We start from the raw sequence: 288,358 nt of genomic DNA, 5'->3' as shown, positions 1-288,358 counted from the left end.
GACACTGCTATCGTGGGCTGCATCAGGAGTGGGTAGGAGGAGGAGTATAGGGACCTAATCAAGGACTTTGTTAAATGGTGAGACTCAAACCACCTACACCTGAACACCAGCAAAACCAAGGAGCTGGTGATGGATTTTAGGAGGACCAGACCCATCATGGACCCCGTGATCATAAGAGGTGACTGTGTGCAGAGGGTGCAGACCTATAAATACCTGGGAGTGCAGCTGGGTGATAAATTGGACTGGGCTGCAAATACTGATGCTCTGTGCAAGAGAGGATAGTGCATATACTTCCTTAGAAGGCTGGCGTCCTTCAACATCTGCAATAAGATGCTGCAGATGTTCTATCAGACGGTTGTGGCAAGCGCCCTCTTCTACGTGGCGGTATGCTGGGGAGGCAGCATAAAGAAGAGGGACGCTTTACGTCTGGACAAACTGGTGAGGAAGGCAGGCTCTATTGAAGGCACGGAGCTGGACAGTTTGACATCCGTGGCAGAGCGACGGGTGCTGAGCAGGCTCCTGTAAATCATGAAGAATCCACTGCATCCATTGAACAGTATCATCTCCAGACAGAGGAGCAGCTTCAGCGACAGACTGCTGTCACCATCCTGCTCCACTGACACACTGAGGAGATTGTTCCTCCCCCAAACTATGAGACACTTCAGTTCCACCTGGGGGGGTAAACGTTAACATTATACAAAGTTACTGTCTGTACTTTCTGTCTGTGAAATAAACAATATACTTCAGTCTTCTCCAAGGAGCTTGTGGTGAGGTCACTGAACCGTGGTCACTATAAGTTCTACCAGACACAAGTTGTTTCATTCTGTGGCCAAAAGTTCAGGCCGAATGAAGCCATCTCACTGAAATTGAAGTCACACGTATGACCAATACAATACAGTGACTTGGCCACTCCAGTAGTCCCAGAAGTAAAGAGAAATGGGTGAGTACTAATTTTTGGAGATTTCAGACTATCGCTACACCCTGTTGTATGCTTTGAACAGGAGTAGCACCATGCACTGAGAACGTTTTTGAAAGATTAGCAAGAGGAAAACACCTCACACGGAGGTAGACGTAAAGTCACGAGAAGTCTTCACCTTCACCTTGCAGAAAGGTTTGTTCTTCTATGCTCACCTTCCATTTAGGACTATGTCAGCTCCAGCCATAGGGCTTCGGATCAGATACTACGGGGGCTACCTAATGTGTAGTATTACTTTGATGATGACCTGGTGACAAGGCCTGCGGATGCCAAGCCTCAAGGACACTTCTTAGAACATCTTGAGAAATAAAGATTGTGAGTTGCAATCCACTGGTCATGTTATAGAGTAGAGCAGACACTGCAGGTCTGTACAAGTCACCTAAAACAGTGAGTGCCGTAGTCGAGGAGTTAGCTGCATCCAGAGTCATTCAATTGTGATCACTTCTGACCTCATCTTGCCCTGGATATGTTGCTCTGTGCCCAGTTACCATTAATTACTAGTAAAGAAGTAGTAGTTGTGATAGTCGTGATGTCACATGTAAAACATACAGTGACATTCTTGTTATAAAAACATGGAACACATCATCACTTCATAGCACTATAATTACAAGAGTGCATTAAAATATGTAAGTTAAACAGAATTTCAACAGTTCAATACTTACACAGAATATGGCATCTGTGCAGGAGACGTCTGACAGCTGCGCTATTACTGTTAATTGAAAGTATAGATTTCTACCATTGTTAAAGCACAAAATGTCATGTTATTGGGCAGCACGGTGGCGCAGTGGTAGGGCTGCTGCCTCACAGTAAGGAGACCTGCGGTTCACTTCCCAGGTCCTCCCTGCGTGGAGTTTGCATGTTCTCCCCGTGTCTGCGTGGGTTTCCTTCCACAGTCCAAAGACATGCAGGTTGGGTGCATTGGAGATCCTAAATTGTCCATACTGGGTGTGTGTGTGTGTGTGTGTGTGTGTGTGTGTGTGTGTGTGTGTGCGCTGCGGTGGGCTGGCACCCTGCCTGGGATTTGTTCCTGCCTTGTCCCTATGCTGGCTGGGATTGACTCCAGCAGACCCCCAAAATTTAAAGAAGCTCCAGCAGATTACTAAGCATGCAGATAAAGGTATTGGGACTGACATACTGAAGGTGATCCAGCAAGTGTGTGTCGGATGACAATGCTAAAGAAACTAGAAATAATCTCAACTGACGACAGACATCCATTACATGTCAAACTTAATTTTAGTAAATCAGGAAGGATAGTTGCTTTAAAAACCCACACAAATCGCTCCAGAAACTCCTTCCATCCTAGTGCTGTATGACTTTTTAATAAGGCATATTGGAGAAAATGATTAAGGTTTGATATGTATCCTGTTTGTGTAAATATTCATTATCAGACAGCCTTATCTTTTCCTGTCTTGCGTCTGTTTATTTTGTTTCATTTCTTTTCGTCATCAGATGCAAATGAAAAAGCAAATTTCAAGTTTTCTTGTGTAAACACGACTAAATAAAGCAACCTTAAACCTTCAACTTCCTGGCAAAGTAGCAAAGCAGGACTGTGAATCTAGAGGAGTTCGGGACATGTGGTGTTCGCTACGGACTCAGTCAGAACACTGCTAAAGGATTCAGAGTACTCCACACAGCAGCTCAGAAAGAAATAGGATTATATATAAAGGAGCATACATGCACTGTATTTGAAAAGGTGTGTGTGTATGTGGCCTACAATAAAGAAAGCATTAAACTCAATAGTAATTTACACAAACGCCCACTAGATGTCAGTATTACTCTCAGATTAGTTACTAACTTGTTGACCGTAAAGAAAAGCCAAGCAAAATGACACCTTTTATTGGCTAACTAAAAAGATTACAATATGCAAGCATTCGAGGCAACTCAGGCCCCTTCTCCAGGTGAAATGTAACAAATTTAAAGCAATAAAGTTTGTCAATAAACAGTACCAAAACTTAAAGTAAAGTATTATATTAATGTAGCAACATGAAATTAGTATTGAAATAAATATTGTTGTCTATAAATATACTGTATATAAATAACATTCTTGTAGAGAAAAGCCAAGCAAAATGACACCTTTTATTGGCTAACTAGAAAGATTACAATATGCAAGCTTTCGAGGCAACTCAGGCCCCTTCTTCAGGCAAGATGTAATTGCTTGGCTTTTCTCTACATTCATAATGGCTAACACGGTACAACACCCTAGTACTAATAACATTCTTAATACGTAAACGCCAAACAGTACACTTTAAACAACGTTACGAGTGTAACAGACAGGTAGTGCAAGTTAAATACAAATTAACTTACTTCAGTTCATTAAACGCACATTTTCTTATTGATTCGAGATAGTACGACCACTTAGTTATTACAAATTACAACTTCCCCATACCTTAAACGACTAGTACCTGCGTTTCTCTTAACGACCATCCCATAATACTACGTGAACATGATTGGCGCTGCCTCTCTCTATTGTCGTAAATGTCATCCTACAGCACAAAACACCAACACATCGAATATACTGTGCTTGGCATTGGGACGTTAAGGTGCACATATACTGTCACCCAATGTCTGCCCTGTAAACAGCCGATTGAAGAAATCCAGCCTTTGGTCAAACCTTTCCTCAAAAGTACATCTGCTGTGCCCTCCATGATGTTTGGGACAAAGACACATTAATTCCTTGATTTCCCTCTGTGCTCCACAGTTTAAAATTACAAATCAAACAATTCAGAAAGGGCGCATTGCTGACTTTGATTGAAGGTGACTTGCAGACATTTCGGTCACCCCATGTAGAAATGGAAGACCTTTTTATACAAACACCCCCATGTCAGCGCATCACTTAGCCTGTGTGAATGTATGCAGCAAGAGTCCTTTTAAAATCAGGAATCCTATTTACTGTATGGAGCCTGCTATGGATCGAAATAGATATTTTTCTAAGCAGCTTGAACATGGGAAAGGCGCTATATAACTCAAATGTATTATTATTATTATTATTATTATTATTATTATTATTATTATTATTATTATTATTTCCTGAACCTTCATGTGGATGGATCTTTTTGGAGCCAAAAATGGATTTCCTATACAGCATCAATTTGAAGCACCACTCTGACACCTTTATTTTTAAGAGTGTACTTACCACAATGGGAAAATATTTACTTAAAATGACAAAATATTAACTGTGATTTATGATGAATAGTTTAAATGTTGTGAATCTGGCACTTGCAAATTCTACACGTTTTTTTTCCCCTGCACATACAGGTGCTGGTCATAAAATTAGATTATCATGACAAAGTTGATTTATTTCAGTAATTCCATTCAAAAAGTGAAACTTGTATATTAGATTCATTCATTACACACAGACTGATATATTTCAAATGTTTATTTCTTTTAATGTTGAAATAAATCAACTTTGTCATGATATTCTAATTTTATGACCAGCACCTGTAAATGAGTAAAGGAGCGTGACTTGAAAACTTATCTGGATACCATGGCAACAATAAATCCGAATACGGAAGTTATTTCTTTAAAGTAAATATTTATATCATTTGAAAGCACCGTGTGCGCATTGAGAAACTAGAAGAAACCAAGTTGATAACTGTTAGGAAGCAACCGTGGAAAGGGAAAACGGCGAGGCTTTCTGTACTTTACTCTGAGCAAAGCAAAGCTGACCGAAGCGTCCCAATGTAATAATAATAATAATAATAATAATAATAATAATAATAATAATAATAATAATAATAATAATAAAGCAGCTAGTTGAACATTTGGAGTTTATCGATGTCACTTTTCAGAAAAGTTGTTTTAAAAGTCGCGTTTTCTTTACGTGGAGTGTAATGAATGGCAGGATTGAAGTTAGAACTTGACATCTGTGGGGAGTTCAACGAACGAAGCATTCTGAAGAAATAGAGACATAGTCCAATAAGTCTCGCTTAAACAAGCCTCGTTTTCCAATCGAGGTTTTCTCTTTAAATCAAGACGGGCTTTGGCAGCACGATAGGACGAGCAGTGATTCAGATTTGATAAGCACCCCCCAAAAACATCAATCATTAGTGAAGAAGACAAGGCGTACCCGAGACTTCAAGTGTCAGGCTGATGGAATGTACGATGTGTTTTTGGACAGCTTGGAAAATGCAATTGTTACTGAATCGGGGGACATGTAACAGACAGCGTCGGTCTTTTCAGCAGTTTATTAAGAAATAATAGTTGATCTATAATAACACAAAAAAGAATCAGCTAAAAAGAAAGTGAGAGAAGCTGCCTGGCATCCTATAGCAGATCAATGCGTATGCGCATTTGGATGGATGGATGGACAGATGAATACAGCATAATTCTCTTATAATTTCCTCTATACGAAACTGACGAGGATTGCTTAAAGCCATCATGTGAACGCTGACTCAACATATTAAAGCGGACCAGAGCTGAACGACCGCAGCCAGTTTGGGTTTTAATGTTGTGATCAGTGACCCGAGTTAAGCGGCTAATGGAGTAACCTTCAAGTAAGTATTGACACTTTATGGGCTTGTTTGCTTTTATTAATAAACAAGGAGTCGAGCGGATGAAGGGCCGGTCTGGATGTATGACATACGCATATCTTAATCGATTAAGTAAGTTATGTGTGTTTAAAGATGCAGTTCAGTGTAACTCCCGATTTAGAGTCCAAGTCGTTGCCTTCTGTGTAAAATCTGAACGCTGACGGTCGTTTACTTTACATGAAGAGATAATGAACGCCCGCTGACCGCACGTGAGTTTAGCTGACACAACACAGTAAAGTGTTCTTGATTAGCCATTACATTGCAAGGAACCGTTCAGAGTGCAGTAAAAGTAAGTTACGGTAGATCGTATTTTAATGGAAGTAGTAAAAAGTATATATATATATATTATAGTAGTTATTCGGTAGCTTTGCCCTCTCACTTCCTGTTTACAATACGCCCTTTTAGCTGCAGGAGGTTGATTTAAAATCTCATCCCAGTGTCTTTAGAGATAATAAACGTTTTCTTTTTTTTTTCATACAATCTAAAAATAATTTTCAAATCAGGTTGAGCCTAATGTCCGTAAGTGTGATTGAACCTGGTGATGGATTTATTTCTCATTGTTGTGGCTCTGCAGCTGTGGGTATTCAGCAGGCAGTGTGTATATTTACTCCTGGATTCAAAAAATATTCCGACCCCTTCAGTTTCTGCACACATAACATTACATTGTAGATTTAATTTTAAATGCATAAATGTACCAATTTTGCCGAACAATCTACACTCAATAACCCATACTGACAAAACATGTTTAAGAATTTTCTAAAAATCAAAAAATGAACTCTGTCATTCATGCAAGTATTCAGACCCCTTAATTCTGTACTTTTTAGAAGTTCCTTTGACAGCAATTACATCTTTGAGTCTTCTTGGTTAAGTCTCTACAAGCTTTGCACGCCTGGATTTGGGCAATTTATCTCATTCTTCCTGGCAGATCCTCCCAAGCTCTGTAAGACAGGATGGGAAGCATCTACCATCTTCAGGTCTTTCACACACATGTGTTCCATGAGGTTTGTGTCTGGTGTTTGGCTGGCCCACTCAAGGGCTTCCAGAGACTTGTTATGAAGCCACTCCAGCAATGACTTGACTATATACCTTGGGTCGTTGTTGTTTCAGAAAGGTGAACCATCATCACCCCAGTCTGAAGTGCACTCTGAAGCAAGTTTTCTTCAAGGACCACTTTGTATTTAGCTGCATTCATCTCTTCATCAATTCTGGCCATTTACCCATCCCTGCTGCTGAGAAGAACCCCCTGGCATGATGCTGGCACCACCATACTTCACCGCAGGGATGGTATTAAGTCGGTGGTGAGCAGTACCTGGTCTTTATTATAGTGCTTGGAGTTCTGCCCGAAGAGTTCAGTTCTTGTCTCATCAAACCAGAGAATCTTTGCTCTCAATGTAGTTTAACCCATCATATGCCTTTTACTCAAGAATGTCTTCTGTCTTGCCATTCCACCATAAATGAGATGGCTCCCAACAGACCCATCCACATGAAGGTTCCATAAAGAGCCTTTTATTTATTTAGATCTGTAGCAGGCTCCATACAGTAAATAATCATGAATAGATGGTAACAGCTTTGTGAAATACTTGTGGCTCATGGTTTTAAAAGGACTTTTGCTACACATGGTAACACAGGATAATTTCAGGTTTACATAATCTGTTAGTGTCCTGCTAGTTAGCCTACCATACATTGAAAATTTGTTTTTAGGAAGTTTTTCAAAGCACAAAGAACCAACTTCATATGCAGAGAGTCCTTCTCAGAATGGAATGGCTTCTCGTCAAGCAAAGGTTCAACAAGGAACCACACAACCCAGTAAAGAACCATAAAGTGTCATTAAAGCTTTCAGGATTTTTAAAAGTGTATAGTTATTTATGGAACCTGTTACTAATCTAAATAAATAAAGGTCCTTTCTGGAGCATTCACGTGGATGGTTCTTTTGGAAACTAACAAGTTAAGACAATGTACGCGTGGTGTGACATTCAGGTGCATTCGGCTACTAAGTCAAGAGATATGAAAGTTGGAGCATTTCACATTTTTTATTTACTTCATTCAAAAGTCAGTTATCTCATTTTTGTTTATTAAGCAGTTTTAAAAGAATCCATCCTATTCAAAAGTAACAGCGACAATAAAAGGCAATTCCCTGTGTTAGCAGACTCCATTAAACAGCACTTTACAATGGAGCTCAAAAGAATCAAAAACGGGCTTGTGGGGGCTCAAAGGCTTTCGTACACAGCAGAGTACAAGATGGCATCGACTGAAGTGTGTTAGTGGTGGAGCGTCTGTGAGCAGGCTTGATTTAATTTCCTTACGCATAACAGTTTTGAAAGCATACCTAATAGAGTAGCATACAATAATTAGCAATTATAAAATATCTGTTAATACAAAATGAGCAATACTAGCATAAACTCTATGAAACGAGAAAAGGAACTGAAATATGTTCCGCATCTAGCCATTACTATTAGTGAAAATTCTATAAATAAGTAAGAATTTAACTGATTTTTGCATAATGGGAATAAGAAAGGTACACAATGGTCAAGAAGGTGAGGGGCTCACTGTGATTGTTTGTGTGTATCTGGGACTGAAAGATCAGGGACTAAAGCCAAAGAAGCCCCGACCTCCCTACGCCACTTTCCAATATAATCCCATTCTGTGTTTATATCCATTAGGGCGGCTGCACATTTCCTATGTTATTAATTAGTTCAAGCACTATTTGGCTGCATGGGTGGCACGGTGGCAGAAGATAAGACAGCTTTGACCTTAATTTCTAATTTTTCCAGGAGTTATTGCCATGAAGCCTATTGTTATGTTAGCACTTATCGGAATCAAAAGGATAGATTAGAAAAAGTCTTTTTCTCCCCGCCTAGACCCAAATTTGTCTCCCAAGGTGAGGTTGGACCCCACTTCACAAAGTCCCAGTCCTCTGACATATCTAGAGAGAGAATACGTCCAAAACAAAACAAGCCCCCCCCAGCAGTGGCGTATAAGGATTAAAACTGAGATATCTATTGACAATACAGTCCAAATACTATAAGCATAAAATATAATCTTGAATCGTCTTGAGAGAGTAAACCCAGGGGATGATGTTAGACAGTAGCCCTGGATAAGCATAGTAAGCCCTAATACAATAAAGCAAGGGTATGATGTTAAACAGTCCCCCCAAAAAACAAAAAACAGTATACTAGTATCATTGCAAGTGGATCAAACAGCCGGTAAGATCTTCTTTACCATGCCAGGATCAGATGCCACTCACGACCGTATTTCAAAAAAGTGTCCGACTCAGTTTTCTTAGCTCTTTTTCTGCTTCCTCCGTAGAGGTAAAGATGTAATGCTTGCCTGGAATGTCCACCTTCACTTTGGCAGGATATGAGAGGCTGTATCTGATCTCGGCTTTCAGTAAGCACACCTTAATTCCTAAGAGTGAAGTGGGAGGGGAATTTCTTATTGATGGCTCAATGGCTGAAAGAGGTAGACATGGGGATTATTTGTCTGGGCCAGTGGATGCAGCAGATAGATATGTTAGACGTTTGCTTGGAGGTTTTTCTCTCGGACACAGTAAGTGTGTAATTGATAATAATTTCCTAAAGCGGAATGCATATGGGGCGGCACGGTGGTGCAGTGGGTAGCGCTGCTGCCTTGCAGTTAGGAGACCCGGGTTCGCTTCCCGGGTCCTCCCTGCGTGGAGTTTGCATGTTCTCCCCGTGTCTGCGTGGGTTTCCTCCGGGTGCTCCGGTTTCCTCCCACAGTCCAAAGACATGCTGGTTAGGTGGATTGGTGATTCTAAATTGGCCCTAGTGTGTGCTTGGTGTTTGTGTGTGTCCTGCAGTGGGTTGGCACCCTGCCCGGGATTGGTTCCTGCCTTGTGCCCTGTGTTGGCTGGGATTGGCTCCAGCAGACCCCGTGTTCGGATTCAGCGGGTTGGAAAATGGATGGATGGATGGAATGCATATGAAAGTGTATTACTGCAACTGAAGGCAATCAAAATACTAAAAACAGTAAACCCAGTGTCACACACGTGCATTTAGGAGACAGCTAAAGGGCCTGGGGAACTATAATACTACACTAGACCAGGGGGTGGCAGAGTGTGCTGACTGTCTCTCTCAGTTTCTTGCAGACCATTCCCGGGAAATCTCACCAGGTTCTGGCACCTCTGATGACGACACTTACGGTTCCGGACTAGATGACATAATTTCCTTCCCCAGCCCTTAAAACCGCCATCTTACCTCCAACTATTCAGTTCTGTTTTGGACTCTGTCTTGTGAACATCTCTGATCAAATTTTACAAAGCTAGGAACTAATATACGGGTGGCTGCCCCGAAACTTTATGATGTCTGAAGTCTCATTTCTATCACACCAGTCACTCTGAACGGGACCAGTAACCCTGGTAAAATGGTCAGGAGAATGCTCACAATTTTTTTTTTTTATTTTAATTAACGAAGCTTAGATTTCTTGCTGAAGCCTGTAGTACTAATGCAGGGGTGCCCAACTCATGTCCTGGAGGGCCGCAGTGGCTGCAGGTTTTCATTCTCACCCTTTTCTTAATGAGTGACCTGTTTTTGCTGCTAATTAATTTCTTTTGAATTCATTTTGTTTGACTTGCTCTTGAAGACTCAGACTCCTCGATTGTTAGCAGCCAAACAATAATAAGATACAAAATGAGCCAAAACAGGACCAGCAAACTGTGACCATCATACAATATCTGAAAATAAAGAACGGTGAAGGTCTCAGGAATGCTGATCTGTCTTAGAAAAAAGATAATCCACAATTGCATAAATATCTGCTATTGCACAATGAGAGCAGCAACAAGCCATGAAATTAAAGAACTGGTTTAATTAATGACAAGACTCAGAGCCTTATTAAGCAACTGGTTGGAGTGAAATTGGTTGGAGTTTGAGGCTCTGACTTAGTTGGTCTTCTGTTGGCTCCCTCACTTCACATTTCATTTCTGTTTGGGTGCCATTTAGGGAAAGAAATGAAACAATTCAGAGGAACGATGAAGAAATTCAGGGGAACATTTCTTAAAAACCAAGTCAATTAAAATGAATTCAAAAGAAGTTAATTAGCAGCAAAAACCGATCATTAATTAAGAAAAGGGTGAGAATGAAAACCTGCAGCCACTGCAGCCGTCCAGGACAGGAGTGGGGCAGCCCTGTACTAGGGTGTTGTACTGTGTTAGCCATTATGGATGTAATGAAAAGTCAAACAAAATGACACCTTTTATTGCCTAACTTAAAAGATTACAATATGTAAGTGTTTCGAGGCAACTCAGGCCCATTCATCAGGGAAGATGTAATGATCCCTGATGAAGGGGCCTGAGTTGCCTCGAAACACTTACATATTGTAATCTTTTAAGTTAGCCAATAAAAGGTGTCATTGTGATTGACTTGCTGAAACCTGATAATTCTGTGTGCTTTCATCCTACAGGGAATGACGTGTGGACACACAGAAGAGCACCGATTTTTGAAAATGAGTTTATCATGAAATGTACAAGGCATCACCAGAGAAGAAACAGCAAGGATATCGAATATCCAAATTGTAAGATGGAGGCTAGTTTATACTTCACAGTACACTCTTAAAAATGTTGGTTCTTGAATAGCATTTTATGGCTCTTTACTGGGTTGTGTGGTTCCTTGTAGAGCTATTGCTTCATCAAGCAGCATTTGATTCTTCGAAGAGTTCATTGGATATGAAGTTGATTCTTTTGTGCTTAGAAAAACTTCCTAATATGTAGAAAAGAATTTAAAACCTTGAGCTGGCCAGTGTTATTGCATGCAGTGAGCGTCCTTTTAAAATCCTGACTTATTGATATTTCACAAATCTATTGCCATCTATTTATGGTTCTTTACTGTATGGAGCCTGTTATGGATCTCAATAAATGAAAGGTTCTTTCTGGAACTTTCATGTAGGAGGGTCTTGTGGGAGCCAAAAATGGCTCCCCTATGTCTATGCTCTTTGTTTATGTTTAAGAATGTGTGTACGCAGTGAAATGTCAGAGTTTCAGTTATGACTTTTAATAATCTAAATAAATCAAGAGCCAAGCAAGACAATGTTTCTGTGTCATCTAGGATGCAAAGTTTTGTCAAATCTGCACAATAGTGAAGATAAGCTATATTTTTGACTTGCTGCTTTTAGTTTCTTTTTATAGTTTTTATTTCCTTGCTAGATTCCATTTCAATATCTTAGTCATTTTGTCCCGATATTAGAGCTCAGTAGTTCATCCACCATTTTAATATGAAACACAGAGCCATCTGTTATCTGCCTTATCCTGTGACCATGCTTTTCAGATACAGTAATAGCTGACTGCCCGTAGCTAAACTGTGATTTTATTGATTGCTTCTTTCAAAGTTACTATTTTCATGAAAGTATATACTTCTAAAATCATTCACTTTGTGCCTTTTTTATTTTACAGTGTCTTGCTCTACATTGAACAGAATCATCTCGATTGCCAAGTATCTGCAACAAAGGATCATTAGGTTATTAAGAGAAAGTTATGGTTGGGTAAAATGTTATATGCATTCAAAGTAAGCTGGAAGACCACAAGCAGTTCTTGCATTCTTTAATGTAAGAGAGCACCATTCAAAACTTCATAAACAAGTATGGTATGTTTGTCTGATTATGAACATTGTGGTAAAAAATAGACAGAAGACAGAAAAAGATTTGGGGATGGCCAACCCGTACACTGAAAAATAGGCAAAAATAAAGAAAAGACGGCTTTACAACTAGAGTTCGAAAAGGAACCGACCAACAGGATGAATCTGGGGTAAAAATATGGTGGATTAGAGGAAGAGGTGGAGTCTGGGAGGCCAGAACAGGAACGGATGTGACAAGTGGATGGGTTCTGGGTAACGAAAGCCAGAAATGAGGTCATCAGTGGGTGGAGCCGTGGTGATGTCACTGAGAGGCCTAGTCTTCGGTTGGTCTGCAGAGGGACAAGAGGAGAAAGGATCACACGTCAGCGCCAACCCCTGGTCTGGCTGAGAAATAACACTTTGAGCCTGTCAAGTGTCTCCCATGTGCACGTGTGTGACAACATGTACAAATTATTGGAACATTTTAGATATTTTCATAAATGTGTGACAAAACAACCAAGAGAATGATAGGATACATGTTTTGCATATTGAGCAAAAAATTCCAATAAAGTCTGGCTGCAGATATCAACTCTGAGGCTACAAGCACTGAGAAATTGGACATACAATGAGAGGCTGAGCCTGGACTTGACATACGACTGGATTAACATGAAAATACAAGATAGCTGGTGACGTGTTTCACAGGACCAGGTGTATTAAGTAAATGAATGATGGCACTTCTTTGTACTCTGATTTTATTCAGGTCTTGTCCGTATTCATTCTGGAGGGATCTCCCATGAATGTGACGTCTTTTCATTCACTGTATTATTTTATTCTACAGTATATATTTTTCATGCCAGAGTGTTTAATTTGCACAGGTTGCTGAGTAGAGCAGTTGTTATTTTGAATGTTTTTTAAACATTTTATGGAATGTAGCAGACCCTCGAGGACTTAACTTTCATGGTGTGCTGATTTTCTATAAATAGGTTTCGGTGAATACTCTTTGTTACTGACTGTCTTTGTACCAGTTGCAAAAAGTTTTGTTTTTGCTGTTCAAAAACTTGGTTATTGTTTGTTACAAAAAAGATTTATCAGTGTACAATTAGCTTGAGCATTATGACATGTTCAGTGTTGACTTCTGTTCTATTATTGATTCTCAGCGTCACTACTACATGAATTCAACAACTGAGACACTAAATGTCTGCACACTCCAGGCTCCAATGATGCCTGAGTCATTTACTGTTTCTCAAAATGGCAAGAAGCTCCCTTTGATGCAGTAATCCTCAGGCTGTGCATATGTGTAGACTGGATATGTCGACGTTTTTCTGCAATATCCTTTCATTAATTAGAAGGGTTATTTTCACTGTGTTTTTTAAAACAGATGTGTGTTTCCACTGGTAGACCTGAAGCTGTCCAGTTGGCCTCCCATGAGTTGTTCAGTATTGTATTTCCCAGCCCAGCAACAGTCAAAAGAGAATTAAATGATAGAAAGGACATAAGTACAGCCATGGGGATTAGGTGAGGAAAGCAGAATATATTTGATATGCCACCACCACAAAGAAACCGAAAAAAGAAACAAAAGAGAAAGTAGGGGTTAGTACAGATTTTAGAGCCACCATGAATAGTTATTATAATGAATTGAATATACAGAGTATCAGGATTAAATTACACTGAAGTTATGAGAAGGCCATGTTAAAGTAATGTGTTTTCAGCAGTTTTTTAAAGTGCTCCACTGTATTAGCCTGGTGAATTCCTACTGGCAGGGTATTCCAGATTTTAGGTGCATAACAGCAGAAGGCCGCCAGCCTCACCACTTCTTTTAAGTTTTGCTCTTGGAATTCTAAGGAGACACTCATTTGCATCTCTCTATGCATCAAAGCCAAAAGAAAATGTCGAAATTTAGTTGTATCTGGCCCCTTACCAAGATTACATAGAGGGGATGTGATTTATAGCAGATTGCATTCCCTTCACTGCTGGCTAGAAACCTGGTGTGCAAACAAAAGCATAGCGTTTTTGAACAATTGGGATGATTTTTGCACTTTAGTAATTTTAATCCTATAAATTTAATTTTTTATTGAGGATTTGTTCTGTTCTGTGTATTGCATTGTATTGACCCCCTTCCTTTGACACCCACTGCACGCCCAACCTACCTGGAAAGGGGTCTCTCTTTGAACTGCCTTTCCCAAGGTTTCTTCCATTTTTCCCTACAAGGGTTTTTTTGGGAGTTTTTTCTTGTCTTCTTAGAGAGTCAAGGCTGGGGGGCTGTCAAGAGGCAGGGCCTGTTAAAGCCCATTGCGGCACTTCCTGTGTGATTTTGGGCTATACAAAAATAAACTGTATTGTATTGTATTGTATTTGAGGATCTAAGGTTACAATTTGGAATATAAGATGTCAGACATTCTGATATATAAGCCGGGGGCGAGATTATTTAAGGCTTTATAAACCATAAGCAGAATTTTAAAGTCAATCCTGAATGAAACAGGTAACCAGTGTAGTGAAATCAAAACTGGAGAGATGTGCTCGGATTTTCTTTTCCTATTTAGGATTCTAGCAGCTGCATTCTGCACTAGTTGCAAACAATTTATGTCTTTTTTGGGTAGTCCTGAGAGGAGTGCGTTACAGTAATCTAGTCGACTGAAAACAAAAGCGTGAACTAATTTCTCAGCATCTTTCAATGATATAAGAGGTCTAACTTTTGCTATGTAATCTTCCCTTCTAACTGTCTCTGGCAACCACTCATCTACTACTGACTGTGTAACAAGGCTCATCATTAGATGTGGACTGAACATAATTGTCTCTGATCCTCTCTAAACTTTATAATGCGGAGCTCTCAGATAACATTAATAGACCCATTGGAATGGCCTCCCCAGGCCTGTTTTTGGTTTACACGTGAAGACACAGAAACAGAAAATGTAATGCAAAGTGCAAGTGTTTCTGCTTTCAAATCCTTTTGACTTATAAGAAATGAAATGTCTCCCAGACCTCTAGAAGTTATAAGTTAATTTTTGAGTATATAAACCTACATTTTTGGGGCCCTGGTGCTTGGGCTGTTATGGGAGCCCCTTTGCCACCAACAATGAGGTCTGTGTAACCACTGATGTCTTTTTCATTGGGGTTGTTCCATGACAGATCAGCACAAATTTTCCTAAAATGTAACTGCTACATGTAGGGATTTAAAAAAGAAAACGTCTACTCATATGGTAGACACCCAGAATTTTTAAGCAATGTGGACTAAAATTGTTTCTGGGGTCCCTCTGGGATTAGGAGCCCTGAAGCTTAAACTTCAGTGGCTTCAGGCCCCTGACAAGTGTCCATACTGTTTGCCACCTATTGGCAGGTGTCATTATATTATTTGGGTCATTATGTTATTGGATCTTCAATCATTAAAACATTTTGAGATTAAATATTAAAGACACATACACATGTTAGTCCTTACTGCATTTTGTTTGTCCACATCTGTTACACACCTTGCTCTGGAGGGGTATCTGTTGTCTTTTGTTTCTTCCAAATGCTTATCTTCTGAATGTTTGGAGATCCTGTTGCTAAACTTCTGCTGCCATTAATATGATTGTTGTTCAGTTGTCTTTTTCTATTTACCAAAACAAGGTTTTCTGTAGTTAGGCCACATAATCTACTGTATTTACATTGTAATAAAGAGACAAAAGAAGATAATAAATATTTCGGGCACCATTAAGGCTAACCCCATATATTCAAATAAAACATGAGATACAACGTGTTGAAAACAAAAAGAAATGTTATGCTGATGTGAGTCTCCAAGACAGACTGATTAAAATGGCGTTGCTTCTGGTGATAGAGATTCTTAGCAGGAAGAGGCGAGCCCAGGTGGGCAGAAACTGGAAGTGACATCATAGGTGTCATGGCTGTCAATCTGCAGAGAGAGGAAGAGAAAAGTCATTAGTCGACAGTGCCCTCTGGCTTTCTGGGGGAAGATTACAATTATTCGAGTCCTTAAACTGTCCCCCATGTGTCACAACGTGCAAAACTGTGGCCAGCTTGTTCTAAAGATTGTCAAAGATTGGGAGCTGCTAAAGGAGAATGATGATGAAATGTTTAAATGCCACCTTTGTGTAACCCCAAACCAGTCTGATCTGTTGACAGGCAAGCTTGAACACAGATGATCACCCACCTGGAGAGCCCATCATGCTGCCATGAATTAAAAAAAAGTATTCATAATTCTTTGGTTCATGGGGAGATTTCAGACAAATTTGATGTGTCATTACTGAGGTGCTCGGACTCATTTTAATAAAATGTTTAGGCTGACACATTTTTTTTCTAAATGTGTTAAACAAACCAGTATCGTTCTACGAGATACGGCTGCATTCATCTTATCATTGAAAGGACGCCTAAGAGTACAACAAAGGCACTTTATACAGACGTTTGTCTTTCTGCCTTAAAATATGCTGACACTTCTCTAGGATGCAGCTTCTGACCTTGAGTCTTAGTGCTATGGATATTTTTGATTTGATATTATATATATATATATTTTCATTATAATAACCATTCATGGTGGCTCTAAAATCTGTACTCACCCCTATTCTCTCTTCTGTTTCCTTTTCCGGTGGAAAACAATTTAGATCAACTAACATCACATTATAATGTGACCTTAAGAGATGCTCTGGACACAGTGGCTCCCCTTAAAACAAAAGTGATCAAAGCACATAGAAACTCTCCCTGGTTTAATGAAAACACTCAAGCTCTTAAATTAGAGTGTCGAAAACTGGAGCCCAGATGGAGAACAACAAAGCTACATGTCTTTCAAATTGCATGGACAGAGAGTGTTAAAAAATATAAAAATCACTATGCCACACTGCCAAATTTAAATGCATTTAAATGCAAACTCATCAGTCACACATTGTACAAAATACATTTCTTACATAAAATGCTAAAATCATCAAACATGAAGCTTGTAATTGCTATTATTGTGTATTTATCTCAAACAAAGCTCTGTAGATGTTTCTTCCACATTTATTGATTTTTGTTACTCATTTTATATCTTAAAGGAATACGCCAACAAAAATGAAACTGTTTAAATCACATGTAGTTTATAGTGATGGGCTATAACTTTTTTTTTAATGTTATGTTTTAATTTGTATCAGAGCTAACACAGTTTATGCTTTAATGGAAGTGATCAATTACCAACAGTGGACAATTGCAAACAATATCAAAATGTCAATGAAAAAAATCTCATGTCACTGATGTCACATTAATCCACATCAAGTTGTCCAGTTGTTTCCTGAAAACGTGCAAAATGCTTGAATTTTCTCCTTAAATATTGTGTGATCTCCAGGGGGCATTGCATCACCCCAAATTCCAGACACAACCTCACAGACACAAGTCCCGATTTAAATAAAAGGTTTATTAATAACTAGCCAACCCGCGGCGTAGCATACGCCTCATAATGACGCAGCTTTTTCAATGATTTTTAAGCACAGGGAAAAAAATGAACATTTCAAAAATCCGTAATTTAATAAACCACCAAGAAAAGTAACATTGCAACAATGCACGCTACGAACCAACATACAATCATTGTTCAGTACGCACTGCCTGCTCATGTGCCTGCCCCCAACTCCTCACCTGAGTCGCTTTCGCCTGTCCACATGCACCTGTGAGTCACGTTGACTTTTCATTTTCCAAACACCGCCTCAGTCGCTTTCGTCTCTGCTACAGTCCACGTGCACCTCTGAGCCACGTTAGTCTTTTCATTGTTCTTTGTGGTTCCGGCTGCTTTTCTATATATAATCCACCAAGTCACCCGACCATGGTAGTAGTGAGGGTGGGGGGGGGGGGGGTAATCAGTGAGAGTGTATGACCCGCACTTACTGGGAATTCCTCGTTCGTGGAGAACAATTGCAAGCCCCGGTCTCCAGCACGAATGGGGTTCAATGGCTTACTCACGTCTCTCGGCGCCGGGTAGACACACATTGATCCATTCAGTGTAGCGTGCATGTAGTACCGGACATCCAAGGGCATCATAGACCTGTTAATGCTCAATCTCACGTGGCCGAAAGCCACTTCTCCCTCTAAGAAGTTGGACGCTGACCACTCTTGGTTCTCGTAACTATTTAGCAGGCGGGAGTCTCGTTCGTTTTCTGAACTAACCAGACAAATCGCTCCACCAACTAAGAACGGCCATGCACCACCACCCACAGAATTGAGAAAGAGCTATCCAACTGTCAATCCTCTCTGTGTCCGGGCCAGGTGAGGTTTCCCATGTTGAGTCAAATTAAGTGAAAGGCTCCACACCTGGTGGTGCCCTTCTATCAATTCCTTTAAGTTTCAGCTTTGCAACCATACTCCCCACCAGAACCCAAAGACTTTGGTTACCCGGTTGGCCGCCCGGCGGGTCATGGGAATGACGCCACTGGATCGCCTGTCGGCATCGTTTATGGTCGGAACTACGACAGTCTGTGACCGTCTTCGAACCTCCGACTTTCATTCTTGATTAATGAAAGCATTCTTGACAAATGCTTTCGCTTTTGCTCGAATTGTTGTCGGGCGTGTGCCATGGTTGGCTGCTTAGTGAATTGTTGGTGGGCGGGGCTCTGTGTTGTCGACAGGTGTGGCTCTGTGAGTTGTCATAGTATCCCATGGTCTTAGTGTTGGTGGGCGGCTCTCTGTGAGTTGGTGGGCGTGGCTATGCTGTGTGTATCCCATGGTTGTCTTGCTTGTTCTGTCGGCTATGCCGTGCGTATCCCAACCTCATTGTTACCTCTGAAAGGACTGTGCAATTCTAACAGAATGAGCACAGCACACACTTGTGTATACATGGAAGAGACGAACACCAACAATAGCCAGGAAATTCTCCTGTCAGGTTGTCCTGATTGCTACCTTTGAAAGAGCCAAACAAAAACTGAATCACTTGAACGAGCAAATATTAAAAAATAAGTCAAGTTTTAGTGAGGAAATATTAAAACTTTAATTTAAACATTACTTATGAATATTTGCAGAGAAACCATGCCTTAAGTACTAGAAGTTAAAAGTATAAGAATACATACAACCTTAAATAATTCTAATCAACATTAATAAAAGTGAGTTTTGCCTCAGCTGTAACTGAGGGAGAGCGATGTCTGTGTAATTTAAAAAGTTTATTTTTCTTTATCAAACTAAGGCACTCTTTAAAAGTTTTCAATACCTGGTCTACTTCTGCTTAGTTAGGGTGACTTGTAGGTGCCACTACACTTTTATTCTTGAACACCATGATGGATCAATGTGGCTTCAGTACTGCCTATGCCCCTTCTCTCTTTCATATCATTGCTGCATTGTCATTCCTCTATTTCATCTGCCTCTCAAAAAAGCCACTGGATCTGCCATTTTTAATAGCTATATGACATATTTTTTACTGTGGCTTGAAGGCCATTTTTTATAAGTGATATCAATCAAAAATCAGACAATTGGAAATTTACCCCTGGTCTTTGCTACCTGTAAATCTAAATCTATTTTAAGCTAATTATGTAATACAAGTTAAATAGCAAAATCCCCAAAAGCTACCATTCCACATCATCTTCTATCGAGCATATACACACTGGTTAGTTTATCTGAACGTAAACATAGATGGCAATCTAACAGAAAACACTTCTTCCTAAAATTTGCTGTATATTTACATAACCAGCCCAAGATTCTCATCTCATTTGCATATCCCAAGAATCCAGTGCTGTATTAAAACACATTGTTTATTCTTGTCAATTTGTTTAGATGACAGTTCAAAAGAAGAACAGATCTAGTGGCCAAAAGACAAAGACAAGGGAGTCTGTCAATTCAAAAAAGAATATTCAGTGTCAGTGGACACTCCCACTGTAATGTGCTTTAGTAGTAAACATCTTTGCAGATAAAAAAGAGTGTACCTCTCTAATTAGATAAACTAAATTAGCAATAGTTGACATTCCATTTTGTAATGGAAGGGAAATACAAACACATTAAACATAATGAATATGGAAAGAGAGGCAAGTGAAGTGGGCAGAGACATCATTAATATCCAAGCGAAAATACATTGCATTTATAATGCATCGACCTGTAAAGTTCTTGAGCCTGTGATTTATCATAAATTCCAGTATGTGACATCCTTCTGGTTGACGAGCACAATGAGATTTGTAGCTCTCTGGAACATTGTGATTCCAGGGGTTGAGTACCGACCACCTCATTATCAGTATGTTGTAGACTTAAAGCAGAAATATAAGGCTTTCGGACTCATTTCAGGGGGAGATGAGTCGGCTTAAAGAGCAGAGGTACACAGGCAGGTTACATGTTGTACAGATAACAACTTGATACTCAATATTGGTAAAACCGAAGAACTCATTTTAGACTTTAGGAAGAGCAGTGTCGACCCCCTCCCTCTGACCATAAATGGCAATTGTCGGGAAAGGGTTCACAGCTTTAAATTCTTAGGAACCCTCATCTTGGACAGACTTACATGGGAAGACAACACCATGGCTGCAGTGAAGAAGGCACAACAGTGCCTATATTTCCTCAGACTTCTTAGGAAATGCAACTTGTGCGTAAGGCTGCTGGTGCTTTTCTATCGTTTGACCACAGAGGGCATCCTGATGTACGGTGTGACTGTATGGTATGCTGGTTGCTCTTCAGCAGATAAAAACGCAATAAAGAGTTTGATTAACACTGCTCAAAAGATTGTCGGCTGTCATCTCCCCTCTCTAGAGGAGATTGCCAACTCTAGACTGCTCTCTAGAACAATTAAGATCACACAAGATGGCCCTCATCCTGGTGACTCCCTGTTTGAACTTTTGCCCTCAAGAAGGCATTACAGATGTCTCAAAACAAGGACCAGTAGATTCAGGAACAGTTTTTTTTCCTAAGGCAATAACAATCCTAAATGCTGCTAAACTTTCTGATTACACAGTATGAATCGTAGCACACTATCCATATTATTTATAGTGTCTTTGTTTTATGGTATGTGTGTGTTCCAATAAGGATGTATGAGTGGTATAAGTAGGTGTGAGATATCTTTATGTTAATATGGGTCTATGGGTGGGTTTGATGTGTGGGTGTGTTTGCATTGTATGATGTGGGAAGTGTGGTTTTATTAAACTAAAGTGTTTTGAAGTGAGGCACCATACAGAAGAGGCTTTCCAATTTTGTTGTATGTGAATACAGTGACAATAAAGGCATTTTTATTCTTATTCTTTTATTCTTTCAAGGAAGTGTAAGTTTGTAGGGATCAGTTATACAAGGTGGTCCAAAATGGAGAATTAGGTGGAAAAACGGTGAAACTGGGGGAGAGACAGGGCATAAAGGTCAGAATGCAGTATAAAGATTTGGATAATAGTGCAAAAGATCTAAACTGGTTAATGGTATGTGGTCAGTAATCCACAAGGGATAGATTCTATAAGCATGGGCTCATAGGGATTAAAACATGCCCACCCCCCCCCCCCCCCCCCCCCCCCCCCCCCCCCCCCATGTACTGATGCATTGGGCCTATGATTTAGTACTACAGGGCAAGGGAATGCAAAAGCTTCAAAAAATGCAGGCTGGGTTAAGCTGGAAATTTGGAAGGTGAGAGGGAATCTGATTATGCATAATGAATCTAGAAAGGCAGCAAGAGTTAAATTCAGGTTGCTAGAAGAGATAAGATGAAGGGTTCAAAGAGACATTGAAAAGTGGGGTTTTGTTGCCACCAAAGGGACGTGGAAGGAACTGATGGATTGATGTGCTCTTGAGGGTTGGGAGGGTGAATAGTAATTTGTTTGTACAGATTAGAATTGTGAAATAAAAAAAATATCATACCTCATTTCACTTGAGTTATGGTTTACAATTAAGTTCAGTCTAAAAATATTTTTTTAGAAAACACAAGCAATAATTAGAAGAAACCTGAGGAATGCTATGCTGCGTCTCACTTAAATACTTTTACTTTTCATTCTTAAAGGATTTCATTATCAGGAAGTGGATTGGATGATGCTGACTTAACAACTTGAGCTGAAACTTAACACCTATCACAGACCTTGGCACTGTCATAAAAAGAGACCTTTGGTTCTGAATAGAATAGTGAGTAAAGATCAGCAATAAGTTTCCGTCTTTCTTTTTGCTCCAAGAACTCTGAAAATGTCTTCCAAATTTTCTCTTGAAGGTCTGTTTTACTGCAAGATTTGTGAAGAGCTCTTAACAAATCCTGTGTGTATTCCTTGTGGGGACAACTTTTGTAGGAAATGTATTAAAATCCATTGGGATAGTAAATATACTAATGGTGAATATATTTGCCCCTCCTGCAGGGCACAGTTTTGTCCCAGGCCTGAAACATACAGAAACAAAGTAGTAGAAGAGATTTTAGAGCAAATCAGAAGGGCAAAACTGTGGTCTTCGTTTGGTCAGAGCAAATATGCACCTATGGATGAACTGGAACAGCAGCTGAATGATGGAACTTCAGGAGGAGTACGAACCGACCCCAAAATTCAAACTACTAAGGAACACAAAGAAAAGGAGAGCAAAGAAATACAATCACATTCCTCCTCAGAAGATCAGAAGATTTACTATGCTGCACCTCTTAAATCTGAATACCTTGTTTGTTCTTCAGCTGAGCCAGGAGAAAAAATAACGATTTTAAATATGGTAAAGGTAAGCATTCCAAAAATCATATTTGTCCAATACACTTCATTGCTGAGTAAAACCAATATTGATATGTAACCATTTGTCGAGAGAACAGAACAGCTTGTCACTGAAGGAGTTACAGGTGCCAGGACTGTATAGCCAGGTGGTTTATAACTTTGTTGTTAGATAGATAGATAGATAGATAGATAGATAGATAGATAGATAGATAGATAGATAGATAGATAGATAGATAGATAGATAGATAGATAGATAGATAGATAGATAGATAGATAGATAGATAGATAGATAGATAGATAGATAGATAGAACTAAATGCATAATCAGTAACAGAAAAAGCAAGCCTGATAACTAAAACCAGGAATAAAATGCAAAGACATACTGTAAATAATAATCCTTCATAAGACGCAATAACAAACATAAAATAGGGTCAGAAATAAAGTGTATCAGAATGTTACAAAACCAGGATAACATATCCCATCTTGCCTCATTCCTAACCCTTTCTAAGCTGAAAAACTTGTCCATAGTCTTATTTAGTATTTACTACTCTAGCTCCTTATTGACCAATGCCCCACTAATCTGTTATTGCAGCTAGAGTTGGTTCAGAATTCTGCTGCAAGACTTCTTACACAGACCTGCAGTAGCAAGCACATCACAGCCATCCTTCTCTTCTTTCACTGGCTCTCTGTGTCTTACAGGATTGATTATAGAATTGTTTTAATACCTCCCCAGTTTAAAGGGTCTGGCACCAGAACACTTCAGTACCCTCCTCCATCATTACGCACCCGTCCACCCATGAAGGCCCACAGATACTCTCAATCTTGTTATGCCTCAAGCCAACCTGTGCTCCACGAGTAAAAGGGCCTTCAGTTCCATTGCACCCACATTTTGGAATGGCCACCCACAATTAATGAGATCAGCTGACTCAAATAATTCTTTTATAAACAACATCAAACTCATTTGTTCAGGAAGGCGTTTAGATGACCCTGACATTCTGACCCGTTTCTCAGTTTAACCTCTCTGTCCAGGAAAATGAGGATGATTTGTGTTTGTATCACAAAAATTCTGATATTTGTTTAGAGTTTTCTTGCAGTATTTTGTATTTTGTGTTTTATTTTGGTTTATTGTTTTTATTTTTCTATTTGAATACTTTATTTATCATGTATTTATCTGTAGTGTTTTATGTGGATATTATTTCTCTCCGATATTATATATGCCTTATTATTCTTCCTGAATTTCTGCAAACTGCTTTGAGTGTGGAAAAGGAGCTATTTAAATAAAACATATTATTATCCATCCATTATCCAACCTGCTATATCCTAACTACAGGGTCACGGGGGACTTCTGGTGCCAGTCCCAGCCAACACAGGGCTCAAGGCAGGAAACAAACCCCAGGCAGAGCGCCAGCCCACCGCAGGGCACACACACCAAGCACACACTAGGGACAATTTAGGATCGCCAATGCACCTCACCTGCATGTCTTTGGACTGTGGGAGGAAAGTGGAGCACCCAGAGGAGACCCACGCAGACACGGGGAGAACATGCAAACTCCATGCAGGGAGAACCCGGGAAGCGAACCCGAGTCTCCTTACTGCAAGGCAGCAGCGTTACCACTGTGCGTTGTTGTTGTTGTTGTTGTGTTTTAAACTGTAATGACTGTAGAAATATATGATTGCCTCCTAAGCAACTGTCAGACTGAAGTATATCATCTTAATACATAATTCGCCTGCCTCCTCACTCACTCACTCACTCACTCACTCACTCACTCACTCACTCACTCACTCACTCACTCACTCACTCACTCACTCACTCACTCACTCACTCACTCACTCACTCACTCACTCACGTCCGTCCAAAGCCGAATGCGCAGTCGCCTTCTGCGCAGCTGCCCGAAAAACCTTACGAGACCAACATCCAACCCCAACATCGCGGCAGGCGGTGGATTTACGGCCACAAAAATTCAAAGAGAAAGGCGACTTCGATTAAAGCTCTAGAGGTCTGAAAGGCGATTTCGACTACAGCTCGAGGCCTAATTACGCATTCTGATTCAATTACGCATTCATTCAATACGCCTGTATCAGGTTTGTGGTGCTTATACTTATTACTATTCCATATTGTACTGGAACATTCATCATTCAATATTATACTATAGGCATGGAAAATTCATCAACTAACAGTACAAGCCTGTACAGTAATGAGTAAAGCGGACTACAATCATTACAAAACAACTTCTTCACTACTTATCATTTGTTCTTCATACACTGCTGACACAAACTCGTGCCTGTTTCGTCTTATGTTGTCAAAACGGGCTCTTTGTCTACTTTAAATATAATTTTAAGTATGAAAAATTGTCTTATTTGAAAGGCAAACCTGATGATCAAATGTAAAAGAATAGTTGTTTTCTTTACCTTACACTAATTCCAAACAGAGCCTATTTAGAGGAGGGCATGAACTGAGACTACAATTGACTGGTGCCCTGCCTAGGATCATTTCTGCCTTGTACCAAGTCCAGCTGGAATAGACTCTGAACCCCCCAATGATCCTGAATGGTATGAAGCAGGTCTGAAAGTCATAGGTTTTGAAAGTTGAGAAATAATGTATATTAAACAATTATTGACTTACCACAACAGTCCATACAGTCTTCTGCTAAAGAAAAAAAAGTTCAACCATAATTAATGTGGCATCTGTATTAATCTTAAAACACTCCAGAGACAAAAATATAACATGTGTGTTTAAGCCAATGGCATACTTAAACCTGCAGTGTTGTGTCCGGCTGCACTGTTTCTTAATCTCCTATATCAAGGAAGATTGTTTCACATCAACAATTGCTATTTGACACACACTAATAATGCCCTTACTCTGCTCTCCTTCTGGATATCTTCAGTGGCATTGACTTAGATAGATAGATAGATAGATAGATAGATAGATAGATAGATAGATAGATAGATAGATAGATAGATAGATAGATAGATAGATAGATATGTTACCGGCCTCACGGCCTAGGGGAACCTGGGCCAGGTACAAGTCACTGTTGCTACAGGGTGTAGCCACAGTGATATGGTGAAAAGCATAAAAGAAACAGACAGCAGTCCCGAGTCCCAGACCATACTCCTCTGTTTCTTCTCTTTTTTTGTTCCTTATTTCGTCTAATACAATTTCTCGTTTTAGAAATTTGTTAGTTTTCACATACCCCTTGGGGTCAGAGCGCAGGGTCAGCCATTGTACAGCGCTCCTGGAGCAATTACAGGTTAAGGGTCTTGCTCAAGGGCCCAGCAGAGTAGGATCTCTTTTGGCAGTGACTGGGATTCGAACTGGCAACCTTCAGGATACCAGCACAGATCCTTAGCCTCAGAGCCACCACTCCACAATTTTATTCTCCTTTTTCCAGAAATATATATATATGCTTCAATTTCTGCATAGATGAACATGGAAATCAGTGAAAACAATGTTGCAAGCCAATTTACTCTGTATAACAAAGAGTGTAAACACATTTACTTTGAGTACTTGATTAGAAACCAATGTCCCCAGAAGTCGTTAATTTTCCAAGGAAGCAGACAGTTCTGTATTTACACATTGTGTGTAGATGAGATACTAAATCAAAGCAGTCTGATTATTCAAAGCAGGTGACTCTTTAGCAAGACAGGTAAATATTTGTGTCATGTAGATAGCCATCAGCAATAACCTGTGGCAGAATTTTCCAGAAATTCTGCCTTTTCTTTAAAACACTGGTTTATAGCCCATTACACTAAGCAACACACCAAAATGTCATTTTCTTTAGAATACTGAATTCTAGCCCATTACAGATAGATAGATAGATAGATAGATAGATAGATAGATAGATAGATAGATAGATAGATAGATAGATAGATAGATAGATAGATAGATAGATAGATAGATAGATAGATAGATAGATAGATAGATAGATAGATAGATAGATAGATAGATAGATAGATAGATAGATAGATAGATAGATAGATAGATACTTTATTAATCCCAAGGGGAAATTCACACATGCGCACAAAATTGACCATACTACCACCTACTTCTTCAGGTTTACAGTCTGCCAGTGATGTCCGTACCACAGTTGAGCAACACCAGAACAGAATGAAAGTCTACACTGATGCCAAACGGGATGCTCACTTGCCTAGTTTCAAAACAGGGGATAAGGTGATTGTCAGAAATCCTCTGCATGTTCCAAAAGGACACTAGAAGTTCAGCAACCCTGTCACTATCAATAAGAAATTGGGTGCTCATACATACATTTTGAGTGATGGAAAAACCTGGAATGCATCTCATCTGGTTGCTTTTCCAGACTGTGCATTTACACCTGTCCAGAAGGAAGTCAAACCACCAGAGCTTCCTCAGTCACCCAGACCCAAACGCAGTACTCACCCACCAAACTGGTTGAAGGACTATGTTACTTAAAATAATAGTGCTGAACCTGTGCAATGATATACTTGCGTTTGCTTATTCTGGTTGTGGAATATACATATCAGGTTCTTTTAACTTTAATTATTTCACTGCTTGATTAAATGGAAGTTCTGGGAATTTTTGTCGTGTTAATCTCATTAGCAGGCAGAAATAAAGCTTTTCTTTTTAAAAAAAAAAAGGAAAATGTTGTGTTCAGTTGTAGTTTCTGCCAGAACGCTAGGGTTACCTGTTGAAGGGATAGCAAAGGAGTCTGGAATAAAAAGAATGTCTTCTTGATTGGAGATCAGTGTGTGCCACTTGAGATGAAACAACTTAAGCCACTTCAAAAAATTATTCTGAAAAGCTTTGTATTATTTACAGATATCCGTCTGTTTGTTAGGCCCATCAATTTCAGTGCCACATAAATAAAGCAGGAGTTAATCATGGACAGGGTGCTGGTTCATCACGGGGATTCACATGCACACACCCGTACACCAAACTAATTTAAAACAGCTATTAAACTAACAGATATGTTTTTTGGGAAAGATCTATACAGAAATGGTTTAAGTATGCAAACTATACAAATTCTAACCAAGAAGTAATTCAAACTCAGATTCCTGGAGATTTCTGACAGTGGGAATAACCAATACTCAACCATGACACCTATATTTAGAAATATTTTCATATTTTCTTTCTCTTCAATGTAATGGCTGATACCCTATGCAGGATGCTACAGAAATAGGCTCTAGCCCCTGTAACTAGATTAAGTACATTAATTAATATAGACTCCAGCTCCCTGTAACTTTTAAGTGTGGATTAAGTGAACTACGAAATGGTTGAAAAGATAATGTAATGGAATTAAGGATAACTGTTTGCTCTTTCTTGTATCATTTCTAGCCTTTGCACAATGCTGGAAACAGAAATCAGTCTGAACCTGTTGTAAAAGAGAAGAGTCAGCCGTCTGAACAATTAAAACAATCGTACCCATCAGGTTAGTATAAACACAAATAAAAATGTCAAAATTGGAAAGTATTGCCCCTAAACCAAAACTATTTTCATCCCACAGTGGCATAATTTAAATCTATATCTGAAAACTTCACAGCAAATACCATTCAATTGTTCTTCCTTTTTTTAATTTTACTTTTTCATTTTATGAATATAAGTTGAAAGCAAATAACAATTCCTACAATCAAATCAAACTTAACAAAACCAAAATTCAACCCCCACACCAAAGAAAGAGAAGGGAGCCAGTCAATAAAGCAAAGAAGACAAGAAGGAAGAATATGCTTTTCCCCGACCTAGATGCTTATTCTAAAATATTATTGATCAGATCTTGACATTTTTTTAAAAAAGTTCTGAACCGATTCTCTGAGGGAGAATTTGAGTTTTTCCAAGAGAGTATAGGACATCAGTTACCCACTGACTTGAAAGTGGTGGGTTCAGCAAGAGAAGTCTACATCCTAGTAGAGTGGTTAAGGCAATTCCAGTTTGTTTGTCCTTCTCCACTTTAAGCCCATCTGGGAGCCCACCAAACACAGCTGTTAGTGGATTAGGAGGGATTGGAACTCCAAAGCTGTCTGATAGGCATTTAAAGATTTTGTCCAGAATGATGTTAATTTGGTGCACACCCAAAACGTGTGGCCCAGTGAGGCTGGCGCTCGATCGAAATCTTCACAGGCTGAATCTTGCCTTGGGAACATTTTGGACAATTTTAATTGAAATACAGTAAATGCGCTTGATAGAAGATTTTAAGTTAAATAATTGAGCGCTTTGCACATATGGAGCTCAAGTGTATTACAAAAAATTGAGTGCCAGATCCTTTCCCCAATGTACCCTGGGATTTTTGAAAGGAAGAGACTTTAAAATGATTTTATAAATTGCAGAGATACTATCTGCATCTTCAAGACTGATCAATATTTCTTCTGGAATAGAAATAGGTGGGAGGTGAGAAAACTTGGGAAGGCTCAGTTTAGGAAAGTTTATAGCTTCAAAGTATTAGAAGAATTGTGTTAATGAGAAGTTAAATTTGAAGCTTAATTGCTTGTAGGATACAAAACATTATCAATATACAAGTCTCTAAAACTTTAAATCCCAGACATTTTCCTAGCATTAAATAATGTGTATGTTTGAGAGGGTGGAAAACAGTGGTTGTCATGTAGAGGTGCAACAGATAAGAGCTTAACTGTCTTAAAGTGCTTCCTACATTGGTTCCATATCCTGAGGAAATGAAGGACAATTGGATTATTAGAGTACTGACAATAGTTTGTATTTACTGGGGCACAGGTTCTTCTTCACCAAACAGTACATAAAGACATGGTTGAAGAAAAACGAAAAGGCTAAACCTGAGGGAAGTATATGATATCCACAGTTCTTTAAGTCACAACTACTAGAATAGAAACTGCTTTTAAGTTATGAAAGAAAAGATTTTAAATAGTAAACCAAATGAAAATGCAGCTGTCACCTCTTTCCACAGATGTTCAGTGGGATTCAGATCAGGAATCATAAGCAGGCCACTTCACAATCATCCAGTGTTTTTTTTTTTTTTCCTTCATTTTCGGGTGTTTTTTGAGGTATGTTTCTGATTGTTAACAAGCTGGATGACCTGTGACCAAGACACAGATTTCTGACTCTTTAGCATTACAGCCAATACAAGAAACTTCATGGGGCCAGAATTAGCTAACTGAGGGTCACCTGCAAATGTGCGTGCCCTGTTAGGTGCAGCTGTACTGTTGTCCATCACAACTGGAGCTGTGATGACAGATTAGAAGGGACATCTCAAGCAGGGAGTTCCAGCAGCAGATATGGGATGTCATAAGAGCAGGGACAAGCACCTCAGACTTGGAAAAGGAGAGGAATGAGCGAAGACAGGATGCGTGATGAGGTGGAAAGTCTAAATGTGATCAATGTGGGCAGAATAAGAATGTGAGGAACCAAACATGGCACTAAGATTTCTTGCAGTAGAAGAAGGTCTGATGAGATGTTTACCACAAATTTGTTTTCTTAAACTGAGCTCTAGTGCCAGTTAGCACCACTTCTGTTTTATTGCAGTTTAAATTTTAAAATGTTTCACCCCAAGATGCCCTGACAGGTTTCTGAATTTATTGTGCCATGCAGAGATTTAAAGAGACAGCAAATCAATTTAAAACATTACTGAGCGCAGTCCATGTTTTACAGTAGGAATGGTGTTCCTTTCGTTGACAGCTTCATTTTATTAACTCTGAATGGAGTTGCTGTGCTTTACCAAAAAGCTCTTGTTTTGTTTAAATTGTCCAAAATTCAATCTCTCAGAAGGACTGTGGATTTTCAATATGCTTGTCTGTTTATCTCTCTGAATTTGGGACTTTCTAGGTCTCCTAACATGGACCAATGTTCATCTAGACAGTGCTGGATGGAGTGGCTTGAAATTGTTTTGACATTTTTCTTGGTTCTTTCTCCATTACTCAAAGAGTTTTTCTCTTGCATCTTGGGTTATTTTTTCTTGTGCAATCACGCCCAGAGATGTTGGCTACAGTCCCATGGCCTTAAACATCTTGATAATATTGGCAACAGTGGCCACAGGAACATCATATTCTTTGGAGGTGGTCTTGTCACCTTTATGCTGGTCATGCTTGACTGTTACTGTCTGTCTTGCCTCCTTAGACAACTATCTGTTTTCCATTGTCTTTCCTATGTTTAGTGTGTCACAAAACAGTTCAGTGAGTTCTTTTCTCCATTTAAACTGTCTGAATGAGCGATCACAAGATTGAAGACACCTGTGATAATCATTGCAATACATGAGTCTACTTAAAAGAGCATTCAAGAACTGAGTTCTTTGTTGTTTTGTTTTATTCTGCAAAGACTGTTTTTGTTTTAACTGTAACCAAATAAATGTTTGTATGGATGACAAAACACTTTTTGGAAAAATGGTCATTATTTGGATTAAATGCAAGGGTACCAACATTTTCAGCCATGTCTGTATGCTGCATACTACCTATAAGAAAATTGATAACACTGAGCCAAATGAATGTTTGTTTAACAGTTGTAAACATAATCATGAAACATTTTTGGCTGGTGCAGTTTTACTTCCCAGTTTAATGTTTCTAACATAGCCTTATTGTACTATTGTCTAATGCAGGGGTTCTCAAAGTCGGTCTTGGGGGCACATTATGGCTGCAGGATTTTGCTTCAGCCAGATTCATAATCAGTGACACCTGATAACACTCATCTCAATTAATTAGCTGGTATTTTTTTCTTCTTGCATTCTACATTAAGAAAGCATAGAAACATGATTTTTACATTCATAAGACATTTAGAAATATTTCTGCTTTTGCTATAGATTTAAATGCTTAACTCTCTTTTGTTGATTTCATTATATTTTGCCCTCTGTGCAGATTTTCCCCTTCATTGTATCTTATTAATGACAATTTAAAATAAGCAGAGCAGACACGCTGGCAAACAACACGGAATAATCAAAGGCTGCAACTACTTTAGCAACTGACCCACTAATGAGTAAATAATGGATTAATTAAACAATTAGAAGACCTAAAAAAGTAGAGTGAAAATCAAGATGAAAATATCGTTAAAAAGAAAACAAAATACATTATTCACATATAACTGCTTAATAATTCATTACATTTATATAGTGCTTTTCTCAATACTCAAAGCGCTATCCTCACAGGGAGGAACCGGGAAGCGAACCCACAATCTTCCACAGCCTCCTTACTGCAAAGCAGCAGCACTACCACTGTGCCGACATTTTAATATTTTTGTTTTTTTTACTAAACTTAATTTTCTAATTTCTATATTGTTCCCACAACACAGAATCTGGGAAGTATTAGTTCACTTAGTTAGCCCAGGAGTCCAATTAAAAACAGGAGCTGCTTGGAACAAAAACCTGCAGCCACAGGGGGGGGCACAGGACCGAGGTTGAGAACCCTTGATCTAATGGATACAAGCATTTTTAAGTCATTCACAATTTAATAATACAATACACTAACAGTAAAAAGTTTTAGAACACCTTGGTTTTTCCTATTTTGCTTCAAATGTAATCAGTTGAAATGCAATGAGTGATCTAAAATGGGGTGGCATTGTGGCACAGTGGGTAGCGCTGCTGCCTCACAGTAAGGAGATCTGGGTTCACTTCCTGGGTCCTCCCTGCGTGGTTTGCATGTCCTCCCCGTGTCTGCGTGGGTTTCCTCCCACAGTTCAAACACATGCAGGTTAGGTGCATTGGTGATCCTAAATTGTCCCTGGTGTGTGCTTGGTGTGTGTGTGGGTGTCTGCCCGGGATTTGTTCCTGCCTGGGATTGGCTCCTGCAGACCTCCGTGACCCTGTGTTAGGATATAGCGGGTTGGAGAATGACTGACTGACCTAAAAAGGTGAAAAAGTAAGCAGTAAACAGCCAGAGGTTTAAATTTAAAATTTACGTTAGCAAAAACTGAAAAAAATTACAACTGGGCCTTCTTCAGGGAACAACTAATAGGTTACAACCTACAGATGTTCTGCGGCAATTAAAGTAAATTAAGCCTTGCAAGTTGAAGCAAACAATTTGCACAGGTGTCCTAATGTTTCTTGATTACTTAAAAACCCTCTCTCTGCCTTAAGAGTTAGAACAGACTGTGTTAATACACCCTCTGAAGTGCTACTTGGACAATATTCCAGTGATAATGGCAAGAAAATGGCAATTAACTGAAATGAGTTATTACCCTCAGAAGTGTAAGCCTTTTATTTAGAGAAATTGCAAAACAAATCAAAGTGTCAGTGAGTCCAGTGGTGTCCTACATAATCCAAAGGTAATTGTAAACTGCAAGAAACTTTGGTGGGATGAGATCTGGCAGACCCAACGTCATAACCCAATCAGAAGACGAGTTTCTGAGGGGTCACCAGCTTGTGTAATAAGCACCTCACAGCACAACAACTTCGAGAACAGCTTAACAGTGCACATTGGGGAAAAAAAGCAGTAAGAAAGCCATTCCTTAAAGGACAGAATACGGCCTTGAAGTACCAGCTGTGGACAACTACAGGCTGGAAGAAAGTCTTATGGACCAATGAATCAAACTTTGAAGTCTTTGGTTCATCCAGCAGGGTGTTTGTACCCTGTCGAGATGGTGAAAGGATGATTCCTCAATGTGAGTCACCAACTGTCAAACATGGAGGAGGAAGTGTGCTGGTCTGGGGTTCTTTTGCTGAAGGCAGAGGTGGTGACTTGCACAGAGTGACTGGCATTCTGAATCAAAAGGGTTATTACAGTTTGGTTGTTATATTATATTAAGAGGTGGCCACTTTTATGAATCAAAAATGTGAATAAAATTTTGTACACTTAATGATTCTTTGACTTGATTTTTTTTCATTTGCCATTGTTTATTTGTTCTATGCCTTGACTTCAAGAAACATTAAGACATTAAACTGCATGCAGTTCCATAGAACTGGAAAAAATTGAGGTGTTCCAAAATTTTAAAATGGTAGTGTATACAATATCTGAATAAGACGTTTGATTGATGTGTGCCTCTCATGAACACTTTGAAGTAGAAGAATCTTATGTTTTTGGTCTTGTATCTTAGCTAATACTTCCAGATGTTTTCAGACTCTACCTCCAACCCCCTTTCACGTTCTGCATACCTTTAACACATAGGCAGAAGAGGCTAGGGAAAAAATATCAGAGGACATCTTTTAGCGTTTACTGTGGCATTGTGCCATGTTTAGAAGCAAACTGAGACAGAGCAAATAAAATGAAACAAGAAATGTCTGAGTTTAGTTTAAAGCTAATAATCAATTTAATTAAAAGCAGATTGCACTTTTTATGAATTTCTGCTCTGCAGAATGACATAATGTTCTCCTATAATTTGTGAAGCACTGGCTGTAGTGTATGCAGTGGTATACACTTCATATTGGAGATGACAGTCACACTTATTGAAGTACATACCAGCTCAGGAGACTGTTCAAAGCCTTAGATTGCCAAACTATCAGCAGTTAGTCATTACCATATTTTGGATCTTTGTACTCAAATATTCTAGCGATTCTATAATTTCAGTTCACTGATTCAAATCATATATGCTTTTTTGAAACTGCATTGACTGTGTACCTGCTACAAGCTAATTCTCAATAAATTTGGTTTCTAGTACCTAATGTGCAGAGAGTGTCACCAAGAAGCCCAAGAGGAAGTCTAAGTGACTCAGGGTTGAGGATCATGCTACTTGGGAGAAGTGGAGTTGGCAAAAGCACTGTGGGAAATCGCATCTTGGGGAGAGAAGAATTCAATATCAACAGCAGTACTACTGAATGTGAAGTAAAAGATGTAGTGAGAGATGGACAGACCGTCACTGTTTTCGACACCCCAGGATTTTTCAGTGGCCAAACAACAAATGAGGAAATCTCACGTAAAATCACAAAATACTTGGAGCAAACCTCATCAACTCCATTTTTGTATCTTTTGGTAGTCGACATGGATAATTTTACTGATGATGACAAAAGGACATTAAAGATTATACAATGTATGTTGGACAGAAGGAAAATGGCACGAAATGTAATGGTTCTTTTCAATACCAAATTGCCAGTGAAGAGTACTAACATTTCTGAGTACATTGAGCCTTCTAATGAGACTCTTCAGCAGCTTCTTGCCATGTGTAACAATAAATATCTTGTTGGCAATGCTAAACTTATGAACTACATCCACTTCAAAAAGATCTTCTCAAGGAATGTTGAACTGTATAAAGACAGTAGTGAAGTTGATGGGCAGAAGATAAAAGTTAAAGAAAAATGTTATCGGAGAAGAGGGAGCATCGAGTTAATACCTCCACAAAGTAAGTGAGACCAACTTTCTGAATTATATATTTCAGTATATTTCAGCATTGTAAACGTGAAACAAGGAACTGCTAGAAATTTAGTAGAATCCCAGCTAATTGAACATTAATTGAATTATCTCTAAGGTTCATGGGGTTGAACGTTAGCTGTACTGTACTACCCATAACCACCCCCCATAAAGACAGCTTTGCATTTTTTGCTATTATGCGGTGCTTTTTAATTGGTCTGAAAGGCGTAAAGTCAATGCTCTTGCCCACCACCCAGGCCTGATTTACCATAAGTTAGCTTCATTCTCTTTAAACCGTTGATTAAATTAAATCACCTTTATACAATCTAAAGAACCAATTCATTAGGAAAATTGTTTTTAGACATTCTCCTTTCTCTTGGTTCATGAGTGTGAAATATAATGTAAAGTTTTTGAAACTTAACTAAACTTTCCATACATTACTTCTGACATAATTTATGAATCTACTTAGTTCTTTTTGTATGTTTGTTTTTTACTTTACTGTTGGCTATCAACATGTTTTATGAGTTTTCTGTTTGCTGACTGTAGGTCACATGACATTGCAGCTTCATTTCCCTCTTTATAAAAGATGGTGTCACAGATTTTTCAGCAGCCAAGTTGTTGGATAAAATTAAATTTAAGTATCAAAGTAAAAGCATATTGTGAATTTTGTTCTAGTGAGGGAATTTCAACTTTAATTTGGCGAAGATTCCTTTTTATGTGCATTTTCGACTCAAATTCGAATTTCAAAACTTTGATTTTAGTGTCTCAAGTGTTTTCATGGTTTGGTTACAGTTTCCTGTCTATTTTTATGGCTCTGATTTTGCCCAAACCTTTCAAAGCACCGCCATCTTTCCTGGTTACAACTCTTTGTCCATTTAGGATGTGCCTGTTTTAAAACTGGTTTAAAAAATGAAAAACAGCCATTGTCTAATTAGGAGAGCAAAAATAAAAATGGCTTAAAGCACTTAAACATAAAATCTCTTTTCAACTTACTAAGTTTTCAATTTATCAACAAAGGGGGGCTCATGTCTTTACTTAATAAATTATTCACATGTTCATGTGTTTATATTTATTTTTTATTTTATTTTTCAGTTTCTAAAACTGAAAAGCATACAAGCTGATGAAGCGAACTGGTGACAACGTTTGGGACTTCGTAAGGAGTGACAACAACAGCTGCTTATATTGATTATTTTTTTCCAACAATGGCTTTTTGAAAAATATTCAAGCTAGTGCTTGTAACTGAGTCAAAGGTTGACAAAATTTACAATGTTTTGGGAATCTTTTGGTTAAAAACATCCACAAGTATATGTGGCTGCTTTTCTATTCTGCTAATCCTGTGACAATCAGCTATTGACAGTTTGACTATCAGTGAGCTATTTGTAAAATCACAGTAGTACATTACTTCTGAATGCCATAGCTAGAGTCAAAATGCATTGTATTGATTCTTTCCCAATGTCTATTAATTATGAAGTACTTTGATATTTTATAAAATGATCTTGCTGAGAAACAATATGATGACACAGATGTTCACTGCATGATTATTGTCTTCAGATTACATGAATTCATCTTTTTGTATATGTCATCTTTCACAGAATGCACTTTAACAAGCAGCTTTTCAAAACTAAATTAAAAAAAAATAAAGTTTAAAATCAACAATTATCTATAGGAATTTTAAATTTCATGTCACCTTTAATTGTGCATTGAAATGTTACCTACAGTGCCAAATACCAGAAACAGACCATTAACTGCATCTGAGCTTTCTTTATAAATTGTACTCTTTATACAGTTGATCCAGCATAGTTGGGGATTGGTTGTCATGCACTCTGTGCTGCCTGTGCATGCTCAATGCGCCATGACCCTAATTTAGCTTAAGATAGTTTAATAGATTTATTATAGATTTAAAAGAGAAATCAGTTTGAAAAATATACCAAAATTGGGCCTATCTTTCTCTAAAAAGTGTAAATATTTAATTAAAAACAGAAATGCTGGAAAGTGTTTATTTAACAGAACACATTTACGTGTCTTACCCTTTGATTTCAATATTATTAAACGTTTTCCTGTAAAGATGTTTTGCACCTCCATTCTTCTTCTTCCATTTAGTGGAACTCACAGCATGTCACCCACCTCCATCTGTCTCTGTCTTTCACATGATTTTCTACCCCACCGATTGCCTTCATGTCCTCCATCACCACATCCAGAAACCTCCTCTCTGGCCTTCCTCTTTTCCTCTCTGCATGGCGGTTCCGTCCTCAACATTCTTTTTCTAATGTACCCCTTTAAAAATACATTACACTGTCCCAGTGTGGCGCTAAGGTGACACCCACGGCACACAGATCCCAATCCAGGTGGTCCAGCCCGTGGTGGGTGTGGCCATGCGCTATCATTTCATGCTCCCAACCTCTTCTCTTCCTCCTCCTCCTCATCTCTCCTTTTCATGTGGCCAGACCATCTCAATTTAGTCTCTGTCACTTGGTCACCAAACTCTGTTGTCCTTCTAAGGTACTCATTCCTAATCTAATCCTACATCTACCTAAAATATAAAAATATTTCTCTTCTTTTTGTGATAAGAAAAAAAAGGTTCTGGACAATTATGATTCCTTATGTTTTATTTGTTTATGTTCATATTCTTTTTTAAATTAATAAAATGTATGAAAAACTGCTATTGTTGTATACACCAATAAGAAAACGTGTTTTTTGTTTCATTTATTATTAGTGGTTCTATAGGTTATCTCTCACATTTTGTCATGGGCCAATATTTCAGTATATTTAAGAATTTTAAAACTGGTATTTCCTAAACCCTTTTGCTAACAAATATTTCAAGATTCATGCCTGGTCATTTTAAGGGGGTTTCATAGGTGGATGGATGTAAAAACTGCCTTGTCAGCTGACACTTTTATCCCCCCATTTTCTGAGCTTGTTTATCCAGTACATGATTGTTGGAGTCAGAGACTGGCAGAGACTGGGCTGCCAACTCTCTTACTCTGGAAATGAGGACATTTGGGTCAAAATACGAGGACTTTGGAGGACGCCTTTCCTTATGATGTCATAATACTCCTTTATACTGTCTTAGGGTTTTTAAAATGATATGCACCTTTAGTAGCAGTTTATCACTATGATTATTTTATGTCATAGTCAATGACAAGCTAATAAGCTATTAAATATTTAGAATATGTCAAGCTTCTTAAATTAACAGATTTCATTCCTTCCATTCTTATTGGGATTGCTTGACTGTCATAAACCTGTAAAAATGTAAATTCACTTCTAGTAAAATAACAATAATTTTACTCTTTTCAATTTAGTTTATTTGCATTTATCTACATTCTTTTCTACATTCTGAAGCTATTTTTCTCAGTAAATCTGGGTTCTTGGATGAATATGAATAGAAATCTTTACATAGCCTGCTACTGAAATTGAATCTTGGGAGCTTTAGCCCCTCAATTGAGTCTGTTCTGCCCTTTCAAAATTAAGGATATTGTTGATCAAATAGTCTGTGAATTTGCACTTTCTTTTAGGCATAATAAGTATTCATGAATTTATGTAAATAAAAGAATTATGAAAATATTATTAAATTACTCAAAGAAGAGACTTATTTCTTGATCAACTGATAACTAAAATGATAATAAATTTATATGACAGAATACATATGTGATTTTTTTAATTAACTGAAACTTTAATAGTTGACTCATTCATTTACAATTATAAATCCATTATGGAACAACTGGTGGTAATAACAATATTTTCCATTAAAATATTACAAAGCAGTACTTACATGCACTTAAATATGGTAGACTGTACCTGGATGAATGAAATTTCCTGTTTAACTAAGCTGCTGAAAGAAGAATTGAAAATAAGAACTCACATAGAAAACGTGAAATTGTCATTTTGATTTTGAAAAATTCACTTAGTTATGGTGAATTAGGATTACAAAAAATTAAGGAAAGGAACAATATTTATAATGAACTGTAAACTCGCCAAGAAGATAAAGAAAGCTGAATTCAAAAGATGAAGTGAAAAATCCAAGTTGGACAGACATTCTCGTCAATATCTGTGCTGTTTACTATTGGAATGGAAGTGAAGATTCTGGTAAAAAAGTGTGCACACTACTTTCGGAAATGCTGATTAGTGTATGGCTTTCAATTTTTACCAATGATAAAAATATGGAGATTTTCATATTTTAGAAGACAAAATTCCAGACATTTTCAATATTTTATAAATGCCTCCCGGACAGCCCATGGCTCTTTAAAAAACAGGACATGTCCGGGAAAATGAGGACGGCTGGTAGCCCTATGCAGGAACCAACCCTCGATGGGATGCCAGTATATCAGAGAGGACATTCATATACGCAGTCAGACTCATTAATTCTGAGTCATTATGGAGTTCATGTGAGTAAATGAAAGTAAAAAATGCACAGGGATAGCTACTGTGCCTGGCACCATACCCCACTCACTAAAGTAATAAGGCTGCAGAACTAATTCATCAACCAACACGACATCTGTGATTTACAATGTGTTCAGTTGGCTGCTGAATTATTGAATTAAAAAAAAAACTGAAGCAGTCAGCATAAACAACATTAGACAAACATCCATCCATCCATTCTCCAACTCGCTGAATCCGAACACAGGGTCACGGGGGTCTGCTGGAGCCAATCCCAGCCAACACAGGGCACAAGGCAGGGAACCAATCCCGGGCAGGGTGCCAACCCACCGCAGGACACACACAAACACACCCACACACCAAGCACACACTAGGGCCAATTTAGAATCGCCAATCCACCTAACCTGCATGTCTTTGGACTGTGGGAGGAAACCGGAGCGCCCGGAGGAAACCCACGCAGACACGGGGAGAACATGCAAACTCCACGCAGGGAGGACCCGGGAATCGAACCCAGGTCCCCAGATCTCCCAACTGTGAGGCAGCAGCGCTACCTACTGCGCCACCGTGCCGCCCCATTAGGCAAACATCTACTGGAAAATCACCCAGAAAATCCTGATTTCACCATTCATGCTCAAGATATTAGCTGAGTGATTAATGTTATTGCCTGAGAGTTTGACACAGTAATATTCGATCATTTTTTTCTCCGTGCCCATGTGGAAGTTCAGCAGGTACTCTGGTCTCATCCCACCTCTATAAAATGTGCAGATTGTTTTAGTTAGTGACTCTAAACTGAATTCTGGATATTCTTTAAATTAATATGTTATGAAAAATGGTATTATTTCAAGGTCTGGTTGTAAGATGCTACCAAGGTAGGTTGTTTCACCCCCATCAGATAAAACCTGGATGGATTACATTCATGTGCAGAGGAAAACGGTCTGTTTTCAATTGCCTAAAAGCTTCTTAAAAACCAAAAGCAACAAGTAACCCAAGCCACATATTAATGAGATTTTAAACTTTGAACCCAAGGTTTGTTTGGGCTTTGCTTGATGTACAGTAGGCAGACTACCAGTGCCCTGATTTATAACCCTGAGTAAATGTGATGGTAAATGTCATGTATTGCTGCTTCTTTCCTTGCACCAACAAACATTTCTTAATAGTCTGTAGTCCTATAGAACCTGAATTAAACTAAGTGATGTTTTAGAATACGGGTGTCGAACTCCGGTCCTGGAGGGCCGCAGTGGCTGCAGGTTTTCATTCTAACCATCTTCTTCATTAGTGACCAGTTTTGCTGCTAATTAACTTATTTTTCTTTAGTTTTAATTAACGTGACTCAGGCCCCTTAGTTGTCTCTTTTTCCATAATCAGCAGCCAAACAATAATGAGACACAAAACAAGCCACCCCATGACCAGCTCACCTGAGACCATCACACAATATCTGAAAATAAAGAAATGTGAAGGTCTCAGTAAAGTTGAACTGTCAGGTCACCAAAACATTTTGAATCAACAGTTTTGGGAATGTCTGCTGTGGCAAAATGAGAGCAGCAACAAGACCTGGAATTAAATAACGGGTTTAATTAACAGCAAGACTCGGCTTCTCACACAGATCGAGATCATTTACGTACGTTAAAAAGAGCACAGTCCCAGCACTGGCCCCTACTGGACACCATTTTTAACATCACCTAATTCTGAAAAAAGTTCTCCTCACCATCACCTTTTGCTTCCAGTGTCTGAGTTAATTTTATACCCATGTAAACACCACACCTTCGATTCCCATTTATTTTTTGTTTTACTCACTAACCTTTCATGTGGTACTTTATCAAAGAGCCAATGAGAATTTGGGTCCTCACCCACAATGAGGCAGGAGAACTGGTGAAACTCCAAAACATGCTTAACTCTGTGTGATAACCAAAACAGACACCTGAGATGGAGCTCCTTTCTGCAGATGTAGTGAATTTGCCTTAAACTTCTGTATTTTGAGTGAAACCAAGAGGAAGTATGTTATGTAAGTTAAGCACGATGTGTACAATAAACAACTTACTTTTTAATTTTGTCACAAGAACGACAAAAAGACAACCAAAAAAGGTATGGGGCAGCCACCCATATAAAATGCCCTGGCTGCAAATGGGTAAATTTTTGTGAAATGTTCACAAGTCAGAGTCCACAATAGAACTGATGCTGGTTAACAAAGATGGTGGCTTTTTGTGGTGAGACTGCAAGTGACGTCATCAAAGGCACCAGAAGTGACATCATCAAAGGGATTTCCCGTGGATGGTCTGCAAGGGATTGACAAAGAAAGTCAGTGCACCTCGCCCCCCCAGTCTAATGTGGAATTACTATTATTCAGGCCCTTTAGCTGTTTCCCAATCGCACATGTGTGACAAAATACATATAGACTAGATAGAGTATCATATTAGACTACACAAGCAACACTCTAATCAAATAATGCTATAGCTATATTACTTTTATCTCATAAACAGAGTGGTGGCTCTGAGGCTAAGACTCTGCGCTGATGTCTGGAAGGTTGTCGGGTTCAAATCCTGTTAGTACCTGGAGAGACCCTACGCCACGGGACCCGTGAGCAGGGCCCTTAATTTGAAAATTCTCCATGGGTGATGTGCAGTGGCTGACCCTGTGCTCTGACCCAGGGATTAGTACAGTGTTCTAAATACCAAACAAAATAAATAAATATGGAAACTGTATAGTTACAGATACATTTAAATTCATCTTATTCAGCTTATATAAGTACTTACAGGTTTGACTCCTAAAGGGTTAGCAGAAAATAACAAAAAGTTATAGCAGCAAACACTGTCTATTGTAAGCTACTCACTTCCAGGTTTCTCCCCTTTTGATCAATAGCCTCAAACATTCAACAGGTGGCGATGTTTTTCAGTTTTTCTCTTCAATTTCCTTTACTGACTAGGGAGGCGAGACACTAACTTCAATATACTAAGAATACACATTTTACTTTTACTATTTTTTCAAAGGGAAAGTTGGAAAGTTCAAACTTCCTACAGCCCAATCAGGTTGAGATGTCTGAATGAAAACTGAACCATCTTGACAAGTTTCTTTGAAGAACAAGCGTGCCATCATCTCAACCAAATTGGTCCACGGAAGGGCGAGTTTGATGTGGACAGAAAAACGGATCTACATCTGCTTTTACAAGGACCTAAAAATGGTTCCCATATGGCATTGCTCTGAAGATCTTTAGCACCTTAATTCCTTATGAGCTTTTGTTGTCATTTTAAGATAAGACAGCTTTGACCTTAATTTCTAATTTTTCCAGGAGTTATTGCCATGAGGCCTATTGTTATGTTAGCACTTATCGGAATTGAGAAGATAGATTAGAAAAAGCTTGCTGTCTTTCTCTCCCTGTCTAGTCCCAAATTTGTCTCCTAATGTGAGGTTGGACCCCACTTCACAAAGTCCCAGTCATCTGACATACCTAGAGACAGAGTACGTCTAAAACAAAAAAAGCCCCCCCAGCAGCGGCGTATAAGTATTAAAATAGAGATATCTATTGACAATACAGTCCAAATACTATAAGCGTAAAATATAATCTTGAATCGTCTTGAGAGAGTAAACCCAGGGGATGATGTTAAACAGTAGCCCTGGATAAGCATAGTAAGCCCTAATACAATAAAGCAAGGGTATGATGTTAAACTGTCCCCCCAAAAAACAAAAAACAGTATACCAGTATCATTGCAAGTGGATCAAACAGCCAGTATGATCTTCTTTGCCATGCCAGGATCAGATGCCACTCACGACTGTATTTCAAAAAAGTGTCCGACTCAGTTTTCTTAGCTCTTTTTCTGCTTCCTCCGTAGACGTAAAGATGTAATGCTTGCCTTGAATGTCCACTTTCACTTTGGCAGGATACGAGAGGCTGTATCTGATCTTGGCTTTCAGTAAGCGCACCTTAATTCCTAAGAGTGAAGTGGGAGGGGAATTTCTTATTGATGGCTGAAAGAGGTAGACATGGGGATTATATGTCTGGGCCAGTGGATACAGCAGATAGATATGTTAGACGTTTGCTTGGAGGTTTTTCTCTCAGACACAGTAAATGTGTAATCCTCTTTAATAAAATCCCTATGTGCGTCCAGGTGTCCATGTGTGGGTGTCTTCTGGTGAAGTGCGCATGCGCGGGGCACGGTGTGATGCGCGATATTACTGTCAGAGAAAGTTAGAGGCGTTTTACGGAAATACAAACCAGTATTACTGCGAGAGGAAATTAAAGGTACACAATACAGTGACGCATATTACAGCCACATACAAGCCAGTATAACTGTCAGAGGAGATTAAAGCCATATTACCGACATGCACGCCTGTATTACCACCAGAGAAAATTAAAGGTATATTATGCACGTACAAGCCAGAGGACGTACAAGACGGTATCCTTCAATAAGGGCGCACACAGGCATCCTTCAATAAGGGCGCGCACAAAAAGGCGAGCCTCAAAAGGTCAACCTCAGTTGGGCGCAGCAAATAAAGGCGCGCGTAAATGAAAATCTGCACCTTTGTTGCTCTTCACATATTCCAGAGCCATTTGAACTAAATTATCTACGAACGCCTTTATTCGCCGCTCTCAATTGAGGTTGCCCTTTTGAAGCTCGCCTTTTTGTGCGCGCCCTTATTAAATAGAGCCGTACAAGACAGTATTACTGTCACAGAAAATTAAAGACACACAATACATGGTGGCAGCCCACAAAGAACGGTCAGCTCAGCAAGTAAACATCAACAAAAGAAAGGCTGAAAGAAAGAAAAATAAGACCAACAAAAAGAATGAGGTCAAAGTCCCTTGCCATTTTATATAGACTGTTCCTACTAATGTTTATGCACTACTGTTCTAGCGCCCGTTATTGTAACGGGCTAAATGACTAGTTAATAATAATTTCCTAAAGCGGAATGCATATGATAGTGTATTATTGCAACTGAAGGCAATCAAAATACTAAAAACAGTAAACCCAGTCACTCTGAATGGGACCAGTAACCCTGGTAAAATGGTCAGGAGAATGCTCACAATTGTTTTGTTTTTTTTAATTAATGAAGTTTAGATTTCTTTCTGAAGCCTGTAGTACTAATGGGTGTTGTACTGTGTTAGCCATTATGGATGTAATGAGAAGTCAAGCAAAATGATACCTTTTATTGGCTAACTAAAAAGATTACAATATGCAAGTGTTTCGAGGCAACTCAGGCCCCTTCTTCAGGCAAGCTGATTACTTCTTGATTACATCTTCCCTGATGAAGGGGCCTGAGTTGCCTCGAAACACTTGCATATTGTAATCTTTTTAGTTAGCCAATAAAAGGTGTCATTTTGCTTGACTTGCTGAAACCTGATAATTCTGTGTGCTTTCATCCTACAGGGAATGACGTGTGGACACATAGAAGAGCACTGATGGGTGAAAATGAGTTTATCATGAAATGTACAAGGCATCACCAGAGAAGAAACAGCAAAGATATCGAATATCCAAATTGTAAGATGGAGGCTAGTTTATACTTCACAGTACACTCTTAAAAATGTTGGTTCTTGAATCGCATTTTATGGTTCTTTACTGCGTTGTGTGGTTCCTTGTAGAGCTATTGCTTCATCAAGCAGCATTTGATTCTTCGAAGAGTTCATTGGATATGAAGTTGATTCTTTTGTGCTTAGAAAAACTTCCTAATATGTAGAAAAGAATTTAAAACCTTGAGCTGGCCAGTGTTATTGCATGCAGTGAGCGTCCTTTTAAAATCCTGACTTATTGATATTTCACAAATCTATTGCCATCTATTTATGGTTCTTTACTGTATGGAGCCTGTTATGGATCTCAATAAATGAAAGGTTCTTTCTGGAACGTTCATGTAGGAGGTTCTTGTGGGAGCCAAAAATGGCTCCCCTATGTCTTTGCTCTTTGTTTATGTTTAAGAACGTATGTACGCAGTGAAATGTCAGAGTTTTAGTTATGACTTTTAATAATCTGAATAAATCAAGAGCCAAGCAAGACAATGTTTTGTCAAATCTGCACAATAGTGAAGATAAGCTATATTTTTGACTTGCTGCTTTTAGTTTCTTTTTATAGTTTTTATTTCCTTGCTAGATTCCATTTCAGTATCTTAGTCATTTTGTCCCGATATTCAGCTCAGTAGTTCATCCACCATTTTAATATGAAACACAAAGCCATCTGTTATCTGCCTTATCCTGTGACCCTGCTTTTCAGATACAGTAATAGCTGACTGCCTGTAGCTAAACTGTGATTTTATTGATTGTTTCTTTCAAAGTTAATATTTTCATGAAAGTATGTACTTCTAAAAACATTCACATTGTGTCTTTTTTATTTTATAATAGTGTCTTACTCTACATTGGACAGAATCATCTGGATTGCCAAGTATCTGCAACAAAGGATCATTAGGTTATTAAGAGAAAGTTATAATTGGCTAAAATGTTATATGCATTCACAGTAAGCTGCAAGTCCACAAGCAGTTCTTGCATTCTTTATTGTAAGAGAGCACCATTCCAAACTTCATAAACAAGTATGGTATGTTTCTCTGATTATGAACATTGTGCTAAAAAACAGACAGCAGACAGAAAAAGATTTGGGTATGGCCACCCTGTACACTGAAAAATAGGCAAAAATAAAGAAAAGACGGCTTTACAACTAGAGTTCGAAAAGGAACTGACCAACAGGATGAATCTGGGGTAAAAATATGATGGATTAGAGGAAGAGGTGGAGTCTGGGAGGCCAGAACAGGAACTGATGTGACAAGTGGATGGGTTCTGGGTAACGGAAGCCAGAAATGAGGTCATCAGTGGGTGGAGCCGTGGTGATGTCACTGAGAGGCCCAGTCTTCGGCTGGTCTGCAGAGGGACAAGAGGAGAAAGGATCACACGTCAGCGCCAACCCCTGGTCTGGCTGAGAAATAACACTTTGAGCCTGTAAAGTGTCTCCCATGTGCACGTGTGTGACAACATGTACAAATTATTGGAACATTTTAGATATTTTCAGAAATGTGTGACAAAACAACCAAGAGAATGATAGGATACATGTTTTGCATATTGAGCAAAAAATTCCAATAAAGTCTGGCTGCAGATATCAACTCTGAGGCTACAAGCACTGAGAAATTGGACATACAATGAGAGGCTGAGCCTGGACTTGACATACGACCGGATTTAGATGAAAATACGGGATAGCTGGTGACGTGTTTCACAGGACCAGGTGTATTAAGTAAATGAATGATGGCACTTCTTTGTATCTCAGATATCTCAGGTACTCTGATTTTATTCAGGTCTTGTCTGTGTTCATTCTGGAGGGATCTCCCATTAATGTGATGTCTTTTCATTCACTGTTTTATTTTATTCTACAGTATATATTTTTCATGCCAGAGTGTTTAATTTGCACAGGTTGCTGAGTAGAGCAGTTGTTATTCTGAATGTTTTTTAAACATTTTATGGTATGTAGCAGACCCTCGAGGACTTAACTTTCATGGTGTGCTGATTTTCTATAAATAGGTTTTGGTGAATACTCTTTGTTACTGACTGTCTTTGTACCAGTTGCAAAAAGTTTTGTTTTTGCTGTTCAAAAACTTGGTTATTGTTTGTTACAAAAAAGATTTATCAGTGTACAATTAGCTTGAGCATTATGACATTTTTATTGTTGACTTCTGTTCTATCGTTGATTCTCAGCGTCACTACTACATGAATTCAACAACTGAGACACTGTATGTCTGCACACTCCAGGCTCCAATGATGCCTGAGTCATTTACTGTTTCTCAGAATGGCAAGAGGCTCCCTCCGATGCAGTAATCCTCAGGCTGTGCATATGTGTAGACTGGATATGTCGACGTTTTTCCGCAATATCCTTTCATTAATTAGAAGGGTTATTTTCACTGTGTTTTTTAAAACAGATGTGTGTTTCCACTGTCCAGTTGGCCTCCCATGAGTTGTTCAGTATTGTATGTCCCAGCCCAGCAACGGTCAAAAGAGAATTAAATGATAGAAAGGACATCAGTACAGCCTTGGGGATTAGGTGAGGAAAGCCGAACTTTATTTCAATTCTTTATTTTTTTTTTTTTTATATTTGATGTGCTTTAATTATTCCCAAGGGGAAATTGTATAGTGCCCCGGGGGAATTAGTAGATTAAGGCACCCAACGGAGTAGGATCCCTTCTGGCAGTAACAGGATTTGAACCAGAAACCTCCCAGATACCAGCGCAGCTCCTTCACATCAGAGACACCTATCAAATGTTTTTTATTTAATTTTAATTGATTACCTTTGCCTTTGTCATTCTTGATGCTTTAAACTTGAATACATGTTTCTTGTCACTAATTTAGTAGACTTAATGAGTGAAAAGCTAGTGCAGATTAATAGATATGGTTCACTGTTTTATGTTTTTGTTACTTCCATGTATGAGGTGTTTTGTGTACTATGCCTTGGTTATGTTTCATCTACAAGGGATGTACAAAACGTTTCTACATTTTTTTAAACTCTGTTTATTAAGATTTTCAAAAACAAATATCACTTTCTACATAGTCACCCTCACAATTTCTGCATTGTTGTACCAACTTTTTAATGGCCGATTACTACTCCTCCCGCCTTCACTGTTTCCAATAAAAATATAAAAAAGCAGAAACTTTTTAAACATCTCACATATTTTGTCGGTGGTCCCCCCAGAGGAGTGAGTATCTGCCAATCACTAGCAAGAACTGCCCTCCGCTCTATAAACCTGGAGGGTCTCCCATAGTTTCTTGTGGTTTACTTTGAATCTGTTAAGGAATTTTTTAAGTGTGTTTCTATTATTTTGCTACACTTTGCCCTTTGACTCGCCGTGGGGAGTCTATGGAACTTTGTTTGCTTGGATTGCCTTATTGTTTCAGGTAACTACTTTATGACTTTTTGAGTTCATTGGAGCCTTGCATATTACAGAGCATTTTGTGTTAAATAAGTCTTTTATTTTATATGATTCTGTGTTTGCATTTTTTGGGATGTGCTTTTGGGACTTTCATGGATTCAGACTCCTAGTCTGCAACCCGTTAGATGAATAAAAGCTGATGAAAGTACAGTAAATGGGAAAGCTTATTATAGATAAGTCATCTTATTAGGGTATGTCTGTCTTCAGAAAAATGAAAAAATTCACTTAAGTTAAGACATACCTAAAACAAATGAAGTAGCATATATGGAGCTATAGGGCGTTATTTATTGTTAGGCTCCAGTACCTGACGTTTTTCAGATCATTTTCATCAGACGAGATGTGACTGATGTACCACAGCACAGTTTGCACAGACTGATGAAGAATGTACATTATGAAAGATAAGAGTCTTCACCTTCTCTGAAATATTAATAGACCCAGTATTGCTTAAGACGGTCTAGCGATGAGCAGCACTGCAGTGTTACTAGGCTTTCATCCTATGGTGGCATTTAAGTAACAAAATGACAGAATAAGGCAAAACACTAACTCTACTTTTTTTTTTTTCATTGGGTGGGCACAAGCCCTGGAGCACTGTGACTTTAATTAAAGAAAATACTACTGATTTTATTAGCTAAAATATCTTAAGAGTGCAGACACTGATGCCGGATTAGGGGCATTAAGCAGGTTCCTTTTAACAACGTTTTCAACTTGTGAATAGGCGTGTGGAGGGAATTCCATTTTTGAAATAGAGTTGACGAATGCTGCAAACTGTTTCCACCAGGGGGCACACCAGCTCCCCAAACCCGACACAGACAGACACCAGGCACAAGCTCAGCACACCACAGGCTTTTCTTGAAGTGTGGAAATCTCTTTCCCATTGATCTCCACACACCACCAGAGCACAGTACAGCAAGCAAAGACAAACAAACAGCACTTTGACTTCTCTGTCTGTCTGTCCGTCTGTCTGTCTTCCACCTCCACTCATTCTCCGGCAAGCTTCATCTCTCTTCCTCTCGACTATGGCTCCCCAGAGGAAGGGAGGCAGCTCCTTTTATGCTGCACCGAGGTCTGGAGGGCTGTGCAGCTCCCCCTAGTGGCCTCCACAGAACCCAACAGGGCTGTGCCAAACAACAACTGTCATGAAGCCCTGTGGGAATCCGAGGTACCACTACAACTTAGGGGGTGCTGCCATCTAGTGCTCTGGGGAGGCAGTGCCTTGTGCACATTTGCTCACCTGGTCCTTCCTTTACGATGGCATCCCAGCCGGGAGAGGACCCTGTCCATTACAAAACACAATGGACAGTATGAAGATCTGAAAATGCGGAGATGCCTAATGACTTCCATAAATTAAATACTGTATGATTACGAAATTAATTACCTTGTAGCGGACTGCAGGGAACCATGTCTCTGTGTTAAAGTTTTTTCTTCATTAGTTCCATATTTTCTGTGGTTAATTGAATTGCTTGTATTTTTAAACCTTTTTTATAGAGCAGTAAATGTTTGAATGGTATATCTTTCACACTGTAATGCAAATACCTATATTTGGAAATAAAATCTCTCTATATATAAAATCCAACGTCTGTCTGTCTGTCTGCTTTTCATAAAGGATTTACATTGAGTTTTTTTTTCTGTAATTTGCTTGAACATTCCGGTTGATTTTGCGACTTCTCTCTTCGCGCTGAACATCATAGTTCACTTGTGGTACCGATTTATTTGCGCGAATCCGAGAGACACGCACTGGGCCGAGGGGAGAGGGAGAGACGGGACCTCAGGAGTTAGGGAGCCAGCCTCCGTTCGAGTCGCTCTACCTCTCGCCACGTGTTGGAGCGCACCTTGCCTCCACTTAGGTAGGGATACTTGTTTCTTCAGCAGACATTATCATCTAGAGATTGTTAAAGATTAATGTTTGACATTTTTGAGAGAGATCACAGCTATGTGTTTTTTAGACGATACCTGCTTATTGGCAGAGATATCACAGCCATGTGCTTTTCTCCCCATGTGGGGGACATTCTTCCATCAGAGCTGAACACAATCAGATACAGTGGCAGAATTTGATGTTCAGAGCATACCTACCTTCCACTTGACCAGAGATACATTGTCAACTTAGAACACTTTTGGCAAAGAGATCACAGCTACATTCTCGCCCCTGATAGCAAAACCAAAAATATTGTATATCAAGGGGCCCTCAGATATGAAAGCTATCAATATACATTTTTCTCAATACAAATTATTACTTTTTTTTACATTTTTGTTATTGATTTTTAAAGTTTGTCCTGTTTCACTACTACATGGGTGTAGCCGTGGGGGACTGCTAGTGTATTTATAAAATGTGCTTCATGAGTCTTATAAATGCACATTGTCATAGATGTCCATGACAGGAGGTGACTAAAATGGTATCCATCTGCAGGAATACAGTTGCAGCTTTACCTAGCATTTATTCAGCGTTCCAACTGACATATTTTTGAACTCCTAGTGGCATAAAATTTAAGCGAAGGTTCTGGATTCCATCGTTACTTTCAGAAACAGGCAAAGAACAAACTAGCAAAGAAGTAGCTAACTGATGAAAGGCCACATGAGCACAGCAACAACATTCATTTTCCTACAAAACAGGTAGGTCAAAGTGCTTTACAAGATGTAAAAGATAGCGACTGGCAGAAAAAAGAACAATCAGAAATAAATATATGAATAAATACAGTAAATAAATGATTTAACATAAGCTGTCCTAATTCAAAATGTTTATAAGAAATGTAATGATTTACTTCATGAGGTAGAAGTATGTAATAAAGAATAATTACATCAGATGTTTGAAATATTAAAATTTGTGTTTAAGTGTAAATATTTAAAGTCTAAATATTCTTTATTGTTTATCTTGTCTTGCCCTCCAATAGAGCTCCATAGAGGGCTAGAGGCCTACTAGAGGATCAAAACTAACATTATGTTCATAACCACTGACCTTGAAATAGTCTAAAACGATACCTCACATGCTTATGTTTAAAATGTGTCCTTTTAAACCATCTGGAAGTGGCTCTTAGACAGCTAGGAACACTAGTAAAGATTCAAATATCAGAAATATAATCATACTAGCTGTGCTGTAAAAAGCCCGGCTGTCCTAGAAACTACTGAAATCGTCAGAAAAAAAAAACTGAAATGTAGAAATGTCAGGTAATTGAAAGGAACTACTTTGGGCATCTCTCTCCTAGGAGGTTTCGTGTTGCTGACCTGCTCGCCTCGCTTCTGTATGCTCGGAGGCGGAGCCCTTACCTCAACTCCACCTCTCACTTCCGGGCCGAACAGACACACACACACACACACACACACACACACACACACACACACACACACACGCACACACACACACACACACACACACACACACACACACACACACACGCACACTTCCACGCGTAGACGTTTATATATACGATTAGTGATCAGCAACCTCAAAACAACCTAAGACGACACTCAACATCCTTCACATTTTGTGGAAAGGAGCAACTTTGACCTATTGTATCCCACTGGGGACGGTTGATGTGTTATGCACAGTGTCAAGTGCTTCTAATCATTTTTGTTGAAGGCATCTGTTGGTGTGGTCTTTATAATCAGTTTTGTAAAAATTAAAAATTGAAAATTAAGGTTTTGTCAGACCTAGAAGGCCAATAATAGGGGCGAACCCCAAAAGGCTTGACGTTTTGCATAACTAGACATCAAGATGAATATGAAGGTTTTCTCGTATTTTTCCAGTCAGTTTTACCCTGATACCCACGTTGGGCTGGGAAAAATTCATCTGTTATTTATCAGTGTTATCTATCTTTCTGTTAAAGCTGAATAAGTAACTGGTTTGTACAAAGTATGTAAATAAGTATCTGGCTGGAAGCGTTATAAGTAGTCAAGTAAATAAGCAGCTGCAATAAACAGGAGACGTCAGCCTCGTTTTATTATATAGTACTGTACTGCAAAGAGCTAGAAAAGATGTTACTATTATCCATTAGATGGCAGCAATGGGCAATAAAAAAGAAAAAAGAACAAACTGAAAGAAAAAATTTCAAAATAGAAAAGTTAAAACACACGTACTCTATCATTACCAGATCCAAGAACTGAAAAAATCCAGGACATTTACAGAGACTTTGGCCAAGAATGGATTCTCATCAACAGGTAAGATTATTAGCTAAGATGAAACAAGTGTATAGTTTATGAAAAGCACAAACTGAGCAGCGGTTAGAAATGTAGCAGTCTTGAGACTTGTGTATAAAATGCATCATGGTGACACTTCCTGGTGGTGGTGTCTTCAAAGTCTCTCTTTTTTTTTTTTGCTTTTAAATTTACATTTTGTTTGTATAGCAGACGCTTTTATCAAAAGCGATTTACAAAAGAGGCCAACATAATCGACTGTTTAGGCACATGAGGTACAGCAGGACAAGGTTACTAAACCGACCGTGGAAAAAGCTCTAAGTTAGACAAAAGAAACTGGCTACTCTCGTCTTAGCTACAAAATAAACGAGTCGCTTCTTAAACACACTGAGAGGATCAGCAGTTCGGATGGAGGCTGTAAGCTCCACAGTGTCGCCCCTCTCTCAATCCACTATATTAGTACTTTTTATAACAGCCATATTTTGAACAATAAATATAACAATAAATAAAGAAGGTCACATGGCAAACTTAACTATAACTTTTTGAACTGTTTCAATAAACAAAGGCCTAATTATTATTACAGTAAAACCCTGATTATCTGTCACTCGATTCACCATCAGTCTCTTTAAACCATCAGGGCCAAAGAGTGTTCTTCCTCTGCATGTCATGCCACATTTTGAAATCACAGTGTCAGTTTTACAGTAATAGTCTTTCTTTTCTTATAATTAATCTACTATACATTGTACTGGACGATACATGTTAAGTATGTGGTGCTGGAATTGTCACAAAAACTGAAAGCTATAATAAGCATTTACGAAACGGTGAAAGTGCTTCAAGTATTACTTCAGTTTATGGGGTAGGGAGAGCAGCAGGGAATGATATAAAGTACGATGACAACAAAAGTGAAAAACGTGTCGAAATGGAAACCACTGACGGTAATGTTATTCTGTATTCATGTTAATGTATTCATGTTAATGTTCTTCTATACTGTAACTTTCTTTTTAACTTCTGTTATGTTTTGTTGATATATTGTGACATGCAGGCAGCAGGTGATGCAAAACCAAATGCTGTAAGTGATGGAACTGTGTGTGGGGCTTCTGTTCTGTAAGGGATGAGCACAAGTGACAGGAGAAGTTAGTGGGGAAAGGAAGGTGCAGTGGAAGGAGTCAGGAGACAATAAGCAGGAGTGTTAGAGTGTTGTACCATGTTAGCCATTATGGATGTAATGAGAAGTCAAGCAAAATGACACCTTGCCTAAAGAAGGGGCCCGAGTTGCCTTGAGCACTTGTATTTTGTAATGTTTTTAGTTAGCCAATAAAAGGTGTTATTAGCAATTAGGAGAGCTGGACAGGGCTCTAGAAGGTCCTTAAATCATCAGCAGGACTCACTGGTATCTGCTCTTTTGGGCAAGGAGGAACAGAATGAGCACTGGCAGAGCCTACAAAATGAACTCCAGCAGGCATTTGCCATAGAATACCAGAACTGGCAGGTCCACCACTTGCGCCCTGTGCTTTTCACAGATGAGAGCAGGTTCACCCTGAGCACATGTGACAGACGTGAAAGGGCCTGGAGAAGACATGGAGAATGTTATGCTGCCTGTAACATCATTCAACATGACAGGTTTGGTTGTGGGTCACTGATAGTCTGGGGCGGCATATCCATGGAGGGACTCACAGACCTCTACAGGCTAGACAACGGCAGCTTGACTTGCATTAGATATCGGGATGAAATCCTTGGACCCACTGTCAGACCCTATGTTGGTGCAGTGGCTCTGGGGTTACTCCTGGTGCACAACAATGCCCGGCCTCATGTGACGAGAATATGCCGGCAGTTCCTGGAAGATGAAGGAATTGATACCATTGACTGGCCCCCACACACACTCACCTGACTGCAATTCAATAGAACACCTCTGGGTGGGACATTATGTTTCGGTACATCTGACGCGGCCAGGTTGCACCTCAGACTATCCAGGAGCTCAGTGATGCTGTGGTCCAGATCTGGGAGGAGATCCCCTGGGACACCATCTGTCGTCTCATTAGGATGTTGTCAGTCATGCATACAAGCATATGGGGGCCATACAAAACTACTCAGTACAATTTGGAGTTGCTGCAATTAAATTTCGGCAAAATGGACTAACCTGCCTGCTGCATCATTTTTTCACTTTGATTTCCGGGGTGTCTTTGAATTCAGCCCTCTGTAGGTTCATCATTTTCATTTCCTTAAAACAGTGTGGCATCCTTTCATTCCTAACACGTTACCCAGTCAATATCAATATATATATATATATATATATATATATATATATATATATATATATATATATATATATATATATATATATATATATATGTGTGTGTGTGTTAGATATACATATATATATATATATATATATATATATATATATATATATATATATATATATGTAACCCTGATTATGTTCATAAATTTTATTTCTATTTATGTTATTTGTTTGTTTTTTCTTTTATTTTATTATTGTAAAGCACTTTGGCCACAGCATTCCTCTGTTGTTTTAAATGTGCTATATAAATAAATTGACATTGACGGTCTATTTACAGTTGTAGACTCCACAACACACAAAGCAAAGCACAGAGCAGAACACAGTTGCTTCTCTTTGTGCAGCCAGTCCTTCTGCTTCATCCACTTCCTCCCCATTGAGGCCGTTGAGTGGTGGTGACTGGCTACTTTTATAGGGCACCCATAAGGACTCCCGGTCTCCAACGAGATTCTTCCGGCAGCACCTCCTTCCGACTCTTGCTCTTCAAATGGAGCGAGGCAGCCCCCTTTTATAGGGCACACAGGAAGTGTCATCAGAAGAAGGTTGTGGAGCACCTAGAGCACTTCCGGGTGTGGCGGAAGTGCTGCAAGCAAGAGCTCAGCAATCATCCAGGTGCCCCCTGGCAGTAGCCACGGGCCCCAGCAGGGTTGAGCTTCCATGCTCCAATCTCATGGCCCTGCTTCAAGCCTGGGAGGCTCCCCTCTAGCGTTCCGGGGAAGGTAATGCCCTGAATATGCTCTCTCCCCCAGTCCTTCCATCATAGAAGCATCTCCCCCGGGCAAGGACCCTGGCCATCCGCCACAATATTTATGTGTTAACACCTAAAAGTTAATAACCAAAAGGTGGATTATATACTTAAATGAAACCTTTTCAGTGCAAACAGAGCCTACTGCTGTTTATTTTAGTTCTGCCTGAAGCCACTATGTGTGTCTTCCTGTTATGGGCAGACTTGTAATCATTTAATATTAAATTGATTCATCAGATGGAATCACAACAATCTGTGCTTGAGCTAATACGCAGTAATGAAGATCTGCAGTGAAGGAGGAAAACAATGAGCAAAAGAATGGCAGATTCTTAAGGAATCCTTCACCTGACGTACTGATATTGCATTTTGGGAAGTTCTCAGTTGACAGTAGCATAAGGTTAATGCCATATGCCAAACCTTATTTTTCTTTTATTTTCCTTTTTCTTCTGAAATCACATTTTCTGCTGTTGCTGAATCTCCAGGGAGAAGACACCAACACAGACACAGCTTCCACATCCGACTGCGACTGGGAGATTGTGGGTGAGTATTTTAGTCAGATATTAGAAGGTAATATTGTTTAGGTGTAGTTAAAATCGAATAAATAAATAAATGGCTTGTTAAAAACAATGGCTGGAAGCAGTCCTTTAAAACAAAACCCGGTTTTTTCTTTCTACCTGCCGGCTCCCCTGCTTTTCCCATCCAGACTGTGCACCAGTGGAGTCACCCTACCTGCAGCTGACCTTCTCCTTCTAGTCTGTAGCCCTGCAGTCCCTGGCTCCATAGGACTCTTCAGACTGTGACTTGGGTTCCCCAGCGACCAGGATGCTTACGCTGGTGCTGCCACCTCCCAAGCCTCCTGACTCCCGCTACCTTTTGCGGCGAGCCACCCACCTTCTGGTCACTCCTGCTCCTCTAAAGCGATCAGCAGGAACGACCACTTCTAGCTGTCCCGAGTGTTGGCCTAACACTCCCGAGGGGCTCTCCTCCCAGCTGCCCTCTCTCTCTCACTCACGCACCGGCTTTCAACTTCCTGCTGCCTTCTTCTCACTTAACCTCTGTTCACTTTCTCCTTTTCTTTTCTTCTTCTTTTTTTTCCCCCTCTGCATTCACGCTCCTATTATATATAATAGGGATGTGGCACAGGTGCAGCGATTAGCAGTTCCCGGCATCAATTATGAATACGGACGATTCCCCACATGTGCACTTAAGCGAGGAAATGCCTGCATCACATAGTGTCCGAGAACCACTCCGACCACACTACCACAGGCCCTCTGTAAGCCACAACTACGGCAATTATTTATTTAAAAACTGGGCTTTTCTACAGAGCTGTGGATCTGCTATATCACAAGCTACCAGTTTGTTCCACATAACTGAAATGTTTTCTGACCTTCGCTATCTGCGGACATATGAAAGTAGAATTTGCAATGGATAGGATTATAAGTTTGTAGGCCCAGTGAAATTCTTACTTTTTTATATACAGTAATAATCAGCATGTAGTATGTCGCCATTCCCATAATTAGTGAGTATAACTACTATTCAGCAACAGAAGTCTTTGATCTTCCTTTGTTTCTTCATTACTAAAAAAAAATATGAAATTGAACAGGAAAAGTATACCCATCTGGAAAGTAAATATAAAAAAGAAAATGTTGTATTTTAATATGTTTAGTGAAGTGTCTTTATAATTAAAAGAAATCTTCAAGTGATTGCTAAAACACATATTCATATCTAACCTTGTAAATATCTAATGGAAAATACTAAGATTTGTCATATAAGGAGTAGGGATTAGAGAAGATCATTAGAATTTATTGTTGTTTGAAAAATGTTAGTTTATTTACTCATGTCACACTTCAGTTTATCATGACTTTGAATGTGATCATTTTTTCAGTTTATTTTTTAATCATGCTAAACCTGGGCTGGGCATAATCCTAAACAACCCTGTGATTGTCATGTTCAGGATATCTACACATTTTATTAAATGTCAGACACATTTGTGTTGAGTATCAAACAACATTCATCCAGCAGGACTTCATTTACTCCATTACAAGGTTATGAGAGATTTGGTTTCACCCCGCATTCTCAAAAATGCTGGTCCTTTAATGTCACATTATGGTTCTTTACTGGGTTGTGTGTTTCTTCATAGACCCATTGCTTGAGAAAGAATAATTTTATACTGGGAAGATTTCTTTGTATCTGAAGTTGGATATTTGTGCTTTGAAAAACATTCTAATATTTAGAAAAAAAAAGCTGAAATCTTTAATGTTTGGCCGGCTACCTAGTGATGAGAGTTCTTTTAAAATCATGAGCCATTGATATTTCACATATCTGTTATCATCTGTTCATGATTTGTGAAGTCTGTTGCAGAACTACATAAATAAAGTTTTTTTTTTTTTCTGGAACTTTCATGCGGATGAGTCTTTTGGTAACCAAAAATGGTTCCTCAATGTGAAGATCTGCTCTGACACCTTCATTTTTAAAGAGTGCATCTCTGTGTTTCATGGGTGTTATCTCTTAGAGATAATGAAATCACAGCTTCACTCACTACTTTCCCTTTGTTCATTACTACAGAAAACTCAGAAATTGAACAGGAGGAGAATACCCATCAGCAAAGTAAGCATTAAAAAAATATATCATAATATGTTTAGTTTAGTGCCTTTATAATTTAAAAAGTATTGAATACTGTGATTGCTAAAACATATATTCATGTCCAACTTTGTTAATATGTAATGAAAATAATATGATTCGTGATAAGGTTTAGAAAAGTTTATTATTAAATTGATTATTAATCAATCAAAATCAAACAACATTTTATTTATAAAGCACATGTAACACAACAAATGCTGAGCAAAGTGCTGTACATAAACAAAGAATCAAATCAATTTTGGAAAAAAATCAATAAATATATTTAACATATATATGCTATGGGGCGGCACGATGGCCCAGTGTTAGCGCTGCTGACTCACAGTAAGGAGACCTGGGTTCATTTCCCAGGTCTCAGTTGGAGACTGACTGACTGACTATATATGTTATGAAAAAATTAAACTAAAACATATAATCATAACAATAAATCCTACCAAACCATTAAAGAGAATACAATAAAAAGTTATGCTGACTATATCATTGGACTTTAAACCACAAGGCCTCAGATCAGTCCTCTCATCTGGCTCAATCTGTGAATGTGGGCAAGTTACGCAGCCTTCCTGAGGTCTGACAGAAAGGTCCTAGCAACTCTAGGAAACAAATTAGAATGTAGCCTGCAACTGGTAAGTCACCAGTTTGCCCAATGCACAGTTTTTTGACTGTTATAATCAAAAGAAGAATACTAGCATTAGTGTGAGGGTTGAAGATTTTCACTAATCCAATAAAATCAGTAATTAGAATATTTTTTTCCCCCCGCAGGTTCAATTTTCAGCTTTTTATCTGATACAGCAGGTAAGCGGTTAAGAGTTGAGTGGGGTTCATAGCCACTACTTGCACAAGTAAAATTTTAACTTATGTTAGGTTTTAGTCGGCCCTTTGAGAGTTGGCTGATCATCTCCCTTCTGACTAAGGGAATGATAGAATGAATTTATCCTCTAGTCCTTCATCCCCAATCCTACTGTCTTCATGAGCTGAAAGCAAAAAAAACAATGGTAGCATGTGAAGTAAATGTGGACATTCCAGTGGAGTTAAATGTGGGCAGAATCCTACTTCACCCAAAGAGCTGTCCATGTTCACCTTGACTGTCGTCCTCCCTGTCCTAACTGGCCATTAGATCTGCTCTTCCAGTGAATTGTGGCTTCTGTCATCTGTAGTACCAATATGTGCTGCCTGTGGTATCACATGCCATTATTTGCCACTATAGAATTTGGGTAACATCTTGAAGCATTCAAGTGCCACCTGTTAAAGTCTATGCCTTCTGACCTTTTACACAACCTCTGGCGGTTACTAGTAGATCTGAAGCATTAGGTACAGACCACCAGACGGAGCTGGGATTTTATACATTAAATAAACAAACTTTTCAGTATGTTGACTTGACACAACTCCACCAATAGAACACCAATGTACATGAGGGTGTGAATAAGTGTGTGGTGCTGAGTTAGTCAATTAAGCTGCCCGAGGTGCAGTTTTAAAAGATCTGCATGTACTGAAAGTTGGAATAGGTGTGATGTAACGGTGGCCTATTTCTCTCTATTATAAGAGAAAATCTTGAGACGAGATGAGACTATTGCCAAGAGATTTTTTAAAGTTCCAGATTCCTCTCAACCATTTACAGTTAACGGGCCTCTCCCACGGTCTTCTCACCTCTCATTCGTGTGAATGCTTTTGTTAGACACAGTTCCTGCGCTCTTATAAATTTTTATGTTTTCCTCACTTTAAGTTCCCAATAAAAGAAGACTTATTATGTCCAAATCTTATTGAAGCATTTCATCCCGAAGGGCTATCAACAGAAAAAATGAGTACACAGGCAAACTTAGCACAGAGAAATGATGAAGTCAGATGATTGACGTGAAAATTGTCCATTGGTTACACGGGAAATTGGCTAAATGCTTATCAATAGACTCTGCTGAAACAGTTGGTGGTGACTGTGCAGAAGATGAAAACATCAACTTATAATATCCCGTAGAATATCTACAACTGTTAACACCATCTGGTCTTCCACCGGCCGAATTACTATTGAAAGAAGGACGTATCGTAATGTTATTGCGTAAAGAACCCCGTGACCCTGTAGTTAGGATATAGCAGGTTGGATAATGGATGGATGGATGTCTGAGTGATGGGCTATGCAATAGGACAAGATTAGTTGTATTCAAAATTGGTCGAACAATTCTGACATGTAAAATTTAAACAGGCGACAAGAAAGGTAATGTAGTACATCTTCAGGGGATAACATAAGACACCAAAGGAGATCTTGATATGCCATTCATATTAAAACATTTACAGTTTCCTGTTAGAATAGTTTTTGCTATGACAATTAACAAATCACTGGGAGAAACATTCCAAAAAGTCGGTTTATTTATTAGAGAGAAAGAAACGATATTCACTCATAGGCAGTTAATCACGATTCAAATCGATATTGACAAAAAGTTAATGTCAAATATTGCTTTTACTGAAGTTTTACAGTAAAAGTGCAAGTTTAAAAATGATCCATCCATCCATTCATTTTCCAACTGGCTGTATCCAAACACAGGGTCACGGGGGTCTGCTGAAGCCAATCCCAGCCAACACAGGGCGCAAGGCAGGAACCAATCCTGGGCAGGGGGCCAACCCACCGCAGGTTTAAAAATTATTTTAGTGTTAATTTCAAAGCCAAACAGAATGAAAACGTATAACGCAACAAATACCTCTAACTCAACATGAAACATCATTTTCTTTCAATTTATTATGTTTTACTGTTTTTTGATATGGTTAATTACTCACTGTACAGTAATGTAAAATAGTTAGGTCTATTATGCATATGTAATGATTCCCATGAAAGTAACAATCTTTTAAATTGTTCATCTGCTTCCCCATATGCGAAGTGGCTAGCACATAGCGCCCACCTGGGGGTTGGCAAGTGAAGCAAGCAGGGGGCAGAGCCACCTAGTTTTCTTTAAAGAAAACTACAAATCTCAGAGTATAATAACCCAAAATTAAGAAATAAATACCTACATCCCAAAGGAAATTACATGCACAATTAATGTTGCAATAATAATATCTAATCTACTATATAATAAGGTTTATGTGTCCGGTCCCTCAGAGGATTCTGATTAGTCAGTTTGGCTTTGATGACACAATGAAAGAAGTGTGAGTGTGAAACACAAGTGGAGGAGTAAATGTGTAGGAGGCGCGCTGAGAGCATCGCCTTCAAAGACGGGAAGTGGATAGGAGGTAAGAAAGGCCTTTCAAAAATAACGACAAAGTCTGAGAAGCAGGCTTTACAGAGACACAATTGTGAGAAAGAGCGTCACTCAACGGAGGTTCACATCCACAAGGTTACCAAAGAAAGGCACTGAAGGTACAGAGTAGGGTGAGAATATTAAATCATATTTAATAATCTTTGACAGGTAATGTTGCTAGTTAATGTAATGAAATAATAAGTGAAAGAAACGGCCTCTGAAGTGATTTGTATGTTTTCCAAAATAACCAGTTAAACATGTCACATTTATCTTTGGTGGTCTAAAATGTTGATAATGGTGTGCAGGAGTTTTAATTATGAGATGTAGGACCTTAATATGTGTACGAGTTCCACAGATTATCTCAAAGCTCTTAAACCACTGATCATTTTCTGATACATTTTACCTCAATTTTTTGTAGGATCAATTGTGACTTCTGTGAGTAACGTAGCAGTTAAGCAATAAACTCACACCTTTGTGTTTTATGAGAAAAATTCCCCAACAGGTAGTTGTATTACATCAATTAGAAATTATGTTCAGGCTTCATAGCAGAAAAACTGCCCTTTAAGAAAAAATAAAGCACCCCATCCCAAAATGAAATACAGGAAATTAAAGTAGAAAACTAAAGGCGATACAAACATTTTTGCAAAGGCACTAACAACAACACCAACTCAAAATCAGTCCACTTGTGACTGTAGCCCATGGTGTGAAAAACAGAAAAGTGGGCTGTTAAAGTGACACATTAACTAACTTCAAGCAGAAATTAAAAATCTCTGTACAAAGCATGAAGGTAATCTATCCTAAAAAAAAAAGTATTTAAGCTGCTGTCAGAAATGGAAAGTAGTTGTTCTGACGTGAACCCACCAGGTGTTTTATACTGTGTGAAAACTTAGGAAGAGGTACGAAACAACTGATTTTTTGTTAAAAATGCTTTTACAATTGGTAACTCAATTAACTCAGTTTAACAATTTTTGCTTACTTTTGAGATGATACTAGATATTCGTTCCTGGAATATGCTTACTCAGTATCAAACTAATTTCAAAGTATATTAAATTAATGAAAATTCCTAAAAACCTCACAAAAAGCCATTCATGTATCCATTACCAGTGCTACTCTTCCAGATTCGTTTTGCATGGCACACTTACTCATACAGAATTTTAGAGTTGCCAGTTGACATAACATGCTCATCTTTGGGATTTGTTAAGAACACTAAACTACATGAAGTTTTGTTTCCCTTTTTTTAAGTGAAGTTGGTGCTACTGAGTAAGTCTAAAAAATGTCTGTTCAGTTAAAATTTACAGAGTTGGAGTGCCATAGTAGATATTAATGGCTGTCTGGCATTCTTTAATGTTCTTCCTTTCACAATGTATTTATGCAATATGTTCTTTCTGTTTTTTGATTGCCATATCCAACAGTTATTGAATTCAGGTGATGACATTCTTACTATGGGCTAATATGTAAAGTGTCACCATCTCCTTCTGTCTCCCCAGCTCTCTCACCAGAGGACTTTGCTACATTCTTTGTGGATAAGGTTGCTACTATCTGTAGTTCCTTCCCTCAGACTGACATGTTGCCCACCCACTCTCAACCGACCTGTGCGACCCAGCTTCATCACTTCACTCCACTTTCTCACGAGGAACTGTCTCAGATCCTGACGGCCAGCAACCCCACAACATGTTCACTCGACCCTATCCCCTCAGGTACATTTCAGCTCATCTCTCAGGATCTTCTCCCACACATCACACACATAGTTAATGGCTCCCTAACGACTGGCCATGTTCCCACTGCCTTTAAGTCTGCTGTTGTCACACCAATTCTTAAGAAACCTACTCTGGACTGCTCAGATATTAACCACTACAGACCAGTATCCCTGCTCTCTTTTCTTTCTAAAGTACTGGAACGAGCAGTGTATAACCAACTTAACTTGTTTTTATCTAATAACGCCCTTCTTGACCCTCACCAGTCTGGATTCAAAGCAGCTCATTCTACCGAGACTGCACTTCTTGCTGTCTCTGAAACCCTTCACACAGCCAGATCTACCAACCTGTCCTCAGTCCTCATACTTCTGGACCTATCTGCAGCCTTTGACACGGTCAACCATCAGATACTTCTGGAAACTCTCACTAGTCTTTGGATCTCAAGCATTGTCTGGCAATGGTTTGCTTCTTACCTTGCTGACCGGACATTCCAGGTTGCCTGGCAAGGCTCCCTGTCAGCTCCACGAAGACTGACCACTGGTGTTCCTCAGGGCTCTGTCCTAGGACCCCTTCTCTTCTCCTTATACACAGGTTCTCTTGGGAAGGTAATAGCTGGACATGGATTCTCTTACCACTGCTATGCGGATGACAGTCAACTCATTCTCTCCTTTCCACCCGATGACCAGCAGGTCTCAACCCGCATCTCAAACTGCCTTGCTGATATCTCCTCTTGGATGACTTCCCACCACCTCAAGTTGAATCCCAGCAAGACTGAACTCTTGTATATCAGAGGCAACTCATCTCCGAATCTTGACCTTGCAATCTCTCTTGACAACTCGGTTATCGTCCCCTCAAAAACGGCAAGAAGTCTTGGTGTCACTCTAGAAGAAGAATTGTCTTTCTCTCCACACATCAGCAACCTCTCCAGGTCCTGCAGATATCTCCTTTACAACATTAGGAGAATCCGCCCCTTTCTCACTACAGAGGCTACTCAGCTTCTCGTCCAGACCTTGGTCATCTCTAAGCTGGACTACTGCAACTCTCTGCTGTCTGGACTTTCACTAAAGGCAACACGACCACTTCAATTGATCCAGAATGCAGCTGCAAGACTCGTTTTTGATATTCCCAAATTCTCGCACACTACACCTCTGCTGCGGAACCTGCACTGGCTCCCTGTGGCTGCCCGCATCAGGTTCAAAACCCTAACACTTGCCTTTAAGGCCAAAACTGGAGCTGCACCACCTTACATATCAGCACTGGTCAAGCAGCGTGTCACTTCTCGCTGTCTCAGAACATCAAGCACTGCACGTCTCGAACCACCCTTACTTAAAAGAAGAGGACGACATGCATCAAGACTCTTTGCAGTGTTGGCTCCTCAGTGGTGGAACGAACTTCCTCTTGCTGTACGAACAGCGGAGACCCTCACTGTCTTCAAACGTCGCCTGAAGACACACTTCTTTCAACAGCACTTGGACTAAAGTCCCCATACTTTTTTTCTACAAAAAAAATTTTGTACTAACTTACTATTTTCTTCTAGCAGGGTTTTGTATACAACTTGGTCAGCGGTAACTTGTTTAATGACAGTAGATTTAATCCTAGCCTTAAAGACCGAAGAACAGTCGTAGACTACTAAGCACTGTTGTAAGTCGCTCTGGATAAGAGCGTCTGCTAAATAATGTAAATGTAAATGTAAATGTAAAGTAAATTTCAAAATCTGTGCCTTTGCTCCCTACATCCCTTAAACTCCTATTCTGATATTAAGTGACAGATCTCTTTGAAGACTGAAGGAAAAGTAAACTGTAAAGGTCATAAAGATACAAACATAGACAAGTTTAACTTAAACTGACTGACACTGCAAAATACAACTCTTTTGTGGACAAAAAGTACTAGAATCAGACTAGCAAATATTAACTGTTTGATGTAAAAGTTTGAAACTGTATTAGGTAGGCAGCATGGTGCTGTGTGGTGACTAAGACGCTTGACTCTTTAACCAGAGGTTGTCACCTCTGCCTCGCTGTGTGACATAAACAATGTATTGATCACGTAAATGACATTGATTGGAAGAAAATTTTTCCCACTCCTCCATGCAGACTTCTTTCAGCTATGTGATGTCTGAGGGGTGTCTTGTGTGCACAGCCTGTTTCAAATCCCTCCAACAGCATCTTGATGGGATTCATATCTGGGCTTTGACTTGGCCATTCCAGAACCCTCCATTTCTACCTACCATGTTTAAACTTAATAAATATTAATTACTGATTATTCTTTTTGTTGACAGGCAGTTTTTTGACTAGTCTGGGTGAAAAAGTAGGTAAGTAAATACAGTAATAAATTTATATATGCAGCAGAACATCTTAACAACTTTCAACAAGAAAGACTCTCAGACCTGCTTAGTACATGTCAGGGGGTTCGGTGCCAGAGTCTGTTTTATCTGTAACGCGTAAAAGGCAGGAACTCCACATGCCCACACCTACACAGGGCCAGTTTGGAGTCACCACTTAAGCAACCTGCACGTCTTTAAGATGTGGGAGACAAATCCATGAAGTACATGCAGACTCGTCAGGGACAAAAATCAGGAGTGGAATATGAATTTATAAAGAGGCAGCAGCAGTAGCCACTGCACCATGATGACACCTGTTTTGAGGAGGTGTAAGATGACAGAATAAAATAATGCAGAATGGAGATAAAAAAAGGTTTATGATTTAATCAGCGCACACCATAAACAAGAATTGCAAGTCACATAGGACTGATTTTTGGAATTGAATAAAGGGCTATTGGCCAATGAATGAGGGGAGAAGATAGGACTCTTCACCAATGTCTCAATCTCATGTGACTTGCATTTTCGGTTTATAATGTGTGCTGATTTTTTCCAGAAGAATCAATTTAATAACATTTTAGCACATGTTTTGCACATTTTCATCACTTGACTAGTGTAAGGGGTTCAGCCCAGACACAACCACATGGACACCAACTCTTCATAATAACACACGCTTTTATTTAAACTAATGTCCCCACTCCCGACTCTAGCTTGCCACGATCCTCTGGCCAGAGATTCCAATGCCGTGTTGCTCCGCCCACTGATGCAGCGTCTGATGTGGAGCGGTCGCCTTCCTCTTCAGCTCGACTATGCGGTCTCGAAGGTCATGTACTACCTGCAAAAATGACTCTGCTTGTATTATATTGTAAACTCTTTAATATCTCCATTCCGCATGAAAACATGGTATTAAACATTGTTCTTGCCCATCACTACAAACTGCATGGGGTAATTAACATTAAAAATGGAACATTTTTAGATTGAGCATTCCTTTAACAACTAGCCCATTTTAGAGTCTACATAAGTCTGCATTCATACAAAGCAATCCCAATTATTCATAGCCCGAAGGTTAACAGTTTGGATTCTTTGGTTCTTCTGTAAAATTCACAGATTTCATCATTTTACTAAAGAAAGCTGCTTCCACAAGAAATGTATGTCTAGAAGTAACATAGCCAACACAGACACTGACATCAAAGATAGCTGAGCTTATCGATGTTTGTCATCAGTTAACCAAAGCACTGTGTGTTTTTATAAGTGATTAAAAGCACATATTCTGTGAAAACTACAAGGCTTTTTGGTACATCAGTTACTTTTTGACATCTTCTTGTAAATAAAGTCTTCATGTACTGTTTTGCAGGGTTTATAGATAAGAAGACTTACAATGAAGGATTCCCTCATCTGAAGATAGTCTTGGTTGGAAGAAGTGGAATTGGAAAAAGCACCTTATTTAACAGTTTGGTTGTGAATGAAGAGTTCACGACTGATCCTGCCAAACAATCAGCCACTGAACACTGTGAAATATTTCATGGGGTGAGAGATGGTCGACACATCACTGTCATCGATACTCCAGGTTTCTTCAGTTCTCAGTTTTCCAATGAGCAAGTCGCAGATAAAATTCAAACAGACATTAAAATGGCCTCTCCGGGCCCTTTTTTGTTTCTTTTGGTGGTGGAGGTGGACAATTTCACATCGGAAGACACAGAAACAGCTAACATAATTGAAAAAATTTTGGATGGAAGCATAGCAAATATGATGGTGGTTTTCACCCAGGGATGTCGTCTCAAGAGTACAATTGAAGAATACGTTCAGGGTTCTAATGAAAACCTCCAGAAGCTTTTGGAAAAGTGTGAGCAGAGGTATCTTGTTCTCTACAACACTGCAATGAATTTACAACATTTAAAAGAGTTGTTCAAAATAAACGACCAGCTCATTCAAAAGGATGGATTTTGGAAGGATGGGAATGTGGAAGAGACTGAGAGAGTTTCAAAGCGAAAATCAAGTTTAGATGTTGTTCCTCCAGATTGTAAGTTGAATATGCATACAAGTCGTTAATTCTTTATGATAATTAAATACTGTGTGTCAAGATACACTAAACATAAACCAGGGACAGAGAAGTGAGGAAAAATAAGAATTGTGAAATACAATTTATCAATGATTTCTTCATTCTTCATGAGTCTTGCATGGTCAGGCGTATGTATTATCCATAAATTTACCTAAAATGTGGGTGGTAAATATTAGACAGTTCATCGAGTGTAACATTTCTAAAATAATCCAAGGCACCATAAAGACAGAATACAAAGTAGAGACAGTAAAGTACAGTGGTGCCCTTCACTGACAGCAGGCCTGGTTGTGATAGATAATCTGTCTATGGCTGAAAAATCTCCCAAAAAGGCCCCAGTTGAGCATATAAACGTGTTCACATGTGCAGAGGGCACATGCCAGGTGTTTATAAATAAACATAACCTATTGAAAGGGAAAAACCTGTCTGTTAGTACTCAAAAAATGTCACTGGACTAGTACTGAAATATGAACAGTGCATTGCTGCCAGCTCCATGTCGTCTCTGTCATTCCTAGTTATTGTGATACAGGAGAAGTAAATGTGAGGTTCAAAGAACTGGCAGCAACATTCACAAAAAAAATGAACACTAAAATATGCATTTGAACAAGATGGTGTGCCATTACACCCAGTAAGAAGGATATGAAAGGATCTCCCATTAACTGAGGGATAGTATTCTTGCTAATGATATTGAAGAGCAACAAGAAATGCAGATTTCTGTAGTCAATGCAACCAAAACAATAAATGAACCTAACGACGTTGATACCACTCTAGCAGAACACTCCTCCAATACAACTGAATCATGTGTTAGTCCCAAAATGCACATTTTTGAAATGTTACTGTTAATGATCCCTTGACAAATTCAGAAAATTTTGGTTAGTCAGCAAAATGCTGCTTCGCTTAAGTTTTCATTTGAACTTTGAACATTTAAAGTGCACAAACTGGAAGAAATTGGGGACGGGTTTATAGAAAGAAACTCCATGGGCGCAGCCATTTCAGCGGTTGATTTTTCTGCTATACACTACCACATTATTAGCAAGTTCTCTCCAGACATGTATTCTTATACCGAAACAGCAGATTAACTAGTTATAAAATTTAATCCAGTTATGCTTTTTAGTGGAGAGGATTATGCAGAATCAGACTGAATCTGATAGATGTTTCAGTTCCATTACTTTTATAGTGGAGGTTCATAGAAATAGCCATAAACTTGCACAGCCAGTATGAGAATTCTGCTGTGAGGCTGTGATTTATATATTCCACCGATGACACCTACGATTATAACCACATCTAAAAATTTGTGGCTGTTTCCTCCTCAGCACCCTTGCTGAGAGGCCTGGCATGCTGAGTAAAATTAATTGATAAATGAATACATTTTTAGTACATTTTTACCTTCAAGACTGTTGAAAACACATACTTCTAAAGCCAATGTGCATTACATGTCTTTTTGCAGTGGGATATACATAACAGATTGCTGATTGTAGTTGCTACACCGTGTCAGATTACATGACTGAATATCACAGCCCAAGTCACATTTACCAACCGAACATCAATCTCCCAGCACAGCCATGCTTACACCTTTTTTCTGACAGCCAATAGTGTGCTGCCTGATGGATCTAGCATGGTAACAGCGGTTAACGTCTGTGGTGTGTTCAGCAGCAATCTTTGCCCATTAATTTCTTTTTTTTTTATTTTGTTGTGGTTCATAAAGTGTGAGACATGAGACAGATGACCTTCACTTCCATTTGTGAGGTCCACAGCCCCCATTCTGTCTGATGGAGCCAGCCTGTTAACAAAGGGTTAACAGCTGCATTGAGTTCAGCTGTTGCTGTTCCATTTTTTTGTTCTTTTTTATTCTGTTTTAGTAGGTAAAACACGAGACATCAGACAGATGAGCTTCTCTTCTGTTTGTGAGGTTCAAAACACCTGCATTCCCTATTGCTCACTGCTGCATTTCTACGTATTGTGCTTCAAGATGAGCATTAATTGGTGTTCAGCGCTTCCCCTCCGGCTAAAGACAAAATTTTATCATAGCGTGTCACAGACTAGTTGGTCTCAGTCACTGGGTATGTCACATTAGTCGATGACTTTCATTGGAGCAAACCACCAAATGCCTATGACAGGCTCAGTGTATTTAAATGAAAACTATGAATGGAAATCACTAAAAAAATCATGTAATTTTTGCTTTAATGTTAGTATTTATTTCTTTTCAATATTTATTCATTTTCTTACCTTTTTCAGTGTCCTATACTCCTTCTGAATGAATCGAAGAACTGAGATATGTTTTCTTAAGTAATTAAATCTTAGTGAGAAGAAAATCGAGAAACAAAGCTGAAATATGACAATTATTTCTGCCTCCAATTTCTTCAATGTTTCAACGAATCAGATGTCTATCCTTAAGCCAGCAGGCTTCTGTCTGAGAGAGAGGACATTTTCAATCTTGTGAGTGCACACCACTGTTTTGTGACACTCTTCTGCTTGGCACCTAAAAATGGAGTTGATCACTTCAGGAGGGGCAAACATGATTACCTGGACCATGCTGTCTTTGGATCTTTAACCTGGTAAAGGACTGAAGAATTTAATTAAGGATGTTTTCTTCCTTTTGAATTAAAAAAAATGTTGTCTGTTTAATGTAAAGGAAATTTTATTTTTATATATAATGAGGATAAAAACTTTAGGCTTTTTAGTATGTTAAATACAACCTTTAATATTTAATGTATGCATTTTCATTATTTAGATACAATGTAGTTTTTAAGTGAATAAGATGTGTACATTTAAACAGGAGTTTAGCATAAAGATTTGAAAAAAAGCAAGTGCAGGTACATGACAGGCAGACAATGAGCTTGCAGATCATAAGGGCTGATGATATCCTGCTGTCGAGGTGGGGCGAGATGCTGCAGAGAGAAGGTGCAAGGGCCAGCAAGAGAAGCAAAGTTTTAGAGGACATTGTGGGCTAAATTTGAGACTACCTTAGAAAAGGAGGCAAGGAGGACCTTTAGATGTGTTGTTCTTTTAACCAGCAGCTAAATAGATTGACAAGAATAACTGTTCGGCCACCACCAGTTGTATTCTAGTTGTTTGGAAGCCTCTTGTATTTGTACACAAATAATTAATGCTGTGACAGGAAGTGGTGACAGTAGGACATTGGTGCATTTGTTCACCATCCATTTTATTTAAGCCTTGTAAAGGAATTCTCTGTGTGGTGTTATATTTTTTGTTGTGTATCTTTTATGTGAATAATTTTAGTGAGGGAAATTTTAAAGCCAATGTTATATTTGTAATATGTAAGCATTGAGCTCTTGGTCATAGAAGCAGACTGTACATAAAATGCGACTGTACTTACCTGACATTTTTATACAAGTACTTACTAGTATCTGTATAGATTTGTATTTACAGTTTCACAACATCTCCCTGTGGTTCTGATAGTTACTGCATGAATGTGTTTAGCTTGCTGTATACAATAACTGAATTGGAGATTTAGTGAGGCCAGTGCAATAACCAATTTTGAAGATGCAACGAAACATCATGCTGTCAGAGGATGAAAGTATAGCATCACCTACAAAAAGAAAAATGCTCTTCACTGGAGGAAAGGAGAAAGGCTGAGCCATGGTGCATACTTTTAAAGAACGCCATAGGGCATCTCTTTCTTGGTGATTCAGACATTGATTTGAATTGTTCCAGTTGTATGTTTTCTTCTGCTTCTGATTTCTATTATTTAATGCTTGGTTTCTCTGCAAAAATTGTAAATAATGATTGAAATAAAGTTTAAGTATTATGTCATTGAAACTGCCCAGTTTACTAACATTGCCTAACCCAAGCAATGAGTGCATATCGAGATGTGCTCATTCAGGCTGAGTTGTATGTCTTCAGGTTTAAGCAAAGTTCGTTCAAGTGACTTGTTGTTTGTTCAGCTCTTTCAGAGGTTGTGTTTGGAGAGTCTATAAAGTTTATAGGTGGTCTGGCAGGAGTGCAACTCATGAGCAGAGCAAATTTTTGCCCTTGCTAAGGTGTTGAAGCTGAGGTAGTCAGACCTCTCTGTGAGAATAAAGTGCCATCAAGAATACAGTGCAGTGCATTTTGGGTAAAGTGCACTGTGGCACTGTCAGTGATGAGAATGGCTGATGATTGGATGTTACATAGGTAGGTATTGCGGGAGTACATTTAAATCAAGACTAATCACTATGTAACACAATTTTTGTTCCTGGCTTCCAAGAGTTATATTTCAACTGCTTATGTCTAAAGCCTATGGAAAAATGACTACATTCAGCACAAACTTTGATTTTATGACCACAGCACAGAAAATTTTGTATTTATAGTGACAAAACAAGGGAATTTTTCTCTTTTCGTTCATGCGGTCTGATAAAGAACAACACTTGCATGGTAAATAGACAAAGACAGTCAAAACCACTCAAAAAGGTTCAGAAATGAGTAGGTGTTCTAGATTTGCGACTGTACTGCAAATCGCTTTCTCAAAGAAGCCCCCAAATGTAGTCCCCCATCATGTTTTCGTTATACTGTCCTTGGTAACAACGTTCAAAGTCCATTATATCCTGATGAAAGCGCTCGCCTTGCTCCTCTGAGTAAGCTCCCATGTTCTCCTTGAATTTGTCAAGGTGAGCGTCAAGGATATCTGCAATATCTTCCTCGCTGTCTGACTTGCTGCTGTCTCCTGAAGATGGCTGATCCCTCTTCAGAGGAGTGGGAACGGGCAGCTCGGGGCAGTGTGGTACTGGGGCAATGGAAGAAGGAATGTCTGGATAAACGATTTGAGGCGCATTCTTGCCAGTGTGACGTTTGGTAGGATCCACCATGCAGAAGTAGCAGTTGCTTGAGTGGTCAGTTGGTTGCTGCCAAATTCGCGGGATAGCAAACTTCATGGCTCTCTTTTCTCCCCTGTACCAACCTTCAAGAGTTTTCTTCCAATATTTGCATGTGAAATGAGGTGCCCAGGGCTTGTCTTTATCCCCGACAGGCATGCCGAAGTATGCCTTGTAGGCCTCGCACATCTTATGACATGCTTTCACGGAATACTTTCTCGCTCTTGTCTTTATAAATTGTCCACAGACGCACCAAAATGCATCTGCTGGGTGCAAGCAACCTCTTGATGCCATCTAAATCAAATCAAAAAAATAACATAAACTGAAATGTTGGTTCGAATCACCTCTGCTTTTATACTTGTATGACTGCTATTGGACAGTCCGAGAACGTTCTAGAAAGTTCTAAAAGTTTCTTGAAAGTTCTAGATAATTCTGGAAAATTCTAGAAACTTCTGGACTATTCTAACAGTTCGAGAATATTCTAGAAGACTACTCAGTATTGAATGCGAATCGAGAATTTTCTCGAAAACAGACAAATTTCAAAATATCATTGTCCTGATCACGAAAGCAAAGTTTTTGTGGAATAACAGCTATTTTCTATTTTTTTTAGGCATAATGGGTTAGGAAAACACACTTTGTACCCAGGAACAAAATAAAAATAAAAATTTGTTACATAGTGATAATTTAGGCATGTCTAGTACTAAATTGTCTATCAATATACAGTAAAAATAACCTTAGAGGTTAAAATGCCTTTAATAATACACTATTTTTGTATCTACCTGTGTTTCAATTTATGTGTATATTCATATTACTTTTTTATAACAAAGGTTTCTTGACAGACAGTTCCTAAACGTGACACAATTTTTTTTTCTTTTCTTTTTTCTTGTGATAGCCAGTAACTTTCCACTATTTATAAGGTGATTAAACTTTACATGGCTGTCGTGAAGCATTTGGACACCTCAGCTACTTATGGTATACCAGTTGATTTCAGCTCTGCATTTATAGCATTAACACTAGAGCTTCTCATAGGAAACTTCTCAGTATGAATCCAGACTATGCCACATGTCTCCAGATCTCTCAATTTCTAAAGAACAAGCATCAGAGAGTGAAGATGGGCAGGTATTAGTCAGGGCTCCCTGACACTTAGCACAGGGTCCCCTCGGGGCTGTGTTCTGTCTCCTCTCCTTTCTGTTAGTGGTGCTGTACTTCTTCTGTTGCTCTGTATGACACTTTGAAGGAGGTGGAGTGGAAATGTATAATTGTCAGACTGAATTAGACCATTAAAATATAATTAGAAGTATTATATAAAAAAGTACTATTTGAAGTCAAATACTAATACTCAAATGCAAAGAAACTGTTGTTAGTAAGACTGTTAATTGTTGTTACAGTGTCTGTGAATTATCACACATGCTCATTTGAATGAGAAAAAAAAGAGCCACGTCCTCATTATAAATAGGAGAACCACGAGTATGGAGGGGAAGAAAGAAAGAACGGAGGTTAGAGGAGGAAGAAGGGGGAAGCTGGAAGCAAATGAGCCCGTGTGTGCGTGAGTGACTGAGTGAATGATTGAGTGAGTGAGTAAGTAAGTGAGTGAGCGAGAGCAGGCTCGCAGTATTAACAACAGGCAGCTGGGAGAAGAGCCCCTCAGTTGAGCGTTTGGCTGGCACTCGGGGGCAGAAAGTAGTGGTCGCTCCTGCTGAGCACTTGTGAGGAGCAGGAGTGACCGGAAGGTGGTTGGCTCACCGCATAAGGCCACGGAAGGCAGTGGGAGTTGGAGGCTTGGAAGGTGGAAGCCCCAGTGTGAGCACCCTGGTTGCTGGGGAACCCAAGTCTCAGTGTGGAGGAACTAAACAAAGCCAGGGATTGGAAAGCTTCCAAACCAACAGTAGGAGAAGGTCAGCTGCAGGTAGGACGACTCCCCTGGTGCATGGTGCGGATGGGAGAAGCAGTGGAGCCGCCAGCTGAAGAAGGCACCGGGTTTTGTTTTTAAAGGACTGCTTCCAGACAATATTTTAATGGAATCTCACAAGAACGACAAAGAGACATTGGAAAGGTTTGGGGCAGCCACCCGTATAATATTTCCCGGCTGCAAAATCTATAAAAAAGAACAGACATGTTCACATGACTAAGTCCAAAACAGAACTGCCTTGCTGCCTAAAAATGGTGGACTTTAAATGCCAGCAGAGGAAGTGATGTAATCAGGGCCAGAAACCGGCAGTGACGTCATTGGTTGCCCCAGAACCGGGTGGGACTTCCTAAGAATGGTCTGCAAGGAATTGAGAGAGAGAATCGGTGCACTTTGCTGCCCCCTGGTCATACGTGGAATTACTTTTATTCAAGCCCTTTAGTTGTCCCCTAATCGTGCATGTGTAACAGGAACTATTTATTAGATTTTAACATCCACTGTTTCACCCTGGTTTTATGGATTATTTATTTAATGACTTTGATGCACTGCACTTTTATTTAGACACTTTTTATTTAATAAAAACACTTTTGCTCCTTTCCCCTTGCTTCGTTTGGTGTCAACATTGTCCAGCTCATCCGATTACATTATTGACGGTGTTGGGTTTGAGAGGGTACCTGAAGAGAAGTGGGAGCATGGAGCTGAACCCACATCGTCACATCACCCCTTCACAATGCATTCTGGGGTATTTTTTTATCTCATTGATCTGTTCTTAGATGTTCAGTTTGAGGAAGAACACCACCTACAGTGACCCATTCTTTAAATTGCAAAAGTTTGCTGATTACTCCATCCTGACTGTTCTGATCACAGAAGAGGATGAGGTGGATTTCCAGCCAGTTTGTGCATCCTCAACAATCTTATCCTGAATTCCCTGAAAACAGTAGAAATGACTGTAGATTTTACTAGTCACTCCTCAACAACTCCACCCCAAGGAGGTATAAATGGTGTCTCTGTGAATAGGGTAGAATTACTTCAATTTCTTCGCACAACTATTATGCACAGTCTGAACTGGGATGAAGACTTAATTGCTCTTATCCAAAAATGTCAGCAGTGGTTGTTTTTTCTCTCCATCAACTTAAAAAGTTTATCCTGTCCCATTTTGTGCTGGTATGGTTTTATAGAGTTCTCATTGAAAGCATCCTCTCTTTTCCCATAAAAGTCTGGAATGGCGATGCATCTGTTCAATCGACGCATAAACCACAGCATGTTAGTCAGTCAACAGGCCTGAAACTGTACAACAGTGAGGTCCTGTATACATCAGGAAACATGGTGGAAATATGGTGGTATGCAAACGTTTGGGCCCCCTTGTTTAAAATGTCTGTTATTGTGAATAGTTAAGTGAGCAGAAGATGACCTGATTACCAAAAGGTATAAAGTTAAAGATGACACATTTTTTAAATATTTTAAGCATGATTACAGTTTTATTTCACAGGAGACAGAGCTGGAGGTGGCAGAGTTAAAGATGCTAAGATTTGGATTGGGTGTGACGAGGATGGACAGGATTAGAAATGAGGACATTAGAGGGTCAGGTCAGATTGGATGGTTGGAGACAAAGTCAGAGAAGCGAGATTGCATTGGTTTGGACATGTGCAGAGGAGAGATGCTGAATATATTGGGAGGAGGATGCTAAGGATAGAGCTGCCAGGGAAGAGAAAAAGAGGAAGGCCTAAGAGAAGGTTTATGGATGTGGTGAGAGATGACATGCAGGTGATGGGTGTGACAGAACAAGATGATGAGGACAGGAAGAGATGGGAGAAGATGACAAGCTGTGGCAACCCCTAACAGGAGCAGCCAGAAGAAGAAGAAGATCCACAGACACAAAATACCAAAAAAATGAAAAGAGCCCCTGACATGGTCAGTACTTACTTTGGCAAGTATCACAGCTTGTAAACACTTTTTGTAGTCAGTCTTTCAGTTCTTATATGGTTTGTTTTCTTCCATTCGTCCTTGCAAAGGGCTTCTAATTCTGCAAGATTCTTGAGCCATTTTGCATGCACTGCTTTGTTGAGATCTCTGCACAGATTTTGAATGATTTTTAAGGTTGGTGGACTGTGAGGGTCACAGCAAAACTGTCAGCTTGCTCCTCTTGAGATTTCCTTTGTAGATTCTTGAAGTTTGCTCTAGATTATTATCTTGTTGCAGGACTCATCTTTTTAACTTGAACTCTTTTTTACAGATGGTGTGATGTTTTCTTCAAGAATTTGCTGGTATTTCTTTGAATCCATTTTTCTTTCTACCAATGACATGTTCCCAGTACCACTGGCTGCAATACAAGCCCAAAGCTAATAAATTCACTGCAATGCTTAACAGTCGGAGAGACGTGTTCTTTTCCAGGAATTCTGCTCCCTGTTTTCAACCTTTGCATATTGTGTCTAAAATGTTCTATATTGACTTCATCAGATCAAAGGACTTGTTTTTTCTAAAATGCACCAGGCTTGTTTAGATGTTCATTTGTGAACTTTAGGTGAAGTATTTTCTGGCTAGAGTGCAGGAAAGATTTTCATCTGCTGAATTTACAATGAATGTTATACTTGCAAGAAGCAAAAACCACAAGGCATAGAAAATCTTCTTTACTGCACTCTGGTTAACTAATGTCTCTAACTCATCCATTATGTTCCTGTGTTATTTATGTTTATCCATCCATCCATCCATTTTCCAACCCGCTGAATCTGAACACAGGGTCACGGGGGTCTGCTGGAGCCAATCCCAGCCAACACAGGGCACAAGGCAGGAACCAATCCTGGGCAGGGTGCCAACCCACCACAGGACACACACAAACACACCCACACACCAAGCACACAATAGGGCCAATTTAGAATCGCCAATCCACCAAACCAGCATGTCTTTGGACTGTGGGAGGAAACTGGAGCGCCCGGAGGAAACCCACGCAGACACGGGGAGAACATGCAAACGCCACGCAGGGAGGACCCGGGAAGCGAACCCGGGTCTCCTAACTGCGAGGCAGGAGTGCTACCACTGCGCCACCGTGCCGCCCTATTTATGTTTACTTTTGGTTTAATTTGTAATAACTTTCTTAATATAGAGCTGGGCAGAAGTGCAGTTCTGTTTCATCATTTTACATATTTGCTTTTTGTGCAGTATATCTCTCACTATTACTGTTGTTGTGATGGTGTCATGTATCATATATTGTGTTTACCTTGTCCAATTGGATTGCAGGTTTTTGGTTTACTTGATTTGAGTCCATAACCCTCCCCAACCCTAATCTTAACCATAGTGTATCCAGGTGTTATCACAGACATATAATATAAAGTGACAACATCCTCAATGGAGTGGAGCTCTGGAGATCCACAGCTAGAATCTATTTGAATCATCTGCATTCCCGACTCCTGCCTCCTGGTCTTCTCCACTACTCAGAGTGCTTTGGCTACTCCATCCCGCTCCTGTCATTCACATGGAGGTCCTTCTCATGTAGACTGCGCTTCCCCACTAAATCCTGCCACTGGCTCTCTTGACCCTTGTGAGGTTCCTGTTTAAATAGCCCACTTTTGGATGACGCTCAATAGAAATCCGTGGAAAAGACAGGATGCTTCTAGAGACTTCACCGTCAAACAGGTGACTTCACAATGTCCATCTGCTACACCCTGTAGTAACACCATAGAGATTTGACCCCTTTACTTGCTGGCCAGTAAAATATGAATAGACAAAGAAAAAAGACAATGCCAGGTATCTGCTATCTAACATATCTTCAAAAATCACATTTACTCGACATTGTCCAAAAAATTTACAAGTGTTTATAAAAGCAACATTTAAAAAATGTGGTTTCCTGAAAAAGCTGAATTACATCAGAAATCCTTTGCAGGTAATTTTCTCATTTGCACAAAATGGCTCAGTTTCCTACTGGAATAATGTGTCCGAACAGGTATGGAGTGTTTACTGATACACTTGACTAGATAGGAATCTGTGTTGTGTTAACACCATTTTAAACAAGATGTTTATGTAATACAAAATATATGTTAATTGTATCAAATGCTCTGTGTTGAACACATTATTAATTTATGTGTGTTCTGTATACAAAATATCTTAACTAAAAAGAACCTTTATTATTTTAAGTCATAGCTCTTACATTTCATATGTGAAAGCTGCTTTAGTGGTTACTTCAGATTTTAGTTTCTGTTTTGTTTTCTTGTTTTCTTGTTCTCTATAAAGGGAGGGATGTGCTGCTACAGGAAACCACAGACTTTGAATTGAAATCTAAATAATGAACATAAACCTCAGTGTATTCAGCATTAATGTTTACAGTGCACCTTTGGAATGTATTTAATAATGTATGTAGTAATAAAATGAATTGCATTTGTTATTCCAAAAGATGGCACATCACAAACATTACCACTGCTTTTACTAATCCCATACCAAGTTTTGGAGATATATACTTACATTTTTTTAATGTACAATACCCTCTGTATTGAATTGAACAAAAGACCCACCTTTTGTTGATACCCCTACCCCCCCCCCCGCTCCATAGTTTAAAAGATAGATAGATAGATAGATAGATAGATAGATAGACAAATAGATAGATAGATAGATAGATAGATAGATAGATAGATAGATAGATAGATAGATAGATAGATAGATAGATAGATAGATAGATATTTGCATACATTTCAATCGCACCATGTACAACACTTTTTCTACATGGTCCCCTCTTTTCAAAGTTTTCGGGAAATGCCCCCCAGGTCGTTTACAATCCCAGGCGGTTTGGATGTTGCTTTAAGATATTTTCATCTGCCAGGAAAAAATGCGGGACGTAATGACGTAGAATACCAGCAGTGTGGAGAAACCATGAAGAAATAACGGAATGCAAACACTGGTCTCTAAAACGGTCATCTTTAAAACTGTTGCACCCTCGGTAAATGGAGCGAGGCACGCAATTGATTATATGTTGTTTTATTTATTCTATTCTTTGTAAAATGTTAAAAAAAACGTATGCTCATATATATTTTTTGTTTATAGTTTTCACGTGCTCATGATGGTATAACAACGTTAATAAAGAATGTAAAGTTTGAGATGTGAATAAAGATAAAGGCATCAGTCTGCGACTGTCTGCGTGGCTATTCAATGAAACCAAGGGCTATTACAATTAGTGTCGTCACTTGTCATTTCAAGACATCATAATTCAAGTTACAACTCAACCCTCTCTTACCATTATACATAACTTGTGTAATCGCTAATATGTCAGTTATTGTTTTTATAAATAAGAAGTGATACTATTCTTATGAGTATTTGTAATTTAAGTTTTATTATTATAGAATGGAATAATTGAAGCCATTTAGGCTTCAAAGTGTGCCCCTAACATTTCAGCTTATGATGGAACACATATGCCCTCATTCTGAGTATTCATGTCTGTATCTTGAAGATGTCCTGACTTTCAACCTTATACTTTGCAGTTGGTAAGGATCAAGGACTGTTTGTCTGATGTAGACATGAGCAACACTGGAGCAGCACAAGGAACGGTTCTGCCACCTTTTCTGTTCACCTTGGACTTTAAATACAATACCAGGTCATGTCATTTGCAGAAATTCTCAGACGATTCTGTCCTTACTGTATTGACAGGGGGGATGACGTAGAGTATAGGAGTCAGCTGGAGAACTGTGCTTCTTGGTGTAGAAAGAACTATCTGCAACTTAACATCAGCAAATCAAAAGAACTGCTTATTGACGTTTGCCACACCAAAGGGCCTCTGTGTCCAGTTACAATTTATGGAATGGGTGTAGAGTTAGTGGACTGGATATGTAGGATCATATAACATTTAATATACCTTTTCTAGTTCGTATTTTTAATCAATTGTACATTGTCTGTGTATTGTCAATGACACATTTATAGCATACTGATAATTATAAAGCTGGTCACATCAATCACTTTTAAGGTAGCGGTTATTATCCCACGCTTGAAAAACTATATGTAAAAATGCATTCTTTTCTTTCTTTATCTTTCAAAAAACAGACAAAATACTTTATTCAAAAACATATTCTGGTTTATCTGTTTAACTTGTTATACACCTTCAAAACAGACGTTCACAACTTTTGTATTTAGTTTATGTCTTATGCTGTGGTTTCAAACTCATGTTTGACTGGGCTCGTAGTACGAATAACTGCTTACAAAATCTGCAATAAAAAAAGAAGTTTCGTAAACCAGTATTTTGAGTTGTTTGATCAACGGTCATTGACACGATATTTCTCCTTCAGTTTTCATAGCTACAGTGTGCTAATTAACTCCGCAATTTTGATAAACTACAATATGATACGCTTCCGTAGGTGAAGAGCCACGCGCTTCTTGTATTTTTTTTCACCCCTATGTCTAACGTACAGACTTTCACACTTCCTTCCAGTTGAGAGAGTGCGGATAGAACTGTAGCGGTGAAGTTCACAGCTGGGCTGGATTCTTTCCTGGATACTGATAAACTTGTAAAGCGGTAATCGTTGCAATTTTTATTATTCATTTTCCTTATTGTTCCAAAATGTTTGGAGCTCAGTTTTTTTTCTCTTTATTGTGCTGGTGGTGTTTTTGTGAACTTGCACACGTTAAGTCGACATTGGCAGTCTGAGGCATGAGGATGTCCGTTGTTTTCTGTTAGTTGCATAGAATAACTGAAATTATTTTTGCAGTACTTTATTCTCCTAAGTTTTCGCATCTCTATATAATTTTAGTTGCTTAGCGTTTGAGTCTGGACTGACCCCTCCAAAACTCATAGTTTTTAAGTTTTGACGAGAAATAAATGGTAATGTTTTGCCATCGCGTCATAAAGCATTAAAAGATACGATGGAGAAAAGACTCACACACAGACGCTAGGAGCTGTTTCATAGTCCTTGAAAGGACCGTTTATTGTCCCTTTAAGAAAGGGACCCTCCTGTTTCTCTTCAAGGGGACTCGCTGTTCTTACCCACGTTCAAGCCGCACTGTCCTTTTTTTTTCCTGTTCGTCACATCTCCATTTTAAGCGCATTCACTGCACAGGACGCCGCCTCGCCACCTGCAGGTCGTGTATTTCAATAACAACGCAAAACAAACATTTTATCGTTAATAAAACCAAAACAGACCCCAACAGACGGAGCCTTACTGCCACCCGATTCCGCTGTCCATGATTATTATACCATACTTTTTCTGCAATACATACATGTTTTTATATACAGAAAATTCAATTAGTAAAACAAACACACTGTCAAATTTAAGACATTTTGGCAGTCCGCTTCTTAATTGCACATGAACATTCAAATGTAGCTGTAGTAAGTTGAAGTCTGTGTGGACATATTCCACCCCGCATACCCCCACACCCCTAACCAGCTCTTCGTGTGTTTGTCGTGTGGATGTGTCGGAAGCTTCAGGTGCTCCACAGTTGTACCGACATATGCCGGGCTCTGTCAGAACTACAAAAAAACAAAAGGAGCTTCCAAATTTGCTCAATCGCAGTAAAAATAAATATATTGTATGGAAAATATGTTCCTGTTGACAAATTTCTACAGTACAGTGTCCATTTTAGTAGTGTTACTCCCGTGGCAGATCGTATCACAGTGCAGTACACTTTCTAGTAGACTGTTTGTGTCATTCATTCCTGCAGCGACAGGCAAGCATTAAAGGACCTAAGCCTCCTGACAAAGAGCCTACTCTGTCACTTTATGTACAGGAGATTTGTGTTGTCCTCCTAACCAATTCAACTCTCCAGATAGGCCATCTACTGGATTTTTAAGTCTGTCAGTACAGCCCTGCTTCATCATAAATAATGTTATTTACTGTAAATTTATTTATTTATTTTACGAAGCAGAGTGGTTATGATCCATGACCAAGTTAAACAGAGCTAAAAAGAAACAACAAAGTAACAAATACAATGGAAGCTGTGTTTGATGGAAAGAAATGCAAGATGTTGAAGGAGCATGGACTGCTTCAAAGAAATAAGGTACTACAGAATGGTCAAGATGATGTGGAGATAACCGACCAGGTGAAGAATACTGATGATGAGAAAAGTGTAAACTATGAGTTGATGGAGAGGAATGCTCATTTAGCAAACAGAACAAACAAAGTTGAGTTGACTGAAGAAAAGCTGGAAAATGAAATCAGTGTGGCGAAGAGGAAAGAAGCTGAGTGTTTAAAAGAGAATGAAAAATTGGAAATGAGAATTAAAGAGCTGGAGAGGGACAAGCAGGACTTGGAAAGAAAGAATAAAGAGCTACAAAAGGAGAATGAGAACCTGAAGAAGAAGATGATGATGAATGATGAATCTCAGGTAGGAGTATTCCAGAAAGATTGCTTTACATATATGCATGGGTATCAAATGATGTAAAAAATGTAAGAGTTTATTGAAGTTAATATTGCAATGAAGACAAATCATGTCAGATATGTTTCACCTTCACCATTGTAAATATTACATATTTTGTCATCAAAATTTAAATAAAAAACATACATTTTCCAAAAAAAACCCACTTTGTAAATATCTTAGTTTGATAACCACAGTAAATATTATTGTATACAGCATAAATACATAAACATTGGTTTGAAAAACAGGAAAACATAATGGATTTTTGCCATATGCAGAGTCACTTTGGAATATTCAAAGTGAAATTCTGAGTCTGTTTTGAATACACAGTATGAAGTCAGATACATACAGCTTCTGCTTTTCTTTAAGGAAACGTATTAAATGTTTACTATAATTGATTGCCTATTTACTGATGGGTAGACAGGTTAATAAACAAGTAAAGACAAATAAAAAGCATCTTTTCATTTTACAGTGCAATGTCTTTGTAAATAGGCCGTACCATCTGCCTGTCTGATGATGATTAAATAATGAAGAAAGAAGACATGGCACACATTGTTTGACTCTTTGTTTTACTGTTGTAATATTTTCAGGTTATGACTGCAAGTGTTGATAGTGGCTTTGATGATTGGGAGATTGTGGGTGAGTATGAAGTTGAAATTAATTGTCTGAAATATGTGAAAAGTTCTTATTGATACTGCGGTGTTACTTTACAGATTACAAGATTCTACAGCTCAATATGAACAGGTTAACTTTAAGACTGTAAATCAATAAAATGAGAAAGCCAACTTTCACAATAACATGAGAAGGAACAATGGGATATTAAGAAGGCTTTCATTAGCATAGCACAACTTAATAACATTTTAAGATCAGTATAGGGAAAAAATGTTAAGTTAACCTGATAATTTATAAATGACCAACATTAATGACATACAGTATATGGCACTGTAACTATAAAGGATACAAAAGATCATAGAAGCCCAAACCCAGTTATTTTACCTGTTAATTACCTTTGAAGATACGCACATTCTTTTTGTGTCGCGTGCCAAGACTTCTCTGCATGTCTTTGTGGAGAAGTGGAATGGATGTGTTGATGGTGATCAGACAGTTATTTAAGTATTGACTTTGCTTTTGACTACTATGACAATAATAAATATGACATTTTGGTATTCCTACCTTTCTCTGTGTATTGGGGAGGCCTGGCTATTAATTAGCCAATCTATGCTTACAGTATATCAACAAATAGAATGCAATTTACTCATAAGCACAAAGATTGTAGAAATAAGATAATACCTTATATCTTATATATAAAGCAGACTGTAACAATCTTGCGGTCTTGTATGTATGTTATCATCCAGTTGACGCTTGGAGCGTTCCTGCTGTGCTCCGTAAAAGCAACCAACAGTGTTTATCATGAAAACTCACAGTATTATTTGTTTGTCATTTAATATTTGTTTTTGTTAACTATATTTTCATCTTGCATTATTCTTATTGTAACAATGTTGTAGTGGTAATAGAATTAAACTAACCTAATAAAAATATTCATTTAATTAATATATATTTTTTTTTGTCATGAAAAATTCTGCATGTAGTACACCACAAAACAAAAATTAATCTGTCAAAAATCCTTAAAGGCTTTGCTTTTCCCATCGTTTTTAGACTACCTTGAACGTATTTCGTGATTATATTTTGCTGAATATAGGTGATATATTATATCTTTATATACAGGGTGAGTCAAAGTTATGTTAACACTAATGGATTATTTATTTATAACTACTGGACCTTTCCAGGTCGATGGACAGGTCGTGGTGGACCATTGCCATGGACTCCACACTCTGCTGAGTTGACACCCTGTGATTTCTTTCTTTGAAATGTTTTTTGACCTTCGCTATCTGCAGACATATAGAGAACATCTTAAATATGAATATAGAATTTGCAATGGATAGGTTTTTAAGTTTATAGGGCCAGTGAAGTTCTTACTTTTTTATGTACAGTAAGAATCAGCATGTAGTGTGTCTCCATTCCCATAATTAGTGAGTATAATGACTATTCAGTAACAGAAGTAGACACATTTAGTGTTGGTTCAGCTGGTTTCCTTGCTGCTTATTAAACAACAGCACAAAATGTCATTTAATTTCAGTGTGCGATTCCTTGGGATGTTCGTAACTGTAAAAGGTACATTATTGGCAATTTTATGATATGATTTACATATTTCATGACAATTTATTATAAACTTTAATGATAAGAGCAACAGTTAGATAAATGTAAGTAAGCAAATGCACATTACTCACTTCTTTGTTCTGCACTGCAATGTCCATATTTTAAATTTTACTTCCAGATAAATAATACATATAACTGTACATTGACACACACGTATCATATTTTAAAATCTGTTTTTTCTTTCCAAATTCAGGGTTATAGGGGCCATAGCCTATCCTGAAAGCATCAGATGCTTGGCGTGAACAAACTCTGCATTGCAGGACCCGCTTATACTCACATTGAAACCCACATGGGGTTAATTTGGAAATTCTAAGTAACTGAACACACTTATCTTTGGGGTATTGGAGGTGAACAGGAGAACCTTAAAGACAAGTCCGCAGACACATCAGGAGAAATCTGTCAGAATTCAGGATAACTCCACGCATGAATCCATCCATATTGATTTCACTCACACCTTACAAGGTCATAGGAGATTCGCTTTCACCCCATCCTGTACATGTTTTATTTGGTATTATTTTTTAAATATAATGGACTTACTTTTCTAGTCTTTGATCTCCCTTTGTTTCTTCATTACTAAAGAAAAATATGAAATTGAACAGGAAAAGTATACCAATCTGGAAAATAAATATAAAAAAGAAAATGTTGTATTTTAATATGTTTAGTGAAGTGTCTTTCTAATTAAAAGAAATCTTCAAGTGATTGCTAAAATACATTTTCGTATCTAGCCTTGTAAATATATAATGGGAAATAGTAAGATTTGTCATATTAGGAGTAGGGTTTAGAGAAGGTCATTAGAATTTATTGTTTTTTGTAAAACGTTACTTTTCATTTACTCATGTCACACTTCAAATTATCATGACTTTGAATATGATGATCATTTTTTCAGTTCATTTTTTAATCATGTTAAATCTGGGCTTGACGTAATCCTAAACAGCCCTGTGATTGTCGAGTTCAGCATATCTCCACATTTTATTAAATGTCAGACACATTAGTGTTGAGTATCAAACAACATCCATCCAGAAGGACTTCATTTACTCCATTACAAGATCATAGGAGATTTGGTTTCACCCCACACTATTAAAAATGCTTGTCCTTTAATGGCACGTTATGGTTCTTTACTGAGTTATGTGTGTCTTCATAGACCCAATGCTTGAGAAAGAACCGTTTTATTCTGAGAATATATTTGTGCTTTGAAAAACTTTCTAATATTTACAAAAAAAAAATCTGAAATCTTTAATGTTTGGCAGGCTACCTAGCAGGACATAACAGACCTGAAGTTAGCCTGAGTTGTTGTACGCAGTGAGAGTTCTTTTAAAATCATGAGCCATTGATATTTCACATATCTGTTATCATCTGTTCATGATTTGTGAAGTCTGTTGCAGAACTACATAAATAAAGTTATTTTTTCTGGAGCTTTCATGTGGATGAGTCTTTTGGAAACCAAAAATGGTTCCTCAATGTGAAGATCTGCTCTGACACCTTGATTTTCAAAGAGTGCATCTCTGTGTTTCATGGGTGTTATCTCTTAAAGATAATGAAATCACAGCTTCACTCACTAATTTCCCTATTTTTCTTCATTACTACAGACAAATCTGAAATTGAACAGGAGGAGAATACCCATCTGCAAAGAAAGCAATAAAAGAGTATCTTAATATGTTTAGTTAAGTGTCTTTATAATTTATAAAAAATCTTGAATACTGTAATTGCTAAACATATATTCATGTCCAACTTTGTTATATGGAATGATTCGTGATAAGGTTTAGAAAAGATTATTAATCAATCAAAATCAAACAAAATTTTATTTATAAAGCACATGCAACAATACAATACAAAACAATACAATTTATTTTTTGTAAAGCCCAAAATCACCCAAGGAGTGCTGCAGTGGGCTTTAACAGGCCCTGCCTTTTGAGAGCCCCCCAGCCTTGAGTCTCTAAGAAGACAAGGAAAAAGTCCCCCCCCCCCCCAAAAAAAAAAACCTAGTAGGGAAAAAAAATGGAAGAAACCTTAGGAAAGGCAATTCAAAGAGAGACCCCTTTTCATGTAGATAGGAAGTGCAGTGGGTGTCAAAGAGAAGGGGGTTAATACAATACAATATACAGAACAGAACACAAGGAATCCTCAAAACAATATAACAGTGCAATTGAAATGTGAAAAGTACAGAGCAGAATTCATCACTAGATGATATCACATAATAAGATTTGGATTTGTTCAGAGTCCTGGAGACCTCGACTATCAAGCTGCCTCCTCCTATTGGCCATTCCACAGGTGAGTCAGTACTGGGCCAGCCAATCCAATGAAAGGACCCCTCTATGTGATGATGCCTGCGATACCCCATCAGAGATGACTTTACCTTAGGGCTGAACAAAGAGGTGTACATAAACTGAGAACAAAAACAATTTCAGGATAAAATCAATAAATATATTAAACATATATATGCTATGAAAAAAATTAAATTAAACCATATAAACATAAGAATAAATCGTACCAAACCATTAAAAAGAATACAATAAAAATATGACAGTGCTACTTTCACACATTTCCATATGCCAACAAGAAAAAAAAATGTAATTAAGATTTAAAAATATCAGTGGTGTTGGAAGACTGGGATGTATGGGGGTAGACTATTCCATAGCCACAGAAAAAGCACAATCACTCTTAAGCTTCAACTGAGACCATGGGATATAAAGATGTTTTTGATCAGATAGTCTCAAAGGTCTAGTGGTGGAGTAGTGGTGAAGGAGGTCTGAGATAAGCTGTGAGTCCAAAACATGAAGTGCTTTACAAACAAATTATAAAACTGAATTCTGTATTTTACTGGAAGCCAGTGAAGAGAGTGCAGCACTGGTGAAATGTGCTCTGCCATCTTTCTAGTCAGGGGAAAAGCTACAGATGGGACAGGGAAGACTGACCAACACCCAAATAGAGATAATTACAATAGTTAAGGTGAGAGGAAATATATGTGTCCACAACAATCTCTAGGTCTTTAAATGAAAGCACGGATTTCAGTTTCAGCTCAAGGAAGCTTTTTGACATCCACTGCTTAATATCCTCAAACCAAGTAAATATGGAGTTTAGTGATTCAAATGCAAATACACCTGAGTGTCATTGGCAGAAAAATGGAATAAAATGTTGTATATTTCAAATATTGAACCTAAAGGAATCATGTATAAATAAAACAACACAGGGCCCAAAGTGGAACTCATCAGGATTTACTGTTTTTGGAAAATGGTACTTTTTTTTATTCATGTCATATTTCCCTTTACGCGTCATGACTTTTGAATTTGGTATTAAATTTTCAGTTCATTTTTTTTTAATTAAGATTAAACTTGGATCCTATACAACACTATGAATGCCAAATTTAGGGTATCTCCATCTTTCATTAATTATCAGAAACATTTGTGTGATTATCAGACGACATCCTTCCAATCTTGACTTCATTCACTCCATTACATGGTCACGGGAAATTTAATTGCACCCCATCTGTACACATTTCATTAATTATTATCTTGTAAATATAATAGATCACAGTTCCAGTCACTGATTTACCTTTGTGTCTCCATTACTACAGAAAAATCAGAAATTAACCAAGAGGAAGAAAGTAAGTATACTGTGAAAAAGTATTGTATTTTAGCATGTTATTATAGTGCCTTTAGAAATTAAAATAAGACAACATTAGTTAACATAGAAAAGGAGTAAGGTCCGATGGCCAGGGTGGACAGAAAAAACAAAAAAAAAAAAACTCCAGAAAGCTGGAGAAAAAAATAAAATCTGTAGGGGTTCTAGGCCACGAGACCGCCCAGTCCCCTCTGGGCAAATCAAAATTAACAAATAAATACATAGATCTATAGGGAAATTACATACACAATTAATATTGCAATAATAATATCTAATCTACTATACAATAAAACACTAAGGTTTATGTGTCCGGTCCCTCAGAGGATTCTGATTGGTCAGTTTGGCTTTAATGACACGATGAAAGAAGAAGTGTGAGTGTGAAACACAAGTGGAGGAGTAAAGGTGTAGGAGGCGCACTGAGAGCATCGCCTTCAAAGACGGGAAGTGGATAGGAGGTAAGAAAGGCCTTTCAAAAATAACGACAAAGTCTGAGAAGCAGGCTTTACAGAGACACAATTGTGAGAAGGAGCGTCACTCAAGGGAGGTTTACATACACAAGGTTACCAAAGAAAGGCACTGAAGGTACATTGATTTCTGTGTTTGCCAAAATAACCAGTTAAACATGTCACATTTATCTTTGGTGGTCTAAAATGTTGCTAATGGTGTGCAGGAGTTTTAATTATGAGATGTAGGACCTTAATACAGTATGTGTTAGAGTTCCACGGATTACCTCTGAGCTCCCAAGCCTCGGATTATTTTCTGATACTTTTTCTCTCAATTTTTTGTAGGATCAATTGTGACTTCTGTGATTAACGTAGCAGGTAAGCAATAAGCTGACACATTTGTGTTTTATGAGAAAAATACCCCAACAGGTAGTTGTAGCACATCTATTAGAAATTATGTTCAGGCTTCATAGCAGAAAAATGGCCCTTTAACAAAAAATAAAGCACCCCATCCCAAAATGAAATGCAGCAAAATAAAGTAGAAAACTAAAGGTAATACAAACAGTTCCACACATGACATAAACCAAGTTATATTTCATTTGCCAAGGCACTAACTAACTACAACACCAACTCAAAATCAGTCCACTTGTGAATGTAGCCCATGGTGTGAAAAACAGAAAAGTGGGCTATTAAAGTGACACATTAACTAACTTCAAGCAGAAATTAAAAATCTCTGCACAAAGCATGAAGGTAATCATTCCTGGAAAAAACGGAAAAAAAAATTTTGCTTACTTTTGAGATGATACTTGATATTTGTTCCTGTAATATGCTTACACAGTATCAAACTAATTTGAAAGAGTATTAAATTTATAAGAATTTCTGAGACCCTTGCAATAAGCCATTTATGTATCCACTAGACAAAGAGCCCGTTTCGACAACGTAAGATGAAACGGGCACGAGTTTGTGTCAGCAGTGTATGAAGAACAAATGATAAGTAACTAAGAAGTTGTTTTGTAATGATTGTAGTCCGCTTTACTCATTACTGTACAGGCTTGTACTGTTAGTTGATGAATTTTCCAGGCCTATAGTATAATATTGAATGATGAATGTTCCAGTACAATATGGAATAGTAATAAGTATAAGCACCACAAACCTGATATAGGTGTATTGAATGAATGCGTAATTAGGCCTCGAGCTGTAGTCAAAATCGCCTTCCAGGCCTCTAGAGCTTTAATCAAAGTCGCCTTTCTCTTTGAATTTTTGTGCCCATAATTCCGCTGCCTGCCACGATGATGGGGTTGGATGTCGGTCTCGTAAGGTTTTTCGGGCAGCTGCGCAGAAGGCGACTGCGCATTTGGCTTCGGATGGACGTGAGTGAGTGAGTGAGTGAGGAGGCAGGCGAATTATGTATTAAGATTACCACTGCTACGTTTCCAGATTCTTTTTGCATGGCACACTCACTCATACAGAATTTCAGAGTTGCCAGTTGACATAACATGCTCATCTTTGGGATTTGTTAAGAAAACTAAACTACGTGAAGTTTTGTTTCCCTTTTTTAAGTGATGTTGGTGCTGCTGAGTAATTCTGGAAAATGTCTGTTCAGTTAAAATTTACAGAGTTGGAGTGCCATAGTAGATATTAATGGCTGTCTGGCATTCTTTAATGTTCTTCCTTTCACAATGTATTTACGCAATATGTTCTTTCTATTTTTTGATTGCCATAACCAACAGTTACTGAAATCAAATGAAGACATTCTTACTATTCTTCGGCTAATATGTTAAGTAAATTTCAAAATCTGTGCCTTTGCTCCCTACATCCCTTAAACTCCTATTCTGATATTAAGTGACAAATCTTTTTGAAGACTGGAGGAAAAGTAAACCGCAAAGGTCATAAAGAGACAAACATAGACAAGTTTAACTTAAACTGACTGACACTGCAAAATGCAACTCTTTCGTCAAAATAAAAAGTATTAGTGTCAGATTAGCAAATACAGTATTAAGTGTTGGATGATAAAGTTTGTGGTGCTGCATGGTGACTTAGACACTTGACTCTTTAACCAGAGGTTGTCACCTCTGCCTGACTGTGTGACATAAACAATGTATTGATCTTGTAAATGACATTGATTGGTAGGAAGTTTTTCCCACTTCTTTCAGCTGTGTGTTGTTTGAGGGGTGTCTTGTGTGCACAGCCTGTTTCAGATTCCCCCCAACAGCATCTTGATGGGATTCAGATCTGTGCTTTGACTTGGCCATTCCAGAACCCTCCATTTCTTTATTTTCAGCCAGACCTTTTTGGATTTTCTAGCACATTTCGGATCATTGTCATGTTGCAAGGTCCACATTTGATTGAGCTTCAGTCTTCTGACAGATGGCTTCACACTATCACCAAGCCCCCTGAAGAATTCCTAGTTGATTCCATGATGTTTAGCTGCTCCGGTCATGATTTAGCAAAGTAACACCAACCATAACATTTGCACCACCCTAATTTTCGTTGGGTATTAGGTTCAACTGTTCAAATACCATGTTTGGTTTTTGCTAGACATGTTTTCTAGTATTATGGCCAAATAACTCTGTCCAGAGTGCATTGTTCCAGAAGTCCCTGTCTTTGTCTAGAAGTTCATGGGCAAACTTCAGCCTTGCCCTAATATTCTACCCGAACAGCAAAGGTTTCTTCATGGCACGCTTCCCAGGTAGCCTGTTTTTAATAGTAGGCCAAATGCACTTTGACATCAGCAGTCACAAGAGCTACCTGTTAGTATCGTGATTAAATTCTGGGATTTTTGGAGACTTTCTTCAGCATCTTACATTCTGTTCATGGGCTGTGCTTGCGGGGGCAGCCTGGACTGAAGTATTGGCAGTTGTTTGCAGTTTCCAGTAGTAGATGATCTGCCGAATGGTGGAATAGTTGATTTCCAAATGTTTGATCTTTTTAAGTGACTCATAGGCATCTTGAACCTTCTTTCTGAAGGACTCAGAGAGCTGTTTTGATCTTAGTATGGTAATAATACACACTTTAACAAGAAAGAGCTAACCAAACTAATTGTTTGAGGTTTAAATGATTCTAAATTTAGGTGTTAATTTATGGAGGGGGTGTACATGCTTTTTCCATGTGTGAAATTTGCATTTATTTTGCTTAAATAATGCAATGGGTTAAAAAATGTAAATATGGGATGTTGTGCGATATATCACCTTTATCAATACAGTAGATACTGTTTAAATGATGATTATGTCTTCATATGTTGACACATTTGAAGGCTGTGATATTACAGTTAACTGTCCCCTTACAAGACAATCAGATTTTTCCACCTCCTTTAAAGTATAATACAGGTAATACTGACCCAATAAACCCAATGAACCACATGAGACATGCAGCACAAGTTATTTGCTATCCTAGGTGAAAGACTAGAACTTGAACAATATCAAAGTAGTTTCACTATTAATTAATTGAATACCACTGTAGATGTCCAGAAAGTCTAAGCTCTTCCAAGATGAAGTGTAAATAGGATTATTGTTTCTTGGCCACTGTGACCACCAGGGTTGCACACAGCTACCCTTTCACCCAAACACAACAGAGAGAGGCACAAGTGTAGCAACACACATGGCTTTAATTGTACTGTGGGAAATGCTTTTCCCTCATTTACCACCTCTGCCCGTTACCAACATGGTACCAAAAGCACAATAGTGAACAGCACTACTTTCTTCTTTTTTCTTTCTCTTTCTTCCACCTCCTGTCCTCCTCTAGCAAGCTTTGTCCACCTTCCTCCTGACTCTGGCTCCCCGATTGGAGTGAGGCAACGCCTTTTATAGGATCACTTCCGGATGTGGTGGCAGTCCTGCAGAGAAGGGTTCTGCTCCATGCACCCCTGGCAGTGGCCACGGACCCCAACAGGGCTGAGCTTCCAAGCTCCAAGCCCATGGAACCGCTACAACTCAGGGGAGAGTGCCCACTGCTGTTCCCAGGGAAGTAATGCTCCATACAAGCTCTCAACAACAACAACTTTTATTTCTATAGCACATTTTCATACAAATGATGTAGCTCAAAGTGCTTTACAAGATGATGAAAGAAAAAAGAAAAAATATAAAAATAAAATTAGGCAATGCTAATTAACAAAGAATAAAGTAATGTCCAATGGCTAGGGAGGACAGAAAAACCAAAACAAACAAACAAAAAAAACTCCAGAGAGCTGGAGAAAAAAAACAAACTAAAATTTGCAGGGGTTCCGAGGTCACAAGACCACCCAGCCCCCACTAGGCATTCTACCTAACATCAATAATCTCAATCAGTCCTTATGGTTTTCAAGCTTCATATGGATAAATTTGATGATGATGGTCATCTTGGGCATCTGGCCTTCAATCCATCAATGTAGGGCTGCATGGTGCTTTGATCAGATGGTGGGGGCGCAGATCACCACCACAGAAAATTGGAAAAAGAACATCTGAGAAAGTAGGGGTTAGTACTGATTTTGGAGACAAAAAAAAGATAATTAAATGCCTATACAGAATATCAGGGTTACATTAAAATTAAGCTATGAGAAAGCCATGCTAAAGTAATGGGTTTTTAGCAATTTTTTAAAGTGCTCCACCGTATTAGCCTGGCGAATTTCTATTGGTAAGCTATTCCAGATTTAAGGTGCATAACAGCAGAAGGCCTCCACATCTTTTAAGTTTCTCTCCCTTGGTCCTTCCATCACAGTAAAAGCCCCAGCCTTCTTTCACACCATACATTAGAGGTTTCCAGTATGCTGCTAAAGGGAAAAGGCAGTAACCCACTCTTGATGTAATACCAATCCATTACAGAGTAAGGTCACTATTATTGCATTTGAAATATTAATCTTTAATTTGAATTAGTCCCTCTCTCAATAAAGGAGCTTGAGGAACAAATCAGTAGAGCAAAACATAGCAAACCTAAGTGTAATATTAAGACTAAGAACATCCACCTTATATTTCTGTGACTAGAGTGTTTTAAACTTAATAAATATTAATTACTGAATATTCTTTCTGTTGACAGGCAGTTTTCTGAGTTCTCTATCTGAAAAACTAGGTAAGTAAATACAGTAATAAATTTAAATTTATATATACTGCAGAACATCTCAACAACTTTCAATAAAAAAGACTCTCAGACCTGCTTATTATAACTTAAGGGTGTGAGGTGCCAAAGTCGATTCTATCCGCACCGGGCAAAAGGCTGGAACTCTCCTAGGCAGGGCACCAGTCCACTGCTGGGTCCACTTATGCCCACATCTACACAGGGCCAGTTTGGAGTCACCACTTAACCAATCTGAATGTCTTTAGGATATGGGAGACAAATCCACGAAGAACATGCAGACTCATCAGGAACAAAAATCAGGAATGTCATTTGAATTTATGAAGCAGTAGCAGCAGCCAGTGCACCATGATGCCACCTGTTTAGATGACAGAATAAAATAATGCAGAGTGGAAATAAAAAGGGTTTATGATTTAATCAGCACACACCATAAACAAGAATTGCAAGTCACACAGAACTGATTTTTGGAATTGAAAGTAGAGCTGTTGGCCAATGAATGAGGGGAGAAGATAGGACTCTTCACCAATGACTGAGGGGGAGAGGCGGATCTTCTTTTCAAAAACCTAATCCCATGTGACTTGTGTTTTCTGTTTATAATGCTGATTTTTTACAAAAGTATCAAGTTAATAAGATTTTAGCACATGTTTTGCACATTTTGACTGACATGTAGATTATGCGACGTGTGATTTTTTTTTTTTTCCATGGAAATTTTTCACATTGTTTGCTGTTACACATCATTAATCATGATTGGCTTGTATTATATTGTAAAGTCTTTTATATCTCCATTCTGCATGAAAACATGGTATTAAAAATTGTTCTTGCCCATCACTACATACTGCATGGGGTAAGTAACATTAAAAATGGAACATTTTTAGATTGAGCATTCCTTTAACGACTAGCCCATTTTAGAGTCTACATAAGTCTGCATTCATACAAAGCAATCCCAAATATGCATAGCCTGGAGGTTAACAGTTTGGATTCTTTGGTTCTCCTGTAAAATTCACAGATTTCATCATTTTACTAAAGAAAGCTGCTTCCACAAGAAATGTTTGTCTAGACGTATCGTAGCCAACACAGACATTGACGTCAAAGATAGCTGAGCTTATCGATGTTTGTCATCAGTTAACAAAAGAACTGTGTGTTTTTATAAATGATTAAAAGCACATATTCAGTGAAAACTACAAGGCTTTTTGGTACATCACAGTTACTTTTTGACATCTTCTTGTAAATAAACTCTTCGTATACTGTTTTTCAGGGTGTATGTTCTCCCCGTGTCTGCGTGGGTTTCCTCCCACAGTCCAAAGACATGCAGGTTAGGTGGATTGGCGATTCTAAATTGGCCCTAGTGTGTGCTTGGTGTGTGGGTGTGTTTGTGTGTGTCCTGCGGTGGGTTGGCACCCTGCCCGGGATTGGTTCCCTGCCTTGTGCCCTGTGTTGGCTGGGATTGGCTCCAGCAGACCCCCGTGACCCTGTGTTCGGATTCAGCGGGTTAGAAAATGGATGGATGGATGGATATTGAAGAGCAACAAGAAATGCAGATTTCTGTACTCAGTGCAACCAAAAAAATAAATGGGCCTAACGACGTTGATACCACTCTAGCAGAACACCCCTCCAATACAACTGAATCGTGTGTAAGTCCCAAGACGTACACTTTTAAATGTTACTGTTAATGTTGCCTTGACAAATTCAGAAAAATTTGGCTAGTCAGCAAACTGCTGCTTTCCTTATGTTTTCAGTTGAACTCTGAACATTTAAAGTGCACAAACTGAAAGAAATTGAGGACAGGTTTATAGAAAGAAACTCCATGGGCACAGCAATTTCAGCGGTTGATTTTACTGCTTTCCACTACTACATTTTTAGCGAGTTATCTCCAGACATATAATCTCATTCTGAAACAGCAGAGATTAACTGGTTATAAAATGTAATCCCATTATGCTTTTTAGTGGAGAGGGCCATGCAGAATCAGACTGAATCTGATGTTTCTGTTCCATTACTTTTATCCTGGATGTTCCTAGAAATAGCCATAAACTTGCACAGCCAATATGAGAATTCTGCTGTGAGGCTGTGATTTAAATAGTCCACCGATGACACCTGTGATTATAACCACACCTAATAATGTGTGACTGTTTCCTCCTCAGCACCCTGGATGAGAAACCTGGCATGCTGAGTAAAATGAATTGATAAATGAATACATTTTTAGTACATTTTTACCTTCAAGACTGTTGAAAACACATACTTCTAAAGCCAATGTCCATTACATGACTTTTTGCAGTGGGATATACATAACAGATTGCTGATTGCAGTTGCTACACCATGTCAGATTACATGACTGAATATTGCACCCTCAATCTCCCAGCACAGCCATACTTACACTTATTTTCTGACCAGCTTGCTGTACAAATCAAAAGACCTGAGTCTCCTCGGGATGTACAGTCTACTCTGGCCTTTCCTTTACAGCGCTAATGTATTGTCAGACCAGTCCAGCTTGCTGTTCCCAGGGACCTCCAGGTACTTGAAGCTCTGCACCAACTCCACTTCCTCCCCTGAATGATGACTGGTCTCAAGAGCTCCTTAATCAGCCAGAGTTCTGCCACCAAGTTTTTTGTTTTATTAGTGTTGTGCTGCAGGTGGTTCTCTCTACACCACAAGACACAGCTGTCCACTAGTCTCTTGTACCCTGACTTGTCTCCATTTTCAGTATAAAGTGTGATGAAGGAATTGTCTGAGATCTTCTTTAGATGGCAAAAATATATACTGGAAACCTGTTGTGTAGAGAGTAAACACAAAGGGAGACAAGAAGGGTGCCTCAGTGTTACACACCACCATCTATGACACACAGCCCTTAAGCCTCACAAACCGGTGTCTGTTGGTCAAGGTAGTCCATTATCCAGGAGACAGTGGGGGTATCAAGATTCATAGCCCTTAACCTGTCCCATAGCCTGTGACGCAGGATGGTGTTATTTGCCTTTTTAATTGCTGCTGCACATTGCATAGACAATGAAAATGTTGTGTAAATGTAAATTCCTAAATTCTTTTCAGACGTTGCTGACTTTAGGACAGTGTCTTCCAACTTGTATTTATAATTGCACGTGTAGTACTTTGCACTTTTCTACGTTAAAACTGCAGAGTCCAACAGTTCAGCTAGTTTGGAAGCCTTTCTTTTTTTCTTTTTTTTTTACTTCCTCTGTAATGTCTGCCATTCCTCCAATTTTAGTATTATCTTTTAAATTTTACAGCTTAACTAACCATACTGGAATTGATGTTATCAAAGTAACAGTTAGAGACCCCTAAGAGACCCCAGCAATCACAGTGCATCCGGAAAGTATTCACAGCGCTTCATCACATTTTCCACCTTTTATTATGTTACAGCCTTATTCCAAAATGGATTAAATTCATTTTTTTCCTCAGAATTCTACACACAACACCCCATAATGACAATGTGAAAAAAGTTTACTTGAGGTTTTTGCAAATTTTTTAAAAATAAAAAAACTGAGAAATCCCATGTCCATAAGTATTCACAGCCTTTGCTCAATACTTTGTCGATGCACCTTTGGCAGCAATTACAGCCTCAAGTCTTGTTGAATATGATGCCACAAGCTTGGCACACCTATCCTTGGCCAGTTTCGCCCATTCCTCTTTGCAGCACCTCTCAAGCTCCATCAGGTTGGATGGGAAGCGTTGGTGCACAGCCATTTTAAGATCTCTCCAGAGATGTTCAATCGGATTCAAATCTGGGCTCTGGCTGGGCCACTCAAGGACATTCACAGAGTTGTCCTGAAGCCATTCCTTTGATATCTTGGCTGTGTGCTTAGGGTCGTTGTCCTGCTGAAAGATGAACTGTCGCCCCAGTCTGAGGTCAAGAGCGCTCTGGAGTAGGTTTTCATCCAGGATGTCTCTGTACATTGCTGCAGTCATCTTTCCCTTTATCCTGACTAGTCTCCCAGTCCCTGCCGCTGAAAAACATCCCCACAGCATGATGCTGCCACCACCATGCTTCACTGTAGGGATGGTATTGGCCTGGTGATGAGCGGTGCCTGGTTTCCTCCAAACGTGACACCTGACATTCACACCAAAGAGTTCAATCTTTGTCTCATCAGACCAGAGAATTCTCCTTCTCATGGTCTGAGAGTCCTTCAGGTGCCTTTTGGCAAACTCCAGGTGGGCTGCCATGTGCCTTTTACTAAGGAGTGGCTTCTGTCTGGCCACTCTACCATTCAGGCCTAATTGGTGGATTGCTGCAGAGATGGTTGTTCTCCTGGAAGGTTCTCCTCTCTCCACAGAGGACCTCTGGAGCTCTGACAGAGTGACCATCGGGTTCTTGGTCACCTCCCTGACTAAGGCCCTTCTCCCCTGATCGCTCAGTTTAGATGGCCGGCCAGCTCTAGGAAGAGTCCTGGTGGTTTCGATCTTCTTCCACTTACGGATGATGGAGGCCACTGTGCTCATTGGGACCTTCAAAGCAGCAGAAATTTTTCTGTAACCTTCCCCAGATTTGTGCCTCGAGACAATCCTGTCTCGGAGGTCTACAGACAATTCCTTTGACTTCATGCTTGGTTTGTGCTCTGACATGAACTGTCAACTGTGGGACCTTATATAGACAGGTGTGTGCCTTTCCAAATCATGTCCAATCAACTGAATTTACCACAGGTGGACTCCAATGAAGCTGCAGAAACATCTCAAGGATGATCAGGGGAAACAGGATGAACCTGAGCTCAATTTTGAGCTTCATGGCAAAGGCTGTGAATACTTATGTACATGTGCTTTCTCAATTTGTTTATTTTTAATAAATTTGCAAAAATCTCAAGTAAACTTTTTTCACGTTGTCATTATGGGGTGTTGTGTGTAGAATTCTGAGGAAAAAAATGAATTTAATTAATTTTGGAATAAGGCTGTAACATAAGAAAATGTGGAAAAAGTGATGCGCTGTGAATACTTTCCAGATGCACTGTACTTCACTGCACATGGAGCATTCTCTTCTTATCTGTACTATTTGTCTCCTGCTGGTTAACCAACTTGAGATCCAGTTTTGTAGGACACCTACACCTGCCTAAATTTCATATGTTTCAAAATTAAACTGCGGTGTAGTTTGGTATCAAAGGTTTTTTTGAAAGTTTAAGTAAATTATGTAATATGCTTTGTTTTTGTCAACTACTTCAGTTGCTTTCTCATTAAAAAAAAATAATAAGCTAAAAGATTAGATTAGAGTCACATTTCCAACTTTCCAGTCCTCTAATCCTGGGTTCGCTTCCCGGGTCCACCCTGTGTGGAGTTTGCATGTTCTCCCCGTGTCTGCGTGGGTTTTCTCCGGGTGCTCCAGTTTCCTCCCACAGTCCAAAGACATGCAGGTTAGGTGCATTGGCGATCCTAAATTATCCCTAGTGTGTGTGTGTGTGTGTGTCCTGCGGTGGGCTGGCACCCTGCCCGGGATTGGTTCCTTCCTTGCGCCCTGTGTTGACTGGGATTGGCTCCAGCAGACTCCCGTGACCCTGTGTTCGGATTCAGCGGGTTGGGAAATGGATGGATGGATGAATATTTTTTTAATGTTGCTAAAGTGTTAACTCCCTGAGCTCAATCGTCTTCTGTTTTTCAGGGTTACTTCTGTAGACTAAAATTGAAGCTGATGGGGGAGAAAACTTGTTATTCAGTATTCTTTATAAAATAAGTAATGCTGCAGGAATCTTAATGACTAAACAAGCCTGAGAGAAGGGGTCCAGGTGATGTCTACTGAAAGGCAAATGTATTTCAGCAATTTTCAGAGTGTTTAACTTCAGACGGTTTTGAGTATACCAGATGAAAAGCGAATCTTGCTCCTATCAAAACAAGGACAGTAAAAATTGAGGCATTGATAAACTTAAGCAGTTAAAGAAATGGGCCACAGAAAGTCTAATAGTTGGTATGGATGGAAATTAAAATGGTGGAGTAAGGCTACACAACTGAAATTACACAAGATCAGTGTGAGGGGCCATAACTGGTTACTGCTCAGCCATGTGATTTATACCAGAGAAAGTCAGTAGGTTATGTAGTATTGTTCAAGGTCGCATGTGGGAGCTTATGGTCACTACGTGTAATGCCAAACATTGACTCGAGTACTGTAAAGCATGGAATCATTGGACTGTGAAACAGTGGAAATGTTTTCTCTGGATGGAAGAATCATACTTCACTACCTGATAGTCTGACAGATGACAAAAGAAATCTCCCATCTGGACTGCAAAGTGTCTACTGTACATTTTGGTGGAAGAGAGATAATGGCAGGGTTTGGGCCATATCAATGTATTAATGTAGCTTCTGTTAAACGTATTGCTAAGAATATGTAATACATAATTTTGAAGTGACTTAAAATTGTTTTTATTTTACCAGTTAACTGTGATCCAGCATGTGAAAGGCGAAGAAACAGCATAGAAGCCCCCCCTAACTGTAAGTTAATGAAGACTTTCACTGTTATTTATACATTCATTTCTTTTTTACAATATGCTTATTTTATTATTAAGTTGTGGAGAACTGGAGGCTGCCTTGGCAGTATTGGGTGCAAAGTAGGACTCCACTTTGTACAGGGAACTAATTTTCATTGGGTACTTAGCAACACCTTTTACATTCACTCATATTGGGTAAATTTATATTAAATCTCACTCTTTCTCTGCACTCTTGCTCTTCTCTGTATAAGGGAAGGTTGGGCCCTTCAGACAGTTGCCGAGTGCCTTTCCTCTAGTAAAACAGTTGAAGTAAACCTTTCTGAAATTCAAACAGGTCATCTGTAAAGGCAGAGCATTTCAGCTGCAAAAATAAAAGACCAAAGCATCTAAGATCAGTTACAGTAGTCAGTGCAGTGTCTGTAAAAATAATAATATCCACAACTTCAGGCTTGCAAAGTACATACTCTATACTACTGGGGAAAAAAAGCAAAGAAATTACAATCTAAAGCAAAGTATGCATATATGTTGTTATGTGAACAATAAGATGATTTCAGTTAAAGATAAAGAAAAAAACGTTGCATAATATCTCCAAACGGAAATGTCTTTTAAAGTCTGGTTAATGCTTTTCTTTTTGCTTTTTATTTTTAGTCTGAAAGTAAAAAGCTGCTGAACAATCAAAGACAATCAGCTACTAGTATCAGCATTTTAACTGGATTAATTTTTTGTCTCTTTCATCGTGAATGATCTGGATCAACTTACAACATCAAAATTCAGCCAAAGTGTTTTTTACTTTTTATTTTTTTTATGGAAACCATGCAGAGAATTTGAACATTTTTTTTTAAATCATGCACTAAAAGTTGGAAATATTTAGAACTAATATTATAGATATTACTTAGAGGAATACACAACCCAAAATGTTTTTTAATATATTACTTACCCCATATAGTTTGTTATGATGGCCAAGAAAAATCTGTAATCTGGTGTTTTCATGGAGATAACAAACTTTCTGACAGAATGGGACCCAGCAGTGGCCAATGCTGGACAACAGCAAACACTATCAAAACATTCATGAGAAAATCTTACATTACTCATGTCACATAATCAATCTGTCAAGTCATCCAAATGTATGCTCACAATGGACAAAATATGTGCATTTACTGCTAAGGTATTGCTAAATTAATTAATATTTAACATATTTTAGCAATATATTAAATATTAATGCTGGAAAATAAAAACAAACCATAAACAGGAAACCCGTTCATGTGAGATCAAGGATTTGAAGGCTCGTTTCCCCACCTCATTCATTGGTCAAGAGTCCTATCAACAGCATGATCCTGTGACGTATTTATTCATTTATGTGACATGAGTATAGACGTTTTTGATATTGTTTGCTGTTGTCCAGTGTTGGTCACCATAGATTTACATTCTATAAGAAAAGTTGATATCTTCATCCTAAATGAAAATCTGATTTATCTCTTCCATCACTACAAACCACGAGGTACCGGTAAGTGGCATATAAAAATATAATTTTTGGCTGGAGTATTCCTTTTCGCTTTCTCTGTCATTTAGTCTCTGTTCACCACAGACTGTGTGGCTAAACACAGGTGTAACTGGATTATCATTTAATTTGCTGTTGACTTGACAAACATAAGGCTGACCGCAAAAAAATATTTAGATGGCTTACAGAAAGGAAGTTTAACTTCAAACGCAAGAAGTTCCAGCCTAGCAATCTCTCTTTTATCGTCAGCACAGCCAAGAAGCTGGAAAGATATGTCATAGATAGATAGATAGATAGATAGATAGATAGATAGATAGATAGATAGATAGATAGATAGATAGATAGATAGATAGATAGATAGATAGATACTTTATTAATCCCAATGGGAAATTCACATTCTTCAGCAGCAGCATACTGATACAATAAATAATATTAAATTAAAGAATGATAATAATACAGGTGAAAAAACAGACAATAACTATGTGTAATGTTAAATATTAACGTTTACCCCCCCTGGTGGAATTAAAGAGTCGCATAGTTTGGGGGAGGAACGATCTCCTCAATCTGTCTGTGGAGCAGGACAGTGACAGCAGTCTGTCACTGAAGCTGCTCTTCTGTCTGGAGATGACATTATTTAGTGGATGCAGTGGATTCTCCATAATTGATAGGAGCCTGCTGAGTGCCCTTCGCTCTGCCACGGATGTCAGACTGTCCAGCTCCATGCCAACAATAGAGCCTGCCTTCCTCACCAGTTTGTCCAGGCGTGAGGCGTCTTTCCTCTTAATGCTGCCTCCCCAGCACACCACCGCGTAGAAGAGGGCGCTCGCCACAACTGTTTGATAGAACATCTGCAGCATCTTATTGCAGATGTTGAAGGAAGCCAGCCTTCTAAGGAATGTCATGAAGCAGGTGGCAAACTGCACCCCCACTGGAGGGGGGGCTTTAAATTTCTTGGAGTTGCCATCACTGATGAACTGAAGCGGACACAATACATTCTGCTTATTGTCCAGAAGGCTCACCAATGTCTCTTCTTCCCCTGAGGGAAGCTTAATATTTCTCCATCTCTTCTCATTAATTTGACCAGATGCACAATGGAATCTACCCTTAGTCTCTGAACAGCAACCACTGATCCTGTCAGGTAATATTTGCTTCCACTCTTTCGCCTGCTCCAAATCATTTCTGGCCACACTGGCTACCTTAGTACTTTCATAGACTGCAATAACTCTTTGTAAAACATATTTAAGGGTTCTAAATCCAAAAAAAAGCAAGTCAATCTTAAGTTAAGGCAAAGAGGCATGTTTCATCAGCAGTAATAATGGGTTCCTAATTGAGAAAGTGTCTGGAACAAACCCCCTCAGTTACTGTCATTAAAGTCATCCATTTCCTCAAAATTTGATTGGGCAGGGCTGTTAAACTATTGCAAAATGCTAGGTAATGCTCTCATAAAACCCATGACACTCAAAAAAGTAATTACATTCAGTCTTTAAATTTTTTCTCTTGCTGTTGTAAAAGAAGCCCGGACATAGATAGACAACAAGACAGCCAGATGTCTAAAAATCACACTCTATCTATTTCATTTTCTCACTACACAGTCCTTTGCACCTTACACACAGTGAACAACCCATCAGCACTATCGCTCACAGTCTTTTCTTTCCTTCTTCACTGCCGCCCTTACTCCTCCACTTGCAAGCTCCATCCTCTTCCACCCGACTCCGGCTCACTGAATGGATTGAGGCAGCCCCTTTTATTTGGCACCTGGATGTGCTCCAGGTGCACCCTGATGAACTTCCTGGTGTGGCGGAAGTGCTGCATGGGCACCCAGAAGCATTAGAGGTGCCTTTGGTTCCTCTTCTGGCAGCACTTCCTGGTGTGGCAGAAGTGCTACCATCCAGGGCTCCGGGATTGTCCCGCTGCCCCCTGGTGGTGGCCATGGCCACCAACAGGGTTGAGCTTCCAAGCTCCCAATCTGTGGCCCTGATGTAATCCAAGGGGGGTGCCCTCTTGTGCCCCAGGGAAGATATTGGCCCTCTTGCAGTTCTTCCCTTGTCCAGGTGTCCCGGTGGTTCAAGGTCCCCAGCCACACTGTATTTCCTGAAAACAACATTGGGGTAGATGTTCTATAATGGAGACGTTCAGTAACCATATGTCATGGTAATGGAATATTTTCCACCGAGACAAATAACACTACAAAAACAGTTTCAAAGTCGTTTCTTAACCAGTGGACAGTGTTAAAAAAAATAACATAACTAGCAAGAAATCTTGAGATTCTAATGTATGCACAGATTATCTGAGCAACTATTTTTCCCTTAGACTTGATCATTAAGGTTTGTCTTGAGGACTGCAGATTATTTCAGGAGAACATATTTTTGTATGGTGAAATTAATTTACATTAAAGAGTCTATGTTAGAATATCCTTCTTCCTCCCATCACAACAATAGGGCTGAACAATAACACAGTACAGATAATAACTGAATATATTAAGGTCCTTGATAATGATGTTCTAGTTTTTTTTTCCAAGATGCCTTTTCAATCATTTATTCAACAAAAATATCAATAAATGTAATGGTCTCCTGGGGAAAAAAGTTATCCCACCCTTGGCCCCAGAAGCTGCAATTATTTCCCTTAACAGAAGTAACTTCTTGTATAACTGCCCATCAGCCCCTAACATTAACTCAGTGAAATTTTTGACCACTTCTTCACACAAAATTCATTCAGTTTGCAAGATGTTTGTGGGTTTTCTTGTATGTTCTGCCCATTTCAAATTCCCCCATAACATTTCAGTGGGATTCAGTCCATAACCTTCAGTGTTCCTTTTTTTTTTTTTTTTTTGAGCCATTCTTTGGTGGGGCGGCATGGTGGCACAGTGGGTAGCGCTGCTGCCTCGCAGTTAGGAGACCTGGGTTTGCTTCCCTGGTCCTCCCTGCGTGGAGTTTGCATGTTCTCCCCGTGTCTGTGTGGGTTTCCTCCCACAGTCCAAAGACATGCAGGTTAGGTGCATTGGCAGTTCTAAATAGTGTGTGCCTGGTGTGTGTGTGCCCTGTAGTGGGCTGGCACCCTGCGGTGGGCTAGTGCCCTGCCCAGGGTTTGTTTCCTGCCTTGTGCCCTGTGTTGGCTGGGATTGGCTCCAGCAGACTCCCGCAATACTATCCACTTGCAGAGCCACAGCACCATACGTCACCGCAGTTTCAGACCCGCCGTTGTAGACCCGGAAGTGACGTTTCAGGACTGACTTCGTAACATTACTTTCGGAAGGTTTCGGCCGGTCTCGGCAAGTAAGTCTTCTCCAAGTCAGAACTGACGTCACGTTTGAGGACGGAGAATTGGAAGATAACGTTTGGAAGGTTTCGGCATGTTTCGGCAAAGCCCGGAAAGTAATGTCGGGTCAAGGACCTGTTCAGAAATTAAAAGATAAAACTGAGAAGGAAAAACAGTACAACAAACTAAATAATACACATCCTTGTGAAGTTCGGAGGGTTTCTGCCATCACCTCGTGTCATACATCAAACTAAACAATACGGATCGTTTCTGTGAAATACACTATTAACATTTACGTTGTGTTCGGGTGTGTAGGAACCATTTAACATATCGTTAAGATTTGTGTTACTTGAAAATAGTTTTTCGTTTACATTCATGAAACGAAATATACAATATAATTACAATGTTTGCACCACGTTAGATTTTAGTAAAACATTAATAATAAAAGTGATTACATTTTTTAAAATGTACTATGCATGCGTGCAATATTGTTCTAAACCAATTTAGAATAAACTTTTTAGCCAATCTAATATTTTTAAACATGTATGTGAAGAAAACGGCAATACATGTTATACAGTACACTGAAATATGCTATATATTAATTGCCTTACATAGAACTGCTCTAGTTTTTGTCACTTATTATTATAAGCCACCAAAAAAATACTATTAATAACCCTAATTTATTTATATAGCACCCTTCCTAATGCAAAAATTCAGAAAGAACAACAAGACCTATATAACACTGGCTACAAATATCTCCACTAAATAAAGATAAATACAGGATATACAAAACATTCAAATAGAATAAAAGACAATAATCCAGACTAAAATACAACATATAATACTACAACAAATTTTTGAACAAATAACATAATTTGTGATAATGCAAACCCCGAGTCCCTGGACAGATAGAGGGGGTAAACTGAAAGAAGGGGCAGAATGTCAGGTCTGTTTAATGTCTTCTTAATCAAATGAGTTAAAAACAAATGAATGGAGTCAGCTGATGTCATTAATTTTGGGAGGTCATTCCACAGTCAGGGCACTATATACAGGTGAAGACCCTGCTGTCACCCACAGAGTACAGGTTAGTGGGGGGCACAGAATCGGAGGACCTTAGTGGGCAGGTCAGTAACAGAATTTGATATTCAATCCTGTAAGACACAGGGAGCAGTGAAGGTGCAGCAGGATAATAATAATAATAATTCATTACATTTATATAGCGCTTTTCTCAGTATGGCTGGGATGTGCTCCCTGTCGGTGGTCCGTGTCAGGACTCTTGCAGTTGAGTTTTGAATCAGCTGCAGCTGTGATATACGATTAGAAGTGTCACCTGCCAGCAGTTACTTACAATAATCAATGCTGGATGTGATAACAGCAGGGACAAGATTCTCACCATTAGAAAAGGATAGGAATGAGCAAACATAAGAAAGGTGACACAGGTGGAAGTTTAATATGGCTTACATGGGTGAAATAAGAAAAGGAGGAATCAAAGTGACACCGAGATTCTTTGCAGTAAAAGAACGTCTGATGAGATCATCACCAAGAATGGTTGAAGAGGAGCTTGTTTTCTTAAGTTGCACTTTAGTGCCACTTTGCAGGAGTTCAGTTATGCTGCAATTTCATTTTAAAGAGTTTTGCTCTGTTCAGGTTTTAATTTTACTTTAATTTCACTGAGGCAAGTTGTGAGCTGAGAAAGCTGTGATGAAGTGTCACTTTTAACACCGAAATAGATCTAAGCATCATCTGCATTAAAATGATAACCCAGTCCAAAGCTACGAATAACTTGCTCAAGGTGAAGCACAGAGATACAGAAGAGCAGAGGATGTCATTTCATTAACAAAGGGAAGTCAGATGGAGGAACTGCTGTGAGAAATTAGGGCGTGAGAGTTACCCTGGACATGACATAAGCTGCATGGCCACAACGCCATATGCAATAACTTTTACACAAACTGGGACAGGAGCTCCTCAAGATGAAGGTAACAATGCTTAGCACAATAAGGACAAATAAGCCAGAGCTCCCATCTCAACTGCTGGCCACACAGAATAGGCCAGTGAAGACCTTCATGTTTGTCTAAACAAATGACACATCCTTGGTGCACAATGTGACCTGCACAGGGATAGGAGATTCCATGGCCAGAAATGATAATGGACTATAATGCTACAAAAAGAGGAGTGGAGAATTTAGACAAAACATTACACTGGATGCTGGCCACAGGCAATTTTTTCAACATATTGAACATCTCCTAAAAAATACTTTTGGTCATCTGGACAACCTTGAACCGAGACTGGAACAGGGAGAAGGAGACAGAGCCATCTTGGAGGAGCAGGGTAAACCATTGGTGACACCTCACATGCTACTAGGACGACATGTGCCAAAGACCCCAGCATGTACAGCCATTGTGTTGATTCAACAGTCCAATCCACAGAGGAACCAATGATGGCACCTGTAGTGTGTATGCATAGCGAGTGTGTTTGTGTGTCTCACTGAGTGAACTGTACAGTTATTACAGTATTGTGTAGAAAATGAAAATATTAAGTTCTGCTTGATAAACACACAGAATGTGATCTGAGAGTAAAGAGTAAACAAGTTATTTACATTGATTGTTAAAATAAAGTGACCATCTGATTTAAAAAAAAAAGTCCCTCAATAGTACATATGAAGAAAAAATGTAATCATAAATTGAGATTCAACACAATTATCTTTCATGCTTCTCAAAGAGAAATTAAAATACAATGTTTGTAAACTACTGTATTTGTGAAGGACTGAAGTGTGAGGCTATGTAAAACTATCATTGAGTGTACTTCAGTAATGTGTGTAGTGACGTATAAAACCACAATATTACATTATTGCACAGCAGCATCTTCATAATGTCCAAGACCTCAAATCTTTCACTGCTGTACCAAAATTATGTTCTGTCATTTTATCCCGACATTCCTGAGTGAAAAGTTCCATATCATCCCTAAACTGAAAAATAAATACAAAGGGTTCTTTTGCCAAAATTAAATCTTCAGTTTCGACTGCATCGATGATGTCCTGGAGAGCTCGGCTTTGGTCCTCCTCCTCCATCTCCAGAAAATGGGGTTCAGACACGGCAGCTCTGAACAACCGTCTATGTTGGCGCAACCATTTTACTGCAGTGTGGAGGTCCTTTTTTATTAGTGGTTCCTTTAGATAAAAGACCACAAAGAGAATTAAACAAAACATGTATTTCTACATGCCCATTTAAATAATATTAGATATTAACTGTATACCTCCTCACCTTTAGTGAACGCCTTTGTCCTGTACGAAATATTCACACGTTAGCCACAGAGAAAGAGATAACTTCCAACAGCAAAATTCTCCAATAGAATAAAGCACCAGCACCTCCTGATCAAGGGTAAATCACACTGCCATGCAGAGGGAAAAAAACAAAGAACATTAAAACCAGTAACAGATATTAACAAATAATCAGAGACATAAGTGAAAGCTTACAGCTGTGAAGTCTAATGGCGCATTCAAGACAAGGTGTAGAGCATACTGTGCAGCACACAGAAGAATTATTTCAAATTAATATTTAATCTATTTGCATACAGTACAGTGCACACTCTACTTACTGCAATTTATTTATAGTGGTTCTAAAGTATTCCCAACCTAAAAAATAAGTTTCTTTGATTTTCTCACCATCAACATGAATACTCCACAATCCACTCACCCAACCAACTGCTGTGGAAGATTCCGAAATTGAAATGGATTCATATCACCTACTGCAAGTTACAAAACAATGACCATTACTTGTAGTCCTCTCAATGACATCCCTATAGACTAACCTTGTTTTTAATTAGTATCCATGTGCCTGAAGATATTCGTTTTGTCTTGTTACTGTAACAAAAACAAATAAGTCTTTCACATACAAATGTAAATATCCAATATGTGCTGATAATTAGGTAGAGTAAGAAAATCTTGATGTAAGCAGAATACAAGCACAACTTCTTAAAGTAGGCATGTGTTGTTTATCAGTATTAGTGTGACTGCATTTTGCATGTGAATAACTTAAATATTTAGAATATACACTTGAATTAAAAAAAATTTGCAATGCTTAGAAACTTAAAACGTAATTAATATCATCCTCATTGTTTTAAATATTACATGTACACATAAATTGGTGATCAAAATTAGAGAACATTTATGAACACTTATTTTTTTCAAATATTGTTAATCTTAACTATGCAAAATGATACAGGTGATCACCAGTACCTAATAATTCAATACGAAATACAAAATTTGCAGAAAGAAAATAAAAAGAAAGCAAAACAGGGGTGATATATACTGTGCATATTTCCTGGCTCTTGTAAGCTCTTCAGCCACTGTGTTTTGAATTAAATTAAGTCTGTTATCAGCCACAAAGCCTTACGGTGATCCATGTAGAAGTAATAAAAGCACAGATAAGTTATTTAGCATCATGGAATGCTAACATAATCTAAGTTTTACAATATTTCTTAAGTAAAATGAAGGCTACTCTAGATACATATTTAGTATGTGTATCAAATGAAAGATCATAATTTTCACTGTAGATATACCCAAGTTTAGAATTAGTGTATCTTGAGTGATAGAGGCAGCTTTCGAACCAATGACTAGCACTTCTGTTTTGTTAGATTTCAACAAATGAAAATTTCAAGGAATCTACTTTCTACTAGGTAAACCTCTATTTTAGAACACTGAGATGGTTCATGTAGTTGATCAGATGAATATCATGGTCTATAGTATCAAATGTGGCACTTACTGTAGATGCTATACTATGGGCCTAAAAATGCAACCATGGTCTGTGGATTGCAAATCATTGAATACTTTGACTAATGCAGTACCTGGGTAAAAATGTTACAAGAGATTACTTTTATTTGCAAAAATATAGAGAACCGCTTACCTACACCTTTCTCTAAATTTTAGAAATACAAGAAAGATTAGAAAATTGGTCTATAATTTGATAGATCACAGTTAAAAAGATTTTTTTTACCTTAAGAAGAGGTTATTAGCCAGTATAAATAATGTAGGTACATATCCAAGATTTAAAAACTAATTTATAATACTTAAATGTGGCTTACCAGAGAGAAAGTAAAAGATCTTTCACAAATGTAGTAAAAAAAAATGAAGGAAGATTTAGACTTGTTAACAAATGCACCAAATTCTGAACATTCAATTTGGGCAAAGGGTTTTAATTTCACAGCTTTCTTAAAAACAACATCATTTGACAATACTTCACTGGCTAAATAAGAAAACATAATTTATTATAAAGTGGTGTAGAATTTTGAAGCTTATCCCTAGATTACTTTCTCATTTAAAGACTTAATGTTCACTTCTTAACCGAACAGGAATATGTTTATTGTTTCATTTTCATTTACAAAAGTCGCGCCCACCAGCCAAAAAAGAAAAGAATTAAAAGTTAAATAAACACTACGTTAACATTCGTTAGGAAATGAATGGATGGATGGCTGGATGAATACAATTTATAAAATGCATAACACACAATAAAACGGAACTTAAAAGATCTTAATTTAAGTTAAATATCGTCTTAAAATACTGGGAATTTTCCGTTCATCAAGAACATAGACTGAACTTTGGGCAAAATGCATTTTTATCGTATTTTGCTGACAATGCAACATTAAGTGTCGATTTCCTCAGTTTTTATGAGGCAAACCACCGTAACCAGTGTTGCAGTCATTAACAATTAACTCGCCTGCCAAAGATTACATACATGTAAACGTAACGTTAACTTTTTAAACTGTTTTGAAAAACGTTTTGCAAAATGTACAGTTTTATAATTATAGTTAAGAATAACAGGAATAATAATAATAATAACAATACCGTGCTGTTTTCTGTCATATTTTGTTTGTGCTCGAAAATGCTGCGCTCGTGCTAAAAACCAAGACTTGTGTTCGATAAATGGAGGTGTTGTTTTCGGCTTGCCTAGAAATGGTAACGTCACTTCCGGGTCTAAAACTGCGGGTCTGAAACTGCGGTGACGTATGGTGCTGTGGCTCTGCAAGTGGATGCTTCTCGACTCCCGTGGCCTTGTAGTTAGGATATAGTGGGTTTGACAATGACTGTCTGACATTCCTTGGTGGATATCATAGTGTGCTTTGGATCATTATCACGTTGAAAGGTCCATTTATGTGTCAACTTCAAGTTTTGGACAGATGGCCTCACATTCTCCTCAAGCACCCTTAGCACATTTTAATATGATGCAGAGTTCATAGTTGAATCGATGAGTATAAGCTGCCCAGGCCCTAAGGTGGCAAAGCAACTCCAAACCATTACGTTCCCACTGCCATGCTTCACGATTGGTATGAGATTCTTCTCCTGAAATGCTGTCATTAGTTTGCACCAAACATATCTATTGTTACTGTGGCCAGATAACTCGATCTTTAATTTTTCTGAGCACAGCACATTGTTCTAGAAGGTCTGATCTTTGCTCAGATATCCAATGGCAAACTAGTCTTACTATAATGTTCTTTTTAGACAGCAAAACCTTTTCCTTCGCACACCTAGAATGCAGGTCAAATTTATGCAATCTCTTTCTAATTGTAGATGTATGCACTTTAATACCAACTTTTAAAAGGGGTACCTGAAAATCTCACAATTACATTTTTAGGGTTCTTGGAGACTTCTTTTTGTATCTTAATGGTCAGCTCTTGGGCTGAGTTTGTTTGTAAAACATTTGCACTTTAGTATCAAAGTGAAACAGAATTACAATATAACTGTGACTATCATGGCCAAGCTATTTCATTTTTGTGATATTTCTATACTTTGTTATATATTGCGTATTTCATATTTTTGTATCAATTATTTGTGTTCAGAGAAATAAATTAGTCACATATCTATCTTCTCTAAAAAAAAAAGTGTTTTTGTATTTGTTTTATTAAAGATTTCTTTTTTTATTAATAAAAAAGCTTATTTTCAAAGAGTCAAAATTCTGTGTTTTTCCTCTCCTCAAAAAAATCACAAGGATTGTTTTGTTGCTGAGCTTTGTCCTTTGTGGTGTCTGGGAAGGCCAAAGCCCACTTCAAGTTTTGGGTGACACTGTGCCTCAGCCAGCCTGGCCCCTGATTTTAGACACAATGCCATTATTTAGGTATTTTGGTAACAAGAAAATACAACACATAACACTACATGTCTTTTGACTGATTACTACAAAAAATAAAGAATATTCAATTAACTTTTTCAGATACTAACCTAATGGTTTGAGGACTTGTTCTCTAAATGTCTTACAAGTATTCACAGCATGTGACGTTGATCTGTTGTTAAAAAACAATATTTTTACATATTGGGTTCACACTTCTATTTTTTTTTAGCTAAACCAGGATTTTATTCCTGTTTTCTCATTGTCTGATGGTATTTGTTATTTCCTATTAGTTATTTTGTAAATATCATTGATTTTATATGGCTCTTTTTCATGTTGTCTGATTTGATTATTATTTTGTTTATTATTGTGTTTTTGAGTATTGTAAACTAGGGAGTTTCTAAGCACAAAGTCTTTGCAAAAAGCCCCACAAGTGGAAGGATCCATTAACATTTGGCTTGTAAAACAGAAGTCAAGCAAAAGGACCACTTTTATTGGCTAACTAAAAAGATTACAATATGCAAGCTTTCGAGGCATCTCAGGCCCCTTCTTCAGGCAAGATGGAATACAGAAACTGAAGTTTCCTATGTTTATATACACACTCTAGGACAAGAAACAACATTGGTAAATATTTAAATGAGAAATTTTGAATGTAAAAAATTAATAGATTCATTCAGGCTAGGGTTAATTTAACAAGAGAGAAAAGAACAATGTATTGTCAAGATCTCTGGATAAGATAACTGTCCAACAAAGTCTTTTGAAGTTTGTAATGAGTTTTTTCAAAACAATGTGGGTCTGTAGACAGGTTGTCTGTCATTCTGAGAGATGTAAACAATCCTCATATCTGGCCATAAAACTCTTGTCTTTATTCAATCCATGTTGTAAAGTATTAAATTTTAGCATGAGTTTAACTTCCCATTCTTTTCTCTCTTGCTGTGTTTTGAAGTTGCCCATAAGCACTGTGACTTTAAAGTCCCTCTCACAGTGTCCATGGCTGTTGAAGTGGGCCGCCACAGGAACATCTGTTTTGCCATGTTTAATGTGGAACCTGTGTAAATTCATTCTCTGGCGGAGTGTTTGTCCAGTTTCTCCCACATAGAGTGCAGTGTCAGGACATTTCATGCAGAGAATTAGGTAGACTACATTAGATGATCTGCAGGAAAATGATCCCTTGATGTGATGTTCAAGTCGGCAGTGTGGTATAACTATACGGTCTGTATCATAGATGTGGGCACATGTTTTGCATCTTTTCTGTAGGCATGGAGATGTGCCATTTTCTGTTGGTTCACTTAGGGAGCCTCAGACAATTAATTGTTGAAGGTTTGGTGGTTGTCTGTATGCCAGGAGGGGAGGTTCAGGAAATACATTTTTCAGTGTTTGGTCATTGTTTAGTATTGGCTGAAGTTCTTTTATAATTTTTCGAAGTGTTTCAAGATGTGGGTTGTAGGTGACAACAAGGGGGATGCGATCCTTGTTGTCTTTGTTTTTATATTCCAGAAGGATGTCTCTGGGTATGGCAGTAGCTCTTCTTATTTGAGTGTCTGTTGTTTTCGGGGTGTAACCTTGTCTGATGAAATCTTGTCTGAGCTCCTGCGGTTGTTGATTGGCTAACTAAAAAGATTACAATATGCAATCTTTCACGGCAACTCACACCCCTTCTTCAGGCAAGTTGTAATACAGAGACTGGAGTTCCCTCTGTTTATACAGTATATGTAGACACCAGGACAGGAACAGCACTGGAAAACCTTTAAGTGAGACATCTTAAATGTAAAAAAATAATAGACCTCTTCAGGCTAAGATTCATTTAACAAGAGAAAAGAACAAAGTACGGTCAAGATCTTTGGAGAAGATAACTGTCCAACAAAGTTTCTGATGAGATTTTCAGTACAATGAGTGTCTGTAGTTTTATGGCCAGATAAGAATTAAGAAAGAATGAAATTAATACTGAGCTCATGGCAGTAGCAGGCTGTAGGAATTAACATTTAACATTGACGACAACTGAATGTGCATGAACAGAGGAAAAAAGGGGACATTCAGGATTAACAGCACTGCATTTTGAAAAGTAGAATTGAGGTGAAGGAGTAGGTGGGTATGACTGGCCAAACGTGCTTAATCTATTGGTTTAAATGTGAATGCTATTTGTTTATGAGTATTTACTATTTGTTTCCATGCATACCTTCATTGGTTTGCAGGTGTGCAATACTGGTTTCATTCATTTAAATTACAATATATTGGTTCATGTCCATATAAGCAGCACTGAACACAATTATTTCTTCTACTTCTTTCTTTTTTTCTACTCCACTCCTCTTTGGGAAGCTTTGTCTCCATCCTCCCGACTCATGCTCCCAGAGTTGTATCTGCTGGCTCCTTTTATACATTATCCAGAAGTGCACCAGGTGCTCGATGACCTACCTCCGGCAGCACTTTTGGGTGTGGTGAAAGTACCAGCCATACGGGCTCAAGAGCAACTGCAGCACCCCCTGGCGGTGCCCCCAGATCCCAAGAGGGCTGTATTCATCTCCAACTCCCATGAAGCCCTGTGGGAGTTCAAGGCACTGCTGCAAAACCCTGGGTGGGGTTAGGGTGTCTGCCATCTAGTCTTCCGGGAGAGGTAATGTTCTGACTATGTTTGCTCCTTAGGTCCCCTCAGTGAAGAGACGTCCCAACCGGGCAAGGACCCCGGCTGTCCATGACAATGTACACTACTGGTTTTGATTTGCACTAGTGGATCACTGGTTCAGGTGTGCTTGTTATTGGTTTGTGAGTGACCTGTATCGGTTTAGGCTTGTATGCTATTGGTTTGTGTATGAACTTTATTGGCATGTGTTCATATACTACTGGTCTGGCAATGGTTATGCACTATATTGATTTCATGCACGTCTTATACTGCTTTCACGTGGGTAATATATTAGTTTTGTGCTTGAACTCTATTGGTGTTACGTGTGCACTAGATCAAATATGTTTCAGAATTCTACCGGTTTTATGTTTGTACTATTTTGGAAGTGTAACATGTTGGTTTTATTTGTGAATTATATCGATTTGGCGTGCGAAACATACTAGTTATGTGTACAAACCCTGCGGCAGCTTTCTGTATGAACTGTGTCAGTTCTGCATGCGAAATGTATCCATTGTTCACATGATCTTCAGCGGACATGGAAGGGGCAAGAAACAGGAACTCAGGGGCCAGTAATTTTGAGATCGTGGTGAGAAGTGGATTGGAGTCTGGGAGACGGAGTTATGCATTAAAACAGCACAATATTTTCACGAAGGACTGGGTGGCAATTATTACTTTTGTGTGTGAGATGCCCAAAGAGGAGTAAAGCCATATGAGCCACACAGAGAATCATCTTCTAAGACAGGAAGTATAAAACCAGACAGGAGGTGAGAAAGGCACCTGGAAAAAAATGACATTGTCCGAGAAGCAGGCTTTACAGGAAGATAATCAAGAGATGGAGCGCCAGTTAAGACGCATTCGCATACACGCGAAAACAAAGGAAAGACACTGAAGGTATATGTACGACAAGAGATAGCAATATTTTAATTTATAAGTTATATCTCTTATACTGGTTTCCCTTCATCACTTTCCGTTTTCAATATTGTGACCCCGTAGCTCCTGTTGGCTGAGTTTAAATCCTAGTCCTGTCACCGAGTATGTGGGGTTAGCATATACTTTCTAACAATTCTTTAACAATCAAAAATCAGCTTTGGTTAACATTGGTGACACTCAGCAGGCTTAACATCAGTGTGTGCCATTCAGCTGTTTGATCAACTGATGCCTGCCTGACGTTGCTGAGGTAGGGTCTGGCTTTCTACAGCCCAGAACCTGAATTAAGTGTATTCAGCAAATGGCTCACTGCATGGATGTTTAAGAATAAGTGCAGTGCTTTATGATTTGTTAATGTTTTTTTTAGTTATATAAATAAAAAGGTTTATTAAAAACAATACCTTAAAGGCTTCAAATTGGCTTATACCAAACACAATTCTTCTTCTCTGTCTTTCCACTCCTCCATACTTCTTAGAAAAGCTTTGTTCATCCTTTACACCCAACTCCAACTCAACTGGGTGAGGTCAAGTGGCTTCTTACATCTTGGACCCAGAAATACATTCAATTCCCGGGCACATCCCGATAGAAGTACTTCCGGTTCAATCAGAAGTCCCATAAAGAAGGGAGTGTAACTTCCTGCAGCACCCGTCTGGCAGCACCCACGGACCCCAATAGGGCTGTCCCACTGCACTACAGCTCCCAACATTCCTTGCGGGTATCTGAATGGGTCCTGAAGCCCAGGGATGCTGCCATCTAACAGGTCAGGGGAGTATTTAGCTTTAAAACTGAGCTTCCCCCAATCTTTCTATTACATTGGCTTCCCAGACAGGTAAGTGAATAAGACCCATCCCAGCATGCTGTCCTTTATAATTTTTAAATTGATTCCAATGGTAAAACGAAATCAGTTCAAATCTCAGAACTGTTTCACACAGGGTTGCACTTTTCAATTAAAGACAGGACTCTCGGGGGGCAGAGAAGGATCTTCAATTCAAAAGCACCACCCTGTGTGAAAGGGGTAAGCAACATTTAAAAAAAAAGACAAACATTTTTGATTGGAATATTGTTTAAATTCAAGTGCATTACATCAAATATACACATTTTGTTCTTTTTAAATGATTTCTACAATTAAAGCTTTAAGAAGTTATTTTGTCACAATAAAACACAGTATGAATTGAACATTGATTAATGAGTAATTAGATGTAGCTGTCAATATTCTGTAATTGTGTAAAACATTACTCTTATGCATTAAATCAAGGTTGTGAGTCAAAATTTTTACACCACTCTTCTTCCCTGTTTTATTTATGTGAACAAGGCTGCAAACGCAAGGATCAACTTATTTAATAAGTCACATTCATTCAAACGTATATGTAATAGTAGTAAATGTTCATGAGACATAAACACAGACTTGGGAAATGCCATAAACTGTTAAGTAATTTTTGACGTTGGATGAACTCGGGCCTTAGCTGAATTAGAAAGGCTCAGTAATGTAAACATAAAGTGGGATAAGTGAATACGCATGGGCACACAAGCTATGACTTTATATCGAGTTATAAAAGTGATGTGTTATTAAAATGAATAATCACTTACATGATAAGCAAACAATATGCTGTATAACGCTATCAACATTGCCAGCCCACATGCCCTTTTCACACTGAACTTTGATACTCTCTTCAAAGCAACTTAAATAAACAACATCACTTCTGGAATCAAAGTCTGGACTCCATTTTGTGAGATGACGGTTTGAGAGTTTTTTTTGCTCGCTACAGAAAAATGGATTTCAAGTTTTTTCCAAAGGACTCCTTTAACTGTCCAGTGTGTTCGCACGTATTGAGGGATCCTGTTTCAATCCCATGTGGACACAGTTTTTGTAATGGGTGCCTTAAATCATTCTGGGATAAAAATGAGAAGAAGGAAGACTACAAATGTCCTGTCTGCACTTGTATTTTCAATCCCAGGCCTCATCCTTACAGAAACCTCTTAGTTGCTGACTTAGTTGAGAACCTGAAGAGTGTGATGAGCAGTCCTACTGAAGACAGATCTGCTAAACCTGGAGACGTTGTCTGCGATGTGTGTATGGAGAAGATCCAAAGAGCCATCCTGTCTTGTTTGACATGCATGGCCTCCTACTGCGAGAGTCACGTCCAGCCTCACAGACAGTCTGAAGCTCTAAAGAGACACAAACTTGTGGGGCCGATTGACGATCTGCAGCAGAGAATCTGCTCAAGCCACCAGAAACCTCTGGAGTTCTTCTGCAAGAAAGACTGTATGTTTACGTGCTCTCTTTGTGTTGTGACCAAACACAGTGGACATGAACAGGAACTGGCTGAGGATCAGGTAATTGTCTATGTTTGTATCCATATGACTTAATCAGGATACATGGCAAATAGTATTCAATAAGGTTATATTTCTATAATAGCATTTAGAGAAAAGCCAAGCAAAATGACACTTTTTATTGGCTAACTAAAAAGATTACAATATGCAAGCTTTCGAGGCAACTCAGGCCCCTTCTTCAGGCAAGATGTTACATCTTTTCTTCAGGCAAGATGTTACATCTTGCCTGAAGAAGGGGCCTGAGTTGCCTCGAAAGCTTGCATATTGTAATCTTTTTAGTTAGCCAATAAAAGGTGTCATTTTGCTTGGCTTTTCTCTACATTCATAATGGCTAACATGGTACAACACCCTAGTACTACAGATATAACAGCATTTAGAATATTTATGAAGCTGTTTAATTTACTCTGATGATCAAAGGCATATAGTCTGATATCAGTTAGTCATTTTCTAACGTACCTAGTCCTGAACAGGTTTGCAGATGTCTGCTAGAGCCTATCTGAGCTAACAGAGGGCACAAGGCAGGAAGAAACCCTGGACAGGGGGCCAGTCTATCATAGTATAGAGTCTAATATGAATTAGCTAAAACAAAGGTGGTCAGATGTTATCACCAAAGGAGCATTTCTTGGTTTGGCAATAAACTAATATGCTTCCTGAAGATTTAATTTTTTTCTGGCTTTAAAAATGAAAAATTTTCCAACACATCACAACCTAAAAACGTACAGTACTTTCATCACCACTTTGGACTACTGATTGTAAATACACATTTAAATCTACATCTTTGCTATATAAGAATAGGGCATGACTTATGTTATCAGCAGGTAGAAATAAAAGAGAAGAAGGGGAAGTAGTGGGTCATGTAACTTTCCAAATACTCTGATCACTCTTACTGGCAGCAAAAGGGTCAAATTTATAAATAACAAAACTAGCGTCAACCTTAACATGACATAAGCAAACATGGTGTGGACGTCTGTTATGTTCACCAGACTGCAGACCAGAATGGTGTTGATGAGAAAATATGTCAAGTTTTCTCCCAAGTGAATCAGTGATTTCTTCCAACTCAAATAATAATTGAGAGTTTCACAAATACATTTCAAACTAAACTTTTACATTTTTTCATCCATCCATCCATTGTCCAACCCGCTATATCCTAACTACAGGGTCACGAGGGTCTGCTGGAGCTAATCCCAGCCAACACAGGGCACAAGGCAGGAAACAAACCCCAGGCAGGGTGCCAGCCCACCGCAGGGCACGCACACACACACACTAGGGACAATTTAATATTGCTAATGCACCTAACCTGCATGTCTTTGGACTCTGGGAGGAAACCCATGCAGACACAGGGAGAACATGCAAACTCCACACAGGGAGGACCTGGGAAGCGAACCCTGGTCTCCTAACTGTGAGGCAGCAGCGCTACCCACTGCGCCAACCTTACATTTTTCCCCCAGTCCTATTCATTTCAAATAATTACAAGCAAGCAAAGTAACTCAACCATTGATAGAAAGCTCAGCAGAGGCGGCCTTAAGGGTGTACGGGGCCTCGGGCTGACCAATCCCATGCGGTGCCGGTTACGTCAAACGATGTTACCGGTATGTGTGGATTGTATAAACTTGCATACAAATTTAATAAAAATAATGTTAACATACACTGGATTCTCTCATTACAGTATTCAGCTAAATTTTTGCAACATAACATGGATATAATCTATTAAAAAAGTGCAATTCATAATGCAGGACAATACTATGACAGTGCGAAATGCAATGTGGTATTATGCGGAAATTAGCAGGGCCTCTTGCAGAAAAGCACCCAAATTGCAAGTATACTCTGACATGTATGGAACAGGTACAAAACCCTACATTATTCAACATACTGCAAAGTCGAGTCACTTTTTTGTCACATCGCTTAACATGGGTGTACAGGTAAGTAAAAAACTTGTGCAAAAGATCCACAGCAGTAGATCAATGTTAATACTGAGTTCAAATTTAAACAAGAGTATGTGTATAATAAATACATTTAAATACAAATTAATCAGTCACGCATTGTAGAAAATACACTCATTCCATAATTAAAGCAGTTGGACGAGCCCACAATTCATACACAATGCAAAGTATGCTAATAACACAAAGTACCGTATATACTTGTGTATAAGTCGGGTCTTGAAACCCGAAAAATCAAACATAAAATCAGACCCCGACTTATACACCCGTTCAAAAATGCGACCCTTATTTATTTTATTTTTTTCATATTCTTGCGTCCTCCAATCTCGCATCAGTTTCTCAGACACATTGAATTTTTTTGCAGCAGCACAGTTACCAATTTCTTTTGCCACTTCAATGACTTTTAATTAAAAACCAGCTTCATATTTTCTTCTGATTGAACGATCCATCATAGATAAGGGGTGCTCTTACAATAAAGGTGGCTTAGTTTTGAATGCAAGTGGGGGAAAGGCATAGCTGGATGTTTAATCTGCTTTCTTAACAGGCCTGGTGTGCCATGAAAGCCTACCAGAATGGGCAATGCCCACTTAGTCCTAAAACACACAATATATTGCATTTCTAATGCATAGTATATTTGGAAATATGTTTGCTACAATATATTAAGGGAAAAAATGTTTCAGTATTCTTTAGATATAGTCTTAAAATATAATTCTGAACTACATATAAGTATATTATTGAAAGATATGTCCACATATTTTAGATGTATGGTAATATATTTGATTTTTGTTTGGGTTTGTTTGCTTGTTTGCGTTAACCAAGGTCTGTTACAGACTATGAAGGGCATGACATCTAAATGCTAATGAAAATTCATGATAATAACTGAAGCATTTGTCTTAACCTTTCTGCCATTTATGTTATGGGTAAATATTCTTTAAATGGGTGCATCACCATACCTTAGCTTAAATGTGACTTTAATACTTTTTCTTTCTCTCTCTTTATAGAAAATGACCACTCAACAAGTCTTAAGAAATTCACCAGGTTTGTATAAAATTCCCTCTTGGCTTTAAGGTTCAATATAGAGGTTTCTATTCACACAGGAGAACAGCAGTTCTGAATTATCAGAATTCTCTTATAGTATAAGAGACAATCAGTCAGTCATTTTCTAACCCACTCTGTTCTGAACAGGGTCATGGGGTCCTGCTGGAGCCTATCCCAGCTAGCACAGGGCACAAGACAGGGAACAAATCCTGGAAAGGGCGCCAGTCCATCTCAGGGCTAAAGTACAGGGTTATAATAGAAAATAACTCCTGCACACCAATAGGAAATGACAATAGAACATTTGAAAAATAATGTTTCACAAGTTCATAATAAGGTACCATACATATCTTTGGAAAAATGTCCCTAAATACAAAGACAGCAGGTCTAATAAATGTTATGCAAGCTGTAAAGGGTAACCTGCTTTTTTATTTTGTTTGATCAATAATAAAAGGATAAAAACATAATGAACAGATGCAGCACCAAAAGACAAGATGGACAAAGATGACTTTGGGGAACAGTTAGAGGAAATATTAAAATGTGAGAAAATTAAATATTAAAAATGTATTAAAAAGTAAAATAAAACCAAAATGATTGAATTGTGTCAAGAAAATGTATAACTTGAGCAGGTGATATTTTTGTAATTTAAGATTTCAGCACAACCCTCTGAATATGACATCATTCTCACTTAAATAAACTTGTTCATATTAAATTAACATTACAGCATGTTAGTAATATATTTGATAAAACTATTCAATTAAATATTTATGCCAGATGAAAAATGTTTTCTGCCACTTAAAAAATAAATTTTTCGGATATTAAAAAACACACACACAAGTTTTCTGACTAAAAGTCTTCAGTCAGTGTTTGTGTCTGTGCTTGATGGATATTTCTATACATGCAACTACCTTCACATTTTATTTATTTTGTGTTTGCTGTCAGTTTATGCGTTGCCTGATGCAACTGTGAAGCCAGTCTATAATTAATTCTTCTCCTTTTTGTCTTTCTTAAATCATTAAATATAATACAAGAAAAGCAAACAGACTATGACAGAGAAAAAGAACTGCGAATTGTGCTCCTTGGAAGAAGTGGAACTGGAAAAAGTGCAGTTGGAAATCGGATCTTGGGTAGAGAAGTGTTCAGAGCTGAATACAACAGTGCATCGGTTACCGCAAAGTGTGAAAAGAGAAGCGCAGAGATCGATGGATGGCGCGTTATTGTGGTTGACACGCCAGGCTTCTTTAACCCACGTCTCTCTAATGATGAGGTTTCACAAGAAGTCCAAAGATGCATTGAAATGACTTCACCGGGCCCTCATGTGTTTCTTGTGGTTGTCAAGATTCCTCATTTTACTGAAAAAGACAGAGAAATAGTGAATATAGTTAAAAAACTATTTGGTGAGAAGATAACAAGTCGCATTCTGATCATTTTCAGTCATGGAGATCGCTTGAAGGATACCATCGAAGAATTCATTAAGTGTAATGAGGGCCTAGAAACTCTTATTAAGCAATGTAATGACAAGTATCATGTCTTCAACAACGTAGCAATAGGTTATCCAGAGACACTAAACTTTTATAGAATAATCGATCAGATAATGCTGGAGAATGGTGGTCGCTGCTACAATGAAATGAACAAAGATGAGGAGGAAAATGTTGAGGTGCCTCAAAGTTCTTCTGGGAGGAAAAGCAGCTTAGAAACTCCACCTGCATGTAAGTAACAGCAAACGTCTCCATATGCTAACCAAATGTGTAAGTATTATTTTGTAGAAAAAAACGATGTCATAGTGATCCTGGTTAAATTTCTTTGGTTTAATATGCCAATAACATTCACTATCATTGTAGTGTGTGAATGAGGAAGGCCACTAAGGAGACCAAAAGAAAATTTGGGGTGCCAAACGGGCCACCAGGTATATAGCCAAAGTCCAAAAAGGTGAACAAAAATGAGAGTGTGGTGGTGCTACAGAAAAAAGGCATGATAACAGCCTTTTTATCCTGAAGTATGTCTCAATAGAGTCAGTTATCTCGAATGGGTCAAGTTCTGGGAGCTCCAACATGTAGGGTTTGCTTTAATAAAGTGAGACTCCATCTTCTGGGAGCTTGCGGCTTTATATGTCCCTGATTGAAAAAAGCCAGGCTTCTAAGGGGCTGGGTGGATTTAGCTGCCCTCAGTATCCGTCTTCTTGGCACTTCAGGGGATAAAACAGATGACACAGTTAGCTACCCAGTCCTAGATTTTCTATAGCGGAGTCTGTGTTGGCTGTCCAATCTGATCATTGATTCTAATGCTCTTTTATCCGAGATGGCTTTTCCATAGGCAGGAGAGCAGCCTGGCTGTTGAGCAGTGGCACCAAGTACCTCATCCATATGCCGAGAAGAGAAACAGAATCAAAGAAGAGTAGCAATTGTTTAAAAATACTGTATTACTTATATTTCTGTACAAAAGACTAACAAACAGAGATACAGTAGGCATAGCTAATCAGCAGCTCTAGTCAGGGTGTGCTAAACTAAAGTAGTGTCTATCTCTAGTATAATGCAACTTCTCAAGCTGCAATTGAAAAACTCATAATCTGTTGTGGTTTATGGACCAATGAAAGAGGACAGAGAGGTCTTCATATCAAAAGCCAGTTCTTGTTTGAGCACACTCCCCGACCGATCTCGAAAGGATTTCCCAGAAACGATTTATTTAACAATATTTTGGCCAAAATTCATATATTTGGGACATTGTGAATATGTGACTTGATATCTGACATATGGCTTATGAGACATGAATAAACGGAGATGTTTTTTCACGGATATTTTCATAATGTTTGCTGTTAATTCAGCCTTTGTCCTAGTGGAAGCCTATTGTGTAAGGAACTATAGTATGTTACTTTGGTTCTTGATAAAAAAAAAATACATATTCTTTTTCCTTGGCCAATACTAGATATAACATAGGGAAAGTAACAGATTAATAAAATATATTTTTTTGTGGAAAAATTCCTTCAATTGCAGATTCTAAATTGAGTGAGTGTCAGTGTGTGCAACAGTGGGCCCTGCAATAGACTTTCACCCTATATAAATCAGGTTTCTGACTTTTCTGAGATGTTTCAAGTACTGCTTTTGGTCCCCTGGAAACCTGAGGTGGATATAAAGTGTTTGAGAATGTTAGACTTAGCTTTAAAACTTACAGAATAACACTAACCTTTACAGTAATGCTGTATTCTTACCCTAACCGAGTGTGGTTGTTCGAGGTAATAACAGATCGATAACTGTGATAAATGTTGGGGTACCAATCTGGCTGTCCCCATTTACTTCCAGAACAAAATAACACTGTGCTCGATGGCGTGATTACATACAGAAATATCATCCTCTGTAGTTTAAACAAAAAACTGCAGCCGATCAAGTCTTCAGTAATGTTTCTGTTTAGGACTCCAACAAACTCCATCTCTCCTGCTCTCTCATCAATAAGTTAAGCCTCCTTTGGGGAGACTGGGCTTTCGTGGTCCAGGTGCAGGAAGGGGATGGCTCAGTTGCCCTCACTAGATGATTTTTGGGACTCTGGGGGCAACGAAAGATGACATAGTTAGCGAAAGTGCGCTCTCTGGTCCATGGTGGTATTACATACCTGGGAGAAACCTGGATGGTGACCCTCTGATGCACATGTGTGACAAGTGTAAAGATTGTTTTTTGGTTAATTTAAAAATGCTTTAAATCAAATATATAAACATAACATTAATGTAATGTTTATGCCCCTTGTACATTCAGCAAATAAATTTACAGTCACAAAAAACTGAACCTTATAAAAGTATTCTAATTGTTAATAATTATTTGTTTACAACTTTATATTTTTCATATGCAGCGCATATTCTTTATATTCTTCATATGCAAACTTTATAGCTCATTGACTGCACTCAGCAAACGTCGTTCACTGACAAATCAGTCCCAGAATTCTCATTTGTTTGATTCTCAAACTGAGCCACATATGTAACTCTTGGGTAGTTTGCAAACTTCATAGCAAATCATGAAACCAAAACGTTGTTATCAGTCAAGAGATTTGTCGAGCATGATGAGAGTAACTGCAACTAAGTAGAATTTCAAATTTGACTTATTTTCTTATTTTATTTATGTCTCTGTATGTCATAAATGTACAAAGTTTTAAAGATGTAAGGTGTATTTGCGTAGTGTGGGAAATTGGTGTTGGTCCATAATAGAACTCCTGCATATAGGAAACATTACACTGGAATTTAAGAAATTTGTCAAAGGAGAAGACATCAAGCTCATTTGTTTAGCTAATATCTAAGCTGTCCCAATATCTCATCCAGATATTTCTTAATGGTTGTCAAGGTTTCTACTTCAACTCCAAGTCTTGGTAGTTTGTTGCAGATTCCCACAAATCTTTGTGTGAATAAGTGCTTCCTAACTTCAGTCCTAAATGCTCTTCCACTTAATTGCCATGGGTGTCCCGAATCATTGTTAAGTTAACCGATTTCTCCTGGTTCGACTTTATCCAATGCCTTTGAAGATTTTGAAGACCTAAATGAGGTCTCCGTGCAATCTCCTCTGCTCAAGACTAAACAGGTTTAATTCTTGGAAATCTGTCACAGTATGACATGTCCTTAAGTTCTGAAATGCACCAGGTTGATCTTCTTTGCACAGTTCCATGTGTCGCTATGTCTTTTTTCATAGCGTGGTGACCAGAACTGCACACAGTACACCAGGTGTGATCTCACTAGTCCATTATATAATCTAAGTACAATGTCCCTTGATTTATATTAAACGGTTTTTACTATATAACCCAACATTTTATTTGCTTTTGTTAATTGCTTCACATATTGCTTAGACAATGAGAATGTTGTGTCATTGTAAAACCCCTAAATCATTTTCAAGATGTTGCTTCATGTAGGACAGTGTCTCTCATCTTGTAATTATAACTGATGTTACATGTGCCTGCTGTTTAGCACTTTGGCCGTCTTCATTTAAGCTGCAGTGTTTGTCCGGTTCTGAAGATTGTCCTCTTCAGAGTCTGCCATTATTTCCATTTTAATTTTTTATAATTATCTCTCAGAGCCTTCTATGCAGCATTCTCTAACAAAACTAATGAAACTACAAATTGAAATCGAACTGTGATCATTTTCTCTTTTATTTTACAGTGTCTGGAAAAGGATTGTTTGGTTCTGTCTGATGACTCCTCTGAATTGTTTTTTCTTTCTGGACGCTGAACAACATCTGAGACATCTCATTTATTTGTAATACATATTAATACTTTTACCTATTAGTATGAGTTATCTTTTAATATTATGTCTTAGATGCTTTGCTTATAAAAGTGAATTAAGGTGTTTTTTAGGAAGCACGGGTGTAAAGCTGTGAAGCTCTTAGTCCAAGTGATAAACCAGCAAACAACTGTGCAGTAATAATAGATAGTGGTAGCTATTTAGAAAGTATTGTTGCTCTACTATAGCTCAACTAATGGTTCCAAATGTATACTGCTGAGTTTTAGTAAAAATAACCTTCCACAGGCTTAACTTAAAGAATGGATCCATTACATTGGGATGTGTAATGGAAAGACGATTTCATGAGTGAGACTCAGATCTGAAGATGATTTATGCCTTAACTATCTCAGATAACAACTGCTATGTTAAGATATCAGAGCCTTGGAATCTTGCGGGAATCTAGCATTGTATACCGCTGGCTCAAACCATCCATTGTGAAGAATGAGAGGTAACATGACAGTTGTGGTGATGTGACATGCCAAGACTATGCAGACTGACCTTGTTTTCTTTGCTGGAAGTCAGAATTATTGATGGCTAAGAAGAAATAAGGAAATAGTCCCCCCCAAAAAAACAACAGAAGGCTAGAAGACACAACTTAATTACTTCAGCCCCTCTCACATCTTTTGTTAGCAATAAGATCTAATGGCAAATATAGATAATGAAAAGACTAACATCAGGGCCGGATTAAGAGCTTTGGGGGCCCGTAGCACATTTCAAATTTGGGGGCCCTTTTTGGTCTGCATCATCTGAAGTTTAGATTCTGAACAGTTCAAACCGGACTAAATAATTATTTTACTCTCGATTATAATAAGAATCTTATAATATTTATGTGAATCTTATGTGTTGGGCCCCTAAAGTTTTGTTGTGTAAGAAATTTACAGTTTAAAAACGTAAAGATAATATTTTTAAAGACCAGTTTTTCAATGCTACACTTTTTCATTAAATATTGGGTCCACCATTTGGGGGCCCCCGAAAATGCGGGGCCCGTAGCATATGCTACATGTGCCTATTGGTTAATCCGACACTGACTAACATGAATGTATTTAAACCATAAACAATTAATATAAACAGGTATAATAATACAACAATAATTTAGAAGAGCAATAATACAAGAATTCATTTAAATGCATTTTAAAGTGGGCAGACACAGAACACCACTGTCTGCAGCAGAGAATGAGTGAGAGACCTCCGATCAGCACTTACAAAGATGACGATGCAGTGTTTATCTAAAATCAGAGAGTCCACATCATACAGTATGAAAAAAAAGGCAAAGATTGCTTGGTGCTTCTGGGTGCCAGTGTCTCCTTCAGGCTGTTATAAGTCTCTTTTGGAAAGAATCATTCAACTATTCTTGTTTAGATCACTGTGTCAGATCTCTAATGTTTAATATTGAACACTTAATAAGATCACATTTAGGTCATACTTGAGTGTTCCCCTGCCATTGCTCCGTTCTGAAAACTGTGAAAAGCACATTTATGTAGTGATTTGAGCAAGGAATTCCACAAAGTGTGTCAGCGTGGACATCACACACGTAATGGTATCTGTTGTGAGGCTTGACTGTGTTTTTTTGTTTATTTTAATGTTTTTGTTATTTTTCGTGCACTGTTTTATGTAATATGTTCTAAATGATCATTTTGATTTGTTTATGTATTGATTATTTTTTAGTGCATTGTTTATTTTATTGGCAATAAAAATATTTTTGCTTCTTTTCCTGTCTTATCTTTTTGTGCCTTTTTAAAAAATTCTATAAATAAAATCTAAAATGTACTGTTGTTTATAATGGACAAGAGGATTTTCTCTCCTCCTATTTGTGGGCGTCTTCTGAACTTTTTGATATATAAAAGCCTTAGCCCCATTTTTGGGCCTGTGCAAGCAAACAACTTTTTGAGTTTGGGGCTAGGCTGCCTGGCATGTGGCCTACCTATGGTCCCTTTATTTGTTTTTTCATAATGCTGCATAGTCCTGAATATAAGTGCCAAATGAAGGATCAAAAAACTGATCTTGACAAATATAATTGTAACCTCATGATATCATCCTTCACTGTCCAGCTGGCCAAGACAAATGACTGATCCTTAGTTTTTTTTCTTACAGTCTTATGTGTGTCACTGCCTATCTTTTGTTCTGAATTTCTCCTTTTCCCATTATTCCATATACCTTTATTTTATTGTACACAACCACACTCTCTCTGATGTCCTATTCACATAATGTTTTCCTTTGAATACATTGCTGCCAAAAATTTCTCGATTAATGGATGTAAAGCTTTGGAAATGATCAAGACTCCCTCTTGGGGGTAAGGGGGGGGGGGGGGGGGGGGGGTGCTACCTTCCATTTCCTTACTCAATTAAAATGTGTGAGAGCATACATGAGCAAAGCCAATGCTAAATCCATTGCTATTTTGGATTAGGCTTTAATATGGTTAAAGGAAAAATGATTGGACTCGACGTGATGAGATATATCTATAACAACCTGCTGTTGATGGAAATTAATAGAATCTGTTTATCTTTGCATTAACTAACTCTCTCCTTTTTTGTACATTTTTAGTTTATTTCACCCCTCTCTGTGCTTCCAGGCCCTTCACTTTCTGCACACCTTTATTGCATTGTAGATAACTACATAATCCATAATGACAAAGTGAAAGCATATTTTCAGAAAGGTTTACAATTTTATTAAAAACCAAAAGTAGAAATCTCTCATTCATAGAATTATTTAGGCCCTTAATTTAGTACTTTGTGGAAATCCCTTTGCAGCAATTCCAGCTTTGTGTCTTCTTGGGTAAGTGTCTACAATTCTTTCCTAGCAGATCCTCTCAAGCTCTATTAGACTGGATTTGAAACATCTGTAAGCTGCCATCTTCTGGTGTTTCCGCACTTGTATGGGGTTTAGGTCTGAACCACTCAAGGAAAACTGGTAGTTCCAGACTTCTTCAATTGCACAATCGTAGTGGCCATTGTTCTCCTGAGAACACTCAGAGCTTTAGAAGAGATTTTATCCCCTTGCTCTGATCTATGCCTCACCACAATCTGATCACAAAAAGTCTACACGGAGTTCCATAGTTTTGTGTACTGACATGCAGTGTGAATTGTGGGACCTGAGCAAATACACAGGTATGCGTGTGCCTTTCCAAACCACAGAGTGTCCAGTCAATTCAGTAGGTCACACGTGGACTCCAAAATTAAGTTCTAGACACATCTCAGGTAGAATTAAGCCAAACAGGAGGCACTTGACCACACTTCAGAGTACCACAGGAAATGGTCTGAGTATAAATGAGTATTTATATAAATGAGAGATTTCAGTTTTTGAGATTTAATAAATTTGCAAACCTTTTTAAAAACATGAGTGTAGATTGATGGGCTAAAATGGCAAATGTATCCAACATAAATGAATCTACAACACAATAAAGTACAGAAAGGGAAAGGGTCTGAAAACTTTTGTGAATCCACTGTATTTCACAGTTGACAGGGGTGTCAATCTCCGGGCCTGGAGAGCCGCAGTGGCTGCAGGTTTTCATGCTAACCCTTTTCCTAATCAGTACCCAGGTTTCACTGCTAATTAACGCCTTTTCCATTCATTTTAATAGCCCTGTTTTTAAAGATTCAGTCCACTGAATTGATTCTTTTCTTTATTAAATGACATCTGAACAGAAATGAGACGTGAAACGAGCCAACAGATGATCAATTAAACTGGGATTTCAAACTCCAACTAATCTCTTAATAAGAAGCCAATTCTTGCTGTTAATTAAACCCGTTATTTAATTCTGTGGCTTGTTGCTGCTCACATTCTGCCATGGCAGACATTTCCAAAACTTGATTTTTCTGTTTTTTTCTAAGACCACTGTCAAAATGTTTCAGTGACCTGAGAGATCAACCTTACCAAGACCATCACCTTTCTTTATTTTCAGATATTGTGTGATGGGCGCAGGTGAGCTAGTCATGTGGTGGCTCATTTTGTGTCTCATTTGGCTGCTAATTAATGAAAATGAGACAATTAAGGGGCCTGAGTCAAGTTAATTAATATGAAGGCAAAAGCAGTTAATTAGCAGCAAAAACTGGTCAGTAATGAAGAAGATGATTAGAATGAAAACCTGCAGCCACTGTGGCCCTCCAGGACTGGAGTTCAACACCCATGCTATATGAGATCTTTTGTTCTGTCAGCTTTGGCTGTACAGCATATGTGAGGGAGTATTTGCTATTTGCTGTTGCACTACTATAATGTTACCTATTTATTTATTTTTTCCTGCATTTACTTCTTCTGTATTATAACATTTACTACTGTGTTTACTTGGGAACTTAGCAGGGACTGAGAAGCAGTACTAATGGAAATGTCTTTCAAAATGAACACTGTCCCCCTATCCCAGGAGATGGCACTGTTCTACAAAAACTAAAAAAGTAAGACACTTCACCGCATTGTTAAAATGTTTATGACAAACTCAACTTTGTCATCTTAATCGCATTTTTTGGACTACGTGAAATTTCCTTTGTGGCGGTTCCTGCTAGCCTGGAATGTATAGAATGTAAATTCTTTAAATTTATATAGAGCTTTTCTCACTACTCAAAGCACTCTCCATACAGGGAGGACCCAGGAAGCAAACCCACAATCACCTTACTGTAAAGCAGCAGCGCTACCACTGCGCCACTAGTTTTTGCAACTTCATTTAAAGCAGCGTTTCTCAACCTTTAAGTATTTACGACCCGAGTTTTCCTAACAGTTTTAATCGCGCCCCCCCTAACTTTTTTTGAAAGGAGCCCACTAATACCAGTTTGTTCTTTTTTAATTGAACGATATATCATAGATGCATATTTTATTATACCTACTTAACTTTTATAGACATTTATCTAACTCTATCTAACTCTTTCTTTCTTTCTTTCTTTCTTTCTTTCTTTCTTTCTTTCTTTCTTTCTTATTTCAAAGTGTGGCTTGTGAAACTTTACAACTGCTTAGCAACTTTCTAATGGAAAAGAAAATCGATAGCTACAAAAAAAATCATAACAAATATTTAAGCAATATGAAACATCAAAGATCAGTCAGTCATTACCCAACCCGCTATATCCTAACACAGGGCGGGGGGGGGGTCTGCTGGAGCCAATCCCAGCCAACACAGGCAGGAAACAAACCTCTGGCAGGGCGCCAGTCCACCGCAGGGCGCACACACACACATACACCCACCCACACAAGGGACAATTTAGGACCGCCAATGCACCTAACCTGAATGTCTTTGGACTGTGGTAGGAAACCGGAGCACCCGGAGAAAACCCTTGAAAACTCAATGCAGGGAGGACCCAGGAACCGAAGGTCTGAGACCCGGGTCTGATCACCACCAGACAGACACACCTTCTTTATAAAAAGCACACATTTATTGTTGAAACACAGGCCCACACAGCACATCTCCCAGCACCAATCACTCCCAACATGGGCCTTTCTCTCCCTGTCCGTATTGCTCCGACTCCCAACTCTAGCTCCCCGATTGTAGGGAAGCGGCCCCTTTTACTTCCACCCGGATGTGCTCGAGGTGCCTGATGACACTGGTGTGTCGGAAGTGCTGCCCTTGCACCCAGAAGCACTCCGGGCGTCCCTGGAAGGATCTTCCTCCACCTTCCCAGGTGTGGTGGAAGTGAATGTTATATATACATATATATACATATATATATATATATATATATATATATATATATATATATATATATATATATTTACAGTTGGAGATCCACAAAGGGAGAAAAAACGAATCACGTATCATAAAATAGTTTTATTCCTGAGCTTTCAACCCCTATCTTCATCTTCATCAGAGGATAATGCTTAGACTTACAAGAATCAAAGGCAATATATAGCAACACATTCAGTGGGGGGATGGGGGGGTGGCTAAGTCAGTATGATCAAAGGGGTGGGGGTGGGGGGGGTATCGTTAAATTAAAGTGCATATGTCCTTCTTAAGTTGGCATATGCTAGGTTTATGTCCAAGTGTCTGTTGATGGCGTTTTCATCTGATAGCCAAGACTCGGCCAACTCTCTGGCACTTTTAGTACTGGCCTTAAATTTTACTTTTACGTTGTCCCAGTTGAATGTGTGTCCTGTCGATTTAGTATGTGCATATATCAAAGATAGTGCGTCCTTTCTTCTGACGGCGTTGCGATGTTCCTGTACATGTGCTGAGATTTTTTTTGACGTTTGTCCTATGTATACCGCTGAGCAAGAATTGCATGGAATACTATAAACTGCGTTTCGTGTTTCGGCTGTCGGTTTCTTGCTTTTAGCATTAAAGAGGACCGTGCGCAGATTGTTCGTGGGTTTATGTGCTATTCTGATGCCCCACTTGGTCAGGGTGCATGCCGTGCCTTCTGACACATTATAGTGGTACGGGAGTGAATGCCAGGTGGGGTGGGGGTTCTGATTTACGTCGATTGTATGCTGATTCCTTTGGCGTCTGCTGTGTAGACTCCGATTAATGAATGATTTTGAGTATCCGTTCGAGGTGAAAAGTTGAAACAGATAGCGTCTCTCATTAATTTTTGTTTCCTTGGTATTACAATGCGTGTGGACTCGTTTAAATAGGGTTTTCACGCAGCTCCGTTTATGAGATACCGGGTGATTGCTGGCAAAGTGTAGAATCTTGTCTGCGTGGCATTGTTTGCGGTAAACACTTGTGGTCAAGGTGGCGTCACTATTTCTTTTGATGTAAATGTCCAGGAAATTGATGTGTCGATTATTTTCTTTTTCCATTGTGAACTGGATTGCAGGGAATATTGTGTTAATATGATTGTAGAACTCATTCAGCTGGTTCTTTCTTAATATGACGAATGTGTCGTCTACATAGCATATCCAAATTTTGGGTGTAATCTGGGATAAAGCTATGTTTTCAAATCGTTGCATTACCAGTTCAGCTAGGAGTCCCGATAACGGTGATCCCATCGGCATGCCTTCTTTCTGTGTGTAATACTTGCCGTTGAAATGAAAGTGCGTTTTTTGGCAAAGTGATATTAGGTGCATTAAGTCTTTGATGGACAGTTTGGTTCTTGTCTCTATGGTGGGGTCACTAATATATATATATATATATATATATATATATATATATATATATATATTTTTTTTTTTCTGAAATTAACAGACCTTGATCCATCAAAAGTTTTGGGGAACCAGTGGGCCCCCATTTAATTTCAGGTTGGTGAGTGTGCTAAAATAGCAAAACAGAGAAGCACTCCTGAGCGATCCATCTCCTTCCTGTCCCTAGTGGTTTTATGTTGCTGGTTCTTGATGGTGTGGACCCAAAAACTTCCGGTTGATGTTCCCCTGAACTGAAGATGGAAAAAAATATGGTGCCCCCTCTCATCGTGGGGTGGCATTGCTTACCTGAGAAGAGCCCAGAGGGTGCCTGACATTATATTATTCACTCATATATTTTAAGTTATAATATTTCTTAAAACATTTGGCACTATGACAGATTTTTCCCTACTTTGATAATAAAACCAGATAAGTATAAATATTAATTAATCAATTCAGTGTATTACATAATTTACTCTGCTTTAGATCATTCATCTTCAAATGCAAACACATTATCTAAACAGCCTCAAAAATTGTAAATAAAAAAATAAAACCATAAACTGTCAGGTATCTTCACCCATATTCAAGACATACTTATTCACAAACTGATCACTGGTTATTTCTGACCATGAAAGTCAGAACAGGTCAGAGGTTTCGGACCTTTTTGAAGTTGTGGGTCCCAAACTCATCACAGGTAGCACCATAGCACCATATGATGCTTTTTGAATGAGTTTCAGATATTAAGGCAACTGCAGGAAAAACAGGTTACTGTTTTAAGAAAAGAACAAAAAAAAAGCAAATCAGTCAAACACAAGAACATGTACAGACATTTAAAACAATAGCTAAAACCAAGAAATAAGCACATGTCCAAAATATGACGGGAACAAACCAAAAAAAAAAGTAAAAATATTTTTTTGATTCACATTAATGAAATATCCTGGGTTCACTTCCCGGGTCCTCCCTGTGTGGAGCTTGCATGTCCCCGTGTCTGCTTGGGTTTCCTCCCACAGTCCAAAGACATGCAGGTTAAGTGTGTTGGTGATCCTAAATTGTCCCTAGTATGGGTGGGGGTATGTGTGTGAGTGTGCCCTGCGGTGGGCTGGCGCCCTGCCCGGGGTTTGTTTCCTGCCTTGCGCTCTGCGTTGGCAGGGATTGGCTCCAGCAGACCCCCATGACCCTGTGTTAGTATATAGCAGGTTGGATAATGACTGACTGACTGACATTAATAAAATATTATGGTTCAGATATAAAATGGTTTTAGCTACCTTTTCAATTCTGTGCATGGAAAACAATGAATAATAAACAGTTATAGGTACTGACTGTGGGAAAGTGAAAAAACAACCTCTATAAAAAGTCAAGGATAAGATAACAGGTTTTATAACACTTTACAGTTCTTCGACACACATCTGCTTTCTCCTGCCAACAACAGAACCTTCCAATCAGCTAAACGCAGTTTTTAATAACATCTAAATAATCAGATGCCCTTCTTTCAACCACACCCTCACTATTATTAAGGACTGGGTGGGGCACCTCATTTTCTTCTATTTAAATATCCCACAATTGCCCAAGCAGGTGACTGTTATGGCTGTGACTCTAAGTGGCTCCCTGGATTGTAAACTTATCCTCAGTGAATCTACCGCCAGGCAGATAAACACTTCCTATTATCTCAAAGTAAAAATGTTTTTTAAAAATGCCATTGTCACTACTGCTGCTAATGTGAGAGACCTGCTATTGTCAGTTTTAAACTAAATAAAATGATCTTTTCTTGCTGTAAGGTGGTGGCCATTCATACGAATGAAAAAAGCAGCCAACAGTTTTGAACTTGTTCAAACGTGCTGTCAAAAATGAAACCAGATACTATCCTGGCAGCTTTAGACTCAAAGCACAAACCTCTTCTAGACAGAAAGCCGGACCATTTCAGAGCACACACACTAACAGTCATACACTGCCACACATATGACATAACACTCATAAAGCCATATATTCCAGTTCAAGGTGGCAAGGCACTTGAGTCTATCCTGGTAGAACTGGGTGCAAACCAGTAATCAGCTATGGAAATCACAGCCACCAGTCCATCTTTGTGAATTTCCCCTTGGGATTAATAAAGTATCTATCTATCTATCTATCTATCTATCTATCTATCTATCTATCTATCTATCTATCTATCTATCTATCTATCTATCTATCTATCTATCTATCTATCTATCTATCTATCTATCTATCTATCTATCTATCTATCTATCTATCTATCTATCTATCAACACGCACACAGACGCACATTCACACACACACACAGGTCCTAAACTGGAACTGCCAGTTAATGAAACCTGCATGTCTTTGGGGAAGGGCAAGAAAAACAGAGCGTTTGGAGGAAGAGCAACACAAACACAGGCAGTCTGCAAAAGCCCACAGGGACTATGAAAAGCTGTGCTGGTGTTAACAGGGACTGTGATTTTGGCTTCATGCAGACATTCACTATGACGGAAAGAGAAAGAGAGACATGGCTCAGTTAAATTCCTGTAGTTTCTGATTTTCAGAAACAGAAATGAAAGATTCACTACAGAAACCAGAATGCACTAACTCCTTATCATTAGCAGCTGCATTTTAAACACAAATTTGATGTAAATTTTTCAATGTGTAGCAACGAGAGAGACAGAGAATGCGATGGAGAGGGAGAAAGAGTAATCGAGCTTCAGTCCTTAAGGATTTTGCATAGTTTGACTTATTTTTTTAACATGTAAATATTATCACGCATGTGTAGCTGGGTATCATCTTCCTGGCTAGACTGAGGAAAGTGATACCACTCTGGGATAAGAGGAGGCACTGTCACTTAGGGTATCCTCTCTTTCACCCACAGCTATAAAAAGATGCCAAATGTGATGCCCAGAGCAGGCCCTGCTCCTTCCAGTCAGGATGCCATAAAACAGGACAGCTCTGAAGGTGGTGTCCCATTCACGACCAACAGGGATGATTCCATCCTGCCTGAAGAAGGAGTCTGAGTTGCCTTGTAAGCTTGCATATTGTAATCTTTTTAGTTAGCCAATAAAAGGGGTTATTTTGCTTGACTTCTCACGACTCTGTTTGTTCTGGTTTTCTGGCCAACTGTCTGTTCCTGTTGTGCTGTAGTGTACCCTTTTAGTTTTTATTTTATTTTACTCATTAAACAGGGCTGCTGGGTTGGTCCCCAAACAATTTCTGCTTTATTGTTCTGTTTTGTCATAATATATTTCTTTAATTCTTCCTATATAGGCTATTTTACTACTGCTTCTTGAAACAAGCATGCATGAGTTACTTTTACGAAATGTAAAATTCAATAATCCATGAAAAAATATAACATAGGAATATCACCATACTGGGGAAAAGAAAAAAAATCCTAATTGGTCAGTTTGTTTCAATTGGGTATATTAAATTAAAACTTAAAACTTATATTAACTAAGACCTTGTAGTAAATATCTGCAGTAAGTAAGTAGGATATGAGGGATACTATCAACTATTCTAAATCATTTCAGGCTATGATTTTAGCTGTAGTGATTGGTTCTGGCGATGGATGACTGGAATGATAAATACGTAGATTCAAAAGCTCTTTGCTATGAAATCATACCAGATTGCAAAGTCAATCTATAAAAGAAAATGAAAACACAGTGCTGTTACTGAATCATCCATCTTCATGGAAACCAAGCTCTCCGCCTCATTACATTATCAGCGTTGCCAGTTAACAAACCTTTTTGAGACCTGAACTTTGATACTCACTCCTTTCAAAGCTATACAAATAAACACGGTTGCTTCCGAGACCTCAGTCGGAATTTCGTTTTTGAGAGATGAAGGTCTGAATTTCTTTTCTACAGAAAAATGGATACCGAGTCCTTTCTAAAGGATTCCTTTAAATGTTCAGTGTGTTTGGAGTTATTGAAGGACCCTGTTTCAATCCCTTGCGGACACAGCTTTTGTAACGAATGCCTTAAATGTTACTGGGATAAAAATGACAACAACAAAGACTACTCATGTCCTGTCTGCAGAAATGTTTTCAACCCCAGGCCTCATCCTTACAGAAACCTCTTAGTTGCTGACCAAGTTGAGAACTTGAAGAGTGTGATGAGCAGTCCTACTGAAGACAGGTCTGCTAAACCTGGAGATGTTGCCTGTGATATGTGTATGAAGAAGATCCAAAGAGCTGTTGAGTCCTGCCTGACATGCATGGCCTCCTTCTGTGAGAGTCACGTCCAGCCTCACAGACAGTCTGAAGCTCTAAAGAGACATAAACTTGTGGAGCCGATTAAAGATCTGCAGCAAAGAATCTGCTCAAGCCACCAGAAACCTCTGGAGTTCTTTTGCAAAAAAGACAACATGTTTACCTGCTCTCTTTGTATCGTGACCAAACACAGAGGACATGAGCAAATTCTGGCAGAGGAGCAGGTAAGTCTGTAATAAGAATTGTGTGTTTTTGCTTTCTTATTGCTAACTATGCATAATTGATATGGTGCAGTGCGGAAGGCTTATTTAATTAGCAAGAATTATAACCTGTAAGAGGAGGCAGAGTTTCTATTAAAATTTATAAAATATACTTTCACTTAAACACAAAATTTCCAATGACAAATTATTGTATACTATTGTTATGAAAAAATACTTTAACTTTGACTTGAAAATTATAGAATCTATTCTTTAAGGTTATATATAAAAAGTGCATAGATTTTTTTATTAAGCTAATATGTTCACTTACATGGCTTTTCAACCTTTTTTCAGGTACTCGAGTTTCCCCTTCCCCTCAAACACACAAAAAAACACATTAGGATGCACACATCATAATAATATCGACTATCCACGATACATACACATCGTAAAGCAGGTTGTTTACATTAATCATATGATTTAAGCCAAGAACTTACTTTATTCAGTGGGATGGTTGAGCTTGTTTCTGACACACCATCTTATCTTTGGGGTTCAATGCTGGATACAGCTAGTCTGAAATTGTGCTTCACTGTTAGTAAACGTGAATAGTACTTGCTTTCGATGTACGATAGGATGGAAAATGTCTAATTATGGTATTGGATAGTGGAATTTTTCTCAGTATCACTGGCAAACTTATCTCTGTGCACAGTTCTAGAACTCTCCATCGCTGCTGGACGAATTTTTGTCTCTGCAATCGTATATGACTTTTTCTCTTTAGTCAGGGGTCCTCAATCACGGTCCTGGAGTGCCGCAGTAGCTACGGGTTTTCATTCTAGCCAGTGTCCTAAGTAGAACTCAGTTCTTGCTGATAATGAAAGTTGGTGTTTAACTCTATGCCTTTTTAGAGCCTTTATTTATCAATAAAGGTTTTCGCTTTAGATAGATAGATAGATAGATAGATAGATAGATAGATAGATAGATAGATAGATAGATAGATAGATAGATAGATAGATAGATAGATAGATAGATAGATACTTTATTAATCCCAATGGGAAATTCACAACCTATTTAACCTATTTCTTTATTAGAACTCTTTTATTTACTACTAAAGCAATACATTTTTTGGGCTTAATTTTAGTTCTCTTGCCTGTTGCCATTCAGAACCCTTAATTGCCTATTTTAGATTTTAGCAGCTGCATTTAAATTTTAATTGTTGCCCGTTTTCTCAATCAGACATTAGTTAATAATGAGGTGCAGATAACCAATAAACCAGCAGCTCTCCAGTTAACGTGCTTACCATGAAGTATCTGTGATAAAAAATGTTTAGAAATGAATGAGAGGGGAATTGGAAGGACCATTAAGTTGAAATCAATTCTGGTCCACAAAACACTTGGATAATGTTCTCACAGAAGGAAACTCTACAGTGCAATTAAAATTACTCTTGGATGAATGCAGGCATTAACAAGCTTAATAGTTCAATACCAAGTTTCATTATCAGCATGGACTGCTTTCTAATTAGGAAACTAGTTGGAATAAAAACCTGCAGCCACTGCAGCCCTCCAGGACCGTGATTGAGGACTCCTGGCTTTAGCGATCAAATATGCCACTTCAAATGAAGCTGTCAGTACTTTAACTGGTGGGGTGGTTTGGCTGAGCAAAGTTTGTTTTCGGCTTGCCAGCCTTGACTCTTTACGGCGAAAAAAGTCAGCGGGTTTATCTTTGAGGTTGAGGTGCTTTGTGGTCAACTGTTTTGTTAATTTTAAAGGTTTCAGACAGACATTTGCAAGGACCTCAGAACCTAGAGCGCCCCAGGCCCCACGCCTAAGAGAGCCCCGCTTTTGAGGTTAGCGTATTCCATTCGAGCGGATATGTCAAGTTATATTCTCCAGTATATACAGTATATATATATTTCAGATGCTTCTAAGAGGAACCCTTTTAAAATCCTTCTTCAAGGTCAAATTCCGTACATGTATGTCTTTGAAAACATTTCATAGTCCATCTTCATCGCCCGAAAAGGGTCGCCAGTATAATCTCTTCCTAAAATAGGTATAGCCCAATAGTCGTTGGGTTGGCTTCTGTTTTGATTTGGGAAGAACTGACGGCTTGTCGCTTATGATTCATTTGTGTCCATTGTACCATTGTTTCTTAGTCGAGTCTTTGGTTCAGTTTGCTACAGTAGGCCTCGTTGAAACAGTGCGGGAAGTGTTTGGTAGTGTAACACGCAGCAACGATTTATTACTTGTTTAGCCATATCGCTGTCAACGCCATGTGTGGAAGAGATCATGGCGCACTTTTTTAATAGATTATATAATTATATTTTGATAAAGTCTGTGTGTTATCTTGCAAAAATTTAGCTGAATACTGTAATGATAACATTATATTTATTAAATTTGCACGCAAGTTTATACAATCCACACATACCAGTAACAACGTTTGACGTAACTGGCCCTGCGTGGGTTTGGTCAGCCCTAGGCCCCACACACCCCTAAAGCCGCCTCTGCTCAGATCATATAACACATTGTGGACGTTGTTCACTATTTACTATGATACAAGTTAACCCATATTTTATGTATCATTCATCATAGTTCCTTTGCTTGCTTGCACTTTGGACACCGTGCTTTCTCTGTTCCGATACTAGTGCAGCTTGTGTTGTTGATGGCTCCTCATCGTCAGGTTCAGCGGTAGATTCGGTTGCCACTATCCTGACGTCTTTGCTGCTGTCAGTTACTTTAGGAGTATTTCCATTGCCTTTTTTTTTATTGTGGACAGCCACTGTTTCATTTTTAACCATGAACTCTTTAGACTTCTATGGATTTGTCCTTTCTTAGAAGCAGCACGCACAAACCAAAACAGATACGGTTATTGTTGTGAGATTGCCCCATAGAGGCTGAATAATGAATTAGTGACTTTGAAAGATAAATAAGATTTCACACTGAATTTTCGATCAGACTTTGCTCCCCTGTAGATGTGTGCCCATGCTCCACTTGGAGGGCACACCCCACAGGTTGGAAATCCCTGCTCTACAATACAGATTATTATGGAGTATCTAACATGCAGGATTTGTGTAATGCGTTTCCCAAAGTCATAACAAAACAATGCACATACAGCTTTCCCCTAAAATCACTTTTTTGCTGATCAGATTCAGATGAAAAATATTTCAATACTGCTGTGGACCTGGTAAAGAGTTTCTCTCCACAGCAATTTATCCAATATCACAAAACCTGCGGTCGAGTTTCACCCGACAACATCAAAAATACAGTCAGAGAAGGCAACTGAAAATGTCATGCAGGAAGGCACTGGTTGTGGCAATTAGGAGCTCATTCAAGATAGAGAGCATACTGAAAAAGCAAAAGTAACGTAAAAAGTTACAGATGTGTGATCGGTACGCCCTTCGATTGATTAGCTTGTTACAGTGTGATCCTGCGGCATTGAATTGTGAAGGATGAAGTTCACTTTCCTGTATTTTGTTACTTATACACTCTTTGGCCTACTTGATTGTTAATCAAAAGTAATGTGACTTTTATTTGTATTTTAATCATGCATTGTCCCCCACCCCATGAAAATCTAGTACCCTTCTGCTAAATTTGTCCTGGCACTGATCTAATTTTCACAGCCACAGGGAGATGAAATGTAGGTATCAAAAGAGTCCTGCTTGCAGCATATATTCTTTCATCAATTAACTTAATAATTAATAATTAAAATTCTGATACTTTTATGCACAGTTTCAAATAATAAGGTTTATAAATAGCACAGCATGTTGAATGAGGGTTAAGTGTGAGAAGGAAAACTCAGTGTTGAAATTATTCCTTTGGAGCTCTAGTATATAAATTGCACAAGAAAGCCCTAAAGGATGGACATTCTGACCAAGATGGATGATGTTCCTTTCCCGTGACGGAACTATAAAATGTAAGGACAGGAAGAGCCGGCCTGTCAGGGCTGTATACCCAACCCATAAACTAGATGGCTGGATCACCCAAGTGTCTCGGAATTGTAGTCTCATTGGGCAGCCCTTCTGGGTCCCAAGAGTGAAGCTACTGAGAATGGGTTTCCTTATTCCGTGGAGCTTGTCGCCATTTGTCTGATCTGGAACTGTATCCTTGATGCAGTGTTATAGCAATGGAGGTCCTTCCAGGTCTGGCATAAAAGGAGCTACCTCATCTTCCCTAGGTAGTGTCATACAAAGCTCATCATTCTTCTTTCGGCTACTCCCATTATGGGTTGCCACATTGGATCATCTATTTCCATATCTTTCTGTCCTCTGTATCCTGCTCTGTGCCACCCATCACCTGCATGTCCTCTCTCAGCACATCCATAAACCTTCTCTTAGGCCTTTCTCTTTACCTCTTGCCTGGCAGCTCTATCCTTAGTACCCCTCTCTCCTTATAGCCAGCATCTCTCCTCTTCACATGTCCAAACCAATGCAATCTCGCCTCTCTGACTTTGTCTCTCAACCGTCCCACCTGAGCTGACCCTCTAATGTACTTGTTCCTAATCCTGTCTATCCTCGTCAAACCAATGCAAATCTTAGCATCTTTAACTCTGCCACCTCCAGCTCTGTCTCCTGCTTTCTGGTCAGTGCCACCGTCTATAGCCCCTATAACATAGCTGGTCTCACTACCGTCCTTAGACCTTCCCTTTCACTCTTGCTGATATCTGTCTGTCACATACTACTCCTGACACTCTTCTCCACTCATTCCACCCTGCCTGCAATCTTTTCTTCACAAGCACTTCCCTGTTACATATATTAGCATGATTCAAACCTATAATCAACTGTAAACCAGGCTGAGACTGAATGTTCCCTGTGCCATTATTGGGATTTTAAGCTATTAGTGACAGAAGATAACATAATATAATAAGAAATTTTACAAAAGAAAGGAAACCTTTCAGTTCAGGGAGAAATTTGTTTCCTCAGTGGCTATATAGTACTTACTTTAGGTTGCTGCTGCCAATACTGTTTTTTTAAGTTAATATGTGAAATTAAATGTGAGAATATTACTATAAATTTATATATATATATATATATATTACTATATATATAGGGCAGCATGGTGATGCTGCTGCCTCGCAGTAAGGAGACCCGGGTTTGCTTCCTGGGTCCTCCCTGCGTGGACTTTGCATGTTTTCCCTGTGTCTGCGTGGGTTTCCTCTGGGTTAATTGTCTGTAGTGTGTACTGGGTGTGTGGGTGTGTGTGTGTGCCTTGTGCTCTGTGCTGGCTGGGATTGGCTCCAGCAGACCCTCGTGACCCTGTGTTAGGATATAGTGGGTTGGAAAATGACTGACTGACTATATATATAATAATATATTATCAATTTTACTTTCCACCCTGTGCTTGATACAGTATCCTTCTCACTCTCACCCAGAACTGGATTAACAGGTTTGAGGATTTAATGGTACAGTATGTTCTTAGTATGTCTGAACTGAAACTAAAAGTGTTAAATTAAGCAGTACTCTTAATGAAAGTTGGAACTGACTCAAAGACAAAATTAATTTATGCTTCTATCTTATGTGCCATTATAACTAAACAATCTAGATTGTTATTATTGCTAAAGTGGCAAAACATTAGAAGACTAGACTTGCTTAGTTAAATATACTTGTTAAGCTTTGACTTTGAGCAAGTCACACTTTTAAAAATAAAATACCTCAGGCCCCATATGTTCAAACTTGCTTAGATTCCATAATAAAATTTTGCTTAATGGCACAAAAGACATAAGCAAAAAAAAAAAAAAGGATTTTATAAAACTGTACGCACACCAGGTCCCATGTTAAGTTCCTTTAGAAATCTCAAAGCAACTTAAAAGTATTTGTGTGTGAATGCGCTTGAAGCCACTCCTCGTCACCGTCTGTTATCATCCATGTATGGCTTAAAGAAACACCTAGTTTGAATATTCATGAAGTAATCACCATATAACTTTGGCAATGTTCCTGAGTAACCTCTTTACTTTCAAACTGCCGGAGAACACAGAAAGCTCAGTTTATATGAACTTGAGGTATTACTGACATTTCCACTCCCCAAACCCAGATAAGTAAAGACACTGACGCTGCTGGCTCTCAGTTCCTTTCCAACCTTTACTTTCTTTATTCTTGTGCACAGAGAGTTCATCACTTTTTTTACACTTCTCTCACCTCTGTCCCTTTCCAACCCCAACTAATACATGCACTGTGCAAGGATAAGCAGTCAATTAAGAGATCACAAAGATCTGAACTGAATTATATACAGTAACAAAATTATTTGCATGTACACTTTTCATTTATTAAATCAAACTATTATCTATATGATCTAACATATATCTCTTACACTATGTTACTGAAATAAGTCTCAAATAAAGAGTATCTTTTCCTCGGTTTTAAGGCCACACTGCTGCTTTATTCCATGGAGTCCCGGTTTTTTAGCCGATTTAGACATTCTAGAGCTCTCCTCTTGGAGCTGTGTGGTGAAACAGACAAGGCAGTCTACATTACAGAGAACATCACGCAGAAATCACACAATCTCTGTTCTTTTGCAGGCTTAGAACAACCAGGTTTAGAAAATGGATGGATGGACAGACATCAGAGTGTGACTGACACGTCATTGTCCTACCTCCTGGAGTGATTAAAATACCAGCAGCAAAAAACTTTGCATAGGACTTAGGGAATTGCAGAAACTTTCTGTATCTTTAAGTCACTTTCCACGCCAAGTTCACAGTGTATCTTTTGCATATTTCCAATCGTTAGCAAGTTTTATACTTTAGGTTCCGGGTCTTTTGGCAACTTTTTGACAGAGAACCACAAAAACGGTATAAATTCTGCAGTCTGCTTTGAGGCTAGCATTGAAGAGAGGGGGCCCCTGCATTTGAACAACTGTTTGGGCCTCACCTAGGTGTTCATTTCAATGCTTGTTTTAATTGTTAAAAAGTACAAAAAAAACGTTTGTTTCACTCAGCTTGAAAGATACTATGAAATTTTGGCAGTACTGTACATTTCATTTTGTACTCTGTGCATTATTAGACTGAATGAAACAAAGTTTTTGGAAATAATTAGCAGAAAGCTTAGTAGCATAATTGTTTTTTAAAGTTGCAGGTTCAACAGAAACTTAAGGTAAGTGCATTTAGGAAAGTCCAGACTACTCAAAAATGGTTTTCACAAACACAACATGTATGAGTTGTTAAAAGGAAGCACAATTAATCAAACAAAGATTTGGGCTCCTTCCACGAGAAAACAAAGACATTTTTTAAAACTCTTTGCTTGTTTGTCTTAAACAAGATCTGCAGCATTTTTGAAGAACACGGCATCTTCTGAATGCTCGCATGAACAGCTCAAACTATTGTCTTGAATTCATGTCACATTTAAGTTAATTTGTTTTTAATACTGTTTATTCTTCTCTCTTTATAGAAGATGACTTCTCAGAAAGTTTTACAAAAATCACCAGGTTTGTAAATAAATTTGTATTCTGTTTGAAGTTAAGGTTTAGTTTACAGATTGTTAATTATAATATATTTCCATGTGGGTATTCAGACAGGATAACACCAGATCTGGATTATCAAAATTTAACTATTGTCCATCCACTCTTAAAACTGAAAATAACTCCCAGGTCCAGGTGGAGAATAGTTAAGAATCTGACAAATTGTACAACAACAACAACAACAATGTTTATTTACTGTATATAGCTCATTTTCATAGAAACAGTATGGCTAAAAGCACTTTACAAAATGAAATAAAAGGATGTTAATATAAAAGATCAGGTAATAATATTATACAGCATGTAACAAAGAAAAAGGTAAGGTGGGATGTCCAGGAGAACAGAAAAACAAACAAAAAAGCTTCAGTTTGTCTGGAGAAAAAAAACAAAATCTGCTGGGGCTCCAAGGCAAAAAGACCACCCAGCCCTCACTGGGCATTCTACCTGAAACAGACGTTCTCCATCAGTCCTCATGGTTTACAGGTTTCACATGGAAGAACTTGATGATGATGACCATGTGGACATCTGGGCCATATAATCCATAAATGCAGGGGGCAGCTTGGTACCTTGATCAGGTGGTGTTGGCACAGATCGCCATCACAGAAGAGCTGGACAAGAGAGCAGAAAATAGTAGAGATTAGTACGGCATTACAGAACCCAAAGGATAATGATAATTCTATGCCTATAGATGCCTATATAGTCTAATAGGGATTGTGGAAGTAACCCCCCGAGGAAGACAGGAATAGTTCAATCAATCAGTCTTTATTCAGTCACAGATGAGTACATGGATTTCACGTTGCAAAGCAGAAGAGCAAAGTTCCCCTGTTTCAATTGGATTTTAATATAAATTTTCCTCCCTCCTGCTTCCCCTTACTTATCAATAAGCATAATATGTTTATCTAAACATTTCATCTTACATTGCGTGAATCAGCTAACTGTTTCTATTTTGAGTACATTGTAAACGGGGCTCTACAGAAGGAAAAGTCATCTTTCCTGTGTCTAATGGATGAGTTCCATAAAAAGAAATTGTCCTTGGTCAGCTTACTACACCCTGTCTTATGACAGACGCCTGTATGAATAATCTACCGTTATAGCAAAAACAGCTTGTTTGTTTTTTTTTATCCCTTAGTAACTTTGCAAGCAGTTAATAATGTAGCTATGAAAAAGCCATTTTAAAATAATGTATTTAATAAATTGCCCAATTATCCCTAAAAGTGCAAATGCAGCAGTTCTGGGAATTGGTGATCTTTAGAGTGACAGTAACAGCAGGTGCTTAGGCTATTAAAGTGAACTCCTACCCCACATCACTTGTTTTACTTTTGACAAAGACTGGAAAGTCATAACAGACACACAATTTATAAATACAAAAGTCACACTGGGCCAAAATACCCTTGTGCAACACTTACGAAACCTTGAAAAATTAAAAGTATGAGAGATTTGGATACTGGAAAAATAAGAGGTTAAACTTTGTAAGATGCTAGAGGTCGTTGTTGCCTCTTTCAACCCAACAGACAGACACTGACACAGGTTAAACCTACCAAGAAGATCTTTAACGATGTTTTCTTCTTTAAACAGTGCCCAAAAGCACCTCCGCCACCATACACAAGCAAAATAACAATAATCAGCACACAAATCTCTCCTCCACTCCTCCCACCAAGCTCTGTCCTACTCCCTCCCAACTCTGGCTCCCTTGCTGGGTCTCCACTAGTCCTTTATATAGTCCTTGCCCTGGAAGTGCTTCTGTCCTTCCATCCATGTGATTCATCGGCACTTCGGTTCAGATGGAGACTTGTATTTTCTTCAGCCCGTAAGTACTTCCGGGCTATATGGGAAACAAAAATCCCCGTGTCTCCCTGCAGCATCACCTGGTGGCACCCACGGTACACAGCAGGGCTGTGAAGCCGAACTCCATCTCCCATAGTGCCCTGCGGGAATCCGGGGCACCACTAAGCTGCAGGGAAGTCACCATCTAGCGTACTGGGTGTGTCGGCTGGGTTGAACTGCCGGCTGTCCATCACAACTTTCATGGGGACAGTCTGCAGCACACCCTTAATTTTCTAAGCTTGTTCTCATTAACTCTGGGACAAATCACTACCTGCTAATGTTAAGATGAACACATTACATTATTCTTATTTAAGATTTGAAGGCATCCATCAACATCTGACATCTCCCTATTAAAAACAGTTTATATTAGATTGGTGTACAGTTGCCAGTGTGTTTGTCTGACACATTGTTAATATTTTTATCTCATAAATACTGTAAAAATAAGATGATAAATAAATTCATATTCTGCAATTGAAAGACAAACTGAAGTTGTCTGGCAGTCAGTCATAGTGTTTTGCTTGATATGATTTCATACATGTGGTTACTTGTACACTTTTAGTTTCTTTTAAATGTTAGCTTCTCCCTTGCTTGATGCAGCTGCAACACCTGCCTAAAATATATTTTTCCTGTTTTTTTTAACAGTAAATACAGTAGAAGACACCAATTCAGCTGAAGGAAGAGAAAAAGAATTGCGAATTGTGCTCCTTGGAAGAAGTGGAACTGGAAAAAGTGCAGTTGGAAATCGAATCTTGGGAAGAGACGTGTTCAGAGCAGAATACAACAGTGCATCGGTTACCGTAAAGTGTGAAAAGAGAAGTGCAGAGATCGATAAATGGCGTGTTACTGTGATTGACACGCCAGGCTTCTTTAACCCACGTTTCTCGAACGAGAAGGTTTCACAAGAAGTCCAAAGATGCATTGAAATGTCTTCACCGGGCCCTCATGTGTTTCTTGTGGTTGTCAAGATTCCTCATTTTACTGAACAAGACAGAGAAATACTGAGCAAAGTTCAAAAACTATTTGGTGAGAAGATAACTAGCCACATTCTGATCATTTTCAGTCATGGAGATCGTTTGAAGGTCACCATCGAAGAATTCATTAAGAGTAAGGAAGGCCTAGAAACTCTTATTAAGCAATGTAACGACAAATATCATGTCTTCAACAATAAAACAATAGGCTACCCAGAGACACTGAACTTTTATAGAATAATCGATCAGATAATGCTGCAGAATGGCGGTCGCTGCTACAATGAAATGAATGAAGATGAGGAGGAAAACGTCCACATGCCCAAAATACTTCAAAAGAGAAGAAGCAGCATAGAAACACCACCGGGAAGTAAGTAACAGCCAAACTGACTATACATCAATTAAATTATTTAAAGGAAACGTTTCTTGTTTTTCACAAGACATAAGGAATTGTGCTATAAAGTGAAGCAGGCATTTATAAATTTAAAAAACGCCACACATATTCTTGCAGTTTGAAATAGAGTCTATGGTGCATTGGTGCAAAAGTGAAAAAGTTACACCTAGAATTTACTAAATACAATGATACCTCAGTTAAGGAATGAGTTCAGTTTTTTCAAGTTGAAGTTATTTCTTCACAATCATGGTATATATTAATTTGTCACATAAAACCGTGTGTTAAAGTCTGTTCCTACAGCTTACAATAGGCTCTATTGTACCCTGTGTCCATAGATAAGAGAAACGCTTAAAAACTTGCCAAATAGGTCAATTTTTCAAGTCAAAAATGTTCTTGATTAGCTTATTGAGATTACACACATATTACAAAACAGCATATCCATACCATTTTAAGAAGGATAAAAGCAGAAAGTAAGACACTGTTGTGAGATTCGGCCATTTTAAAGGAAACCAGCTGTGAAACTCAGGTCTTTGCCAACTTCCCCGTTTGTCTCACTCCACGGTATCCTTGCTTTCTGTTTGCCCTGTTGACAAAAACAAGATCACACTTATTCACACAATTATGTATATTCTTTCACCATATGGAAGGAACTGCCTGCTGTAGCTGGACTGATAAAGCATTCTTGAGCTTCAGTGAGAGAGAATACTGAACTTGTCTACCAAGAAAAAAGTAATGAGAACTAAACAGACATTACAGGCACATATCCAGTGCTTGAATGGGAGAAATTCATCCATCCATCCATTTTCCAACCCGCTGAATCCGAACACAGGGTCACGGGGGTCTGCTGGAGCCTGGGAGAAATTCAGTATGGCATTTCGGTGTGTACTGCCTCACTTCAAGGCTTGCATACACCAATCCATTCATCCATCTTACTAACCCTCTTATCCAGGGCAGCATTGTAATCCAGCTGAAGCCTATGCCAGAAAGCATCTGACAAAAGGCAGTGATAATTGCCAGAATAGATGCCAGTCTATTGCAGGGCAAACACACACACACACACGCACGCACGCACGCACGCACGCACGCACGCACACACACACACACACACACACACACACACACACACACACTGATTAATAAAGTATCTATCTATCTATCTATCTATCTATCTATCTATCTATCTATCTATCTATCTATCTATCTATCTATCTATCTATCTATCTATAGGGCCAATTAGGTTGAAGTTTAGTAAGTTCAGTATGGATGTTTTACAGTATGGATGTTTTACTATAGGTAGAGTGGGCTGTCATTCCTGCCTCACAATGTCAGGTTCTTCTTGGAGGCTGCAGATATTTACAGGTTAGAAGGCATCATGGTCAATGAATTTACTCACTCAAAAACATTGAGCTCAACCAAAGTAACTCATCTTGCAATAAAAATTTTGATAATTGGTTTGTTGGGCTTCAATCTGCTGTATCACACACTCTACATTTTTCTAAAAACAAGATTCACTTTAGAACAAAATTTTATGTGGCAAATTAATCAATACCATTTTAACTTGAAAAATACTGAACTTACCCTTTAACAAATCCTCTGAGAACAATGTTCCTTCAGATCAAGCCTCGCAAAGCAGCACCCACATGCAAAAGCACACAATACCTCTTTTTATATTACCGTAAGCAGAAGCAGCACACGCCATTGCCTGGGTAAGTAAGGTTAACCTCTGGTCACTCTGTCTGCTAGTTTGTTTTCAGTCTTTTTGGTCAGATGTTTTACTTGCTCTCAGCCAGCAGGTGGCACTGGTGTGCATACTGTACCACACAGGAAAAAAAGCAACCCATTGGAACTCCCAAGCTCAACATTTTGGGTTCTAAATTAGTTCATCTGTCCATGCAGTCCAGGAGTGCAACTGTGTCAAATCTGGTTTGGACCGGTCAAAATGTGTAGGATTGATGATTTGTAGAAAATGTAGATTACAAATTTAGGAATGTATTACATTCGGTGGAGCTGGCCTAGATTTAGCAAGATTAAATGTATAATTTACTTCATTCAGAGAAAAGTTGTGCAAACCCTGTAATTTATAGATAGAACTTTATTTGTCCTTAGGGAGGAATTTGGCGTTTTAAAGAAACTCTTTAAATAAATATATACTGTAAATAGGCAGAAAATGAAATATCTACACACAAACACTATGATCTGCACACACCGGAATGACTAAAAACAAACAAAACTAAAAACTTCTAACTTGACAGTCCCAGTAGCAGTGAGACGTTATACAGGTGCACTGCTGTTGGTATAAAGGAGCCCCAGCATATTTGTATGGACCTCCAAGTACTTGTAGGAGTGCACCACCTCCACATCCGTTCCTTGAATGGTGACCGGACATAGACACTCTGGTGCGGCGAAAGTCAATAAGCAGTTCCTTGATTTTGCTGGTATTAAGATGTAGACAATACTCTTTGCACCGAGAAACAAAGTTCTCCACCAGACTTTTCTTCTCTGTCTCAGTACAGAGTGCAGACTCTTCTGAGAATTTCTGCAAGTGATGTGACCTCCTGTTATTTTTATAGTCTGAGGTGTACAGAGTGAAGAGAAAAGGAGACAGGACTGTTTGTTGTGGTGCTCACATCTGTGTAACAAATATAGTCCTTGAGTCTCACAAACTGTGGTCTACCTGACACCATAGATTCGCCCACCTACATATCTCTGAGGTTAAAAGGGATGGCTGGATGTTACTGAAGGCAGTGGAGAAATCAAAAGACAGAATCCTCACAGTGCTTCCAGCCTTGACCAGGTGAGAATAAACCTTGTGGAGCAGACAGATCATTGCATCCTCCACTCCAATCTTTGTCCAATAGGACAACTGCACTGGGTCAAGGTGGTCCAGCACAAGAGGATTCATATAGTCCAGGACCAGTTTCTTAAGGATTGGTGTGATTACATTTGCCAGTGTGAGGCTTGAGTCTCTGTGCCAGGCTTTGATAGCCCCTACTAACTGCTGATGCATAGATGGGACTCTAGGACACTGTAGGGGGAACAGAATGGAGTAAAACTGAATGACTGTATGGACATAAACATCTATGTTATAAATGTATAAAGATTTCAAGATATTATCTCAGGTGTTGCTGAAATGCTTCTATAAGGGGTCAAATAGGCATTAGTGTATCTTGGAGCTAAAAAGCAAAAGAAGGTGATTTGAAGCTGTGCTGACAGCAGGTATGATAACAATTGCTAGGAAACACAGATATTAAGTTGGCAGCCCCTCAAAGAGAGCATTAAAGTCTGGGAGCAAACGGTTTGGGATTCACACATTCTGTGCAATGCTCTCGGACAGATTTAATGAAAATACATATTGTAATTGCCTGCATGCAGAATTCAGTTGCAAACGTGAAGTATGATCTGTTTTTTTTTTATTTTGTTTTGTTTTTCAGTGCCAATTTCACAAGCTTTTAGCTCCGTTTGATGGCTCCTCTGAATTATTTCTCCTTTGGGACACTGAGAAAGATCCTGAGAAAGTATACTTATAATACTTACTCGACTTGACTTACTCACCTATCTGACAACTAGCACATCATTTTCATATGCATGTATATAATGTGTCTTTACTTAAAGATGATCAAATTCACAAGTATGAAGAATTAATGAGACCCTTTAAATGCAATGATAAATGACGCCTTGACTTTCTCTGCTATCAAGGGCTATGTGGACATCAGAGGAGCAGCCCTCTGTAGCCATCCATTACTACAAACTACTAATGACATCTGTTCATTTTCCAGTGGTAGTGAATGAGGCAGCTCCATACAGCTAATTTAAATTCAGATTTCCAAATCAGAAGCAATGACCTCTTTTTATAAAAGAAACTCACAAAGAGACAGGAAGCAGAGAAGGGTGCCTGTTGTGATGTGAAATTTTGCATACAAGTTGATAAATATTCTGTATGCCTTTATTTGCAACTTAGGCAAAGTAATGTAATATTAGTGTTACCTTAGTGAGAAGCATTCATGTCCCCCCCAACCCTTTACGACTGAGTCTTTTTGAATTTTACGACAGGGTTGGGGGAAGTGCCTAAAAAAGTTTGGTAAGTGTTTCTCTGCTGTTTCTCAGTCAACCCCCACAGGAAAGCCAGGCTGCCTAACTGCCAATCTTCACCTAAACATATGGTTTTGGGGAGAGGTGTGAAGGTGTTCTATCCCCCCATTGGTCTGAAGTATGGCTGTTTCGAATTGGCTTGTATCAAAAGCTTTGAAGTACTATGACACCCTATTGGCTCTAGAGGTTTGACAGAAAACCTATAAATTTGGTTGCTTTACCTCACTCCCTCTCTCTCTTTTACCAAACTGATGAAAGACCATCTCACACACCATGAACTGAGAAGGACAACACAATGAAGAGCACAGCTCGGCAGCCATACTGAGACAGGCATGCGGCCTGTTCTGAAGAAATCTGACCACAAATGATGCCTTAAATAGAGATATTTCAAGTAACTAACAAGTCTGTGTGCTGCCTGAAACTACACATCACCATTTATCAGGTTGTATGGTTGCCAATATTCAAATGTACTTTGCTTATAGTTATTATTTATGAATATTATCAATAATACATTGTTTAAATTATAACCTAACTCCTGCTTGTCTTTTACTAAACCTAATTGCCTGAGGTTATAGATGTAGAAGGGAAGGTGGGGTATATAGTACAATATGTTATAAACAGTGGTAAGTCTGGGAGATTTGAGGCATTCTGACAAAAGCTACATATTAATAATACAAAAGGGGAAAGTAGAGTAATATATTACTCTACCAAGACAAAACAGTGCCTTATCCTACTTTAAATTATAATGTGACTGGAAAGCAGCTAAGTCATTCCTGTTGTAGGAGTATAAAACACCTTCTTGGTATTATGAGTCAAGCTCATTGGAAGATCTTTGCCTTTTTGTTTTTCTCTTCTGTTTTCCAATTTTGTTGCTTTAACTCATTTCTGTGTTGTGTGAGCATGTTATAAACTTATCAAATATTGATTTTCATATACCATCTAACATTTTTTTAATGCTTTAATATTATCAATATCTTAGGAACACAAAACCCATAAGGTTTCAATCACACGTATGATTTACACTCAGACAGAAAAAGTGATTATCACAAAAAGCATCTTAATACATAATTCGCCTGCCTCCTCACTCACTCACTCACTCACTCACTCACTCACTCACTCACTCACTCACTCACTCACTCACTCACTCACTCACTCACTCACGTCCGTCCGAAGCCGAATGCGCAGTCGCCTTCTGCGCAGCTGCCCGAAAAACCTTACGAGACCGACATCCAACCCCAACATCACGGCAGGCAGCGGATTTACAGCCGCAAAAATTCAAAGAGAAAGGCGACTTCGATTAAAGCTCGAGAGGCCTGAAAGGCGATTTCGACTACAGCTCGAGGCCTAATTACGCATTCTGATTCAATTACGCATTCATTCAATACGCCTGTATCAGGTTTGTGGTGCTTATACTTATTACTATTCCATATTGTACTGGAACATTCATCATTCAATATTATACTATAGGCCTGGAAAATTCATCAACTAACAGTACAAGCCTGTACAGTAATGAGTAAAGCAGACTACAATCATTAGAAAACAACTTCTTTGCTACTTATCATTTGTTCTTCATTCACTGCTGACACAAACTCGTGCCCGTTTCATCTTACGTTGTCGAAACGGCTCTTGTCTAGTTAAATATAATGTACACATTTCAGCTTGGCAGTTTTTAAATGCACATCTATATATAATTAAATGATTTTGGTGATCATAAAAAAAGAATATAATGATTCAAAACATTAAAGATTATAGTGTGGGCCGTACATTTGCACAATGTTTTATGGCTTCTGAGACCCTTGTTCATTTCCTGTTTGCAGTTTTCTTTGTGTTCCACCTTCTTCTCAAAATACACACACAATTGATTAACTGGACCCTCTATTTCTCCAGGTTTAAGTGTTTCTTTTCATAGATTGTATTCCTGTCTACAATGGCTTCCTGCCTTTGACCACCTACCCACTTGATTGGTTTTGGGAATGTGATGCCCATTGTCTCCCATCCAGTACCAACCAATCAATTCCCAAATGGAAGTCGACTTCTTTGCATTTAAGTTTACGGGATCCATTCATTAAATTAAACCCTTTAAGTCTCTTGAAGGGACTCTTTGCTTTACCTGAAGGCATGTGACTCTCTTTGTGATTATGTTTTAAGGAACTGCTGGTTTTGAGTAAAAGTTTATTCCATACTTTGATAAAATATAAGTAGATACCTGCAGATAAGGAGCGATTGTTTTAGTCTAAGACTCAAAGGTGTTTTTTTCTCTGTAATTACATGATTAAGCTTGCATTTTATTGTTTGATTTTTAATAAAGTATATATATATATATATATATATATATATATATATATATATATATATATATATATATATATATATATATATTATAAAGCCTGTCTACCTAATTAACAGAATGCCTACTTGTATTTGTAATCTGAAATAGAATGTATATTTCCACCTATGTTCTGCAGCCAAGATGAGTTTCATTTTTCCTTTTTTTTATGGACATAAATGTATCCTTTAGTAAATGTCTGCAGTAGCTGGAGAATTAAAAAAATAAGAAATACTTGTATTGCCCACAGTGTCACTGATGTTACTTTTAAATGGTGGACATTCTGCTGTAATGACATCTCTGATATTCTTGTTCATTGTTAATTGCCTGCTGATCTGTCATGTTTGGTTGTGCCACTGTATATGTAATCCCTGTGCTTTTTGCTTCTTTGCTATGACTGTGGAGATAAAGTGACTGTAAATCTCCTGGACGCATTGAAGCTTGGATTCTGCTAATATTATTCACTATGCAAGGTAAGAGACATGGCAGTGTTATCGACTGAAAGAAACAGCAGTAGCCACGATGAGAATAAGGTCATGCAGTGACTGGTATTTGGATGGGAGACCATCTAGGAAAAGCTTGGGTTGCTGCTGGAAAAGGTGTTGGTGAGGCCAGCAGGGGGGGCTTACCCTGTGGTCTGTGTGTGGATCCCAATGCCCCAGTGCGGTGAAGGGGACACTGTGCTATAAGAAATGGTGCAGTCCTTCAGATGAGATGTAAAAACTGAGGCCCTGACACTCTGTGGTTATTAAAGAGTAGGGTGTATCCCGATGTCCTGGCTAAATTGCCCACCTTGGCCTTGCCATTCTTGCTCCCTTATCATCCCCTGTATCTAATTGGCTATCTCTCTCGCATTTTACCACCTAACAGCTCATGTATAGTGAGTGTACTGGTGCAAAAATGTCTGCCATTGCATCATCTGGGTGGATGCTACACATTAGTGGTGGTTGTAGGGGCTCCCCACTCACTGAAGTGCTTTGAGTAGTGAGAAGGGCGTTATATAAATGAAAATAATAATAATTATAATAATAATAATAATAATAATAATAATAATAATAATAATAATATTAAATTCCCATAGGATGAAGGGCATGGCGTGGATAATGGGGATTGGAGGAGCACACATAGAGTCTACAGAGATTGGTTCCCCAGAACCGGGCAGTGATATAAAATGCCATTGTAGATACTAGGGGGCAGGTCCGTGTAGTTTTTGGTATTGGGGCACTTAGTCTTTGGGCCCGCTCCAGGACCAATTTTGCTCACCCCTGTTATAAATCATACTATAACTTAAGCTATACTGGTAAAACTGGTGAGTATGATGATCTGATTATATTCCTTTTTAAATTCTTCTGCACATGCAACATCAAGTATCTGGTCACTAGAACACAGTGCTTGGTCCTTCACAGCAACCCACAGCCACCAATTCCACATGCAGAATGTCCATCCATTTATCTCTTTTGCACTGAAAAGGTACACCATGAGGGTAAAGAAGACACGATTCTAACAACAATGAGGATCACAGGTAGCCTAAGAGTGTAATCAATCGCAAAAAACTCCTTAATCAAGCCAAAATGGAGGCCAAAGTCAAAAACAAAGCCAAGTCATAACCAACAAAACAACACTAGATTTTTCAATCATAAACAAAAAAGGTTCTAAGCTTTTTGTAGTTTATGTGCAAACTTGGATAATACAAAGGTCAAGGTTTCCAATTTTTATACGTAGTGACAAGTGATGTCACAGGACGTGCAGCCTCAGATATCCCATCATGCACCTGCATACCAACCGGTAAACAACCCTGCAGAAAATGGCAATGCCCCTGAGTTTTAACATGGCATCATGGAATAATACAAATATAATTTGACGTCATTAATACAGCTGAATCTGAACAGACTAACGTATTCAGCGAGTTTGAAAATGATATAAGAAAGACAATTGTGCACAAACAAGTGAAGATCACAACACACACAATTAGCCCACTCTGGGGTGTGGATGGCCAGTGCCTACCAAGGTTGGACAGCACATCAACCTGTTATAATTTTTTAATAATTCACATTATACCAATCTAGAGAGTCTAAAAATATTTAGAAAGCCAGTGGAGGGAGGAGAGAACATGAAAACTCCACACAGACCGTGGCCAGGCTCATAACTTAAGTCAGGCCTTCGGTGCTTTGATGCAGAGTTAACCACAGTGCCACCCATGCAGAAGTTACCTTTATTAAAAAATAAAACATTTGTATGTGGTGAATAATCTCCAGGTTTACCTTCAGACCATGAAACCTTGGCAAAAAGTAGGAAGGCTTAGGAACAGATGGATGGAGCCCAGCAATAATATTTCCTCTTCCAAGATTTTGAAATTGTCGATAAAGTTACTTCACATGTAAAGTTTTGCATTGTAATGGGTGGCCTTGTCTACAGAGGGTCTACATGGGTAAGACCAAGGAAAGTTATAGGAAAAAGAGGAACCATGCGCTGGCACTGATGATTTATAGTATGGTGGTTTTGGTTATGCAGAACAAAGTGTCACACATGCACATCAGAGGATCACCCACAAGTTATTCCCAGTTGTGTAGTACCACCCCAGACTGAGAGGGGGCACCGTTGCTACCAGTCTTGTCTTTTTCATCCTCCACAGTTTCTTCACAATGAGGGCAACTGACTCTGCCCTTTCTGGTCCCTGGGTCATAAAATTACGACCACCCAATACAGAAGGAGGTGACCAGAGCAAAGGAGCACCTCAATCATCTGACAGCAGATGAACTAGCCATTGTTATTCTAGCCATGTTATTCTGGTAGCCACAGTTTTCATTTCATTTTTACACCATTGAGTGCAAATTTCATCCTTGTTTGAGCCATGCATTCCCTCAGACAACCACAGAAGAAAGCTACCAGTCAATTGGCAGACTCTATACATGCACTATAAAGGATATCTCAGAAGAACTTAACAAAAAACCATCTGAGAAGTACAGCATGAGTTTTGTCCTGAGCCGAATGTTCCCACATGCAGTGCACAAAATGTCAGGTGAGCAAGCAGTAGGTAGCAATATGTGGAGAGTAAGACCATTAAGTGCTGGTAGAAGGATAAATGACCTCCAAGCAGACAGAAGGAGCCAGAGTGCCCATTTAAATAGAAATGCACCAAGAGGGTTGCCCTGGTGAAGTGGTCCTTTTAAGAGACCCAAAGCCTCAAAGGAGACACTTGAAAAAAAAAAAAAACCCTGATCCTAGAAGTAGCCCCAGAAGTAAAACCCAAAACTGAATACTGTGTTAGGAGGAAGGAAAGAAGTGTTGCTCAAGCAGATGGATGAAAGAGTCCAGGGTGGTCAAAGAGAGAAAGAGAGAGGAAGAGGGAAAGACACAGGAGGTGAAGGGTAAAGAGATTGGAGTATAGTACTCTGTTGTGGACCATTTTAGGCAACTCCAGACAGGCTGCAGTGATTTTGTTCCATCTGTCTGCTTTGTACTTTTCTGTTCCCATCTGATTATCTCTCCATTTTTTTTTTATTTGTTAATAAACACATTAACTTGTAGACTTTGTTCTCCTGGTCCATACCTTTTGCTTAAAGTGAAACTAGTGTCTTTGAATTAGGAAGTGCAATATAAATGAGTGTGGAATGTAAAAGTCGTTATATCATGTGAGATCTTATTGTCTTTGTCCCGCCAGCAGAACAGGTTCTGGAAATATGCAATTTGAATAATTTATTCTGTGAAAGAAACTTAGTTCTTGTAAAACACGTGGTCACCGAGCTGATATATAATACCTTCTACTTTAAACAAGTAGCAGAAGGTGTTCTTCAAGTAGAGTGTAACACACTTGCTGCTGATAAATGTTAAGAAAAATAAGACGTGCAAGTTTTCGTAATATAGTCAATAAAAAAGGTTTTTAAACATTTCGAGCTCTTGTGTCTGGCAAAACTGTAAGAAAAAAAAAACTGAAGACTGGAATCGATGAAGATACTAAACTGGTAAATATGAACAAAACTTTACATAAGAGTTTTTAAATAATTTTTCCACAAATTAATTAAACAAACTTGAATTATTTTTTTAAGGTTAATTTGATTAGCTGAAGTCGTTGGGGAGTCTGGGTTTATAACGCTCCGTCCAAAGCTGTTAAACTTGTTTGAATGACTTTAATCGCTTTTATTTTATTTCTAAGGTAAATGCACTCATAGTGTCAAATATACAATGATGCATGTTTTGACTGCAAAAAATACGATTATTTAGATAATAAATTAAAAAGTTTACATACGTTTGTACTGTTGTAAGACATAAGGGGAAGTAATGGATGCAAAAGGGTTTCTCTGTGCAGGGTGAAAAATAACAAATGCTTTACATGTTTAAGGACAAAGGTGTTTCATTAAAATCGACCATTTTGCAAATTATGGGGACGTATGTTATGATGAATGAAACTTTTTTTTCCCTCAGATGTTAAGACATTTGTTACAGAGGCGTGTTAGAGACACAGAGAGGAAAAAATAGAAAAAGGTGTATTTCGTAATTTAAGTAAAGTCGGTAATCTCGTGGTTTATTTCGTATTTAAAGTCGAAATGTCAAAAAATAAAAAACCGTGATGACTTGATTTGTAACTTGTGCGGAATCAGAAACGCTTTGTAAATACGAATGCTACAGCACATAACACGTCTGTCCAGGAACTATACGCGAATCACTCCGTACTGTAAGCGTACTATCCTGAGTTCTGTTTTCCGAGATCGTTTTAAAGTTAAGAACGTCATAAATTTCATTTAAAATTCACGTTTACTTTGCTAGTTTTCCTCAAACCCCAACTAAAGGAGCACGTTAAAGTATCTATAATCCACGTGACCCCGACCAGTAGTTAATCACTACGCCCTTCTACACGTACTTGCCGAAGGGAGTGATTCTTTTTTGTAATATGACGCTCTCTGAACACCTACAATACTGCAATGAACTTGTCGACTTGGCAGATGGGGGCAGATTCATTGATCGATTAATTTGAGTAATTATACAGCTGATGAAAATCTTTGCCGTATAGGTGTATATTTAAGAAGGGGTTTGCAAACGATCGGGGGGGGGCTTATGATGCGAGTCTGAAGAAAGAAAGCAAGCTGGTCGTTTTAAGGTACTTTAAACTTACAGATAAGACACCTCGAGAGAAAAAAAAACATGAACATTTAAGGGGAAAATCCCAAGGGGTTCCCAGCATTCATCGAAGAAGTAAAGTTTTGGTGTTAATTGGTATGTGTGTTTGTGTGCGTACTTATGTTTGCGTGTTTACCCTTCAATGGGCTGGCTCTCCGTCCTGGGATTGTGCTCCCCTTATACTCACTGCTTGCCTGGAATGGGCTTCAGTATCCAGGCGACCCTATCCCTTAATAAGGATGGACAGATAGAATAATTTAACAAGTAGAACGAAGATTTTTCTTTTCTGTGTTGCCTGAAGGTTTTGAAGAATTAGTGATCTGTGTTCACATCTAGTTTAAGTTTCACGATGACGTTAATCGCGTGCCAGTTGGTCGGGTGGAGACTCGCAAAGAAAAACAAAGTCCACGACTCGGGTGTGTTACGTTTGGATAGAGAGTACGGCTGCAATAAAGAAAGCCCACCCACAAGGACAGCCTTTTGAATGTTGTGCCTGTGTCTCCGACCACCACCTCACGAGCCGCGCACTTATACACGGCCTTAAAATGAAAGCAGTGGGCTGTAGGGGATACACATACATACACCCAGCCTCTGGGATCGTCGTCCTGTCGTAAAGACTCTCAGCATTAAACCTAAACTCTTAAAAATAAAAATGCCAGAGTGGTTCTTCAAAGCGATGCCATAGGGAACCATTTTTTAGAATGGTTAGAAAGAAATGTTATTTATTTGGATCCGTAACAGTAAATAACCTGCAGGATTTGTGAAATGCTGATTTTTAAAGGACTCTTCCTGCATACGATAACACGGGGTAAGTTCCGGTTTTCTTAATCTGTTGGTGTCCTGCTGTTTAGTTTACCAGACATTAAAGATTTCAGTTGATTTTCTACGTGTTAGGACGTGTTTCAAAGCAGAAAAAAACCAACGTCATATACTTAGAATCATTCGCAGAATGAAATGATGCTTTGTAAAGCAATAGTTCAGCAGATCACACAGCCTAATAAAGAACCATAAAGGATCATTAAAGAACCAAAACTTTTAAACGTTTTTAAAGTATACAGTAATAATGTTTATTTCATTTATTAATTTGTAGCCCGAGCTAGTTAAGTGAGATTAGCAATTGGCTTCGAAGTAATACTTCACAGGCGGAGGTTCTGCTCATGTTTCGAGTTCACGAGAAACACTTTGATCGATTTGGAAACGTGACTTATTCAAGCGAGGTTTTCTCAGCCAACTCTCGACTTCCAAAAGCGAATAACCCCAGTGGGCTTAACATAAGTGCTACTGTAAGGAATGCCTTTCAGAATGATAACTTAAAACAATACCTCATATCACACTAGCAAGTAAATATATAAAAATAATAGCGCAGTGGTAACGCTGCTGCCTCGCAGTTAGGAGACCTGGGTTCGCTTCCCGGGTCCTCCCTCCATGGAGTTTGCATGTTCTCCCCGTGTCTGCGTGAGTCCAAAGACATGCAGGTTAGGTGCATTGGCGATCCTAAAATGTCCCAGATGTGTGTGTGTGCTTGCACCCTGCCTGGGATTTGTTCCCACCTTGCGCGCTGGGATTGGCTCCAGCAGACCCCTGTGTTAGGATATAGCGGGTTGGGAAATGACTGAGAAAAATCCACAAAGTGTAGACATAAAGAATGTCTTTTGGAACCCAACAATGGACACCACTGCTGACCTCTGGATGTGTGCTGTGGACCTGCAGCTGTTCAAAGCCAATGAGAGCTACGGATTTCTTTGATCATCATTGGAGCTTTCAGTGTACATAGAGGTGACAGTGACACTGTGACAGGGTGGAGATGAAAATAGAAGTAAATGGTGGCATTGTTTTTTTCTTTTTCTTTTATAGGATTGAAAGCTTTCTTCTTGACAGCAATGAGTGACAGCCAGTCTAATTGTCCTTAATCGTGGTAAGTGATTAAAATAAACCTCGTTTTGCAATTTATGTTTTTTTCTAATCCTTCACTATTTTTATTTACTCCAGTGATGTGTCCCTTTGCAAAGAAGAGGAAGCAGAGACGTATACTGTGTCGGCTTCCATCTACGTACAGTGCATTCTGAATGTATTTCGACCCCCTCACTTTTCTAACATTATGTTGCAGCCTTGTGATAAAATCGTTTAATTTTTTTCTGCTCAAGCAACACTCCATACATCAGAATGACAAAGTGAGCAGGGGGAAGGAGTTAAGAAATCTTTGTATATTTATATATATTTTTTATTTGTTTTTTTTTTGGGAGTTTTTCCTTGTCTTCTTAGAGAGTCGAGGCTGGGGGGCTGTCAAGAGGCAGGGCCTGTTAAAGCCCATTGTGGCACTTCTTGTGTGATTTTGGGCTCTACACAAATAAACTGTATTGTATTGTATATAACACTGAAATTGTATTGACCCAAGTATTCAGACCTTTTGCACCTTTGGCAGCGATTCCAGCCTGAAATCTTCTTGGGTCTGACACCATGACCTGCACACTACTGCTGTTCTTCTCTGCTGATCATCTCCAATTCTGTCCAGTTGGATGAAGATTGCCAGACAGCTGTTTTCTGGTCTCGGTGGAGATGTTTGATTGGGTTCAAGTCTGGGCTCTGGGTGGGTCACTCAAGGACATTTCCAGAATCATCCCTAAGCCCCTCTTGTGGTGGTGTTGCTTTGTGCTTGGATGAACATTCTGGAGCAGGTTTTCATTAAGGATATCTCTGTAGTTGGTTCCATTCAGCATTCCATCAATCCTGTCTAGTGTTATAGTCCTTGCTGCTGAAATTCAGGCCATACAGTTCAATCTTGGTTTATTTGGACTAGAGAATCTTGTTTCTTTGAGATTCCTTTTCCGTGCCTTTTTTGCAGACTCCAGTTGGGCTTTAATGTGTCCTTTACAGAGGAGATGTTTCTGTCTGGCCATCCTGCCATAAAGTTTAGATCAGTGTGGTTTTTGCAGTGATGGTTGTTCTTCTGGAAGTGTCATCTGCACACACATTCTCTGGAGCTGAAACCGTGACCATCAGGTTCTTGCTCACCAAGGCCCTTCTCCCATAAATTACTCGGTTTGGTGGGGCGTCCAACTCTAGGACAAGCTGTGGTTGTTCCAAACTTCTTCCATTAAACAATTATGTAGCCCCTGTGCTCTTTGGACCCTTTAATGCTGCAGAAATGTTTTTGTAGCCTCCTTCAGATCTGTGCCTCAACACAATCTTGTCTGTTAGCTCTTTAGGCAATTCCTTCAACCTCATGGCTTGATTTCTGCTCAGCTGCTTGAGCTTTTGGGTGTGTGTTTGCCTTTCCTAAGGATGTTTAATTGAAACGACCACAGCTGGACTCCAAACAAGCTGTAGAAACATCTCAATGACCATTTGGGCAAAATTTCCAGTGCCGTTACAAAAGGTCTGAATACTTGTGCTAGGGTGTTATTTTGGTTTATTTTTAGTAAATGTGTAAATATTGATAAAGTCCTGTTTTCAGTTTGTCATTCTGGAATATGGAGTTTTACGGGTTCGGGGGGATTTAGATGATTTTTAAAAAAATATAAACTCTTGTCTGTGTCTGACAAGCGAGAAAAGATTTGCGTTAGAATGTAATTTGTTGAAACGCACAATGACACCTCTAGGTTCTGAGGCATTTGATCCCCATATGCGGTAAGCTGCTGATATTCCGGTGTCTGATTTGAAATCCTCTCCAATTATTTTAGAGAATAATTCAGTGATGAATTTCACTGGTTTTGGGTTTTAAAGGTTTTCAGGGAGACCTTCAATTCTGATATTATTTCTTCTCTATCCTTCTTCTAGCATAGCTAGTCTGTCTCAAAGCACTTTGCATTCAGATTTTAATGCCGTGGACACCATTTGTTCAGCTATTTCAATACGAGTCGTGAGCATTTGCGTAACTTCTTCAAACTGAGCTCCAACTGCTCTAGATGATTTTTAACACAAGGCTGCAACATAAAACAAACATGTGGGCTTTGAGAACTTTCTGAAGTCACTGTAATACTAGGGTGTTGTACCGTGTTAGCCATTATGAATATAGAGAAAAGCCAAGCAAAATGATGCCTTTTATTGGCTAACTAAAAAGATTACAATATGCAAGCTTTCAAGGCAACTCGGGCCCCTTCTTCAGGCAAGATGTAATCCTGAGTTGCCTCGAAAGCTTGCATATTGTAATCTTTTTAGTTAGCCAATAAAAGGTGTCATTTTGCTTGGCTTTTCTCTGAAGTCACTGTGTAAACATTGTTACATCTTTATGGAAAACATACTGCAACATTTAAAAAAGTTAACTTTTCTAGAACAACTAATATGCTGTTGGTTAAATTCTTTTTCTATGTCCAAACTTAAAATGGAATCTTCATGAATGTGGAACAAATGCTCAGCTGTCCGCATTGTTTCAGTTATGCCTTCCTCTCAGGTGCTTTCCATGTGGTGTTGAACATTTTGTCACATTTTCCCTCCCCGATTTCTAACATTCCTTTTTCTTTTTGTTCCACAGTAAGCCTGTGAAATGCGTACTTTTTGGGATTACAGAGCAGAATCGCGTGTCCAGATGGTAAGTTGAAGAGAGATGTTTGGTTACTGTTGGACAGTCACTAGAGAGGCAAAATTCTAACTTTTCTATTCCTAATTAAATTCATTTAAAGTACAAAACTAAACCTTTGGCCCACATCTCATACCAGCAGGAAATTGGTTAGCTACGTCAGTTCCAGTAAGATCCACTTGTTGAACATTAGGAGTACAAAATTGGACACTCCATGAAACGTCTCAACTTTCTGAGATATTTATTAAGCTAGGAATGAACACTCAGCTGTTTTATCTGCTGAAGTTGATCAGTCGGCACACACTTACACTTTGCCATCACTTCATGTCAGGCTCCTTTTAAAGCACAGTAACAACCTGTTTTTCAGTCAGTCAGTCAGTCAGTCAGTCAGTCAGTCAGTCATTGTCCATCCATCCATCCATCCATTGTCCAACCCTCTATATCCTAACTACAGGGTCACGGGGGGTGTGCTGGAGCCAATCCCAGCCAGCACAGGGCGCAAGGCAGGAACAAATCCCAGGCAGGGTGCCAGCCCACCACAGGGCACACACACTCACACACCCAGCACACACTAGGGACAATTTACCTGTTTTTCAGTTTATGTTGATACACAAGCATCATATTACTTCACAATACACCATCTTGAGTAGAGCGAGTCTTTATTCTCCTGTTTACTCTCCTTTCCTCGTTATTGGGCAGAGGCCTTAGTAGAAGAGAATTGCTTATACCTGTACTGTAATGTATTGAGCCAGCAACAAGCTTTTTGGGAACTGAACATTAAGATGCATAAGAAACAATGCCAGGCGTTTACTTTATAGTCTTTCAGTTTCCATTTTACTCATCTCATTGTGCAACTTGTCTATCCGCTATCATTAAGCCTGGCTTAAGGCAACAGTTACTGTGAGTTTAGCATGAAGAGCTAAAAATTAACACTTGCTGATGAAATATTAGAATGGAACACCCAACTGAGAAGAGAGGGAAGAAAGGAGACTCAATATAACAAATGCTTTATTTTTAATAAGAACTTTTTACTTATTACAAGATGTAAACGTTGCTTCAAAATGCATAACAAGCTGAAATTCTCCTAATCAAATTAAGGGTTGTGGAGATCCAGAGCAAGTCTTGCCCACTTTGGGTACAAGCCTGTGTGCCAGGGGTGCTTACCTTGTGGTCAAAATTTGCATCACATATTGCATGTCCAATGGGGAAAAATATAAAGTGGCCTCGCGAAGTACAACGTTTTCCTAAAAGCGAAAGCGGAGCTTCACCGCATGCTCGTGTCCGCGGGGGTGCAGCTTAAGCACAAGCAGGCAGACACAGACAGGGCCTATTCAAATTGATGTTATTTTTTTCCCAATTACAAATAAATGACAAAAATTTGTACAAAATAAATATTTGTAAAAATCCACTATTTGTGCTTATCCAAATACTATATTTGGGTTCGGCTCCACCCGTACATTACAGGGTAAGGCAAAACATTTCATCTGGACCTAAACCCGATCCAGAATGTCACCTAAAACTGAACTCGCTCACGTTCAAGTTCTTCACTTGCAAATACGTTACATTAAGTTCACCGATTTTAGAAAAATGAGCTTATTCAATGAACGCCGCGCTCTTTTGAAATCGTTCATGCACAACACTGCCCAGAAGTGTGTCTTTGCATCAGAATCTGGTTGTCTGACACGGCCATGGTGCATGGCTTATTTGGCTATCATGCTTTTCAAACTTTTCCCTGACCATTTGTGGCCTGTGAATGGGGACACGGTCATCTTGGATTATTCTGCTTCCTATCATGATAAGGATGAATGTGATGACTGAGGATCTCTGTGTATTTGCTCTTGCCCCTTAAGGGAATTGGAATTTAAGGTATGGAGTTGACTTCCCCGGCATGCTTTAACATTTTAATATTAACGATACTGTCTGCCTGTAAACATCCTTTAGTGTGCACCACACACATACTTATCTGCTTGTTTGAAAAGAAAACATAACATTTTTCCCAGTAATCAGTAATAAAGTTTTTGTTCTTTGCACTACTTTTATTTGCAAATGTACATTTTAAACTGAAACCTTCTTGCTTCAGTTTTACAATAATATACATCTGTTTTAACAGTATCTGGTAGACCGTCAGGAAATCAGCTGAGGTACTGTACTGCAGGGATGAAACTGGAAAAATTCGCTCAAGAACGGAGATTTCGTCAAGATGACATCTGCATAAGGAGTTGAGGAAAGTGTCCTCCATTGGCAGGTCCTGCACCTCAGAGGCACATCACAAGAGACGGTCTTGTTCATTTCATTGAAGATTTGCAGTGCTGCATTGCACCAGGACCCTTCAACGTAATAAGCAGTGGCACTGGAAAGACACTAAGAAGGTTTTAAGAAGTGAGACTGTTTCATCATTGCAGAATAAACACCATGATTGGTATGAGTAACCAAAGAATGCATTGCCAGCATACATTTTTTGCATTTTATTGGGCAGTCATTCACCTTTTTCAGCAATGGCACCAGAACTATAAAGAGAAGAGCGGAAGTGCAGTGGTTTATGTTAACATGGTGCCAGAGTGCTGCGGAGAAATTGCCATGATAATCACACAGGTCCTCCTGGGAATTCGAGTGAAGTGTAAGTACAAAGATCCCAGGCTGATTCTCCAGCTGTGTACTGCATGCATGTGTTCAGAGACACTTAAATGTCTTAGAATAGCTGTTAAAGAAATAGAGCATAAATGGTCAACCTTTTACTGTACATACATGCCCCGATAAACTGGAAAACTTATTTGAAAAATTCAAGACATTAAGTCATTCTGTCAGATGGAAATGTCAAATTCAAAACACACAATTTATTGCTGAATTTAATTTAATTGTGAATGTCAGTACTTTTTAAAACTGCTGCTCTATCCAGGACTGCTTTGCATTTGATGTTTGCTGGATAGGCTGTGATCCTCTGTGCCCTTACTCACGCATAAAGAAATAGAACTGATATGTACGAGTGCCAACAAATATCATTTTGTACTTTGTTAGGTCTGCGGTGGGCTGGCACCCTGCCCGGGATTTATTCCTGCCTTGCGTCCTGTGTTGGCTGGGATTGGCTCCAGCAGACCCCTGTGACCCTGTAGTTAGGATATAGCAGGTTGGATAATGGATGGATGGTTGGATTTTGTTAGGTGGGACAATCATTTCTGTATTGGTTTGAAACTTAAATATTTTACAAAGAGGCACAGTTTATTGAATGAAATCTACTCAGTTAGCCAACACCTCAGTGGTCTCCTCCAGAAATGTTTTTTATAAAGGTGTCAGGTGGTTGCTGCAAGATCAGCAATTTGTTCCAGAAGTGCTTCCTGGATCTAATCTTGAATGAGTTTTCCTTTAATATCAATAGACATCTTCTACTCCAGTGCGGAACTTACCATAATGCTGAAAGAATGGTTGCTCCATCAGCTCTATCAAGATGACCAGAATGGCACACAGCAACCTACATATCAACTTGTTAGTGCATTAGAGGCTGACTGTATGACGATTTAGAAAGGAAAAAAATAAACTACAATATTTAATTTAACAAATGGAGGTCTTTATTAGCATTAATGCTGATCTAGAACTTTAAAGCCAGGAATACCCCATTAACAGTGTGCCCTCTATATAGCTTGAAAATTGTACCCCCTTTCGCTTCGCTACATCGAATCAATTTCAAACTGCTTAGTCCTGTCTCGTTCCTTTTCGGTGACCCTTAATTAGCAAACATTATCAACGTTATTTCTTATGGAGAGAACAAATTGTCTTATCAGGAACAGCCCCTCTTTAATCTCCAAGATAATCGATTAAAAAAAAAAAATGGGTCATAGTATTTTGTGAAGGTGATGCAATTTGACTTTCTGTAGAAATATTTTATGGGTATGATATACTCAAGATTTGCTTAAAATTAAAGAAAATAAGTAGTATGAAACAGCCATTCCACCAGCATTTCAGATCAGGTCATCCACCTGAAGCTAAGCATGGTTGGGCCTGGCCAGTACTTGGATGGGAGACCATCTAGGAAAGCTTGGGTTACTGCTGGAAGAGGTGTTGGTGACCAGCAGGGGGCACATACCCTGTGGTCTGAATGTGCATCCCAATGCCACAGTACATTCACGGGGACACTGTCTTGTAAAAATGGCGCTGTCTAGCAGATGAGATATGAAACTGAGGGTCTGACACTCTGTGGCCAATTAAGATCCCTGGACATCCTTTATAAAGAGTAAGGTGTATCCGAGTGTCCATGCTCAACTGCCCACTGTGATCTGGTCATTCTGACCCCCAAATCATGCCCTGTCTCTCATTGGCTATCTCTCTCTCTCTCTCTCACCACTTAACAATCTAACCTCTAATGTGTGGTGACTGTGCTGGTGTAAAAGTGGCTGCCGTCGCATCTTTCAGGTGGATGCTACACATTAGTGGTGGATGACGTGGCTCCCCAATCACTGAAGTGCTTTGAGTGGTGAGAAAAGCAATAAATAAATGTAAAGAATTATTTAACATACTGTAGTTTACTTGTTAAGCATCAAAATTTTGCTAGTGATAAGATTTAAAGTTAAAAGAGTATAATAGAAACCCTGAATAGAGACCTCTGTCCATATAAATACAATGCAAACTGAACATATGTTCTTCCAAATTAAACATTTAAACACCGCCATAAGCCTTAACAGTGTATATGCTAACTGTAACGAGTCAAAATAATAAAAAAATGCAGAGCCATTAAAGTATTCAGAATGTTTTACACTGTTGATCAGCATACAAAGAATTTAACTGTGTATTGTAATTGAAGGCTGACTTGAAAGGAAATCAACCAAACCATACAGAAATGATCTGCCCGGGGTCCAAATACAGTAGTTAGTGGGAATGTGGTGGTCAAAAAATTTTAAATGCTGAAAATACGGAAACGTTAAGGTTCTCCCCACCACCTTTAGACAAAATAATTGAATAGTTTCATTGTGTTTGCTGACGCTGTCAGCTTCTAAGGAGTTATTTCCTCTTGTCATGAATGACATCTAGGCGAGCTGCCTTTTAGGAAAAGAAGCTTTTCAACATAATAAATTAACTTCTACAGAACATTGATAGTGATAGAAGTAAGTCAACAGAGAGGCCCCAAGAATCTCAGACTCTTATACTTTAATATATTATACACATTTATAAAAGTCTCAGGACTACAAACAATCTACTGTAAATGTGACATCTGCGAGATCAGAGAATATTTAGTTTTAAAAGTGAGCACTGCCAGAAATGCTTTGCCTTACAGGACATATTTTAAAATTGAAAGGAAGTCCATGATGGCACTTCAGTTAAACTGGGAAGGTCTTCTTAATTGTTGCTGGGAGTATTTCTTCTGCTGTACTGTACTTTCAATGGACTCCAGTTGCTTATGTTTCATAGTCTACTCTGACAGACCCCCTGTGCTTTCACTTTACAGTAAATGAGGTGAAAGCCTTCAGCCATATGATGATGAGCAGAGAGGCGGACGACAACGATGAGGTCCCTGTGAAATCAAAGTGGCGTCATCAGAGGAGAAACAGCATTGACCAGGAATATCCAACATGTAAGATCTTCTCTAACATTTTTATTTAACTTTCTTTTCAAATTACAAGCAGAAATGGCTTATTTTATACTAATACTATATGATCATCACTCAAATTAAAGGCTACTTTGAGGTGTCGTGAAAAGCCAAATGGTAGCGAGCAGATAGTAATCAAGATATGAAAACTTTTGCAGAGTGAATTTTTGTAAGCTAAATCTCTTTTTAGCCTCTTACTTTCTCACTCTGTATTTCTTTCTTCATTTGTGTCAATTGCAGTTTGTGCTAAAGTGGACCAATCAGTCTTTTTAGGAATGGCTTCTTATCAGCTGTTACTGTCCTGATCCAAGGAGTACTGGGAAAGCCTCGGCCTACCATTTTGCTTCAGTAGACTGTTTTAAGCAGTCTTCCCTCAACAAATTTTGTTGACTATAACACCCTAGACCAGTGCTTCTCAACCTTTGGTCCCACAGTAAATTTGTCTGATTTGCAATAAGAAGTGAAGCAAAATGGCACCTTTTATGGGCTTGTGGAGCAGTCTTGTAGAGTGCAGGGTTTCAAGGCAGCTCAGGACTGAAAGTGTCATAAAAGCAGAGCTTAGTTTTGGTACCAAAGTGAATTGATGTGCTTAAAGTCCTGTTCAGAAGGGTCCTGAGCTGCCTTGAAAACTTGCATATTGCGGTTTACTTCGTTAGCACATAAAATGTGTCATTTTGCTTCACTTCTCATAGTCCATAAACAACTAACAATGTATGTCACTCTACTACTACGGATGTTTGATTTAAAAATTTTAGGAGCTGAAAGTGACAGTCTTGAGGAATACGGGGACCTCGTGTTCCTAGAAGATGAGAACAAGCCACTCTTTCATTTCCTTTGCTAGCAGTGCCCAATCATTCCTTTCTGTGGTCCCCTCATCTTTTTTTGTAGAGGAAAGTGCCCTTTAGTTTTTCAGTTCCCTAAAAGCAGAGCTTAGTCTCAGTACAAAAGTAAATCAATGTGTATAAATTGTGGAGTTGTGGTGGTCAAGAGAGTTTGGAAGGGATTAGGTTTACACCAGGAGGTACTCACGTCTGATTGCCACTCCCAAAGAATTATTACTGCTTTCCTTTAACTTATTGGGAAAGAAAGGGACCATGCAGATCTTTTGATTTGGCTTAGGTGGTCTTGGAAGGAAATGGTTTGTGAAGCACTGTCTGAGACCGTGTCTTGGGGAAAAGTTTACTGATCATCAACAATTTCTTGAATTTGTGTTTCAGTTGCAGCACCATCTTCCCCATCCTTAATAAAACAGCCATTGAACATTTTAAGGGACAGCTGCCTCCACACTCCAGACCAGTCTTTGGAGTCCATCTGCCAGAATCCATCTCGATGAGTCCTGGATGCTCCTGTCCCCATGGTACACTTCTTACATTCTTTGTTTATCTTAATACTTGTAGTTGCTCTACCACAAGTAAAATTTCACTATAAGAACTATGTAAAATGTGTAGGAAGATCTATATGCAGTAGGTTACCTATAAGTCAAACTCCATTGGTCCTTTTTCTTTTTCTTACAGCACCTGAATACTGAAGATGAATTAAAACAAGTGACTACAGCAAGCTATTCTTGGCCTCTAAGGATATCTTGTTTTTTAATAAGTAAGATTAATATCTGCTAAAAATGTTTCATGGGAGTGCACACAATTTTATCTTTTAGCTTATCTTTGTTGGGTATAACACAAAATTGAAAAACAGGAATATATCTGAGTTCCTGTAGGATCAAAGGAAAATTCTTATTGTTAAAATCTAAAATGTTAATGTGGTTTTACTTTTTCAGTCAAATTTAGATTTATGTAATTGCATAGAATAAAATGATGATTGTTGAGCATATTATGTACATTTTAATCAACTTAAAATTTTCCTTTGTATACTGTATATACTCCTGTTCCTTAATTTTACACTGTGCTTGGCTTATTAGATACAATATTTTGATTTGCTCCTTTACTGTTCAAAAATTTTGCAGATTTTTTTGCAGATATTTTATTTTAGGTAACATTATTTGAAGCATAATCCTTAAGAGTAATTGAATATGTAAGACAAATTTTATATGTAAAGATCTAGAGACAAAGACAAGGCAGAGCAGAAGGTAAAGTACAAGATCTTTCATATAAACAAACACTTGCTACATTGTTCAGTTTGATTTCAATTTATGTTGTGTAGCGTTCCTGACTTGACTGTTTACAGGCTCAGAGTGCTTCCAGTGTTCAGCTTCAGAGGACAATGATAAATTTACCAGTACATTAAACTAGTAAACAGCTAAGCGGTTTGAGAAAGAAGGGAGTACTCTCCAGGGTCATTCCTTGCCTCATCCATAGGGTTGCCAGATTACAACATTAGAAATACGGGACACTCTTAAAATCTCTCTCTATATTCCTATATACATTTTTATACATGCAATTTTATACAATTTTATACATGCCCCCTACACACCCAAATCAATTGTATAAAAGTAGAGACATACGTTAAAAACAAAAAGCAAGGATTTTAATGGGTTATGAGGAAAACAAAAGTAAAATCATTTGAAAATGGTTTACTGAAAGTGCAATTACATACACCACAGTTTGCTTCAAAACAGCTTCTGCCTTGTTTGATAAATGTCCATTCGCTGGAATATTCATCATGAAATTTACACTTACGTTTTGGCATCTTGGGATGGATGGATAGATTAGTTTTTAAGTTAGAAAAAAAGTGGGCCTTGCCAAGTAGTAACAACACACTCTGTTGACAGTCACTGTATGTCGTAATGCTGATACAGAACTGCACAGCAGCGCGGCTGGAGAGTAAAACAGTAAGTGTTGCTATCCTGAGCCAACCAGAGCAACGGAACAAGCTGCAAACAGGCAGCAAACATTCATTTCCTCTTTACATTTGGGTTATTTTCATCAAGAGAAACTGAAAAAATAAAGTATAATTACTTGTAAAGTTAAAACTAAGTACCATAAGAAGGTAGTAAAAATATTTTTTTATTACAAAATTTGAAAATGAACTAAATATGGGACATTTGGTTGTCCCTGAAAAGTCAGTACGGAACAGGGGACAAAATTATCAAATATGGGACATGTCCTGTATATAAGGGATGTCTGGCAACCCTACTCATCCACCATGTTGTCAGGAATTCCATTAGTGTCCCACAGCCTTGAACTGGATTTAGTGGGTGTGAGTTTGCCACCACCTCACTCTGCTGCTTGTCATCTGTCTCTAGTTCTAAATTTTATTGTACCTTTTCATTATGGCTCATGATAATGTGTATTATTTTGTAGTATTTATGTTCAACTTTTTACACTATTTATATTCAACTTCACTCACCCTTATTTGTGTCTCATTTCAATCAATGGGTCACTTTAAAGGGGCTCTCGTCTTTAGGTGGAAGTGAAACGTTTGGGCTGCACTTGTGAATTTATGAGATGGCTACATATCTGTTACGCTCGCTGGGATTGACAGGCGTGATCAAGCAACCCAGAATTAGGCGAGTATAAATACAACATACAAAAACAAATCTCATACTCCAAAAAATGTTTTCTCTAAAAGAAATTGCGTTGAGCATATCATGGAAAATTGGAAAAAACTGGTTATAATGACAAAGCGTTATTGAGATAAGATCACTACTTGTTTAATATTTGCAAAACGTTCCTCTAATGCAGAGACACCACTTTTCTTTTGGTATCTATAATCTGTCATTTTGTTCTTGGTTTTTTTGTTTTCTATTTTCTGTTTTGTTCCGTTTTTTTAATTATTGCAGGAGCGATTTTAGACATACACATAGCTGACCACATTGAGTCAGTTGAGCAAAGTGAGTTTCTGCCACTGCAAAGGATTCCTTTTATCAATCTAGTGTTAAGGTTTGCTATGGATTAACACCACATGGATCCCTTTATGTCACTCCAACGACACAGGTATTTTAATTTTCCGTTAACATCAATGGGACATGCATGTTGGATTACTTGGTGACTGCAAATTAGCCCTGTGTAAATGTGATTGTTAGAGACAAGAATGGATAGGCTTTGCTCCCCAACAATCCTGAAGTGTGATTCAGGGTTATGGGGGAGAAAGACTCCCATATGGACAGATATGGACTGCCATATCTGTAACATGCAAAGGGACAACTTTTTTTTCAAGCAATGCTTTGGCCTCTATTAGAATATTTTTGCTTTTCCTTGATGCTCCTCTATCAGTTGTCTCAATGCAAGGACTGTATCAGTTGTTCCTCTCCCTGCCATAAAACCAAACTGCTCTTCCCCTATGGTAACCCCTTTCCTAAGCTTTCTCTCTGTAACGCTTTTTCCAAGTTATAATTGTGTGTGACCTCAGCTTTATCCCACTGTAGTTTCCACAATCCTGAATCTTTATAAATGGGTGCAATTCCACTGTTCCTCCACTCCTCTGGTATTCTCTGCTGTTTGTAGATCTTCTACATTAGATACTACAAGACATCTGTTCCTTCTCCTAAACTCTTCCAGACCTCTGCTGGTGTTTTATTCAGTCCTGCTGCCTTTCCATTTTTCCTTTCTTATCAGTGCCTCTAGTGCTTCTGAAATACATTCAAACAAGAAGGAAAAACTAATTATCTCTCTTACCATCATGCTTGCGGGGATGAGAAAAGAAAGGTAAGGGGTGGAGAGAGGGCACTGATACAGGGATGTTCTTTCATTTGTTTGCTTAACTCAAAATTACTAAAACTAGGTGTTCTCTGGGGTGGAAAGTTACTCTGTTCAGGGTTGGTTCCTGTCTTCGACCCATTACTGATGAAATAAATTAACTCTCTGCAATAGTGGGCAGAGTGGTGACTCTGAGGCTAGGGATCTGCACCGGCAATTAGAAGGCTGCCGGTTCAAGTCCCGTAAATGCCAGAAGTGTCTCTACTTTGTTGGGAACCATGAGCAAGGCCCTTAACCTGCAATTGCTCCGTCCTGGGTATGACGTTAATCTGCATCCAGCCCTGCATGTAGGCCCTCCAACCTGCAGGGCAAAACTTGGGGGTTGGTGGCAGGATTGGCACTCCAGCCACCATAAAAAACCTCACTGTTCCATTCCATCTGAACTAGTGTGGTGCTGAGGTGTCACCCGTTGCATGGTTGTACTCGGGTCCTAGTCTGGGATCCTGAGTTGGTTTGTCATGTGGTGGGTGCGGCATAGTGCTGTATCAGCGCCTGCTCCTAACCTCTGTACAATGCTAAAATTCTTCTTCTGTACATCCATCCATTACTTCATCACTACATTCATTATTGTACAGTGTTAATCCAATACAAATTTTCATTGGAAGTTTCATCATTATATTTGGGTACAAGAGCAACATTTAGAGATGAGACAACTGTGCATTTTATGGAACACGCGCAAACTCGCTCGGATGTATTGGTAAAGAGGGCACATTTTAAGGACACCAGTTAAAATTCACACCTTTTGAGCAGTGGCAGGAAATCAGAGTACACAAACTCGCAAAGGGGAAAATGTACAAGTACCTCACATTTATTACCCACAGCTTCAATTCATGAAGAGCTAGCTATACTGCACTGTGGTGATCATTTTCCTTTGGAGTCAAATTTAAGGCTTGGTTGTCTTCAGTGTCCACATTGTGATAGTAATTTAGGTATCAATTTAGGTTAGGTGTCCCTAATACACTGTACATGCCATGTAATTACCTGTATAGTTAGTAAGTACGAGTTAATAATATCTAGTTATTCTATGTGACTTTTTCTTGTTGCTGCATATGAAAAAAGAACTCAAACAAAAGCGTTTTTGTATCATGGAGGAAGTCAAAGAAAAATCGCTGCAGGCAACGTTCCACAGCAGCGATTCCAAAAATGTTTCCACCAATGGGAAAACGGTTGGGACAAGTGCATTAACTCACATGGAAAGTACTTTGAAGGAGACTAAAGTTTCAGTAAGTAATAATTATTAAACCAATTTTTTTTTTTCAATTCCGGTTATTTTTTGAGTACCCCTTGCATATAAATCGTTGAAGAACAATTACAATTGAGTACTTAACCCCACAGCATTACATTGTGTTATGGACTAAATGTAAGGCAATAACACCTAATTACTTTATAATTACATGGCAAGTGCAGCGTAATTAAGGCCACCTAGAGATACTGTCATTTATTTGGCAACTTTTCGTGCCCAAACCACTTCACAACAATTCAAAACGAACAGGAAAAAAATCTCAAATACACAAAACTAGATGCAAATAGTGTCAGTGTAAAAACGCAAATCGGTGTAGATCAAACCATAAGCTTTCTGTTGGATTTCTGTTTGCTAGTATATCTATCTATCTAATTATGTGCAAACAGCTGAACCAATTTCAAAACTTTTTTGCATGCGCCTTGCTGTTGGTCCAACTTAAAATACAGGCTACATGGAGTATCAGCCTGAGGGTTTACAATGGGAGGGTGGGCCACTCAACAAAACAGGACTGATGTGGAGACTACCGTTCTTATCAGGCAGCACGAGTATGTTAAACAAGGATATCGTCCTCTGCGTGCATAAAATTTTGTAGAGGCCAAAGGAGAAGGTACGTATAGTATTTTTTATTTAAATCTGTCATTATCTTGCAGGATTACAGCTTCTGCCTAAGAATAAGTCTTCTCATCATTGGATGTGGAAAAATTTCCAAAAGACAGTATTTTCTCCACCTCAGTTTATGTCCAGTCAATGCTGGGCACTTAGGCCAGTAAAATCTAAATACAGGAAGCATAAAGCACTGAATCTGAATAAAACAAACCACAATAAAACACAAAATACTACAAGAAAAGCTCTGAACAATTTTGGATGACAATGCATATCATCCTCAGCACCTGTAAGGAGAGGGTAAACTGAATAAGATTCAGAATGTCAGGATAAGTTAAATGCCTTCCTGAACAAGTGAGCTTTATGCTTCCATTTATAGGAATGACTTTAGTCAGCTGATCTAATTTTAGAAGGCCATTCTAAAGCCTCGGTACAAAAAAGCTGAAGGCTGTGTCACCTACAGAGCACCGGCGAGTTTGGGGCACAGGAAGATTGGCAATCGTGACCTCAGTGGTCAGATAGGTGTGGTAGTGACAAAATGAGCGCTCTGTGTTTCCTACTACACCACAATTACATTACTGTTGTCAAAGACAAACAAAAGCAGTCACGAAAAGGTTTAGAGCAGCCGCCCATATATTGTTCCTGGCTGCAAAATGGATAGAATTGATTTACAGATGTGCACAGATTAGAGTCCAAAACAGAACTGAATTGCTGAGGTAGAGATGGCGGGTTTAAGGGCAAGCAGAGGAAGTGGACCCGGAACCAGAAGTGACGTCGTTAGCCCCAGAACTAGAAGTGACATCGTTGGGAGTGATGTCATCAGGGCCAGCCCGTAAGTGGTCTATAGTGGAAAAGAGAGAAAGGATTAGTACACTTCGCCACCCCCCTGGTTTGGCGTGGAAATTGCCTTCATTCAGGCCCTTTAGCTGCTGCCCATGCGTACGTGAGTGACCACTGTACATTCCCTAAATTGTTCTGTTCTAAATGCTACTGTACTGGTATTTTACTGCAATAAACATTTTGATTTACAAATGGTGAACACCTGCCTTGTGTCTTTTGTTACAAAGATGAATGATGGTAACTGATACCATAAACAGAAATGACTAAAGCAAATTTAAGAACTAAGTGGAGTGGCAAAGAAAAACAAATTGAGCAGGTCAAGAACAAAAGGCTGCACTTAACAGGTGATGATCTGCTCCTTTTTGGTTGTGGTCTCAGTCAGCCAAGCAGCTAATAAAAGATCTTATTGGGTTAGCAAAGAATGGATTCCAGGTTGGCTATTGTATTTTCTTTGGTTGCAAAATAAGAATGTAAAAAAGGACTGGCAAATGTTATAAGCTTAATTTAAGCTCACCCTTGGCATGGATTGGAGGGAAGACCTTTCTGCTGCCCAGGCCTAAGAAAATGCCTCCTGCTCCACTGAAGTGCACAAAGACTGTTGCGAGAAACATCTGTACTGCATTGTGCCCTCCTAGGTACCTCCTTAGGAGTGTAAGCTGATATTAAAACAAAGTAAGCATAATCTTTCTTAGTGTTATTTTTCTTTATCTTAGTATTTCCACCACAAAACTGGGAAAGATATAGTTGTATATATTCCTTCATCAAACAACAATGAAAATTACAAAGTAAAAAAGCAAATTTTAGGTATTTTTTCAATTGTATTTAAATAAAAAAAAAAAACTGAACTATCATACTAATGTAAATATTCAGAACATTTGCTGTAAAACTTATGATTCTACATATTGCTTGGAGTCCATCTATGGTCAAATCAATTGACTGGACATAATTAAGAAAGACACCTACTTATAGAAGGTCCCACAGCTGACAATGTTTATAGTAGTAGCAAAAACCATGCCATGAGGTCAAAGGAGTTGCTTGCAGAGTTCATAGACCCAGAGCTGGAGCTGGCTACAAAAGTCATGTATCATTAAAGGTTCCCAAGAGCACAGTGGCCTCCATAATTTTGAATGGAAGACTTTTGGAATAACCACAACTCTTCCTAGATATGGCAAACTGGCCAGACCTTAAGAGAGGTGACTAAGAAGCCAGTGCTAATATTTCTGAAGTCCAGAGAACCTGTGTGGGACATGGGAGAAACTTCCAGAAAGACCACCACCACTGCAACACTCCACCAATATGTTTTTTTAGGCAGAGTTGGCCAGACAACACATGAATGTCCATTTGGAGTTTACAAAAAAAAGACTCCTGAAGGACTCACTTTGGGTTCCCAGATAAATTGAAATCTTAAATAAATTGTTTGGCCTCCATTCTAAGCTTCGTGTCTGGAGGTGACCAGCCACTGCTAATCACCTGTGAAATAACATTCCAAAGGTGAAGCATGGTTGATGGCAGCATCCCGAACTTTGAGACAAGTCAGGTTTGACAGAAAGATGAGCTGAGCAAAGTACAGAGATTTCCTTAATGAAACCAAGCTCCAGGGTGCTCTGGCCCACAGACTGAACAGTGTATTAGGACAGCGTATCTCAACCTTTAAGTATTTGCGACCCGAGTTTTCATAACAGTTGTAATCGCACCCCCCTAATGTTTTTTTGAAAGGAGCCCACTAATACCAATTTGCTCTTTTTTAATTAATAATATATCATAGATGCATATTTTATTATACCTACTTAACTTTTATCGACATTTATCTAACTTTATATTTATTTTTCTAGTATCAGAATGTAGTTTACGTTAATTTGTTTTGGTTTCAATAGATGTATTTTTCATATTTTCGATTCTTGTTTTCTTTTTTTCACATCTTCACACCCCCCTATTTGTTACGCCCCACAGTTTGAGAACCTCTGTATTAGGAATCTTAAATGGTTTGTCTCAGAGTATAAACTATGCAACTATCATATTATTCATACAGTAGCCTCTCACCTTACATGTTATATTCTTAACCAATGCATATTGCTAAAACTTATGTAGAGTGAAATACCCTTAGACAACAACCCTTACTCTACACATAAAGTAGAAGCAAACAAGGTTTAACTTATACCTATTAATATCTACCTTATGTATACACATCAGTAGCTTAATATGTGAATGTGCATTAGTATTTTCTTACATTATTTCATGGGTGGCTAAGGCTATGTGCAGAAATCTAGAGCTGAGGAACACCCTTAAAAATTAAGACACCAAAGTGGTTCTTCAGAGTGAAGCCATAGTCCCAAAATAGCCATCCACATGGAGCTTTCCAGACTGAACCTTTATTTATATCTATAACAGTATCCATAAAAATTAAATGAATACATCCTAACAGATTTATGAAATACTAACGGTTTTCTAATTTTTATTTGAAACATTTGTTCTATATGATAACTCAGTCTAAGTCAAGGTTTTCTTGATCTTTAAATATTCTGCAATGTAGTCTACAAGACATTACAGAGTTCCATTTTGTCCACATATGAGGAACCTCTTCAAAGCCCAAAGAGCCAACTCCATATGCAGAGATCCCTTTCTGGAATGAAATGGTTCATCATCAAGCAGTGATTCTGTGAGGAACTACACAACATAGTAAACTGCTATTAAGGAACTGGTATTTCTTATGAACACAGCCACAGCATCTTGGTTCTGTCCAGCAAAACCAGATTTGAAACAGAGAAAAATTTTACAAAAATAACACTTAGGCAGTTGACATCTAAACATGAGAAGATACACATAGTGAATTAGACCCACCTAAGTGCCATGTTAGTTGAGATGGGTGACAGCACGAAAGGCTTGTGTCTCTTCCTTTTCTAACAGCAACTTGCACAGCTGTTTACGTGAGAGAGTACAGAGGGTGGACAACTCCTTTATATGCCCACCATTGCATGTCAGATTTGTTGTGGTCATGAGAGTACACCAAAGAGCTTGTCTTTCTTCTTCTCGCCCTGCTATGGATGAGACCAGGTGAGTGTACAGCATATGCATATCTTACCCATTCTTGTGCCACCGTATGCCAAAGTGAATGAATCAGTACGTGGGATTCCTTTCTCGGTGGTGAGGATTAAAGGTGTGTGAGAGCAAGCTGAGTGTTTCCCTTTTCCAGACACTGCTCTCTGAAAGGGTAAGAATATGGGAGACAGTCATGCAGCAGTGACAGAGGCAGATCAACAGGATAAGAGGCTCCTCTTGAACAACATAAGATTAAAAAGAACATTACTTTTGCATGGGGCAATAGTCACATTTTAGACTTTTCTTCTTCCATTTTATTTTTATGTTCTCCCACCAACTCATGTGAAATTGAACTCACAAAATTTGAGCTTCTACTGTGCACAGATAATATTTTACAAAATAAAAAAATAAATAAATGAAGGAATTTGCTTATAAATTGCACATGATAAAGTAGTGAAAATACTCAGGTAATAGGGGATCTACACAGTAAGGGGCTGGGGTAGAATTGGCTTACTACATGCCATACCAGCCCACATGTCCTTGACAATTAGACACACCATTGAAAACATTATTCTTAAACCTGCTCTTCAAATCTTAGTACTCCTGGAATGTAATAACACTGAAGATTTTACTTTGTGTCTCTCCAAGTGATCACACAGTGACTAAAGGAACTAAAGTTTCTAACCATGTCCCTGTGTTCTTAACGAAGAGTTTATATTTTAAAGTAACAGCTGGAATTCACTGCACTATTTCCCTTCATAATTATAAACACTTCAGTCATGTCTCTTAATCTCTGTTTGCTTAAACTGAAAAGGTTCAGCTTCTTCAATCTCTCCTCATAGCTCAGACCTCTCAGTCCTGGCGTCAGCCTAATTGCTCTCCTCTGGACTTTCTCTAGTGCTGCTCTATTCTTTTTGTAGTATGGAAACCAAAACTTTACCCAGTACTCCAGGTGAGACCTCACTGGTGTGATATGTAACTAAAGCATAAAACCTCTTGTTTTGTAACTCCACACACTGTGGGCACCACATAACTGAACCTTCTATTAGGCTTCTTGATCACTTCTGTCTTGATGAACATAATGATGAGTCCACTGTGACTCCAGGTCCTTCTTGTAAGCTGTACTTCAGACTCCCATTGTGCATTCAAATCTAACATTTCTACTTCTTACACTGAATACTTTACACAAATCTGACCAATCTGATTCTATTTCATTTGCCCTTTCATCTAGTTTGGTATCATCTGCAGACTTAATTAGCTTTTTGATTATAGTCTTGTCCAGATCATATAAGTATGTTAAAAATCGGGAGTGGTCTCTCCTTAGACCTTTCTCGTACAGTCAGATATGGGGGATGGATATTTGAGGAGTAAACCACAAGACAATGATTATGTTTTTATATTACGTATTTTATATGAATATTAAAGAGCCATCACAACAAATTAAATCAAATTAATAATATATTGAACAACTTATTATAAAAGTAAAGTTGAATAAATTGGACCCCTGCTCCTGCATGAATAAAAAAATAATGGAGTATGTGTTCAGATAGAGTACCACTTCAGTTAGTGGAAATAGCTAGAAAGTTGATAGAAATCTACGTTTTGTACCAAATCTACGTTTTGTACCTAATAATAAATTTGGTTTGACCTAAGTCAGGGGTGTCTAAACTATGACCTGTGGGTCAACTGCGGCCTGTTGTCCATTTTTAATTGGCCCCCAGTAAACTCTAAAAATATAATGAAATATGGCCCACACACAAAACTTGTTCTTAACTGTATTGTACTTATTAGGTTTAACACAAGGAAGGCTACTGTCTTGATCAAGGCAGCGTCTTCACAAACAAGCAAAACCAAAGAACAATTTTGCTATGGGTGACAAAAAATGGCAGAACCAAAGAAAACGTACATTAGCATATGAGGGCAGAAAATTTCAGACACGGTGGGAAAATGAATATTTCTTCCTAGAAGTCAAAGGCAGTGTGTCTATTTGATTTGCAATGAAACTATTGCAATTGATGAAAGAGTATAATGTGTTTCGACACTACGACACCAAACATCCGACCTACACATCCTACACTGGCTCAGAGCAAGAAACAGAAATTTAAGCAAATGGCAGCTTATCTGCTAGCTCCATGCAACAAAACACAAGAAAATGCCACATTAGCCCTTTACGAGGTAGCACAACTCACTGTCCGTCATGGTAAACCTTTCTCAGATGGTGACTTCATAAAACAGTGCCTCACTAAAGTCACAGGAATAATGTGCCTGAGAAAATGAGGAATTCAACAACGTTCGTCTTGTCCAGAAACGCAGTTGTGTGGCGAATTGAAGATTTGTCAGCTAACTTAAAACATCAACTTGTGCTTTTGATTTTTACTTGAGCACTTTGAAATACAATAAATGAAAGCCTATAATGGAGAGCTGTGATGCTGTATTTTTTTCTTTAAGCATATTCAATTATGAAGCATAATTTACTTATACTTGATTGATTTTGCTAGCGTAATACACAGGAGGTGAGGCAATATACTGTAGCCTCAATCTCTAGTGGGTGGCCCAGCCTCTTCGTATATTTCTCTGTATTTGGCCCCCAGTGAAAACGTTTGCGACACCCCTGACCTAAGTGAAAGCGTACTCAAGGTTATTGTGTTTACATATACACACACACACACACAGAATTCCAAAGCGTTATTTTCAGACTCGGGAGATCTTAAACATTGAGATTCATCAAAATCTTGAAACTGAATTTTTGGAGGATTCCAATACTTTCCCTATATTTCATATATCAGAAAGTAAAAAAAGCATAATTCCAGCACTGACCCCTACTGGACACCATTTGTAACATCACCTAATTCTGAAAAGTTCTCCTCACCATCACCTTGTGCTTCCAGTGTCTCAGTTAATTTTATACCTGTCTAAACACCACACCTTGAATTTCCATTTATTTTTGTTTTGTTCACCTAACCTTTCTTGTGTTTACTTTATCAAAGAGCCAATGAGAATTTGTGTCCTCACCCGCGATGGGGGGCGGAGAACTTGGTAAAAACTCCAAAACATGCTTAACTCTCCTTGTGATAACCAAATCAGACACCTGAGAGGGAGCTCCTTTCTGCACATGTAGTGATATTTGCCTTAAACTTCTGCATTTTGAGTAAAACTAGGAGGAAGTATGTTATATAAGTTAAGCCCAATATGTACAATAAACAACTTACATTTTAATATACATATTGACTAGATAGAGTATCATATTAGACTACAGAACCAAACACTCTAATTAAATAATATTCTAGCAAACCATTTTTTTTATATTACTTATAGTCTCAAAAATATGTGGAATGATGGCTCTGAGGTTAAGGATCTGCGCTGATATCTAGAAGGTTGTCGGTTCAAATCATATTAGTACCTGGAGGGACCTTACTCCACTAGACCCTTGAGCAGGGCCCTTAAGCTGAAAATTGCTCCATGGGCGATGTGCAGTGGCTGACCCTGTGCTCTGAACCCCAAAGATCATGCAAAAAGACAATTTCCCATCGAGGATTAATAAAGTGTTGTAAATACCAAAAAAGCAAATAAATATGGAAAGTGTATAACTTCAGATACATTTATACTCATCTTATTCAACCTATATAAGTACTTACAGGTTTGGCTTCTAAAGAGTTAGCAGAAAATAACAAAAGGTAATAGCAGAGTGGTGGCTCTGAGGCTAAGGAGCTGCGCTGGTATCCCGAAGGTTGCTGGTTCGAATCCCTGTCACTGCCAAAAAGGCCACTGCTCTGCTGGGCCCTTGAGCAAGGCCCTTAACCTGTAATTGCTCCAGGGGTGCTGTACAATAGCTGACCCTGTGCTCTGACCCCAAGGGGTATGTGAAAACTACCAAATTCCTAATACAAGAAATTGTATAAGGCGAAATAAACAACAACACTGTTTATTGCAAGCTACTCACTTCCAGGTTTCTCCCCATTTTATCAATAGCCTCAAACATTCAACAGGTGGCGATGTTTTTCAGTTTTTCTTTTCAAATTCCTTAACCGGCTAGAGAGGCGAGACACTAACATCAATATACTAAGAATACACATTTTATTGTGATTGGGACTTTTATTGTTATTATTTGTTACACATAATAATGTTTAATGAATTATACCAGTTAACCATTATTTCTTTTCTTTTTTTGGTTTTTAAAATTTTTATTGTTTAGTAACATATTGTGAGTGCCATACGGAATCGACTGGCATTCCAGCCCACATGGTGGATGGTCCAGGAACAGAGGCTGTAAGAGAAAGAGACAGATGGACTGGCATCCCGTCAGGTAGGGAGCTGGTATCATTCCTGGAAAGGAGGTCTTGTCGGAAGGACAGAAGGTGACTTGGTGGCAGCATCTCACACTGGTGGAACTCTAATACAGATACTAGCAAGGCAGAATGGGAATTGCAGTCTTATGGGATAGCCCTGTCAGGGCTGCAGGAGAATGTTGTATCTTCTTTGAGGGGCTTCTACCTGACCCAGATGTGTGTGTTATGCTGTGACTGAAAGTACTCCTGGATCTGACATGAATGTAGGAGTCAGAGGAAGATGATACGATGTGCAAGATGTAGAAGGAGAAGGGGAAACGGAAACCTGTTGTTGTATTGTGCTGCATTGAAAAGAGAAAAAGGAAGTCTATTGAGGTATTGTTGTGAATAAAATAACTTGTATTTGAACCCAAGACTGTATCATGTAGTTGTGTCTCCGGGTTTGGGGTACTACTACACCCCCTGGAGGTAACAGTATAGTAAATATTTATCATCCCTTTGTAGCTGAAGATGTTGGGTTTCCTGTAGCAAAACATGTTCTTTCAAGCTTACACATGCCAAGTCATGCAACTGGGGATAGCTCAAGATAAATAAGTAGATAAGATTAAAAAGGAATTTGATAATAGTTCCCCCTCTTCCCCTCCACCTCTGCCCTATCTTGTCTTTAAGATTCCACTCTTTACAGTTCAAGGTCTCTCGCATACCACATACAGTAGCAAGGAACACCAGAAACAAGTAGGGCACCCCCTGAAAATGCAATAATAAAAGCTGGTGGAAAAGTTATAGTGTGTTATCTGTTTCTTGGTAAATGTCAACCATGGTGAAATACAGTTTAATGACTATCATAACAGTTAAATATTAATCATAAAACAAATACATTTTTTATGGTACACAGAGTAACCTTTATCAGTAAACACCAAACAGGAACTTTTGCTCTTTACAATCCTCTCTTGAACTCCTCTGCCTTTTCCTTATTTTAACAATTGCAGTTATGGAGGGTGGTCAGCGGTGGAAGAATCATTTTCTCTGCTTTCTTTGTGAGGGGTTACTGAACACTGCTGTCTGCATACCGTGTGGACACAGCTTTTGTGATGGATGCTTTGTGCAGCATTGGGATGACAAGGACCAGAAATTCTACTCCTGCCCGGTGTGCAAAAAAGTTTGCACAACCACCTGACGTCTATACAAGGAGTACAATTGACGAATGCCTACAGAAAATGAAGAAGACAACAATCCATCCTGCGGAACAAAGTGATGTCCAAGACCAGGAGGCGACCTGTGATTTATGTGATGCAGTAAAAGTTAAAGCCGTCCAGTCCTGTCTGACCTGCATGGTCTCTTACTGTGAGACTCACATTCAGCTGCACAGGGAGAATGAAGCTTTCAGAATGCACAGACTTGACAGGCCAACTACAAATCTGCAGCAGATGGTTTGTGTTGATCACAAGAAACCTCTGGATCTTTTCTGTAAAAGTGATGAAAAGTTTATCTGTTCAGAATGCTTGGTTACTAAGCACATCGGGCACAAGATGGAGGTGGCCAGCCGGCAGGTGAGAGGCTTCCTTACTCTAAAATAAAAGCATATACAATTATAAATTCTGTGCTATTTCTGATTTTTGGTAACAAGTTTACATAAAATATCAACTTGTGAGTTTGATTGCAATTTGACTTAATGTGTTTTATCTAAAAACACCTCCTTTCTTCATTCTTCTGTTCTTTCAGAGTTTTACACCTATAAAGGTCTCCAAGACTGCAGCTCAGGAAGGTGAGTACTGAAGTAGTTAGAGGAAAGGTTGTTGAAAAATATGAAGATCTATATGATTATTTAATTGGATACTCAACATTTATAATCTTCATTAATAATGTTCTTGAATAACATCATTATAGTTGTTTAAATTAACTAATATACTATTAAGTTACAATATCCAGGATACTGGATTCCAATCCTGGGTGAGTCATTGTCTATGTGATGTTTGTTGTTTCCCTGTGTCCATGTGAATATTTTTCCTACATCCCAAAGATGGGCCAGTTAGATCAAATGGTGACTCCAAATTGATCTGTTATGAGTTTCTGAGCGAGTGAGTGAGTCAATGAGAATTTATGTGTGTGCGTGTGCCCTATAATGGAGTAGTGTTCCATCCAGAGTTACTGTCTACCTCCAGCCTGATCAGGTCAGGTTAGATTGGGGAGTACGCACTGGTACATACCACATGACAAAACAGCTCCAGATCTCGGTTGTCAACCCCTCAGGGCATACATGCAGTACAGTCCCACTCTCCCCGAAATGACCATCTATTTTCCATGGGCGTGCCCTTTCTATGGTTCATCTGCTCAAATCCTCAACAATGAGGATCCTGTGAGCCTGATCACCCTCTGGAAATCATACCGTAGTCCTGTAGCTGACACTTCCTCACAATACAGGCAAAGTGTCTCATTAAATACTCAACACAAAGTCAAACCAGCAGTACTCAAGGATTCTCTGATGAGACACACTACCAAAGGAGTCCAGTCTTTGTCTCAGGTCACTGAATAGATTCATGTCTCGCCACCACGGACTCTAAAGATTTGGACCTTTGTCCTTTTGCATAAATAGCAGGAGCACCACACACCTCTTTCCAGCAACCTCATGACCCCCCCCCCCCCATGCTCTCCCAATTCATCTACTGAGTTCATAGAAAGAGTCACCAGAGACATGAATGTCACTGCCGAGGTAAGTAAACCTCTCGATGAGGTCGACACTCTCTCTGCAGACAGACAGACTACCGATGTCTGTGCTGAAGAAGTCATTAAAGGTCTGGCTCTTGGTTTTTATCGAGGACACTCGCAAGCCCAGACACTCAGACTCCTCGCTCATTCTCTCGAGAGTCCCAATCAGAGCCTCCATTGACTCTGTGAAGACCACTGCATCATCTGAAAGATCAGTAAATCATTGTTTACCAACAGATGCCCCACAGCCACTGGACCTCACGACCCTGCCCAACACTCAGGCCATTTCTTGCTTGAGTCTGATGCTATCGAAATAAGTTTGGAGTGGGTTTGAAACTGGATGGATAGATGGAATAGCTGTCCTGGACCTTGGTTATTTGTTTCAAACATTAGAAACAGTTAGAAATATATGGAATACTATTTGTGCCAAAATTAGATTAATAAAATGGCAGGTATGAAATAATAACATGCAAAAGTAAAGTCATATACAGGGTTACCGTACTGCCATCATTAAGGCGAATTAGGCATTTGCCTTGAGCACAGATCATAATTGGAGTAAAACCCAGACGGATGGGTTAGCTACCCAACAGTCAGTTGCCGTACTAATAAGCTTGGCCTAAGGTGCAAAATAAATTAGCACTAGCTCTAGTCATACATATTAAGATATGTAATTCATTTTCTCCCTTTGTGGAGTTCCAGTTAAAAATATGTAAACCATATCATGGACCTTCGCTTATATATATATATATATATATATATATATATTGTAGCAAATAAGCCCTATGTCCACCTCTTGAACCCTCAGGTACCACCCCAGACACGTTGTAAAATCACAAGACTTATTTATTTTCTTGTCTTCACGTACACAAAGCACCCTTTCCACCACACTATTCATAAACACAATACTCTCAATAAACCAATACAATCCTCCACTCCCAGACACTTCGCCCTCCTACCTCCCAGCTCAGCTCAGTGTCTGGGCTTTCCCATAGTCCTTTTATATCCCCCGACCCGGAAGTGGTTCCTGGCACAACCCACAAGTCCATTTCCTTCCGGGTCAGGGCAAACAGTCCTCTTCTTCATCCCGGGAGCACGTTGTTTCCTCCGGTCACGTGACTGTGACGCACTCCCGGGTTATAGGGCACGCAAGAGCCCACTAGCCCCCCTACAGCGACTCCTGGTGGTCCCCAAGGAATCCAGCAGGGCTGTGTATACAAACTACAAAGTCCATGAGGCCCTGCTGGAACTCGGGACACCATCATGCTGTCCGGAGGGCTCCTCCTAGTGGCCTGAGGGTGGCGACCGGAGTCTGTAGCCGGTTGTCCATCACAATATATATATATATAAAAATTAAAGTAACACTGTTTAATCAGAGTATAGCATCAAGTCAATGAAACTTCTGGGCTATTGATCTGGTCAGTTAGGTAGCAGAAGGGGTTGTTAATACATTTCAGCTGCTTTGGTGTTGTGCACTAGAGGGGTAACAATGAGACAACCCCCAAAACAGGAATGGTTTAACATGTGGAGGCCACTGACATTTTTCCCTCCTCATCTGTTTTTTCACTCATTTTATATTTGACTACAATTAGTGTCATTACTGGTAGCATGAGGCCATACCTTGACCCTACAGAGGTGACACAGATAGTCCAACTTCTCCAGGATGGCACATCAATACGTGCCATTGCCAGAAGATTTGCTGTGTCCCCCAGTACAGTCTCAAGGGCATGGAGGAGATTCCAGTAGACAGGCAGTTACTCGAGGTGAGCTGGACAGAGCCGCAGATGGTCCTTAACCCATCAGCAGGACCCACTGGTATCTGCTCCTTTGGGCAAGGAGGAACAGAATGAGCACTGCCAGAGCCTACAAAATGACCTCCAGCAGGCCACTGGTGTTAATGTCTCTGACCCAACAATCAGAAACAAACTTCATGAGGGTGGCCTGAGGGCCCAATGTTCTCTAATCGGCCCTGTGCTCACTGCCCAGCACCCTGGAGCTTGACTGGCATTTGCCATAGAATACCAGAATTGGTAGGTCCACCACTGGCGCCCTGTGCTTTTCACAGATGAGAGCAGGTTCACCCTGAGCACATGTGACAGACGTGAAAAGGTCTGGAGATGCCATTGAGAACATTATGCTGCCTGTAACATCATTCAGCATGACCGGTTTGGTGGTGGGTCAGTGATGGTCTGGGGAGGCATATCCATAGAGGGACGCACAGACCTCTACAGGCTAGACAACGGCACCTTGACTTGCATTAGATATCGGGATGAAATCCTTGGTCCCATTGTCAGACTCTATGCTGCTGCAGTGGCTCCTGGGTTCCTCCTGGTGCACAACAATGCTTGGCCTCATGTGGCGAAAGGATGGAGGAATTGATACCACTGACTGGTCCCCACGCTCGCCTGACCTAAATCTAACAGATCACCTCTGAGACATTATGTTTTGGTCCATCCGACACCTCAAACTGTCCAGGAGCTCAGTGATGCCCTCATCCAGATCTGGGAGGAGATACCCCAGGACACCATCTGCCACCTCATTAGGAGCATGCCCCCCCCCTACCCCCGACATTGTCAAGCATGCATACAAGCAGGTGGGGGCCATACAAACTACTGAGTACGATTTGGAGTTGCTGCAATGCAATTTTGGCAAAATGGACTAGCTTGCCTGCCTGCCACATCATTTTATCACTTTGATTTTCGGGGTGTCTTTGAAATCAGCTCTCTGTAGGTTGATCATTTTCATTTCCATCAAACAATGTGCCATCCTTTCATTTCTAAGACATTACCATATAAGTCCATATCAGTAGAGATAGCCATCAGGATTTTTTTCCCATTGTGATCTGATGTGTTTTCAAAGTGTTCCTTTAATTTTTTTGAGCAGTTTATATATATATATATATATATATATATATATATATATATATATATATATATATATATATATATATATATATATATACAGTATATATATATATATCCATCCATCCATTATCCAAACCGCTATATCCTAACTACAGGGTCACGGAAGTCTTCTGGTGCCAATCCCAGCCAACAAAGGGCGCAAGGCAGGAAACAAACCCCGGGCAGGGCATAAACCTTGAATATTCTTACATAATGTACAAAGTCATAATAACATTTCAACAGCATGAAATCAAACATGCTTGTTAAAACACCAAGTAAAAGGAATGCTGATGTTTATTGTTCACATTAATGTGCTCATTCACTAAAGATTCTTTTCCTTCATTGGCATTGAGAAAGACAATCCAGTAGAATTCTTTCAACTTAGCAGTTAATTTTGTACTCAAGGACAGTAGTGGAAATTAAGTTAAAGTACATTTAGGACTGAAGCCAGGAAGCATTTCTTTACTAAGAGTTGTGAAAATCTGGAGCAAACTACCAAGTCATGTAGTTGAAAGAGAAACCTTGACAACTTAAACAAGTGAGCTTGATGGGCTTACTGCTCTCCTCTATTTGTCAAATTTTTAATTGTAACCTGTTGCACTAGTCACGTTTAGAAATCTCATCTTTTGTTCAAATCCTTCCTTAGTTGGGTTTTGAGCCCTTGAGAACGGACTGATGAGACATATGACAGCAGAGAGGTTTATAACTTAGAAAAAAACGAGACACCGCTGATGTGCCTCTAAGTTCTCTCTTAAAAATTTCTGTTGCAAGGCGCCCATATCCAGAGTGCACATTCACTTCAATATGGAATAGAAGAGTTACAAGTAGCAGAGCCGGCAAGGGTGAAAAGCAGTTCCTAGCAGATATCCAAAAGGATGGCCCTTGGTACCTAGCAATGGTTCATAAGCCACTCCTCATCATCACAGACAAAAAATGCACTGTTATTGGTATAGTTGTGTATTATTTCAAGTGCATGCAATGGTCTCCTACTCTTCAAAGATTTCAATCTACAGTATATACTGTACAGTATATACTGAACTATATACACTGCCCTAACTAGATGTTATTGCTCTAGTCTTACACATCACTGTGAGAACAATATTTGAAAATCTGGTTTGTAGTTGTATAGTTGTAATTTTTAAATTGTACACACTAATGCAAATGTATGTGGTCATTTTTTTGTTTGGTCATAGGTACTAACGCACAGCTCAGGATTATGCTCCTTGGTAAAAGTGGAGTTGGAAAAAGTGCAGCAGGTAACACAATCCTCGGCAAAGAAATATTCACAGCCGATTCAAATGGTGACTCCGCTACAACTGATTGTGAGATACAAGATACAAAAATAGACAGATGCCATGTAGTTGTGACTGACACTCCTGGATTTTTCAACACACGCCTAACGATGGGTGAAGTCATTAGCAAAATCAGAGAGTGTATTCATACCTCTTCTGGGCCCCATGTGTTTCTAGTGGTGGTAGAGATTGGCAATTTTAATTGTGATGACCAACAAATGGTAGAGATCATAAAAAATATGTTGGGTGAGAAAGTTACCAAACACATGATGGTCCTATTTACCCATGGAGAAAACCTGAGAGACAAAAACATTAAGCAATTTGTGAAAAGTGGCAATAAGGATCTCAAGAACCTGCTCCAGATGTGCAACTACAGATATCATGTGTTCAACGACACAACAATCCGATACCCGCTGGCATTAGAACTGTTCAGAAAAATTGATCAGATGATGGTAGAGATTGGAGGACGATGCTACACAGATGAACGAAAACAGGACAAAAAAGTGAAGAAGGAACCTCCTCAAGAAAAAAAGATGCTATGTGCCCGTAAGTTTGAAATTTAGTTGCTTTCAATATGAGATTTATTAATTTGTTATGCATCCATCCATCCATCCTCTTCTGCTTATCCGATGTCGGGTCGTGGGGGCAGCAGCTTGAGCAGAGATGCCCAGACTTCCCTCTCCCCGGCTACTACTTCTAGCTCTTCCGGGAGAATCCCAAGGCGTTCCCAGGCCAGCTGGGAGACAGTCCCTCCAGCGTGTCCTGGGTCTTCCCCGGGGCCTCCTCCCGGTTGGACGTGCCCGGAACACCTCACCAGGGAGGCGTCCAGGAGGCACCCTGATCAGACGCCCAAGCCACCTCTTCTGACTCCTCTCGATGAGGAGGAGCAGCGGCTCTACTCTGAGCTCCTCCCGGATGACTGAGCTTCTCACCCTGTCTTTAAGGGAGAGCCCAGACACCCTGCGGAGGAAACTTATTTCAGCCGCTTGTATTCGCGATCTCGTTCTTTCGGTCACTACCCATAGCTCATGACCATAGGTGAGGGTAGGAACATAGATTGACTGGTAAATTGAGAGCTTTGCCTTATGGCTCAGCTCCTTTTTCACCACAACAGATCGATGCAGAGCCCGCATCACTGCGGATGCAGCACCGATTCGCCTGTCGATCTCCCGCTCCATTCTTCCCCCACTCGTGAACAAGACCCCAAGATACTTGAACTCCTCCACTTGAGGCAGGATTTCGCTCCCAACCCTAAGAGGGCACTCCACCCTTTTCCGGCTGAGGACCATGGTCTCGGATTTGGAGGTGCTGATTCCCATCCCAGCCGCTTCACACTCAGCTGCGAACCGATCCAGAGAGAGGTGAAGATCATGGCCTGATGAAACAAACAGGACAACATCATCTGCAAAGAGCAGTGACCCAATCCTGAGTCCACCAAACCGGACCCCCTCAACACCCTGGCTGTGCCTAGAAATTCTGTCCATAAAAGTTATGAACAGAATTGGTGACAAAGGGCAGCCCTGGTGGAGTCCAACTCTCACTGGAAACGGGTTTGACTTACTGCCGGCAATGCGGACCAAGCTCTGGCACCGGTTGTACAGGGACCGAACAGCCCTTATCAGGGGGTCCGGTACCCCACACTCCTGGAGCACCCCCCACAAGATTCCCCGAGGGACACGGTCGAACGCCTTTTCCAAGTCCACAAAACACATGTAGACTGGTTGGGCGAACTCCCATTCGCCCTCCAGGACCCTGCTAAGGGTATAGAGCTGGTCCACTGTTCCGCGACCAGGACGGAAACCACACTGTTCCTCCTGAATCCGAGGTTCGACTATCCGACAGACCCTCCTCTCCAGAACCCCCGAATAGACTTTTCCAGGGAGGCTGAGGAGTGTGATCCCTCTGTAGTTGGAACACACCCTCCGGTCCCCCTTCTTAAAGAGGGGGACCACCACCCCAGTCTGCCAATCCAGAGGCACTGTCTCTGATGTCCATGCGATGTTGCAGAGACGTGTCAACCAAGACAGCCCTACAACATCCAGAGCCTTGAGGAACTCCGGGCGTATCTCATCCACCCCCGGGGCCCTGCCACCAAGGAGTTTTTTGACCACCTCGGTGACCTCAGCCCCAGAGATGGGGGAGCCACCTCTGAGTCCCCAGGCTCTGCTTCCTCATTGGAAGGCATGTTATTGGGATTGAGGAGGTCTTCGAAGTACTCCCCCCACCGACCCACAACGTCCCGAGTCGAGTGTTGACACTGCACTGTTTCCCTCTCCTGAGACGCCGGACGGTGGACCAGAATCTCCTCGAAGCCGTCCGAAAGTCGTTCTCCATGGCCTCCCCAAACTCCTCCCATGCCGAGTTTTTGCCTCAGCAACCACTGAAGCTGCCGGTACCTATTAGCTGCCTCCAGAGTCCCACAGGACAAAAGGGACCGGTAGGACTCCTTCTTCAGCTTGACAGCATCCCTCACCGCCAGTGTCCACCAACAGGTTTGGGGATTGCCGCCACGACAGGCACCGACCACCTTATGGCCACAGCTCCAGTCAGCCGCCTCAAGAATAGAGGCACGGAACATGGCCCATTTGGACTCATTGTTTCCCACCCCCCTCGGGACGTGGTCGAAGTTCTGCCGGAGGTGGGAGTTGAAGCTGCTTCTGACAGGGGGCTCTGCCAGACGTTCACAACACGTTTAGGCCTACCAGGCCTGACCGGCATCCTCCCCCACCATCGAAACCAACTCACCACCAGGTGGTGATCAGTTGACAGCTCCGCCCCTCTCTTCACTCGAGTATCCAAGACATGTGGGCGCAAGTCCGACGACACGACCACAAGGTCGATCATCGAACTGAGGCCTAGGGTATCCTGGTGCCAAGTGCACATATGAACACCCCTATGCTTGAACATGGTGTTCGTTATGGACAATCCATGACGAGCACAGAAGTCCAATAACAAAACACCACTTGGGTTCAGATCGGGGGGGGGCATTCCTCCCAATCACGCCCTTCCAGGTCTCACTGTCATTGCCCACGTGAGCATTGAAGTCTCCCAGCAGTACGAGGGAGTCCCCAGAAGGTATGCCCTCTAGCACCCCCTCCAGGGTGGGTACTCTGAACTGCCATTCGGTGCCTACGCACAAACAACAGTTAGGACCCGTCCCCCCACCTGAAGGCGGAGGGAGTCTACCCTTTCGTCCACCGGGGTAAACCCCAATATACAGGCTCCAAGTCGGGGGGCAATAAGTATGCCCACACCCGCTCAGAGCCTCTCACCGGGGGCAACTCCAGTGTGGTACAGAGTCTAGCCCCTCTCAAGGAGCTTGGTTCCAGACTCCAAGCTGTGCATCGAGGTGAGTCCGACTATATCTAGCTGGAACCTCTCGACCTCGTGCACTAGCTCAGGCTCCTTCCCCTTCAGAGAGGTGACATTCCACGTCCCTAGAGCCAGCTTCTGTAGCCGAGGATCGGACCACCAAGGTCCCCGCCTTTGGCCACCACCCAACTCACACTGCACCCGACCTCCATGGCCCCTCCCATAGGTGGTGAGCCCATGGGAAGGGGGACCCACGTTGCCTCTTCGGGCTGTGCCCTGCCGAGCCCCATGGGTGTAAGCTCGGCCACCAGGTGCTCGCCATTGAGCCCCACATCCAAGCCTGGCTCCAGAGGGGGGCCCCGGTGACCCGTGTCTGGGCGAGGGAAAACGCCGTCCAAATTTTTTACTCATCATAGAAGGTCTTTTGAACCGCACTTTGTCTCATCCCTCACCTAGGACCAGTTTGCCTTGGGTGACCATACCAGGGGCATAAAGCCCTGGACAACAGAGCTCCTAGGATCATTGGGACACACAAATTTTTAATTGTTATTCCAGCAAAAATCAGGAATACTTTATTCAATATATATCTACTCTCTATATATAAAATCCTAAGCCTAAAAGTGCAACGATTTTATGTGACATTTTTATGTCACGTTTTTTGTCACACTTTAAATCAGGCTTATTTTAAAACCTATATATATGTTTGGTACCATTTTTGTCAGAATTTATTGAACTTTAATGTGATGATGTTAGATTTTCAGATTCTGATTCTGTTTTTAAATTATAATCTAAAAAATATAAAAAAACCTACATCCCGCGAGACGAGACTTTGTGCCAAGAGATTTAACCACACCTGGGGCAGGAAATAAAAGACAAAGAGTAGGACAATTCCACATATTTAAGATGATCCGCTTTGGCAACCCCTAACGGGAGCAGCCAAAACAAGAAGAAGAAGAGTAGGACAACTGCTGTACAGGCTTTGAAACATTCGTGCATCACACGAGATGCAGATCACGTTGCACGGTAGCAGCAGCAGGTAAAAAAATAACTGTATTTGTTTCCCATTCTATCACCGTTTAAGAGGAGGTTTCGGAGGAGTGACCGAGTCTCCTTGGGGTGTGTTCAGCCCCCCTCTTCACAACGCGAGCAGCAGAGATGTGAAGTGGCTGGCATGTAGCACAGGCCATGGAGGTTGGCAAGTGAAGAGAGCAGGGGATGAATCCCCTAGAATATATATATATATATATATATATATATATATATATATATATATATATATATATATATATATATATATTGTGGAAGAATCAGTCTCAACACACGAAAAAGGTTTGGGACAGCCACCGTTATATTGTCCCTGGCTGCGAAGGGATATTGAAATAAGCAATGAAGTTCTCTGTTTGAGTTCCAAAATTGAACTGCTTGAGTAGTGAAAAGATGGCGGCTTTAAAAGCCAACGCTGGAAGTGATGTCATCTAAGGCCGGAACTGGAAGTGATGTTGTTCTAAGTGCTGGAAGTGACATCGTTGACGTTGAATCAGGCAGGTTTTCTTGTATTTGGCCTACAGAGACAATAGAAGTAGGTTTAGCGCACTCTGCCAGCCCCTGGCCTGGAGGGTAATTACCTCCACTTGGTCCATTCAGCTTCCTCCTAATCCCACATGTATGACAGTATATATATATATATATATATATATATATATATATATATTGTGACAGGTGACCGGGTCTCATGCCCGGCCGGGACGCCCCTTCTAAGAATGTTCCGGGGGAGCAGCTATGGACATCTCACTCCCTCCCCCGGGACGCTTGGTGGAAGCCTCCCTGTGTGACAATGATGCTTCAGTGTCCCGCAGGGTTTCATGGGAGATGGAGTTCTCCACAACCCTGTGGGGCTGGGGTGGCCGCCCGGGGGTGCTGCATGGAGCCAGCAACCCACCTGGACATCTCTGTAGCCCCACCCGGAAGTGCAATTAGCCACATGTGATCAAGTACCTGGAGCACTTCCGAGTGGGCTATAAAAAGGGCCAGCATCCACCACTCATTGGCCAGAATTGGGTGGAATAGGACGAGGTTGCCTGGGAGGAGTGATGGTGCCAAGGTGAAGAGAAAACAGTTGTTTGTGTTGTATTAACTGTTTGTTGGACTGTGTTGTGGCTGGAGGGATTACGGGGAAGACGTGCCCTCCAGCTGAAGAGAAATAAAAATGCTATTTATTTTACACGTGCCTCTGAGTAAGTCTGTGCCAGGTGGGGTGCTATATAGCACCTTTCTACAATATATATATATATGTATATATATATTTTTTTTTTTTTGTAAAATGACAGCTACATGAATTGTAATTGCACATATTAAGTAATGATTTTCCTCCATTTCACTTTATTTCCTTAATGTAGTTGGCCTCAACCCACAAAGTAAAGATAGCATTGAAATCTCTTGCGACAATGCATGTAAAGTGACAGGCCTAACAGCCTTTTGAACTTGCTAGTGTTGTGTTTTAAAATAATTTACCTTTTTATTTGTTCAGGCTGTTTGTTTGGTTGGTAATTTACCATTGACCATAATGGCATATGTATAACCTGATTCTCTTCATGCAATGACTGAAGCTAAAGAATATCTCCATCACATGAGCTGCATAGTTGGGATTCTGACTGAAAAGAAGTTTTTAACTTGATGAACTGTGTTTTTTTTATTTAACAACCGACTTGTTCCACTTGACCTCTGTTACATGCGGTCCCTGTGTTACATCATGTACAGCTGAAATCAGAAGCTTATATGCACTTTGGGTAAATTATTGAAAACTCACCCAACAACCTCTCCACAGAGTTTATACTAACAAGCTATAAATTTGGCATATCGTGTAAGACATCTAGTTTGTGCAGGGCAAACATATTTTTTTCCAACAATGCTCACAGAGAGATTATTTCACATTTTATTGACCAGATCACAATTCCATTGTGTCACAAGCTTACATACACTTTGTTAACTGTTCCTTTAAACAGCTTGGAAAATTTTAGAAAATGATGTCATAGGCAATTAGACAGTCTGCCAATTAGACTAATTGGAGTCAAAATGTGGATGTTTGTTAAGGGCAACCATCAAATTCACTGCCTCTTTGCTTGGTGTAATGGGAAAATCAAAAGAAATCGTCCGAGACCTCAGAAAAAAAAACTGTGGACCTCTACAAATCTGTTTCATCCTTGGGGGCAATCTGAACAAACAATAATACACAAGTATAAACACCATAGGACCACACAGCCATCATACAGCTCGGTAAGGAGATGCATTCTGTCTCCTAGAGAACAACATACTTTGGCACGAAAAGTGCAAATCAATCCCAGAACAACGGCGAAGGACCTTGTGAAGATGCTGGAGGACACAGGTACATAAGTATCGCGATTCAACATGTCCTCTATCAACATAACCTGAAAGGCTGGTCAGCAAGGAAAAAGCCACTGCTCCAAGGCAATCATAAAAATGCCAGACTGCAGTTTGCAGTGTTACATGGGGACAAAGATCTTACCTTCTGGAGAAATGTACTCTTGTCTAATGAATCCAAAATTGAACTGTTTGGCCATAATTATTTTTGGAGGAAAAAGGTTGAGGCCTGAAGGCCAAAGAACAGCATCTCAACCTTCAGGCATAGGGGTGAGAAAATCGTATTTTGGGGGTGCTTTGCTGCAGAAGGGACTGGTGCACTTCACAAAATAGATGGCATCATGAGGAAGGAAAATTATGAAGATAAAACTGCAGGACTATCTCAAGAGCTCAGCATTAAAGATGAAGCTCAGTCACCAATGGGTCTTCCAAATGGACAAGGTCCCCGAGCAGACTTCCAAAGTTGGGGCAAAATGGCTTAAGGACAACAACATCAAGGTACTGGAGTGGCCCTAACAAAGCCCTGACCTCAATCCATTTGGAAATTTGTGGGCAGAACTGATAAAGCATCTGTGTGCAAGGAGGCCTGGGAACCTGTCTCAGTTACACCAGTTCTGTCTGGAGGAATGGCCCAAAATCCAGCAACTTATTGTAAGAGGTTTGTGAAAGGCAACCCAAAATGTTTGGGTCAAGTAAAACAATTTCAGGGCAATGCAACCAAATATTAACAAAGTGTATGTAAACACTGGAATTGTGATCTGGTCAAACTGTGATCTGGAAAAGTGAAACTCTCTGAGGTCTGTGAATATTGGTGGAAAAAATTACTTTCACCACGCACAAAGTAGACATCTTAAACGAAATGCCAATTTTATATTTTCTTAGTATGAAATCTGTGGAGGGGTTATAAAGTGAGTTTTAAAGAATTCACCCGAAATATATGGAAACTTCTGACTATGGAAACTGTATCTGTAACACAAGATGCAATACTATTGCAGGGATAGTATGCCATCATTTTGATCTGTTTCTCTGCAGCCTTGTTTTAGTAATTTTTTATTTTGTTTGTGAATTTGTATGTTGTATGTTTTGCACCTTTAATGTAACTTATGTGTGTGTGCTCATTTTGATTATTTTTGTATCAGTGCTGTTTTTACTGCTCACTAGCAGCTAGAAACTTTAAGGAGGCGCTCACATTGATTATGAAGCACTAAGAGAGAAAGAGACATGTCTTGGATTTTTTTTTTAAATTATTTTTAAGGCCCATCACATTTTGTTAGCACCATGCTTAGTTTATTTTTAAACCCTCTGTCATAACTTTAGATAACTGGATTAGAATGTACATTTAGTGCATTTTTCTTTGTAATTTGTGGCCACCAAGTCATGACACTAAATGCTTTCTCCACTGACTGAATGAATGTGATTTACTTATAGGCAGAAGATAAGAACAAATTGCTGTCAAAACCCAAAGACACAAAACATGCCACATTATATTATATTATATTATATTATATTATATTATATTATATTATATTATATTATATTATATTATATTATATTATATTATATTATATTATTAAAAAACAAACTAACAAGTGCTAAGCACACTGTCTTAAATTAGTAGCAAACACTGAAAATAGGCTGACAAACAATACATAAAAGAAGACCTTCTTGAAGAATCAGCAAGGTGTCACACAGAATGAACGACCGCCTGAAAAAAACAGCTTAAAATGAAAGTGAGGAAAAATTTCAACAGAACAAGTAAGAGCATAAAAAATCCTGTAAAATGTACAAGTACTGATCAAATAATGTGTCTTACAGAACCACGCACATTGTGTCATATAGCTAAGGTGCCAATGATATCATAAATCATCAGTCATTTTGAATACTGGGAAACAATCAAATATTGGCAAGCAACAAAACAATAATAAAAAAAACAAACAGATAAGTACACTACAGCCGAAGAGCTTGATATTCTCAAAAAACAGAATGCACCCTGTGTTCTTTTTTTAAACGTAAGAATTATAACAGATTAGGAATGTCAGATATCCAAGATATGGGAAAAGTTACATCCAGTAAATCATTCTTAAGTGTAAGCCATACAGTAATGACTCTATTTTCCATTCTGTGAGTTGCACATTTCACAGTTGCCAATAATGGTGTAGGTGCTATGAATGATTACAGCACGTTTTTAGCAAAATGTCCTTAGTTACAGTTTTCTTGGCATGGTGCAGCATTCATGAATGACAGACTTTGTATTGTTAACCTCCAGCAAATCAGCCAGACAAGTCTGATGGAGAAGAGCCTGAAAAAGAGCCCGAATCTGAAAGAGATGATGACGTCAATATCTCTAAGCACCAAAGAAAAAACAGCATGGACGATTCCCAACCAAACAGTAAGAGCCTTACCAATGTGCATGATAAAGGAAATTAAAAAATTAACACAAAATATGAAAGAATATGGGACACTGTAAGAATTGTAGGGAAATACAGACACAAAAATAAACAGAAGAAAATATGGTGGTGATTTACAATTTGGGCACTTAGAGGTTTGGTTATAGTGACTCACTACGGAGAACTGAACCGGTAATTTTGAGGTTTACGGTTGGGTACTTTAACTTCCTCTTTGTTGTTCTTTATCCTCTTTTCTTTTTTGTTTATTGGGTTCATGTCTGTGTGTTTGGGTACCTTTGACCCTTACAATCATATGCCAAGCCTTCAAATCTAAAAACACTGAAATAGTGCATTTAGAAACTTTCCATATTGTCATGTGTTTCTACAGTACCATATTTTTGATTTTATTTTGTTATCATAATGGCTCTAAAGTCACAAATTTATCGAGCTTTTTCAATGTCAACAATGCTCACTTAGCTACCTTGACCAACATCCAGTTTACACCCAGCCTCTATCTAATCTGGCTGGTGGCTTGACAATCAATATAGAAAAGCAATAAGTCATATTGAAAAATGCTTAAATTATTAAATATTTTCTGGGAGAAAAAAAAAAGAGAAGCTGAGTTTAGTTTAGTCCCGTATGTTACTCATGTACTCATGTACTCTTTCCTGCAGCTTTCGACTGGCATCCTGTGGTTTAAAGTGTCAGGTCAGATCAGGGTCTGCACCCCTAATCTGATGTCCATGAGCTTCTCGTCAGTGACCCATTAGTCCTTCTCTTTTATTGGGTCACTTTTTGTGAGCAGAGAATCCCATTGTTGTGAGGATCTGTTTTTTTAAGTGTTGCATTTGTCCAAAAGGCTTCAGTTTACACTTGCTTAGTTTAAGAAACAGTTGCACGAGTTACTAGCATTTTATGCTTTGCAGATACACTGTAAAAAAAATGTAACTATATTAATGAGAAGTATTAAAAAGCACATAAGTTACAAAATGCTTTCAGCATAGTATTTAAGATATGTTAATATATATACAGTATATATATATATATATATATATATATATATATATATATAATATATATATATATATATATATATATATGTATATGCATAATCCAACATCAGTCTGTCTGTATGTCTGTCCGCTTTCACAAAAGAATAACTTAACGGATTTAGACCATTTTTAAAAATTTGCTTGAACATTCCGGTTGATTTAGCAACTTCTCTCATCATACTAAGTATCACAGTTCACTTGCAGGAGCGATATATTCACACTAACCCAAGACAGAGGCTGTGGGCTGAGTGGAGGTGGAAGCGTGGCATCAGGAGTGGGGAGCTGGGCAGGGCCCTCCTCACTCATGCGCCAGCCTCCGTTTGAGTTGGTCTACCTCTGCATTTTAGAGAGTACCCTGCCTCCACTTAGCTAGTGATCCTGTTTGTTTATTGATTTTAAAAGTTTGTCCTGTTTCACTACTACGTGGGTGGAGCAGAACGGGAATAACTACTACATATATGCTGTATATATATATTAATATGAATATTTTCATATTACATTTGTGGTTAATTTATCAGCCCTCCTTTAAATTTATTTATATTATATTATTATAATATTGAAACTGAAATTGAAAATTTTAAATAAATTAGAGCATTACCTTAATGACACCCCATGAATCCGACTGCATACCCAGTTTGTCAAGCTCTGCTCTAGAGACTGGATAATACTTTAATGTGACACTGTATCCAGCAGTAGTCAGCACCATAGTGTCTGATTTGTTTTGGTCAGTCATTTTCTAAGCCGTTTAGTCCTGAACAGGGTTGAGGGGGGTACTGGACCCAACCCTAAAAGGTACAAGGCAAAAACAAACCCTGAACAAGGCTCCAATGCATCGCAGGGCAAATAAACACACACACACACACACACACACACACACACACACACACACGCACATGCACACGCACACACACACACACACACACACACACACACACACACACACACACACAAAAACATACACCAGGGCCAATTTCGTATCTCCAGTCCACCAGTGGGCCTTTGAATTGTGGGAGGAAATCGCAGCACCCAGAGGAAACCCACGTAGACACTCAGAGAACATGCAAACTCTTGTTTTGGTGTTACAGTAATAAAAATAATGAAAGTATAAGAAAACACATAATACAATCTTCAATTAATGCAACCCTATTTATATGTATTGTGCAACAACAACAACAACAACAAAACCAAAACAGGATCTGTTTTTTGACAACTTGCCAGCCTTGACTCACTAAGACGATAAGAAAAAAAAACAAAAAAAGCTTTATAGGGAAAAATGAATGGAAAAAAGCTTTGGGAAGGCAATTCAGAGAAAGACCCTCCAGGTAGTAAGGGTGTGCAATGGGTGTCAGAAAATGAGGGTAAAGACAACACAAGTAATCTTTTTCACAGAGCAAGATTGCCAGTCTATCATGGCCAGCTCAGAAGTACAATACAATTGCACAGCCACAACTCTCAAGGCAAAATGGAAGGATAAATGATACAACTCATCAAATAAAGAATTATCATGTATGAGGATACAAATATGTGGACAATTCCATTTAAAAGTATGTTATGCAATAATTACGCATTTCATTGTCCTGCTTCGCTATTGTTTTTAATTAACTCTGAATACATTTTCCCTTGTGAACATTTGGCTCTTCAAGTATGCTTCTGATCATTAGGAATCTCAGGGATTCATTAGTTCTGCCATGTCGCTTTTCTATTTATGTCAGCATTGTGGACATTGGTTGCTACACGGTTACTAAGGACACGCCCCCTGAGGTTGTGCTCTTGTATAAATTGCTTCCAGAGAAGTCGGTCAAGTATTTGACTTTGTGCTTACATTTTCAAAACATTTTGCTTTTTCTCTTGTATTTATTTTGGCTCAGACCTTGTTCTGCTTTGTCTTCAATTCCTGATAAATCCCTGGCTTAGTTACTCGATTCTTTTATCTCTGTTTGGTCCATGTAATTAAACTCTGTCCATCCTAAATGCTAGTACACTCATAAGACACTGAAAATAATCAGAGGAGTTAAATTGTAAACATAAACAGAGAAATACTGAACAATTTATACCATAAAAGTTCTTATACAGTGGATTCACAAACTATTCAGGCACTTTGTTACTCTGAGGTATTGAGTATTACTTGACGGGGTTAAAAAATTTATTTAAATAATTTTAGCACAAGGCTACAAAATGTAAAAAACGTCATGGAGTCCAAATACTTTCTGAATCCACTGTATATCCTTTAGTTTAAAAATAAATCAATCATTTATCATAACACATCCACTTCCAGGCACACCAAAAGCCACTACAGACTCGGAAAAAAAGAAAAAGAATGGGAAGAATGAATTTGGAAAAGCCAAACTGTTAACATAATTAAATAGCTGTTTGGAGTTTCATATACAGTGTCTAACTTCACCTTCACATTCATATCCAGAAGACATTACTCAATAGCCACATAATGCATAAACTAACATGGAATTCTGTAGAGTATAATAATAATAATAATAATAATAATTCTTTCTGTTTATATAGCACTATTCTCACTACTAAAAGCACTTTACATAGTGAGTGGGGAGCCACTTCAACCACCACTAATGTGTAACACCACCTAAATGACGTGACGGCAGCCATTTTAAATATGGTCCACTATTAGTGACATCACACTCAGTGTGACATGGAACATGCGGTGGCATCTCAAACAACAAGGCAATCCATGAAATCAACACAAAATGGTGGAAGACTGCACAAAATTCATAAAAATGTAAACATTACATACAATATTGAACAAATGTAGATAAGGGTATTGAGAAGTCCTGTATAGATCAGTCTATATTGTTATGTAACAGCTGGCATCTCATCTCGGGCTCAAGTGTGTTTTCTTTTTATTTAATTGTATAGTTGCTTTCTAAATATTTTTTTGCTGATATTATGTTTCTGTTTTATGTATTATTTCCTAATTATTATTTTCTGTCTTATTTTGATGCTATTTATCCTGTGTGTTAAGCACCTTGTGCCATGAAAGTGGAGCTAAGGGAGGTGAGATAGTACCATCATGATGTGATTGAGATACCACCCTCAGCCTATAGATTAAAAAAAACAAACTGGAAAAAAGAAAACACACTTGAGCCAATGATGAGACTCCAGCTGCTACATAAAAGTAATAATCTATTGAAAAATTGTAACTGTGACTCACGCATCATTTTATTTCTGTCTCTACAGTGTCTGTGAAGAATTACTTTCAATTGGATTAACTCAGGGGAGAAGTGAAGATATCTCTAAAGAAGTTTCAGGAATAAGGAAAATGATCCATTTACAACATGTATATCTAGTAAAGGAAGGGGATCTGGTAAACTAATCAATATACTTATTATTTATGGCTATGCAATATGATAAACACATACGAATATGGTGTGCTGCAGCAGTTTTGTGATATTTCTATAATCACAAAATAATGATATTTGTACAGTATATTATACTACAGTATGGCTTAATCACTTACAAAGCAACTGACATAATGAATATGTTGAAAGCGTCAACTAACCTGGTAGACATTGGGCAATATCCTTGGCGTCAAGCTCTTTAGCACTCATGATGATGTTAGTTATAGATAATTTGGTAACTGTAACCTTTATTAAAATTAAACAATGAAAGTCTGATGAAGTCAGTCACAGATCAGATAATAAACATAATAGTGAACTGATTTGGGTGGTGCAGTGGTAGCGCTGCTGCCTCGCAGTAAGGAGACCTGGGTTCGCTTCCCGGGTCCTCCTTGTATGGAATTTGCATGTTCTCCCTGTGTCTGTGTGGGTTTCCTCCTGAGCCTCCCACAGTCCAAAGACATGCAGGTTAGGTGCATTGGCGATCCTAAATTGTGCTTGGTGTGTGTGCCCTGCAGTGGGCTGGTGTCCTGCCCGGGATTTGTTCCTGCCTTGCACCCTGTGTTGGCTGGGATTGGCTCCAGCAGACCCCCGTGACCCTGTGTTAGGATATAGTGGGTTGGGAAACGACTGACTGACTGAACTTACTTTTAATTAGAGGGGCCTAGTTTTAAATATAAAGAGAGGGGTGACATCACCCATGTCCTTCTTATAAAGAACCTAATTAATAATGTTACGGAGCAATACACAGATGATAGATGACAGTTATTCTAGATAAGCATACATTTACTCCAATGTATCACAAGAATATATGCTGTAATTATAGCTCATAATTTGCGTTGCATTGCAGCTACATTGGAAGCATTAAACCTTTAAATGTTGACATTTTTGAAACCTGATGGGATAGTTAGTATGTTCTCATCAAAACATTTCATATTGTCTTATGGTCTTTTAAGCACAATTTTTTTACTTTAAGAGATGATTTATTATGTGTAAATGTTTGTTTTTATATTTCTAATCTCTATATATTATTTCTGTCCACCCATCCATTTTCAGAAATCACTCTTTTAGATTGTAGAGATAGTAGAAGTCAAAGCCCATCCAGAAACATAAAGCTGAAGAGTGGGCCGACCCTGAAGAGGACGTCAGTCCATCAGAAGTCAAGCTCAGGCACACTCGTTCAGAACTGCCCAATTTCATGTCATCTATTAACTGATCATGTGTATTTTCATATTTATGAAACATGTTTAAAGGTCATTTCTTTTAGGTTATAGATATTTTTACACTTTTTTCAAATCCATCAATTTCTATTAATTTTCTATTGATGTTGTTTTTTAAGATGTTTCCATTATTGTTTGCAACTATTAGTTTTCTTCCTTGATGCTGGTTTACTTTTTGTTTTAAATTTGGTTTTATTTTGTTTGTATGGTACCACTCATCATAAAGCAGAAAAATATTCTTCTTTAAAATACCCACAACCTGCTTGCTCTGCCTTTTGTAATAGAATCCTACTGCACAGTCATTGTTTTTGTTGATTTAGGTTGCTGGGACTCTCTTATCATACATTTAAAGGTGGCAGAATGACAAATGACCACCCACAGATGGCCCAGATAAAGCAATGGAGCTGGTGCAGGCCAATCAACAACGTATGCAGTAAACAACAATTCTCTACTTTATTAAGAATCCTACACTTTCTCATGGAGGGCCACTTGTTTACCTTGTGTTTAATAAACAAAAGAAAATCAAATGAAACACTTAAATGTATTTGTTTACTGCAGCTTTTAAATATGATTACTGTATAATACTTAACGCCTGGTGTTATGAGTAGCAGATCAGCCAGATATATTGATCTTACCAGGTGTTGTTATTTGACTGGTTTCTGTAGTTACAGTAGATAAATGAAATTAAAACATCCAAAGTGCACTGCAGTCTGGGAAGCAGGGTATCAGAGTAGAAAATGGCATTAGTGGTAGCTATAGTACATGTTTCTGAGATTTATAGTTAAAAAAACAAAATGAAAAAAACTTGATCATTCTTCAATGGGTAGCCAAGAACACAAATTGTAGATGGCTGCTGAATTGGCTCAGACACAGGAAGCAGAGGGCGATGGTGCAAGGAACCTTATAAGATTTGACTAATGTTAAGAGTGTTGTCCAGCAGGGGTCAGTGGTGGGACAGATGCTATTTTTAATATATACCCGGGTTTGGTTTAGCGGATATACAATTTAAAGAGATTGTTATTTTCAGTCCTGCGGTTGGTTGGCACCCTGCCCAGGATTGGTTCCTGCCTTGTGCCCTGTGTTGGCTGGGATTGGCTCCAGCAGACCCCCATGACCCTGTGTTTGAATTCAGCGGGTTGGAAAATGTATGTATGTATGTTATTTTCATGGGAATTGTTACATATGCATAAATTCACTTTTACTTTAAAACTTTTGTAAAAGCAATACTTGTCCTTTATTTCCAGCCCCGAGCGTGGTTAAATGTCTTTCTCGCAGGACGTATAATGTTGCTCGTGTTGTGAAGGGGTTTTGGCTGAACGCATGCTAAGGAGATGCCGTCTGATCATCTGCTATCTTTCTGCTGCTGGTAGGCTGCATGTTCTGTTTGTCAGGCTGCGTGTCAATCATTTCAAAGCCTGTACAGCATCTGTCCTTTTGCCACTTCGTGTCTTTGCTGCTCACGTTGTGAAGGGGGGGAGGGGGCTGAACGCACGCTAAGGAGAAGTGGTTAGATCATCTGTTGGCTTTCTGCAGCTGCTCCTGGTGAGCTACGAGTTCTGCATGTCGCTTGTCGTTGCTTCATGAAGTGTGTCTGCCAAAAGCATTCCAACAACTGCTAGGTTAGATGCCCGTGAACTTGTTTTAAATGTTGTAAATGATGCAGCACACGGACACTGGTCATTTAAGGCAGCTTTGCATTTCTCACTTTTGATTTCTTTGTGAGACTTGATCACATCATCGAGTAGGGGTGGTGGGGTATATTTGGTGAAATGGCTCCTTTCTATCCCAAGCCCCAGGGTGCATGCCCAGAATTCCCTGATGATGTTGCTCCCTATAGTGCAGATTTTTCCTTAAATTTCTTATATTGCCATATTGCCATATTGCTTATATTGCCATACAGTTGTGCTTCTACATGCTTTGATATGGCAAATGGAAGGATGGACAGGGTGTTCAACGGGTACATGCCTTGTTTTTTTAAATCTCTTTTATTATTTATTCATCTGGGAATTTGAGAAATACATGGGAATATTGGAAAATGGGAAAGCAGCCCTGTTAATTTTATTTCTTGATTGCCTGGTCTTCACGTTCAAGGGAGGTGTGTTGGTTTAGCATTGTTCTGTGTTTAATTTTTCTCTTGATTTTCTTATTTCATTTTCTCTACCTTAACAGCTGCATTCAATGTTGCCTCATGGAATGTGCATGACCTCGGCTTCAATCTCAATGAAAAAATACTTCAGAATGAATGAATAAATGAATGAATGAATGTATTATGAAAGCCTTGGGAATCCTGTGGCCCGTTGGCAGTGCAAAGCTGTGACTGTGAGAGCCTCTCTGTCAATGATTAACAACAACAACATTTATTTCTATAGCAAGTTTTCATACAAATGATGTAGCTCAAAGTGCTTTACAAGAGGTGGAAAGAAAAAAGAAGAATATAAAAATAAAATTAGGCAATACTAAGTAACAAAGAATAAAGTAAGGCCTGATGGCCATGAAGGACAGAAAAAACTCCAGAGGGCTGGAGAAAAAAAAATCCCAAAATCTGCAGGGATTCCGAGGCCACAAGACCACCCAACCCTCACTGGGCATTCTACCTACCATCAATGATCTCAAACAGTCCTCAGGTTTCCAGGCTTCGCGTGGAAGAATTAGATGATGCTGGTCATGTGGACCTCGGGCCTTCAATTCATCAATGTAGGGACTGCAATGGTGCCCTGATCAGGTGGTGGTGGAACAGATCGGAAAAAGAACTGGAAAAAGAACAGCAAAGAAAGTTGGGGTTAGTATGGATTGTGGAAATATGAAAAAAATGATATTTCAATGCATATACAGAATTTCGGGGTTTCACTAAGATGAAGCTATGAGAAAGCCATGTTAAAGTACTGTTTTTTAGCAGTTTTTTAAAGTTCTCCACTGTATTAGCCTGGCAAATTTCTATCGGTAAGCTATTCCAGATTTTAGGTGCATAACAGCAGAAGGCCGTCTCACCACTTCTTTTAAGTTTAGCCCTTGGAATTATAAACAGACGGTCATTTGAAGATCTAAGGTTACAATTTGGAGTGTAAGGTGACAGGCATTCTGAAATATAGGATGGAGTGAGATTATTTAAGGGTTTGTAAACCATAAGCAGTATTTTAAAGTCAATTCCAAATGGCACAGGTAACTAGTGTAGTGACGCTAAGACTGACGTGATGTGCTCTGATTTTCTTTTCCTAGTTAAGATTCTGGCACCTTCATTCTGCACTCGTCGCAATCAAAGCACAGTACTCACTAGAGCCCACTTGATTCACTGTAATAAAAAAATGAAGAAATAATTAAATATATAAAGAAATATAATAAGAAACATATATCATGACACTTATAATTATGTATGCTTACATATTATTGTGTTTTTATTTATATATTGTCACATTTCACAATACATTTACTTATGTATTTATTTCTTTAATTAATTTTCACCGAATTATCCCTCCATAGTCAACAAGTGTTATTTAGTCACAGCCTTGGCATGCGCAAACTCTGAGGAGAGATGAGTGGTATCACAAGCTACAAACTAAAGTCTTCCATTCTATTGTCAATTCCTGTTATCCATGTGGGTTTTGTACCTGAAAACCTTTGTAGAAACAGAAACTGTGGATACCAAAACATTGATCCTATGGGAATAATACGGTTAGGTTCAGTGGACCCTACTCACTATACGCTTTTGCTACTCTTTATGCATAGTTTTGTGTACTGAGAATCAGCTGTGCTCATTACAATGTGTTTGTGCTTAGGGGGACTTGTCCAAACATTTTTTATTACCACATTGGCAGCCATTATTGAAATTGAATACATTTATGTGAAAAACAACGCAAAACACAGAAAATACATGGAATATTATCAGAACGTGGAGACGTGTTAACACAACAGCAGTCATAAGAACAAGACTGCAGCTTCCTTTGGTGGAGTTTCTGTCGCTGCTGCATGATAGGCCCCTATCATTTTTTTTTTACTGTGCATAGACTCAAATATGCTAAACTTTTATGGAAGCGGACAAGTGAACCTGCAAGAAAGAAATCTGCGCATAGTAAGGATTTACTGTATTACATGTTTGCTTAGATGAGTTTGGCGGATTCTATTCTATGTTATCAGAGGTTTTCAAAACATGTCACCATTTCTCTACAAGCTTAATGAGTTTCTCTACAAGCTTGTCTCCTTTCATAACATCCAGATGAAGACATGGTGGTGGTTTGCCTGCCCATGTTGTCCAGTCAGATATAGGTGTAGTAGCTCCTTGGTTGTTAGCCATTTTGCTTGGACCCCATTCACCTGCTCTGATGCTTTTTTTTATATAAATTTATATATATATATATATATATATATATATATATATATATATATATATATATATATATATATATATATACAGTATATATATATATATATATATATATATACAGTATATATATATATATATTTTAACAAAGGGTGGGGTTAATTGTTATTAGTTTGCAAAATTAGATCTTCCAAATGTTAACCGGTAGTTTCATTGGCCAAACTGTGTTATGCCTTTAGATTTCAGGATATGCCTTTGTACAGTATAAATTGCAGTCATGTTGTTTGTAAAATATGTTGCAACTGTTTGAGGATTATGAGGACAAACACTATTTTGCATCTTCCAAATATGAAAGATTTTTTCACACTGTGGATATGTGATGCAGTTCCCTGGAAATGGTCATCATGTATTTTTATACACTAGGAAAGACTTAACTTTTTTGATCAAATTTTGATAATTGGCAAATATATGAAAACAACTGTGATTGTTGGTGGGTTTTTTTTTGCTGAAAAGGTGTTTGCTTTTTATTTTAAATATATTTACAAATGCATAGGGTGAAGTGGTGGCTCCGAGGCTAAGGATCTGCACTGGTATCCAGAAGGTTGCCGGTTTGAATCCCCATCACTGCCAAAAGAGATCCTACTCTGCTGGGCCCTTGAGCAAGACCCTTAACCTTCAATTGCTCCAGGGGTGCTGTACAATGGCTGACACTGCGCTCTGACCCCAAGGGGCATGCGAAAACTAATAAATTCCTAATACAAGAAACTGTATAAGGTGAAATAAAGAACAAAAAAAAATGCATCTCATTATGGTGTTTGGCTTTCTGTAAACTTTCATTACTATCGTAATTAACAGGAACCAACATAAAGTATGCATTTTCAAATGGGTCAAGTGAACTCAAATTATTAAACCAAAGTACACATAAAAAATTAAAAAATCAGCTCTACTCTACTCTACTCTACTGACTTGTGAAAAGAAATTATGTGTAGAGTGAAAATGACCTGTAGATGAAAGTAATCAGGGTTAGCAAAAGTCCAATCAATCTGTCATCCAAAATAAAGATGCTAACCAGAACTTGAAGATATATAAGAAGAGCTGGATTTCTTAACCCAGAAAAACAATTATTACAAAAAATGCACCAGCTGATGTTTATGCAGTAGCTGGAGTAACATCAGTGTTTACAAGAGAAAATGAAACTCTATGGAGGGTGTTGATACTCGTTACATTACAATCCAGCAAAACCTGTTAATAATTCTACACGCGCCAAATAATGTTAATAAGCTGCCAAAAAATATACATATATATAAATTCTGGTTCAACTCGTTTCTTTTTCAAACTGAAAGAGAAGTCAAGCAAGCAAAGCACTGCAAGTCACTGAAAGATTTTTGTATCTTTTTATGAGAGTTTCTGAGTTACCAAGGTGAGTCTTCAAAAGGCTGTTTGTTCAATATTAATAACATAGCATGCATCAAGGCTAAACAATTTTATTTTAAAGGTGACAGGTGTTAAGGTACATTTGTAGGTTTATCAGTTAATTTATCACAGCTCTTAAATTGTTTTTAAGACAATGTCCTAGGATTTTTATGGAGAACGACAAATTAATGACTACAGAAAATAAATTCAGAAACATTTACTAGAGAATGCAATGAGATGTTTAAGAAAGAGCTGTATATTGCAGTTTAATGCCACAATATAAATAATCACATTAACTTATTTACTTTGGTTGTAAAAATTAATAACTCGTTATTCTAAAGCTTATTAGTGGCAATCATGCGTGATTGTGCTGAAATGTCTGAATAGGAGGAGGTTATGCTCTGTTTTATTAACTTTACATCTAATTTTACTTTATTTGCTTAATTATGAGTCTAGATGGCTTAATATTAACTGTATGAAATAGTTTTAATAGATAGATCTCCCTTTAAGTATCAATTTTTCCTGACATCCCAAATTGCAATAGGAACAATTTGAGACTGTCTTAGAGAGGTGTCTTTATCTAATGCCCTAACCTTTTAACAGACATTGTTCTTAAATGCCTTCTTGATTGTTGGGTATTTGTTACAATGACAGAGCCCTGTAACCCAGAAGAGGAACTTTGTTTTGGCCGCATACAATGTAGTGGATACAAGTGGGTAAAATTCAATACACACTTAAAGCTAGATACCTTAGGTAAGATTTAGATTGACTAGCAAACTAAAGATTCCTAATCTCGCCCCTATATACTGTAAATCAATTAGTATCAGAGAGAGAACCAGGAGTCTAGAGTACCTATTTTGACTCACACTCGGCTGCCATTCTTGTTAAATATTACCATTGTATAGGCTACAACAACAACAACAACATTTATTGCTATCACACATTTTCATACAAATAATGTAGCTCAAAGTGCTTTACATGATGAAGAAAGAAAAAAAAGACAAAATAAATAAGAAATAAAATAAGGGAACACTAATATACATAGACTGCGGTGGGTTGGCACCCTGCCCAGGATTGGTTCCCTGCCTTGTGCCCTGTGTTGGCTGGGATTGGCTCCAGCAGACCCCCGTGTTCGGATTCAGCGGGTTGGAAAATGGATGGATGGATGGATAATATACATAGAATAAAAGCAAGGTCCAATGGCCATGGGTGGACAGAGGCCACGAGACCACCCAGCCCCCTCAAGGCATTCTACCTAACACAAATGACCTCAATCAGTCCTCATTGTATTCAGGGTTCTCATGGAAGAACTTGATGATAGATAGATAGATAGATAGATAGATAGATAGATAGATAGATAGATAGATAGATAGATAGATAGATAGATAGATAGATAGATAGATAGATAGATACTTTATTAATCCCGATGGGATGACGGTTATGTGGACTTCTGGCCATTAATCCATCAGTGTAGGGACATCACAGTGCTTTGATTAGGTGGTGGTGGCGCAGATCGCCACCACAGAAAACCAGAAAAAGAACAGAAAAGAAAGTAGGGTAGGAGAAAAACATCATATACAAGGGACGTTCAAAAAGTTTCCACACTTTTATATTTTCCTTGGAAATGGTGAAGGCGGGAGGAGGAGTAATTGGGCATTAAAAATTTGGTAGGAAGCTGGGAAAATTGCATTGCAAATGAAGGTGACTATGTAGAAAAGTGATGTCATGTGTTTTTGAAATTCTTAATAGTTTTAAAAAGTGTGGAAATGTTTGAATGTCCTTCGTATTGCATTTAATATAATTACAAATGAAAGACATACTTTGATGCACTCTTAAGTTTATCTTACATGGTTATGATCCAATGCCAAGAACACAGGCACTACTCTTGTTCTGTAAATCCAGGGGCTGAGTGATGTATTAAGCTCTCTGCACAGGCTTACCACATCATCATATATATCTGGAGCACTAGCTGGTGTAGTCTAAAATTAGTACATTAAAACATGGAATATAGGTCTAGAACTTACCACATCACTTCCTGGGGTTATTCTGCAAGATATCAATTTCAAAGTATTTCCTGCATGTACCAATAAAATTGTATTTTTCATTCAAACAGAGGTTGTATGCAACCAACATCCATCCATCCATCCATTTTCCAACCCGCTGAATCCGAACACAGGGTCACGGGGGTCTGCTGGAGCCAATCCCAGCCAACACAGGGCACAAGGCAGGAACCAATCCTGGGCAGGGTGCCAACCCACCGCAGGACACACACAAACACACCCACACACCAAGCACACACTAGGGCCAATTTAGAATCGCCAATCCACCTAACCTGCATGTCTTTGGACTGTGGGAGGAAACCGGAGCGCCCGGAGGAAACCCACACAGACACGGGGAGAACATGCAAACTCCACGCAGGGAGGACCCGGGAAGTGAACCCGGGTCCCCAGGTCTCCCAACTGCGAGGCAGCAGCGCTACCCACTGCGCCACCGTGCCGCCGCAACCAACATCAAAGTCTAAAAAAGATTTTAAAGTAGCAAAAATAGGATATTAAAAAAGGCTGATGGTCCCAATGGAGCCCATTAAAGGACCTGTGGTACCTTGTGTCATAAGCAAAGTGAATGGGACTTACCTGAACAAGATCAATGACCTTATTAGTGTGTAATCCCTTGTGCTGGTTGATCTAATGATGTAACATGCATTCGTTAGCTCAAGCGTTTAAAGGCAAGTGTACAGTGGAGGTGGGAGAGCAGGAAGAAAGAGATGTCATAGATCTGCTGAGAGAAAGAGAGCTTGAGGAGGAGTCTTTGGGTGGTTTGTGGCCAGAGCTACTGAGCAGTAAAAAGATGCCGTGAAGGCTAGAAGGCTTGAGGAAGGAAAGTGTCTAGAGGGGAAGGATGTTTAGGTTTTTTGCTGTGTGCTCAGCCAAAGGTGGAGCAGGGGTGAAATAGGAAGAGTCATGATGTGCACGGGTTCAAGACAATGTTGATGCGTGTTGGCTGTCAGGATGACTGTACTGTGTGGTAGCTGCTTCTCCTTAGGATGGACAATGTGTTTTCCTTATCTTTATTGCATGGTTATTTAATGAAGATTTCTTTGTGGGACAGTCCTATTTTAACCAGTTTGTGTTTTTAAAGCATTAAACAAATATTCTATTCTTGCACAATCTATCAGCTCAATAACTGTGATTATAATAAACTAGCCGTTCCCCACAGCTCCGTCCACGTAGTAATGAAACAGGACAGTAGGGAGGGCCCTGCCTGGCTCCCCACTCCTGACGTCAGGCTCCCTACTCCCCTTGGCCCACAGCCTCTGTCTGGGATTAGCGCGAATATATCGCTCCTGCAAGCAAACTCTGATACTTAGCACGATGAGAGAAGTCGCAAAATCAACTGGAAAGTTCAAGCAAATTATAGAAACAAACCCGATCTAAATCCGTTAAGTAGTTCTCTCATGAAAAGCGGACGGACAGACAGACGTTGGATTTTATATATATAGAGATATGCACTTTGGACTTTATAGCTTGTTATCTCCTCACGTACTCTTGGTCCACCATTGGTCTATGAACTATAAGGTGCCAAAACAAGGGATAATGCCATGGGCTGCTGGAAGGGCATCACAGGTTCAAACAAACAGAAGTAGCTGATGGTACAACTGGGGTCAAACTCAGATCCTGGGAAGCCAGCATGCACTTTTTACAGCTATTAAGAGAATGTTAGTTATTTATACAAGTTTTTCATGCTCTCAGTTTGCTACAGAATGTATTTGAATGAGATTAATACTCCCGTTGTCGTTTAATTTTCTTCCTGTATTTAAATTTTTCTTTAAGTTATAGTGTCAGTTTCCTTATTGCCTCAATTATACAGCATTTAGTGTAGGGTTTACAACAGTTGTGCTAATGTTTATGATATGTCAACTGTCTGAATGAGAAATGCAATGCATTTTTTATAACATGCATTACAAAATATATTTATTAATGTTGAATGCGCCCACAAGGTGTTAACTACTGGACAGTCAGAAATCAGTTTATGTTATAAAAATAAACCTTTTACACACCCTCAAAATAAATGCAGACAGAATTTTCCAACTCATATTATGGTTCAAATATCCATGCAATAACATAGTCTTCATCTATCATTTAATCAGAGGTCTGACTATCAGCGAGAGTCTGACTTCCTTAACCACAGCACATGCTTAATCTAGATGGGTCATAATTGTGATCTGCTCTGCCTTTTAAAAATGTTGACCACCACTCAAATGTTCACATCCAGAAATACGGCCTCCTTACTTAACCTAACTGTATGGTGTTGCCTAGGTCCCTACTCTGGTACTTCTTTTCATGCATTCTTTACTTTGGATTCCAGTGCACTGATTAGGTTGTTGATAAACATGCAGCCATCTTGTATTGGAGTAGTGGATTAAACACAAAAATAACACAGACATTTTCAAGGGGGAAAAGAACAATTTGCCATGTTGCCTTTCTGACTGTCATTCAGAGTCATGTTTAATCTGATGTCCTTTCTTTATGTATTTTAGATTGCTAAAGTTTGGATACTTATATGCCTCCTTTTCAATTTTTGATTTACCAGATCTTATAGCTTTAAAATGATTTTGTTTTGATTATTGGCTCAGGTCAAGTCCTATTTTAGTGATGGACTCTGCCTTTATGGCTTTGGATACTGTAGAAATTGACTTCTTCAGTTTGGCTCATGCATCTGATGTGTTGATGTTTTACTTTCTCACTGTGATTGACCAACTTCAAAGTGCTACACTCAATCAGTGCTCAACAAAAACAACGAATGATTAATTGTCCAAGCAATAACGCCCAGACAATTTTAAAGAGCTTCAACACCACTAAGGACCTTTCTTGTTTCCCTATGCAGCTTTACAGTACTGTCATGTGGATATTAGAAAGAGTCTCACCTAATGCTTCCATTACTACCGCCTTTGAAAAGTGGCAGCCAAAGCAAGTCCTTTAAGTAGTAATATTACCCTAATTGTACTTGGTATTTCACCTCACCAATAAATATCATCCAGGTGATAGCCCTCTGAGCTTTCCATTGTTTTGCCATTTGAACAAGTTCCTCATGACCTCACTGAACATTTCCTCTACTCACCCATAGCAATGAAAATTCAACAAAAACTATCATTTTGATTTCTCCTAGACAATAATAATATCAGAAAGAAAAACAAAAATGGAGACAAGTTCTTTCATCTCATGCGTCTGAGAAAATATCCCCCAGGGTTCTCACAAGGGTCTCCTCTTAAGTTTCAGCAGAGATCTCGGCAAATTCACACAATGGGCTCAGATTTTCCAAGTGGTGTCTTGAATTTTTTTTTTTTTTTTACAATTTGAAAATATTTGCATTGTGTGCACAGTAAAATGTGGTGAAATCTATGGAAAGTTGTTTGTGGTAATGAAACACTTTACCATTATTACAAAACTGTAGTCTGAATAATACTATTGGTTGCTCTAATTTATATTGCTGTGCTCCAATTAAAATATGCTCATTCTAGAAGGAGGGGCAGGCAGTGTGGCATAGTATTTAAGACTTTGGGATTCAAACCCTCAGGATGTGCATTCGAATCCCACTACTGACACCATGTGACTATGAGCAAATCACTTCACCTGCCAGTGATCCAACTGGAAAAATAAAAGAAAAGTAACCAATTGTAATTCAATTGACTCAGGTGCTGCCGTGAGTGGCAGCCTTTCCAGCAGCTCCGTGTACGACTTTATATTTTTACCTTTTTCTCTATTTCTCTGATCACTCCTACCACTTTCTTTTATGTGGACTCGTTTCCTGGACACTTTTACTACTTGGAAATAGATTTTTACACACTGAGACTAGTCTATTCAGGTAGTCACTTCAAGTGCCGAGAACAAAGGCCTGTGCCGGCGTGGTTCCCTATTTACCTGACAAGGTAAGAAGACGGTATCGTGGCAGCAGAGCCAGCGCTAAGCTAAAGACGAAGGGGCTAGCAAGGAAGTGGCAATACAAGCCTTCGGTGCCTTCTGTGATCCTGGGAAATGTGAACTCACTACCAAATAAGATCGACGAACTGGCTGCACTGATGAAAAATGTCAGGATCTACAGAGAATGCAGTTTGTTGTGTTTTTGTGAAACGTGGCTAACAACTAACATCCCAGATGCTAACGTGGAGCTACCCGGGTTTAGCACAGTTAGAGCGGACAGAGACGCAAACACCTGCGGGAAGCGGGAAGGAGGAGGACTCGCTCTCTATGTGAACACAAGGTGGTGTAACCCTGGACATGTAAACGTCAAAATCTCTACTTACTGCAGGGACATTGAACTGTTGGCCGTATGTCTGCGTTCCTATTACTTGCCCAGAGAGTTTGAACATGTCATTGTTGTTATTGTTTACATCCCTCCTCGAGCGGACATGGAGATAGCGGGTGACATCATCCACGCCGCTGTTGCTAAACTACAAACAAAGCACCCCGAGGCACTTGTGCTTATTCGCTGGAGACTTCAACCATGTAACGCTGGACAAAACATTACCTGCCTTCTCCCAGTATGTGGATTGTAACACCCGGGGAAATAGGACTATTGATCTACTGTATGCAAACGTTAAATATGCATACAGCTCCACCCCGCTGCCTGCGCTTGGGAAAGCAGATCATAACCTGGTTCTGCTTCAGCCTCACTACAAACCAAGAGTGAGGGAGCTACCTAAAACCACACGCTCATTCAGGGAGTGGTCCCCTGAGGCAGAGCAGGCTCTGAAAGACTGCTTTGGAAATACGGACTGGGGTATCCTGTAGGAATCATATAGTGAGAACATTGAGGAGGCTGTTGACTGCACTACTGACTACATCAATTTCTGTATGGACATTGTAGTTCCAGTAAGAACAGTACGCTGCTATGCTAACAACAAGCCATGGATTACAAGTGACATCAAGGGCCTTTTGAACCAGAAGAAAAGGGCATTTAAAGGCAGTGATCAGCATGAGCTCAAGTGTGTGCAGAAGGAACTCCGAGTCCAGCTCAGGGAGGCGAAGGAGCAGTACAGGAGAAAGCTGGAGCAGAAGTTGCAGAACAACAGCTTGAAGGAAGTGTGGGATGGGATGAAGATCATCACTGGCTGCAGCTCGAAGCGGGGTGCCACCATCGAGAGAGATGTGGAGAGAGCAAACCAGATAGACAACTTCTTTAACAGGTTTGACCACCCTAACCCACTCTCACCTCGGAGTACTGCACCCTCCACCCATCCTTCTGCTGATACCAGCATAGGAGAGAGTGTCCCCCCACCCACAATTACAGTAACCCAGGTAAGCAGAGAGCTGAGGAGACTTCGTGCCAGCAAAGCAGCGGGTCCAGATGGAGTATCACCACGACTGCTGAAGGCCTGTGCATTGGAGCTGGGGAGTCCTCTACAGCGTATCTTCAACCTGAGCCTGGAACAGGAGAGAGTCCCGAGGCTTTGGAAAACATCTTGCATCACCCCAGTCCCAAAGGTATCATGTCCTGGTGAGCTGAATGACTTCAGGCCTCTTGCCCTGACGTCACATGTGATGAAGACCATGGAGCGGCTGCTGCTTCACCACCTGAGGGCACAGGTCCGCCACGCCCTCGACCCTCTGCAGTTCGCATACCAGGAGAAGGTGGGAGCGGAGGATGCCATCATCTACATGCTACACCGATCCCTCTCCCACTTGGACAGAGGCAGTGGTGCTGTAAGAATTATGCTTCTGGACTTCTCTAGCACCTTCAACACCATCCAACCTCTGCTCTTTAGGGACAAGCTGACAGAGATGGGAGTAGATTCATACCTGGTGGCATGGATCATGGACTATCTTACAGGCAGACCTCAGTATGTGCGTCTCGGGAACTGCAGGTCTGACATTGTGGTCAGCAGCACAGGAACACCGCAGGGGACTGTGCTTTCTCCGGTCCTGTTCAGCCTATATACATTGAACTGGACTGCCAATACTGATGCTCTGTGCAAGAGAGGACAGAGCCGACTATACTTCCTTAGAAGGCTGGCGTCCTTCAACATCTGCAATAAGATGCTGCAGATGTTCTATCAGACGGTTGTTGCGAGCACCCTCTTCTACACGGTGGTGTGCTGGGGAGGCAGCATAAAGAAGAGGGATGCCTCACACCTGGACAAACTGGTGAGGAAGGCAGGCTCTATTGTAGGCACGGAGCTGGACAGTTTGATATTCGATGGCAGAGCGACGGGTGCTGAGCAGACTCCTGTCAATCATGGAGAATCCACTGCATCCACTAAACAGTGTCATCTCCAGAAAGAGGAGCAGCTTCAGTGACAGACTGAGGAGATCGTTCCTCCCCCACACTATTCTCTTGAATTCCACCCGGGGGGTAAACATTAACATTATACAAAGTTATTGTCTGTTATACAGTGCCTGCATTTTTATCATTCTTTAATATTGTTTTTTATCAGTATGCTGCTGCTGGAGTGTGTGAATTTCCCCCTGGGATTAATAAAGTATCTATCTATCTATCTATCTATCTATCTATCTATCTATCTATCTATCTATCTATCTATCTATCTATCTATCTATCTGTCTGTCTGTCTGTCTGTCTGTCTGTCTGTCTGTCTGTCTGTCTGTCTGTCTGTCTGTCTGTCTGTCTGTCATCAATTGTATCTCAGATTTTGTAAGTCATCTTGCATAAAGACATCAGTCCAATAATAAGTTTAAAATATGAAGTCTCTTAAAGAGACTCACAAAGTATTACAGGCTTTTCAAACTAAATTCTAAATTTTGACTCCTTTTACCTCAATTGTATCTTATGTCTCCTTTTGATCTAAAAGAATTTTAGGAGAAACATCTGTGACAAAGTTGATTCTTAAATGAAAGAGAAATGAGAATCTCTTTTAAGTCTCACGTACCATCAAAGATCAATCTTTGAGCAATAAAATTTTGCTCTGGGTATGACTTTTGTTTTTCTGCTGTAGATAGCATGCTGTTCTCCTGCCAGGACCTTTCTGTCCAATTTGGATGGCCTCCTGCTTTCATTTCACATTAACTGTATGGCTACAGATCTTTTCTTATTATTTGTGTCTTCCAATAGGCACCAATGCCTACACCAAGACAGGCACCTTCATAAAATACATTTAAAAAAATTAACAACTGTGCTGTATCTTACTATCTCTTTAAAGTTTTCAATTTCAAGGATTAGGTAACATTTTTATGAAAAGAGACTATTTTACTTGATGTAAGAAATTTCATGCTTGTTTATTTATTTGAATTATTCGATATGGCAAAACAACTACAGTTTTTTTTTCTGGACAGTTGACATCTTACCATCTAGTGCATTTCATTAGTTTCCTGTAAGAAACTCTTTTAGGCACCTTGTGCAAAGCAAACAATATTTTGCTGGCTCTGCCCTGAATAATCATAACATTCTGGATTAACATGTAAACAGTTGTTTTGCTGCAAATCTTTGTAACAATGACTAATAAAAGAAAACAATAAACATACCAAAGTTGAATCTCATTAAAACAGACTGTAAAAATATTCCAGAGGGATATTCAATATTTCCCCAAATTGTTTTTGCTCCCATTTCAGTTTAATGTTAAAATACATAGAGGTATTTATATACTAAAAGGCTTGTATTTAACATAAAAAGGTAAAAAACAATATGTCAAAAGACTTTCAGGAAACAGCATAGATTGTCAGGATGATTTAATTTATGATTGAGTTACTGATAAGTGTCACATTACAGAAGACAACAATGCATTCATTTATAAGTCAAATGACTAATACTAAAACTGAAACCATATGAAGACTTGTTAGGGTGTAGTTTTTGGAAGCTGTGCAGGGGCACAGCCAAGAATGAATTTCAGGGAGAGATTAAAATGTCTATGACTCATAATTCCATCTATAATCAGTCAGTTGGAACTGTCACAAAATACTTCAGAATCGTTCAGAAAATGTCTGCCAGATCTGTTCTGGAGGTGAAGGATAACATCATTGAAAAAGTGAAGAAGCTGAAAATAGAAGGGGAAAGGAAATCTCAGTACATATTCATTTTCAAGAAACGAAAGCACTTTTTTTAAACAAATGACTTTTAATCTTAGTACATATCTGTAGTTGAAAGCAACAGAAAGTTAAAAGCCATTTTGAATTAAGTAATCTTTTTTTATGTTTAGTTTACCTTTGAAAAATAAAATACAAAACTTGTGTGTGTATTTTAAAACATTTCCTAATATTTTAATAAATTTGATGTAAAAAAAAATGAATGACCCTGGCAAAAAACACTTGATTTAAAAAATAAAATAAAACTATAAAAAGTTATAAAAATAACTCTATGCCAGTGCCTAACTAAAAACTATTACTAAAACTAACTACTAAAACAAGTATTGCCATTGGAATTCAGAAATTGTTAAAGTGTTAAAAAGTAACCATAAATCAGCTTTTATAAATCCTGGTATCTATTTTGATTCATTTTATCTTACAAAAATAACAATCAAAAGGCAATGACCTAAACAGGTTAAAGTTTCATAACAGCTGCTTCTTATCTGCAAAGTCTGTCATTATATTTAAAACAATGTTCTCAGTGTGCTACTGGATACACTGAAAAAGTGTTGGGTGACCAAAACTTATGTAAATCCCCTTATCCATGCAAATCCTCTCATGCAGTAGTTCATTACATATTTTTCTTGCACTTGTTTCTGCAATGATTGTGCATAGCTCTGCTTATCTTGTGAATCCTGTTGCTCAAAGGCATGACCACAGCCGCACCCATGTATGTCACCTTAACTGACATTCACCAATCAAAAGATAGAGCCCACCTCCTGACCTGCAGTTTTCATTTCAAAGGATATTTGTTATTTTTTTGTTATGTGAGGTGTTACTAAAATAAATAAATGAAGATATATTAAATAAAGAAAGAGATTAGGAGCACGCGCTGATACATTGCCACACCCACCACATGACAAACCAACTCGGGATCCCAGATTTGGACCCAAGTGCAGCCATGTGACAGGTGACACTTCAGCACCATGCTAGTTCAGATGGAATGGAACCATGTGAGGTTTTTTATCTTGGCTGGAGTACCAATTCTGCTACCAACCCCCAGGTTTTTCATTGCAGGCTGAAGGGCCTACATTTGCTGGATGCAGATTAACATCATACCCAGGATGGAATAATTGCAGGTTAAGGGCCTTGCTCAAGGGCTCAACGAAGTAGAGACACTTTTGGAGTTTACTGGATCTGAATCGGTTACCTTATGATTGCCAGTGCAAATCCCTAGCCTCAGAGCCACCAGAAGTGACAAAAACATATTTAACTCTTTCAGGGTGGGTGTCAACTTGTGTTGACACATAGGGTTGAGGCAAATGCTAACATTAGTCGATATCTGGGGTAAAGGGTGTTATTTAGTGGTAAACCTGCTATTATGTTATAGTTCGACTCTCTTTCCTAGCAGTAAACTGCTTGCAGTATATGTTACAATGGTGCCGCTATTTCAGATGTCTGTTGCTGCATACTGTAACCACAACCAGTGGCCCGCTATACAAAAACACTGTCTTCGGCCACTGTGGCAACAGTGGTCACAGTTTTCAGCAACAGACACCTGAAATACTGGTACCAGTGAAACACATACTGCAAACAGTGTAATGTGGCAATGCACGCTATTGGCTGCTTCTAACATTATTATGCCTTTGCAGGACAATGCTATGTAATAAGTATGTGAATTCACATAGTGTAGAGGCTCATGAAACATAAAACACAAGGACATTTGTCGTAAATTAATATTTTATGTTGATTTATGTGTGAAACCATTGCTTTATGAGTTTCTTGTAAAAAATATTAAGCATTGGGCCAAAATGAAAAGAAAAATAATAATTAGCCCTCAAAGAGGTAATAAGATATTTAATTATCTTCACATATTATTGTGTTCTGTTTATAGACTATATTTTCACATTTCACCAATTTTTAAAAATTTTGCCAAAAATATTCCTCCAAACCTCATACCCAAGCAAGTCTGTTTAATTCGGTGTCAGCTTAGCACACCTTAATTTTGCAACTTTGTGTTAGTGTTTTTTACAAAATAGCCTAATCAAAGTTAAATACTGTGGGAATAGCCTATGCACTTCACCCTCTTTTGTTGAGTGCACAAATGTTTTATATTATTTCAATAGGACTGGGCCATTCCAGGACACTGCACTCCCCTCTTCTAAAAACCATTGCATATTTCAGTTGACTATGTGCTACAGTTTTTAAAACGTGACATTGTTCTTTAACCACAGATTTCTAAAAGATTTTAGCATTTTCTATGCTAAAATATGTTGACATTTGGAGCAAACTTCACCCCCCCCCCCCACCTTGCACAGAGCCCATCTTCCACTGCCCCACATTATGACGCTACTACAGCAATGCTTGAAAGTACAGTAGCTACTGTGTTCTTAGAGTATTTCTGTAAGTTGAAAAAATTATTTGGAATTACACACAAAGTAATCAACTTTAGATTAGATTAGAACTTTACAAAACGTTAAACTGTTTTTCCACCTGGTTTTATATTAAAATGCAACTTGGCTTGGTGAATGAACAGTCCTTGGTCACAGAAAGATTTAATAGAAATAAGTGTGACAGAAGTTTATATATCCATCCATCCATTTTCCAACCCGCTGAATCCGAACACAGGGTCACGGGGGTCTGCTGGAGCCAATCCCAGCCAACACAGGGCACAAGGCAGGAACCAAACCACCGCAGGACACACACAAACACCAAGCACACACTAGGGCCAATTTAGAATCGCCAATCCACCTAACCTGCATGTCTTTGGACTGTGGGAGGAAACTGGAGCGCCCGGAGGAAACCCACGCAGACACGGGGAGAACATGCAAACTCCACGCAGGGAGGTCCCGGGAATCGAACCCAGGTCCCCAGGTCTCCCAACTGCGAGGCAGCAGCGCTACCCACTGCGCCACCGCCACCCAAGTTTATATATATATATAATATTTTAATCCACCAAATGGTTTTCATTTTACAGTTTCTGGTTGGCAGCCATTGCTGCCATATTTTTTTACCTTATTTTGACTTTTTTTTAATGGTGTATCAATTTTAAGTCTATAACTGTACAGAATGTCAAGTTATAATAAGCTATTATCAACATATGTATGACTGTTCATGTTTTTTTTTTAGTGAAGTCTTTTGAATCTGGGAATCAAAGGGCATCAGTGGTTAAAAAACATTATAGTAAGAATTAACTACATTGTTTCATTATATTGTAAAATCCAGAGTGAATGTGTGAACTGATAAAATGAGAATGGAATAATTTGAAAGGTAAAGCAAAATAACATTGACTCACTTCTACTAAACAGATAATAAATGATAACAAAAGAAGTGCTATTGTTCTTACAACATTATCATGGAATGCTTCCATCTACTCGTATAAACATTTATCCTTGAATTGGTCTTCTAAACATAAATCAGATAATCATTTTTTGAGGTTCTATTTAATTGTAAACATTTTGCTTGTATACAGGGAAAAATGGATACAGCCCATGCATATGGTGAAGAAATGTTGTGCCCTGTGTGTTTAAACATATTTAAGACTCCAGTTTCCATCCCTTGTGGACACAGCTTCTGTGAAAAATGTATTGCACAGTTTTGGGAACTTGAGGATGAACAGCCCTATTCCTGTCCGGTTTGCAAAGAGAGGTTTAGAAAAAAACCTCAGGCATATAAGAATTTGGCACTTAATACTATTATTAAGAAGATAAAGAAAACAACAATCAAACCTCCTGAAAAGAGTTATGTGCAACCCACAGAGGTCTTTTGTGATTTTTGCATCAAGGTGAAGACCAGAGCCATCAAGAGCTGTCTGACCTGCTTGGCTTCCTATTGTAAGACCCACATTAAACTTCATATGGAGTCTGAGGCGCTGAAGGCACACAAGCTTAATGAGCCAGATACACACCTGCAGAGGAACGTTTGTGCAGTTCATGGAAAACCTTTGGATCTTTTCTGCAAATATGATCAGAAAATCATCTGCTCAGAGTGCTCAGTAACCAAGCACAAGGGGCACAATATAGAGCTGACAAGGCATGTAAGTGGTTTATTTTTTGATATGTTCATTTGTGAAGACAATCAGAAATAAAGAAAGAATGAAGATTTGATAATTAGGGGAAAACTTATGTTTGTCAATTATATTAATATAACTAAAAAATAAGAGTGTGACCAGTTGGTGGTGTTGCAGTACCTCAAACCCCAAACACAGTATCACAAACATAAGTCCCGGGTTCAAAAAATTATTTATTGTCCAAATATTCTCTTCCTTCCTTGCTTTCTTCCTTCCCTCCTTCCTATAGTTGAGTGTTGTCCAGCTCCTCTCCTGATTCTGACTCACCAGCACTGAAGCTGAGCTGCTTCCTTTATACAGAACCTAGAAGTACTTCCAGTGTCACAAGACTGTCTGTTGGAAGCACTTCCATTTTAAGCAGGAAACCCTTAAAGTACAGATTTTAATCCCTTCATCACCCCCTGGTGGCACCCACAGAACCCAACAGGGCTGTTCCATGGGTCTAGTTTCCAACATTCCCTGTGGGTGTCTGTAGAGGTACCATAGCCCAGGGATACTGCAACCTAGCATTTTATGGAAATGAATAACTTGTATAAGTTGTCTTCCCCTGTGCTTCCATTGTACTGGCATCCCTACTGGGTAAGGTGTGGGTGTACTAGCAAAAAAATAACCAATATAGATGTAATGCACTATATATTACGTACAATGCTACAACCTTATTTTCTGTCTTCTTCAGACAAATCCTGTGAGCGCCTCATTAGAATGTGTTCAGAAAGGTAAGCAGGCAAATGCCTTCCCAAATATTTTTTAATGTATCCTAGAAATTTGATTCTGTTCATCTGGACAAAGTTTTTAAGTGGGAGAAATATTTCGAGACTTATCCAAGTCTCTTCCTCAGTCTCAATTGACTGCAGGTTTCCCCAACCTTATAAACAGTACCTTTGCTAAATCACAGACACTAGCACCATTGACAAAGGGCCAGTTGATCAGTGATATGCAAATTGTCCACTGATTAGTAGACGTGTGAACCATTCATAGAGGGTTGAGGAATGGCTGCAATCACAGCATTGTAAGATGGCGACAGATGCACCCTTAGGCCCCCTCCTCTGTTCAGAGATGGTCGTTCCTTTTTCACGTAAATGGCCTCCTTGATTCCTCTCTCAAACCAGCGCTCCTCCCTGTCCAGGATGTGCACCTCTTCATCTTTAAAGGAGTGACCACTATCCTGTAGATGTAAATAGACTGCGGAGTCCTGGCCTGACGAGGAAGCTCTTCTGTGTTGTGACATGCGCTTAGCCAGTGGCTGCTTGGTTTCCCCGATGTAAAATTCACGGCACTCCTCCTGGCACTTAACTGCGTAAACTATGTTACTCTGTTTGTGCCGTGGGACCCGATCCTTGGGATGGACCAATCTTTGGCGTAGCGTGTTTTGGGGTTTGAAAGCCACTGAGACTTGGTGTTTCGAGAAAATGCGCCTCAGCTGTTCCGATACTCTCGGAATATTTCTCCCACTTAAAAACTTTGTCCAGATGAACAGAATCAAATTTCTAGGATTTTCTTACCTGGATTATTGAGCATGCATCGAGACATTTTTTAATGTACCCTAAATAACCTGAATATTGGTAAATGTGTGGAAGTTAAGCAGTTATTTTAACAGATACATACTGAATTATTAGATCTATGGTTAACGCTGCTAAATGCAAAATCTGGCGCCAGCCACCTGAATGTCAACATAATACTGTTACTACATATCAGATATGGTGTTAGAGCATTTCAGTTCAGTACATTTTTAACATCATTTTATTTTTATGGAATTTAAATAAACCAAGTACATTTGTTTTAAAGCTAAATGAATAATATAGTACCAGTTATTTACTATTTTCCAATACTAATTTGATTATTAAAGAAAAATTCATGTGTCACACTAGAATCGAATTTTAGCCTCCAGAGCATAAAGCTTCACGCTCACTGGAGAAACTGTCAGCACTTAGTTCCTCATGGAATCCAGAGGAAGAGTCAAATCCTTGCAACTATTTTTTAAAGAAAGCAGATAGTAACGCTTTAGGTAACAGCACATTATAAGCATAAAAATTCAGTGTCAAATTATATTTCCTAATAAGGAGTTTCTAAAAAGTATGGATTATTTTTTCTTTGCACTGAAAAGTCCAAGTATTCAGAGAAAAGTGTTAACATTATAATTGAAGTAAATAAAGTTAATATAATTAGATCAAACATGCCAGAACTTGGGAGGCATGGTGGCTCAATGAAGCACTGCTTCCTCACAGTAAGGAGACCAGGGTTCACATCTCAGATGCTCCCTGCATAGAGTTTGCATGGTGTCCATGTGAGTTTCTTCCCAGTACTTCAGTTTCTTCAATCAGTACAAAGACATTTTGAGGTGAGGTGGATTGGCATTGTTAAATTGGCCCATTTGTGTGTGAGTATACTGTAATGAATTGTCTCCCTCTGTTTCTGCTTTAGGGTTGCATTATGCATTTGTCAAGCAAATGTCAAACAAACCAATGCTTGAAAAAATACTTTACAAACACTTGAAAAGGTTTAAGAGATACTTAGGGACTGGGAGATGTTTTTTGTCTTGTACTTGATGATTGCTGGGCTGGATGGCTGGATGTCACAAATAAAGCACAGCAAGTGGTTAAATGAATTTCACCATGTTCAATAAATTGTTTTAATAAAACAATTGTAATCACTAATTACTGAGGATTGACAAATGCCTCCTGTCAGTTATTTTGGATAGCCAAGCATGCAATTCAGTAGCTTGCATTTCAATTACCTCAGTACAAAGTTTTCCTCATATTTAGAATGGCTACATCTGTAAAATGGATGAAAAACTCCCCTCCATCTGGAGAAGGATAGTTACTGAAAGCAGAAACAATTCAAATTGTTGTAAAAATTATGGAATTATTAATGTATATTGAACAAGTGAAAACATTAGGATGAAAAAATAATGTGATGAAAAGTACTTTTAGCTTTATCACTTCAAATGTTTAATTCTGATCAAAAAAATTGCAAATAGTTTGTATATAATATCTTCCTCTTCTTCTTCTTTCAGCTGCTCCCGTTAGGGGTTGCCACAGCGGATCATCTTGTTTCATGTCTTCCTGTCCTCTCCATCTTGCTCTGTCACACCCATCACCTGCATGTCCTCTCTCACCACATCTATAAACCTTCTCTTAGGCCTTCCTCTTTTCCTCTTCCCTGGCAGCTCTATCCTTAGCATCCTTCTCCCAATATACCCTGCATCTCTCCTCTGCACATGTCCAAACCAAGGCAATCTCACCTCTCCAAACCATCCAACCTGAGCTGACCCTCTAATGTCCTCATTTCTAATCCTGTCCATCCTCATCACCCCCAGTGCAAATCTTAGCATCTTTAACTCTGCCACCTCCAGCTCTGTCTCCTGCGTTCTGGTCAGTGCCACTGTCTTGAACCCATATAACATAGCTGGTCTCATTACCGTCCTGTAGACCTTCCCTTTCACTCTTTCTGATAACTGTCTGTCACAAATTACTCCTGACACTCTTCTCCACCCATTCCACCCTGCCTGCACTATCTTTTCCACCTCTCTTCCACAATCCCCATTACTCTGTACTGTTGATCCCAAGTATTTAAACTCATCCACCTTCGCCAACTCTACTCCCTGCATCCTCACCATTCCTCTGACCTCCCTCTCATTTACACACATGTATTCTGTTTTGTTCCTACTGACCTTCATTCCTCTCCTCTCTAGAGCATATCTCCACCTCTCCAGGGTCTCCTCAACTTGCTCCCTACTATCGCTACAGATCACAATGTCATCAGCAAACATCATAGTTCACGGGGACTCCTGTCTAATCTTGTCCGTCAACCTGTCCATCACCATTGCAAAAAAGAAAGGGCTCGGAGCCGATCCCTGATGTAATTCCACCTCCAACTTGAATGCATCTGTTACTCCCACTGCAGACCTCACCACAGTCACACTTCCCTCGTACATATCCTGTACAACTCTTACCTACTTCTATGCCTCTCCCGAACTCCTCATATAATACCACAGCTCTTCTCGAGGCACCCTGTCATATGCTTTCTCCAGGTCCACAAAGACGCAATGCAACTCCTTCTGGCCTTCTCTAAACTTCTCCATCATCATCCTCACCGCAAAAATTGCATCTGTGGTGCTCTTTCTTGGCATGAAACCATACTGCTGCTCACTAATTATCACCTCACTTCTGAACCTAGCTTCCACTACTCTTTCCCATAACTTCATGGTCTAGCTCATCAATTTTATTCCCCTGTAGTTACTGCAGTCCTGCACATCCCCCTTATTCTTAAATATCGACACCAGTACACTTCTTCTCCACTCCTCGGGCATCCTATCATTTTCCAAGATTCCATTAAACAATCTGGTTAAAAACTCAACTGCCATCTCTCCTAAACACCTCCATGCTTCCATAGGTATGCCATCTGGAACAACAGCCTTTCCATTTTTCATCCAGTATAATATAATATAATATAAGTTTATTAAAGAGTGTGTGCAGAAATTAATAATTAATGAAGGTGGGTATTACAAAATGCTCACAAGGAGGCAGCAGTTTAAAGTAAGAATGAATAAGAAAATTGGTCATAATAGTAATAACAAGCCAAGGTCATACCTGTAGAATCAAATAAGCAATCCTGTGATTTTTATCTATGGGGGTACATTAAAAAAAGAGTGTTTGTTCCACGTATGCCCGCTAATCTTCAAGAAGCTGTGAATTCATTAACTAGGGACCAGTTGACTCATGTGTGGCAAGAAATGGTCTACCGTTGTGATGTTTGTCGTGATGTTGTTTTGCTACACATGGTGCTCATGTTGAGAGCATGCAATCTCAAGGACCATAGGACCAAACCTTGAACTTTCCTCTGTCCAGAATGTGTTTCTGTCTTATACAGTTTGTTTGAAATAAATCTTTGAAATCTGCTCTTTCATTTTGAATAGCCCTGTATATAAAAATCAAAAATGCTAGTTGGGAAAAAGGCAACATCAAAGACTAAGTCTGAGAATACTTTTTAAAAACTTGTATCTGAACTATTATATACTGTAAATACAGCTTTATAATGAAAATGAAAACTTATTTTCAAAATAACTTCTGTTGTAGGTCCTAACTCAGACTCTGAGATAAGAGTTGTACTACTTGGAAAGAGTGGAGTTGGGAAGACTTTTGCCTGCAACACTATCCTGGGGAGAAAAGGTTTCAGAGATGAATCAGGAACTAGAAGATGTGAGAAAAGGGAAACAATGATTGATGGCTGCCCTGTTGTTGTAATTGACACCCCTTCCTTCTTTAGTACACAAATTCCTCAGGCAACTTTCGTTAACGACGTTAGAAGGTGTATGGAACTGTCTTATCCGGGGCCACATGTGTTTTTAACTGTGGTGGAGATTGGCAATTTTAATGAAAGAGATAGTGAAATGATAAAGATGATCTCAGATATTTTTGGCAGGAAAGTTTATGAACACATGATGGTCCTTTTCACTCATGGAGAAAATCTGGGATTCAAGAGCATCAAGAGGTTTGTTCAAGAAGCCAAAGGGGATCTCAAGAAGTTGCTCAGCATGTGTAACTACAGGTATCATGTCTTTAGTGACTCAGCAATACGTTACGGGATGACAATAGAATTGTTTAAGAAGTTTGACTGGCTGATTCTGGAGAATGGTGCTCGATGTTACAGAGATGAACGCAAGCAGGTAAAGAAGACAAAGGAGGCTGTTGAGAACATGAGTGTACCCTTTGTTGGTAAGTTTGAATCCAATTAAGAGAAACTTTGCATAAAACTAACAAATAATAACAAAAACTGCTATATTTTAGAGCGGGGTCTTCAAAGTCACTCCTAGAGTTTCTCCAGGATTTTGTTCATATCCATTTACTTAATTAGATACCAATACTTGCCAATAATATATCTTATTTAATGTTACGGCTGATAAATGTTTTACTCTGTCATGACATTCATTCTTAAAGTGCAGATCTTTTTTCTTTTCCAAAGAATGATTTGTAGCCTAAAGCTGATGAGTAATTCTTAGTCCTTCGCTATCTATCTATCTATCTATCTATCTATCTATCTATCTATCTATCTATCTATCTATCTATCTATCTATCTATCTATCTATCTATCTATCTATCTATCTATCTATCTATCTATCTATCTATCTATCTATCTATCTATCTATCTATCTATCTATCTATCTATCTATCTATCTATCTAGTAATTCACCTCTCATAGACTTTTTTATTTTCTGCCTGCAGTGAAAGCACCAAGATGATTCACCCCGTAAGATTCACCCTGATGCACATTTGAAACATTGTATTTTGATTGTTTCACCAGAAATCAGTATATGGCAGTATATTTTATCCAGACTTACTCAGGGGACATATTTGCACTATGGTACATAGTGTATGTTATTTTGCTTCAGAAACAATTCAGCATGTATGCTGAAAACCTGAAAATCAACTGTTGTGCTGTCATTGACTTCCTAACATTAGACAGCAGTACACCTTCTGAGATTCAGTCTCATCTTTTTTTATACAACCCATCAGCTCAAAGCATCTCTTCTCAGTCAGGTTGTCCACACAGCTCTCTTGCCATTCTTCATTTTTAACAGGTCCATGGGAAACATTACAGTGCTTCCTTAATGGCACATTCATTTGTCTCAGGTTAGCTTTTTCACTTTATAGTAAATTCAGGTAGGGTGAGATAAACGGAATTGTTCCCAGATTGGCCTGTTTTTATTTTGGCTGCTCCTGCTAGGGGTTGCCAAAGCTGACCATTTTTTCCATAGCTTCCTGTTGTAATGTATAAATATATATAATTTTAGACCAATTTAATTTTTGCAGGAAAGCAGTCAGCTGAAGCTCAGTTTTGTGAATGTGCTTGGGAAGGAGGTAAGCATTTTACCAGTATTCCCTGGATCAGCATGGAGTTAGAGACCCATTCAGCTGGTGTCTGCATTCTGCATTCTTTCTTTGTTTTGGTTTGTGCCCCAAAGGCAGAATGAGTTTTATTGTACGGTTTAATTCTTTAGGGAGTATGTGTAATAAGATATAATATAGAGAAGTCTGCATATTTTTTATTTTTTTGTAGTTTTATTCACTAATTTTTACTTCACTATTTGTTACTTTTACTTCTTTTTAAGCTTAGTGCACATTGAGCTGTTTTAAAAAAAGTTTTGAAATGTTTGCACAATAGAGGCACTTCATTTATGAGCTGCACCTTTTGTATCTGCCTCCCCTTACTATTTCTGGCCTTTGTCCCTATCATAACATTCCCAGATCAAACCAAGATTTGAAGAGTCTGGGGCATTACAGTGAGGATGCTGTGTACATGATGATGCAGCTTGGTCCTGAACCTCCTTCCCAGACAGACCCTTTTCCTTCAAATCCTTTTTTACGTTATCCATTTAGTGACTCAGTAAATGTTAATGGCATGCTACTTAAGCTGTTGTAAGCAAAGGTGGAGAAACATGGACCTTGACTGAGGATATCATTCTGAGTATTAGAATTTACAAGCCTGGGAAGGTTAAAAAAGGCTGAAAAAGACTCCCAGGACATTGGATAAACAGAGTCTTGCGGAAGATAAAGGACAGTCATGTCTGAAAGACAATCAGGAAAAGTGAATGTGATTTTAAAAACAGAACAAGCTGTGGCTAGTTTCAGTAACTATTCGTTTACAAGGCACATTCTGTGGCCATAACAGTTGAAAGGTGATTCTTCTTAAAGTATGACTGTGGATTATTCATTATTAAATACACCTGCCTGTTCTTGGGCTGTACTCTAATTCAGTGTGTATGCTTTGAAATTTCCATCTCATTGCTCATTACAGTATTATTCTGTATGTTGTCACAAAGTGGCAACAATTAAGTGCAGCTAACCTTATTATGTTTTCCTTCCTCCTCTTCTTGTTCTTCTCCTACTACCTTATTATTACATTTGTGGTGGAGCCATAGCAATAGTATCAGAAAACTACAAAATCTCATCATGAGAAACTACAAAACTCCTTCATGACTGCTATTTTGCAGCTTGGGGTGTCATAAAATTGTGATGTCATTCCTACTTAAACATGAACTCATATTCCAAAATGTGAGTAGGTCTAGGATGCTTTATAAATAGCTCTCATTTCTTACTCTGAGGTAGGAAAAGATGTTATCCTTGTCAGGCCTTTAGTGTAATTTTTTGGAGTAATTCTGAGCTGTCACATATGAGGATACTGATTTGTTCAAATACATCAAAAACAAAGTAGACGCTAATTGACATGAATGAAAAACAACAATGTCTGTCCATCAACTAAATGCAGAAACATGGCCAGATTGTAGAAAAGGAGTCAAACAAGCCAGACACAGTCAGCTTCCTGGAGACCTTGGCTAACTAGTCACCACCCACTACTGGCCATTCTACATCTGAGTCAAAGCTGGGCCGGCCAGTCTGATGATAGGACCTTTCTATTTAATGATTCCAGGGCCCCTTTATCTGAGATAACGTTTCCTATGGCAGACAAACATCTTGGCAGTAGAGCAGTGGCCCCCTAAGTGCTCCATGAGGATACAGAGAAGAGAAACAGAATTTGAGAGGGTTTATAACCCAGCACCACAGGACCCAAGGCAGTAAAGAGCCCTTTATAGATCACCACACCCAATTCATACATGCACTCATACTCATATAGTACTAAATTGCAATAGGCTTTTAACCTAACATGCCTATGTTTAGGATTGTGGGAGAAAAATTGGAATATCCTGAAGAAAACCCAAGGAGACAAAATGAGAATATGCAAACATTGCATGGACAACATCTCTATCCTTGAAGCAGCAGCACTAATCACTGCACAATCCAGAAAGCATGGCCAAGGTGCAAAGAAACCTTATGCAAGAATGGGCTGCCATCAGTCAGGATTTGGCCCAGAAGTTGATTGACAGCCTGCCAGGGGAAATTGCAGAGGTCTTGAAAAAGAAAGAAGGGTCAACACTGCAAATATTGAGTCTTTGCATAAACATAATGTCATTGTCAATAAAAGACTTTGAAATGCTTGTAATTCTACTTCAGTATACCATAGAAACATCTGACAAAAAGATCTAAAAACACTGAAGCAGCAAACTTTGTGAAAACCAACACTTGTGTCATTCTCAATACATATGGCCACGACTGTACATAAATATAATTATCCACGACTAAATTCCAAATAAATCTGCTTTTCTGAAAGTTTTGTTTCACATACAGTTTTGTGAAATTGACAGTAAAATTTGTTTTGCATGCAGTTTTTCAATTGTCAACAAGTTGGTGTGGAAAGCAAGGAATAGTAGTTTCTAAAGTCCTATTGGGACCCATCAGTTCTCAGAAAAAGGGACCTGATGAAAATAACTTTGGGGGGAAAGGATGGAACATAGCTAAATACAACCCAGGATGACACAAAAAGACAAAGTTCTAGACAAAAAAACTGTAATACAGTAAGGCAATGCAGTTATGATCCACAGTTGTTGTTAAAAAATGCTTCAGTTTAATCTTCGTTCCTTCCTGCACTTGCTGACTTCTGTTTTACGTCAACATCCACACTGGCACAGTCACAAGTTAGTTGATGACATAAAAGTAAAGGGATTTTTTTTATGTACAGTATATATAGTATAACTAATGATATAATTTTCACTAAAAATCTTTCGTCTTGTGTCAATAGTGTGAATTTTTCTGATTTAGAAGTGCTATATTTTACTAAATGTTTGCAAAATAAAGTTCAACTGCAAATGTAGTTTCATATGAACCACTTACTCAGCACTACACACGAATATGGATTCTCAGTAGCACCAATGAGCCCTCTGCCCATTGCAAGACACACTCACACAAACTAACAGTTACTGGGTTAATTTAGGATGACCACTTAGCATGTTATAACACATATGTATTGTGGATGTATAAGGAAACCCACACAAACAAATAGAAAATGTAATAATTCCAAATAGACAATGAGAAGATTCTGATGCATAGAGGCAGTGGTCTGCCACCAATTGTTGTTTTTATGGTTATTGTTAAATATCTGATATTTTGTGATCACAGAAAGCATTATTTTAACACTTAAAAATACTCTTAAAGACTCAATGATTACACCTTCATTTATATAGTCTTATTGTAACTCCCTGTACATAACCTTAATGCAATTTGTAATGGACTTTAAATTTATTGAAGGCAGGGAATAACATTTCCCATGAAGCTTAAGAAAAAAATTTTTTTTTCATTGTTGGCTCATCTTGTAGCTCATGTTAACACTGTACATTTACAATTCATTATCCCATATCAAGAGACACTCACTTGTTCTTGGTGAAACTCATAATAGCATTTCTGTGGCTGACTATTCCACTCTTCACTTAACAGCTAATGAGTCTGAGGAATCAAATCTCAACAAATCAAATGGTCTTCTTGAGGATGAAGGTGTAAACCCTCAAAGAAAGAAGAAAGGCAACCCTCAAGAAAGAAGAAGCAGCTTTGATGGAGTAATACCAGACTGTAAGATGTACAATAGTATATATTCTTTTCCATAATCTTTAAGATTATTTCTCATATTTTGTAGGATCTAATTAAGATTAAGCATGGAGTATTACCATAATTAACTCCATATATCAGATCTAAAATACAAATGTTTGCAATTATTTGGATCACATTTTTCACTTTCTGTTTGTGCAGAGTTTGTTAGAACCCTTCTTTTAATGAATTTTAGAAGGTAGCTGAGAGAGAAAGCAAGTCTCATTTTCCTTATGCTGTGCCCAAACCATTATTCTTGGCACCTGAAAATTTCCAAACATTCAGAGGAGGCAAGAAACAAATAGAAATTCAACAAAAAGTAACATATTAAAAATGGAAGTCTAAAATGGTGAATTACAAAAAACAAACATTTTTATTGATCAATTTTTAAATTTTGTGTGATAAAATGTTAAAAGTGTCCCTCATGAATTTGGAAGACAAAAAGTTTCATCCCACCTCTCCTTGATAAAGTCTTTCTGTAAGAGGTTTATTTGAATATTAAGGATCACTTAAGATTGAAGAGATTGGGTTGACTTCCGTTTTCACCAGATTTTAAGTAGCACGTGTACTGTTCAGTAGGAGAAGTTAAGTGTTAGGATATGACATATAATGATGAGTGTTAGCAATTTTTTCATGCATCAGAATTGCACTTGTTAGCTTTATTTCACAATTCATATTTCTATAACACTATGATTTACTGTTGTTGTTTATTGGCGCTCCTTGTCAACCATGCATTCCAGCAGCACTGCTGATATAACAGATGGTGGCATGCATTGTTCCAGGTCAAAATTGTGAGTCAAACTGCAATTAAATCAACTAAAAAAAGTGTAAATAAAAAAAATTAAAGTCAAGCTTGGTCTGGCAGTGGGATAGTTTCAACTCCTGACTTCGACTTCTTGTTGTTGTGATAAGGAGGCAGGAACATAGCAACAAAGGATATTAGGTCTCCCAAATAAACCACAAACAAGGCCAGGATTTTCACTTACCTGTCTAGATGTCAAGGCAGTCGGCCCCCAACAAGTACCTAAAAGCTGCAGCCTGCATGGAACCTAAAAAGTAGGGACCTAGTTTTACAAATTTAAAATGCTAGTTATTCCCAAAATATATCAAAATGTCTCACAAGGGAGAGAGAAAGTGTAAAAACTCTGGCTTACTGCATAGGTAGTTTTCATTAATTACATGCTTTCTGTGGCATGTGGTGTGCACACATGATAGAAAATACAGTGAAAATGAAAAAGCCAGATAATGTGATGGAATCAAACCATGATGGAATCCCAGAAACCAATTAAATATTGTAGTGAATGCTGGGTATATGTTAATAAAAGAACTGAGGACAATGTTTTTCAGCAAGTAAACATAATTAGCAAATTTCACTCTTTCTTTGTGGTAGACATTTACTGCAGCCCGTAATTTGATGAGTTATTTCTGAATGAACTTTTAATTAATTTTATCACATAGAGTGAAGGACTTTGAGCGATCGTGTGACATTTTGTCAGTCATTATTGTCTAGCCATTATACAAAACAGACAATTGGCACCTGAGCATCAACACTCAATCATGTCCATTGTAACATTGTTGGGTGACAACTGTTTGAAGTGACATCACATCCCTGGGGATGAAAGGTTTCCGCGAGGTAAAGCTTACAGCCAATCTCTTTTAAACATTTTCTGGATCTCACAAAAATGTTTTGCTTTTTTTTTTTTTTTTTTTGTTTTTTTCTAAAATGATGTAGAAATGCTATTTTGTAATATATGTGCAGTCTCAAGACACAGATCAATAGCACTCTGTAACACTCTTGGCTTGAAAAATGTACGTATTTTGTTGGCTTTAAGACTGTTCTTTTTATGTTTGGATCTTGGCCCCTTCATCTCCATTTAAAAACTCTAGAAAAGGTTAGGTATTTTTTTTTTTTAATTTATGATAAAGATTCTTCACTGTAGTAAACAATTTCATGTTGCAAACTGATATATGCCATTATTGTGAAGAAATAACTGATTTGAAAAATACTGGACTTTAAACTGCATTTTACCATATAGTCTATGATCATTAAGTTCAAGTTTAAGTTCTTGGTGAGTTTAATGAGTAGCAGACAGGTCTGTTTAACATATGGAAGCAGCATCTATATTATTTGATTGATAAATATAAGACCTGCATTGAATCAATCCAACAACCACTAATAAACATGTTATAAGGGCCCCAAAATTAATGTGTTAAGACCAGCGCTTCAAGCAAGTGACGACTAGATTAAATAAGCACTTACCGTTTATCTCACACTAGCCGTCCCACGAGGCTCCGTCTGCTGACTTCACGCTTCCTCCTCCCCTTGGCCTTGGATTACCATCAATATATCGCTCCTGCAAGCAAACTATGATACTTAGCATGATGAGAGAAGTCGCAAAATCAACCAGAACGTTCAAGCAAATTCTAGAAAAAAAACAGATCTAAATCCGTTAAGTAATTCTCTCATGAAAAGCGGATAGACATACAGACAGATGTTGGATTTTATATATATATATATATATATATATATATATATATATATATATATATATATATATATATATATATATATATATATATATATATATATATAATATAGAGAGAGAGAGAGAGAAAAGAGGCAGTTGAGTTTGTTCACTCCTTATTCTCAGTAATACCAGACCAATTAAATCAGAATTGCCCTGGACTAAAATCTTGGTTCAGTTACGGCCCCTCTGACATCTTCATGTTCTCTGTGGGTGTACTGTATGAATGAATGAATGTATACCTTGTGCTTGGCTGGAGCATCTTCAAGGATTGATTCCTGGTTTGTTCATGATGCTGCTAGAGTAGCCCCCTCTTCTGTGAACATTACATAGATTATGAAACATAATGAATAGATTATTGGTAATCAAAGACCTGTTCACACTGAAAGCTAAGCATTCTTATCCACCCTACACATTTTCTTTTTTGTTATATTGAGTAATATTGTATTGACTGTAGGTCTGTTTTATATGAACTGCTTGCCACTAGCTGTTTTTTCAAAACGTAATTAGGTCGCACTGATGGAAACTCTGGCCTACACACCCCCACTATGATCACCTGACACTATGGGGGCATGACTAGGGTAGGGCAGAATAGGTGCAGGTCAAGTTATTGCTTAAACATACACAATATTATCATTTTCAGTGGACAGTATTAGTTTTGGTGGAAAGACAGTAATAGGCAGAGAGTAACACCTATATGTAGATCCTAGGATTGTGCATGGTAAGATACTCTCCCTGGTGCATAAGCTACTCCATTTCTACAAGATAAATTGTTTATAGGATCAAAACTATTTTCCTCTTGACATCTAAACTTTATTTTCTTTTACAGTGTCTGGGCTGGCTGTATCTTGATATTATACACGTTTAGGCTAATATGAGCAAGAGGAGAACTCCCAATATGTCTTAATGTTCAGCATGGATGGAACTCTTTTAGGTATTTTCCTGCTAAGAACAATGCAATAGACTTTTTTTTATGCTGTTTATTTACATATTATGACTAACACAATCATTACCTAAGAACGCTGAGGAGAGCCATACAGATTTTGAAGAGGAAAACCTGCTGAATGGATGATGGACTTGCTAGAATGTGTCAATCACATACAACTGAAGGAACTAAGAAGTGTATACTTTGAGGTATTTGTTTACATGATGCTATAATGGACAACATGTATGGCTAGTGTCCTTGCCGGGATTGGCCCCAGTTTCTTAACCGACCAGAAGACCAATGCGATGGAAAGTTCAAGGGAGGCTCCATTTCAAGGCTATATGCTCCACCAACCCACTAGATTGCAGCATCCCTGGGCTTTGGTACCCATTCAACACCCACAAGAAATGCTGGAAATCCATGGGTGCCACTAGGGGGTGCTGCAGGGAGTTATACTCCCTATTTCTTTCGAATTCTGTATGACCCGAAAGGAGGAGTAGCAGTGAAGAGGACAAAAGGACTAGTATTTATATTTGATGTATGGAGGTATTTCTTTAAAATAAAACTCTTTGTTTGAACCCGGAACTTGTCTGAGCATTTGAGATTAGGGTTTGGGGCTCACAATGCATACTAAGGTCCAAGTGGCACTGTTATAAATAACTATTATCTGGGTGTGCAAAACGTCTTACCTTCTATAACAAATACCTGTAATTTACCAAGAGGGTGCTAACAATAACAATTGCCAACATGATATTTCATAACACAGTAGTGCCAGCCAATAATATATAGTGAACAATGGCTTTCAGTCCTAGAAGAAATGGGAAAGTCTAACACAACCAATTCTGAAAAAAGAAAAAAAAAGTTTGCTTTTGAACAATTAGCTCATCTACAAGTAGACAGGGGATAATACTTATTGCATAATTAGACCAGGGGATACCTGTCTGGGTGTCTGTCTTGTACAACTTAAATCTTTATTTTATACCTTTATTTGTATGCAAAATAAAAACTAACAATAAAACTCATATGTAATGTCTAGGCTTTTTGTTTGAAAGCTTTTATGATTGGAGGGAGATTTCATTATAGCTCTTTCCACGCAGCAAAAATAAAATGCAGTAATGTGCAGTAAATGACTTCCTTCTTGGAATTTTCAGTAGAGGAATAATACATTACTGTAATGTGAGTGTGTATGAATATGCTCTGAGATTAACTGAGACCTTTTAATAGAAGAAGCAACTTCTAATAAGGGATGTATGGAGGAATCACTACTGTATTCAATTTGGGATAATTGGTCAAATATGGAAATACATTCAATTAGAAATGGAATTTTATTAAAATCCTTCATATTTAAGCCTTTTTGAACTGTTCTATCAGCTAAGTGGATAGGATCTCCTTTACCGAGTCTATTAAATAATGCCTGTTGAAGCATATACCCTTGTTAGGCACTTTAATAGTCAAATAAGAGTAATCAAGCATAGCCAGAATAACAGATAAACAATGTTTTCCTGTAGTGTGGCTATCAGAACGATCACACAACAAAAGCACAACTATGGTCTATGCAAGTGCCTCCAAACTGAAGAAAGCCAGCATTCCACTGTGTGATCCCTGTTTGTTGCTATTTTGCAGTATTAATGGCCAGTGGAGTAGAGCACTAGACGATGTCCAAAATAAGTAATCCGCTTCCCTCGATGATTTTACTTATTAATTAGCATGTTTATTACAACAATTATTTTCCAATTGTGCATCACAGGCTCTATGGTATTTATTATGCAGAAAAATACTGCTTCTTGAAGCATGTACATTTTTCGCCATCTGCTGTAAGCCTCTTTCCAGCTGAGGGGTGGACCAATTGGCCCTGCAGTGTTCAATTGACATTTGACTGTGTGTTTGTATGTGCAACCTGAAGTTTCCAGTTTAGTGATGAGCACTGCATTTTTTATTTTACATGTTTGAACCTGAAAAGGCTATATAGCCCCAGCCAGTGAAGAAATACAAAAAGTACATTACTGTTTGTGCATTTAAAGGTAGCAATGAAATAAAGATGGGATAACAAAATCAGGAATACAATGAGCAAAATGCATTACACTGAACGAAATGGGAATGATCTTTACTCTCTGCTGAAGAGGACCGTCTGATGGCCATAAATTTTAAAAAGTTGTCAATGAAGTCTTGCATGTATTATGAAAAAGAATCCAGCAGTATGAATCTCCTGTTTTAAATATGTACAGGGTTCTTGTGTGAAAAGTTCAGGCATGCATACAGAAAAATGTAATTGTTAAACAGCTGACCAAATACAGTGGGTATAGAAAAGAATCCCCCCTTCGAAATATTCCCTTTTTTTTTTTGCTTTACAGCCTTAAATGAAAACACAGAAACCAATATTTTTTCCTGCTTTACTTACTCAATGCAATCCATAACGTCCAAGTGAAAGATATCACAGCTCCAGTTCAGAAGAATTTTAAAAAATCTAAAACAAGAAATACTGAGATTAATAAAGGATTACCGTAAACTCAATCAGGTGTAAGTGTCCACCATTTCCATTGCGGTTATTGGCTTCCTTCCACATCTGATCAATTGTAATGAGTGAGATTAGTGAAGCTGTTCCTGGAGCATTCATTCCCTTGCTTGGTAGTGCAACTGACAGCAAGCAAATGACTATGGGTGGCGATCCACTTTCAAAAGATCTCTGGGATAGAGTTGTGGACAGACATAAGGCAGGAGATGGAGACAAAACAATCTCAAAGGCTTTAGTAATCCCAAGGAGCACAGTAATGTCCATCATAAAGATGTGGCAAGTGTTTGGTACTACTAGGACCCTCCCTGGATCTGGCCTTCCCTACAAACTGGATGGAAGAGCAAGAAGAAAACTGGTAAGAGAGGCTACCAAGAGGCCAATGACCACTTTGAAGGAGTTACAGGATTTTATGGCAAAGAGTGGTCATTGTGTGCATTGCTCCACAATTGTGGCTTGTTCAGGGGGGTCGCAAGGAAATAGCCACTTCTCAAGAAAGGCCACATTAAGGCTCATTTGAGCTTTGCCAGAATGCACCTTGAAGATTCTGATGCCAAGTGGAAAAAGATCTTATGTTCAGATGAGACCAAAATCAAACTATTTGGCCTAAATACCAAACGGTACACCTGGCAGAAATCCAATGCAACTCACCATCCTCAACACATCATTCCTACAGTTAAGCATGGAGGTGGCAGCATCCTGTTGTGGGGGTGTTTCTCTGCCGCAGGGCCTGGGGCTCTGTTTAGGGTAGGGGGAGAAATGGATGGGGCAAAATAACGTCAAATTCTTGTGGAAAACCTGCTACCCTCTGCCAGAAAGTTGAAGATAGGCAGAATGTTCACCTTTAAACATGACAACGACTCAAAGCACACAGCAAAATTCACCACACTGTGGCAGAAGGAGAAAAAAGTGAATGTCCTTGTGTGGCCAGTCAGAGCCCAGACCTAAATCACAGTGAAAATCTGTGGAAAGATTTAAAGATAGCAGACCACCAACGCTCACCATCCAATTTGACCGAACTTGAACAGTTCTGTAAAGAAGAGTGGGGGGCAAATATTACTCAATCTAGATGTGCAAAGTTGATAGAGAAGAATCTCAACAGACTCAAGGCTGTCATTAAAGCAAAAGGGAGTTCAACAAAATGACATTGACATTGGGGGGTGATCCTTTATTAATCTCAGTAGGTCTTGTTTTTGATTTTTTATAATTTTTCTGAAATGTAGCTGTGATATCTTTCACTTGGAGGTTAGAGGTTGCATTGAGTATGTAAAGCTGGGAAGAAATATTTTTTTGTGTATTTTCATTTAAGGCTGTAAAGCAAAAAAAAAAGGGAATATTTTGAAGGGGGGGATTCTTTTCTATACCTACTGTATAGTTAATGCTGCCACCAGATTGTTTGAGTCATGAAGTGTGCCTACATGTTACTATTGTACCTCGATCCTTTTCGTTTCAAAGCCATTTAAATATGATGTTTTGCCATTTCAATTTAGGCATTTCATAGCCAATAGATTTTTAAACATCAGAACATTAGAAAGATTTAGATGACAACAGACCATTCAGCCCAAACGTTTGCTAGTCATATCCACTTAATTCGCAGAATTAATTTAAAAAGCTTAAGCATAGCCTCCTTGGACTTGTACTCTACATATCAGGATGCTGTATAACCTAACATTCTGTTAGCCTATTTAATGGCTTCTGAACATTTTCCTTGGCAGCTGGTGGTTATGAGGCTTTCACTTTTTTTATAGCATTTAAATCTCCGTGCATAAGCTTGCATATGTTACTAGTTATCAGAAAAAAGATCAAGTCATGTCAAGTTGGGGAGCATGCACTAGTACAGCACATTGCTGCACTCCCCACACAACGAAACAGCTCAGGATCCTGGTTGACAACCCCCCAGGCAGACACGCGGTCCAGTCCCACCCTCCAGAAATTACCCACAATCTGCTGCACCATGTGTTACGTTGGCGTCTCCTTGGCCTGATCCAGCCACTCGGGTCCCCAACAATGAGAATCCTGTAAGCTGGATCACCCTCGGGGAATCGCACCACATGACCATAGTGCTGTAACTGACACTCCCTCAGAATGCAGGTAATGTGCCTCATTCACGACTCCACAAGCAACTGCTGAAAGTCAAACCAGCGGTACCTGAGAATTCTCCAGAGACACACAGTACCAAAGGAGTCCAGTCTTCATCTCAGGTCACTGGACAGCGTCCATGTCTCACAACCATATAGCAAGACAGGAAGCACCAGGAATCTGAAGACGTCCATGTCTCATCATCACGGACTCTAAAGACTTGGACCTTTGTCCTTTTGCATTGATATCAGGAGTGCCACACACCCCTTTCCAGCAACCTCATGACTCCCCCATGCTGTCCCGATCCATCTACTGACTTCATAGGAAGAGTCACCAGAGACATGAATGTCACTGCCAAGGTAAGTAAACCTCTCAACAAGGTCGACACTCTCTCCACAGACGGACACACTGCTGATGGCTGTGCCCAAGAGGTCATTAAAGGCCTGGCTCTTGGTTTTTGTCAGGACACTCGCAAGCCCAGACACTCAGACTCCTCACTCAGTCTCTATAGAGTGTCCCGATCAGAGCCTCCATTGACTCCACGAAGATCACAGCATCGTCAGCAAAGTCAAGATCTGTGAATCTTTCTTCACCAACAGATGCCCCACAGCCGCTGGAACCCACGACCTTGCCTGACAACCCAGTCCATACAAGCATTGAACAGAGTAGGAGCAGAACACACCCCTGATGAACCCCAGAATTAACTGGGGAAAAAATTGTTTGCAATGCCAGCAGAACAGCCTTACCACAAGTCTGGAGAGGTTCACCCTGGAAACCACAGATCCCTGCAGCCTTGCCTCCCATCAGCTGGTTCACCAGCTGTGCAATCTCAGTGAGACTGGGTGGTTCACAACTAATTGGAGGATCAGCCTCAAGGACCATGGACCCAGAGATATCCAACATTGTAGCCGGATGATCATTTTTGAACAACTGCGACTGTTCCATCAAAAGATTCACAGATATTTTTAGTTAGTAAGTTAGTGTTAACATTGGAGAAGAAAACACACATACTGTAATGAGCCGCTTAGAGTAAAATTGGTTGGAGTTTGAGGCCCTGACTTAGTTGGTCTTCTATTGGCTCACTCACTTCACATTTCTTGTCTTTTTTGGTGCCATTTAAGGAAAAAAGCAATTCAATGAAAGGAAAGGAGTTAATTAGCAGCAAAAACTGGTCACCAATTAAGAAAAAGGTTTAGAATGAAAACCTGCAGCCACCATGGCCATACAGGACCGGAGTTTGAGACCACTGCTCCAATGTATCTGCTGAGCCCATAATAGGGGTAACAAAGCTAATGACACTCCAGTCCCCCAGCCTATCCTTACCTCTGGCTCCTTGTGTATATCCATCCATCCATCCATCCATCCATTTTCCAACCCGCTGAATCCGAACACAGGGTCACGGGGGTCTGCTGGAGCCAATCCCAGCCAACACAGGGCACAAGGCAGGAAACAATCCTGGGCAGGGTGCCAACCCACCACAGCTTGTGTATATCTGCTCCCCAAATACAAAGACCAATGAACAATATTCTATCAACACCCGCTTCTGCTGTAGTAGTGTCTTGTCTGCCCACCACAGTCCCTATTTAGCACTTGTCTTAGGTGCCTTGAAAGTACTTCTTTAGAATCATTGCTGTAAGTTTTCAGAATCACAGATGTTATATTCCTTTAATCCTTCAGGATATCATGAAGGAACAAGTGTGGGCACTGCTGCCTCCCACCTCCAAGAAGCTGGTTTTGAGATCCAGTCTGATCACTGCTTATTTGCAGTTTGTAGATTCTCCCCCTATTGTTTTTATCTTGGAGTAATAAGGAAATGTTTTTTTCCCCACACACCACAGATATGCAGTTAAGTTTAACTAGTGACTGTAAACCAGCACAGCAGATGTGCCCTTTGACAGGTAGACACATTCTTTAGAGTTAGTCCGAACTTCATACTTAATGCTGCCAGGATAGACTTCAGCTCCCCTTCAATATAAAAGAGTTTTAGAAGAGGCCTGTGTTTTTGACTGTAGTACCCCTTCCTGTATTTTGTTTTTCTGTCTCATACAATGCCTTGCCATGATACACTGTAACACCCTTAGGCCCTGATACTGAATAATTAAAAATGATTTCTAACATCCTTTTCCTGCCCCTGATCTTGATATCAGGAGCCAATGACACAACTGCTGTATCCATCCACTATTTTATGTAAAAATAAATGTTTGTATTACAAATAATGTTACTTGATCTGCAGAATTCCTTTCAATTCCTCTCCCTTAAAGAACAAGGAACTGTGGAATGATACTTCACTCTTATTTCTTCAAATTTCATGTCCTGGTTAGTATCTCCTCACTGGTAAATGTGACAACAAAAGAGTTTCAAGATCGGTTCAAGTGTTCTGTGTGTCTGGATATCCTCAAAGAGCCGGTCTCAATCCCATGTGGACACAACTACTGCAAGCAATGTATTGAAGATTACTGGGATACGGCTGAGGTGTTCTGCTGCCCTCAGTGTAGACAGGCCTTTTTTCCACGACCTGTTCTTCAAAAAAACAACCTGCTTGCTGAAATTATACTGAAATCAATGCAGGAGGAGCCCGGTGTGGTTGCCAGTTATGCAGAACCGGGTGATGTGTCCTGTGATGTCTGTACTGGGAGCAAATACCGAGCCGTCCATTCCTGCCTGACCTGCCTGGCTTCCTATTGTGAGACGCACATTCAGCCTCATAAGGAGACTACAGCTCTGAAGGAACACAAACTGGAGAAGCCGAGCAGAAACCTGAGACAGAAACTCTGCTCTGAACACCAGGCAGTGGTGCAGCTCTTCTGCCGAACTGATCAGAAGTGCGTCTGCGTACTGTGTGTAGCCGTAAGACACAAGAATCATGACCTGGTGGAGATGGAGATGGAGAAAGAGGAGAAACAGGTATGGCCAACTCAAAAGGTACGATCAGTTTGAGGCTTAAAGTCTGAAATTTACATGAGAAGGAAATCTGCTGGTTTTAAAGTATAAGTAAGTGTGTTCTGAAATGGAATGGAATTATTGTGTTCTTTGAGAAGCAAAATGTGATTAAGAAATGTAACCTTTGAGGGAAAGACAAACGGATAGTTGAATTGATTTGTACAGAGGTTGTAGGGCTTTACAGTAACTGCCTCCTTTCTTATATCAGAAAAAGTCTTGAATATTTTGTATGCCAACTTATGTCATATTGAGGTTTTTACTTTCAAATATACGAAGTACAGGGAAAGTATTGGAATAGCCCAAAAATTCCATTTCGAGATTTTGATTAATCAATGTTTTAGACCTCCCTGAGTCTATTGAAGGAGTCTATGAGTCCAAAAATACCATTTTTGGAATTATGCCTGTGTATGTCTGTCTGTCTGTGTGCGTGTGTGTGTATGTGTGTAAACACGATAACTTGAGTACGGTCAACCAAATTTTGCATACAAGTATTAGGTACAAAACGTAGATTTCTATCAATTTTTGGGCTACTTCCACTAACCGGAAGTGGTACTTTACCTTTTATTCATGCAGCTGCACAGTCCGATTTATTCAAGTTTATTTTTATAATAATTGTTCAATATGTTATTAATTTGATTTGATTTATTGTTGATGGTTCTTTAATTTATATAATATAAAAATATAATCATCGTCTTTACTCCTCAAATATCCATCCCCATATCTGAGTATACGAGAAGGTGTAGGGGAGACCACTCCTGATTTTTTTTAGTGTACAAATTGCTGTGGGTTTTTAGTAGTTGTGGAAATATTGCATCCAGATAATGAAAGCAAAAGTGGCATTATACATTAAGCCTTTAACAAATATAGATAGCAGATTCAAAACAGATTTTACAGGTAGATGGCTATCTATTTATTTTAGGATAACTAGCTAACTTGCTAGCTAGCTAGAGCTAGATAGATAGATAGATAGATAGATAGATAGATAGATAGATAGATAGATAGATAGATAGATAGATAGATAGATAGATAGATAGATAGATAGATAGATAGATAGATAGATAGATGGTCTGCTAACTCATCAGACTTTAACACATCAGGTTGCTAATTCCATCCCCACCTATGTGGCTCTGACCAAATAACTTAACCCTTCTTGTGCACTGATACAAAAACATGGTGATTTTGTATGTCACCTTGGATAAAGAAGTTGACTAAATGAGTAATACTGATTAAAAGGAATAACACAATGGAGAGATTTGATGTTCTGATTTTGATTTTGGCTTTCTGGTTTCTTTTATTTATTCCCAGCATTTTATTGTATTTATTAGCAGTGAGCAGACTGGCTGTTATGTGGCTTTCTTAATACCTCACAGAGAAATCAGTTGTGGGGACTGGACTGGTGCATTTTTGTTTTAATGTTTAAACAGCAGGCCTTGCTAGAGACTAAGATCTGTTCTGTCCAGTTTCTTATTTTCTGTATTGTCATTGTAAATTATATTGCCTTGTATAAATAAAATGTATTATTATTATTATTATTATTATTATTATTATTATTAATATCCAACCCCTGCGTAGCTTCAACTTTGTGACTGATGCTTGAACATTATCCTGAAGAATTTGTTGATATTGGGTTAAATTCATCCAACCCTCGACTTTAACAAGGGCCCCAGTCCCTGAACTAGCCCCACAGCCCCACAGCATGATGGAACCTCCACCAAATTAGACAGTAGGTAGCAGGTGTTTTTCTTGAAATGCGGTGTTCGTCTTCTGCCATGCAAAGCACTTTTTGTTATGACCAAATAACTCAATTTTTTGTCTCATCAGTCCAAAGCACTTTGTTCCAAAACGAATCTGGCTTGTCTAAATGAGCATTTGCATATAACAAGCGACTCTGTTTGTGGCATGAGTGCAGAAAGGGCTTCTTTCTCATCACCCTGCCATACAGATGTTCTTTGTACAAATTGCGCTGAATTGTAGAACGATGTACAGATACACCATCTGCAGCAAGATGTTCTTGCAGGTCTTTGGAGGTGATCTGTGGGTTGTCTGTAACCATTCTCACAATCCTGCGCATATGCCGCTCCTGTATTTTTCTTGGCCTACCAGACCTGCTGGGTTTAAGAACAACTGTGCCTGTGGCCTTCCATTTCCTGATTCCATTCCTTACAGTTACAGAAACTGACAGTTTAAACCTCTGAGATAGCTTTGTGTAGCCTTCCCCTAAACCATGAGACTCAACAATCTTTGTTTTCAGATCTTTTGAGAGTTGCTTTGAGGATCCCATGCTGTCACTCTTCAGAGGAGAGTCAAAGGGAAGCCCAACTTGTAATTGACCACCTTAAATACCTTTATATCTCATGATGGGACACACCTGTCTATGAAGTTGAGCAGTGACAGGCATTCAAATCAGTAAAATTACAAGGGGACCCACATTTTTGCACAGCTAGCTTTTCACATTTGATTTAATTTCATACAACTAAATACTGCTTCACTAAAAATCTTTGTTTGGAAAACACCATAGTACGATGTTCCTAGGAAATGAAAGACAAACCACTGTTATCTATTTTGTTGAAAGGAGAGTCGATTATGCAGGCTGAGAGGGGTTCCCAAACTTTTTCATATGACTGTATTACTTGCCACAAAATTTGCACTTGGACAGACCCAGCTAATTTTATTACATCTGGCAACTCATCACAAAGATGTTGTGACCTTAAATTAGCAAACACGGTTTTAGTAAAATGAAGAAATAACTTATTTAGAAATCACCCTAGCTATCAACAATGTTCTTTTCTTTTCTTAACAGATTGCTCTGTAAGCACTTTAAGCAATTTCATTTCCCATAAAGCATTGCTTACTTTTGGGCAACTCTTTTGACATGACCTTAGTCAGCTTAAATTAAATTAAATTAAATTAAAAAGAATACAGGTTCATGTAAAATTCTTTATCAATGACCAATAACAATATCCAAGGTCAGTCATTACTCAGTTCTCGTCTCTCCTGCTCATGTTTGGAAGAGGGGGGCTGAACGCACCCCAAGGAGTTGCGGTTGCTCCTCTGAAACTCTCTTTTAAACGGTGATACAATGGGAAACATATATGGTGTTTTTTTACATCCTCTTTGCTTGACCAGTTGCTGGCTTGCTGCTGCTGCCATGCCACGTGATCTGCATCTTGTGCGGATCTTTGAACATTTAAAACCCTGTACAGCAGCTGTCTTTGTCATCTACTCTTTGTCTTTTATATCCGGTCCCGGGCATGGTTAAATCTCTTGGCACAAATTCTCATCTTGCGGGACGTGAGTTCTTGATATTTTTTAGTTTATAATTTAAAAACGGAATAAGAATCAGAAAATCTAACAACATCACATTAAACTTCGATAAACACTGAAAAGAATGATACCAAACATATATACTGTATGTAGGCTTTAAAATAAGCTGATTTAAAGCGTGACATAAAAATGTGACATATAAACGTTGCACAAAATCGTTGCACTTTTAGGCTTAGGATTTTATATATAAAGAGTAGATATACCTATATATATAGTCAACTGAGGGAGTGCACTGGTAACGGAGGAAGTGTTGGGGCACCAACTGCGTTGCCCTTTTTAGTATACAGTAATCCCTCATCTATCGCGGGGGTTACGTTCCAGAGCCCCCCGCGATAGGTGAAAATCCGCGAAGTAGCGACCTATATTTATTTTATTATTTATACATATTTCTAAGGCTTTATTAAACCCTTCCCATACTCTTACAAACCTTTCTCACTCTCTTGTTAACCTTTCCCACGCTCTTATAAACACTTCCTATGCTCTTAAACACTTTCTACATTCTTAAACACCGCAGACCAACACTGCACACTGCACGCAGCGATCAGACGTCAATGTGTCTGCACTCGCTTTGTGAAGGGGGGCAGCTGAACTCACGCTGAGCAGAAATGGACTTTGTGCTGCTTCTGCCAAAATGCCTGCTTGTCGCTCTGCGCGTTCGGAAGGAGGAGGATGAGTGAGGGTGTGTGAGGGCTGAACGCACGTTCGCTCAAACCCCCCTCTCCGGAGGCGCAGTACGCTCCTGCCACTTCGCATTGTCAAGGGGGTGGGGAGCTGAATGAACGCTAAGGAGAAGTGGACTTTGTGCTGGCTTTGTGCTGCTTGTCGCTCTGCGTGTCAATAATTTAAAAGCCTGTACATCACCAATTTTCCTGTCTCACTGTCTTGTCTTGCGTGAAGTTAAAATGTTTTATAATAGTGAGATGTTACTCATATCCTTAGCCCGACATCCACATATCATATGTGTTAACAAAGTGTGTTTTATAAGTTTACATGTGTTTAAAGCATGTGGGATGGGTATTTTAAGGCTTAAACTATAAAAATGTTTATTTATATGGTCTTTCTATATCGCGGATTTTCTCCTGTTGCTGATGGGTCTGGAACATAACTTCCGCGATAGGTGGGCAATCACTTGTATTTAAAAACCCACGAAGTCGTGAATCTGCGAAAAGTGAACCGCGAAGTAGCGAGGGATTACACAACCCTTATACAAAAACAGGAGCTCAATGGTACTGTACATTCAGTAAAGCAAAATGAAAAAGTAGTTTAGCTAAAAATTAGACAAGAGGCTTCTTCAGCCTTTTCTCGGGTGCTTCAATTTCAGGTAGGAGCTCCAGTTATCAGTCTGCTCTCAAATGAGTGACATGCAGCATGCCAGGAGCATCTCATTTTTATAATGGATGGACCACAGAGGGCGGAGTCAGTTGCCTTCTATGGGCGGTTTCTCAGATCAGTAGGAAAAAAGTAAGATGTTACTTTCAATGACAGCGCCCCATTATGTTCTGAAGGTAGTGCTTACCTCAGATGAGTCCTGAAGGCAAATATCAGACCCACCTGCTTAACAATCTATATATATATATGAGGCTGATGGTGACAACTTACTCGCCAGCCACTTATCGTGTAGTGTGGAACACCCATATTTTCTTATGTTATTATTTTGAAACGGCGCAGAAGAAAAAAATAAGGGGATATCAATTGATGAAGATGCGTCAGTTGACAATTTTTAAATACTGCACGCCGAAGAACAGCATTTCAGCGACATCTACAGGCTAAACACTCGCAGGTTGCACAGAAAGTCCTGATCAGTGACTGGCAAAGCAGCCAACTTCAGCGTCGTTCTAACGCGACTGTCTCTCAGTAACTTGGCTCTTAGCGGTGACGCGCATGTCCGGCCAGATTTGCCTTGCAGACGCTGATGATGTCAGGGACTCGTCTTTTTTCAAAGACCAGGAAGTATAAAACTTAATTTCACTTTCATTCTTTTCGCAAAATATGTGAATCAAACAAGATCATTTCTCCTTGTTAAAAGATGTCAGATGTCAAATCTCCGGAGTCTCTGGATCAATTTACCTGCTCGGTGTGTCTGGAGACCCTCAGCAATCCGGTCACAACACCGTGCGGGCACAACTACTGCATGAGCTGCATTGAGCTCTGCTGGGACAAGACGGGAGAATGCCGCTGCCCTCAATGCCGACAAGTCTTTGCGCCAAGACCTGCTCTTCATAAAAACACTCTGCTGGCACAAGTCATTGAGAATTCAAAGCAGGAGGAATCGAGTGACCCCCAGATCTGCGGGGTACCAGGAGACGTGAAGTGTGACGTGTGTAATGGGCGAAAGCGCAAAGCCGTGCAGACGTGCCTCACCTGTCTGGCCTCGTATTGCGAAACGCACATCAGACATCACCGGGAGTCTGAGGCGCTGAAGAAACACAAACTGGACGAGCCGACCGGCAACCTAAAACAGAGACTGTGCGTGGAGCACAACACGGCGGTAGAGCTGTACTGCCGGACCGACCAGAAGTGCGTGTGCCTGTTGTGTGCAGCCGTCAGACACAAGGAGCACGAGCTGGTGGAGCTGGAGACCGAGAGAGGGGAGAAACAGGTGTGCAGTGGGCTGGGGGGTCTTAATCATGACAAGACACATGGAGAAGTTTAGACGTACTCTTTAATAATCATGGACCTTGAGATTTGATAACTCAGTACAAATCTGTGTTAGTACTAGTCTGTCTCTTGATAGATTGCTAGAATAAGAGTAACGAGTCCTTATTTCATATCCTATATGTCCTAAGACATGCTTTCTGTCTTTTAAGATTCACATTTTTTGTGTATAGTGACCTGCAAAAGTTAAAAAGAGGCATCTAATAATATCTAATAGTTTCTGCCTTAACAATCGCATATAGCACCTTGTCAGTTAATATATAGTGCCTTTGATATCTACTGTATCTAGATCTTATCCTACCTACAATACTAAAATTAATATCTATCTATCTATCTATCTATCTATCTATCTATCTATCTATCTATCTATCTATCTATCTATCTATCTATCTATCTATCCTGCCTACTATACTAAAATAAAATCTATCTATCTATCTATCTATCTATCTATCTATCTATCTATCTATCTATCTATCTATCTATCTATCTATCTATCTATCTATCTATCTATCTATCTATCTACTGTATTTCACACAGAGCCTCACTTAACAATCTTTTCATTTTTGATTGGTGTGCTTTGTACCACAAATACCTTTTAAAAATATTATTACGTGTTTCCGTGTTTGTCCCAAACTTCCAAGTTACTTTAGGTGCAAAAACAAAAATAATTTCATAATTTTGGTCTAATCTCTCAGCACTTCATTTTTTGTGGGTGAAAATACAATCATTACGTTATCCTGCTCATTCAGAGACACAAGGGTCATCATCCTATTTTTTTTTTATTAAAAGTATTTTCAATTTTTTTCTTTTTATCTCTCTCCTTAGTCTCAGGTGGGGGAGTCACTGAGGAAAGTAAGGGCGAGAATTTGTGAAAAGAAAAGTAAAGTCACGGAGATGAAGGAGACCGTGGTGCAGCTCAAGGTGAGTGTTTTATTTTTTTGGCTGCTGATCTGAGCCGTGAAATAGAAGGACACGTACAAGATGGTGTTATCGCTGCCGTCAGCGTGGTCTCCCATGGTAGGTCAGGTTTTAGATTTATCTTTGCTCCATTATGTGCATAGTAGGAAAAGTATATCCCAGGAAAAAATGAGCATGAAAACTAGAGAGAGAGGTTTGAAGAATTCAAGAACAAATGAAGTGTAAGGGGCCTGAGTGGTGGAAAATCAATATTTCCTACTTTTCTAATCTATAAAGTTGAAGGTGTATTTGTGCTTGTGTTCGTCTGCTATGTAAATTCACACTGTTCACTTTTCTCCAGTACATTTTACACACATTTTCCATTTGTACAGGGCAACACTATAGGCTAGGTTTCATTTTAAAATTCAGTTGGTGCCCCCACCCTGGGCACTGCCAGGCATCCCAGCTGGTCAGGGTCTTCAGCTAGAGAAAACCCTGAGATCAATGGTCATGAATTAAAATTGATCAGTAACTCAATGCACAGCCAATTTTCTTAAAAATCAATGTCCAACAGACTGGATTCCCATCAATAGTTTTGGTTCCCAGGTTGTTCTCAGTGCTGAAAGGAAAATCACAAACACCCACTTAGGCAGGTCTGTGTAAATGTGTAATAAAATGGATATTCAGTATGGGAAGATAAATTTAAACTTATGAGACGGTCAAGCAGCTCCTGAGCTGCACATTTACAGTGGTGGCTGAAAAATTAGAAAATCACTGCACATGATGTATGGCTGTGAGAAAAAGCAGAGCCACAAGAAACCCACGTGGCGTCTCCTGTCATTTTATATATAATATATAAACTATGAAGGAGATAAAACACATTTTTGTTGACATAAATTGCCACTGCACACACGTCCCACTCACCCAGACTCTTTGTGGTTTGTAATACCAGTTCAAAAGTTTTATGTGTACATCTTCATTTGTAAATGTCAAGGGGTATCCTGTTATTTCTTATATGGTAAAGGGCGTGGTGGTGTGCACAAGTGTAATATAAATACGGGGGTGTGGAGTTTGGAGCAAAGAGTGTGTATGGAATGAGCGATAGAGAGACACGTGTGTGAGAAAGATAATTGCGTTTGTGGTTGATTCAGTTTCGTTAAATAAAGTGTTCCTGTTGTTCATCACCCTGTGGAATTGGTTGTACTTAAAAGTATACAGAAGATAAGAATATATAACAAAAAGCTCATCAGTCAATGAACGTGTAGTATGCTAGTGCAGAGGTCAATGCTGCTTCCTCCCAAATCCAACATCTGTGTAGAATTTGCATCTTCTTTCTGTGTCTCCATGCTCTTTTCCTACAGGAATGCACTTTTTCATCCACATCCCCAAGCATGTGTGTTTTATATTGATAGCGAATTCCGAGTTGACCCTTTGAGTGTGTTTGTGGTGGACAAAGACTGGAACCCCACTCAGGGCTATCTTCTGCCTTGTGCCCAGTGCTGTGTTACCCTGACTTGGATTAAGTTGGCATGATATTGTTATCATTTAACAAAATGGTGACGGGTACCCAGGTGACGTCTATTGTTGTTTTTTATTTGGCCACTTTGGCTAAGGTGATTCTTCACACCCCAGCACCTGACTTGCGGTACAACCAAACCCAGGAGGTGCGACTGGAGTGGTTAAACATGTCAAGGCTAAGAATCAGATGACCTGTTATACCGGTAGTTGTGTCCGTAGATAACTGAGTCTCGATAAGAAGTTACGGATGAGCCAGAATTGTAGGATTTAATGCACTGTAGTGGTGGCCTGGTGTGAGCGTATAAGAAAGTGTGCCCTGCGATGGAGTGACGTCTACAGCAGGACTGATTTCTGCCTTGTGCCCATAGTGTCCTGTGGCCAGAGACTGGAAAAAGCAGGTTCTAAAATGGATTAATGAATGATTGTATGAAATCAATGCTAACTGAATAAAGAAACTAAAAGATGAACCTATCTTAAGTTTAATTCTCAGGTCTATTATCTTTTAAAGTGTTTTATTAATGTTTTACATCAGGAAAAAAAATAAATTTCCTGCTTGCATACTCAGTCCATGTGTCATGGAAGCTGTTAGTTTAGACAGGAGAGAAACAACTGACTAATACGAAGACAATTTCCTTAACAACCAGTTAGTCATCTACTACATAATAAAATGCTTCTGTGTGTGTGTGTGTGTGTGTGTGTGTGTATCCAGTCACTCTGAGCAATCTGATTGGTTACTTTGGCTTTGGTGCCATAGTGGTAGGGATGATGACACGAAACTTTAGAAGTTAATTCCTGATTGTGACATTTTTTTTTTATTTTTACGAAAAGGGAGTTAAAATGAAACATGGGAAAGGAATTATATCAATACAATGTCATTATCCAGCCCGCTGTATCCTAATAATAATAATAATAATAATAATACATTTTATTTATATAGCGCCTTTCCCATGCTCAAGGCACTTACAGAATATAATAAAGAACGGCAGCGAATACAGTATATAGCATTGTACAAACCAGATAAATAAATAAAGAAGATTAAGACAGTAAATTCTGAAAAAAAACAGACCACATAATTGATGGTTTCGCACACACATACAGGTTACATGAGCATCTTGACAGAGAAGTAAACTGAGAGAAGGGTAATAAAGTCAAGTAGAGCTAAAAGCCTTCCTGAACAGATGAGTTTTGAGTTGTTTTTTAAAAGAATTCATGGAGTCAGCTGACCTGATTAATTTCGGTAGGTCATTCCAGAGTCTGGGCGCTATACAGCTGAAGGCCCTGTCACCCATGGAGTGTAGATTAGTGAGGGGCACAGCAAGGTTGCCAGAATCAGAGGACCTTAGTGGGCGGACAGGCACATAGTGATGGAGAAGGTCACTGATGTAGTTTGGTGCGAGGTTATTTAAAGCTTTGTAGGTTATTAGTAGGATTTTATATTCGATTCTGTAGGACACAGGGAGCCAGTGAAGACGGAGCAGGATGGTGTGATGTGCTCGCTGCTGCTGGTCCGTGTAAGGACTCTTGCAGCTGAGTTTTGAATAAGCTGGAGCTGTGATATAAGATTAGAAGGGGCACCTGCCAGTAGGGAATTACAATAATCGATGCGGGATGTGATAAAAGCATGGACGAGTTTCTCAGTGTTAGAAAAGGAGAGGAAGGAGCGAACATGGGATATGTTACGGAGGTGAAAGTAAGAAAGTTTCTTAATGTGATTTATGTGGGCGGAATAAGAGAGGGAGGAATCAAAAATGACACCAAGATTTTTTACAGTAGAGGCAGGTCTGATGAGATCACTGCCAAGATGGACTGGGAAGGAGCTCATTTTATTAAGTTGCATTTTAGTCCCAATCTGCAGGAGTTCAGTTTTATTGCAATGTAATTTTAAAGAGTTCTTCTCCATCCAGGTTTTAATTTCATTAAGGCAGGTTGTGAGCTGAGAAAGCTCTGATGAAGTTCCACTTTTAACATTGAAGTAGAGTTGAGTATCATCTGCATAAAAATGATAACCCAGTCCATAGCTACGGATAATATGGCCAAGGGGAAGCATATAAATACAGAAAAGCAGAGGGCCGAGGACAGAGCCCTGAGGGACTCCTTGTGTGACTGGCACCGAGTTGGATCTGCTGTTGCCAAGACTAACAAACTCTTGCCTATCAGTCAGATAGGACTTGAACCACTGGAGGGCAGTGCCAGAGATACCCAGCATGTTCTCCATTCTGGACAGTAGGATGTCATGTCTGACAGTTTCAAATGCTGCACTGAGGTCTAACAGAATTAGGGTGGCGGGGGTCTGCTGGAGCCAATCCCAGTCAGCACAGGGTGCAAGGCAGGAACAAATCCTGAGCATGGTGCCAGCCTTCCACATGGCACACACACCCACACACCAAGCACACACTAGGGACAATTTAGAATCGGCAATGCACCTAACCTGCATGTCTTTGGACTGTCGGAGGAAATCGGAACACCCGGAGGAAACCCACGCAGACACGGGGAGAACATGCAAACTCCACGCAGGGAAGAGCCGGGTCTCCTAACTGCGAGGTAGCAGCGCTACCCACTGTACCACCATGCCGCCCACAATGTATTATTATTATTATGATTATTATTGCTATTATTACTTCAATGACAGCAAGCAAATGACTTATCAAGCGACGTTGGGTAGCTAATGAGGTGCAACCTGAGTTGCGTTTTGCAAGAATACTAATGATGTTTTCACAGTGGGTAATGGGGCCGGTCTACCATTGATGGTATTGAAAAAGCAGACAGAAGACGAGTAGGGTGCCTTGAAATGACAGCGTATGAGAGGAAGGCTTTACAGTAATGCACTCGGGCAAAAGAGCTTGAGACACATGAGGATACAGAGGAAAGGAATGCTGAGGGAACATGTATAGCAAGAGATATCAAATATTATTACATTTATTCTATTACCTGTTTTTTGATGGGTATGCATGGCTAGTTAATAATAATTAAGGAGCAACTATACTTGCCTTCTGTCTTGAATACATGAGGGATGTTCAAAAAGTTTCCGCAGTTTTATGTTTTCATTGGAAACCATAAAGGTGGGAGGAGTAGTGATTGATCGTGTCTGAGAGTGTCGTGTGACTGGGAAAATTGCATCGCAAAGGAAGGTGACTATGTAGAAAAATGATGTGATTCGTTTTTGAAATTCTTATTAAAGAGAGTTAAAAAAAAGTGTGGAAATGTTTTGAACGTCCCTCATTCTTGTCACCATTCATGAGGCTGAGGCAGGGTTGTATCATGGAAGTCCCTTCTAATTCCAGTACCATGTGAGGCCTAACAGAATTGCTGTGTTCTTCTGATCAGAGCTTTGCAGAGAGAGAAGAGCAGAAAAATGATGAGACCTTCGTTTCTCTGCTTCAATCCATTGAGAGGCTGAGGTCTGAGGTGACCGAGGTGATCAGAGACCACGAGCAGAGGGAGGTGATGAAGGCTGAAAAGGTCATAAAGCAACTGGAGGAGGAGATTGAGGAGCTGGTGAGGAGAGACACTGAACTGGTCGAGCTCTCTGAGAAGGACGACCACATTCACTTCCTGCAGGTAATATTGCTGCTTATGAGCAAAATTTTAAAAACAACAGTACTAAGAACTGAAGTGTTGAAATATCACGTTTTCAGCTGGTTTCGCAATGTGGTTCACATGAAATCATTTTAGGTTTGACTAGATGAAATGAAGCATCAGAACTTCACCAGATTCTAAGTTTAACACAAAAGCGTCATAGTTGAATAATAATATATTAAAAAATAAAACTGAAAAATATTAATGAAGATTTTAAGAATGGTGTGTGAAAAGTACATAATGTTTTTGCTCCTTCTTAATGTAATTTAGTGTCACAGAGGCTGACATTCTACAGTATCTCAATTCAAGTTAATGATAGGAATGAGCTCTGGACATGGACAGACCATCACAGGGTCCAATCCTGCACCCAATTAGCCGAATACTGACAGTTTTGTGATGTGGGAGGAAAGCTGGAATGGTTAGACACCAGATAGGGTCGGGATTTGAACTTGGGACACTGGACGTGTAGTACTGATGCCTACAACTTTAGGCTGCCTACTAATTAAAATAAATAGAAGGAAATAACCACTCAGATTATATATTCACTATTTTTATTGGTAGAAGCAACTCCATATTTACTATACAGTGGAACCTCGGTTTGCGAGTAACTTGGTTTACGAGTGTTTTGCAAGACGAGCTAAAATTTTTAATAAATTTTGACTTGATAAACGAGCGAGGTCTTGCAGTACGAGTAGTATGCATACGCTTTGTCTGCTGAGTGTCATGTGATCACAACTGAGCTGATGGTATTTCTCTCTCTCTCGCTGTGGGATTGTGGGTAATTGTCTCCTATTCTCCATCTTAGTCGGTGTGCCTCACTCATATAGTCAACATTCGTACGAGCGAATAGTGTTTACTACAGCATTGTGACTGTGTGTGTGTGTGTGTGCGCGCGCTGTGACGTGCGAGTCCCTATCTTGCACCCCAAAACACGAAGCTGAGTCTCAGTACTTTAGCAACACCAGATTTATTCAGCTTGAAACAGCAACAGTGCGGTTATTTATTGTAGCGGGATCTGCCGCTCTCCTATACACAGACACAGCAGTCAGACAGGGTCGTGGCCAAGTAGTACTGTGCCCTGCGCATTTATAATGTACCTTGTTCCTTGTATCACCCATTGACGGCAGGCGCTTATAGCATGTCCGTGATCTTTTTGGATTCGCTTTTACGGCGAACTGATACAGCGCTGGGAGACTGCGATTGCTTTGGGACGCTCTTCCGTGTGTCGACCCGTTGGGTGGAATCCCACAAGAGTTTAGAAACTCACTCACACCAGCCATGATTCTTTCTAAAGGTAAAGTGCAGGTTAATTTGTTTTATGTATTTTTACTTTATATTTTGTATTAATCATTTTTATATGAATAGTTTTGGGTTGTGGAACAAATCATCTGAGTTTCCATTATTTCTTATGGGAAAATTCGCTTTGATACACGAGTGCTTTGGACTGCGAGCATGTTTCCGGAACGAATTATGCTCGCAAACCGAGGTTCCACTGTATAAGATGTTTTAAAGCAGGGGTCCCCAACTCCAGTCCTGGGAGGCCCCAGTGGCTGCAGACTTTCATTAACTTCTTTTGAATTAATTTTTAGTGACTTGCTCTTGAAGACTCAGAACCCTTAATGGTTTGTTTTCTTTAATTAGCAGCCAAACAATAATGAGATGTAAAACAAGTCAAAACGTGACCAACAAACTGTGTCCATCATACAATATCTGAAAATAAAGAAAGATGAAGGTCTCAGGTATATTGATCTGCTCAGGACCCAAAAACATTTGACCAGTGCTCTTAGAAAACTAAATAAAAATCAACAATTTCGGAAATGTCTGCTATTACACAACAAGCCATGAAATTAAAGAACGTGTTTAATTAACAACGAGACTCAGCAACTAATTAAGCAACTGGTTGGAGTGAAATTGGCCCTGACTCAGTTGGTCTTCTGTTGGCTCACTCACTTCACATTTCATTTCTGTTTAAGGAAAGAAACAAAGCAATTCAGAGGAACAACGAAGAAATTCAGGAGAACAAATCTTTTAAAACAAGTCCATTAAAATGAAAGAAAAAGGAGTTAATTAGCAGCAAAAACTGGTGAACCAATTAAGAAAAGGGTTAGAATGAAGACCTGCAACCACTGGGGCCCTCCAGGACCGGAGTTGGGGACCCCTGTTTTAAAGAATCTTAAAAGAAGAAACCAATTAAGTTGACTAAATGTTCAACAGTAATAGCTGCACTGCCTTTGGTTTTCAGCCTAGGCTTCAGATTATTGTGAAACATAACATAAGGGAATCTTAAATGCGTTTGTGGTTGCAATATTTTTCATTGCACTATATCATTCATATATTGAGTGGTACAATGAATTGTGAGGTGTACAGAAACATCTCATCTGCTCAAGTTCCAGTAAATGACTCCAAACGCATTGGACGGCACTTCATCCTATAACAAGATGATGATCCAAACCTACTGCTAAGGCAACACAGGGGTTTTTCAAAGCTAAAAAATGGAAAATTCTTGAATGGCCAGGCCACTCATCTGATTTAAATCCAATTGAGCAGGCCTTCCATATGCTGAAGACAAGCGTCCAAAACAAGCAGGAGCTGAAGATGGCTGCATTAGAGTCTTGGCAGAGCAGAGAGAAGATCCTCAGCACCTGGTGATGTCTATAAATTGCAGATTTCAAGCAGTCATTGCATAACTGAGATATGCGATAAACTGCTAAATATGGCAACTTTAATAGACCTTCCATTGCTGTGTCCCAAACACTATGGTGACCTGAAATGGGGGACCATGAAGAAAAAGTGATGTCATTTCTACATGATGTGACCGAAATGTATGCAAATGCTCTTAAATTAAAGCCTGCAATGTGCACTTTAATCATGTCAGAATTGTTTGATTTGTTATCTTGAACTTTGAGGATAAATGTCTCTTTGTCCCAAACATTATGTAGGGCACTGTAGGTGAGGACAGGGTTGTAGATTAACCAGTAAGCCAAGAGTTTTGTCTTTAGACCCCGCTTACATTTCACCACCATAGACCAGTACAGCACATGCAGAACAGCTGCTGCCTCTCCTCTCTACTTGTTGATCTCACATTCCCTGTTTTCATCAATTGCAAACAAGACCCCGGGATACTTGTACTCCTCCACTAAAGGCAGAATTTCATCTCTCATCTACAGATCATATTCTAGACTAGAATCAAAATATGTATTATTTTAAAGTATAAAATCACAATATTGTAATATCATGACCCAAATATCGAGCTGATATTTTATCTTGGGGTCTAGGTTATGTGGATTACTTATCCTGATGAAGATGCAGTTTGCATCTTCTTAGACTTGCTTCAGATATCCCGAAATCGCCCTTCCAGCATCTCTGATTCATGAAACATTGTGTCCTTAGTGCAATAATGAAGATCTGTGAACGCCAGGGGTCTCATTTTACGTAGTGTTTCTTATGTGACAAAAATACACTAAACAAGTTTTTCTTAAAGAAAAACAGCTATTGTGCTTTATTTAGCTCAACAAATCCAAAATATTCGTCGCTCAATCATGGCAGTCTGTGAGCGCTCATAAAGCCGTGTGTAGAATTCACACTAAAACATGGCATATGGACAAAAGTGGAAATGTGCGTACACATAAAAAAATCCAGATGCATGAATCTATGCGTATGCAAACTTCCACGTTCTTCTGCTACATAAATCCCGGTCAGCGTGGAAAGTAACACACGTGCACGTGCCTGCTGCCCCGCCTAAACTCCTCCCAGAATTACGCCTCTTTGAATATGCAAATCAATATAAATAGCCCTTAACCTCAGCCTGTGAAAAAGCAATGGCAAAAGCACAGGGGAAATAGAAGAGTTTCCTAGCAGTGATACAGGATATTCGGATGATACCCTAGTGTTTCTCTCCCACTTTCATTTCTCTAATGTTAAACTTTCTTCTGCTAACTCCTGTAGAAGTTCCAGCCTGTCATCGTCCATCCTGAAGATGATGTTGAACCCAACTTCACGGTCAACAGAAATTTGCTTCCAGAAACATTATGGGGGGAACTGTCAGAGTTAAAGAAGAACCTGGAAGAAAGCAGTGGCTGGGAGTTTTTGAAATCTAAAGGTGTGACACACTAGTAATTTTAATCTGGATATGGGGGTAATAGTTTGACAAGAATCATGTTGATTATATCATGCTGAAGAACAAATTGTGCCTTGTTTTTCAACATCATTACTTGAATTGCATTCCTATTTATTTATTTATTTGTTTGTTTGTTTACTTATTAGGTGATGAAGATCCAGTTTATTTTCTACAGAATTTGACAAAAAGAAATCATCTTTTAAAATGTAAGCCAATTTAGTTTCTGAATTAACTGCTTAATGTGTCTATTTCATTATCTTTGTGGAAAAAAAGGAAATGTATATATATATATATATATATATATATATATATATATATATATATATATATATATATATATATATATATATATATATATATATATATATTATATATATATATATATATATATTTATATATATATATACTGTACATGTTGGCCCTATACTCTACATTATTTATATACATTGTCAAAGATAGGGCAGCCACCCGTATAATTATTTCTGGCTGCAAAATATTGAATTGTGTGTACAGATGTATACAGGTTTGAGTCAAAAACACAACTGACTTGATGAGGCAAAGATGGCGGTTTTAACTCTTTGAGGGCTGAATATTTGTCCAGTTTTCTGAAAAGCGCACAGAAATCAATATAAAACGTCCTTTGCTGCATACCATGGCTGCTGTCCGCACCCGTTCGGCAACTCAGTGACCAGCAGGAATATGCGATGAGCCAGCTGCCTGGCTGTCTTCGAACAGCAATAGTGGTCACAGTGTGACGCAATCTGGTTTGTACCTCTTGTCATCGTAAGAGGCGGTCCTCCCGGGTGAACGTTGGCGTAGGCCCACTAGCTACATGGACATGTTCAGCACCATGATCAGCTGACGCTGGTCCCTTCACTTTCGTTTCCGATCTCCAGATCACTTACATCAAAATTCAACAACTCACAGTCCAACTCAGTGAGATGATATGCAAAAAGTCGTCCACAGAGTATTTTGTTATGCCCATTCGCTTTGGTGTTTCGCCAGATGTCGATGCCATTTGAGGGGGTGTTTGCTCTTCGTTGCTCACACACACATAGGAAATCTCGGTCAAATCAACAAAGCTTTAAACAGAGTTGAATTAAATATAACAGTGAGTTTTATCACAGTTTACAGTTGATTACCGTCCTCTACCCCTGAATTTCGACAAAAGTCGACATCCACCCTGAAAGAGTTAAAGGAAAGTAGAGGAAGTGACATCATCAGGGCCAGAACTGGAAAGTGGCGTCATCGGAACCAGGTGGAATTTCCCATAACTGGTCTGCAGTGGAAAGACAGTACACTCCACCATCCCCTGGTCTGGCATGGAATTACTCTCATTCAGGCCCTTTAGCTGCTTCCCATGCGCACGTGTGTGACAATATATATAACGTAGAGTATAGGGCCACCATGTTAAGGGATAGTTTTCCGATGTCCAGAGATTCTAAGGTAGAAGGTCATAGTCATAAGCACTGGCACTGTTTGATTTGGTGTTAACAGGTATATTGTGACTCTTCTTAGTCCTCTCCTACTGGGCAAGAAATGCATTTAGTTTGAAGCCATCTGTGACTTTTAGTAAGGAGGTATGAAGAGATTGGAGTTACTAAGGAAACTTGTTGTGAATATGTGGTGTGGACATTCACAAACCCCATTTTTAAAAAAATATATATATTCTTATCTCTGTGGATTTGCACTACAAGTCAAAAGTTTTAGAACACCTTTTCCAGTTTTTCTTCCAATTTAATCAGTTGAAATACAAAGAATGACCTAAAATGAAGAAAAGGTAAACTGTAAACTGCCAGAGGTTTAAATTTAAAGTTTAGGTTAGCAGAAATTGAAATAAAGGAAATATCAGAATAATATAAATGGGCCTTCTTCAGGGAACAACCAATAGGTTACAACCTACAGATATTCTTCAGCAATTAAACTTAATTAAGGCTTGCAAAGTTAAAGCAAACAATTTGCACAAGTTTCCCAATTTATGTCGATTACTTAATAAAGCAGAGTTGGAGCAGACTGTGTGACTACAAGGATTTACTACACTTATAGAATCCAATTACACACAAAAAGAACAAACTCTCATCTCATGACGGCAGCGACATTGATAGAGAGGTAGTGTAGGTAATGGATGAGACACTAGCATTTCATCCGGCAAAGACTAAAGGGTTCAATTTAAGTTAACACTTAACCCCTCGTACAGTTATACTCATGCAACTAATTTCACACCGCTTACAATTCCAGTTTTAGTTTTTGCATTCTTACTCCTTCCTCCATGAACTTACTGTAGATCAGGGGTCCCCAACTTCGGTCCTGGAGGGCCACACTGGCTTCAGGTTTTCATTCTAACACGTTTCTTGATTAGTGACCTGTTTCTGCGGCTGATTAACTTCTTTTGAATTAATTTTAATTGACTGGCCCTTGAAGACTCAGAACTCTTAATTGTTTATTTTTCCCAAACAATAATGAGATATAAAATGAGCCAAAACATGACCAGCAAAACATTGTCGATCATACGATATCTGAAAATAAAGAAAGGTGAAGGTGATGCTGATCTGCTCAGGTCCACAGAACATTTAACCAGTGATCTTAGAAAAGAGAAAATGGACAATTTTGGAAATGACTGCACAATGAGAGCAGCAATGAGCCATGGAATTAAAGAACGGGTTTAATTAACAACAAGACTTGGTGCATAATTAAGCAACTGGTTGGAGTTTGGGGCCTTGACTTAGTTGGTCTTCTGTTGGCTCACTTGTTTCACATTTCATTTCTGTTTGGGTGCCATTTAAGGAAAGAAATGAAGCAAATCAGAGGAACGATGAATAAATTCAGGGGAACAAATATTAAAAAAACGAGGTAATTAAAATTCAAAAAAGTTCATTAGCTGCAAAAACAGGTCGCTAATTAAGAAAAGGGTTAGAATGAAAACCTGCAGCCACTGGGGCCCTCCAGGACCAGAGTTGGGGACCCCTGCTATAGATAGACAAAAACACCCACCAAATGCTCTTTTCTCATGCAAATATGTTGTTTCCTCCCATAATCCAAAGTAAATCCAAAGTGGTTTGGATGGTCCTATGTTAACATGACTTTCACGGAGCTGGTGTCCCATATGGCATTGGTTCCTTTCTCCAATTTATTTCTGCCCAGACAGACTCCATCTTCCACCAGTCAGAGTAAAATGACTATACAAATGGCCATTCACCTGTCCTAGCTCAAATCATGACAGTTGTGACACCCTTCAATGAGCTGAATCAACATTAAAGATAGCTTTGTCCATGTCAGAAAGTATATACTGAGATGAAATGCTCACAGAAACATAAAACTGACTGATGTGATTTTTATATTTACAGATAATTAAAGCAAACAATACATTTGAAAGAAAGCCATACTTCTTTCGATCTAGCTGTCCACTGTGGTCCCCATATATAGGCATGATCTCCTTCTGAGTTAAGTCATGTTGTCACAGTTTTTTTTGTTCTTTCTTACATTTTCAGATTCTTATCCCCTCACACTTGACCCCAACACGCTGAACGAGGGGCTGCATCTGACTGAAACGAACAGGACAGTAGCTTCAGGAGGACAATTCTCATATCCTGATCACCCTGACAGGTTTGACTGTTGGCTCCAACTTCTGGGCAGTGAGGCCCTGTTTAACACCCGGTGCTACTGGGAGGTGGAGTGGAGCGGTGATTGCATTTTCATCGGAGTCGCATACGCAGGAATCTGCAGGAAAGGATGGAGTGTTGATTGTCTTATTGGACGCAATGACAGATCCTGGAGTGTCTGCTGCACTCATTCCAGCTACTCTGCATGGCATAATAACAAGATGACTGAGATAAGAGAGCAGCGGTCCCCCAGAATTGGTGTGTTTTTGGACTATCCTGCAGGCTCTCTCTCATTTTTTAGTATCTCAGATACAATGACTCTTCTGCACAGGTTCAAGGCCACCTTCACTCAGCCACTGTATCCAGCTTTTTATGTTCTCGGCAGAGTATCAATCAGCCCACTAAACCTGTCTAACCGGTGACTTCTACCCGCATCTGGTCATCTCAGTTCTGTCTCATTTGTTCAATTAGGGGTAAACAGGCATTTAGATAAAGTTCAAAGGCCTACATGCTGGCAGAGCGGAATTGGAACTGAATTTGTATCTGCAAACGGGAGGAAGAAAGCTAAATCCTGCGGTCATCAGTACCATTTTTCTGGTAATCCTTTTTATCGAGTCCCTTTAAATTGGGCTAATTTTGCTGCTTTTTATGCAATCCTCTGTGGCTGTTCCCTTTCAAAAATGTTTGTTTCATGGATCACAATGGTAATGAAAGTAGACATATGGCCTGCAGGTTGCAGTCCCTCCACACACACTAGAGTCCAGGCTTTGAGTTCATTTAAAAGAAAGAGAGTGTCGTGACCAGGGACACTCAGACAAGTTCATTCTTGGCATCTGATTATGCCACTCATACTGCGCCACCTTCTGGGAACTTATTTTTGGTTAATGTAGCTTCAGTTTACTGCCAACTACACACAGTACAGCAAAATTCTATGTGCAACACAGTAAGCAAGTATCTCATCTCATCTTCTCAGCTACTTTTCCTAGTGAGGGTTTTGGTGGCAGCAGGCCAAGCAGGTCAGCCCAGACTTCCCCGTCCCCAGCTACAGATTCCAGCTTTTTACTGTGGAATTCCCAGGCATTTCCAAGCCAACTGAGAGATGTAATGCCTTCAGTGTCTGTAGCAGGGTTCTCTGCGCTGTGAGACTTGACCAGAGCAACCTGGGGGCATCCTTACGACATGCCCAGACCACCTCATCTAGCTGTTCTTGATCCAGAGGTGCAGCGACTCTACTCTGAGCTTCTCATGAATTGCTGAGCTTCTACTCTGAGCTTCTCATGAATCACTGAGCTTCTCACTCAATCACAGAGTGTCAGCCAAGCCACCCTGTGGAGAAACCTCATTTCTGCCGCTTGAACTTGTGGTTTCATTCTTTGGTCATTACATACAATTCATGACAGGGATGTAGATTGACCAGAGAGTTTTGTCTTTAAAGTCCGCTACTGCTTCAACACCACGGATCGGTAAAGTGCCTAGTCAAATATGGACCTTACCATGAAACCAATTTTTTAGTAGGCAAGTTTATTAAATTACAGCAGCTTCATCAGTGTTTCGCCAATCACATACTAGGATAGTTTTGGAAGTACTAGCTACCCCTTTCCACTTTCTACTGCATTTTGTTCACAAGTGTTTTCAGTCGCAGTTTTGACAACATGGTGAGGTCACCTTTGAATCCCTGCTTTATCCACCAAAAAAGCATTCAAAGATTTGACTGGATATTTTAAAAGAGGTGCGGGACCAACTGGCGTCCCTGCTGGGATGGATCCTGTTCACTCACCTGGCCAGTAAGCCGAGGGAGCGTAAGGTCACCTGGGAAGCAACGATATTCCCCTGCCATGACGTCTACTTGACCACTATGGTTAAAACCCACAGTCTGTGATAAGTGATAAGAACAGGTGAAGATATTAATAACCAGACAGTTCGTCTGGTAGTTGCCCATATCTGAAAAGAATTTTATGAATATGTAATTTTGTTAAAGTTTATAATGATGAGGATCCAGCACAACGTCTCACTATGCTGCCAACATTCCTTACTGGATGGGACATCTGATTGTCAGCATTCTCCCACTTGGCTGTGATCTCCCTTGGCTTCTCTCCGGCTCGAATATGTATGTACAGTATATATGATTATGCACTGTATTCTGGGAATGAATGTTATCTTTTAAAGCAAGTTAAATACATCTATCTCTTTTGGTACCATATTTCTCTCTCTTGTAATTATTTCCGCCATGGATACAAATGGGATAATATTGGTTCTAGTCAGTTCTGCATCAAGAAACACATCCCAGGGGAGAAAGAGCACCTTCTGCTAAATATGAACTCCTACACCATTGCTAAGAAAGCAACACTTTATCCTAATGAGTACAAGAATACTACTGGCATTTTTTTCCACTAGAGATCTTTACTCAAATACTAAATGAAAAGCAGACTTAATACAATAAAACATTTCCAGACCGGAACAGAACACCTTTCTTCTTGTGTGAAAGCCACATATTTCATTGGAAGTGAAATGCAATTTATGTTGCAATTTTTGTTTAACAAAGTAAAATACAGAGTTTTACTTTGAATTCAGTTTCTTATGAATTGTTTCACTCATCATTAAACATGAGGATTGTTTCAACGCTACTTAAATATTTCTATGTACAATTACAATTTTGGCACATAAAGGTTACTAGTTCTGGTACTTGTCAACTAGGTAAGAATGCATCTCCAAAGGTATATTTGTAGTGAATCAAGCGCACTCAAAATAGAAAAGGGTGTGAAGCCTCTAAAAAGGCCCACAAAACCTGGAGTGTTTACTGGCTTTCCTAAAGATAGGCCTCAACCCAGGCAGCCTGACCCTAAAGTCTGCTACCTGCTTACTCAGGCCCCAGACAACAGAAACAGGCTATTAAATGATTTAAATACTTTCAGAGTTCCAAAATATACCAAAATGTCTCTCAAGAGAAATGAAAACCATTGAATATTTGGCTTGACCAAAAAGTCCACAAATAAGTTTTTAAAGGGATTTTTTAAAGGGATTAAAGGAGATCTTTTTTAAAATGTGATCAAAAAGGGCAACAATTAGCAGAATGGCAAAAGATACAGAGGACAGAAGGTTTGCTAACAATGAAAATCCTGATTTAGGACTTCTTATTTGGGCACATACACCGTCCACATCTAAACACCAGCAAGGCGAGTCGCTTGCGTACTGAAGAGTCTATAGTTGCAGGTGGAAACTGCCATCACTGTATCAATCAATCAATCAATCAATTCAATTTTATTGTCATTCAGCAGAACATCCAAGATGTGCTGCAGAACGAAAATACGATGCACAAGACATTAATAAAAACACATAGTTAAAATCAGCCTACAATAAAATACTAAAATGCTTCATTTAAAAGACGAACGGCAGTAGGAAAAAAACTGTTTTTAAACCTGGTAGTTCTACATTTCAGGCTGCGGTATCTTCTGCTTGAGGGCATGAGGGAAAAGAGTTCAGAGGCAGGATAAGTAGGGTCTCTAGAAATCCGCACAGCTCTGGCCAGACAGCGTTGTTTTGCCAAATTTTGTACATTTGGCAATGGGGCTCCAATGATCCTCTCCGCAGCCCTCACCACTTTCCTCAGTGCTTTCCAGTCCGAAGCGCTGCAGCTCTCCTGCCACAGAGAGCTGCTGCTGGTTAGCACGCTCTCTATGGTCCCTCTGTAAAAAGTGGTGAGGACTGACTTACTGAGATGGGCCCTCTTTAGCCTCCGCAGAAAGATCAAGCGCTGGTGAGCTTTCTTGATGACGGAGGAGGTGTGCAGGGACCAGGTGAGGTTGTTCGTCACATTAACTCCCAGGAACTTAGTAGACTGCACAATTTCCACAGCAGTGTTCTTAATGTAGACCGGGATGTACACAATACAATACAATACAGTTTATTTTTGTATAGCCCAAAATCACACAGGAAGTGCCGCAATGGGCTTTAACAGGCCCTGCCTCTTGACAGCCCCCCAGCCTTGACTCTCTAAGAAGACAAGGAAAAACTCCCAAAAAAAACCTAGTAGGGAAAAATGGAAGAAACCTTGGGAAAGGCAGTTCAAAGAGAGACCCCTTTCCAGGTAGGCTGGGCGTGCAGTGGGTGTCAAAAGAAGGGGGTCAATACAATACAATGCAGTACACAGAACAGAACAATTTCTCAATATAGTAAGAAATAAAAAATATAAATTTTAGAAGTACAGAGCAGAATTTAACAGTAGATGATATATCCCATAATAAGATTTGGATTTGTATAGAGTCCTGGAGACCTCATCCTTCAAGCTGCCTCCCCCATTTGGCCATTCCATGGCTGAAACAGTGCTGGGCCAGCCAATCCGATGAAAGGATGAAAGGACCCCTCTTTCCCACGATTCCCGCGATCCTCCATCTGGGATGACTTTTCCTTAGGCAGGCAAAACAACTTGGCAGGTGGGCCATGGCACCAAGTGCCACATTTGAGTACCGAAAAGAATGTGTATCAGCTGTTTCTTCCTGAAGTCGATCACCAGTTCTTTTGTTTTTTCGACATTCAGTATCAGATTGTTTTTATCACACCATTCCACAAATGACTTCACCTCCACTCTGTAATCCCCCTCCTCATCACCTCGAATGAGACCCACCACTGTTGTGTCGTCCGCATACTTAATAATTTGGTTTGTGCTGAACTTGGCACAACAATCATGGGTCATGAGCGTGAAGAGGAGGGGACTTAGAACACACCCCTGTGGAGAACCTGTGCTCAAGGAGATGGTATCTGATTTATTCTTTCCTACCCTTACGTACTGTGGCCTATCCATTAGAAAGTCCAATATCCAGTTTTGCAGAGGTATGCCCAGTCCCAATGGGCCCAGTTTGCTGATCAAATTCTGAGGGATGATGGTATTAAAAGCCGAACTAAAATCAACAAACAGTATGCGGACCATAGCGTCTCTATTCTCCAGATGTTCCAATGAAAAATGGAGTGCAATAGATATGGCATCCTCTGTGGCACGGTTGGAGCGGTAGGCGAATTAGAGTAGGTCAAATGAGGAGGGTAGGACAGAAGTAATGTGGTCCTTGATCAGCCTCTCGAAACATTTCATCACTATTGATGTTAAGGCTACAGGGCGATAGTCATTCATGGTTGTGACTATGGGTTTTTTCGGAACTGGGATGATTTCTGAGGTTTTAAAACAAGATGGCACAACAGCCCGACACAGAGAGATGTTAAATATATCCGTAAGGACATGTGTCAGCTGCTCCGCACATCCTTTGAGTACACAACCTGGTATCTGGTCTGGTCCCGCAGCTTTCCTTGGATTAATTCTCCTCAAAGTCTGTAGAACATCATCCGGTTCCAGACACCGTGCCTTCTCATCAGGGTGAGGGGTGGCCTTCACTGGTGATGTATCATTCAATGCTTCAAACCGTCCAAAGTACTTATTTAGGTCATTCAGGAAGTTGAAGCTATTATCACAGGGGTAAGAAACTGTTTTGTAATCTGTTACAGATTTAATCCCCTGCCACAATCTTCTGCTGTTCCTGTGATCTTGAAAATGACTCTCTATTTTCTTTCCATGAGCCCTTTTAGCTCTTCTAATAGCTTTATTTAGGTTGGCTCTTGCTGTTCTAAGGGCAGCTATATCTCCAGATTTAAAAGCAAAGTTTCTCACTTTCCGCAAAACTCGCACCTCAGCAGTCACCCACGGTTTATCGTTTGCCCTGACAATGATATTTTTGGTGACGCAGACATCCTCCATGCACTTATTTATGTAGCCAAACACAGCCTCTGCATATTCATTTATGTCTATCCTTTGATCTGTGGTAGCTGCCTCACTGAACACAGACCAGTCAGTGCACTCAAAACAATCCTGTAGTGCATTCATGGCTTCTCCTGGCCAAACTCTCACCTGTTTGAGTGATGGTTTTGATCTGATGAGCACAGGTCTATATGCTGGGATTAGCATAATAGAGATGTGGTCTTTGTATATAAGAGCTAGATTGGGGGGTTTGGGGGGTGGAATTGTGAACGTGACTGAGAGAATTAAACTCAATAAAAAAAAAAAAACAAAGCTAAGCTTTACTAGTTTCATAAATTTACATCAGATATTACAGACTGAAATCAAATGTATGTTTTTATTCTAAGATAGCAAGAATAAGAGCAGCTCACTTCTCAGAACAGACTCGTCAGGTCTCAAACCCGTGAAGTTTTGATTATCAGTCAACAGTTGACACCGTTGCACCACTGAAGCGGTCGCAGCAAATGCGTACCTTTTGTGAAAGTGTTTATTTGATCTTTGGACTTCAGGGTTCACACATTATATAGTTTATGCCAACATTTTGTCATTTACTACTAAAATACGAAAAACGTTTCTGTTTTAACAATTTGTTTATACAGATTATTGTAGAAACGGAACACAAATGAAATGTATGTGTTCCAAATAACGATCTATTATTTCCACTCTAAAACTCCAGGACTTCACTCCCAGATAATCAATCAAGGCATGAGCTGGGAGAAGTTTGTGCAAAGTCTGCGGCTGTGGGGGTGGGGGTGTGGAATAGCAGGCTGCTTGTTGCTTGTCTTAATCGGCACATTTACAGGACAAAAGACGATGAGGGAGAGGTGCGAACGGATTTAAGGTGGGCCGGATCTACAAGTTTTTTCGTAGGCTCTGGTAATTCTAGTGTTGAATAGGGCTACCTGGTTGTGTAATGGGGTAGAAATCAGTGTCTTAAAGAAAATGACATTTCTCTGCATTGCTTAATATAATGGGCTAGAAATCAGTGTTTTAAAGAAAAGGCAAATTTCCTGGAAAATTCTGCTGCAGGTTTTTGTTGATGGCTATCTACAAGACATAAATATTTACCTGTCTTGTAAAAGAGTCACCTGTTTGGAATAATCAGACTGCTTTCATTAGTATCTCCTCCATACACAATGTGGTGATACAGAACTGCCTGTTTCTTTGGAAAAGTAACGAGTTCTGAGGACATTGGTTTCTAATCAGGCATTTCTGATAGTTGACAACTATACTATTGTTGAATCAGAGTAAATGTGTTTGCGCTGTTGTTTCACAGAGGAAATTGGCACGCACAATTGTTTAACTGATTGTCATGTTGATATTGAAGCAGTTGTATATCTTTTTGGTAAATGAGAATAACAGAACAAAACGTATGGCGAGAGATTCTTGACTGCTGCCTGCTTCTTTTATGCTTTTGGCACCTTACCGCTGGGGCTGCACCCTGTAGCAACAGTGGCTTGTACCTGGCCCAGGTTCCCTTAGGCCTGAGGCTGGTAACAGTTGCTACCCCATAAATTCATGATATTTCTTGTGTTCTCGCTTATAATGTATTTGTGCTTGTGCGGGTTAGCTCCACACTTCTGGTTCCCTTCGGGAGCCTCTTGCACCCCACACCATTGATAATCATGACGAGGAAGAACCAGCGAATGAGGACACTCACACAAAGCAAAAGTAAGGTGCAAAAGTGAACAGTACTTTTATTAAAAACAGTCACACAGGGTCCAAAGTGCAGTGCTCACAAAATTCAATAAATATATAAATAATCCATAAAAAGTTAGTGATGGTGGAGATTAAATTTATTTGAAATAAATATACATAAAAAGTGGTTAAAAACACAGACAGGAAATGGTCTTTAAAACACTGAACCTTGGTGCCCCTTTAAACGAATTTCTCCTCGTTTCATCCCTTTCTGGACCTATCAGACCGAGAAGTCCACCAGTAGAAGCAGAAAACTTTTTACTCCTGGCTCACAACCCCGTTGGCAACCCTACAATGCCTGCGGGGAGCCTCCGCGCCCTGCTCTGTGCCCACCTCTGCCTTCCAGGTTCCACCTGGTGAAAGCTCGCTTGGTCTTCTCACTGCTGCCGATCCTTTGGTTCCGCCTGGTGACAGCACATTCCTGAACACAATGGTCACTCCTGTTACTTGGTTGTTCAGCAGGAGCGACCTCTCAGCCCACTCCTAAGCAGTGGCCACACACCTCCTCACTGGGGCTCCATATCTGTCCGTCTGCTTCGCACCTGCACCTGTACCTGCACCTGCACCTGCACTTGCACCCACACCTGCACTTTCCCTTCCTCCTTTTTCCCTCTTTTTGATCTTGCACTCCCCTATAAAATACTGGAGAGCAGTTGCAGGTTCGATCACATGATTGCCACCCTGGGCAGATAATGAGACAATCAGACTGCCTGCACATGCCAGTAAGGCAATGATTGGCCGGCTGACAACCTCACAGAAATCCGGACATGAGCTGTCTTCTCAGACCTGCCTCACTCCCCAGGGCAAGTGCGTCTATTAATTATGTATTTAAAACTGGAGCAGCACCATGGACCACACGTCACAGTGCTAGAGAGTTTCGATTTCCCCGAAATGTAAACCAGTTTCCCTGTCTGATGCAATACAATGATGCTATGAAATCCAACGATGAAAACAACAGCGTAACATCAGAGCACAATGGGCAGAGCACAAGCCACCAAAAAAAAAAAATCCTGTTCTGAAACAATACAAATATCAAAGTGTGACGTGATCTTCAGTTCTCAGAAGGCACAGCAGGTGTTAGATAACAGTTTGATTGATTGGCTCAGGTGTGTTGTGACCCGCCCCCTTGATCTACAATAAAATGCTTATTATATTTTTAGCCTCAACAGAGCAGCAAGATTTACATAAAATATCCAGTCTAGTTTCTGACTCTTAAAAGAAGCATTTGCTTTAGTTTTCAAAAGCGTTTTTAAATTACTTTTCCTTTATACACTAAAACAGAATAATTGCTCCTAAGGCTGGTGAATTGTGAAGCTAAATGAAATATAATATTAAGAATACTCATTGTGAACTAATTACATAATGACTGACAACTTTTGGACATACACAAAGAACTTTTTCGGATTTCGTGCAGATAGAAATTGCAGTATCGCAGGACCTGGAGAAGTAGCTTCTGATCAATGTCTTGGAAGAAAGAGGAAAGCTTCTAAGTCGTGCCCTACCTGCCTGGCTTCCTACTGTGAGACTCATATCCAGCTCCACTTGGGGGATCCGATTCTGAAGAGACACAGACTGGAGGCACCAATTAGTAACCTTCAGGAGAGAACCTGTCTGAGTCATCGTAAACCGCTGAAGCTTTTCTGTAGGACTGACCAAAAGTGCATCTGTGAGAAGTGTGGGAATACTAAACACAGGAGGCACGAGCTGGTAGATCTGGAGACTGAAATTACAGAGAAAAAGGTAAGAACAAAATTCTAGGGATGAAAGAGGTAAACTAAACATCAAATTGAGTGTTTAAGAAGATCAAGATTATTCAATATTTATAATGCAAAGTTGACTGACTCGCTCACTCATCAACAGAACACTATTTAGCTTAGTTGAAGAGCAAAAATTTGGTAGGATGGTACAACTAGAACTACAGGTATTCTCTAAGAAAGGACATTTCAATATATCAGTATTTAGGGGTGACCCACACCACAATAGAAACACTAAATGTTTCAAAATCTCACAAACACTTGGGCTGATTTTATACAAATTTGGTGACATCACAGAAAGAAGAAAATTAGCCGATGCATTTCTTTTATTTCTCGATATGTTTTAAATATTATTATTTTAAATATAATTTTACATTTATTTTTTACATGCTCCGTGCCGATCTAAGAGTGTTCTTTATGCTAATGAAGGACACAGCAGAAGTGATTGACACACCATGCGAGTAGCACCAGTAGCCAATAAGGTGAATGGTTGACTGAAACTGGGGCCATGTCCAGGACAGGAAAAAAAGAGATGTCCCATAGGAAAGAAAAGTCAGAAAAGAGATCTTAATATCTTTTTGGTTTGTCCAAGAGAACAGTGAGATCAGAAAGAAATAAAATGGAGACACATTCTTTTGTCTCATGCTTCTCAGATTTTTCTCTTGAGACAAAATACCCCGGTGTTCTCACGAGGGTCTCCTCTTGAGTTTTGGCAGAGATCTCAGCAAAGTCACACAATGGGCTCAGATGTTCCAAGTAGTGTCTTGAAATTTTTTTTTTTTTTTACAATTTGAAAGTATTTGCATTGTGTCTTCAGTAAAATAATAATAATTTTTTGCATTGGTGAAATGTATGGACACGAAGCACACGTCACAGTGCTAGAGAGTTTCATCCATCCATCCATTTTCCAACCCGCTGAATCCGAACACAGGGTCACGAGGGTCTGCTGGAGCCAATCCCAGCCAACACAGGGCACGAGGCAGGGAACCAATCCCGGGCAGGGCGCCAACCCACCGCAGGACACACACAAACACACCCACACACACCAAGCACACACTAGGGCCAATTTAGAATCGCCAATCGACCTAACCTGCATGTCTTTGGACTTTAGGAGGAAACCCATGCAGACATGGGGAGAACATGCAAACTCCATGCAGGGAGGACCCCGGGAAGCGAACCCAGGTCTCCTTACTGCGAGTCAGCAGCGCTACCACTGCGCCACCATGCCGCCCTACAGAGTTTCAATTTCCCCAAAATTTAAACCAGTTTCCCTGTCTGATGCAATACAACAATGCTATGAAATCCAACGATGAAAACAACAGCTTAACATCAGAGCAAAATGGGCAGAGCACAAGCCACCAAAAAATAAATAAATAAAATCCTGTTCTAAAACAGCATAAACATGGAGGTGTGACATGACTTTCAATTCTCAGAAGGCGCAGCAGGTGCTAGATAACAGGTGTGTTGTGACCCGCCCCCTTGATCTGCTGTAAAATATTTATTATATTTTTAGCCTCAACAGAGCAGCAAGATTTACATAAAACATCCAGTCTAGTTCCTGGCTCTTAAAAGAAGTGTCTGTATTGGTTACTATAAGCTTTTTAAATTACTTTTGCTTTATACACTAAAAGAGAATCATTGCTCCTAAGGCTGGTGAATGGTTAAGCTAAATAAAATACAATTTCAAGAATGCTCATTGTGAACTAACTACATAATGACTGACGCCATTTGGACATACACAATGAACTTTTCCGGATTTAGTGAAGATAGAAACTGCAATATTGCAGGACCTGGAGTAGTAGCTTGTGACCGATGTCCTGGAATAAAGAGGAAAGCTGCTCGGTCCTGCCCTACCTGCCTGGTCTCCTACTGTAAAGCTCACCTCCATCACCACTTGGAGGATCCGATTCTGAAAAGACACAGGCTGGAGGATCCAATCAGTAACCTTCAGGAGAGAGCCTGTCCAGACCACCATAAACTGCTGACACTTTCTGTAGAACTGACCAAAAGTGCATCTGTGAGAAGTATGGGAATACTGAACACAGGAGGCATGAGATGATAGATCTGAAGAATGAAATTACAGAGAAACAGGTAAGAACAAAATTCTAGGGATGAAAGAGGTAAACTAAAAATCAAATTAAGTGTTTTAGAAGATCAGGATTATTCAATATTTATAATGCAGACTCACTCACTCATCAACAGAACACTATTTAGCTTAGTTGAAAAGCAAAAATTTGGCAGGATGGTACAACTAGAACTACAGGTATTCTCTAAGAAAGGACATTTCAATATATCAGTATTTAGGGGTGACCCACACCACAATAGAAACACTAAATGTTTCAAAATCTCACTAACGCTTGGGCTGATCTTTTACAAATTTGGTGACATCACAGAAAGAAGAAAATGAGCCGATGCATTTTTTTATTTGGGGGTGGCGCAGTGGGTAGTGCTGCTGCCTCGCAGTTAGGAGACCCAGGTTCGCTTCCCGGGTCCTCCAAGCTGCGTGGAGTTTGCATGTTCTCTCCGTGTCTGTGTGGGTTTCCTCCAGGTGCTCCGGTTTCATCCCACAGTCCAAAGACATGCAGGTTAGGTGCATTGGCGATTCTAAACTGTCCCTAGTGTGTGCTTGGTGTGTGGCTGTGTGTGTGTGTGTGCTCTGCGGTGGACTGGTGCTCTTCCCGGGGTTTGTTTCCTGCCTTGCGTCCTGTGTTGGCTGGGATTGGCTCCAGCAGACCTCCGTGACCCTGTAGTTAGGATATAGCGGGTTGGATAATGGATGGATGGATTTTTTTATTTGTTGATATTTTTTAAATATTATTATTTAAAATATAATTGATCTAAGAGTGTTCTTTATGCTAATGAAGGACACAGCAGAAGTGATTGACACACCATGCGAGTAGCACCACTAGCCAATAGGGTGCACGGTTGACTGAAAACGGGGCCATGCCCTGGAAAGGAAAAAAAAGAGATGTCCCATAGGAAAGAAAAATCAGAAAAGAGATCTCCTTAATATCTTTTTGGTTTGTCCAAGAGAACAGTGAGATCAGAAAGAAATAAAATGGAGACACGTTCTTTTGTCTCATGCTTCTCAGATTTTTCTCTTGAGACAAAATACCCCGGTGTTCTCACGAGGGTCTCCTCTTGAGTTTTGGCAGAGATCTCAGCAAAGTTACACAATGGCCTCAGATTTTCCAAGTAGTGTCTTGATATTTTTTTTTTTTACAATTTGAAAGTATTTGCATTGTGTCTTCAGTAATATGTGGTGAAATGTATGGACACGAACCACACGTCATAGTGCTAGAGAGTTTAAATTTCCCGAAAATTTAAACCAGTTTCCCTGTCTGATGCAATACAACAATGCTATTAAATCCAACGATGAAAACAACAGCTTAACATCAGAGCACAATGGGCAGAGCACAAGCCACCAAAAAATAAATAAATAAAATCCTGTTCTGAAACAGCATAAACATGGAGGTGTGACAGACCTTCAATTCTCAGAAGGCGCAGCAGGTGTTAGATAACAGGTGGATTGATTGGCTCAGGTGTGTTGTGACCCACCCCCTTGATCTGCAGTAAAATGCTTATTATATTTTTAGCCTCAACAGAGCAGTAAGATTTATATAGAACATCCAGTTAAGCTTCAACCACTACAACATTCTGCCTGCCAATAATATTAGCCCTTGGTTAACAAAAAAAAAAAAAACAAACCTACAAATATTGTCAGTCTAGGGAAAGTATGTAAGTATGAGGAGAATGACATTTCTAAAGTGTGAATTACATCAAAGCGATCGAGAAAAACTGTAATCGAAAAAAATCAAACACTAAACCATATGAACGTATGTGAATGAAATAAGATGATAGAATTATAACAAGAGGTATGGCAGTAAAACCAAAACACAGGGCAAAGTGGTCCAAGTAGAGGAATCAATACAAATTGGTCATTGCAGAAAGCACATCGAAATATGAGGATACTGGGGTGTGTGCTCAGTTAGGAAAAACAGAGACAAAGAGCTTTGTGGCAAACTCTTTATCAGGGTAAGTACTTTAACGTAAACAGATGTAGAGACAGAAAAATCTCATAAATAAAAGGCAAGTAAACTGAAATAATGAAAAATGTTACCTACTGTATATGTTTAATAACTTAATATTTGCTAAAAAGTGTTAATTAGCAAGAGTGGAAGACCTTTCTGATGAACTACATAAACAATATAAAATAAAGTACAGACATACCAATTTTTTCAGTATCTAACAAAATATCATCACCAACAAAAACTGAACATATGTAGCTGATCAAAACCAAACTATGGCGGGAGATACTAAACTCTAGCACAAGAAGTTATTCACAAATTCACAAGATGAATGAGAAGAGGTCACTAATTATGTGAGGTAATGTAAATAAATGTATTACAAAATCTGGTGGGTAAAAATTAGCTTACGAAGTAAAGATTAAATCATTTGATTATGTTGCTTCTCCAGATTAATAGGATGTAAGAACACAAGGACACAATGAGAATGAGAAATAAATGAGAAGAGGTGGTATTTAAAGGAATCATTTTTTTTCATTCAGTATATAAACAGTACACTTTTTGTGATATCTATGACCATAATGTCACATCAATATTTGCGCCATTATATTTTAATTTGATAAGGTCATCATACATATTTCAGCATACAGGTCTTCCCTTTTTTGCTAAAAGCAACATTTATGTTCATATATGCAGTCATGCATGTACAGTTTTTCTTTTCCTTTAAATGTGTTTATGTTTTCTATTTATTTTTTGCTTTATATTTTTTCACTCACTACATTGTTTAAATGATAGAAAGATTTTCATTTAAGTATAGTAGGTAGGATAAGATAGATAGATAGATAGATAGATAGATAGATAGATAGATAGATAGATAGATAGATAGATAGATAGATAGATAGATAGATAGATAGATAGATAGATAGATAGATAGATAGATAGATAGATAGATAGATAGATATTCATTTTAGTGTAGTAGGCAGGATAAGACAGATAGATTTTAATTGTAATATGTATAGATAGATAGATAGATAGATAGATAGATAGATAGATAGATAGATAGATAGATAGATAGATAGATAGATAGATAGATAGATAGATAGATAGATAGATAGATAGATAGATATTCATTTTAGTGTAGTAGGCAGGATAAGACAGATAGATTTTAATTGTAATATGTATAGATAGATAGATAGATAGATAGATAGATAGATAGATAGATAGATAGATAGATAGATAGATAGATAGATAGATAGATAGATAGATAGATAGATAGATAGATAGATAGATAGATACTAATCAGTGAGAGAGAGTCCATCATTTTCCTCTTACTTTTGTTATTGCAGTATCAGGTGGTTACAACACAGAGAGAATACAAGCGGAGAGTTGAGGAGAGAAAAAAGAAGGTGAAGAAGATGAAGCAAACTGTGCAACAACTGAGGGTGAGAATTACTGTGGTGGATGATAAAGGAAAAAAATATGAAACCATCAACATCTGTATGTTAGTGCATTGGATGGAGATTGGTCTTTATGGAATTTGGGGCAGGCATAATCGTATCATTAAAATTTGTAATTAATGACAAATAAAGTGAAAAACAGGGTTCTTCAAATTACCTCAGGTAAGTATCCCTAGTAAATATCCAGCAGGGGACTAAAGGCCGGTTACAGTGACACTGAAGTCTTGGGCCAGGTAACTTTCATCACTTACCTCACTCTTAGCACAATAACATTTGGACTAAAATTCCATGCAGTCTTTGCTTACCACTTATTCTGTGACCTGTGATTGTAGTAAGTGTGCTGGCGCCTGATACAAGGAGAACTTAAATGAAATTTTAAAGTTATGTTTGTGTAATCAGAGTTCTGCAGAGAATGAAATTTTCGCATGTGAGGAAATATTCAGGTCCATCATTCAATCTACTGAGAGGCTAAAGTCAGAGGTGACTGAGTTGATTCGTGATCACGAACAGAGGGAAGCGAACAAAGCTAATGAGTCTATAAAGACACTGGATAAGGAGATGAAGGAACTGGAGCAGAGAGACACTGAGATAACAAAACTTTCAAACACTGACAACCCCATTCAATTACTCCAGGTAATGTAACTCTTTCCGACAAAAGCTAAAGACTTAAAAGAGAGGAGAACTGTAACAAACACAATTTTTCCTCATGTTCACCTTCTCTCTCCTTTCCCAGTATAGAACTTCCCAACTGTCTGTGTCCCTCCAACAGATTCACACATGCCCAATGTCAACATCAATGTGGAACTTTTTTCTAAGACTCTACAGAAGGACCTCTTAAATCTTAAAAGGAGTCTTCGCAAAATCAACGTTTGGAAATTTGTTAAACCTAAAGGTGGGTTAATCAGTTCAGCCTGGTTCATTTTCTCAGGCATATCTGGGCAAATGTGGAGGTACATTTCGCCAGTAGATATGGAGAAGTACCCTAAACTGACTACAACACCCAGAACTCCACTCTCATTGCTGATGTTGGTGTTTTCTTTTTCATTACTCAGGTTATGATGATCCTGTTGACATCCTTCAAAATATGTGTACAAGAAATTTCCTTTTAAAATGTAAGTGATTTCCTTTTAAACCTGAAATAATAAAACAATAATTATTCAGATGAAGTTAACTTATTTGTATAAAGGGAGTGGTCACTTTACATGTAATGTAAAACTTGCAAATCAGTGGCAAATCATGTGTCTGGATATTGCAGTCTTCAAATAATTAGTTGTACCAGTGGCTCATGTGTGTATGCAAATCATGGGGAGAATGGGAAAGGCTAAAGATTTAAAGGAATACTTCACCCAAAAATAATATTTCTTTTATATTTTAGCTAACCAGTGTGGTTTGTAGTGAGGGCTGAGACAACGTTTCACACAGAATTGAGGTTTTGAATTGAAGATCTTCCTCTTCCCCTAATCCACTGGTCAAGAGTCAAAACCTCATTCCTGTGTGAACACGTTTCATGCACAATCTGATTTTCCCAAAGGATTTATTTAAAAAATTTTTTTGCAAAAAATGCTTGCGTTTTGCATGTGATGAGAATACGGTTGGATGACTTCACATCCAACATGATCATGCAACATGAGTAACATAAAATTTTGACTTTTTCGATACTTTTTGCTATTGTCCAGCGCTGATCATCAGAAATTCCTGTTCTATAAGAACATGTGTTATTTACATGACAACATGAGGTTAATTTTTTTCTCAGATGTCACTTCAAACCTAATGGGGTAAAAAGCCTATTAAAACTATTTTCTACATGTAGTATTCCTTTACGCTGGTAAAGTTTAATGCATAGTGGTACTATGTACCCAGTAAGCCAGAATGAGAGTAAAATATTATGGATATAAGGCATCCATGAATCTAAATGATGCGGAGAAGGTCAAAACTACATGTAAGTATTTAATGTTAACAAAAATAATGATTGCTAGCCCCAAAAGTGGTAAAGTACCCAATGGAAACAAAATGAAAAAATTCTAAACCCACTATGAGTCTCCAGTACATGACAACTCTCTGTCTATAGCCCTATTTAAACAGTAATTATGGTAGTTTTACACCAGGAGGGGGGAAAAGTAATTTAGAATGGAGCACCTCTATCATTTATGGACTGCGTTTTCTTATGTCTGAGTAAAGATTACTTTACCTTCTATAGAAAGTCTATAAAAATAACCCCAGGTTAAACTTGTTCCATACAAATCAACATCTCATTAAGTCCCTTGATTTCATTTGAAATGATATTTACCTGGAATTTTAGAGGTTTTTGCAGAAAACATGGCGACAGTTTAAGAAGTTTTCTATGGTCTGGGTGCCCCACATCAAGTAGATTGGATCAGATCCTTATTGTCACATACACTGCAAGAACAAAATTAAATTTTTATTTGGAAGGGTATGCATACTTCAGGGAAGTATATACAGGCAATAAGACATTAAGATGATGTATAAATAAATAAACACAATAAATAAAAGTAGCAGAAAAATGGCCTTGTGTATAGTGAAAAACGGAAGTGTACAGACATATTGAGTGTATTCAGTATTTGAAGGAAAAATGAAGACAGCAGTACACAGGTAACATAAAGTGGAATTAAACACAAACCAGCAGGTGGGTAGTGCAGAGAAGGTAAGAACAGGTGACAAAGAATTCAGTGACGTTATAGCTTGGAGAGGACTCTGGGAAAAAGCGGATGGAGTGTGTGGCGAGGCTCTGTTAGCATTTACCAGATGGCAATGTGGTCCACAGGACAAACAAAACCCACCAAATTATCTATATTTAAAGGTCATTAAGGATTCAAAATAAGAGTCATAAAAAGGGTGGAAAAATGGAACAAAAATGAGGTTTACCTCAGCAAACAAATTTTAAAAAATCACCAAATGGAAACAGTGGCTGAAAGACAATGCAGAGGTCAAAGCAGGAACATCCAAGCAAGTAGCATAGAATCCAAAAGAAGGAATCTAAATTAAAAATGACATGCCGAAGCTGTCTGTTTCATCAACAGCTTCTTCTAAACCAACAGGACCATATGAGATCCTGCTCTTGTAGTGTGGAAGTCTCTTTGATCTGGAATCTTGGTCCTGACCAAGCTCATTCGAGATGATTCAAGTGGGTCGCTAGTGGATTGTATTTTTGTGGCACACTACTCTGTTCTCAAGCTGCACTACCTCTTACAGGTTGTTCAGTTTTAACACAACACAGCAGTATTAATAGACTAATGAGCTTTGTCAGCAGGTTATTGTTCCATATCTCAAGACCTGAAAAGTATTGGAATGGTTTCAGGAATACGGGAGTAGGTCAAGCTTGCAACATTGCCTCCTGCAGACTCTAAATCTCATTCCAAATGGTCAACTGTAAGATAAGGTACAATAAGCTGTTTGGAACTGAGATCTTTTCAACCATGAATCCATCCATTTACTGAACCTGCTGAGCCCCATACAGGCAAGGGCTGCATATGGCTGTAGCCTACCTTAATAGCATTGAATGGAAGGCAGAAATTGAACCAGAATGGGATGCCAGTTGATCACAGGTCACTCTCCTGCACACTACCACCCTTAGTCTAATTTAGAGTCACCAATCAGTCATAGTACACAAAAAACCCACACAAGCATGGACTCTTTCATATCATGGTAATTTAGAGTCATAGCCAAAGTAAGAAGAAATATCTCACAAACACAAGCAGAGAACATGAATATTTCACATAGACAATGTCTAGGCCAGGATTCAAACCCAGGTCTCTGAAGTTGTGAGGCAACAGCACTAACCACTTGAAGTCCATGTCTTCAGCTGAGCTGCCTCATCAATTCATTGGAGTAAAGTTGGGACATATCAGCGTCAATATTGGCCTACTTTGGACTCTTGGTGATTTCCTGCACTAATAAAATCAGAATGTTTTTTGCACAAATTCGGGAACAACTTGCTTTTAGAAATATGAACCTGACAAAGTAGACTTATTCATTTCAAGTAGCATGGAACTTCAGATAAAAAGTGTGCAAGAATCAGAACAATGAGCTCTGATATGCAACTGAGTATTAACATTATACTGTATTTCCTGGATGACAGGCCTAAGTTTAAGGTGAGCTAAAAGAATAGCAATGATCTACAGTACCGCTTCATGGGCATTAGTACCAAAAAGTCCTTACTTCAAGGTGGTTCAGACTTGGGTTCAAACAGAATTTGATTTGTGAGTGGACAGAGGAGCCAGTGAGGAAAAGGAGGGGAACCCTGGGCTTGCTGTTCTTTAGTGAAGGTTGATTAGGTGATTCTCTTAAGCATTATTTGGTTTTAATCCTACACTGAATTAAGTGAACGGTTTTACCTGATGAGTAGACGCTGATTTGATTTTCTTTCCTTTTCCTCTTCTCTAAATTCAGATTCTTGTCAGCTTACATTCAACCCCAACACATTAAACGAACACCTCCATCTGTCTGAAGGATACAAAAGGGTGACATTTGGAAATAAGATTCAATATCCCAAGCATCCTGACAGATTCAACTACTGGTCCCAAGTGCTGTGCAGAGAAGCTCTCTCCGGGACCCGGTTATACTGGGAAGTGCAGTGGAGTGGAGAGATCGAAATAGGAGTTGTGAAGGAAATCAGCAGGAGGGGAAATGGCAACGATTGTCGTCTGGGAAGAAATGTCAAGTCCTGGTGTTTGAGATGCTCTGCTTCCCGTTACTCTGCGTGGCATGATAACAAGGAGACCCCACTGACTGCCCCTGGATGTGATAGAGTAGGTGTGTATCTGGATTGTCCCGCTGGCTTGCTCTCATTTTTTAGTGTTTCAGATACCATCACCCGCCTATATACATTCAAGGCTTCCTTCATGGAGCCGCTTTATGTGGGGTTTTGGCTTGGATTTGAATCGAGTGTAATGATCTTGAAAGAGTGAAACCGTTAACCACCATTTTATTCCCATCATTCCTAGTGGTAGAAAGGTTAAGGCAATGGAAAAATGAGGGAGCCGATCAGCAGCAGGGTTTCTTATAAAGAGGAAGCAAATTTTACATTTTTTTGATGAATTTGGGTGAAAATAATGCTTTCTGAATTGTGTGGAAATAAGATTTGTAATATTTAACTTTGTGAGGGGTGTTGATATAGGAATATAGGATTATTTAGATAAGATGCAGCTTTAAAGTGAATAAAATATGTAAACAAGAATTTTCAGCTCATAAACTCCCATCATCCCTAGTGTCATCAAGGTAAAGTCAATGGAAAAATAAAGGAGCCGATCAACAGCAGGGTATCTTATACAGAGAAAGCAAATTTTACATTTATTGATGAATTTGGGTGCAAATAATGTTTTTTAAATTGTGTGGAAATAAGACTTCCAATATTTAACTTTGTGTGGGGTGTTGATATAGGAATATAGGATTATTTAGATAACATATAAAAACAAGAATGTTGACTCTTAAGGAATGGCTAATATTATAATCATTGTATATGTAACAGGAGTTTCACATGGCTGGGCTTAGCAAGTGCTTCTAGGCAGCATGTTAGTCATCGGACATATTGCAGATTAATTTGAGGGCTGACTAGAAATATGCAAATACAAAAGCAAACACTTGTATAGTGCCATGACTATAAATTCTACAAGATATATGCTCAGCAAAACTAACTAGTATGTGCTTCTACGAAGATATAAAATAAGTGATCGGGACCTTTTACTTTAGCAGGACCATGATATTCATATAAGCTACATGGTAGTGACAAGAGTAGCTTCACTGACAAATAACAAATCTGCAGGTTATCAGATGTCTGATTTTTAGCTTAATTCGACTCTTGCTTTATGTCAATTAGTACTTTTCCAAAAGAAAAACCTTATCGAGACATTATATAAAAGAAATATTTAGAGAGCACTTTCTGTGACATTGTTGCTGAGTTTGCCACTTCCAACAGCAACCCAACAATTACAAACATCTCAACCGGCTTATGAAGAAAAAAACTGTGGACTTGCGTAACTGCTCAGTGTGAACCTCCTGACATGAAGCTTACTGTGTGTACACTGATTTAAATCACTCAGCTTGTATGTTTTCATTTATTTAACTGCTAGTTTTGATTATGCCTGGTTTCTTTGCAAATATTGTAAACATAGAGCTTAAGGTAAAATAAAGTTGGCTATTGCCTCATTGAATCAAACTTTTGTTTCCTGACCCTACTAATTGCCAAGTGATTAGGGTTCGGTCTCCTGCCTAATTCTGGTCCTGCAAGGACACAAGCTGATGCTCTTGTGCAACCATCAGAGAGGTGGAAAACTAGGGTGAAGCTGAAGAAAAGGTGAGTGATTTAAAGCTGTAGCCCTACAAGAGTGTATCCTAACATTTTTGGGGATCCCAGGGGTGAGTATTGCAGGGTATACAGTGCCTACCTAAAGATACATTTTTCCTTGATTTCCCCTCTGTTCCACAATTTAAAGTTAATTATCATACAATCAGACATGATTAAAGTGCACATTGTAGACATACATTTAAAGGGTTTTACGTACATTTTGGTCACAATATATAGAAATAGCAACATGTTTTCTACACAGCCCCCCCATTTCATAATGTTTGGGCAGGTGGCAGGTTTATTCAGTACTTTGTTGCATATGCCTTGCTGAGGATCTTCTCTGGTGATGTTCTACCAAGCCTCTAATGCAGCCACCTTCTCCCCTGAGGTTTTCTCTTCAGCTTATGGAAGGCCTGCTTAGTTGGATTTAAATTCACGAATGTTCAATTTTTTAACTTTGGAAAACTTTGGTGTTGCCTCAGCAGTATGTTTGGTTCATTATCTTGTAGTATGAAGTGCCGTCCAGTGAGTTTGGAAATATTCAAGCACATCAGATGTTTCCCTACAGTTCAGAATTCATTGTGCCT

At 39.1% G+C, this 288,358-nt stretch overlaps 6 protein-coding genes and 3 long non-coding RNA genes across 12 annotated transcripts; all 9 read left to right on the top strand.

Moving 5' to 3' along the window:
- The first annotated feature begins 5,405 nt into the window (after positions 1-5,405).
- LOC114642758 (uncharacterized) lies at positions 5,406-46,964 on the top strand. Its single transcript, XR_007936359.1, has 3 exons — positions 5,406-5,469; positions 44,568-44,678; positions 45,530-46,964. It is a non-coding gene; the product is annotated as an uncharacterized LOC114642758 (long non-coding RNA).
- A 5,145-nt stretch (positions 46,965-52,109) lies between these two features.
- LOC114663012 (uncharacterized) lies at positions 52,110-61,830 on the top strand. The gene is made up of 5 exons (XR_007936362.1): positions 52,110-52,239; positions 55,739-55,796; positions 57,822-57,863; positions 58,653-58,685; positions 61,530-61,830. It is a non-coding gene; the product is annotated as an uncharacterized LOC114663012 (long non-coding RNA).
- Positions 61,831-65,971: 4,141 nt separating this feature from the next.
- Positions 65,972-95,871, top strand: LOC114642752 (GTPase IMAP family member 5-like). Of its 2 annotated transcripts, none has more exons than XR_007936353.1 (2): positions 65,972-67,976; positions 95,172-95,871. XR_007936353.1 is itself a non-coding variant. In XM_051934471.1 (2 exons), exons 1-2 carry the CDS (start codon positions 66,458-66,460, stop codon positions 69,431-69,433), a joined length of 705 nt encoding a protein of 234 aa, XP_051790431.1. In that variant the 5' UTR covers positions 65,972-66,457; the 3' UTR covers positions 69,434-70,952. The 2 variants fall into 2 exon arrangements, 1 of the variants encoding a protein (XP_051790431.1); XM_051934471.1 differs by lacking the exon at positions 95,172-95,871 and adding an exon at positions 69,411-70,952 and having other exon boundaries at positions 65,972-67,139.
- On the top strand, positions 81,243-86,070 carry LOC114642760 (girdin-like). Its single transcript, XM_051934911.1, has 3 exons — positions 81,243-82,184; positions 82,805-82,853; positions 86,018-86,070. Exons 1-3 carry the CDS (start codon positions 81,789-81,791, stop codon positions 86,068-86,070), a joined length of 498 nt encoding a protein of 165 aa, XP_051790871.1. The 5' UTR covers positions 81,243-81,788.
- A 21,168-nt stretch (positions 95,872-117,039) lies between the features above and the next one.
- Positions 117,040-240,128, top strand: LOC114643145 (GTPase IMAP family member 8-like). Its single transcript, XM_051934910.1, has 10 exons — positions 117,040-117,670; positions 144,675-144,711; positions 147,217-147,900; positions 185,289-185,755; positions 185,928-185,970; positions 191,005-191,649; positions 200,060-200,182; positions 230,697-231,335; positions 235,947-236,078; positions 239,448-240,128. The coding sequence occupies exons 1-10, from the start codon at positions 117,107-117,109 to the stop codon at positions 239,468-239,470; spliced, it is 3,357 nt and encodes a 1,118-aa protein (XP_051790870.1). The 5' UTR covers positions 117,040-117,106; the 3' UTR covers positions 239,471-240,128.
- Positions 158,135-176,468, top strand: LOC114663033 (uncharacterized). 3 transcript variants are annotated; one of them, XR_003718052.2, is made up of 7 exons: positions 158,135-158,301; positions 161,309-161,369; positions 163,926-163,982; positions 166,081-166,587; positions 169,405-169,530; positions 170,763-170,902; positions 171,060-176,468. It is a non-coding gene; the product is annotated as an uncharacterized LOC114663033 (long non-coding RNA). The 3 variants fall into 3 exon arrangements; XR_003718054.2 differs by lacking the exon at positions 158,135-158,301 and adding an exon at positions 159,410-159,550; XR_007936355.1 differs by lacking the exon at positions 158,135-158,301 and having other exon boundaries at positions 161,103-161,369.
- Positions 240,129-245,668: 5,540 nt separating the features above from the next.
- On the top strand, positions 245,669-249,883 carry LOC127529858 (E3 ubiquitin/ISG15 ligase TRIM25-like). Its single transcript, XM_051934909.1, has 2 exons — positions 245,669-247,035; positions 249,872-249,883. The coding sequence occupies exons 1-2, from the start codon at positions 246,409-246,411 to the stop codon at positions 249,881-249,883; spliced, it is 639 nt and encodes a 212-aa protein (XP_051790869.1). The 5' UTR covers positions 245,669-246,408.
- A 2,402-nt stretch (positions 249,884-252,285) lies between these two features.
- On the top strand, positions 252,286-268,957 carry LOC114662981 (E3 ubiquitin-protein ligase TRIM47-like). Its single transcript, XM_028816732.2, has 6 exons — positions 252,286-252,994; positions 253,876-253,971; positions 258,790-259,023; positions 262,987-263,140; positions 263,305-263,364; positions 266,647-268,957. The coding sequence occupies exons 1-6, from the start codon at positions 252,422-252,424 to the stop codon at positions 267,177-267,179; spliced, it is 1,650 nt and encodes a 549-aa protein (XP_028672565.2). The 5' UTR covers positions 252,286-252,421; the 3' UTR covers positions 267,180-268,957.
- Positions 268,958-275,469: 6,512 nt separating this feature from the next.
- Positions 275,470-287,642, top strand: LOC127529750 (tripartite motif-containing protein 16-like). The gene is made up of 6 exons (XM_051934450.1): positions 275,470-275,974; positions 281,360-281,455; positions 281,870-282,103; positions 282,209-282,362; positions 282,523-282,582; positions 285,878-287,642. Exons 1-6 carry the CDS (start codon positions 275,597-275,599, stop codon positions 286,393-286,395), a joined length of 1,440 nt encoding a protein of 479 aa, XP_051790410.1. The 5' UTR covers positions 275,470-275,596; the 3' UTR covers positions 286,396-287,642.
- Positions 287,643-288,358: the final 716 nt, after the last annotated feature.

This window comes from Erpetoichthys calabaricus, chromosome 12, assembly GCF_900747795.2.
Source record: "Erpetoichthys calabaricus chromosome 12, fErpCal1.3, whole genome shotgun sequence".
NCBI lineage: Eukaryota > Metazoa > Chordata > Cladistia > Polypteriformes > Polypteridae > Erpetoichthys > Erpetoichthys calabaricus.
This window is presented reverse-complemented; position numbering and strand designations above follow the sequence as displayed.

Coding starts and splice junctions, on each gene's coding strand:
- LOC127529750 (XM_051934450.1), top strand. CDS start 275,597: ATGACTGACAACTTTTGGACATACACAAAGAACTTTTTCGGATTTCGT. Junction 281,456..281,869: donor AAACTGTGCAACAACTGAGG/GTGAGAATTACT, acceptor TTGTGTAATCAG/AGTTCTGCAGAGAATGAAAT. Junction 282,583..285,877: donor AAGAAATTTCCTTTTAAAAT/GTAAGTGATTTC, acceptor CTCTAAATTCAG/ATTCTTGTCAGCTTACATTC.
- LOC114643145 (XM_051934910.1), top strand. CDS start 117,107: ATGGATTTCAAGTTTTTTCCAAAGGACTCCTTTAACTGTCCAGTGTGT. Junction 117,671..144,674: donor AGGAACTGGCTGAGGATCAG/GTAATTGTCTAT, acceptor CTCTCTTTATAG/AAGATGACTTCTCAGAAAGT. Junction 185,756..185,927: donor TGGAGGTGGCCAGCCGGCAG/GTGAGAGGCTTC, acceptor CTGTTCTTTCAG/AGTTTTACACCTATAAAGGT.
- LOC114662981 (XM_028816732.2), top strand. CDS start 252,422: ATGTCAGATGTCAAATCTCCGGAGTCTCTGGATCAATTTACCTGCTCG. Junction 253,972..258,789: donor AGACCGTGGTGCAGCTCAAG/GTGAGTGTTTTA, acceptor TCTTCTGATCAG/AGCTTTGCAGAGAGAGAAGA. Junction 263,365..266,646: donor AAGAAATCATCTTTTAAAAT/GTAAGCCAATTT, acceptor TTACATTTTCAG/ATTCTTATCCCCTCACACTT.
- LOC114642760 (XM_051934911.1), top strand. CDS start 81,789: ATGGAAGCTGTGTTTGATGGAAAGAAATGCAAGATGTTGAAGGAGCAT. Junction 82,185..82,804: donor TGATGAATGATGAATCTCAG/GTAGGAGTATTC, acceptor TAATATTTTCAG/GTTATGACTGCAAGTGTTGA. Junction 82,854..86,017: donor TGATGATTGGGAGATTGTGG/GTGAGTATGAAG, acceptor TCATTACTACAG/ACAAATCTGAAATTGAACAG.
- LOC127529858 (XM_051934909.1), top strand. CDS start 246,409: ATGATACTTCACTCTTATTTCTTCAAATTTCATGTCCTGGTTAGTATC.
- LOC114642752 (XM_051934471.1), top strand. CDS start 66,458: ATGTACTGTTTTGCAGGGTTTATAGATAAGAAGACTTACAATGAAGGA. Junction 67,140..69,410: donor AGATGTTGTTCCTCCAGATT/GTAAGTTGAATA, acceptor TACCTTTTTCAG/TGTCCTATACTCCTTCTGAA.